Raw genomic sequence first — 272,807 nt, 5'->3', positions numbered from 1 at the left:
GTCATAGAGATACATTTCTCATTAATATTATTTCTATTGACTTTATATATCCTATTGCTCATCTAAATAAACTCATTTTTAACCATATATTTTAACAAGTAATTGTTGTTTTATAAGAAAGCTATTGGTTTTATTTGCTAGCCACTATACTGAATTATTTGGTTTTGCTTTTCAAAATTCTATTTTATAAATTATTTTAAAGTAAAATTGGGTTTGGTTTCTTTTGGTATGCAGTTCTATGAATTTTAACACATGTACAGATTCATGTAACCACCAACACAACCAAGATATAGAACAGTTTTATTATGCCCCAAACTCCTTCAGTGCTCTTTCTGAATTATCTTTTATTTCTATTATTTTTTTGTTAATCCTCTTGCCTTTTCCAGGATAACTCTAGTAATAATTATATACACTTATCTTTTGTTTTAAACCAGGGCAGATATTTTAGATTTACCGAATCTTTGCAACTTGTGTTGGTTGGGCTTTTTTTTTTTCCCGGTACGCGGGCCTCTCACTGTTGTGGCCTCTCCCGTTGCGGAGCACAGGCTCGGGACGCGCAGGCTCAGCGGCCATGGCTCACGGGCCCAGCCGCTCCGTGGCACGTGGGATCCTCCCGGACCGGGGCACAAACCCATGTCCCCTGCATCGGCAGGCGAACTCTCAACCACTGCGCCACCAGGGAAGCCGTGTTTTGTTTTGTTTTAAAGTCATTTCCTTCCTTTCTCTTTACAGAACAGAAATAAAACAAATCATCTTAAAAACAGTTGATTTTTTTTCTTATTTCAAAGCCTGCAAGGAATGTGGTCAGCTAGGGAGGATTTTCTTGGGCTCTATTGTCAGTCTTATGAAGAATGTAGGCCAGCTGTGGTAGTTGTGAAGAGTTCAAATCACTGAGGAAATTTGGGAAGGAAGTTGTATTTGGAGAGCAAGTTGCAGTTGAATGATGGACCTTCAGGTAAATACGGCAAGACCCTCAGTTATAGTTTAGGGTTGCGATTCCACACCTAGTATCTTCCTGAATTATATGTCATGAACTTTTCAAAAAAATAATGTGAATAATTATAATCACCTCTGCTATTCTTTCTACTATATTTTATTCATCATTTTCTCTGTGCCAGGCATTGTGCTGAATGCTTTACATTTATTTGTATAATATAATTCTTACACCATTCCTTTAGGCTACTTGCACAGTACCTGTCTTCACTTCTTCCAGTTACTTTGAGCTTTCCCACTTCTCCTTCCCCTGATTTCACCCACCTGGGTGGCAGCTATCATTATACATGTTAGCCTGTACTAATTTTTGATCCCCTGTCAGAAAATTTAATGCAGGCTTCTTTCTTTAACATGATTCTTCTAGTAAGCAAGAGTTTGCAGGTGATAAAGTACCTTAGCCCAAAAGAGTAATTTTCCAACATTGTGACATTGAACACTGGGGTATAAAGGTGGGAATATTTCCATAATCAAAGGAGCAATGTTTTTTGTTTTGTTTTGTTTTGTTTTGTTTTGCGGTACGCGGGCCATTCACTGTTGTGGCCTCTTCCGTTGCGGAGCACAGGCTCTGGACACGCAGGCTCAGTGACCATGGCTCACGGGCCCAGCCACTCCGCGGCACGTGATATCCTCCCGGACTGGGGCACAAACCCATGTCCCCTGCATCGGCAGGTGGACTCTCAACCACTGCGCCATCAGGGAAGCCCAGGAGCAATGTTTTGCTCCTTAAATGACTGCTCAAAGATTTTCTCAAGGTCAGTCCCACTGGGCTTTTTCTCTAATACTGCTTCATCATGAATGTGTGTCCTCACTTTAAATAGTGAAGACATACTCCACAGCTCTTGTTCCAACTTTGGGAAAATTCAGCTCAACATTTTAATAACTCCTACTGCAAGCAGACTGTAGTGCTTAATCCCTGATCTTCCTAAATGTCCCTGCTTTCTAGTGGCTTTTATAACAAGACTGGAGAAAATATATATCCACACTCCAGGCTTCTGATGCTTACTAAGGACTATGGTGATTTCAGTAGTTTTGTGAATTTTGAAGGATTTGGTGTTTTTGATTTCTGATGTGCAGCTGGTAGGTTAAAAGCTGAAAATAATATAAAGATCTGAGAAGCAGTTGTAATTCGTGTTCTTCATGTAGCAGACAATATTCATTTAATTACTGTGTAAATCAAAAATAATAGAGGAGTAGTAAAGAAATATATATATAATTTGAAGATGTAAAGATGAGTGATTCAATTAAACAGGTATTAGAGATGCCCTTCTGAAGATGAAAGGAGAAAAAAACCTGACAACTGTTTATTCACTTCTAATGAATGAATAATATATTCATTATATATGTATATAAATTTAAATTAGGTATGATAATAATTTTTGTGTTCTCATTAATTACATTTTAAGTCAGGAAAATAGAAGGAATATTTAAATATCTGAGGTTGAGAAATTTTAATGCCTTTAATATATCAAGATACTCATGTAATTTTTTTTTTTTTTTTGCGGTACGCGGGCCTCTCACTGTTGTGGCCTCTCCTGTTGCAGAGCACAGGCTCCGGACGCGCAGGCTCAGCGGCCATGGCTCACGGGCCTAGCCGCTCCGCGGCATATGGGATCTTCCTGAATTGGGGCAAGAACCCGTGTCCCCTGCATTGGCAGGCGGACTCTCAACCACTGCACCACCAGGGAAGCCCTCATGTAATTTTTATAAGAAGTAATTTAACTTCAAAAAGATGAAACGATTTTGGAAGCCCATATCTTTTTTCAAGTCACTGAATTGAAACTAGGTTAGAATATTTTTACTGAAATTATTATTATTACTATTCATGAAATAAAACAAGCAGATTATTTCTGAACAGTATTCCAAAATTTGAATTTTGAAGCCTAGAGAATTCTTGAATGTTGCTCAGGACATATGCTTAATGCTTTATATAGACCATCTAAGTTAATTCTCACAGGTAAAGAGGCCAAATCTTAGAGAGGCTACTAATGTATGATCAAGGTCATACAGCAGGTTAAGAACACCTTAACCCTCTTAACCACTTTGCCACAGTTCAGTTTTAAGATTTCTGGAATATTGTTCTTTGACAAAACTTAAAAATATTTATCAACATTGACAGAAAAATTTGAATATTTGCAAATAAATGAGGATGAAGCCAGATTTTCCTCCATGTGGGAAAACAGGAGGTCACTTAGACGAAAACATCATAGGAGATATTTGCAGAACTTGCAATCTGCTGTAAACCAAAAACTCAATTTTGAAAAATTAGTCTGAGTCCCTAAAGTGTCTTTTTTTTTTTTCTCTTTCAGTTGGCTCGGGTATCACTTTGACATACCATCATTAATGTAGGTTTTTTGTTTGCTTTGTTTTGTTTTGAGCATCTGATATGCTGGTACTACAAAAGGCTAGACACTCATTTTGTACATTTCCTGGATTTATCCTAGAATCTTTCTTTCTTTTTTCTAGTCTAAAAAATTAGCTTTGCTTGAGTAACATGTAGAGAAATAAAGGAGGGATTTTCTTGCTCTTTTTAAAAAAAGATTTCTATAAGATCATAAAATTTAAAAAGTTGAGAATAACTCTCATGTTACAGGTATACATTTTGGTCATCAGTAATTTTATGGAATTAAGAAATTAATTTATCATTTATATATTAATAGTTAAAATAGTACTTATTAACACTGACAAAACAATTGAAAATGTGCAAATGAAATTGGAAAGGAACTGGATTCTTCTGAAGCTGAGAAAACAGGAAGTCATTTAAAGAAAAAATAATTTATCACCCTCATAGGATAATAAATGGGTTTCCTGAAATCATTATGTTAAACTGTTATTTAAATCCAGTGTTCAACAATAGTGGATTCAACATAATTGCATTTTATTTGGTTTAACAGGGAACTTTGAGAGTTTAACTCTCATTGAAATTTTTATTTACCTGACTTATTAAGTAGAGCACACTCACTTAGTATATATTCCTCTACAACTATGGATTATATAACTCTTTAGTCAGTATTCAGAAGGGAATATTATTGTGTGGGTATGTGATGAGTATAACCCAGCATGTACTTGATACTGATCAAAATAAAGAAGTTGTCCATTTGTAGAAGTTTCTGACAGCAATTGTTGAGTGGTTCCAAAAAGAAAAATCTTACTGAGATAGTTATTAGTTGGGTTTTAGGTAATCAGCATTCTGAATTATTAACTGATATCATAACTCCTTCATATGTATTTGTAGAAGTATCACATTTTCTAGTTCTGTTATTTTGTACCATTTTGTCATTATAGAGCAGAGCCTGCAGATGAATGGAGGGGGTTAACTATTCCAGAGTGTCTGAATTTGTGTTACTTGGACTTACTGATTCTCCTGGGCTCCAGATTTTCTTTGTTGTGATGTTTTCCTTTTTCTACTTAATGACCATGTTGGGCAACTGCCTGATTTTGCTCACGGTCCTGTCCACCCCACACCTTCACTCCCCCATGCACTTCCTACTCAGCAACCTCTCTCTCATTGACATGTGCCTGTCCTCCTTCTCCACTCCAAAGATGATCATGGACTTCCTTGCTCAGCAGCACAAGACCATCTCCTTGGAGGGCTGCATTTCTCAGATCTTCTTTTTGCACCTCATCACTGGGACTGAGATTGTGCTGCTCATCTCCATGTCTTTTGACAGGTACATTGCCATATGCAAACCTCTCCATTATTCATCAATTATGAGCCAAAGAGTGTTTGTTGGGCTTGTGGTAACTTCTTGGATGGTGGGCTTCCTGCATACAGTGAGCCAGTTAGCTTTTACCTTCTATTTACCCTTCTATGGTCCCAATGTTATAGACAGTTTCTTCTGTGACCTTCCTTTAGTCATCCAGCTGGCGTGTGTAGATATATATGTTCTTGGAATCTTCATGATTTCAACCAGTGGTGTGATTGCTCTTATAAGTTTTCTGCTTTTGCTCACTTCCTACATCATTGTTCTTGTCACTGTCAAGGACCTCTCATCCACAGGATCATCTAAGGCTTTTTCTACCTGTACGGCACATTTCATAGTTGTGTGAATGTTCTTTGGGCCCTGCATCTTCATCTATGTGTGACCTTTCACAAACTTCCTGGTGGACAAATTTCTCTCTCTTTTCTATACCATCTTACCTCTGTTTCTGAATCCACTTATCTATACTCTGAGAAACCAGGAAATGAAAACAGCTGTGAAGAAGAAACTAAGTAACCAATATTTAAATCATGGGAAAACTACTCTAATATATCCAGTGCAATGAGCAGAGATCTCTGTCTGAGATTTAGTATCATCAGCTTTGTTCTCAGAACAATAGAAAATTAAAGTTAGAATCTATTCATTTAGTCTAAATTCATGAAAATAAGAAGCCAGAGCTGAGAGATGTGAAGTATCTTGCCTAAATGTTAGTGCAATGTTTGCAAGCCTTTTGTAATTATGAGTCCATTTGAAAAATCTGTTGAAATTTATAAGTTATTTTTATGGGAAAATGCACAAATCATCAAAATCGTGAACGTAAATTCAGGAATTCATAGACTCCTGAATTCTACAAATATACATCAGATTAAGACTACTTAGAGAAGCCTGAGATAAAATATTGCTCTTTTGTCTTTTAACCCAGAACATTCTCACTCAGTTGCACAGCCTTGTGGTATTCTGATGGTGTCCACTTGCAGAATTTAAATTAAGAATGTTGAGTGTAACAGGTTTTTTCATGGCATTGGAATATTTTCATGGAAAACTGATATTATGAAGAAGTTCATTTGAATATTGTTGAAAGATCTTGACTCAGTGGGTCCAATTATTTGAGTTCTGACTCAACTTCGAACAAAAGAGAATGGCTTAGAGGATCCGAGATTTAATAATACCTTTTCTTAATGGGTATATAGATCACTATCACACTTGATAATTGATATAGCAAATAATTAATCAAATGACAATTTGTAAAGTTTAAACCATGGCAAGTAAACTACTCAAATCTGACTGGCTTTCAAAACCTGGCTGAATATCATAGATTTGATGAATTCATTAATACCAAGACTAAGCGTTTGGAAAATTATTAACTATTAAATTCATGATAAGTTTTTCATTTCCGAATAAATTAGCCCAAAATATTATTAGTCTCAGTGTCAGTATATGAGCATACAATATAATTTATTATATTGTGGGAAGAAAAGATGATAATAATTTAAGAAATATATTGTAGAATTCTCCCTAATTTGGTGTATTAATGATTATGTTAAATATGTTTTTTATTACAAGAAAGTCTTTGAAAATCAGCTGGTCAATCAATTTCCCTAACAGTTGAAGAACCTCAAGTCCAGAGAGTTCTTAAAGCTGGTTCAAGGCTGAATCACTATAAGGAGCAAAGATCATCGCTCTAAACATACATGGAACTTAGAATTAAATCTTGAATCTGTCATTTCCTAGTTGTACTAACCTGGGAGAGTCACTTTACCTCTCTATCCCTTTTTAATCTCTAACATGAGGATAATAAAAGTAATTGTTTGTTGCAACTGTTTTGTGGAAAGTGGACAGAATGGATTCTAAAAACATCATTCCCTTTTTCCTTCCCACCCATGTAGACTTCTACCTAAAATAGACCTCATTTTTAAGTAGTATGTATCTGAAGAATAATTGCATAGGTCTAACCACTATTTGTCAAACATAAAACTTGATATTCAGTTTTAGGATGTCTCTAAGACTGTGGCTTATTAAGATGTTTTGGAAAACAAAACTCTTTCCAGTTTTCCTTTGCTAAAAAGTGTGGAGGGGCATGGAAAAACTAGTTTAGATTGCCTAATGCTTTGAGATTTCTGTGAATAACTGTATACTGATAGGCTGCATCTCCTTGAATTGACTGAGGTTTATGAAAAGAGTTTTGGAAACAATCAGTCATTGTGGATTCTGACAGTTTGTGAGTACCATGAGAAAAACACAAGCTCCTGCCTTGCAAAGAAAGAAATGGCATTAATAGTTTCTTACATTTATCTCAGACTTTTAAGATTTCAACATGCTTTGACACAAACTAAGCCAAATATTTAATATCTGAAGTTAAGTAATGTGCAGTTTATGAAGAAATGTCATGTTGGGGCTAAGTATGAAACCACATTTTTCACTTGAAATACTGTTCATTTTTAACCAAATCATAAACTCTTCCTTCTTGCTTCAAAGGCAGTTAGACAAATGAAAACAGGTTAAGGTAGAAATGTAATTTCTAGATGTAATTTTTCTAGAGCACATGCAAATTTTCATATAATGGAAACTATGACATTTATTTGGCAAAATTCTAGCAGTGTGCATGTTAAGATGCTAAACTGGAAAACAAAATTCATAGCCTGAGATAGACAAAAAATTATGCAGCATTCCTTATTCTGATCAGCCAACTGTATGCTATTGATCAGAATGAAATATGAATATCCAATTAGCAGACCTGGTCTAACTAACAGTGTTGAGAAGGTGGGAGGACAGATATATAATATTCATAGAGAATATTCAAAGGGCTTTTAAAATTATATTTTCACTAACATAATTCATTAGTAGATCTCCCCAGTGACATTAAACCTATTCATAAATTGAATTGACTATACTTCATCACAAGAAACGTACATAAGAGTATACCTTTTCGGGCTTCCCTGGTGGTGCAGTGGTTGAGAGTCCACCTGCCAATGCAGGGGACATGGGTTCGTGCCCCGGTCTGGGAAGATCCCACATGCCGCGGAGCGGCTGGGCCCATGAGCCGTGGCTGCTGAGCCTGCACGTCCGGAGCCTGTGCTCCGCAACGGGAGAGGCCACAACAGTGAGAGGCCCGTGTACCGCAAAAAAACCCGAAAAACTGCAATCCCACTCCTGGGCATATATCCGGAGAAAAACATGGTCTGAAAGGATACATGCTGCACTGTTTACAATAGCCAAGACATGGAAGCAACCTAAGTGTCAATCGACAGAGGAATAGATAAAGAAGATGTGGTACATATATACAATGGAATATTACTCAGCCATATAAAAGAATTAAATAATGCCATTTGCAGCAACATGGATGGACCTAGAGATTGTCATACTGAGTGAAGTAAGTCAGAGAAAGAGAAATATCATATGATATCGCTTATATGCAGAATCTAAAAATATGATAAAAATGAACTTATTTACAAAACAGAAACAGACTCAGACTTAGAGAATGAACTTATGGTTACTGGGGGAAAGGGTAGAGGGGAGGGATAGTTAAGGAGTTTGGGATCGACATGTGCACATTGCTGTCTTTAAAATAGATAACCAGCGAGGACCTACTGTACAGCACAGGGAACTCTGCTCAATGTTATGTGGCAACCTGGATGGGAGGGAAATTTGGGGGAGAATGGATATGTGCATATGTATGGCTGAGTCACTTTACTGTGCACCTGAAACTATCATAACATTGTTAATCAGCTATACTCCAATAAAAAGTTTTTAAAAATCATTTAAAAAGCTATATAAACAGTGTGATCCCATCTATCAAAATAAATTTGGGAATTAAATATAGGGATATTAGAGAAGTAGACATCACCTATCATACTGATGATTTAAGCCTGAATATTTCCTAGGATAATAATGATAACATTAGCAGTGTTGGTATTTACAGTAAGGGTAAATTTAGGGAAAATGTGTTAATTTTGGAGATATTAAATTTGTGGTGCAGTAGTGTCTTGTTATACATTTTGGAACCTTAGGGGTGTACACTTAGGGCTCTTATAAAGGTATAAGGTTATTTGAATGTTTTAAATCATCCAGCAGGAGATCCTAAAGAGAAAATAAATCCAAAATGACAGATTTTTGGAAATTATCTACATGAAAAAGGTAGTAGAAAGAATAGACATCAAGGGTACTGGGAAGTATTGGTCAAAGAAACATTTAGGAGTCCTCTAGATGCATGTGCCTGGGCAGAGATGAAGAATCACCTTAGCTCTAATCATAAATTCAAAATGTTCCAACCTGTGGAAGAGGCATTATCGTAGAGTAGGGAGGGCATTAGGCAAGGGGTTAAAAGATGGTATTGGATAGTATCATCTGAGTCAAGCAGCTAATCCTTCGAGAGCTCTTTCAACCAATCTATAAATTTAAGATGTTGGACTAGTTGACTTCTAGTGTCCACACCAATTTCAAAATTCTATGTTATAATAAGAAATTTATTTCTTTATCATTTTATATTCTGTCCTTTCTCTCCAGGAGAGGAGAACATCAGAGCTTCACTCAGCTTTTTTTTTCCCTAAAAACTTGAACTAAAAGTTTAAATTTTTGCAAAATTACTTAAAGTCTCTTCACTAAAATCTATTCTGTAGGATACAGATCTGTTGTAAAAGATCTCTCCCTGCCCTATCCTAGAATTCTTGCCTTTGAAACCAAGCACATGGCTCTTCTAGAGCTATTAGAATACCAAGGTGTTGCACTGCTCTGTAGTATGCATAGTCTCCTGATCAACTTTTGACACCCCCAGTGGCCCTGTTCTAAAGCTCTCCTGAAGCAGAAAGAACTAACTAACAAAATTATTCCTTGTTCTTCTTTCCACTATGTTACATTTTCTCCAATAGGACAAAGCATTTCCATGAGTCCTGCTGCTTTGTCCATTTGTGAATCCTCAAGGTTATGTACTATAATTCTTGTGAGCAAACAAACTCTTTCATGCATTTAGCCCTAATGAAGGTAATTTCTGCTATTACAAGTCTCCTCTGGGTCTCCTGGTCACTACAGTCTAGTGACATCAAATTACTAATTAGCTTCTAACAATTGTGATGGCTTTTCCCATATCTATGTGTTGAGGACAATGATACTTAAAAGTATAAATGGTGAAGACTGAAGTCTGGAAAGACATGGGTTCACTACATTTGCCCCCATCCAATGGATCCTGAAGAATGTTGTTTTTCCCAGTAGGTGCAAATATTTTAAGGCTAGGGACTGGAAGAGTGCTGTTTTTCCTCAACCTCCTAATTCAGTCAGAACAGAAAACAGAGAGAGGCAATCACACTCTAATCTTTCAATCTTTGATTATTCTATGTTCATTTTGCCTATTACTGTTATCAAAATATCTAAATCTGAGAAGTAATTAACGGCCATATTTCTTTGCTGAAACCAGGATTGATTTGCCCTTTTATTGAATATATTTTTATTTTAATACAACATTTTGTAATTACTTTTATAATTGAACTAACTTGCTTTTTGGGAATTATGCTTTCAAAAGCCAGATAATTGTAGAATAGTAAAGATTAGGAGGGAGAGTACTTCTCTTTTTTTGAAAAGAAATTGTGCACCTTCAAAGATGTGTAAATTGCCTAAAATTGTAAAGCTATTTAGTGAGAGGTAGAATTGGAACCTGTATTTTCTGTGACTCAGGCTACTACTTCTCTTATAGTCAATGATGTCTTTGGACATCATCTGTTGATTTGGACTTCAGACTATTTTAAAGCTTATAGTTTAGAATGGTCTTTGTTAATTCATGACAAGGAAATACTAATATAAATAATTTATGAAAATCAAAATATCCTGCTGAATATATACGCTACTTGTGAAAAAAGTTATGCCAGATATGATTACTAGCTTTTAGAATCTTACTACTATTATGACAAATTTGCTACATGGTAAATTTGTTATTGTACAAAATGTTTGATTCAAATATTTGATGATCATGTATCTCTGAGAAGCAGGGAAAAAATTTATCTACACTTTGAATCAAGGGAAAGTAAAATAAATGGAAGAAAAAGCCTAAATATTCCCTAACAATGGTTTTGATAAATGATACAATATTCTTCATACCTCAATGTCTTTTGCAGACCCCAAATCATATAATAAGCACTATAATTGGTGATACTTCTTAAAAATATTCTTGCTAATTAAAAAAAAACTTATATGAAGTTGTAGATTGAGTTCTCTAAGGGATCCCCTTGAGAACAGTGTTTATATACCTCAAGAATTTCATCCATACTCTGGACCTGTCAGATGAGGTTAAGTTGAAAGAAAACATTCTCCTAGAATATGTGGGTAAATATTCTATACTTAAGACTTCAGTGAAGATTAGGAAGTAATTCCCTTCATGTTATGCTTAGTGACGTTTAATTGGTTTTAATTACTAAAGGTCTTTGAAAATCATTTGTGATCATCTAGTTTACTGCTATTGAAAACAGAAGCAAGATAGCTACAGTTATGCTAAATTCTTTACAAAATTGTGAAACAGCAGATTTTGTTTTAGCATTTCTTCCTTTTTATCTACTCCTTTGCCTCTTTTAGATTCCTGACTGCTTCAAGTACTACCCCAGCTACCTAAGGTCTACGTTAGGACACAGCATCCAGCTCTATCTCACTTCTTTGAAGACAGCCTATCCTGGCTACAGACACCCTGAGACTATTTCCTTCTTATTTAAAAGTAAACTTCTTTAAAATTCATCTCTTCAGAGCTGGGTCTGTTTTCTTAGGAGATGTAGAAATAACAACTAAATTCTATCCAAGCATTAACAACTATAGATTATAAGCTTTCTCCACACTTTTCACTTCATCTTAGGTAAATGAAAGCATTTTGTCAATATCTTTTTGAAGATGACACACAAGTTTTGTCTCCATGGAGACTGTTATACCTCTGATCTGTATTTAGAGGGAGAAGGTAAAGGCAGTGGAAATGTTGGAAAGCTTGTGAAAGATATATCTTTGAACTGGTAGAGTTTGGTGGCCTCTGTAAACTACAGTCAATTATTTCACTTCATCTACCAGTCATAAGTTCCAAGATAGAAGTATTGGGGAAATAATTATTTGATAGAATTTCAAATAGGAGGGAACTGAGTGTCACCTAGTACAATCCTATATGCATGCATTAGTTTATCTTTAAATATTATAAGAAATGAAAATTTGGTCTTTACATGAACACATCTACTAATTGGAAACTCATTCTTACTTACATGAACCAGATAACACCATCTTTGACCAGTAAAATAATCTGAAAATAATTACTTATTCTGATCTGAAGCAATACATTATTGAGAACATTTACATATATTTAGTCATTACAATTGATTAAAGATGTGCCACTGAGTAACTGTTTAAGAAATATTTTCAGTGTCTCTTTGAGAGCAATATCATCCTCAATATTTGATATTTGAGGACAATGAACACTTAAAGACTAAATGAACTGCTCAGTGCCATGTAGCTGCCCAATGACACTTGTGATTTTAGCATCAATTTTTTTTTTATTCTAAAGCTCTATGTTTTCACTCTAGTGCAGTAGTTTTTTTTGAGTGAAATATTTTATTTTATTTTTTTATTAGTTTCTACTTTATAACAAAGTGAATCATTTATACATATACATCTGTTCCCATATCCCTTCCCTCCTGCGTCTCCCTCCCTCCCACCCTCCTCATCCCACCCCTCCAGGCGGTCACAAAACACCGAGCTGATCTCCCTGTGCTATGCGGCTGCTTCCCACTAGCTATTTGATGTAAAAAGGCAGCCCATTTCATCTAAAAAGAAATATGCTAGGGAGTGAAGAGAAATGAGGATTCATCAACTTCTCTAAATGAACAAGAGACTATGAATATTAATAAATGATCTTCAGGGAGGCAAGTTACTAAGTGCTCTATCACCAGTTCATAGCACAGTGCCCTGGGAAAAACAGGCTGTTACATACTTACAGAATAAATGAACTAAAAAAACACGCATTTGTATTAGAAGTAAAGGATTTATACTTAGAGTAATTAATTTCTGTTTCTGTTGCTCACCACTTTGATCCTCTATACTAAAAAGCTCAGATCTTGATTGAATCAGTTTGATCAGTATTCTCTGTGGGAAGAAGTATCCTTTCTTTTTCTGGGCACCCCAAGAAGCCAATGACAATGGAAGAATACAAGTGTGCAAAAGACTCATTGGGAGGATGATTCTTATGACGATTGTCTCACATAATATGTTTTATTCTAAAAATATCAGAAAGTCTCCTCTACTCACAAATGCCTCCTGCTGCCCCTTTCTGTTTTAGCACCAAAAGGTCTCCTTGGACAACTCCCTGTGCTTAAGGCTTTGCTTTTTCTGATATGGCACTTATGGCTCCCTATTGGCTGGTTTTGTTAGATATTAATTCCTTCCCTGTGTCAGGGATTCAATGCAGTATTTATGTCAAGGGGTCAAAGAGTCAGGGTGTTTCCCAGGGAGGGCAGGTCAAGGTGGTCTCCTGGAGTTAGCCTGCTAACAAGAGGCTCCTGAGAAATGATGAGGATGTGGTGACTCCTCAAATATAAAGTTGTTTCCATGTATAATTTTACCTGCAGCCTGCTCTGACTTCAACCTCTACTTATTAGCTCTTCAAACATCCTGGAGTCATATATTTTGATATAATCTGTGATAAAAGGTGAATTAATTATTTGGTAGGTTTTCTAGAGAATTAGAGATTTGAAGTATAGGGGTGAGTCCCTGAACTTGGTTCCTGGGAGTTAAAATTATGCATCATATACTCTGTCTTTTTGTGTAAACCTTCCAGTGAAACTCAAAGGATGCTAGGCAATTTTTAATTATAATCCAAGAAGACATTAAAATCAAAAATTGCAGGTGAATAGAAATCAGTAAAAGATACTGTTTCCCAAGAACTAATTTAGATGCAGAGAAAGATTCTTCAAAATGAGATCCTTCATTACATTTAATCACACAACTTTTCTAAGTCCCAGATAGCTTATAAAAGTAAAAACAGCATAAAAGGGAGAAAATTCCGATAAAATAGAATGTAAAATAACTGAGTAGAAAAGAAAAAAAATTTTTTTGCCGTGGTACAAATTTCTGACTATGAATATGCTTATGCAATATAAATATAATCTTTAAGCCCTACTAAATCAAATATCAATCATAATTCAATAATATGTCTACATTATTAGCACCAATGGCTGAGTTTAAAGAAGCTTAATATCTTCAGGGAATAAATGAGAGGAACTAATGCACTAGATTCTTTCATATAATAGAACTCCATGAAGAGATGAATCACAGCTCTAGGAAGACTTCCAATAAACTCTGGATATTTAAGTTTTGCTATGGTTTTGTATTTTAGTCAAGAAGATTTGTAACTCAATAGAGAATGGAATACGGTTTAATCATTCAAGGAAATGATTCCTCCTATGAACTCTCTCACACAATGTAATGCTGTCTCTTTCTCCCCTGTTTAAAATTTTAAAATATATCACATACACACAGAAGTACACAGAGTAGAAGTACACATCTTGATAAGTTTTCACAAAGTGAACACTCCTATGTAACTATCAACCACATCAAGAACAGAATATCACCAGCACTTCAGAAGCTCCTCCTTCTCCTCTTCCTGTCCCCAATTTCCCTTCAAGGATAATCACTATTGAGGCTTTTTCAACCCTATAGATTAGTTTTACCTATTTTTGAACTTTATTTAAATAGGTTTGCACAGTATACACCTCTTTGTGTCTATCTTGGTCAACATTAAGTTTGTTAAATTATCTTCCTTTGTGTTAGCAGTTCAAAAAGTATTTTTGTCATTTACTGAAGAAAAATGATTTAGATTTTGTCTCTGTAGATTCTTAGACTGGATTTCTATAATGTCAAAATTTTTTCAGATTTTCAATTTCATTTTTAAATTAGTTGATTACATTCCTTAAATTCATGTAATTGGATATGCCAGTTGGTTGAACATCTCCTTGACAACTCTCCCTTCTGTCCTTTTTTTTTTAAAGGGTTTTTTTTTTTTGATGTGAACCATTTTTTAAAGTCTTTATTGAATTTGTTTCAATATTGTTTTTGTTTTCTGTTTTGGTTTTTTGGCCACAAGGCATGTGGGATCTTAGCTCCTTGACCGGGGGTTGAACCCCCAGCATTGGAAGGTGAAGTCTTAACCGCTGGACTGCCAGGGAAGTCCCCCCATCCTTCTTAAATAGTGTTGTTATGCTGTCTATATAGTTTTTGATGATGTGTGAAAGCTCTGACACAAATATAAATAGAAACTAGAATCCCTAAGTTATGAAGTGGAATCGGGAAATGAAACCCATGCTCAGTTCATTGACTGATTTCTGTTTCTCTCACATTCAGGTAACTGAAGAGAAGTTATTTCCAAAGTCAATGAATGAGACAAATCATTCTCGGGTGACCGAATTTGTGTTGCTGGGACTCTCTAATTCCCAGGAGCTCCAACCTTTCTTCTTTCTCATATTTTCACTACTCTACCTAGCAATACTACTGGTCAACTTTCTCATCATCCTCGCTGTGACCTCAGATTCCTGCCTTCATACCCCTAGGTACTTTCTGTTTACAAACCTCTCTTTTATAGATATATGTGTTGCCTCCTTTGCTACCCCTAAAATGATTGCAGACTTTCTGGTTAAGCGCAAGACTATTTCTTTTGATGCCTGCCTAGCCCAGATTTTCTTTGTTCACCTTTTCACTGGCAGTGAGATGGTGATCCTTGTATCCATGGCTTATGATCGTTATGTTGCTATATGTAAACCTCTCCACTACATGACAATCATGAGCCACCGTGTATGTATTATTCTTGTAGTCACATCCTGGTGTGTGGGCTTCATCCATACTACTAGCTAGGTGGCATTTACTGTTAACTCGCCTTTTTGTGGCCCTAATCAAGTGGATAGTTTTTTCTGTGACCTCCCTCTAGTGACTAAGCTGGCCTGCACAGACACTTATGTTATCAGCCTACTAATAGTTGCAGACAGTGGCTTTCTTTCTTTGAGTTCCTTCCTCCTGTTGGTTCTCTCCTACACTGTGATACTCGTCACAGTTAGGAGTCACTCCTTTGCTAGCATGGCAAAGGCCCACTCCACACTAACTGCTCATATCACTGTGGTCACACTCTTCTTTGGACCATGCATCTTCATCTATGTGTGGCCCTTCAGCAGTTATTCAATTGACAAAGTACTTGCTGTGTTCTACACCATCTTTACTCCCATTTTAAACCCTGTTATCTACACTCTAAGGAACAAAGAAATGAAGGCAGCTATGTCAAAACTGAAGAGTTGGTATCTGAAGTCTGGCCAGGTTCTTCAGTCATAAGAAATGTTATTTTTCTGGAAACAAAGTAAATTTACAGGACTGTTACCACTGTAGTTGTGCCTCTAGACAATTACAAATGGAATCACTGTGATGTTAAAGTCAATCATTTTAACCAATGGGAAGTGTTGATTAACTTGAATTAAAGGGTAATGGTGATAATGAAAAGTACAATGAATTTTTAGCAATTTTAATCTTTTCTTCCTTCTATTATGTTTGCTTGTCCTTTTGACTTCCTTTCCTCCTAAATTTTTAAAATTTAAACTTGTTTAAGATAAAGAGTTATTGGCTCTGAAGTCAATGGCACAATGTCTTTTACTCTATAAAGTGTAAATACATTGGGCTTTCTATGGGTGGAAAATGTATTGTTCATACCACAACCAATAGAATGATTTTTACTGGGTATAAATAAGGCAATGCATTGTTTTAAAACAATTTTTTTAATTGGAAGAATAGTGATGTGTGCTTGCTGTTTTGCCCAGTTTTATGCTCACTCTTCTGCTATCACAGGAGAATATTGTGAATAATATTCTGACTCACTTGTTTGGTGACTTGTCATTGGATCGTTAGTTTTCACGGAGTTCCTCCACCAAATCCATTCTTCCCTGAAAGCTTCCCTGTCACTTGGGTCATATGAACAATGAAATCCTTAAATGGAAGTATTCACAAGAAATAAGTTCATTATGGGCATTCACTAGCAAGACCAAATAGATAAGTAGCAATGCTAACTCTTAGGGTTCTGGAGAAAAGTTCTGTACTCTGCAGCAAAGCACCACCCACTGTTTGAAAAGCAGATCCTAGGACCCTACTGGGCCATATTCAGAACTGAGTTCCTGACCATGAGTTAACAAGTGACTATGTGACTAGGATTTCCCACCATTTAACAAATCACAATTTCTATTATTCACAGTTCTTATCAGAACATTCTCCACAGAGAAGGCAATCAAGGTCTGGGGAAAGGATAATCCATCAGCCAACTTTTGTTCTGTATCACCTCAGTGCTTACGTAATGGACACATGAATAAAATAGCTATGGAAGCTGGAATTTAGGCTACGGTTGTGCCCCAAAGCATTGGATTCCCTTTCATTAAAGTTTTTCTGACTACTACCACAACTAATCTTAAAACTTTACTTGTAAGCAGAAGAGATTGATATTGAGAACTTGCCACTGAGTGGCAAGTCAATCACATCAGATCACTTCCTCCACAGGTGGTAGTGATTTGTCTTTACAGAAATGGAATTTTACTCTAGATATGAGTTTTCTCTCTCTGCTTGCAGTTCTTCTTCCAAGATCACTATCCTAGGATTCAGAAAGTGTCTGATTTATGGATTTAGGGTTCCACAAAGATTACCTGTGGTGTGGAATACACTTTACTATGAAAATATTGTGGCAATAGACACAGCACCATAAGATCAACTTTCCTGAATAATTCCACCCTCAAAGAACAATTGAACACCCAGGTAAAGGCTCAGAAAAGAGGCTAGCATTATGATTATACCTAGTTGGAAACAATGAACTCCAAAACATGATCTATGTACAGAACTAACAGTTAATTGTGATGCTGTGTTATCAACTGTTAATATACAGTTCTGAAAAGTATGGAGTAAAATTGAGATTGTTCCTCTTTCCATGATTCTTAGTGATCTACTTGTGAATTTTTTGCTTCTTGTCACTGTAATTCCAGGCTTTGCTGGGTTGAAGATTTTGATTGCCAGAAGGAAAATGCTTTCATTAGGGAATATACTGTGATTTCCACTGAGCCAAATCTTTTCCAACCACCTGACCACATTGGAATTTTCATGTTGATAGACAAGGAGCCAAAAACAAGGGAGTCACTACATTGACTAGACAGATGACATAGTTAACATGAGGAGCTAAAGTAATGCTAATAATGCAGACTGTAAAAACATATAAAAGTAAAACATGGAAGAAGAAAACCTATGAGGAGTTAATTAATGAGCAGGTTACCACTATAGGAACAGAGACTTGATGTCCCTAGAAGCCTCTGATGAACCATATATGCCAGTACCATGCTGTTTTGATTACTATAGCTTTGTAATACAGTTTGCAATCAGGAAGTGTGATGCTTTCAGTTTTGTTCTTATTGCTCAAGATTGCTTTGGCTATTTGAGGTTGTTTGTGGTTCCATATGAATTTTAGAATTTTTTTGTTTGTTTCTGTGAAAAATGCTATTGGAGTTTTGATAGGAACTGCATTGAATCCATGGATCACTTTGGGTATTAAGGACATTTAAAAAATGTAATTCTTCTAATCCATGAATATGAGATATCTTCCCATTTATTGATTTATTTTGTCTCTTACAGTTTTTTTTTTAATCAATGTCTTATGGTGTTCAGTACACAGGTCTTTCATCTCCTGGGCTAAATTTGTTCCTAATTATTTTATTGTTTTGATGCTACCATAAATGTGATTGCTTTCTTATTTCTCTTTCAGATAATTTGTTGTTAGCTTATAGAAACACAACTGATTTTCATATGTTGATTTTGTATTCTGACATTTTACTGAATTTGTTTATTAGTTCTAACAGTATTTTGGTGGAGTCTTTAGGGTTTTCTACATATAATAACATGTCATTTCCAAACAGAAAATTTTACTTCTTCCTTTCCAATTTGGATGGCTTTTATTTCTTTCTTTCTTTTTTCTAATTACTCTGACTAGGACTTCCAGGACTATGAGGTATTCCAAAGAAGTGGTGGAAGTGTTGAAGAAGTGGTAAAAGTGGAAATCCTTGCCTTGTTCCTGAACTTAGGGGAAAAGCTTTTAGGTTTTTACCTCTGAATATGATGTTAGCTGTGGGCTTGTCATATATAGCCTTTATTATGTTTGGGAATATTCCTTCTATACCTAATTTTTGAAAGTTTTATCACAAAGCACGTTGAATTTTGTCAAATGCTTTTTCTGCATCTATTGAGATGAGTATATAATTTTTGATGTTGTAGTATATCATATTTATTGATTTGTGTATGTTGAACCATCTTGTATCCAGGATAAAGTTCTACTTGATTGTGGTATATAAAGTTCTACTTGATTGTGGTATATGAACTTGTAATGTGCTATGAAATTTGTTTACTAGTATTTTGTTGAAGATATGTGCATCTATGTTTATCTAAGAGTTTGGTCTATAATTTTATTTTCTTATGGTGTCCTTGTTGAATTTTGGTGTCAGGGTGATGCTGGCCTCATCAAATGAATTTTGAAGTGTTACTTCCTCTTCAGTTTTTTAGAAGAGTTTGAGAAGTATTGATGTTAATTCTTTCTTTAAAGTTAGGTAGAATTAACCAGTGAAGCCATCTGGTGCTGGGGTTTTTTTCCTCTGGAGTTATTTGATTAATGATTAATGATTCAATTTTTACTTTTTATAGGTCTATTCAGATTTTCTATTTCTTCAAGATTCAGTCATGGTAGGTTATATGTTTCTAGGAACTTATTCATTACTTCTAGGTTATTCATTTTGTTGGCATAGACTTGTTCATAATAGTCTCTTATGAGCCTTCGTATTTCTGTGGTATCCATTGTAATGTCTCTTCTTTCATTTCTTATTTTGTTTATTTGAGTTTTCTCCTTTTTTCTTAGTCTAGCTAAATGTTTGTCAATTTTATCTTTTCAGAAAAACCAGTCCTTAGTTTTGTTGATCTTTTGTAATGTTTTTCTTGTCTTTATTTCATTTATTTCTGCTTTGATCTTTATTATTTCCTTCTTTCTGATAACTGGGCTTATTTTGTTCTTTTTGTTTTCTAGTTTTGAGGGGTTTTATTTACTTGAGATGTTTCTTTTTCCTTAATGTAGAAATTTATCACTATAAACTTCCCTCTAGAAATTTTGCAGCATCCCATAAGTTTGGGGATGTTCTGTTTCCATGTTACTATCTCTCAAGATATATTTTTATTTTCCTTTTGATTTCTTCTTTGACCCTATGGTTGCTCAGGAGTATATTAGTTACTTTCCACATATTTGTGAATTTTCCAGCTTTTTCTTATTATTCATATCTAGTTTCATACTATTGTAAAAAGAAAAGATACTTGATATAATTTCAATCTTCTTACACTTGTTGATTTGTTTTTTTACCAGGATATACTTTATCCTGGAAAAAGTTCTCTGTGTACTTGAGAAGAATGTGTATTCTGCTGCTATTGAGTGAAATGTGAGTATGTGTCTGTTACGTCCACTTAGTCTAAAGTGTAGTTCAAGTCCATTATTTCATTATTGATTTTATCTTTGGATGATCTATCCATTGTTGAAAGTAGAGTATTGAGTCCCCTATTATTGCATTGTTGTCTGTTACCACATTCAGATCTATTAATATCTATTAATAATCTATTAATATATTTAGGTGCTTCAACATTGTGTGCATGTATATTTTCAATTGTTATACCCTCTTGATGAATTGACCCTTTATCATTATACAATGACCTTCTTTGTATGTTGTGACAGTTTTTGGCTTAAAGTCTATTTTTTTCTGATATAAGTATAGCTACCCTTGTTCTCTTATGTTTACCATTTGCATGGAATATCTTTTTCCATTCCTTGACATTTAGCCTATGTGTGTCCTTAAATCTAAAGTGAATGTTTCAGTGGATCTTGTTTTATTTTATCTATTCAGCTACTCTATATCTTTTGATTGAGGAATTTAATCTATTTACATAAAAATAATTATTTATAGATAAGGAATTTCTTGACATTTTGTTAATTTTTCTGACTGGTAGTTATTTTTTTCCTTTCTTCCTCTCTTATTCTTTCTTTTTTGATTTGCTGACTTTTTTCTGATAGTGAAATACTTTGATTTCTTTCTCTTTATCTTTTGTGTGTCTGCTATAGGATTTTTTTCCCAATGGTTACAATAAGGGTTACATAAAAAATCATATAGTTATAACAATCTATTCTAAGCTGGTAACAACTTAACTTTGATCACATGCAAAAACTCTACATTTTTACTTCTTCCTCCCCCATTTTTTGTTACTGATTTCAGTTTACCTCTTTTTGCTATGTGTTTCCATTAATAATTCATTGTACCTATAGTTATTTTTAATAGTCTTGTCTCTTAACTTTTCTACTAGAGTTAAAACTGATTCTGTACCACCATAACTGATTTAGAATATTCTGAATTTGACTATACATTTATCATTACCAGTGAGTTTTTAACTCTCTTATGTTTTCGTGTTGCTAATTAGTGTCTTTTTTTTTCAAATTGAAGAACTCCCTTTGGCATTTTTTGTAAGATAGGTCTAGTGTTGACAAACTCCCTCAGCTTTTGTTTGCTGGGAAAGTCTTTATCTCTCCTTCATTTCTGAAAGAGAGTTTTGCTGGGTATAATATTCTTGATTGGAAGCTTTTCTCTCTCAGTATATTGAATATATCATCTCATTATTTCCAGGTCTGCAAAGTTTCTGCAGAGAAATCTGCTGATAGACTTATGAGGGTTCCCTTATATGTCATGAGTATCTTTTCCCTTGCATTCTCAAAATTCTTTGTCTTTGACTTTTGACAATTTGGTTATAATGTATGTTAGTGAAGACCTTTTGATGTTCAGCCTATTTGAGTTCTTTGGGCATCATGGATATGGATGTTCCTTTTCCTCCCCATATTTGGGACATTTTTTGTCATTATTTCTTTAAATAAATTTTCATCCCCTTTCTTATATTCTGCTCCTTCTGGGACACCTGTAATGCATATATTGGCTGGCTTATTGATGACCTATAAGTCATGTAGGCTGTCTTCACCCTTTTTCATTCTTTTTTATCTTGTTAATCTACCTGGATAATATCAAATAATTTGTCGTTGAACTTGGTGATTCTTCTGTGCAATCAATCCTGCTGTTTATGTTCTTTATTAAAAGTTTTAGTTCACTCATTGTATTTTTCAGCTCCAGGATTTCTTTTGGTTCCTTTTTTATGGTTTCTATATCTTGGTGTTAAACCTTTTATTTTGTTCATTTATTGCTTTCTTGATTTCACTTACTTGTCTATCTCTGTTTCTTCTAACTCAATAAAGTTCTTTAAGGTGACTATTTTGAATTCTTTGTCAAGTAGTCATGACTTCTCTTTCTTTAAGATAGATTACTAGAGTGTTATTAGATACCTTTGGTGGTGTCATGTTTGCCTGATTTTTCATGATCTGTGTAGCCTTGTGTTGGTGTATGGGCACTTGAAGTAGCAGACCCCTCTTCCAGTTTTTACAGACTGGTTTTGGCAGAAAAAGACATTCTCCTTCTCGGCTTCTAGACTGATGGAACTCCTCCATGATTGCAGTCAAGCAGGGCTGGAGCTGAGTATTATGGCTGTTACTGGGTCCACAGTTGAGTCTGGAATTGGCACGTGTGTTATCAGGGCTGCAGTCAAGTGTGGCTTCCACTGGGCCCCTCAGCCTGCTCTCATGGGGTTGCTGGGGTGGTCCCTGGGCATGTGCCTCTGGTATGTGATAGAACAAGACTGGAGCTGCATCATAAGACTGCTTCAAGGCCTGAAGTGGGTCCGAGGTCAGTGGGCCTGTTTCTAGGGACACCTACAGGCATGGCTCCAACTGGGTCTCGGGTGGCTACCTAGGTGGGCAGGATTTCCTTAACCCAGAGTAGGCCAGGGCTTACACTGTTTCCCAGACTCCTCAGGAACCTCATTTGGGTCTGAGGTCAGCATACCCATTACTAGGGACATGAACATGTGTGCCTCTTCTCAGTCCCTTAGAGAAAGGGGATGATGACAAGACTATGGACAAATGGTGCTGGAGCTGAATCCATATGGAAATGGGGCTCCTTTCAGTCCACACTCAGGGCCACAGTCAGTGAAACTGCCACTGGTGTGTAGGCTTGCCTTCTCAATCAGCCCTCCTTAGTCTTGGGCTCCACTGGAGTTTTACAACCTCCTACTTGAATCCCAAATCTCCCACAAAGGCACTTTTGTCTATGGATGGCTACCAACTATGTGTTTTTGTGAAAGAACACAAGCTGAGGACGTTCTATCTGAACATTTTGCTGATGTCACTACATTCCATATTTATTTGTTCAACTTCAGCATACATGAAAATTAGTTTTAGAATTACTAATGTATACCACCTGAGAAACAAATTTACCAACTATTGTACAGTGTTAATGTACAATTATTTTTGTCTTTAACCTTAAACTTTCAGGTTAAAATTGGAATGCTTCAGTTATATAAGGTAGCTCCTTTTCCCTCCTCTTTCATCACAGTTATGTCATACATTTCTAATAGAGTTAGGTTTGTTTGGGTTTGTCAGATTCTGCATTCCAAGAGGGATGCCCTTACTACATGATTGATGTTTTGCTTGTCTGCTTATTTGTTTATGTTTGCCACTAAATTAAATATTTATGATTTATATGTCAATGGTTTTGAAAAATACATAAAGTCATTTATCCACCAGTCTTGTACCATACAGAACAGTATGAGGGCCACTTTTAATGTGAAACATTCAAGACATAAAGAAAATAATGGGGAAAAATTTTGATTACATTTACATTTCCACCCATAGATACCAAACATTGGTATTGTACCATAGCTGCTTCAGACCTTTAAAAATATATGTAATATCACTGATCCAGTTGAAATAACCTTCATCTTATTTCTTGATTCTTTCTCTTATCTTCCATCCAAATACTACTTAGAATTTGGTGTTTATTACTGCCCTGAATGTTTTGGAACTTTTATCTAATAAACAAGTATCCATAATTATTTCAATCTATGAAAATGTGATCACATTAATTGTGTCATTCTTCAATATACTTTTCCCCTCAATACTACATTTTTTAAACTTCTAAATGTTCATACATAAAATTCAATTTTAATTGTTGATTGTATGCCATTGCATTAAAATATTAAAATTTATTTCTTCATTTCCCAATTTATAAACAGATTATTTCTCTTATTTAAAAATATTTTAGGGCTTCCCTGGTGGCGCAGTTGTTGAGAGTCCGCCTGCTGATGCAGGGGACACGGGTTCATGCCCCGGTCTGGGAGGATCCCACGTGCCGCGGGACGGCTGGGCCCGTGGGCCATGGCCGCTGAGCCTGCGCGTCCGGAGCCTGTGCTCCGCGACGGGGGAGGCCACAGCAGTGAGAGGCCCGCGTACCACAAAAAAAAAAAAAAAAAAAAAAAAAAAAAATATTTTAACAAACACCATTGTGCATGTGTCCTTGTGCATGTAAAACTTTTACTAGAGTATTCAGAAAACTGAGTTTGCTGAGTGGCACAGAATTCCACCTTCAATTCTTTAAAGATGACCAGTTGTTCGTCATCCTCAATGGTGAAAAACTGAAACCATTTCCACTAAGATCAGGAACAAGACAAGGTTGCCCACTCTCACCACTCTTATTCAACATAGTTTTGGAAGTTTTAGCCACAGCAATCAGAGAAGAAAAATAAATAAAAGGAATCCAGATTGGAAAAGAAGAAGTACAGCTGTCACTGTTTGCAGATGACATGATACTCTACATAGAGAATCCTCAAGATGCTGTCAGAAAACTACTAGAGCTAATCAATGAATTTGGTAAAGTAGCAGGATACAAAATTAATGCACAGAAATCTCTGGCATTCCTATACACTAATGATGAAAAATCTGAAAGTGAAATTAAGAAAACACTCCCATTTACCATTGCAACAAAAAGAATAAAATATCTAGGAATAAACCTACCTAAGGAGACAAAAGACCTGTATGTAGAAAATTATAAGACACTGATGAAAGAAATTAAAGATGATACAAATAGATGGAGAGATATACCATGTTCTTGGAGTTCTGGAACTCCATTCCAGGAAAATACACCAGTATTGAACCATTGCCTACTTTGAGAACATCTACAGAATACCACTGCCTAGAGAGCCTGCTAATAGAACTTTGAATTTGGGAGAGCACTGTGGACTAGGCTTTGTGCCTGAACAGGGATGGATTGGCAGCCATGCTGAGAGCTCAGATTCTGAAAAGAAAGAAAATTTTGGAAGAAAGCCTGCCCAGAAGAAGCAGACAGCAAGAAAAAAACGTCTCTCAAACTTGATTTTTTAGTGGAGATGAAAATAAATGCTTCCCTAATAAGGGTTTGACTTGTCATCAAATTCTTTGTATGTCCCGATACATCAAGGTGAGAATTTTCTTCTAACTTTCAATTTCAAAGTGGTAGGCTTAGGTATTTGGCAGAAGTAAATACAAGTATTCACTGAAAAAAAAAGATGTAGCTTGAAAATAGATGTTAAAAAACAAAATTCAACTGAGTAAATTTGATGATCTAATTGGCTTTATTAAACAATTCATGTCAGGCAGAATCTCATCTGGTGGAAAGATACTATAAGGGGTTACACAGCATGGAAGCTTTTATAGTAAGGAGAGTGGGACAAGAAAAAAAAGCTATATGCAAGTAAAAAATGAAAGTTCATTGGAGGAAAGTAAAAGTTCAGGTGAAGTCTGAGCTTAGGCATTTTCCATTGGCTGAACTTCTTGCTGGACAAGAAGAAAGTGTTCCTTCCTCCTGCTGAGATAGTAAAGTGATTGTCCTTCCTGTTTGGGAGAACTACATACATCTCTTCCCACTGGGGCTAGTACTTGATGACTTCCTATTTGGGGTAATTGAGGATGGGTGGTAGGGCATGAGAGCTCCCTTTACAGGCCTTCCCAACTCCAATTTTAGTTGATATTTCCTTTTATTAATTTTCAGACAGGCTACACTTACTCTCACAGAAAGGTTTTAAAAGCGACAACTCACAATCAAAAAACACAATACAAAGAAATAAACAAACAAAAACCCAGTATAAATAAGAGTCAGGAGAAAGGGAAAAGACAATGCACAGAATGGTAGAAATTGATTATAAATCATATATTTGACTAGGGACTTGTATCCAGAATATAAGAATATTGAAAATTCTAGAATAAAAAAACAACTCAATTAAAAATGGTCAACTCATCTAAATAAATGTCTCCATAAAAGATATATAAAGGGCCAATAAGTACGTGAAAATATGTTGAACATTATTAGTCAAGAGGAAGCATAAATCAAATTCACAATAAGAAACTATGTCACACCCACTAAGATGGCTATAATCCAAAAGACAGAGAATAACAAGGGTCAACAAGGATGTAGAGCAATTGGAATCCTAATACATTGCTAGTAAAATGTAAAATGGTGCAACAATTTTGAAGAAAATTTTGGCAGTTTCTCAAAATGTTAAACATAGAGTTAATATATGATCTAGCAGTTTCACTTCAAATATCTATGCAGGGCTTCCCTGGTGGCGCAGTGGTTGAGAGTCCGCCTGCCGGTGCAGGGGACACAGGTTCGTGCCCCGGTCTGGGAAGATCCCATATGCCGCGGAGTGGCTGGGCCCGTGAGCCATGGCTGCTGAGCCTATGTGTCCGGAGCCTGTGCTCCGCAACGGGAGAGGCCACAACAGTGAGAGGCCCACGTAACACACACACACACACACACACACACACACACAAATCTATGCAAAATAAATGAAAACACATATCCACCCAACAAATTGTACATGAATGATTACAGCAGCTTTAATCATAATAATAAAAAAGTTAAAACATCCCCAAATGTTAATCAACTGGTGAATGGTTAAAACAAAATGTGCTGTATCCATACAACAGAACATTACCTGGCAATTAAAAATCCCAGCTTTCAGTTTCTCCCTGGGGAGGGAGAGAGTTGATCCATGCATCTAGCACCTCTACTTCTCTGAGGCCTCCCAAAGAACTAGAATCTATCTCACCAGTCACTTCTGAAAAGTGAGATCCCTGGGAAATCTGTAATTATATAAAAAACAATAAAAACCAAAAACACAAGAGACTGCACTTCCAAAAATATCTCATCTATCCTCTACCCTGTCCCCTCTCTCTTTCCCTTCCCCTCTCCTCCTTTTTCTATATCTGCATATATGCCTTTGTGGTACATGCTTCACTGCTGGCATGGTTCTCTGTCTCTACATTTTTTCTCCTATTTTTTCCTTTACGTCTTTCCATTTTTCCCCCCTCTTCTCTTTTCTTTTCCAATTATTTTATGTTTCTAGCTATCTGTCTTTCTGGGAATTTATACTACAGATAAACTTTCATGCAAGTAAAATGACGTATGTTCAATGTTATTTATTTGCAGCACAGATTATAATAGGAAAAAACTGTAAACAACACTATTTTCATCTCTTTACCTCTTTCTTCCACTTTTCTATATCTCCTACTGTATCTCTGGCTGAACTGGACATAAATTTGAATGAAAGTATACTTGATCATATATAGTATTTCTTTGTAAAAGTTGTTTGTTATTTTAATTTTAATGTGACTCAGATTTATTTCACTTCTCCTTTTAATGTATAACAAAAAAATAAATTAAATTGATTTTTGTACAATTAAATATTTTTTCTTCCATGTAACATTAATTGAAAAACCAGAAGTTCTTCATTTTGCTAAGGCAGAACCCACATTCAAAAAAATGAATAACTATCAATACCAAGATCACAGTAGCGTAATTCCTCTTTTATTTGAGAGGGCATATCCTTAGAAGAACTATTCTCCAAGACATCATGAAGTTCTCTTATTTAAGGAGAATTATCCCTGAAAAATATTTTGAGTATAATATCTTCTCTCTCTAACTCTTCTGCACAAAGAAATGAAGATAGTAACATATTTACTATTAACTTAGTCTCACTACCTAACTTCTTATTAAACATCAATGTCTTCTCATCACTTATGTGAACTGTATAATAAGATCTAAAATAACTTCCCCAGGCTTTCTACTTTCATTCTGCTTAATAAACATATGCGCCATTCCATTATCACTGTCACTGATAAAATGTCAACTTCTAAATCCTAACAAGACCCGTGTGGCCTTAGCTGGCACATAATTTGAACATTTAATCCTTAAAATATTCTTGTCTTTTCCTTTCTCTAATTCTAGTTGACATTCTAATAATTCCCATCGGAAGTACTCTGCAGGCTTAAGGTAGCTATAAAACCCCAAAGCATATCCCCTATTGCATCACAAATTGTAGAGCAGATTTAGAATTTATCATGTTTCACCATGAGAACATATATTTAAGGGAAAATTCTTGAATGATCAGTTAATCTCCTTTTCATTAGAAGGAAGATAATAGTCCTTTGTTTGAAAGTAGCACTGGAGCCCTGGTGAGGTGAAATTTTTTGCTCTTCATATTTGAAAGAAATTGAGAAGAAGACGAAGAAATAGAAAAAAAAATCACATTGTATTTGTCTGGGACATTTGCTGCCTTAAAATGCATGAGAATAGAATGATGCTGCAGGAACAGAGAAAAGGTGAGATCTAAATTCAGACATATAGCTCCTTCTACACTGTCCCTCAAATACACCTCCTGCCATGTCCTTCTGATGCTTAGTATTATTTTAAAGGGGCTAAAATCTTTAATTCCACTATTATAAAAAAGTGAAAATGCCAATAGCTTTCAGAGATTCATCATCTGGATTTAAACTGGTGTATCATAGAAATGACTTATTTTTCCCCATGCTAAATTAGAGATAAAAGGGAGGAGGAAATCAGAGTCCTAAGCCAGAAGAGGTAGGCTGAATCCCAGAGACAAACTTCACTGACTTCATAAGGTTGCAAACTTCTTGGTTCCCACACTCAGCAGGCATGAGAGTTTTCTCTTGCAGCTGGTCCTAACATACATGAACATAAGGCTCAGAGTCAGGGATCTTAAAAGAAGAAAGGCTTGATTCACAAACCCTAGCTGAATTAGATAAGAAAACTTTACATGGACACTTCCTTTGAATCTCCACAATTTCCTATCCTGAAATGATTCACATTTAAGCAGTCACCACCTCTGGTGGAATTAATTCCAGGGTACTGATGAAAGATCTACTGACATAGTGTCCACTTCTTCAATTTTTACTGGAATTTGTCCAGTCACTGAATGTTTTAGTTCAGTTTAAGTAGATGTGAATTGGCTACTAATCATCTCATTTGATCTTCATATCAACCCTGTGTAACAGAAAGGTGGGATATATTATTTCTCCTTTATAGATTAAAAAAAGATTTTAAAAGACTAAATGACTTGCCCAAGGTTACACAATTACCAAACTGCAGAAATAGTAACTTAAATTAGATAGAATAATTCCCAAACCAGGACTTTTCTTATACCATTCATGATACTATCTAAAATCTTAGAGTATTAAAGGACAATAGCAATTTCCATTATCTAATTTAACTATTCCATTTAATTTATAAGTTATTTTCTGGGTGAATATTTGTGCAATTGAATAAAGTTTTATATAATCCTTGACTCTAGTATCAATTAAATATCTTGATTCTTCAGCTTGATCCACATTTTTCAAAACTTGTAGAAATAGGTAACAGTATATTATAATAACTTGAAATATAGAATCAATACAGTATCAGAAACCACATAGTCATTTTTGAACTTTCATTAAATGTATTCATGTTGGCAAGGATGGTGTTAAGGAGATTTATTTTAGAGCATAAAGACAAGTCATTTCATTTCTATCAGAATTAGTTAATAGCAGGCAAAATATGTGACAGAATGTGAAGTAACTAATGGGTGATTGAGACTGAGTAAATTTCAGAGGATAATATTCAGGAGAAAAGGCACTGAAGCACTGAAGACCAAGTTAAGCATTTTCAATCTGCAGAAAATCCATTCTAAGGGACCACTTAGGAAGCACCTACTGTGCTCACTCTACCATGGAATGAGAAAATAATATATTATCTCAGAATTAATGGAAAGACAGGCATGGAATATAATGAAGTAGGATACATGTAGAGAACAGAGTGAAAAAGATTTAAGACTGAAAGGATGTGGGAAAATGAGAGGGAGAAGAAAGAGAATGATAAGGAAGGAAGCAATGAGGAAGGAAAAGCAAGGGATATAATAAGGAAGAGAAACTGCAAGAAAAAAACAAAAGAATAAAATTTTAAATAAAAAATAAAAGAAGCTAAAGAAAATATAAAAAGAATAATTGAGAAAATGAGTGTATTAAGGTAGAATTAGAAGGAAGAGAATGGGAAATTATTTTTAAAAAAACAAGAAGAGGAAATGAATGAAGAAAGATTAAGCAGTGAGATGGTAGGATGGTGATCGGGTCCCCAAACAGGAGCTGGTCTGATAGAAGTTGGAATCTAGGCATGCTCAGTATTGCTTGTGGATGGAAGTTGTGTGTCTGCACTCTGAGAAAGAGGGGAGGGATACAGACACCCTCTCTACCCATGCATCTTCAGTGCCAAATCTGTTTTTGTATCAGTTGAAATAACAAGGAAGATTAGAAATGATGAAAGCATTCAGATCTCTATCTTAGCCTACATTGACAGTACTTCTTTGCTTTGCTAGGACTAGAACAAAAAGCTTGTCCCTGTAAGATCTATTGTTTGGGGCTTTTTTTTTTAGGAATTCATTTTGTACAGAGAAATAGCCATCTGAGGTACATCTGTCCTTTAACTCTGTGATGAGCACAAGTTGAGAATCACCAGAATAGAAAGTACATACGTGAGAACGGGAGAAAAGAAGTGAATTTAAAACACTGTGGTATAGATTTCCATCTGTTAGTAACAAACAGGGAGTAGAGGTAGATGACAGAAAATAAAAGCAAAGGGAGATTGTAACTCATAGAGATCCCTCTGTCTTGAAACTTTTAACCCAAAGAAACATGAAATAACTGTGAGCACCTGGAATGCACAAAAAAAGGAATGATCTTCCTTTATTCGTTTTTTCTTTTCTCTCTTCCTAACTCTAGGGATGCTACTAATAATTCTGTCAAATTTCAGTTGGGAATTTTTCCATCTCTAGTCTTCTCTGCCACATTAAATAGCACTATAAAAACTATTTATTGAGATATAATCAATATGTCATAGAATTTACCATTTAAAGCATATTATTCAGTGGTTTTAAGTGTACTTAAAGAGTTATGCAAACATCAACATCATATAATCTTAGAACATTTTCATCACCCCAAAAAGAAATCTCATTCTCATTAGCAGTCACTCCCATCCCACCCCTATCCCTAGGCAACCACTCTTCTACTTTCTGTCTCTATAAATTTGCCTTGTCTGGACATTTTGCATAAATTGAATTATACAATATGTGGTCCTTTGTGGCTGGCTCATTTCACAGAGCATAATGGTTTTGAGGTTGTATCTTTTACATCATTCATTTCAACAAACATGCACAAATATCACAATATATAAATATTTATTTATTTATAAAATGTTTCTACAATATAGTAATATAAAAATTAGAAAGCAATCACAAATATTTTTTAAAATTTAAAGCACGATTTATAATAATATAGAGAGAAGTTCCTATTTTTATGAACCCCAGTGGATTATCTTGTACATCCCCTGGAGTGAGCACATCCCATTTTGGAGACCACTACATAGACTAAACCTTAATTCTGGATGTCATGAACAGAATTCTTCTTTAGACCAGATTATAGCCTGCAAATGGGAAGTATTTACATAGGCAATACAATAATTAATTATTTGTGTCTAAGTAAAATAATACAAATTGATGGGACACTAATTAATAACTTACTAATCAGTTTAAACTGAGGAATACACACTTTTTTCCCCACCACTTACTAATTAGAACAAAAAAGAAAACTCACTGTAAACTTAAGAATCTTAATTCCAATTGCATTATTTTTCTCATCTGTGAAACAATATATTACAATATGTGTTCTATGTGGCCAATTCCAGAGCTACTAAGCTTTGATTTTATTAGTCGAGACAGTCAAAGTATTTTATATATTCTAATAAGTTTTATATTACATGAAAGTATTTGTGGGAATGATATAATTTGGCTATCATTCTGAGACCTGAGGAAAAAGTAGGCTATGGATATATGGTGAGCAAGTAAGACTGGACTAGTATGAATTAGGATTTAAGAATAGGGTGTGGAGCAGATACAGGACTGGGGACCAAATGTGGTGTAACTAGGGGAATACCTCTAAGATGAAATGTAGGGTTCTTGCTTGAGATCCAGGTGACCAGTTTGGAGTTAGGGTGCACAAGGTCACCAAAGCAGAACAATATGATGGAACTAGTAAAGGACAAATTCAGAAAACAAGACACATAGCTGCAAACAAGGAACTAGGGATTCTTCAGGAACTGAAGAAAAGAAGCATCTGCAAAATCTCTGCTCTGTGGAGATGAAGAAGAGGACCAAAACCCAGCAACTAATCTAAGCATTAGAGATAGTGCACCACTGACAATAACAAGAACAAGAACAACCTGACAACCTAAATAATGATTAGTTTTATTTCAATCAGGAATTTTCTAATATACTTCAAGCAAAATAGCTAAGAGTCCTACAGGAGCACAATTACATAGAAGTGCATGGTTAAATAGGAATGCAAGTGTGGCTATAAGATCAGTGTCTTGGGGAATCAGGAAAATGAAGAGTAGAAAGGTTAACTGAAAACATAGGAGAACTATGAGCCATAAGTTGTTTTCAGCTGGCAAAGTGTTGGATGTGAAAAATAGTATTTTTATTTGGAGGAGAGCTATGGAATAGATGAAAAGGTGGTTATAGCAGATGATTCTTTGCTCTTTGTTATTCTACAGACTGAGGAGTGATGATGAAGGAGAACAGCACAATGGTGACAGAATTCATCCTCCTTGGTTTGACCCAGTCTCAAGAGACTCAGCTCCTGGTGTTTGTACTAGTCCTAATTTTCTACCTCATTATCCTCCCTGGAAATTTCCTCATCATCCTCACCATCAGGTCAGACCCTGGCCTCACAGCCCCCCTCTATTTCTTTCTGGGCAACTTGGCCTTCCTAGATGCATCCTACTCCTTCATTGTGGCTCCCAGGATGCTGGTGGACTTCCTCTCTGAGAAGAAGGTGATCTCCTATAGAGATTGCATCATTCAGCTCTTTTTCCTGCACTTCCTTGGAGCAGGGGAGATGTTCCTTCTTGTTGTGATGGCCTTTGATCGCTATATTGCCATCTGTCATCCTTTACACTACTCAACTGTCATGAACCTTAGAGACTGCTACTCCTTGCTGTTGGTTCTGTGGCTTGGGGGCTTTACTCATTCCATTGTACAAGTGGCCCTTATTCTCTACCTGCCCTTCTGTGGCCCAAACCAGCTGGACAGCTTCTTCTGTGATGTGCCACAGGTCATCAAGCTGGCCTGCACAGACACCTTTGTGGTGGAGCTCTTGATGGTCTCCAGCGGTGGCCTGCTCACCCTCCTGTGCTTTCTGGGGCTTCTGGCCTCCTATGCAGTCATCCTCTGCCATGTAAAGGGGCACTCCTCTGAAGGGAAGAACAAGGCTCTTTCCACATGTACCACACACATTATCTTTGTGTTTCTCATGTTTGGCCCTGCCATCTTCATCTACACTCACCCCTTCAAAGCCTTCCCAGCTGACAAAGTGGTTTCTCTCTTTCACACTGTAATCTTTCCTTTGATGAACCCTGTAATTTCTACCCTTCGCAACCAGGAAGTGAAAGCTTCCATGAGGAGGCTATTGAGGAAGCACATGATTTGCTGAATGTAATAGAAGGATAAGAAAAGCAAGAAAGGAGAAAGTTCATTTGGAATAAATTATTTATTCATTAATGCACCAAATAAATCAATCTTTTAGCAAATAATGTATTTATTAAGTACTTCCAGTTTTCAGACACTATTATAGGTATATGAATGGGACAGGTAAGATTCCAGGTCTCCTGGGGTTACAGTCAAGTGAATAAAGACAGGTTATACTATTAAATTGAAAGGAAAAAAACATAATATCTGAAAGAGACAGTGCTCTGAACCAACTCAAAAATAACGTATGTTAGAGTTTGACTGGGAGATGGTAGCTACTTTATTTTTGGTTGTTATGCAAGATCTTATTGAGTGGTATTTAACTCATATCCAGATGACTTGAAAGCAACAACCATGCAATTACCCAGGGAATGAAAATTCTAGGCAGAGAGGAGGACTAATACAAGGACACAAAGATCTTATGAACTTGGTACATTTGAAAACCATAAAGAAAAATAGAGTAGCTGTAGTGCAGTTAGTGAGTGTGAAAGTGGCAGGAACTGAAGTTAGAGAGCTTGGTGGAAGAAAAATCATGAATTTTAGGAGATGAAAAGAAGTTCAGTTTATTCAGATTTCAAAGGGAGGTCATAAAAGGTATTAAGCAAAAGAGTAACTGATGTTTCCTATTTGACTTAAGGCAAGATCCTCAAGATTCTGAATAAAGGGCTATGCATAGTAAAATAACATTAAGTAGAAAGAATCATGCTGTTAAATATTTTTATGGACACTTAAAGATGTAGTTATTTGTTCCTAATTTGGTGGAGGGAGGAAAAGAAAGCTGTTATATTCCATGAGAAACTGTCATGAAAGTAGTTAACTTCATATTTTAAAGTTTTGGAGAGTTTTGTGGTTATTCCTAATGGTTATTTTTTAAATCTTAGAGAGGAATTTGAGTTCACTCAAAAATATTTTCACTCTGAATGCAATAATGATAGGTATTTGGTATGTCAGTCATTATTTGGTTACAGATAACTAAACTATTCTGGTTATTTTTAAAATAAGGGTAATATAAGGCATTGGCTGCTTACAAAATCATGGAAAGGACTGTAGGGGTAGACTTTGATATGGCACAGAGTAATAAATCCCAAAACATTACCAACAAATTGGTATATAAAAGGAGTTACTATCCTCATAGCAGTTATAAAGCTGGGGAATATAGAAGTCATTTTTTGACTGCTGGTTCCAGGATCACATAACTTGAAAAATGGCCTATGATCAGGAAAATAGTCCAGAGCTGCTCTAGTATTACTAGATACCCCCCAAGAAAATGGAAGCCTTACATACTGTTGTCTCTACACTCACTTCTTTTTTTTTTTTTTTTAGTTTCTGCTTTATAACAAAGTGAATCAGTCATACATATACATCTGTTCCCACATCCCTTCCCTCATGCATCTCCCTCCCTCCCACCATCCCCATCCCACCCCTCCAGGCGGTCACAGAGCACCGAGCTGATCTCCCTGTGCTCTGCGGCTGCTTCCCACTATCTATCTACCTTACGTTTGGTAGTGTATATATGTCCATGCCTCTCTTTCGCTTTGTCACAGCTTACCCTTCCCCCTCCCCATATCCTCAAGTCCATTCTCAAGTAGGTCTGTGTCTTTATTCCCGTTTTACCCCTAGGTTCTTCATGACATTTTTTTTAATTCCATATATATGTGTTAGCATACGGTATTTTCTTTTTCTTTCTGACTTACTTCACTCTGTATGACAGACTCTAGGTCTATCCACCTCATTACAAATAGCTCAGTTTCGTTTCTTTTTATAGCTGAGTAATATTCCATTGTATATACGTGCCACATCTTCTTTATCCATTCATCCGATGATGGACACTTAGGTTGTTTCCAGCTCCGGGCTATTGTGAGTAGAGCTGCAATGAACATTTTGGTACATGTCTCTTTTTGAATTATGGTTTTCTCAGGGTATATGCCTAGTAGTGGGATTGCTGGATCATATGGTAGTTCTATTTTTAGTTTTTTAAGGAACCTCCATACTGTTCTCCATAGTGGCTGTACCAATTCACAGTCCTACCAGCAGTGCAAGAGTCTACACTCACTTCTATCATTTATAAATTTAAATCTTACATAAATGAAATAGAAATCCAGAGAATACATCAGGGTTCAGTTTTAATCCTTGAGGTCTATGGATGAACCATAGATAGACTGAGTGTTATTACAACTGCAAATGAGGTTAAACCCAACAAAATCCCTGTTTGGATTAAGACAGGGTTTCTCAACCTTGGCGTTATTGACATTTGGGGCCATACAATTCTTTGTTGTGGAAGGTTATACTATGTAATACAGATTGTTTAGCAGCATTCCTGACCTCTATTTACTAGGTGCTAGTAGAATCTCCTCAGTTTAACAATCAAAAATATCTCTAGCTTTGCCTAATGTCCTCTAGAGGGCAAATTTGCCCTCAGTTGAGAAACAATGGGTTAAGGGAATTTACCTCCACTATATTGATCTAATAGTGAGATGCATGAACCTTCTTTTGGGGAAAGTAACATTATCTGGAGCCTGTATTACTTACAATTTGTAATAAAAAAATCCATAATTTAATAGAAAATCACTAGAAATACCAAAGGATAGAAATATATTATCAAAATATAAGATAAAAATATAGATAACTAAAATAGAAGCAGGGATTATGCAGAATATGACAGTGAATAAAATAACATTAAAATAACATTACAATTTTTGCTATTAGTATGTTCAAGATAACAGAAGAAAAAATGTAGTAAATAGGTTAAAAAGAGAGAATTTCAACAGAGAATTGGAATCCATAAAAAGAATTAAAAGGAAATTCTAGAACTGGAAAACATCTGAAATAAAAGATTAATTAGATAAGTTTAAAATAAGATTAAACACAGAAGACAAAAAGGTGAACTGGAAGTTAAGTCAACAAAATACTCAAATTGAAATGTAAATAGGAAAAAGAATGAAAAATAAAGGAAAGGACATTAGAGATTTGTGAGAGACAATGAAAAAGTCTTACATATGTGCATCTGAAGTTCAAGTAGGATAGGGAAAAGGGAGAAATGCAATATTTGAAGAGATAATCACCAAGATTGTTTACACACTGATAAAAGACATCAACCCACGTATACAAAAACTCTATTAATGACCAATAAAACACCCAAACACATTAATATAAGACAGATAAAAATTAAAGAAAGACTCTTAGATGCCTCTGGGGTGAGGAGACGCATGTTAATTTGAAGGGAATAACAGTAAGATGAACAGCTTTCTCCATAACAGAAACATGGGATCCAGAGGACAATGGAGTGTGTCTTTAACGTGCTGAAAGAAAATAATACCAACCTAAAAGTCTAGATGAGATTAAAACACAGTCTTTAAGTGAAGGTAAAATAAAGACATTTTCAGAAAAACAAAAATGAGCAAATCTGTTGTCTAAAAACTTGCACTAAATAAATATTAATAGCAGTTCTTCAGGTAAAAGAAAAAAATGATGGAGGAGAATACTAGTGTGAAGGAAGGAATAAAGAAGTAGATGTCAACTATGTTGATACATGTAAATAAGTACACACTGAATATTGACTACACAAAAAAATAGTAGATAACTCATGGGACTTGTCATGTGTATATATGACTTACATATATACTATATATACATATATAAATACATGACAGTAGTGAAAAATGACAGATCATTTACATTTAATGAGATTATTATTTTTTAATTAATTAATTATTTATTTATTTTTGGCTGTGTTGGGTCTTCGTTGCTGCACACGGGCTTTCTCCAGTTTTGGCGAGTGGGGGTTACTCTTCATTGCAGTGTGCGGGCTTCTCATTGCAGAGGCTTCTGTTGTTGCAGAGTGTGGGCTCTAGGTGTGTGGGCTTCAGTAGTTGTGGCACATGGGCTCAGTAGTTGTGGCTCACGGGCTCTAGAGCACAGCCTCAGTAGTTGTGGCACATGGGCTCAGTTGCTCCATGGCATGTGGGATCTTCCCAGACCAGGGCTTGAACCTATGTCCCCTGCATTGGCAGGTGGATTCTTAACCACTACACCACCAGAAGTCCCTGAGATTATTATTGATAGGGTTAGACTAAAATTTGCTTTCTTGCCAGATGTTTTATATTACTCTACTTTTCTGCTTTCTTTTGGTTTAACTGAAGAAGTCAAGGAGATGGATTCTTTCCTATGGACACCAGAAAGAAATGCAACTCTGCCAACACTGTGAGTTTATCCCAGTGAGACTGCATCAGACTTCTGACCTAAAAATTGTAAGATAATATTTTTGCTATTTTAAGTCACTAGCTTCTGGTAATTAGTTACAGCATCAGTAGTAAATTAATAAACCACAGTTTAGGTAAACAATAACACATTAACATACTTTTTCTTTTTCTGTCCCTTTATGTTTAATCTATATATCTTTATTTTTTTTGAAGGTGAGAAGCAGGCAGTAGATGGAACCAGAAAGAAAGAAACACAAGAATTTTTTTTTAATTATTTTTGGCTGCGTTGCGTCTTCATTGCTGTGCACAGGCTTTCTCTAGTTGTGGCGAGCGGGGGCTACTCTTCATTGCAGTGCGCAGGCTTCTCATCGTGGTGGCTTGTCATTGCAGAGCCTGGGCTCTAGGCACACAGGCTCAGTAGTTGTGGCTCGCGGGCTCTAGAGCACAGGCTCCATAGTTGTGGCACATGGGCTTAGTTGCTCCGCGGCATGTGTGATCTTCCCAGACCAGGGCTTGAACCTGTGTCCCCTGCATTGGCAGGTGGATTCTTAACCACTGCACCACCAGGGAAGCCCTATATATCTTTATTTTTAATGATGGCTTCTTGTCTGAAACATATATTTTATCGAATATGAAAATCTCTGTGTTTAATTGGGCTATTAAGCCATTTACATATATTATGCTTATAGATATAGTTTCCTTAAAATTTACAAACTTTCTATTTACATTTGTTTTATCTGTTTTTTTCCAATTTTGTGTTTTTTGCCTTTTTTGGATTCTTAAGTGTTATTTTATATCATCATTAATTTATAGTTGATTGGTTCAAGATGGTGGACTACAAGCACATGCTCTCATTGCCTCTTGTGAGAGCACCGGAATCACAACTAACTGCTGAACAATCATCGACAGAAAGACACTGGAACTCACCAAAAAATATACCCCACATCCAAAGACAAAGGAGAAGCCACAATGAGATGGTAGGAGTGGCACAATCACAATAAAATCAAATCCCATAACTCCAGGCTAGGTGACTCACAAACTGGAGAACATTTATACCACAGAAGTCCACCCACTGGAGTGAAGGTTCTGAGCCCCACGTCAGGCTTCCCAAGCTGAGGGTCTGACAATGGGAGGAGGAATTCCCAGAGAATCAGACTTTGAAGGCGAGTGGGATTTGATTGCAGGACTTTGACAGGACTGGGAGAAACAGAGACTCCACTCTTGGAGGGCACACACAAAGTAGTGTGTGCATTGGGACCCAGGGGAAGTAGCAGTGACCCCATAGGAGACTGAACCAGACTTACCTGCTAATGTTGGAGGGTCTCCTACAGAGGCAGCGGGTGGCTGTGTCTCACCATTAGGACAAGGACACAGGCAGCAGAAGTTCTGGGAAGTACTCCTTGGCGTGAACCCTCCCAGGTCCACCAATAGCCCCACCAGCTTGGGTAGGCTGCAGGGTTGAGTCACCTCAGGCCAAACAACCACAGGGAGGGAACCCAGCCCCACCCATCTGCAGACAAGCAGATTAAAGTTTTACTGAGCTCTGCCCACCACCAATCCCTCCCATCAGGAAACTTGCACAAGCCTCTTAGATAGCCTCATCCACTAGAGGGCAGACAGCAGAAGCAAGAAGAACTACAATCCTGCAGCCTATGGAACAAAAGCCACATTCACAGAAAGATGGACAAGATGAAAAGGCAGAGGGCTATGTACCAGATGAAGGAACAAGATAAAACCCCAGAAAAAAAACTAAATGAAGTGGAGATAGGCAACCTTCCAGAAAAAGAATTCAGAATAATGATAGTGAAGATGATCCAGGACCTCGGAAAAACAATGGAGGCAAAGATCGAGAAGATGCAAGAAATGTTGAACAAAGACCTAGAAGAATTAAAGAACAAACAGTGGTGAACAATACAATAACTGAAATGAAAACTACACTAGAAGGAATCAATAGCAGAATAACTGAGGCAGAAGAACGGATAAGTGACCTGGAAGACAGAATGGTGGAATTCACTGCTGCAGAACAGAATAAAGAAAAAAGAATGAAAAGAAATGAAGACAGCCTAAGAGACCTCTGGGACATTAAATGCAACAACGTTCACGTTATAGGGTCCCAGAAGGACATGAGAGAGAGAAAGGACCCGAGAAAATCTTTGAAGAGATTATAGTCGAAAACTTCCCTAATATGGGAAAGGAAATAGCCACCCAAATCCAGGAAGTGCAGAGAGTCCCATACAGGAGAAACCCAGGGAGTAACACTCCAAGACACATAATAATCAAATTGGAAAAAATTAAAGACGAAGAAAAATTATTAAAAGCAGCAAGGGAAAAACAACAAATAACATACAAGGGAACTCCCATAAAGTTAACAGCTGATTTCTCAACAGAAACTCTGCAAGCCAGAAGGGGGTGACAGGACATATTTAAAGTGATAAAAAGGAAGAGACTACAACCAAGATTACTCTACTCAGCAAGGATCTCATTCAGATTCAATGGAGAAATCAAAAGCTTTACAGACAAGCAAAAGCAAAGGGAATTCAGCACCACCAACCCAGCTCTACAACAAATGCTAAAGGAACTTCTCTAAGTGGGAAACACAAGGGAAGAAAAGGACCTACAAAAACAAACCCAAAACAATTAATAAAGTGGTAATAGGAGCATACATACCAATAATTACCTTAAACGTGAATGGATTAAATGCTCCAACCAAAAGATACAGGCTCGCTGAATGGATACAAAAGCAAGACCCATATATATACTGTCGACAAGAGACCCACTTCAGACCTAGGGACACATACAGACTGAAAGTGAGGGGATGGAAAAAGATATTCCATGCAAATGGAAATCAAAAGAAAGCTGGAGTAGCAATACTCATATCACATAAAACAAAGAATGTTAGGGCTTCCCTGGTGGCGCAGTGGTTGAGAGTCCACCTGCCAATGCAGGGGACACAGGTTCGTGCCCCGGTCCGGGAAGATCCCACATGCCGCAGAGCGGCTGGAGCCTGTGCTCTGCAACGGGAGAGGCCACAACAGTGACAGGCCCGCATACCGCAAAAAAAAAAAAAAAAAAAAAAAGTTACAATACACAAGGAAGGACACTACATAATGATCAAGGGATCAATTCAAGAAGAAGATATAACAATTATAAATATATATGCACCCAACATAGGAGCACCTCAATACATAAGGCAACTACTAACAGCTATAAAAGAGGAAATTGACAGTAACGCAATAATAGTGGGGGACTTTAACACCTCACTTACACCAATGGACAGAAAATTAATACGGAAACACAAGCTTTAAATGACACAGGAGACCAGATAGATTTAGTTGATATGTATAGGACATTCCATCCAAAAACAGCAGATTACACTTTCTTCTCAAGTGTGCACAGAACATTCTCCAGGATAGATCATATCTTGCATCACAAATCAAGCCTCAGTAAATTTAAGAAAATTTAAATCATATCAAGCATCTTTTCTGGCCACAACGCTATGAGATTAGAAATGAATTACATGGAGAAAAACGTAAAGAGCACAAACACATGGAGGTTAAACAATACGTTACTAAATAACCAAGAGATCACTGAAGAAATCAAAGAGGAAATCAAAAAATACCTAGAAAAAAAATGACAATGAAAACACAATGATCCAAAACCTATGGGATGAGCAAAAGCAGTTCTAAGAGGGAAGTTTATAGCTATACAAGCCTACCTCAAGAACAAGAAAAATCTCAAATAAACAATCTAATGTTACACCTAAAGGAACTAGAGAAAGAAGAACAAACAAAACCCAAAGTTAGCAGAAGGAAAGAAATCATAAAGATCAGAGCAGAAGTAAATGAAATAGAAACAAAGAAAACAATAGCAAAGGTCAATAAAACTAAAAGCTGGTTCTTTGAGAAGATAAAGACAATTGATAAACCAATTGATAAACAATTGAAAACGAGGGAGAGGATTCAAATCAATAAAATTAGAAATGAAAAAGGAGAAATCACAACTGACACTGAAGATATACAAAAGATTATGAGAGATTACTACGAACAACTATATGTCAATAAAATGGACAACCTGGAAGAAATGGACAAATTCTTAGAAAGGTATAACCTTCCAAGACTGAATCAGGAAGAAACAGAAAATATGAACAGACCTATAAAAAATAATGAAATTGAGGGCTTCCCTGGTGGCGCAGTGGTTGAGAGTCTGCCTGCCGATGCAGGGGACATGGGTTCGTGCCCCGGTCTGGGAGGATCCCACATGCCACGGAGCGGCTGGGCCCGTGAGCCATGGCCGCTGAGCCTGTGCGTCCGGAGCCTGTGCTCTGCAACGGGAGAGGCCACAACAGTGAGAGGCCCGCATACCGGCAAAAATAATAATAATAATAATAATAATAATGAAATTGAAACTGTGATTAAAAATCTTCCAACAAACAAAAGCCCAGGACCAGATGACTTCACAGGGAAATTCTATCAATAATTTAGAGAAGAGCTAACATCCATCCTTCTCAAACTCTTCCAAAAAATTGTGGATGAAGGAACACTCCCAAACTCATTCTATGAGGCCACCATCACCATGACACCAAAACCAGACAAAGATACTACAAAAAAAGAAAATTACAGACCAATATCACTGATGAATATAGATTCAAAAATCCTCAACATAATACTAGCAAACAAAATCCAACAACACATTAAAAGGATCATACACCATGATCAAGTGGGATTTATCCCAGGGATGCAGGATTCTTCAATATACGCAAATCAATCAATGTGATACACCATATTAACAAATTGAATAATAAAAACCATATGATCATCTCAATAGATGCAGAAAAAACTTTAGGCAAAATTCAACACCCATTTATGATAAAATCTCTCCAGGAAGTGGGCATAGTGGGAACCTACCTCAACATAATAAGGCCATATACAACAAACCCACAGCAAACATCATTCTCAATGGTGAAAAACTGAAAGCATTTCCTCTAAGATCAGGAACAAGACAAGGATGTGCACTCTCGCCAGTATTATTCAACATAGTTTTGGAAGTCCTAGACACAGCAGAGGAGAAAAAGAAATTAAAAGAATACAAATTGGAAAAGAAGAAGTAAAGCTGTCACTGTTTGCAGATGACATGATACTATACATAGAGGATCCTAAAGATGTCCCCAGAAAACTACTAGAGCTAATCAATGAATTTGGTAAAGTTGCAGGATACAAAATTAATGCACAGATATCTCTTGCATTCCTATACACTAATGATGAAAAATCTGAAAGAGAAATTAAGGAAACACTCCAATTTACCATTGCAACAAAAAGAATAAAATATCTAGGAATAAACCTACCTAGAGAGACAAAAGACCTGTATGCAGAAAATTATAAGATGCTGTTGAAAGAAATTAAAGATGATACAAATAGATGGAGAGATATACCATGTTCCTGGATTGGAAGAATCAACATTGTGAAAATGACTCTACTACCCAAAGCAATCTACAGATTCAATGCAATCCCTATCAATCTACCACTGGCATTTTTCACAGAACTAGACAAAAAAAAGTTCACAATTTGTATGGAAACACAAAAAACCCCAAATAGCCAAAGCAATCTTGAGAATGAAAAACGGAGCTGGAGGAATCAGGCTCCCTGACTTCAGACTATACTACAAAGCACAGTAATGAGGACAGTATGGTACTGGCACAAAAACAGAAAGATAGATCAATGGAACAGGATAGAAAGCCCAGAGATAAACCCATGCACATATGGTCACCTTATCTTTGATAAAGGAGGCAGGAATGTACAGTGGAGAAAGGACAGTCTCTTCAATAAGTGGTGCTGGGAAAACTGGACAGGTACATGTAAAAGTATGCGATTAGATCACTCCCTAACACCATACACAAAAATAAGCTCAAAATGGATTAAAGACCTAAATGTAAGGCCAGACACTATCAAACTCTTAGAGGAAAGCATAGGCAGAACACTCCATGACATAAATCACAGCAAGATCCTTTTTGACCCACCTCCCAGAGGAATGGAAATAAAAACAAAAATAAACAAATGGGACCTAATGAAACTTCAAAGCTTTTGCACAGCAAAGGAAACCATAAACAAGACCAAAAGACAACCCTCAGAATGGGAGAAAATATTTGCAAATGAAGCAATTGACAAAGGATTCATCTCCAAAATTTATAAGCAGCTCATGCAGCTCAATAACAAAAAAACAAACAACCCAATCCAAAAATGGGCAGGAGACTTAAATAGACATTTCTCCAAAGAAGATATACAGAGTGCCAACAAACACATGAAAGAATGCTCAACATCATTAATCATTAGAGAAATGCAAATCAAAACTACAATGAGATATCATCTCACACCAGTCAGAATGGCCATCATCAAAAAATCTAGAAACAATAAATGCTGGAGAGGGTGTGGAGAAAAGGGAACACTCTTGCCCTGCTGGTGGGAATGTAAATTGGTACAGCCACTATGGAGAACAGTATGGAGGTTCCTTTAAAAACTACAAATACAACTACCATATGACCCAGCAATCCCACTACTTGGCATATACCCTGAGAAAACCATAATTCAAAAAGGGTCATGTACCAAAATGTTCATTGCAGCTCTATTTACAATAGCCAGGAGATGGAAACAACCTAAGTGTCCATCATCGGATGAATGGATAAAGAAGATGTGGCACATATATACAATGGAATATTACTCAGCCATGAAAAGAAATGAAATTGAGCTATTTGTAATGAGGTGGATAGACCTAGAGTCTGTCATACAGTGTGAAATAAGTCAGAAAGAGAAAGACAAATACCGTATGCTAACACATATCTATGGAATTTAAGAAAAAAATGTCATGAAGAACCTAGGGGTAAGACAGGAATAAAGACACAGACCTACTTGAGAATGGACTTGAGGATATGGGGAGGGGGAAGGGTAAGCTGTGACAAAGCGAGAGAGAGGCATGGACATATATAGACTACCAAACGTAAGGTAGATAGCTAGTGGGAAGCAGCCGCACAGCACAGGGAGATCAGCTCGGTGCTTTGTGACCAACTGGAGGGGTGGGATAGGAAGGGTGGGAGGGAGGGAGACGCAAGAGGGAAGAGATATGGGAACATATGTATATGTATAACTGATTCACTTTGTTATAAAGCAGAAACTAACACACCATTGTAAAGCAATTATACTCCAATAAAGATGTAAAAAAAAAAAGACATATGACATTAAAAGAAGATTCTGTCTCCAAATAAAGTCACATTCTCAGGTTTTGGGGGGTGGGGGGAAAGAACAAGTATCTTGACTAGGAACTTGAGACTTATACAAAACATCATACCTTTAGGGACTTCCATTGTTTTTATTTTTTAATTTATTTATTTATTTATTTATGGCTGTGTTGGGTCTTCGTTGCTGCGCACAGACTTTCTCTAGTTGCGGTAAGCGGAGGCTACTCTTCGCTGCAGTGCGCGAGCTTCTCATTGTCATGGCTTCTCTTGTTGCGGAGCACAGGCTCTAGGCGCGCAGGCTTCAGTAGCTGTGGCACACAGGCTCAGTAGTTGTGGCTTGCAGGCTCAGTAGTTGTGGCACGCGGGCTTAGTTGCTCTGCAGCATGTGGGATCTTCCCAGACCAGGGATCGAACAGTGTCCCCTGCCTTGGCAGGTGGACTCTTAACCACTGCGTCACCAGGGAAGCCCAGGAACTTCAATTGTACTCCACATTTACCTACAGATAAATAACCAACCAGAAATAAGTATCAAACCAGAGGAAAACGAGAGGTTCTAGAGTCTATAATGAGTTGGATAATTGTGTCAATAGAAGCAATTTCAGCTTGTGGCAAAATAGCATATGGTTGGTGTGATTGTCCTAGCCTTGATTAGGTAACAGAACAATTGAGATATTTAGTATGTAATCTTTCAGGAGATTCTTTGGTGAGTAAAGATGAGGACAGGTGTAAAGATAGTCTCTTTATCTTGTTCGTTGCATGGTAAATCCATAGACAAAAATATGGCTTTTGTTCTTTATGTGATGTAGGAAAATCATTCAATAATACCAGTGAAGCCATGAATTGGCTGCACAGTTGATGGACATATTCACCACCTAAGCACGAAATTGGAACAGTTAGTAACAGGGTTGAGTAGATTTCATAAACTTTCTGGAATAGCAGTTGAGGCTGAGAACTAAACAAATGGAGACTATGAACCAAATGAATAAACAAATGAATTCATGAGCGGTTTCTTCCTATTGTCACAGATCACCCATGCCTTCTGATTTTCCTCCTAAAAAAGAGGATCTCAGCTGCTCATTAGACCCTGTTAGAGAGAGGCAGTGTAGCATAGTGGTTAAGAACATAGACTCTAGAGGTAGCCTACCTGGGTTTAAGCCCTGATTCCATCACTAGTTGCATAACCTAAACAAGTTACTTAAACTCTCTAAGTCTCAATTTCATCATCTTTAAAGTATAAAAGATACTAGTGTTTACCTAATAAAATTGTTAGTCTTAAATGAGTTAATATTAGTAAAGTCCTTAGAAAAGTACAACACATACAGTAACTTCTATAAAAATATTCACTGAATAGTTAAATGACAATAATAAATCCAAAAATACTGTTTCTTTGACTTTACTAGGTACCCTTCTTATTTGTTTCTATCATTTCAGTTAGTTTATCATCATAATAATCATTAACATTATTATTATCCCAAAATCATCTTGACAAGCTAATTGTCTCAAAATCTATTAGTCTAATCTATAAATGTGAGAAGTAAATATCATTACATGGATTTTAAAAACTAAATTAACTTAAATTAAAATATATCATTACATGGAGATTCTATAGGATCTCAAGCCTAATTTCAGGCTTTTCCCAAGAACCCCTCATAACAGACAAAGGAAGTCAAAGTAATGAAACAAAGTAATTCAAAGTAATGAAAGTTTTATCTACTAGTAATTCATATAGGCATTATGTCGATTATATCTCAATTTTTAAAAATAATCTATACAGGCAAAAGAGCACTGACCTTCAAATAGCCAGCTAGAAAATTCTATACTTATTCCAATGATGCTGTTGTGCAGAAAATGTGGGGCACTCACAGATCTATAAAACACTGGAGCTGGAAAAGTAAATATGTTTATTTTAGAGACATACATTTGTATTTAGCAAAAAATATTTGTAGCAGGTATGACTCCAGGTCCACAAATTCAGGGATACAAGAAATAGTGTTTCCTTATTTTCTTTTAATCATTTGAAATTGATGATTTCAGGGATACAGAAAATAGTTTGTTGTCTTATTTTCTTTTAATGGTCTGAAATCTGACTTTGAGCCCCATTCTGCCAGGCTGCTGGAGAAATGCCATTCCACCCACTATTTGGGTTCCTGATCCCCAAGTTGTGTCAAGATCCTGTGATCTTTCAGTGCTGAAGCATGAGAGAGTTTCTCAGTCATCTACCCAAACTGCTTAAGAAGCCCATTGTCCCAATAGATCGTGGTCCCTTCTGGTTTAGCATCTCACTTCTTCTATGCACACTTGGAGCACTGGAGTCAGAGGCAAGGCTAGGAGTCCCTGTGCCTGGGACCCAGGTTTCTGATAAGCACAAGTCCCAGTGACTTTTATCCCCATCCCAGTCTCTAGTATCTTTTCCTTATCTCTCTCTGTTTGCCTATTCTTCTCTTTCTTATCCCTCCGGGACATAAATTAAACTCAGTGGAGGTCATATACTATCAAAATGAAAAAAAGATTTATTGACATCAAAATTTGTATTTATAGCCTACAATAAACATCTGAAGCAAGGAATTTCTAAAAAGGCCTGGCCATGCACTTGGGTTGGAGAAGCAGAAATAAGTACATGGCAAAATACAAATTAGTACTTTCAAAAATTATCCTTCCACACATCAAAAACCCAATTTAATGGCTTTTCTTATTTGAAGGACTTGGCTCTGAATAACTTTTGACTACTTCAAAAAATAAAATTTACTTTCAGTCAATTCCATCTTGTATAGACATTCAAAAGACTCTGTGACCCTGAGAAAGAACTGGCAGGATTCATTCTTTTTTTTTTTCTGTGGTACGCGGGCCTCTCACTGTTGTGGCCTCTCCCGTTGCGAAGCACAGCCTCTGGACGCGCAGGCTCAGCGGCCATGGCTCACGGGCCCAGCTGCTCCACGGCATGTGGGATCTTCCCGGACCGGGGCACGAACCCATGTCCCATGCATCGGCAGGCGGACTCTCAACCACTGCGCCACCAGGGAAGCCCAGGATTCATTCTTAAATCACAAAAAAATAATGTTGACTTGGAAATATGAAAACACGCTTTTTATTTTACAAGTGATGTAGTGACTGTCTTAGTTCAGGCTACTATAACAAATTACCATATACTGGGTGGCTTAAACAACAAACTTTTATTTCTCACAGTTCTGGAGGCTAGAATTCCAATGTCAAGATAGCAGCAGATTCAGTGTCTGGTGAGAGCCTACTTCCTGGTTCATAGATGTCCATCTTCTTGCTGTGTCCTCACATGCTGGAAGAACAGGCGTGCTCTCTGGGGTCTCTTTTAAGGTCACCACTCCCATTTGTGAGGGCTCCACCTTCATGACCTAACTACCTCCCAAACGTCCCACCTCCTAATACCAGCACATTAGGGGTTAGGGTTTCAACCAATGAATTGGGAGGAGGGGGGGATATAAACATGCAGTCCATAACAGTGACCATCACAAATCAAGAAATAATAGCTCATGCTTTCCAAATACTTACTAGAGGCCACTTAGATCAACTTATGAAATCCTCACAACAATTCATGAGATAAATCCCGTAACTATCTTCATTTATATATGAGGAACCTGAGTCACAACGAAGTTAAGCAGTTGAGCAATGTCACATATCTGGTGAAAGCCTGGGTTCCAAGTCTGTCCACCAACCCTACCTAGTGGTGCTGCTCCAAGTAGAGAGCCAGGATGTAAACCCATATTGAACATCAGCACCAGGCAATCAGCAAGATATTGTTGTTGTTGTTATTTAACAAAGCAATCAAAAGAGATAGACTCTTTCTCCAGGCACAGATGCTCACCATTTCACCAACCGCTCCATTCCCTGTTTGCTCAAAATGTTAGAGAATTCTTCCTTGTGATGAGGTGTAATTACCTGCCCACTGGCTTAGAGTCTGCTCTCTGAAGCTGCACAGTGTAAGTCTGCTCTTACATGACAACCCCTTAAACCTTAAATGCAGATTTCATATGTTGAAAAATTCATGTGTTGAAATTTCTATGTGATGGTAGTTGGATATGAAGCCTTTGGGGGTGATTAGGTCATGATGGTGGAGCCCTCATAAATGAGACTAGTGCCCTTATAAAAAGAGGCCAGAGAGCTTTCTCACTGTCTTTCCACCATATGTGGATACAATGAGAAGCCAGGCATCTGCAACCCAGAAGAGCATCCTCACCCAAACTTAACTGTGCTGGCACCCTGATCTTTGACTTCCAGCCCCCAGAACTGTGAGAAATAAATTTCTGTTTTTTAAAAGCCATTCAGTCAAACTATTTTAAATTCAATATAGAAAAATATCCCCCCAGATTCATTTTATTACATTTTTATTTTGCAATGTTTGTTCCTCTGATTTGACATCTTTCTTCTAAGATGTCTTTTGATTTGACATCTTTCTAAGATGTCACTGTCAGGTCTTATAATTTACTTTTAACGAGCAAAACAGAACTCAGCCTTGAATCCTTCAACTGGGAGAACTATTTAGTTTGATTCAGTTTCACTATATAATGGACTCTATAAAGCTTATTAAATACTAATTTAAAAACAAAAGTAAGCATGGTAATTAACCATGTAACCGTATAAAAGACTGATGTGAATAGCAAAAACATTGGATATGTACTTATCAAAATGTTAACAGTGATGATTGGTGGGAATATAGGTGGTTGTTTGCTCCTAAAAAATTAAAAAATTTTAAAAATTATTATGCTTTTATAATGAAATGAAAATAAACATTTTATTTAAAGGGAGTTTGAATGTTCCTGGTAGCTAGAGCTGCCTTGTCATGAGGAGAATAGGTAATGATTAAATTTTGCCTCAAAGTCTGGATTTAAATAAGGATTAAATTAAACATATAACTTTAATTAGAAAAAAAAAAAGCCACCCAGTCTATGGTTTTGTTCTAACAGTCTGAACAAAGACAATCTGGTTTCTAATGGGCCATTGCAAAAAGATGACTAGTTCCTTAATAGAACTGCTGTGAAAGTTGATTTTGATAGAGTGTGTCTGCCACCTACTGTAATTTTTGTGAATGACCAGCCAGCAAGCTTCTTTTATCTAAAAAAAAAAAAAAAAAAAAAACTTGGAATAAAACCTCACTAACACTGTTCTAAGAACTGAGAGAAGTGCTGCAAAGAGTACCTCTAGGCCTTGAGATGACCCAAGTATTACAGCTCTTTTCTACCTTATGATCAAAAAGGATAGAGACAATAAATAAGGTGGTTGGAAGCCAAACCTCTCTTTTGTTATTGATAAGCTGATGTTGGCCCATGTTATATGTACAGAGGTATGAGAGCTACATGCTCTGAAGGCTCAACCCCAAATTAGACCCACTGCTAAGGGTTCAAACAGTGCTAAACCACCACAGACCTTCCCAAGTAGAAGCCTGTCCCTAAAACTCTTAGTGCCTGGTGGAACAGAGAAGAATGAACACTGCCTGAGGGCAGGAAGGAGAGAGAGAAATGCCCACCTTCTCCCTCCACACCCTCATCCAACATGGTAAAACATCCCCAGCCCCACAGTGCTGGCTGAACATATATCCATCCAAGAGGAAGGAAATGTCAGGAAGCAAGCAAGACTGGCCTTCGTCTCTCCCATCCTACCACACCCCTGCTGAAAAAAGGTCAGGAAATTGTAAATTGTTGAGAATGAGTAAGTCAGTTACTGTGTCCTTTGGCACTTATAATCTGACCATGAATAGAAACATTAATTTCAAGTACTACAGGATACAAAACAGGAGAACATAAACCAATTTGGGAGTCAGAGAAGGCCTCCCTGAGGAAGTAGAATCTAAACTGAAAGTGAATAAGATGTAGTCAGGCACGGCTGGGCTGGGGGAAGATAAGGAGTGGGTGTTTCAGGAGGTGGAACCACATGTTCAAAGGCCAGGAGGCACAAAGGGTGTGGTGAGTTCAAGGAACTGAAAGAAATCTGGCATGACTGGGGCAGAAAGAGTGACGGCAGCAGGTGAAGATGGGGATGAAAGGAGTAAATCAGGTTGAGGAGTAGCTAGTGGGCCAAGTTGAAGATGATATACTGCAATCCAAGGACAATGACAGGATTTAAATAGCACTTGGTGGTTAATTGGATGTGGAAGTGGTGATTGGCGATGCTGGATTTACAGTACACGTTTCTAAGAAAAACTATGAATGTAGGAGGGAAAACAAGTTTTGGGGAAAGTGTTTTGCCACTTTGCTCTGTTTTAAAATATTAGTAGTTTAAGATGCTTATTTTGCTATTTCAAAAACATCTGAAATCTGAGTATTATGTAAAGTGAGATCCCATTTTTGTTCCTCATATATATGTGTGTGTGTGTGTGTGTGTGTATGTATATATACATATATATATATATATAAAAGAATGTGTACAAAATTGTAACTTGTTCCACTAAAAGGAGGATTACAGAAGGCTTTCATTCCCTACTTTGCATATTTCTGTATTGCTTGAATTTTTATGAGCATATGTTTTTAAAATAATGATTAAAATGTTGCCTATAATAATGTGCAAAGATGAGAGAAAAGGAAAATAAAGGAGGGCTCTTTTTACAGATGAATGCTAGATAGAAAATATATGGGACTTCACTAGATAGAAAATATATGGTTAAGACTCTGCGCTTCCACTGCAGGGGGCACAGGTTCAGTCCCTGGTTGGGGAAGATCCCACATGCTATGTGGTGTGGCCAAAAAAAAAAAAAAAAAAAGGAAAAAAAATATAGAAGAAATTACTGAATTAAGAAATCACCCTTTTGCCATCAGTGTGATAATTGATTCAGGTGGGAATCATCAATGGATGTTAAAATCATTAGGAAAGATTGGTAGGAAACATGATGCCCATAGTAGGTTGATTGCAAAGAACTGTCCGGAGGTGAGGGGGGTGGGGGGGGCGCCTTCAAGATGGCGGAAGAGTAAGACATGGAGATCACCTTCCTCCCCACAAATACATCAGAAATACATCTACATATGGAACAACTCCTACAGAACACCTGCTGAACACTGGCAGAAGACCTCAGACTTCCGAAAAGGCAAAAACCTCCCTATGTACCTGGGTAAGGCAAAAGGAAAAAGAAAAAACAGAGACAAAAGAATAGGGATGGGACCTGCACCTTGGGGAGGGAGCTGTGAAGGAGGAAAAGTTTCCACACACTGGGAAGCCCCTTCACTGGCAGAGAAAGGGTATGGGCAGGGGGGAAGCTTCAGAGCCACGGAGGAGAGTGCAGCAACAGGGGTGCGTAGGGCAAAGTGGAGAGATTCCTGCACAGAGGATTGGTGCCGACCAGCACTCACTAGCCAGAAAGGCTTGTCTGCTCACCCGCCGGGACGGGTAGGGGCTGGGAGCTGAGGCTCGGGCTTCAGAGGTCAGATCCCAGGGAGAGGACTGGGTTTGGCTGTGTGAACATAGCCTGAAGGGGGCTAGTGTGCCACAGCTAGCCGGGAGGGAGTCTGGGAAAAAGTCTGGAACTTCCTAAGAGGCAAGAGACCATTGTTTCAGGGTGCAAGAGGAGAGGGGACTCAAGAGCACCACCTAAATGAGCTCCAGAGACGGGTGTGAGCGGCAGCTATCAGCATGGACACCAGAGACAAGCATGAGACGCTAAGGCTGCTGCTGCAGCCACCAAGAAGCCTGTGTGCAAGCACAGGTCACTATCCACATGCCTCAGAAGAAGCGGATTAAGTCTCCACAATCAACTTGATGAACCCTACATCTTTGGAATACCTGAATAGACAACGACTCATCCCAAAATTGAGGTGGTGTACTTTGGGAGCAACTGTAGACTTGGGGTTTGCTTTCTGCATCTAACTTGTTTCTGGTTTTATGTTTATTTTAGTTTAGTATCTAGAGCTTATTATCATTGGTAGGTTTGTTTATTGACTTGGTTGCTCTCTTCCTTTTATTTATATATATATTTTTCCTTTTTCTCTTTTTGTGAATGTGTATGTGTATGCTTCTTTGTGTGATTTTGTCTGTTTAGCTTTGTTATTGCCATTTGTCCTAGGGTTTGGACTGTCCGTTTTTTTTTTGTTTGTTTGTTTTAGTATAGTTTTTAACGCTTCTTATCATTGGTGGATTTGTGTTTTGGTTTGGTTGCTCTCTTCCTTCTTTCTCTCTTTCTTTTATTATTTTTTAAATTTTTTATTTTTAATAATTTTTTCCATTTTAACAACTTTTATTTTATTTATTTTTTCTTTCTTTCTTTCTTTCTTTTTTCTCCCTTTTCTTCTGAGCTGTGTGGCTGACAGGGTCTTGTTGCTCTTGCCGGGTGTCATGCCTGAGCCTCTGAGGTGGGAGAGCCGAGTTCAGGACATTGGTCCACCTGAGACCTCCCAGCCCCACATAATATCAAATGGCGAAAGCTCTCCCAGAGATCTCAGTCTCAACGCTAAGACCCAGGTCCACTCAATGACCAGCAAGCTACAGTGCTGGACACCTATGCCAAACAAATAGCAAGACAGGAACACAACCCCACCCATTAGCAGAGAGGCTACCTAAAATCATAATAAGGTCACAGACACCCCCAAACACACCAACAGACACAGTCCTGCCCACCAGAAAGACAAGATCCAGCCTCATCCACCAGAACACAGGCATCAGTCCCCTCTACCAGGAAGCCTACACAACCCACTGAACCAACCTTACCCACTGGGAGCAGACACCAAAAACAATGGGAACTACGAACCTGCTGCCTGCAAAAGGAGATGCCAAACACAGTATGTTAAGCAAAATGAGAAGACAGAAATACACAGCAGATGAAGGAGCAAGTAAAAACCCACCAGACCAAACAAATGAAGAGCAAATAGGCAGTCTATCTGAAAAAGAATTCAGAGTAATGATAGTAAAGATGATCCAAAATCTTGGAAATAGAATGGAGAAAATACAAGAAACATTTAACAAGGACCTATAAGAACTAAAAGGCAAACAAACAATGACAAACAATACGATAAATGAAACTAAAACTTCTCTAGAAGGAATAAGTAGCAGAATAACTAAGGCAAAAAGGATAAGTGACCTGGAAGATAAAATAGTGGAAATAACTACCACAGAGCAGAAGAAAAAAGAATGCAAGGAACTGAGGACAATCTCAGAGTCTTCTGGGACAACATTAAATGCACCAACATCCGAATTATAGGTGTCCCAGAAGAAGAAGAGAAAAAGAAAGTGACTGAGAAAATATTTGAAGAGATTATATTTGAAAACGTCCCTAATATGGATAAGGAAATAGTCAATCAAGTCCAGGAAGCGCAGAGAGTCCCATACAGGATAAATCCAAGGGGAAACATTCCAAGACATATATTAATCAAACTATCAAAAATTAAATGCAAAAATATATATATTAAAAGCAGCAAGGGGGCTTCCCTGGTGGCACAGTGGTTGAGAGTCCGCCTGCTGATGCAGGGGATACGGGTTCATGCCCCGGTCCAGGAAGATCCCACCTGCCACAGAGCAGCTGGGCCCGTGAGCCATGGCCGCTGAGCCTGCACGTCTAGACCCTGTGCTCTGCAATGGGAGAGGCCACAATAGTGAGAGGCCCATGTAATGCAAAAAAAAAAAAAAGCAAGGGAAAAGCAATAATTAACATACAATGGAATCCTCATAAGGTTAACAGCTGATCTTTAGGCAGAAACTCTGAAATCCAGAAGGGAGTGGCAGGACATATTTAAAGTGATGAAAAGGAAAAACCTACAACCAAGATTACTCTACCCAGCAAGGATCTCATTCAGATTCAAAGGAGAAATTAAAACCTTTACAGACAAGCAAAAGCTAAGAGAATTCAGCACCACCAAACCAGCTCTACAACAAATGCTAAAGGAACTTCTCTAGGCAGGAAACACAAGAGAAGGAAAAGACTTACAATAACAAACCCAAAACAATTAAGAAAAGGGTAATAGGAACATACATATTGATAACTACCTTAAATGTAAATGGATTAAGGGCTCCAACCAAAAAACATAGACTGGTTGAATGGATATAAAACCAAGACCTGTATATATGCTGTCTACAAGAGACCGACTTCAGACCTAGCGACACATACAGACTGAAAGAAAGTGAGGGGATGGAAAAAGATATTCCATGCAAATGAAAATCAAAAGAAAGCTGGAATAGCAATTCTCATATCAGACAAAATAGACTTTAAAATAAACACTATTACAAGACACAAAGAAGGACACTACATACTGATCAAGGGATCAATCCAAGAGGAAGATATAACAACTGTAAATATTTATGCACCCAACATAGGAGCACCTCAATACAGAAGGCAAATGCTAACAGCCATAAAAGGGGAAATCGACCGTAACACAATCATAGTAGGGGACTTTAACACCCCACTTTCACGAATGGACAGATCATCCAAAATGAAAATAAATAAGGAAACAGAAGCTTTAAATGATACATTAAACAAGATAGACTTAATTGATATTTATAGGACATTCCATCCAAAAACAGCAGATTATATTTCTTCTCAAGTGTGCATGGGACATTCTTCAGGATAGATCATACCTTGGGTCACAAATCAAGCCTTGGAAAATTTAAGAAAATTGAAATCATATCCAGTATCTTTTCTGACCACAACGCTATGAGTCTAGATATCAAATACAGGAAAAAATCTGTAAAAAATACAAATACATGGAGGCTAAACAATACACTACTAAATAACCAAGAGATCACTGAAAAAATCAAAGAGGAAATCAAAAAATACCTAGAAACAAATGACAATGAAAACACAACAACCCAAAACCTATGGGATGCAGCGAAAGCAGTTCTAAGAAGGAAGTTTATAGCAATACAATCCTGCCTCTAGAAACAAGAAACATCTCAAATAAACAATGTAACCTTACACCTAAAGCAATTACAGAAAGAACCAAAAAAACCCCCAAATTTAGCAGAAGGAAAGAAATCATAAAGATCAGATCAGAAATAAAGGAAAAAGAAATGAAGGAAACGATAGCAAAGATCAATAAAACTAAAAACTGGTTCTTTGAGAAAATAAACAAAATTGATAAAACCATTAGCCAGACTCATCAAGAAAAAAAGAGAAAAGACTCAAATCAATAGAATTAGAAATGAAAAAGGAGAAGTAACAACTGACACAGCAGAAATACAAAGGATCATGAGAGATTACTACAAGCAATTATATGCCAATAAAATGGACAACCTGGAAGAAATGGACACATTCTTAGTAAAGTACAACCTTCTGAGACTGAACCAGGAAGAAACAGAAATATAAACAGACCAATCACAAGCACTGAAATTGAAACTGTGATTAAAAATCTTCCAACAAACAAAAGCCCAGGACCAGATGGCTTCAGAGGAGAATTCTATCAGACATTTAGAGAAGAGCTAACACCTATCCTTCTCAAACTCTTCCAAAATATAGCAAGGGAGGAACACTCCCAAACTTATTCTACGAGACCACCATCACCCTGATACCAAAACCAGACAAAGATGCCACAAAAAAAGAAAACTACAGACCAATATAACTGATGGACATAGATGCAAAAATCCTCAACAAAATACTAGCAAACAGAATCCAATAGCACATTAAAAGGATCATACACCATAATCAAGTGGGGTTTATCCCAGGGATACAAGGATTCTTCAATATATACAAATCAATCAATGTGATACACCACATTAACAAATTGAAGGAGAAAAACCATGTCATGTCAATAGATGCAGAAAAAGCTTTTGACAAAATTCAACACCCATTTATGATAAAAAAAAAAAAACCTTCCAGAAAGTAGGCATAGAGAGAATTTAGGCCCTATATGACAAACCCACAGCCAACATTGTTCTCAATGGTGAAAAACTGAAACCATTTCCATTAAGATCAGGAACAAGACAAGGTTGCCCACTCTCACCACTATTATTCAATATAGTTTTGGAAGTTTTAGCCATAGCAATCAGAAAACAAAAAGAAATAAAAGGAATCCAAATCAGAAAAGAAGAAGTAAAACTGTCACTATTTGCAGATGACATGATACCCTGCATAGAGAATCCTAAAGATGCTACCAGAAAACTCCTAGACATAATCAATGAATTTGGTAAAGTAGCAGGATACAAAGTTAATGCACAGAAATCTCTTGCATTCCTATACACTAAAGATGAAAAATCTGATAGAGAAATTAAGGAAACACTCCCATTTACCATTGCAACAACAAAAAAAACCCCAAAATACCTAAGGATAAACCTACCTAAGGAGACAAAAGACCTGTCTGGTCTGCAAAGTTTCTGCAGAGAAATCAACTTAGCTTTATGGGGGTTCCCTGGTATATCACTCTTCTCTTGCTGCCTTTAGAATTCTCTCTCTTTAACTTTTACCATTTTTAATATGATATGTCTTTGAATGGGTCTGTTTGTGTTCATCTTGTTTGGGACCCTCTGTGCTTCCTATACCTGGATATCTATTTCTTCCTTAGGCTTGGGAAGTGTTCAGCCGTAATTTCATTAAATACATTTTTTACCCCATTCTCTCTCTTTTCTGCTTCTGGGACCCCTATAATGCAAGTGTTGGTATGCTTGATGTTATCCCAAGGATCCCTTAAACTGTTTTCTTTTTTTAAATTTGTTTTTCTTTTTGCTGTTCTGATTGGGTGGTTTCCATTATTCTGTCTTCCAAATCACTTATACATTCTTCTGTATCACCTAGTCTACTGTTTATTCCTTCTAGTGTGTTTTTCATTTCAGTTATTGTATCCTTCAGCTCTCACTCGTTCTTTTTTATATTTTCTAGATCCTTGTTAAAATTCTTACTGTGTGGGGCTTCCCTGGTGGCGCAGTGGTTGAGAATCTGCCTGCCAATGCAGGGGACACGGGTTCGAGCCCTGGTCTGGGAAGATCCCACATGACATGGAGCAACTAGGCCCGTGAGCCACAACTACTGAGCCTGCGCGTCTGGAGCCTGTGCTCTGCAACAAGAGAGGCCACGATAGTGAGAGAACCATGCACTGTGATGAAGAGAGGCCCCCGCTTGCTACAACTAGAGAAAGCCCTTGCACAGAAACGAAGACCCAACACAGGCAAAAATAAATTAATTACTTACTTACTTAATTAATTTTTTAAAAAAATTCTTACTGTTTATCTATTCTTTTCCCTAATTCAGTTAGCATTCTTATTACTAATGTTTTGAGTTCTTTATTTAACAAATTATTTACTTGTTTCATTAGTTGTTTTTTTCAGGGGTTTTCTCTTGCTCTTTCAGTTCAGAGAAATTCCTGTCTTCTCATTTTGCTTATCTTTCTCTGACTCTATGAAATTAGATGAAACAGTTAACTATGTTAGCCTTGAAGTGGGTCCTTATATAGGAGCAACACTATACAGTCTGTTTGTGCCCAGTGGCTTTGGTGGGAGAGCTGGATTTGACATCACATCTTTCCTCAGGGTGTGCTGGTAGCTTTCACCTTGGTAGGAGGTGGGACTGGACATGGGAGGGCTAGGGCCTGAACCAGGTGTGACGTGGTTCTTCCCCTCTGCTTTGTGGCTGTCACTGCCCTATTGGGGTGGAGTCAGGTCCCAAGTTTCTGGATTTGAAACCCTGAGGGTCTGGTCCTAGCTGGCTCTGACCTCTTTAAGTGTATGCTCTTCCCCCTCCCAACACCAGCACCCTCAGCCTCAGGGAGGAGCAGTGTTAGAGCAAGAGAGGCCAGTGTGGGTGTTTGGCAAGCGTGGGCCACGGGGTATAGAGGTCTAGCCACCATCAGAGATGTGGTCTACCTCTGATGTGCTGCCTGTGATCACCAGCAATTGTTGACCCCTCCCTCTTCAGACTCTGCTTAGGGTTTGAGCCACCACAGCATCTCATGGCCAAGATTTTTCCTTGGTTATGGAAGCCCTCATTCCAGTGTGGAGCTGCAATGCAAGGCAAATGATGCTGGAGTGTTTAGTTGGCTCAGGCTGGGGTACATGCCAGGGCAGTCGCCAGGAAACCAGTCAGCCAGCCACATGGTCTCTATCTGTCCTTTCCACCTGCTTTGTTTTATTTTATTTATTTATTTATTTATTTATTTGCCACACTGCATGGCTTGTGGGATCTTAGTTCCCCAACCAGTGATTGAACCCGGACCCTCAGCAGTGAAAGCAAGGAGTCTTAACCACTGGGCCACCAGGGAATTCCCCCACCCTGCTTTGGAAGCAAGCAAGCTTTCTGCTAGTCCCCAGTTAGTTTTCAGTAAGAATTGTTCTACATACAGATGGATTTTTTATGTGTTTGTGGGGGGAGGTGAGTTCCGTGTCCTCCTACTCTACCATCTCCATTCCTACTCCGCTAATTCTTTGATCCTGTTTATATTCTATTTTATGTCTTCTGATTGTGAGCCAACAAGAGAATTTTGTGAACTCTGGCATAAAAAAGCAATAAATATTACTATGCATTTAGCCAACAATAATAATTATGAAGCACTTACTTTCTGCCAGACACTGTGCTAGGCCTAATGGAGATGATAATACTTGAATACATGCTTTGCTTTGCCTCTTTACACATTCCACCACCACCTCACACAGTCCCTAACCTAGTTCTCTCCCATAAATCATTGCTAGTTCTTAGATATTTCATCAAAATTTAAATGGTATTTCTTAGTGAAAAAGCAGAAGGCAGGAAACAGAACTTTTTGGTTGTCACCAGAAAACTGGAAAGCTCAGGATGAAGAAGTGGTAGAAGGGAGTGGCTGTGGGGGCAGCTAACATTAGACAGAGGGGACATGGGAAAGAGTGGGTGGGTATATGCCCCAAGCAAAGGAGTTACTGGACAACAGTCCCATGAACTATTTTGTGGTGCCAAATTCAAGACTGTTTACTTTATTCTGAACCAATCTCACTCTGGCAACTCAAATTCATACCATTATCTCCAGGAAGGATTAGTGCAAATATAAAACCAAGGCTGGGGCTTCCCTGGTGGCGCAGTGGTTGAGAGTCTGCCTGCTGATGCAGGGGACATGGGTTCGTGCCCCGGTCTGGGAAGATCCCACATGCCGCGGAGCGGCTAGGCCCGTGAGCCATGGCCGCTGAGCCTGTGCGTCTGGATCCTGTGAGTCCGGAGCCTGTGCTCCGCAACGGGAGAGGCCACAACAGTGAGAGTCCCTAGTACCACAAAAAAAAAAAAAAAAAAAAAGGCTGGAAAAAATTGCTCAGACAGCAATGGTATCCGCATAAATGCAAAAGATATTTATGTAGTGGCCTAGCATTCTATAAAGTTCAATGTGAATGCAGATCTCAAAGTAGTCACTCAGATACAGTGATCAGTGGCCATTATTCCAGGTGCCTGAATTTGAGAGACTCATGGAGGAACAGGGGATGTCTGAGATCTACATTATCTGTTGCCTTTTTAAAAATCTGAGGCTCAGGACTTCCCTGGTGGTCCAGTGGTAAAGAATCTGCATTCCAACACAGGGGATGCAGGTTTGATCCCTGGTTGGGGAACTAAGATCCCAGATGCCACGGGGCAACTAACCCCACGCATCACAGCTACTGAGCTCACGTGCCTCAATGGGAGAGCCTGTGTACCGCCAACTACAGAGCCCATGTGCTCTGGAGCCTGTGTGCCACAACTAGAGAGAGAAAACCCGCACGCCACAACTAGAGAGAAGCCTGTGTGCCACAATGAAGAGACTGCACACTGCAACAAAAGATCCCACACGCTGCAACTAAGACCTGATGCAGCCAAAAAACAAACAAACAAACAAAAATCTGAGACTCTCAAACATCAGAAAACATTTATTAAACATAGGTACACTCAGCACTGTGCTACACTCAGGATCACAGAGATGGAATCACCCCTCTTCCCTTGCTCACATGTGCCCTTATTCAGTAAGCTCGTTTTTTGAAACTATTTTTCTCATCTCAAGCCTATCTGGAATATTTTTGAAGATGTTGAAGTTTAACTGATTTTTTTCCCAATCTCTAATCCCTCCAAGGACACCCTTTGTGAACCTAGAATGAACACATAAAAACTGTGCTATCCCTACCAAAGAGAAGTCCAGCCTGTTAGCTCCCTAAGAAAAGAATCTGGCTTGGTATTAAATGAACTTCTTGGTTACTGAGATTTCATAAAATGGTTCAATAGGTTAATAAATATTTCTCTTATTAGATTGAAAACAGTCAAGATGGTTGTTAGAAGAATTCCCTCTTGATTTAAGGCACCTCTGAAACAAATAGAAATATATCTGATCCCACACTCCTGATTTCGATTTCTCTACCAGATGCATAGGCTTCTCCAAAATCTTTATCTCCATCCCTGAGCCCCAGATCCACATTTTTAAAGCCTACTAGACAGTGCCACCTGGATCTGGCTGGTGCCTCCCAATGAATATGTTTAAACCATATCAACCCCAAATCTTCCTAGTCTCCCAAGCTAGACCAGTGGTTCTTAACCTGTGAAACAAGCACCTAAGACATCATGGAGTCAGTAGGGTACCAAGAGCAAGCTGATGGACGGAGTCAGCCCCAGGTGCAGGCAACAAGAGTATGCATTGCCTGTAGAGAATTTAAAAAGAATAATAAAACTGGCCAAAAATCAGTCAGCAATTTATTATCGCTATGCACCAGCAATTCTAAACAATGTCAGTGATAAATTATTCCTCCAAAAAAATATCCTATGGGTCCAAGTTTTAAACATTGCCATGGTTACTTTTGAATTTTAATAATATTTATTTAAGCTTCAAGTTGAACATTTTTACTACTTATCCTTCAGTGAACATCATATTCTATGCAGAATTTAACTCAAAAAACTCCCAGTTATACAATTGCCCCCAGACACAAGTGGACTCAGTAGCAATTCTCATTCATTTAGAGAGTAAGTTGCAAAAGTCCAGAATCGTTCCAGATTACTTCAAGCATGCTTCATGTCTCCAGCCCCTGTAGTAGTACATATTCTCATGTTTAAATAGTAGATTTGAGATAATGTGGTAATAGTGTCTTTTTTTAAATTATTTATTTATTTATTTTGGCTGCAGCAGGATAGTCGCGGCATGCAGGATATTTGTTGCGGCATGAGGACTTCTTAGTTGTGGCATGTGAACTCTTAGTTGCAGCATGCATTCGGGATCTACCTCCCTGACCAGGGATCGAACCCAGGTCCCCTGCATTGGGAGCACGAGTCTTACCCACTGCACCACCAGGGAAGTCCCGATAACAGTGTCTTAATCAGCTCAGCCGCCATAACAAAATGCCAAGGGTGGCTTAAGAAACAGAAATGTTCTCACAGTTCTGAAGGTTGGAAGTCTGAGATCATGGTCCATTTACAGTGAGGTTACAGTGCTCTCTACCTGGCTTACAGACATCAGCCTTCTCAGTGTGTCTTCACAGGTCAGAGAGACACTACAAGCTCCTTGGCCCCTCTTCTTAAAGGGTGCTAATCCCATCATGAAGGACCCATCCAGGTGTCAAATATGCTAGGTATACCACTGCATGGAGTAATTTCAAGGAGTCTAGAAATCTGTATTAAAAAAACAAATATTATCTGCAAGCTGAATAAATAGAATTCACATTGTATATGTAACCACACAATATGTGTGATTACACATATTACTATATAGATGTCTATAGAACTTCCACTGAACACTGCTGTGTCCTATTTGACCTCAGCTTACTCTTTACTAGAGGTAGGAATAAGCACAAATTATTTAGAATGCTTTAAAGGCTTTGCACTATATCTTTCAGTCTTCATCCCCACCCTCAATCACCCAGCAATCTGACCACATGGGTGTGTTCAAACCCTCATTAACTTTCTCCTGTCCATGAGTAAGTGCTCCTTTTGTGTCTGATTTGTTCTTTCCCAACTACTTTATGAACTACTACTTATTCGTCAAGATCTAATTCAAATGACCCTCTTTAGGGAACTCACTCTTGAGATATCATGCTCTACTTAGTTGTTCCCTCTGTTATGCTCTAAGAGCTTTTGTTTAAATCTGCATTTCAGTACTGCTCATTAATTGTGACCATGAGATGGTTAAACAATAAACTCTGAAGAGAAAATTTTTACTTTTACAGGAAAAATAAGTGTATTTCTCCACAACGGGGAAACAATCTTCATCCTGGTCCCTGAATCCCTTAGTGTCTATAGTAAACACACTGTAGGGAGGCCTTATGATTCCTTCCTCCTTACTGTTCATGTCCTTGTATAATTCCCTCCCCTTGAGTTCAGGCCAAACTGTGACTTGTTTCTAACAGCAGAATATGGCAAAGGCGATGGGCTACCACTTACATGATTATGTTACATTATATCACAAAAGTGAATGGATTTTGCAGATGTAGTTACAGACTCTGGTCCCTAATTAGTTGACTCTGAGTTAATCAAAAGCAGTATTGTCTTGGGTGGGCTGACCTGAAAGAGGGCCTGGAGGTCAGAGACTCTCTCTGGCACTGGCTGTAAGAATCAAGCTGCCATGAATTTCCAGCCTCAAGGAAATGAGTTCTGCCAACAACTGAGGAGGCTTAGAAGCAGGTCCTTCCCCAGTCAAGCCACCAGAAGAGAACATGGCCCTTCCAATACCTTGATTTCAACTTTGTGAGACCCCAGGCAGAGAACCTAGCAAAGCTGTGTCTGGACTTCTGACCTGGAGAAACTGTGATAATAAATAGAGGCTGTTTTAAGCTGCTAATTTTATAGCAATTTGTTATACAGCAATGGCAAATGAATACAGTGGGGTTTTGCACATAACAAAATCTCTGACTCAAACTGGCTTAAAGGGCACAGAAATTTATTTTCTCATGTAGCAGGAAGTCCAGAAGTACTTCAGACTTCAATTTGGTTTGTTCAGAGGCTCAATTCTGTCATCAAAGACCCAGATTCTTTGCCTCTCACCACTGCTCTATCCTAAGTCATAGTTGATCCTTGGGGTTGCAAGGTGGCGTCAGCAGTCACAGGAGTCACACTCAGAAACATCCGGAGGATAAAAATAAAGTGTTAATTCATATCCATTCTCATGAAGAGTGAGGAAAATTCCCAGAAGCATCTCAGCAGACTTTCCTTCAGGTCTCATTGTCCAGGATCACTCATCCATTCCAAATCATCCACTGACCAGGAGAAAAGGATCACCTCAGATGGGTTCCATCCAACCTGGCTGCCCCTGGGACAAATGGGTGTGTGGGTCAGCTAGATACTTGAGCTAAATCAGAGTTCTGTTAAGGAGGAAAGGGGAGAAAGGACCAGCGTGTCTACTACAAGTCCCAGTCAAAGAGTTACTCTACAAAAAAGACAACAAGTATAAAACCTCCCACCCAGCAGTCCAGCACTGGCAGAATGATTTATACCAGAGCAGCTAAAAGATGGAGGCAGAACTGTTGGTGGGAATGTAAATTGATACAGCCACTATGGAGAACAGTATGGAGGTTTCTTAAAAAACTAAAAATAGAACTACCATACGACCCAGCACTCCCACTACTGGGCATATACCATGAGAAAACCATAATTCAAAAAGAGTCATGTACCACAATGTTCATTGCAGCTCTATTTACAATAGCCAGGACATGGAAGCAACCTAACTGTCCATCGACAGATGAACGGATAAAGAAGATGTGGCACATATATACAATGGAATATTACTCAGCCATAAAAAGGAACGAAATTGAGTTATTTGTAGTGAGGTGGACGAACCTAGAGTCTGTCACACAGAGTGAAGTAAGTCAGAAAGAGAAAAACAAATACCGTATGCTAAGGCATATATATGGAATCTAAAAAAAAACTACTGATGAACGTAGTTGCAGGGCAGGAATAAAGAGGTAGACATAGAGAATGGACTCTAGGACACGGGGTGGGAGGGCAAAGCTGGGGCGAAGTGAGAGTAGCACCGACATATATACACGACCGAATGTAAAATAGTTGGCTGGTGGGAAGCAGCAGCATAGCACAGGGAGATCTGCTAGGTGCTTCCCGATGACCTAAGGGGTAGGATAGGGAGGGTGGGAGGGAGGCTCAAGAGGGAGGGGATATGGGAACGTGTGTATGCATATGGCTGATTCTCTTTGTTGTGCAACAGAAACTAACACAGTATTGTGAAGCAATTATACTCCAATAAAGATCTATTTTTTAAAAAAAGATGGAGGCAGAGAGGAGACTGGCAAAAAGAAACTATTGCTAATAGCAAGCACGTTTGTGGAACTTTTTTTTTTTTTTTTTTTTTTGCAGTACGCCGGCCTCTCACTGCTGTGGCCTATCCAGTTGTGGAGCACAGGCTCCGGACGCGCAAGCTCAGGGGCCATGGCTCACGGGCCTAGCCGCTCCGCGGCATGTGGGATCCTCCCTGACTGGAGCACGAACCTGTGTCCCCTGCATCGGCCGGCAGACTCCCAACCACTGCGCCACCAGGGAAGCCCCCGTGGAACATTTTAACAGAAGTTAATGAAGACATTTAAAATATTAAGAATTGGCACAAAGACTGAGATTGCTCTGTAATCAGTGATAAGAAATCGAGACAATGGAGTAAGAACCTGGCAAGGAGCAAGAACATTCCAAGAGACATAAAAGATGAACAAAACAAATGCCAGAAGAACAGAAATCCAACCAGACACACTGCCTAAGGGTCTTCATCTGTTCCATAGAGAGAATTGGAAATTAGGACCAAAATTTTCTCCGTATATCATTGATAGTATGTGGTTATGTGTAATTTAATTAAATAGTAATTTGCATATAATTATCATTAGTCTATGGGCTTGAATCTTAAGTTTAATAACTCTTCATGGTATGGTTATAGATAATTTATGTTAAAATATTAGATGCATAAAAAGGAAATTATGTGTAATTATGCTTTTAATGAATTACCTTAATCAAAACAAAACGAAATTATAAAAATATTGAAACTACCCTGGAAAACCCAAGACATACAGAACCTGCCCTCCTTTAAATAGTAGGTAAAAGACATACATGTGGGCTTCCCTGGTGGCGCAGTGGTTGAGAGTCCGCCTGCCGATGCAGGCGATGCGGGTTCTTGCCCCGGTCCGGGAGGATCCCACATGCCGCGAAGCGGCTGGGCTCGTGAGCTTGCGCGTCCGGAGCCTGTGCTCCGCAACGGGAGAAGCCGCAACAGTGAGAGGCCCGCGTACCGCAAAAAAAAAAAAAAAAGACATACATGTATCTAATAATCACATTGTACACCTTAAATTTACATATATGTCAATAATATCTCAAAAAAGCTGGAAAAGTAAATTAAAATTAAAGAGCCATGGAATCTTCTCTAAAAATCTTTAAGAAATAAATCTGACTAGGATATCCTTTTATTTCTCTGAGAATGCTGGCTGCTCTCTTAGGGATATAGGCAGGAATGTAAGTGGGTAAATTATGGGGCAAGGAAGGAGGGAAGGGCGTCTAGATAGAAGTAAAGTGACTTCTGACTTTTGCCTGGTCCCCCTTCCAATAAAAGATTAATGGTAGCCAATGACCCAATAGCCCATTGATCTGCCATTGTTCCCATTACCCTCAGGAAATGATGACTGACAGGGATGCAGAAGAGAGAACTAAAACAAGATGAAGACAGCTTCTTTCCACAAGCAACGAGGCTCTTATCTCCTTTTTGTCACTATTTCTGATTGTGTTACTGGCTGTGGATCTCAAAGTCTAGCCAATTCCCTGATCTCACCATAGCCTGACGACCAGGGTCTAACCAGTTTATGTGCTTTCTAGGACAGTTTGGAGTCTGGGGATGAGGGGTATTACTTTGTCCTCTTACACACTGGAGCGAGGGAGAGAAAGAAACAGAAAGACAGAAAAAAGAGACTAGGAGGAAAAAGAGGGCTGCGTCCGGGGTCATCCCAGCTTTTCAGGTTCGCACTGCCCGTCCAGGCCTGGTTGAGCCCTGGTAAATGTATGACCAGCGTCTTGATGGTTGCCGGCACCTCACGGAGTCCTCACACCAAAACAGGCAGCCCTGCCTAGCTCAGGCAGGACGCGGATGCCGAGAGCTGTTAGGCACAATACGGCCGCCAGAGGGCGCGAGCGCCTCAAGTCCACGCGCGACGGCGTCGACCCAACCAGGAAGGAAAGGTGGTCGGCCTCCGAGAGGTGGTGGGCCCCGCCTCGGCCGCGAGCTGCCGGCTTCCGCGCACTGCGCGCCCGCCCTTCCATTCTCATCCGCCCGAGGTCCCCACCCCGATCTGTGCTTGCAGGGTGACCTCGACGCCCGAGCGGAGTCCGAGGGCGTTCTCAGCTCTGCTCGCTCCTCGCCGCCCCAAACTCGCTCCGAGCCGGAGGCCTGCGGGGAGGCGCCGGCCGGGTTTTCCGAGAGGGACGCCCGGAGGGCCAGGCCCGGGGTCAGCCCGCAGGCAGGCGCCGCGCTCCAGCATCCGGCCGCCTCACAACAATGGCCCGAGGGGCTGCGGACGCCGTGGCGGGCGCGGAGGAGCAGGGGCGCCGGGGCGCTGGAAGCCCCGCCCCTCGGCCGGCTCCCTGACAACGCGGGCCCGACCGCGCAGCCTGCTCCCCGCCCCTCGGCGCCCCGCACCAGGCGGGGCCGAGGCTAGATCGCCGCCACCGCTGCTGCAGCTGCAGCTGCTGCTCTGCAAAGAGGGGCCCGGGGCCGGGCTGGGGTGCCCTCCCTCCCACGTTCTCCCGCCGCTATGAGCCAGGGAAGTCCGGGGGACTGGGCCCCCCTCTATCCCACCCCCGGACCCCCGGCGCCCCCCAACCCCTTCGTGCATGAGTTACACCTCTCCCGCCTCCAGAGGGTTAAGGTAAGGTATGGGCGGGGGGGCGTCGGGAGGACTCGCGGGGATAGAAAAAGGAGGCCTTTTGGAGCCTTGATACAGATGGGGATGGGGATCCGAAAGGGGGTGGGTGAGAGGCTAGCGGGGCGGGAGTCAGGGGGTGCGCACGTGGGGGCGGCGGGGGGTGGTCGAGGAGTCCTGGGGAGGACGCGGGCTTGGGCGACAGACAGCTGAAGGTGTGTGAGAACTGACTAGGTGAGGATGGAGGATTGCAGGGGACCCAGGGGGAGGGGAGGTGGAGGACGCTGGAGACTGCGGATTACATCCTGCGGAGGCCGATGGGCTAGGATGGAGGTAGAGGCCATGGATGGGAGGTGGGCAGGGGCGTGCTGAGTGCTTTTAGGAGGCTCTGACTTGGAAGACGTTTCTGGGCCCGGAGCCTGAACCCCCGTGCTCTTCCAGCAACCCCTCCTTTCCACTACCCACCCCCACAACACGCACTGCAGCACCTCCCGCTGGGGTGGGGGGAGGGAGGTGGAGAAGGGGGTTGGCTACAGGAAGTGGAGGGCCGCGCCGGCCTGGGGAGTCTGGGGAGTGGTATGAGAAGGGAGTGTCCGAGGTTTCTGTTGCCTTCACCTCCCCTGAGGCCGGCTCTTGGGGCTCGGTTTGCTTACCTGCACTCTCCCCAGGGCAGCCCATGGAGTCACCCTGGCTCCTGGCAACCCCTACCCTGTGGAGTAAGGCCGATCTCTTTTCTGGCCTTTCCCCCAGTACTGGGGAAGTGCTCCTGGGCAGAACTAGAGACTGGCCTGGGTTTGAAAAGTAGACCTCTCTGTGTTTCCCAACCCTCTGCCTCCCAGACCCGAAGTGGAAAGAACTATGCACCTGGTTTCTGTTAGACGTAGGAGCTATTTATGGAAGGGGGTGGTGGGAGGAGGAACTATCTCTAGCCTACCCTACATCAAGCACAGTGCTGGGCGCTTTCACACTAGTTATCCTTGAATCCTCTTAACAGTCTTTCAGTTTTGTTGGTGTGATGGGGACCAGCTGAAAGACAGGAAAGTGAGGCCCCTGATCCCATTAATCTTTTATCCTCTTTCCCTCATTGGTGTCTTCATCCCACCTTGGGTTCCAGTCCCATCTCCTGTTCCCACACTACTTGTCTCCTGGTATCCAGGGGTGATGGCCCTCTGCTCGTGGGTCCATCCTTGTGGGAGAGGGGAAGCCTGGAGGGAGCATCTCAGCCCTGAAGTGGCCTCCTCTCCCACCCTCTGCAGTTCTGCCTCCTGGGGGCACTGCTGGCCCCCATCCGAGTGCTTCTGGCCTTTATCGTCCTCTTTCTCCTCTGGCCCTTTGCCTGGCTGCAAGTAGCTGGTCTTACTGAGGAGCAGCTTCAGGAACCGATTACAGGATGGAGAAAGTAAGTGAGGAACCAGCCCCCATAGACCCAGCTTCTCATTCCTCTTCCCTGCTATCCATTCTGCTCCCTCTTTAAGAAGAGGAGGAGGGAGGGTTCCGAAGCTCTCCTACCCAGCCTGGGTAGGTGAGATGAGTCAGCCAAGCTCAGTCCCTGGTACCCAGGACCTCAACTCTAAATTTTGCACCCTGATATGTCCCAAAGTAACCAGAGACTTTAGCCCCTTTGCCAGGTAATAGAGGGCAAAAGAAGGACACCTGCTTTCCTGGGTGTCTGAGCCTGGGGGGTGAGTGAAGGTCAGGATCACTGTCTCCGCTGATGCCCAGCCTTGCCTTGCAGGACTGTGTGCCACAACGGGGTGCTGGGCCTCAGCCGCCTGCTCTTTTTCCTGCTCGGTTTCCTCCGGATTCGAGTTCGGGGCCAGCGGGCCTCTCGCCTTCAAGCTCCCGTCCTGGTTGCTGCCCCTCACTCTACTTTCTTTGACCCCATTGTTCTGCTGCCCTGTGACCTGCCCAAGGTTGTGTCTCGAGCTGAGAACCTTTCTGTTCCTGTCATTGGAGGTGAGAGATTAAGAGGAGTGTAGAGGAGAGATGACTACTCTGGGCGAAAAAGACAGGAATCAGAGACTCTGGAGAGAACTGGCCCCAAGGGGGGAGGGAGAAGGTAGAAGGGATATTGCCTGATGCTGGCAAATGAAATGCAAATTCACACCATTTGTGAAAGCAACCTCTTTGACTTTGAGCTCTGTGCTTAGAAGAGAGCAGGGAGCTCTGGTCAGTTCCCTAAAAGGGATAACACACCATGAAAGGAGGGTCCCCAGGGCAAAGAGATAACCGGGAAGCATCTCCTACTGTTGAGGAAGGGGAGGCTGCAGGTGTTACTACCCCTGGGGAAGAACCAAGTGACTCCTTGTATCCTCTCCGGACCCCAGCCCTTCTTCGCTTCAACCAAGCCATCCTAGTGTCCAGGCATGACCCGGCTTCTCGGCGCAGGGTGGTGGAGGAGGTCCGAAGGCGGGCTACCTCAGGAGGCAAGTGGCCCCAGGTGGGTAAAAGGGTGTTCAGACCTCCTCGCCTTTTATGTGCTCCTGAAGAGGCTTCTTTTTCCTCTCGTCCCCTTCCACCCACCTCATTCTGGTCTCTTGATTTTTTTTTTTTTTTAACCCAGGTACTATTCTTTCCTGAGGGCACCTGTTCCAACAAGAAGGCTTTGCTTAAATTCAAACCAGGTGAATAAAACAGCAGTGGATGGTAGGGCTGTAGGAAAAAGGAGCCCAGGATTTGGAGAGGGACTCTGGAATAACCCAGGAAGTGGAAGGGTGGCGGGGGCGGGGGGCGGGTAGGAAGACGGGGAGCCCCCTAGCTGACACTAAAGAGTCTCCACGAGTCAGAGAAAATTATAAATGAAATGGAGCAAGGCCACATCTCATTGTAGAGCTGATCCAGATGCCTATACTTCATGCCCTCTAGCTACCTGCATTCTCTAACCTCTGCCTGGGGGGTGGGGGTGGAAATGGGATTTAGGAGCCTTCATCGCAGGGGTGCCTGTGCAGCCTGTCCTCATCCGCTACCCCAACAGTCTGGTGAGTCTTAGTTCGAGAGGGGGGAGGGGGAGCACAAGTCCACCCTGAATGGGAATCAATGAAAACCACTAGTGCCACCATGGGATGTGCATGTGGGGTGGGTCAGGGTCAAGGTCAGGGTCGGGGCCTCTGCTCCAAAAGGATTGGCCAGTTCCGGGGAAGAAAAGTAATGCCTTTCTCCCCTCACCTCTGCTTACCACATAGGATACCACCAGCTGGGCATGGAGGGGCCCTGGAGTGTGAGTAGTGGTGTTCTTGGGGTGAGGGTGGGAAGTGGGGTCCCACAGAATTCCTGGCACATCTTCCACCTTCCAGACAAGGTGAATAGCTCTTCGTCCTGTGACTGAGAGAACTCTAGCGAAGGGGATGCCCCTGTCCCTCTGTTTTGTTCCTATCTCCTGCTATAATCTGGAAGTGGCTTTAAGCTGTTCCACCTAATCATTCCTGCTGTAATCATAGTGACTTTTGACTTACTTTCCTAGCTTTTGTCGCTCGGTGGTCCGCACCACCCGGCTTGCCTCTTTTCCTCTGCCGGTTACTGAAACCCCTCGCCTGCACTTCCCCTGGCCTAGACCTGCAGCGTTCTCTCTCTTATCCTGCCGCCTTTCTGGCCCCTCTGCCTCCCGGCTGTACACTCATCCAGCTGACTGGATGGCTAGTAGTTTATTTTTATATCGGTGGACAGTACTTTGCTACTCCCATCCTTGGGGTGCGGGGAGCCCATAGTTAGAGATTGCTGAGCCTCTGAGGTCTCTTTTCTCTTAGACTCAAAGTCCTCTGGCTCACAGCCTCTCAGCCCTGCAGCATCGTGGATGTGGAGGTACGACCCCCGTGGGTTGGGTGGGAGAGTGGGCATCTGCTGAGCCCAGAAGCTTTGGGGAAAGAGGGTGGAAGTGGTCACCGCTAGCTTTGAGGTCCTGATGAGAGGTCTCTATGTGTGTTTCAGTTCCTCCCTGTGTACCGCCCCAGCCCGGAGGAAAGCAGGGACCCCACCCTCTATGCCAACAACGTCCAGAGGGTTATGGCACAGTAAGTGTCCCACAGGGTATTTCCTAGAACAGATATACAGGGCAGAGGAACCATAGGAGGGGAAGGAGGGCTGGGGTTTTGAGGCACGCATTGGGGGAGGGGAACGGCTAGGGCAGGGGGAAGGGCTTTTGGACAGCTGAGGTGGAGGAGGGGAGAGTGAAAGGGTCCTGATCTCTCCGTAGTCGGCAGGCCAGAATCAGTAATGAACCCTCAGGCGAGTCTTCTGCCTCATTTCCCCTGCTTTCCATCCCTCTTCATCCTTTAGGGCCCTGGGCATTCCAGCCACTGAGTGTGAGTTTGTAGGGAGCTTGCCAGTGATTATGGTGGGCCGGCTGAAGGTGGCATTGGAGCCGCAGCTCTGGGAACTGGGAAGGGTGCTTCGGAAGGCTGGGTAAGTGACCATGAAGGTGAGAGTATGGGCAAGAGAAAAAAAGAAGAAAAAGGAGAATGGGTAGGAGGAAGCAGAGTCTTTAAAAAGAAAAAAAGAAAAAGTGGGAAGACAGAGGAATTTTTAAAAAGATAATGGGGTAAAAGGAAGGAGGAAAAAAGAAAGATACGTTAATAACCCCAGTGACAGAAGTAGGAATGGCTCTCCAGGGACTACGAGTCAGAGTACATCTTAGAAAAACACCACATGTACCCGCACTGAGGCCAGGGTCCTGCTGGGTGATGTGTCCAGAAGGAAACTGAGTCAGCTCTGCACCTTCAACAATTCCCTTGTAGGCTGTCCCCTGGCTGTGTGGACACTGAGGCGGAGCCAGGCCGGAGTCGAATGATCAGCCAGGAAGAGTTTGCCAGGCAGCTACAGCTCTCTGACCCCCAGATGGTGGCTGGTGCCTTTAGCTACTTCCAGCAGGTAAAGGGGCTGGGATGCTCAAGATTTAAGTACAGTATCCGAGGGGCCGTGTGGATGGCCAATTTGGAGTCTGGGCTGGATGCTCTAACAGCTATTGTTGGATGGACATCTTCTGAGGTCTGCTGGGAGATTCATTTTTTATATAGAGAGTGTCCAGTGCATTGAACAGCAATGTTTTACTCATTGTGGGGAAGAACAATGGAGAAATGATGGTCAATGAGGTCCATAAATTTCTGAGGCATTTTGGAGATCGGCAGAGATGGGGCTCATAGGACCTTGTGGGGCACTGGGGGAGGGTTAGGTGGGAAGGTGACATACGGAGGAGACAACATTGGACAGGTTAGACAGTTAAGGGTTTGAGACCTAGAAGTATCTGTAATACTTGGGCAGATTTTTAAAACATATCCCAGAGCTTCTCTGGGGGATTCCTGAACTTTCTCAAGAATCTTGGTGAGCTGTATATTTCCTGGGATTTAACTAGGTTGTCTTGTCAAATTATAATAACCCCAGAAGGTTCATAATGTTTATGAACAACTCCCAGTGGTCCCAAGGAGTTCTTTTTGACCTAAGAGGCAGACCATGGTTCTCAACATCTCTCAGGGAACAGAGAGTGATCCAGGTGTGCTGATTCCTTGGACTGGGGCAGACAGTCCCTGAAAGGAGCTTCCCATCATAGCCTGTAGAAGAACAGAACCAAAACCCAGGTGCCCCAGTCCCACATAGATCTGACCCAGCAGGTATCCTCAGGGAGTTTTTTGGTAAGAAATTATGCCAATGGCCCCCTTTTAGTTTGTTGGACCCGTTCTCCCACATAGGCCAAGTCAGAAGAGAACCAGTTTTTCCAGCTTGGGGTCCAGAATGCCCTGATAGTATATCAGAAACTTGATGGTAACTTCAGCATACCTGAGGGATTCCATCGTTCCTAGGAGATCCCTTTATAGGAGAGCTTTGTCACCAGGCAAACCCATGCCCCGAGAGGACTGTCCGAGATCCCGGAGAGTTTAGGGCTCACAGTTCTGAGGGAAGTGGACACAGGGGTCACCCCCAGGCCTGACGAGAAGAGGGAGGAGCTGAGATCCAGAGCAGGAAGGGGGACACGGGGTTGGTCCCTGCATCGCCCTGGTTTATCTTCCACCCTCCAGGATGCCAGGGGTTTGGTGGACTTCCGAGACGTGGCCCTTGCGTTGGCAGCTCTGGATGGGGGCAGGAGCCTAGAGGAGCTGACTCGCCTGGCCTTTGAGGTATCAGGACGTTGGGGTGGGAGGCACGTGGAGGCTGTGCTCACCCCGCCCGGAGGCCTGTGCGGTGTGCTGTCTCCAGGTGCCTCCGGATGGTAGGTGCTCGGTGTCCCAGGGCCACACTCTCTGAACTGCAGAGCCCCAGCGTCTCTGCCGAGGCCTCGCTGGCAACGGGAGGAAGGCAGCAGCCGTGACGATTATATTCAGAAAGGGCCCGGGTCGGGGGTGGGGGGTGGGCAGGAGGCCTGGGCTCCACACTCTTGGAAGAGGAGGAGCCTGTCAGACAGACGTGCGGGGCGACAGCACGAGGAGAGAGCTTGACTCGAGTCCCTTTGCCTCCCAGCTCTTTGCCGAGGAGAAAGAGAAGCAAGCCGAGGGGCCCGGCCGCCTGCTGTACAAAGACGGCTTTAGCACCATCCTGCACCTGCTGCTGGGCTCGCCCCACCCTGCCGCCAGGACTTTGCATGCCGAGCTGTGCCAGGCAGGAGCCCGCCAGGGCCTCTCCCTCTGTGAGTCATGGCCTCCCAGGCCCCGTGTGAGCACTCGGAGCAGCACCGGCCTTGGGCTGGGAGGGAACAGGGCCGGCAGCCAGCCTGGGGGAACAGGACATCCGACGGGCAAGGCTGGGAGGAACCAGCTGGGGAGGCAGAGGATGTCAACTTGGATTTGAGACAGTGAGGCTGAGATGAGAGGAACCGGACATACCAGTTCTGAGAAGAGAGTCGGGGACCTCTTCCTCTCCTCTTCAGGTCTTTACTTTCCCGTCTCGCTCTTGCTGTGCAGGTGAGTTCCAGGACTTCTCCATTCACCACCCGCTCCACGGGAAGCTCTTCGGCACCTACCTGCGCCCCTTGCAGACACCAAACGCCTCCTCCCCAGACAGCGCCACCGCTCTGGCCAACGGGGCCGTGCAGGCCCCCAAGCAGAAGGGCGACTGAGCACCTCGACCTCCCCAGCTCGCACCCACCCACAGACTCAGGGCAGCGCCAGAGGCCAACCCTGGGCCTCAAGCCCGTCTCTGTCCTGCTTGACTTTTTGTTATCGTCGTTGGTTTTTTTTTAAGTTGGGTTTCATTTTTTGTTCGTTTGGTTTTATTTTGTAAGAAACTATTTTATATATAAATATATATCTATATCTATTTAAAAAAAAAAACGAAGCTCAGTCACATTGGCGGTATCATTAGCTGGGAAGGAAAGGGACTACTGGTTGCAGGCCGCCCATGGGAAGATCCCAAAGGTTCTCAAGGTCAGTCGTCTTGGCCACAGCCGGATGAGTCCTCACCACTTCCAGACGGATGGAGCGTGCAAATCTCGTATCCTCCCTCCTGTTGTCATACCCTCTAACAGGCCTCCTCACGAACCTCTTTTCAGCTTATTCCCTCTTGTTCTGTCCTCATTAGAGGTTAAAAAATAGCTAATTACCATTCCATATTTAATGATCCTACTGAGATTGGTTTCCACCCGCCATAGTAGGGACAGAGACCTGTGTTAGGAACTAACCGTCCTGCCTGCAGCCCAGGGGGTTTCTGCCACAGGATGAATTGGGGACATATAAGTCCCTTCTGTCCAGCTGCTTTTCAAGGAAGAAGAAAAGGCCCCCCCTAAAGAAGGTGCTGTGTCTAGGCACAATTATGGAAATTAGTTAGATTTAGAAAACAGATACCTAGCCCAGAAATCTGACATGTTAAAAAGAAGTGCTTTTCCATCTATGGACTTTTAAAGAGAAACAGATACTGGTAGGATATCCAGAGAAGCCCTCCCAACACCATATCCAGGCTTCTGATGAGGGAGGAATAAAGTAATCACGGGGGACCCTCAGCGCCAGGCCTTATCAGGGGGCCTAGATGAGGCTGGAAAGTCACCTGGATCCGTCAAATCCGAGGCCGCCCTCACCTCCTTTCTTTTCTGCATCTTACCCCATCTAGAGCAAAGACGTGATACAAAGGGGCACACTGAAAGCATTTTCCAACAAAATCTTTATTTTTGTTTTTTTCCCCCATACAACTTCCAAAGGTACTTCCCCCAACCTATCACCAAGGGGACCACCTCTAGCCTAGCTAGTGTGACCCCCTTTCCCACGCTTGCCACTTTAGCAGAACAACAAAACAACTTAGGGCTGAGAACAACAAAACAACTTAGGGCTAAGAACAACAAAACAACTTAGGGCTGAGAACAACTGTTGGTGTGCCGCCAGGGTGAGATCTACTCTGGGCCCCCACCTGCAGGGATTGGCAGGCGGGACAGGATGGTCCCGCTGCCCCCTACTGGGTATGATGGCGTTTCTTCCTCCTGCCTGTGAGGAAGCTATCACGCCTTCTTTTACGAGGCGGTGAGGCCCGAACCACTCCCAGAGGCAGGGGTTTCTTCCCAGGTGCCCCAAGTTCAGCTCCCTGGAAGGGCGTCTTTTCAGCAGGGGCTGGGCCTCCAACTAGAGCTCGCTTCCTAGACTTGGCAACAGGATACGGAGGCTGGCTGAGGCCTCTTGCCTCAGCAGTGAGGGAGTGGGATGCTCTCTGGGTCCCCCGACCTGCTGAGGAGAACAGGCCTGAGGCAGGGTGAAAACTGAGGGGAAGCCCCCTTGGTGAGAGGGTAAGTTTAGAGGCCAAGAGGTGGGCAAAGTTGGAGAATTCCTCATCGTCCTCGTCCTCCTCGTCCCCCTCCTCCTCCTTGCCTTTGGCCCCATCTGCTGAGCTGCATGTTTCTTTGACAGGAGAGGCTTCTCTCAGAACTAATCTAGGGGAAGTGCTTCTAAGGCCCTGCTGAGGAGCTGTTGATTTGGGCGTCCTGTGTGCATAAGACTCTGGATCCCCTGGTAAGGGAGCAAGGTCTTTAGGCTCAGATAAATCAGTATCCTCCCTGCCTTCTCCTTGGGGGTCATAAGAATTAAAACTTAGTGGGCAGGTATCCTTACTGACCCCTAGCTGGAGGCCACCGGCATTCCTAACATCTAGTATGTTGACCTGTTCTGTGGCTTCCACAAGGGGAGAAGTGGAATTGCCTCCGCTCCCTGCCTCTGGGCTGGCCTCAGGGAAGGAGGAGGTATCCTGGGTCCCCAGGATAAGGATGTTGCCTTGACTTGCAGGCAGGAGGGTTTCTTCAGAAGCCCCCAGTGTAGAGGCACCAATTCTGCTTTCTAGCAACGGGGGGCAAACTTCAACCCACAGATGCTTGGGATCCCGTAGAGTCTCAGGGCTCTGCTCTCTATTTTCTTTAAGGCTTGAGGCCGGGCTGTTGGCCCTCAGAGGTCCTGACAAGCTGCAGTAGTTTCTCTTTTCTAGGGCAGCTGTGGCATCTCTGCCTCCACAGCTAACTATGCTGCTTCCCACATCCCCAGGTGCTGTGCTTTCTCCGGGACCCACAGAAATGTTGCTTCTGGAGCCCAATGCCTGGCCGCCCTGCTGGTGCTCAGTTACACATTTCCAATCATGGAAGTTCTCTATGACCTCCTCGATCTGTAAGGGCAACTCCAAGCCTACGGCATCCATCTCACTGCTGAGCCAAACTCCCGGACTGAGGGAGGCCCCGTCCCCGTCCCTATCCCCAGCTGCTCTAGGGGGAGGGTTCTGGTCGTAACTCTGAACCGTGGGAGGACCTCTGTCATCTCCCCACATGGCCCCTGAAGAGCCTTCCTGGGGCACTGCTAATGGCTCCGTCTCCTGGGGAGCCACTCCAAGACCCCCTATCTGTTGTTCAGTCTGCAGCCCCAGGGCCTGCTTTTCTGACCCCTGTCCTTGCAGAGGAGCCAGCTCTTCAAGTCCAGCGTCCAAACTGGGAACTATCTCGAGCTGGGGGCCTTCCTGCCGGCAAAGGGGCAGAGCCTTGGAAGTCCTATCACCCCACCAGGGAGCACCCAGGGGACTCAGCACCTCCCAGGTGGTCATCCTGAAGTGAGGCTATCTGGTTTGTGACCTTCCCAGACCCTCTTCTTTCTAAACCCAAGGGCCCTTGAGTTCCCTGTGGAGCTGCAAGTTCTAGCTGCAGGTCCCAGCCACTGGGGGATGGCAGAGTGTTCCCATCCCTGCACATCCCCCTCAGGCCATCTAAGTCCTGCTCCTGCCCAGCAGGCACTTCTCTTGCCCGCTTTCCCGGAGAAGCAGACTTTCCAAGGCGGATGGTGCCCCCAGCCACCCAAAGCCCAGGTGAGGGCCGAAGCCTCCCAGCCCCATTTTCATCCTCATCAGAAACAGAAGGACTTAAGTCCAATAGAGCTCCACTGCAGCTTGGAGGTACCTCTGCGTCCTCCTCCTCTCCCAAGGCCAGGAGTCGCTTCTCGACCAGCTAGAAGGAGAATGGACAAGTATTGTTCTATATGTGGTTGTGAGAAGGGGTGGCAGGCTGGGTGTTGAGTAGATGGTACTTGGGCAGGGCAGGGCACGCAAGCAAGTGGCTTAAGTAACGGCCTCAGAGCCAGATAACCACAGCTCTTCTTTTCCACCTTCTTGGGTCTTATTCCCACGCTTTGAGCCCTTACACTTCCTGTTTCCACGGTCCCTTGCCTACTTGTTCTGCACCCAAAGCTGACTGCTGAAGCTGTTTGTCTCTAGGAGTCATACCATCCAAGACCGTGTAGGGTTAGGTAAAGCCATGGGAACCTCTCATTCTGATATTCTCTACCTCCCAGGTTTACCTGGACAAGACTGAGTCCTTCTTCTTGTTCCAGCTCCTCAGTTAAGGCCAAGGGATCCCTCTGTTGTTCTGGGGACAGCAGATCTGCCAAAAACTGAGGGTGAATGACGGCCTCCACCTGGGGAAATAGAAGGAAAAGTGATGGGAGTTCTTGACAGGAGATAACGGGGGGCCAAGAGGCTCTAGAGAAGCAGCCGTGCACCTCCCTACTCACCACCCTCTCCCTGGGCTTTTAGAAAACACCAGCTTCACATATCCACGTGTGTGCGCCCATGCACACATATTCCTCAGCACGGAAGACAGTCGAGTTCCCCACTGCCTCGGGCAGAACCCTAGATCTTTGATTCCCTGGAGTTCCCACCCCAGGATCTGCTAGAAACCAGACACCCAGGGCCAGCCCACCTTGGAGACAAAGGCCTTCTGAGAACACAGCTCATTGATGTAACTCAGGAGACCCGCATCTGGATACATCCCTTCCTCCTGCCGCTGCCGCTCTTCCTCTTCCTGTTTTCCATCCGACTCCTCGGTGGCCAAGTGGCTCGCCACCAGCGCTTCCATGATGCCGGTGTACTCCTTCACCGCCTCTGGTGGGATCTCCTTGGGTGCCTCAGGAGCCGGAGGCCTCTGAGTCTTGCGCTGCCGCCGGCAGGGCACCCGCGTCTTGGAGGCTGCCTTCTTGGGAATGTATACTGAGGGGTGAAGCAGGAAGGAGAAATGGGAAGCGGCACCAAGGCCTCGGCTTCTGCCTCTCACCCCCATTTGTAACGGCAACCTGGGCACATTGAGACGGTTCCAGACTGGAGCAGGCCGACCTGACACAGTACCAGCCAGGGGAGGATATTTAGGAGCTGGAGGGTCTGAAAGAGAATCTGGATGAGGAATCTCAGAACCGCTGAAACTCCAAAGAGCCCCCTGATCCAGCCCCCATTTCTTAGGCGGATGAGGTATCATGTGCCTCAATTACAGTCTCTGAGAGAGAGTAGTTGGTTTACTTAGCCAAGATCAATACCTAGTTTGGGACAAAGGGAACCTGAGAACTCAGCCTCCTATGTATGTCCTGTTTGGAACATCAAATGCCCCTGCCTGGAGGGAAACTGGTAGAAGCACAGGCAATGCCTCCCCTGATCCATGACTGGTTTCTGCACACCTCCCTTTGAGCTTCTGGCCCACGGCTCCTGTTGGAATTGGGCGGCCTTACCTGCCTGCTGGCAAACCTCAGGGGCTGGGGGCCCTGGAGGATCAAGCTTCAGAGGGGCTTCAGGAGGCACGCCCTTGGACCCATTCATCCGCTGTGTGTTCTGAACCTGCATCTCCTCCACAGCCTCAAACTCCATGAACCTGCAGAGGGTGCAGAAGGCCCAGGCAGTGCTGAGAAGACCAAGATCCGTTCGAAACCCAGACACAAGACCCCAGGGTATCTACTCACAGAAGGCCGAATAACAGTTCTGGGGAAAACTCACAAGGTCTCCATATAGCCCCCCTACCTGCAATCGTCACTTAGGAAGCTTGTTAAGAAAATAATCTAGAGCTTGTGTAAGCTTCACAGGACAGAGCCATGGCTTTTTCATACGCTATCTCACCCAGCATCGGTGAGGGTATACAGCAGTGATGAATACAGGTTTGTTGAATTCAGTCAGGCCTATGCCACAACCTGGCAAGATCCCACATGTGGGCCGCTCCTCAGGGCCTCCTCTGCCCCTGCCTACAACCATAAAGGATGCCTGAAATCCCAAAGCAGGGCCTGGGTTGCAATTTAAGGCAGGTTCCCACCAGGAAGCAGTGCTGAGATCCAGGAGTCCTGGGGCTGGGACTGGGGTCCTGGAAGGGTAAATCTAGGAGGTATGGGTCCAGATTTGGGGGAGAAAGTGATAGTTAAGCTTGGAGGGAAGGGTTCATTTTCCTGAGTTACTTTTTTAACCAAGGAGATTATCATGGAGAAATGGGGGATATGAGCCAGAAGACCACTCTGGGCATCCAGGACCTTGCCCTGACAAACCTCTTCAAGAGCCAGCCCCTCCCTAAGATGACGGGCTAAACTATTTCCAGAGGAGTGGTGGCCCCGAGGTCTGCATCAAGGTCTGTAGTCACTTGCTACCTGGTCAGCGAGACAGGAAAGAACCTGCCTAGTAGGGATTACCTCCTCATTGCTAGGTTCCCTTCAACATGGACTTTTTACACCAACCGGGCTCCAATCCCATCCTAAGAGCTTCAATATCAAGGCCCCTATACAACTCAAGGTCTGGAGAAGGGAGAGCTTCCAAGAGGAGATAGGATAGAAAAGCCCAAGAATCAAGATGGTGGAAGAAGCAGCGAGGATCCAGGAGACCCTATGCTAGTCTACACCTCTCCTCCAGCATCCCTTATAGTAACCATCCACAACCCAGACCCAAGCCTCTCTTACCTGCTCCCACCCCTCAGCCACGCAGCCCCCCTGGGGAGGATGAGGGTTGGTGGGGACTCACTTTTCTGCTATCTCATAAAAGATCATCCGGTCAAAGTTGCTGGTACGTTCCCACTCCTGCACAGCCCTTAGCAGTCCCTCCTCCACGGTCATAGTGGGCTTCCGCCGGGCCAGAGAATGAAGCACTGGGCTAAAACCCCCATTGGGTCAGTCACAGTCTACAAGTGTACCCCCCCACACACCTGCCCTGACACCCACCTCAGTGCACACCCCCGGCCCCTCATCAGATAAACATGCCCCACAGTCCCTGTCACATCCCACTGCCGATTAGATATCAGACCCCCAACCTCACATCCATCCATTCACCACACTGGCCTTTCTTCCCACTGAAATTTACAAACCTCGCACAAAATCAGACGGTTCGTCTCCCCACCCTTTAAAATCAACTACCCTGAATTCTCACAGTGCTGTCCTCAACAAAACACGAGGAAGAAAGCACTCATGTTACTCAATTAATGGGATTCATTGTAAAGTAGGCTGAACCCTGCCCAATGGCTCTTACATTTTTAAAAAGGCACTCCCTAACCCAAATGAATCTAATTAAAGGCTGTGTGGTGTTTTTATTTGTTGGTTTTTAAGTGTTTTTTTGCCTCTGGGATACCCGTCACAGTCAAATATCAATACTCTGAGCTCTTTGTGATGCATTTGTGCCTTTCTGACTTCCCATGAGTCCTCAATCATTATTGTGTAGAATCACCTGGGGAAGCTTGTTATAACCATGGATTCCAGTGCCCCAGAATCCCAGTTCTGAGCATCTTACCAGCCTCCCGGGTGACTGTGGCAGAGGGTCTGGACTGCACTTTGGGGGAGACCCTGCCCAGAGCCCCTGAACGTGGGGAGCAGAAATAGGCCAGGAGTTAGAAATTCAGCCTGCCAGCCTCTAAGAGAGAACCCAGAGCTGTCTGCAGAAAGCGGGAAGTCGGTACGGTGATCTACACCAAGGACTTTGGGGGAGCCTTTTGATTTATTCACTCCAGAGTCAGGATGGAAAGGGGGATTCCTTTAGGGGTTCAGCCACTGGAGGAACAACATGTACAGTTTTTTTTTTAAGTCCAGTAAGATGTGGCATGCGTTATATGGTGGTTTACACGAAATGCTGAGAGTACAGTGCAGTTGAGAGAGACAGTGGATCTTGGTGGGAAGAAAATTCCCCAGATGGTCAATGACTTTGCTTTATAAACATAACAGCCCATGACCCTGGGCTCCCAGGCCAAGCATCCGCTCACACAGACATTCTGGCCTTTTGTGAGTTCTTCTCCTCTTCTAGATTGCCTTTTAATAATAATAACAATAACAACAACAATAGCAGCTGCCATTTAATGAAGCATTCTCTGTGCCAGGCACTCTGCTGAGCACTTCACATACATTAACTCATTTCGTCTTTTCAGCAACCCTCTGAGGTAGGTATAATCATCCCCTTTCTAGATGAGAAAACTGAGGGCAAAGATAGTAAATGCCAGGGCCCAGGATGACAAATCTAGTGAGTGGTGGGGCCTTGGTCCTCAACCACTAAGCAAACTCTACCACCTCCCTATTTCAACTTGAATTCTCCTGAATAAAACAGGGGGCAGTGTGGGGAATTCTCTGGCAGTCCAGTCGTTAGGACTTGGTGCTTTCACTGCCATGGGCCCAGGTTCGATCCCTGGTTGAGAAAATAAGATCCCGCAAGCCACGAAGCGTGGCCAAAAAAACAAAAACAAAAAAACATGGGGCAGTAGAGAGGGTGGCACACAAGCTCCTCAGCCCAGCCACGCACCATCCTCCCCTCCCAGCACTCCTCATCCTGGCTGGTTTGGACAGCTCAACTCCATGTCAAAAGGGAGTAAAATAGAACGGGAGGGCCCTGGCACTCGGTATCAGACACCCAAGTTCCAATCACTGCTCTGAGCTTCGGTCTTCTCATCCATAAAGGAGGATGACCATAAAAATGCCTGCCTGGGGTTTCCCTGGTGGCGCAGTGGCTGAGAGTCCGCCTGCCGATGCAGGGGACACGGGTTCGTGCCCCGGTCCGGGAGGATCCCACATGCCGCGGAGCGGCTGGGCCCGTGAGCCATGGCCGCTGGGCCTGTGCGTCCGGAGCCTGTGCTCCGCAACGGGAGAGGCCACAACAGTGAGAGGCCCGCATACCGCAAAAAAAAAAAAATGCCTGCCTGAACTCACAGGGTTGTGAAGATCACTTGAGAGAAGACACCTGAAAGCTTATTATCATCTGGCACGTGGGTAAAGAGGCTTGTTATCATTGTTGTCGTCGTCGTTATTATTTTCATTATCATAGCATCTCCAGCACCCTCATCACCTGCCCTCAAGTATTCCTAAATAGCCTAACCTCTTTTGTCCATCCCCAAATCCTCCTTATTTAAAAGCCTCTAGAATAATGAATCTCAGGTCTCTCCACTTACATAAGAAAGCAGGAAAGGGCCTCTGCATCAGGACTTTGGGATAAGTGCCTCCTTGCCAACGCTTTGTAGCGCTGCCAGCATTGGAAATTCTCATAAACACCCTTGGAGGTATAAGAGAGGTCATCCAGTGAGGGCTTGGATCGGGCAGCCGCAGGACCTCCCTCCCCAGTTGCCCCATGCGGCCCTGGCGAAGGCTTCTCCGGGGGCACGATGGGGGCCAGTTGGGCAGCTGGTAGTGGAGCCTGAGTGGAGCCTGGAGGCAGTTGGCTCACCCCAACTGCCTCCGGGGGCAGAAGGGTCTTCACATTAGAAGCTGTCAGGAATCCGGGGGCAGGACTCTCAGGGCCCCCGAAGGGAGCGCCTGAGGCAGTCCAATTGAGGGCGGCCTGAGTAAGGATAAAGTTCTGAGTTTGGGAGGGCTCAGCTGGCCCTCCTTCTGTCTTGACTTTGACAGTGACCCTGCCAGCTCCAGCTCCGCTGGGGCCAGGGTCCCCATCCCCTGTCACCAACAATGGGCTGGGGAAAGCAGAGGGCACCAGAGGGTTGCCTGGAGAGAGTGCTGAAGGCACGGGGTGCTGCGAGGGCGGCCCCCAGGGTGGTTGGTCTGGTGGGCCAGGAGCAGGCTGGGGGAAGGGAAGTGCAGTGAAAGGAGACAGGGCCGTGCCAGGTTTCATGGTCATGTCCGGTCCTGGCAATGGAGATGCTGCAGAGACAAAGAAAAAGAGGGGCTGGAGTAGGAGAAGAAGAGACCAGAAGCTAGGTCATCTGAGTTCCACTCTAGTCCCTGAAGAATCAGAGCACTGATTCTCAACAGGTGAGGGAGGGGGAACATGTATAGTTTGCAAATGTCCCCCAAGTGTTTCTGATGTCCCTTACTCCCTGCTGAGAATTAGTGCGCTAGGGAAGCAAGCTGCGAGGACCCTTGGGCCCGCGAGTTCATACCCCATAACACATGCCACCCAGCATATGGGGACATTCCAAACACCCTCACACCACCTGGATTCTGCTCCCAGCTCCTCTGTGGTCCCTGCCACCAGGCGCAGAAGCACTGTTCCCAGGAGGGGGTGTGTGTGCATTAGATGTTTTGTTCCCAGAAATTTTGTTACATAACAGCCAGGAATGACTAGCGATAAGAGCCAGGAAATGGGTAAGGGGAAGGCGGTGTGGGGAGAGAGGTTTCCAGAGCTTTAAGGAGATGCGGGACCTATTAAAACGTTATCTGTGATCCTTCTGCTTGGAACTCCTAATATCAGAAATTTAGGGTCCGCTTTTGAACAAGGCACTGACAATGAAGTCTGAAACACAGTTCAGCGGCTATGTGGACTCTAGTCAAAGAGACCAGGGATAAATACATAAAACGTGTACTTAATTAATCAGGACGTGTGTCTCCTAGGACTTTTAATAATAGTAATAGAAGATCATCTGCCTAATTTCATGCTACTCTTCTCCCCCTCTTATGAAGAATATTCCACTGGCAAACTAACAACATTCAGCTTCCGCTGCTTCCTGATCATGAAGGAGACATGGAACACGAGCAAACCCTTCACCTCAACCACAGAGCAGAGGGCCAGGAATACTCCCCGAAGTATGGAACACAGTCTGGAAATGGGACTGAAGGCTTGAGTTCCACAAAAGGTAGAAAGACACAGCATCTCAGGGAAGCCCCAGTTCTCATCCCTGCTGGAGTGACCCACTTCCCCTGGCCCTGGGAAAGCAAGGAAAACTGCTCCCCGAACTAGAGGAGAAGCCCTTGCTGGGGCTGGAAGGAGCTAAGAGGCTCTAAGCAGAGGCACTTACAGCACCTTCTGGTCTAGCTTCCGAGAGGACATTTCTCTACAGACTTGGCAACAGATGACCCCACTGAACAGTTTTCTAGCCAAGGCTTCCACTCCCCCCCCACCCAATAAGAGCGAGAGCAGCCCCAGGTCAGTTCTCTCAGGGCAAAATTCTAGAGCAGCCTCCAATTGCCTAAAGAAGACACCAGAACTTGGGTCTTCCCTTTGAAACCCTCTGTGTCCCTCGTACCACACACCTCTGCCTGTGCCACACAAACACATGTTGAAGGAATCCCTCTTCCAGAGAAGCAAGTTGCTAATTACCACCCCTTCTCTCTACTCAGCACTTTCCTCTGAAGCACTTTGATCTGCCACCCAGGAGGCCCTCTTCCTCCCCCAACCCATAGTCTTAATGGTACAATCTCCTTCCCCAGCCTCCCCAAGTGTGATGCCTTTGATGGGGTCTAGTATTCTCACATCCCTCTAGGTCAGCCCAGAGAGCTGGTCCCCACGTAAAGTGTCAAGTTTTGAATCTCCAAGGAGGGAGCAGGTGGCAGGGACCTTCCCCCCACCTGCAGACTCACCTTCATCTGAAGACATCCTCTCAGGTTTGGGCACTAAGCGTGGCTGTCTGGAAGCCTCCAGAATGAGACAGTCAGGTACAGGACCCAGAGAGTAACCTGGCTCCAGTAGATACACAGGATCCAAGGAAGGGAGGGTAAAGATCAGATCAAAACAGAACTAGAATCTAGGACTCAAGGTATTATGCAGTGGGGGAGGGGAGGGGGAATACAGGGTGAGGTTAGGGAGATATTCCATGAAGGGCTCTGGTATGTAGGCAGTAACCAGGAATTCCTTCCAAACCAGAGTATGGCAACCCAATTGTTGTGTATCTCTTTAGGACAACTTGCAATTTCTTTCTCAGATTCCCAACTTCATAGTTTTACATCCCTGTTCCCTATACAATTCTTTACCAATATATCTAGTTTTGTGTCTTTCAATTACACCCAGTTCTGGTACCTGACTTCCTATTAATAGCAGGTTGTGGCGAACTCTTGACAATTCAATGTTGGCTGTATATTCTAAACCAAATTCAGAGTACCTAGTCTGTATATTTAAGGATCAAGGGAACAGAATGCTTGAAATTAGGGTTGTCTCAGAAGATCAAGGGTGTTGAATTACTGTATGCATATCATTTCCTTGGAAAGCTGTCCTGCAGTTCCCAAGTAAACCACTACCATCAGCTCTGCAGTCCACAGAAGGCTTAGCCTTACCCTTGGCTGAAAAGCCTCCCACTCTATCAAAAACTGCCATTCAGCCTAAAATTTCAAGACGAAAATGTCCTTCTTTTCGTCTGTTAAATTATTTTTGTTGTTTTAAAATTTTGTTAAATAATTTTAATTTTTTAAACGGGTAATAATACATCAGCACGGTTAAAAAGTCAAACTATGCAAAATGGCATACACAGCAAGTCTCCCCCCACTCCTTTCCTCTGGAACCGAGTTCTTTATCCCAGAGGAAACCAGATTTCTTCTGAATCCTTGCAGAGGTATTTTATGCAACTACAAGTAAACAGAAACTATACTCTTAAAAACTTTCAGGTTTTTCTGTTAATAAGATTAATATATGTTACAATGTTTTTGCCGTTATAAATAGTACGGTAATGATCACCTTTCTAATGATATCTGGGTTCCAATTCTCATTTCTTTAAACTAGAGTCCAATGAGGAGAAATTGTACGTTCTTTTAAAAATTCGCAAACCTCTAGGAGGTGCATCTTATTATGCTATTATTAGCTACTCACCACTATGAGAAAGAGCGTTGAATTTGTGGTAGAGACCACTAAAACATACTTCACGACTTTCATAAAATAACTTCACGCTTTCTTCGCTGTACAGAATATTGAATACCCATCATGCACTCTTTACCGCCAATACTTTGAAATAGGGCGAGGGAACCGGATGTAAAATCCGGGAGGGAAGAAAACCTTCTTCTTTCTTCCCTGAGGTAAAAGGGGCTCTGGATCCTGGAGCCCTGGTTTCTCCAGGTGCTAGGAACCCATTGCCTCTGAAATGGGTGTGAATTTTGAGATAAAGACAGGATTCTATTCATTAATGTTCAATCTGTATCCATCCCTACCCCCCTCCAATGCCTAGAAGTGCCTGACACACAGTGGGCACACTCCACGTGTCTTAGGACGCCCGCCCGCAAGGTTGCGACTGGGTTGCAACGGGCCAAGTCCCGCGCTAGTGCGCCCCCCTTCTGGCCAGCTGGAGAAAGGCATAAACTGGACTACATTTCCCGGCGCGCTTTGAGAGCGAGACTTCCCGGCTCTACAGGAAGGAAATTAACACGTGAGGCCTTCAGTTAGGAGGCGTTGCAGACTGAAGGAGAAGCTCACGCTTCTGTGTGGTCATGTTTCTCCAGTATTACCTCAACGAGCAGGGAGACCGGGTCTACACGCTGAAGGTGAGAGGAGGAAACAGGTTGTGTATGGGCATGGCGAGAAATGTCGTTGGGAGGAACGGTCGAGACAAGCCAGTCAGTTGCCTAGCTGGGGGTGGGGGTGGGGGTGGTGGGGGCACGGGACCAGAAAGCCCAGAAGCCAGGCGTGGTAGAAGCAGGAGTGTGTGGCTTCTTGATCTGAGCAGTCGCGGCTCCTGTCTTAATGTTTACCCTTTTCGCGCGGCCTCCTCCCCACCCCAGCCTCCATTTCCCTCACGACGCCAGTGATTGGGTTTTCCCACGACTCCAGTACTGAGATTATGTTCTCTCTTTCCTCCTCGAGCAGAAGCTTGACCCTATGGGACAGCAGACCTGCTCGGCTCACCCTGCTCGGTTCTCCCCAGACGACAAATACTCTCGACACCGAGTCACCATCAAGAAACGCTTCAAGATGCTCATGACCCAGCAACCGCGCCCCGTCCTCTGAGGATCTCTTGAAATTTCACGTCTCTTCTGCCGCCTGCTAGCCCTCAGGAGTCTTTCTGAAACCAGGCTCTTCCATCTGTGAGCCTTGAAGTCTTGCTACGACCCTCGCTCCTTGCATCCGGTCTCATCCTTGCCTTTGATCATGCTTGTGGTGAGGCCATCATGGTAGCATCCCCTTTAAAGGGAAGATGTTTGAATCTTCTTTTCATACTTTGAATCACTGCCAGGTTATTAAAATGATTTGAAAGAGCTCTTATTTTGTATGTTGTGGGAAGAAAGGAGTGGTTTAAAAACGAAAACGAGGGAGATGAGAGGGAAGAGTGCCCCAGGGGTACAAAAGACCACTTGGAAGAGAAACTTTGGTGGCTTCTGTAGCAGGAGCAGTGCTGTGCTTTGAGTCTTAGAAGCGTGCTGGGGATGGGGAAGAGAGCTTGAGAAAGACTCCTGTGCAGCTGTCAGCATCCACTGAAAAATAACCCGTGTGCTCACTTAAGTAATTTTTTTGTCCCTTGAAACGACATCTGACTGAAAATGGAAGAGTTGCTTGAAAAATAACAGCAGCTATATTGTAGAGAAAAGGCATTGAATTGGAAGCCAGGAGACCAGGATTATCCCCTCTTCTAGCCCTAAAATTGATAGGGTTCAGTGGTGGATCTTAATGTACCTACAGTGTTTGTCCAACCATTGTGAATAAGAATGCCTTTATGCATATTTACCGCCCCTCTGGAAATATTCCCAGGCTTTTAGTTCTCTCTTCTTACATACACCTAACTTTATATTCTTTCTGGTAGCTAGCTGGTATGTGGAACTCTACATGGATTTTAATTTAGAAGATGAGGTATGAGAGATTCGAGCAGGGATTTTTGTTGTTTTTCAAGCTACTCTTGGGGGTTAATTTTTATTTTTTTTTTTAATCCTGGAAGATTTCTTAGGACGAGCTTCTATTATGGGGCAACCATAAATTTTTAATCCAATTACTTCATATTAGAGGGATGATGAGGCAAAATATCGTATACAGGAATTCAAGGAATGCTAGCTTCTTCCTTTCCTTATCAAGTTAATCAAGTCAGTATTTCCCAATCTTCTCATTCATGGCCTTTGACATTGAATTTGAATGTTTGCTTAGTGCCACTGATTTTAAAATTGCTCTGTGAAGTTTGCATTCCAATGATACAATCTTCTTTTTCTACAATATCAAAGATTCTAGACCCCAGAAGCAGATGTAACTTAAATCAGCACAAGTTTGATTTATCAAGACTGGCCCTGGAAAGGAGTAAATATGTTTCTCATGGACTCTGATGTCTGACTGTCCCAGCAGAAAAGTTCAGGATGGTTGTTGACTGCTGAGAAAAAAAAATCTCTAGACTTGGGTCATAGTTAATAGAAGACATGATTTTCAATCAGTTACTTAAATTTATGAGAATGGTGAAATGAGATAATTATTTCCTGTCAAGCAATTTTTTATTTCTTAGCCTGTTCACTGAACAAGGTTCTTAGCATAGAATCTGAGGGATTTTAAAGAGTCGTCCTATCCTGTTAGGGGTTAATGATCGAAGAAATGTTAGATATTCTGCAAATGACTAGGAAAAGTATCTGCTATGGAAGTTTTTTTAAGAACTAAAGTCAGGGGAGTTCCCTGGCGGTCCAGTGGTTAGGACTCTGAGCTTCCACCGTTGGGGGGCTCAGGTTCAATCCCTGGTCAGGGAGCTAAGATCTGGCATGGCCAAAAAAAAAAGAAAAGAACCAAAGTCAGTAAACGAATGCTATCATTTTTTTAAAATGTTGAGTGTGATTCTGTCTTTATAAGTTACCCCCCCACCAAAAAAAGGATTAGCATTTTCCATGCTACTTACTGTGTAGACTGTAATGGAAAGGCAAATTGGTGTGAATATACCAAAGATTTTTTTCCTTAAGAGATCTCCTAGGTCTGAGCACATTGTGTGATGTGCTCAGAAATGGGAGAAGAGTCTTAAGAAGTATAGTATAAAGTGAATGAAAATACTTTGGTATGAAACAAAATTCGATGTTGTAGAAATCCAGGATTTTTTTTTTTTTTTTTTTTTCTTTTTGCGGTATGCGGGCCTCTCACTCTTGTGGCCTCTCCCGTTGCAGAGCACAGGCTCCGGATGCGCAGGCCCAGCGGCCATGGCTCACGGGCCCAGCCGCTCCGCGGCATATGGGATCCTCCCAGACCGGGGCACGAACCCGTATCCCCTGCATCGGCAGGCGGACTCTCAACCACTGCGCCACCAGGGAGGCCCCAGGATTTTTTTTTTTAATGAAGAGAAAGTCTGTAAGATTTGAATGAACAGCAGGCATGCCTGAGGAGAAAACTGATCCCTCAGGGAGGTAAATTTCTTCCTTCCTCAAGTAAGAAAGCTGTAAGCCTGAATGAATAATCACAGGCTTTATAAAGAATCAAGCTTTGAGGAGATTTACATTTTAAATAGGAATTTAGTTTCCATTCTGTTACCTGAATCTTTTAAACCGGACATTGGACTTTGTGTGTCATTTGATAAAAGGGAATTTACTGGCTCACATCTTAAATACAGTTGTGACCTATTACTAGGGATGATCTTAAAACATTTCCACTTGTGCCGAGCAAGGACCCAGGCAAAGCCAGGGCCCAGATTGTTGAATTTAAATGTCTGGGTAAATAACAAGGTCCTGTGGTATAGCACAGGGAACTATATTCAATATCCTGTGATAAACCATAATGGAAAAGAATATTAAAAAAAAGGATGTCTCTTTGTATAACCGAGTCACTTTGCTGTACAGCAGAGATTGGCACAGCATTGTAAATCAACTGTACTTCAATGAAAAACTAAAATTAAAATTAATGTCTTGATCAAAGCTCTAGGAAATAATTTTCAAACAAAACATTGATGAGTCAAATTTATTGAACACTTCTATTCATGCATTAAATAAACATTCTAAGAAAAATATTCTGGTGGCAGTAGTAGGGAAGACACTGAATGGAGTCAAGAGAAAGTGTCTCAATGGCTCCTCCAGGTCTAAAATTAAAGACACTTTCTTTAATGGAGCTTTCAGTCTGACTAGAAAATGAATACAGCATTTTTTTTTCCAGTTTTACTGAGGTAAAATTGACAAAATTGTATATATTTAAGGTGTACAACTGTGATGATTTGACAGATGTATACATTGTAAAAAAAAAAAAGCACTTTTTTAAAGGACAAGAAAAAATAAGGTAGCCCAAACTATATAAATTTGAGCATACAATGCTTTATAATAGACCACTACGTAAAAACTCCAATGAGGGTCCTACCCAATATATACCATATATTGGAGATATATGGTATTGAGAGGTTTGTAATTTTTAAAGAAATTATGAGTGGTATTTTCAGGGACACTCTTAGTAAAGAGAGATGGTTTCTGAGGGTCTGAGGGGCATCGCCTGCTCCATGAAATACCTCCACCTCCAGAATGAGTTTGTGCAACACAGCAGGACCACAACACAGCAGGACCAAGAGCGAAAAACGTTTGTTTTCTCAGTTGCAGGCAGCTCAGGACCCCACACCCAACTACAATTCCCGTCGTGCTCCGGGCCTCCCACGCTCGGCCCCGCCCCTTGTCCGCCAGTCCTGCTGCGACCCGGGCGAGCGCAGGCGCGGAGCTCTCCGCCACCTCGCGGGCTGCAGAAACTGGGCGGGGCTTTCGGGCGCTCGTGGGATTGTGCCGCCCTCCGACCGCTCCCCCAGGTTTCTCTTCGGACCGTTAACCTCGAATGAGGAACGAGCGGGGAGGAAAGGGAGGGGCTGCGGCGGCGCCGGCACAGCCCGCCGGGCCCGGGGCCGGGGGCGGCGAGGTCACGTAACTGCTGCTCTGGTATCTGACCGGGGAGGAGGCTCCCTCCCCGGCAGCCCGAGCCCCCCTGCGCCCGCCGCGGCTCGGAAACAGTTACCCGCTGGTAAACAACAGCTGCGCGCGCATCCGAATCAGCTGGCGCCGGGATCCCGCACCTGCGACCTCCTCCTACCCTCATCCTCGCCGCTCCCTCCTGCTCAGCCAGGGCCAGCCTGCGAGGCCGTCTCCTCTTCTGTTAGGACCCGAAGGAAGAACAGCGAGGGGCTGACCTTGCGCCGGGGCCCTGGTAGGGGAGGAAAGCGTCTCCGGCAAAGGGGTGGCTCGTCCTGTCACACGCAGGAGAAACCCAGCAAACCGATCGGGGGCTCGATGGACTAGCAGCTACCTGCCACGACCCTGAACTGCAGTCCGCGGAGTCTCGATCCGCTAGCCGCCTCCTCCCAGATCCCAGGGACCTTTCTTCCGGAAGAGCGGGAGGGCCACCCCCGCAGACCTCTCGGAGGCAGGAATCCGCTTTGCCCCTGCAACCTCCTCTCCTCACCCTTGTCTCATTCTCCTCCATCCATAGTGTGGGATATTTTTCCCGTTATGCATGCTCACCTCTCCCACCAGACCCAAGTGGATTATCGGCCTCAAAAACATCGGGTGGCTCTACACCCATCTCCTCCCAACCAGACCTGTGGGGTATTCACCTGATACACAACAGGTGGTCGGATGTACACCGTTTTGCAATCTGATCTATACTGTCTATATTCGCCTGATAAGGGTGGGCCTCTGCGCATTTTGCTCATCTAGCCGTGGGACATTTACAGATAAGGGACTAACTACCTCGGCAGAAACCTTAAGGTCGAGGAGAGAAAGGCTTCGTCACCTGCTTCTCTGAGACCATGGCTGTCTGCCCGCATCCCTGGACCAGGGGAGATAACTAGATAGCTCTTCATTCTGAAGGAACGAAGTTACACGAGATTGGCATCGTTTGTCTTTTTTTTTTTTTCCTTAAATATTTTTCAGCTGCTGGTAGTGCACTTTTTAGGACAGGCGGCTTGAATTCTGAGTAGAAGATTCTTATATATAGTGGCTTTTTGTGTGGTGTAAGTCAAGGTAATTGAGAGGTTTTTTTTAAGTTATCTTTTCTATTTTTGCAACCAAAATTGCTACCGTAGGAGGAAGGGTTTTGCAGGGTTTTTTCTTTTTTCTTTGTCCTTATAAAGGAAAAGAAAAAGAAAAAATGCATCCTTCAGAAAACACCACCAAGATGGCTTCAGTTCGGTTCATGGTGACACCAACAAAGATTGATGACATTCCAGGTTGGTCAGACACCAGCCCGGACCTCAGTTCTCGATCCAGTTCCCGGGTAAGATTTAGCTCCCGGGAAAGTGTACCTGAAACAAGCCGTAGTGAGCCTATAAGTGAGATGTCTGGAGCCACCAGTTCACTGGCGACTGTTGCACTGGATCCAGCTAGTGACCGGACTTCTAACCCCCAGGATGTTACTGAGGGTAAGTAGAAACATAGACAACAAAATATTTCCATTACTGGCTTATTTGTCCAGGATGACAATATACTGAGAAATCATTTTTCCATTATAGAATAATCATCAGGAACCAAGGTACCTCTTTTTGAGATGCTTAGGAACCCTTTGGAATAATGGTTAGCATAGTGGATCTCTGCAATAGTAATTTGGCATGTGTAAAGGTATGTGGCAAGAAGGAAAGTAGGTGTATGTTTTGACTTCCTCATTTTTGTCTTCTTAGAATTGAAATGGGTATTTTGGTTAAGGATGAATATCAAAGAATTTAACAATTTTCCAGCATGGAGAATCCTAAATTGAAAAATTTAGTGGAGAGTTGGCTTTGGGGCTCCAACTGTTACAGTTTGCTTTTAAGGCCAGTTATGAGGAGTAGTTATTGATCATATCTTAGTTACTGGCTTTCCTGCAAAGACTTCAGATACTGTATCATAAAATTCTTTAAAAAAATTATATTTTACAGAGACAGTGGTCCGAGTAGCTCAGCTCACTCAGGGTGAGGCTGGGTAGATCTGAGGGGGCTATCCTGTCGAATGGAGATTTCTGATTCCCACATAATTTCTTCACTTTGAAGTGTAGATGGAATGTACTGAGTGCTGAGACTTTGTAGTCAGGAAGTAGCACACAAGCCACTTCTGACTTATATTGACCACTGCAGACGTTCAGCTTCCTAAACCAATTTGTGTCTGTGGGCTTGGAGGTTTTCATTGGGTTTAGTGAGAAAGAGGTGATGAGATAAAACAGAGAGGTCATAACATTTTTCCGACTCTGAAGTAGAAAAGTTTGAGAAGTGCCGTACTGCTTTATATATTTAGTTTTATGCAATGTTCTAACTAAGGTAGATCAGTCAGGTAATGAAAACTTCTCTTAAGAATCTTCAGGGTTCTTACAATGATATTCTACCCACATTTGAAAACCGTAGCTTCAGCCTCTGAATTGCCATTTTCCGGTGTCAGGAAATATTGTTCCTCCTAACCTAAAGGGTGCAGGAAACCAGAATGATTTTAGTTCCTTATTTCTGTTCGTGTTTTTTCATGTCTGGAGACAAGGTAGATTTGGTAAAGTTTATAGTCCTAGAATTCACTTATCCTTGACTAATCTTTTTTTTTTTTTTTAATGAAGACATTACAGGTCGATTCCTGGACTTTTAACAATTTTCAACTTCTTGACAGACTTTACACTATGTACCATGGTGTTAAAATTACTTTATGGAATAAAAAATAATTCATCATTTTCTCTTCTTACAAATTAATTCTAAATTGTAGTTTTAGTTTTTACCCATCATACTCTATTTAGGTTGTAAAAATACCAGATAAGACTGTAAGTGTTAATTTTTTTAATGCTGTAATTGTCATTAGGTAATTTATAGTTAAATGTTGTTGGGTTTGTGACATATATTATGGAATTGTATTTTTATTCTGTTTTTAAAAGTGGACTTATTTCAGTAATGTGTTAGTTAACCTTGCAGAAACGGGATCCTTGTCCAGGCTTCTGTCCTTATCTATAAACATTCTTTAAGGTCTAGAGTGGTATTGCTTTACACCATAAGGTAAAACTGGGGATGTGTCTGGGTAAAATCTATCTCGTTTAGCTGGGTACAGAAGTTAAAGCTTGGTTCTCTACCTAACATCTTCCTTAATGTTTAAATAGTCTCTGGTACTAGATGAAAGGGAAATTAACAGTCCAGCCATTAGATCGCACTTTTCCCGAGAGTATTCTTGGGAATCAAGTTTCCTACTTTCCCAATGACCTATTTTTCTCTTACTGTCTTTTAAAAAAATTCTTATGATGATCATCCTGTGATATATTTTCCACACTATCAGAGGGAACTGGTTAGAAATGTAATTATTTCACCTTTGGCCTTGTAATATGCAGATACCCTTATTGGACGTAGATGCTGATCTTCAAAGGATGCTGTTGTCAAGGAAATCAAGGACATGTGTTAATCTACATTTGTCTCTGGGTAGGATTTAGCATAGGAAAACAACTACTTCCTCTTCTACAGTGGACTCTATCCTTAAGTTCATAATGTATTTCAGAATTGTGTTTGCTATTTTACCATTTAGAATTTTGTGATTTTTTTTTTTGTGGGGGGACCCTTTTTACATCCTTCAGTGGTTGCGACATTGGTATAATTCTCTCTCCTTTCCCCACAATTCCCATGCCTCCCACATTTCTTCCCACCTTAAGTTTCTTATCGTGTCGTATACCTTTTATTCACATTACATTGCACAACCAGGGCGGGGTGACACACCAAATTTTAAATATTTATTTCTATCTGTGTTTTAATTTTTTCCTACTCTTGGCCTTTTGAGTAGTAATTATCTTTCTGCTATCAAAGTGTTTATAGTTCTTTTTCATTTTGCCAAGGTTCCATTAGAACTTATGGGACTGTCAAGTTGGTAAATAAAATCAGCGATCTTAGCACTGTACTTGCTTATGCATGAAGAATGCCTTAAAGGTACAGAAGGAACTGCTGAGAGTGGATACCTCTGGACAGTTATGAAAATAGGGTGGAGAGTGGGAATTTTCCTTTATCTAAACAATTCAGTAGAGCATGTACAATTTTTTATATTGAGAGTGTATCACTTTTGTAATTAAAAAAATTTTTATGAGCCATAGCATGTTAGTTAGGGAACCTCAGATGATCAAGAATCAAATTCTGGTCAAAGTCCATTTTAATAAATGAGGAAAATAAGGCTTACAGAGATAGTTATTTGTAGATCATGAGTGGCAGAGCCAAGACTGAAATGCAGGCCTCCTGACTTCTGTCCAGGGCTTTCCATTACATCATTTTGCCTCTGCCATGATGAACATTGTTTACATTTGCCTCATAAACATTTGGTTAACTTAAATGATTGTTAAAATAATAATACCAAAATAGAGAAGAGAACATATTTTTATATGTCTTATACATTTTCTAATAACATTTCAACCTTTTACAATTCAACAAATGCTCCCTGAGGCTCTGATATGTGTGAGGCACTCCAGTAGGAATTATAGAAAATGCTCAGGTAAAATATAGGTTCTGCCTTTGGAGCGCTCATGGAAATAGTGGTGAAAATGACAAGAACACTTGCACCAACATTTACTGAGCAATTATTATGGGCCAGGCTCTGTTCTGGGTGCTAAGGATGCAGGACTGAGAAAAAGAATCCAATTACTGTTCTAAGGAAAGTTATGATCTAATAGAGAAAGCAAACAAATTTTCATATAAATTATAATGCTGTATGATAAATGCAGGAATAGAAGTATACATCAAGATACAAAAAAAGAGAAAAATACAGCAAATTTTAGAATAATACAGTAGAAAAATATAGTTAAGGAAAATGATGAACTGAGGTAAAATGGAGACACCAAGAGACTGGAGGACTTGACGAGGTAAAAGTGATAGTGAATGATGTAGAGGGATTGAAGACTGTGATCAGACAGACGAATGTTGGGGTTAATGGATTCAGAGGTGGGGCAATTCCAGTGTTAACATGATCGAGTGTGCAGCCTTGGGAGTGGGTTTCTGAAGTGGAGTAAAAATAAAAACCACTTGAGTCAGGACCTCTAAGTGTATCAACTTTGAGACTGGCTGTCACCAAGTTTTAGTGAGGGATGTTAGCTGGTAGAGATGCAAAAATTATTTAGATAAGCCCCTCCTTCATGGAGCCACCTCTGAAACCTTTTCTCATTCAACCCGACACCCAGATAGATCAGATCAGTTCTTTAAGTCCCTATATCTCTTATACAGACTACTACTAGAGCACCTATTTCACTGAATTTTGTTTTTTTATTTGTTTGTTTACATATTATCTTTCTCGGTTAGGCTGTAGGTCCTTGAGGACAGGGACCTGAAGACCATAATGCTCTTAAGAGCATAATGCTGTCGACTGAAAAAAAATGCACAACCTAAAAGTTGAGAATTATGTTTTACTTGACAGACTTACTGAGGACTTAAACCCTCAGTAAGACAACCTCTCATACAGCTCTGAGGGACTGTTGTGAAGATGTAAGGGAGGAGCCAGGATATATAGGAGTTTTTGCAAAAAAAAAACCAAGTGGTCGAAACATCAAAAGATTACTGCCAATTAAAGAAAACCAGACATCTCAAGTTATTGAATTTAGTGCTGTTCTGTGTATGAGAAGATGCAAGACTCTGGGCTTATTGAAATTATTCCTTTGAGATGCGCCTTAGCTATCTAGGGCCAGTATCCTGTTTTTCCCCATCTTGAATCCCCTCAGGGTGCACCATTGGGGGTGGCTGCAGTGACTGATGGCTTGATGGCCTCAACATCCTTTGTTCACTCATATGGCAGGCAACATTCTTTGTCCACAGTATTTAAAAGCTCTTCAGCCAGAGTTGGAGACCATAGCTCAGAAGGGAAGAGGGATTAATCTTATATGCATGGGAAGAACTTTCCTACCTGAGGTGGGCTGCGAAGGGTAAGCAGCCGTTCACCAAGTGGACAAGGCCCAGCAGGCCTTTCCTTAAATGCCAGTAGGTCTTACAGAGTATTTATCTGCATTTGGTGCCATTATATTACATATGGACGTTTAGCCCACTCTGCTGGTCTACCAATAATTCTGTGTGTTATTTGTAGGTCACATCAATATCTCATGCTAGGGTTAAATAACGTTTGACTAAGAATCAGAATAATGTTGCAAAGCTATCTTTTTATTTTTCATAGGAGCATGTTTCAAAGTACCGAGCAATCTTTTTATACTTTTGGAAAAAAGTTCTAGTTTTTTGCCCCAAGCAAAAATAAGTGAATTACATTGTATTGCCAATTGAAGGTGACTATTACCTTTCTTTTAAATATACCTTTCATATTATGTGGTTATTGAATACTACCATTTCACTTTGACATACTAACAGAGAGCTGTAACTAACATTGTGTAACATAATAAAATGGATAGTTTTGTAAAAACACATGGATTTGGCACCTTCTTAGCTTTCCTGATAGCATCCTCTGATAGATTTTTCTTTCAAGCTCGATTCCTCCCCCCACTTTTTTTAAAAGACAAGTAGCACTTGTGTGAAACGTTTTGGTTACAGACCCCATCTGTTTTTCCCCCCTCCTCCATACTGCAAAGCCAATGATTAAACTTTATAATATACTACTTTACACCACAAGTAGCAATCAGCTAAATACAGAATGTGGGAATTTTTATTGAATAACTAGAATTTTCAACAAATAAATGGCATGGAGTGGAGGAGAGAGCAAAGGGGTGCGGCGGGGGAGCTGTTACAGATAAAAAGCTGTCAACCAAATGCAATGTGTGGACTTTCTTTGGATCCAGATGTGAACAAAACAACTGTAAAAAACCACTTTTGAGGGCTTCCCTGGTGGCGCAGTGGTTGGGAGTCCGCCTGCCGATGCAGGGGACGCGGGTTTGTGCCCCAGTCCAGGAGGATCCCACGTGCCGCGAAGTGGCTGGGCCCGTGAGCCATGGCCGCTGAGCCTGCGCGTCTGGAGCCTGTGCTCCGCAACGGGAGAGGCCACAGGAGTGAGAGGCCCGCGTACCGCAAAAAAAAAAAAACAACCACTTTTGAGAAAATCAGGGAAATTTGACCACGTACTTGGTGTTAAAAAATATTAAGGAATTATTGTGAATTTTCTTAGGTATATTTATGACATTGTGGTAATATAAAGCCCTTATCTGTAGAGATATGTATTGACATATTTACAGGCGAAACGAAGTGTACTCCACCCTCCCTCCCCCCACGCCACAAAACAGTTGAGGAGAGATAGATACGATTGGCAAACATAATTTGTTGAATTAGATTAATGAGGATTCATTTTACTGTTTTCTCTGATTTTGTGTATATTTGAAAATATCTGTAGTACAAGCTTTCAAAAGGTTGGACTGCAATCCAGAAAGTTACTTTATTTATTTAAATTAATTTTATTTATTTATTTATTTTTGGCTGCATTGGGTCTCTGTTGCTGTGCGCCAGTTTTCGCTGATTGCGGCGAGCAGGGGCTACTCTTCGTTGTGGTGCGCGGGCTTCTCATTGCGTTGGCTTCTCGTTACAGAGCATGGGCTCTAGGCGCGCGGGCTTCAGTAGTTGTGTGTGGCGGGTTCTGGAGCGCAGGCTCAGTAGTTGTGGCGCACGGACTTAGTTGCTCCGTGGCATGTGGGATCTTCCTGGACCGGGGCTCGAACCCGTGTTCCCTGCATTGGCAGGTGTATTCTTAACCACTGCGCCACCAGGGAAGCCCCAGGAAGCTACTTTAATAGAAAGGACTTTCTTTTATAGATTCTGTCCTAGAATACTCTAGATATTTGATTAAATATTAGTGATTGGAAGAGTGATTGCTTCAACTTCTTGTCTTTTATCTTGGGTGGTCTCTGCTATATCCTCACTAATTCTTTCCATGAGGTGCCTCATTCTTTTCCTGTCAGAGGCATGTTTCTTGATTCCAGATTCTCATAAACTTTGCTTTGATATTACCTGTACTGGAATGGAAGAGAAGGAAGAGGACACTCCTGGGTACCTAAGAATCTTATAAAAGCCATGCTTTTCTGGGCTTCCCTGGTGGCGCAGTGGTTGAGAGTCCGCCTGCTGATGCAGGGGACACGGGTTCGTGCCCCGGTCCGCGAAGATCCCACATGCCGCGGAGCGGCTGGGCCCGTGAGCCATGGCCGCTGAGCTTGCGCGTCCGGAGCCTGTGCTCCGCAACAGCAGAGGCCACAACAGTGAGAGGCCCGTGTACCGAAAAACAAACAAACAAAAAGTCATGCTTTTCTAATGTTAAGGCTCTTCGAATAAGGGGAATGTTTCTAATGCTGACGTTTAAGGCAATTTGTACTGACCTAGAAGGACGATATTTGCTGTAAACTTTTGAATCGTGGTGCTATTTTTGCCTCCTCTGCGTAATAAATACTTCTGGACTAGCCAGACCCCTTGCAAGCTTCACTGGAGAAGGGCAAACTGGTTTCAGTCCCCCCAACCCCCTTGCCCTTTTGGCCAGAGGTAATCTGCACAGCTCCACCTGGTGGGCTTGTTGACTCAGAATAGTGCAGATCTTATGTGTTTAAGTTCTTGGTGATGTGTTTCTTAGCAGTAGGTATGAAAATTTGGAGAGCCGTATTGTAGGAATTATGAAAGCATTTTATTTTGTGATTGTGTAAAACAATGTATTATTTTAATGAAATTTTATAAGTAAATGGAAAACCAAGAAGATATTCCCCATTAAAACCCTGTTATTAATGCTTTGGTGTACTTTGTAGAATCCCTGCAATTATGTATAAAGATATGAGCACAACACTGCAGAACATACAATACCACACACACACACACACAGCACCTTGCTTTAACTGCAGAAGTTTAATAGTTGATTAATAGGAAATATTATTACCATATTTACTCAGTTCTAAGGTGTACATTTGTCATATTTTTTGGGGGGGGGGCTCTAGGCGTGCGGGCTCAGTAGTTGTGGCTCGCAGGCTCCAGAGCGCAGACTCAGTAGTTGTGGCGCACGGGCCTAGCCGCTCCGCGGCATGCGGGATCCTCCCAGACCAGGGCCTGAACCCGTGTCCCCTGCATCAGCAGGCGGACTCCCAACCACTGCCCCACCAGGAAAGTCCCCATTTGTCATATTTTTAACATTTCTGATATTCAAGTGCATTTTACTTTTGAAGAATTTTAAGCTACTGTTAAATCACAGGTGGAATTCACAGGTAACAAGATTTCAGAATCAAACCAATATTGTACAATTAATAAGTCAATCTGAGAGGCTATGCAAAACTTGAAAATTTGAAATTACCGCTGGATGTTTTAACTGAAAAAATGTAAGGGCTAAAGCTTTTTTTTGTTTGTTTTTTCCTTAAAATTTAAGTTTTTGTACTTGGAAAGGACAGAAATAGAAAACAAAAGCTGTATTAAGTTGTTAGGAAATGGCAGGTATACTTAGGTCTTAATCCTAACTTTAGTTTTTGTTTTTTTCTTTTTAAAATTTCCTATTATTTTAACTGAGAGCTGGGTTTCAGTCTTCTGCTTTGTATTTTTGTTACTCCATTGCTAAGCCTTATTACATTTCATATGGCCTTGAGAAATCCGTGCAAGATATTCCGTTGATAGCATTCATCTGTTTACAGTTGGAACCATTTGGTAGATAGCTTTAATTTTTGGCAAAGTGGCACCTAAATTTCTTCAATTTTACCAGACAAGGCTGTTTTTCCTTTTGGGGTAAGGGTATTCATTTTTCATATTGCTAATTTTAAAAAACGAAAACACTAATAAGTTTAAAACTCTTGTATACACACGTACATTTTCACTTCGAGGAGCTATGATAATTGAATCCAACTGAAATTTATCTTTATTTTAAGAGCATTTGCTTTTAATATTTGAGCTCGTTTTTTTATATCCAGAAATAATACTTATTTTTACAACAGTTAATTTACATCCCAAAGTGCATGTAAAAAATTCTGCTTTTGCTTTTTATTTTTTTAAATAAATTTATTTGTTTTTATTTTTGGCTGTGTTGGGTCTTTGTTCTGTGCACCGGCTTTCTCTAGTTGCAGCGAGTGGTGCGCAGGCTTCTCATTGTCGTGGCTTCTCTTGTTGCAGAGCACAGGCTGTAGAGCGCAGGCTCAGTAGTTGTGGCGCACAGGCTTAGTTGCTCTGCAGCATGTGGGAGTCTTCCCAGGCCACAGATCGAACCCGTGTCCCCTGCATTGGCAGGCAGATTCCCACCCACTGCGCCACAAGGGAAGCCCCCTGATTTATTTGTTTTCTAATTTAGCAATGTTCTAATTTCCAAATAAAATTTTAGGAATTAATAGGAAATAGGGAACAGGCTTTCCTATTAGATGAGGTTAATTCTTTGCTGAAAAATCATCAGTTCTGATACTTTTTCATTTAAAAAAAAAGTCATTTTCTTCTGAGCTAAGGTGGATTTCTTCTCCAGGAAAAAGCTGAAGCTGATAAGGTTAAGTAACCTGCCTAGGGTCATAAAGGTAATAAATTGAAGAATAGTGATTTGAACCTAGTGTTTGTGATTCTAACACCAGTATTATTGTCATTACACTTTCTCTGCTAATGGTGGCTGGCTCTGTTGAAACATTTATTCAACTGCAAATGTATAATAGAGCAAGCATAAGGAAATGCATCTTTATCTTCTGGGTACATTTTTGCAATTATTTTGCCTGGGATTGGTGGCATGAAAGGAAATGGTTTTTTAAAAAAAGTAGTAAAATGACATGTTTCCAGAATAACTTAAGGTTCTGTGTTCCTAACAAGAAATCTGGCCTAACAATGTGTATTTTACTCTCTTTTACACAAATGATCTCAGATAACTAGGGCAGTATAATAGTGCTGAATTACATGAACAGTTACTGATTTAGTTACATTAGTCCGTCTAAAGTTAATGAATATTCATATTTTGACCCATGTCTCAGTAGATCTATTTTAAAATGGAGTTTTGTTTCAGGGGAGGAAGGAAGCAATAACTTATAAAAACACTTGTTCTCTGAGGTGAAAATTAACAAGGAAATTTTGTTTCAAATTATGTTTTCATTTTCTTTTCTTTACATTTTTAGAAATATGTTCTAAGTTTTGACAGTATGGTGCTTAGCATCAGTTTTATTTTCTATACAGTATTGGTAGCCTTGACTAGAAGCCCATATAGCATATTTCATAATAAAAGAATGAAATGTCATACATCAGAAATGAGATTCTGAGTTACTGAGTAGTCCATGTTGGTAGCTGCCAGTGCTACCTCTGGTTGGTGATTCTTGGGTCCTATCATACCTAGGGTATAATGACATTGAGATGAGCAGTCTTATATAGGGAATTGCAATATTGTGAAAAAGATAACAGTAGAAGCTGAGGGCTCTAAGTACTCAGAGGCTTTTGATAATGCCTTCTTTAGTATTTGGATCAGTAGCCAAAATGGAAGGCGTAGCTAGCAAATTAGCTAGCCATCAACTATCCTACTACATTCTTTCCTCTAGTGAAGACTCACAACTTTAGGTCCCTGTAGAAGTAACTGGGCAAGGTAGTGCTGTGTTGTGCTCTCAAGATTCTTTCTATGCTTATACTGTATTACAGTATATTGTTTTATATTGCCTTTTATTATGTAGCTAATTGGATAACAAGACTGCGAACTCCTTGAGGGCAGGAGCAGTCTTGTTCTCCATTGCATTCCTGTTTCCTGGCACATAGTGAACATGCAAATATATATTGAATAAATGCATGATTCCTTCAGCCTCAGTAAAGCATAGATTTTTCTGATGTTTTGATTTGGAGAACTCTTTGTCATCCTTACCCTACAATATTACGAATCCATCAGAAAATAATGTCTTTTATGTATTTACTATCTTTCAGTCGTTAGTCCCAAAATACATTATTCATCATTCATGCCGTTTTATAAAAATCTATTCATAGACAATTTTATGTAATTTTGAGATTTAGAAGTCTTAAATCCTTACTATCCATGATAGTTGGTCCTCATCAAAGTAATTGATTCATTTAAGTCTTTTTATAATTGTCTACGTAGTAAGGCAAAATTTAGTTTGTGATCATTTTTATATTTTAAATTAACATTTACTGTCCCAGTGTCTGAAGGAGAAAAAGGTTTTGCTGAGTATGGTAAATAGGAAATTTGTATATACATAATGAGAATCTGTATACTTTTCAGGCTCCAACTATATCTCTAAATTTAGGTAGTGAACTGCTCATTCTCTTCTAGCAGAATGTTTAGATCATTCTCTAACAGAGCCATTCAGAGTGTTGTATGCAGACAGTGCTGGACCATGAGGTATTTATTATGTCTGTGAGGAGATGAGTTCAGAAATTCAGAGTTTTTATAAACTTGCATAGCAGTTTGTTAAAGCAGGTTTCTATTGAATCTATAAAAATTGGAATTTGTGTTTTGTATATTTTTCATTTTCTAGTAATTTTTATTATTATTATTGGGGTTTTTTTCAAAATTTTTAGCCCACAATGAACTGGAAGTTTAGAGAAAAATAGTCCTTTACCAGAGATAATTTGCAATGAGATTGTGTGGTTCTAGATAATTTGCATAGCTTTTGTACAATACAGTTCTCAGTTTCTGCAAACCAAGAGGAAATACATATATGATTTGCTTTAAAACTGAATGGTTTTTAGTGATGGGATATAACAAAATATTAAAAACTGATAGAGAATCCTTATGTCAAAAATAATTTCCCACTGACTTTCCCTTGTTTCAGTCTTTTCACTGAACCTAATTTGTCTTCATTTTTTTAATAAATGGGTTGAATAAAATAAAATGCTCGTTATCATGAATTGTTAGCCATGATTAAAAATTAATAATAGAATAGTGTAGAATGGTAAATTTTACTTTCAAAATATTACCCAAAGTAGACACATTCTTTTAAAGAATGGGCATGCTTTTTTAAAAATACAGACATAATATAGTCACAAGTGTTTTACTGAAACTAATAAAATAAATATAATATGTATAATATTTAGCCTAATGTATAAAGCACTGTGGAAGTAATACCATAAGAAATGCCCTTTTTGCCCTAGCCTGGCCTTATATCTTACTGCTTCAAAATACCATAGATTTTTTTTTAATTTATTTTATTTAAGTATAGCTGATTTACAATGTCGTGTTAATTTCTTCTGGACAGCAAAGTGATTCAGTTATATTATATATATATTCTTTTTCATATTCTTTTCCATTATGGTTTATGACAGGATATTGAATATATTAATAGTTCCTTGTGCTACACAGTAGGACCTTGTTTATCCATTCTGTATGTAGTAGTTTGCATCTGCTAATCCCAAACTCCCAATCCACCCCTCCCTCACCCTCTCTCCCCACTGGCAAGCACAAGTCTGTTCTCCCATGGATATTGCTGTTGTGGTGGTGGGGTTTTTTGTTTTGTTTTTTGTTTTGTTTTTGTTTTTGTTTCTTTGGCCATATGCCATGCAGGATCTCAGTTCCCCGACCAGGGATCGAACCTGGGAACCTGGGCCCCTGGCAATGGAAGCGTGGAGTCCCAACCGCTGGACTGCCAGGGAATTCCTTGGGGTTTTTTTTTTTTTTTTTAATGTGAAAGTGTAAGTATTTCAAGCCTGTATGATGACTCTCATTTCAAACAATATTCAACACTCTAGAATCAGGAAAAGCATTTATGCAGCTGCCTGAATTTTATGTGAAATGAAATTTGATCATAAGTGATTTGTTTTATACTCAGATCCAAAGTTTTTTAGATTTCAGTAAACTTCATTCAGTTCATTGTATTTTTTTCTGACATTTTTTAAATGAAAAATTTCAAACGTATACAGAAGTTGAAAGATTGTATGGTGAACACCCATATCCATATCCTCCAGATGCTACAATTAACATTTTGCTATATTTGTTTTTTTTTAACCACATTTATATTTATTTATTTATTTATTTTATTTATTTGGTTGCACCGGGTCTTAGTTTAGTTGCAGCTGGCAGGCTCTCTTAGTTGAGGCATGCATGTGGGATCTAGTTCCCTGACCAGGGATCATCGAACCCAGGCCCCCTGCATTGGAAGCACCAAGTCTTAAACACTGCGCCACCAGGGTAATCCATGCTATATTTGTTTTATCACATATTCATCCCTTCCATTGATCCATCCATTGTTGACGCATTTCAAAGTAAGTTGCAGACATCAATGTGCTTCACACCTAAACACTTCAGTATGTGTATAATTAATGTGTGACGTATAATTTTTAATGTTTTTGAGATTCATCCATGTTGTTGAATGTATCAGTAGTTCATTCCTGGTTATTGTTGGGTAATAGTCTATTGTATGAATGTACTATAGGTTGTTTATCTTGTGATGGATACCTAGACTCTTTCCTGTTTGGGCTGTTATGAATAAATCTGCTAAAAACATACATGTTCAAAAGTTTTTTTGTGGACTTAGCTTTTATTTCTCTTGGGTAAATACCTAGAAAAGGAATTGCTGGGTCATAGGGTAAGTGTATGTTTAAACTTATTAAAAAACTGCCAGACATTCTTCCAAAGTCATCACACCAACATTCACATCAACATTTGCTCTACATCCTTGCCAACAGTTTTTTTTTTAATGGATTTATTTATTTTATTTATTTATTTTTGGCTGCATTGGGTCTTTGCTGTTGTGCGCAAGCTTTCTCTAGTGGTGGCGAGTGGGGGCTGCTCTTCATTGTGGTGCGCGGGCTTCTCATTGCGGTGGCTTCTCTTGTTGCGGAGCACAGGCTCTAGGCTTGCAGGCTTCAGTAGTTGTAGCACTTGGGGTCAGTAGCTGTGGCTTGCCGACTCTAGAGCGCAGGCTCAGTAGTTATGGTGTATGGACTTATTTGCTCCACTGCATATGGGATCTTCCCGGACCAGAGCTCGAACCCATGTCCCCTGCATTGGCAGGCGGATTCTTAACCACTGCACCACCAGAGAAGCCAACAGTTTTAACTGTGATTTTAATTTGCATTTCCTTGATGGCCACTGAGCAGTTTTTCAAGTGCTATTAGCCATGTGTATAGCTTCCTTTGTGAATTGTCTATTTGAATCTTTTGTTCATTTTCTTTTTTTAAAATTTATTTTATTTATTTATTTTTGGCTGCGTTGGGTCTTCGTTGCTGTGCACAGACTTTCTGTAGTTGTGGCGAGCGGGGGCTACTCTTTGTTGCGGCGTGCAGTCTTCTCGTTGTGGCGGCTTCTCTTGTTGTGGAGCATGGGCTGTAGGTGCACGGGCTTCAGTAGTTGTGGCACATGGGCTCAGTAGTTGTGGCACATGGGCTCAGTAGTTGTGGCCCATGGACTCTAGATCGCAGGCTCAGTAGTTGTGGTGCACGGGCTTAGTTGCTCCGCGGCATGTGGGATCTTCCTGGACCAGGGCTCGAACCTGTGTCCCCTACATTGGCAGGCAGATTCTTAACCTCTGCGCCACCAGCGAAGCCCTTGCTCATTTTCTGTTGAGTTGTCTTTTTATTATTAAGTAGTAGGGGATTTTTGTATACTCAAAATACAAGTCCTTTGTCAAGCATATGTTTTATGAATATTTTCTCCCAGTCTTTGACTTGCCAATTCATTTTCATAATGGTGTCAGTTTATTGTATTTTTTCAACAGTTTATTATGAAAAATTTCAAAAATACAGAAAATTGCAAGACTTAGAGTGAACACTTGTGTACTCACCACCCAGAATCTATCATTAGTATTTTATTATACTTTTCCTGTCATATGTCTATCCATTCATCTTAGTATATGCATTTCAAGGTTTCAAGGTTCAAATTGCAGATATCAGTTCATTTTTCCCAAATACTTCAAAATCATATTGTTAGTTAGAATTTAGTATCTGTTTGCAGCTTTTTTTCTTTTGAGTTAAACTTTTCATACCATGAAATACACAAATTTTAAGTGAAGATTGACTGAATTTTGACAAATGCATATACCTGTGGAACTTTAAACTCTATCAAGATGTGGAATATTACCATCACTCTGCGAAGTTCTCTCGTGCCCCATCTCCACTTCCATTCCCCCAGAGGCAACCACTGTCCTGTTTTTTTTGCACCACATTACTTTGGCCAGCTCTAAAACCTCCTATTAGTGGCTCCATATATTATGTACTCTTTCGTTTAAGTACTCTTAACAAAAAAAATAAACAAAAACTTTTGTTTATGTACTCTTCTTTCACCTAGCATAATGTTTCTGAGAGTCACCTATATTGTTGTAGGTATCACACTGGTTCATTCCTTTTTATAGCTGAATAGTAATCCTTTGTATGAATATATCAGAGTTTATCCATTCTCCTGTGGTTATACACCTGGGTTTCCAGTTTTGGCCTGTTGTTAATAAACTGCTATGAACAATCTTATACTATTTTCATTCAGGGGGGTAAATACTGAGGAGTGCAATTGTTGAATTATAGGGGAAAGTACCAGACCCCTTTCCAAAGTGGGTGAACCAATTTACACTCCAGTAACAATGTATGAAAGTTCCTTTCATTCCACTTTCTCACCAAAATTGTCAGTCTTACCAGTTTTAGCCATCATGGTGGCTGTGGAATGGTATACCTCATTGTGGTAGTTTGTTGTACTTTAAATAGCTGTTTCTTACATCCCACCTTCTCTGTCTAACCACTGTTCCTATATAGCACTTACGCATCTCTTCTTTGCCACTTTCCCCCCACCAACATTTTCTATATTACTTTAACCTTGCCTTGAATTTTTTATGCCTCTGCACTGTTATCTACAGTCCAGTCTAGGAGAGAACTATTGGCAAGTTAGCTCTCTCTCAAGTTGGTAAATAAATTACTCATCGTTTTAACAGGGATTTGTTACATTCCTACTTGTTTAGTTCGAGGGGTTTTTTTTTAGAGGGGAGAGGTGACAGGATAACGTTTGTACATAGGCTTGTGTGTACAAGCTGTACATAGATTTATAAACACAAGTCATTGTTTCTGTCCACTGACTATAAAAGATTAGCCACAGTTCAACTCTCTTAATAAATTAAATATGAAAAGTAAGATCCCATTGGAAATATCCAATGGCACTAAAGTATTAATAAATTTGGAACCTAGAATAAAATGTTGAACTATGACAATTTGGTAGTTCCTTTGAGTAAATCGGCAGAGTAGCTACCTGAGTTGTAAATATGGAAAAATCACCAAGGGCACTACCACACCTGATTTAGTTTCTATCAGAGATAAAAAGCAGTTTCAAAGGCTTCTCAAGTGACAAACGTTTCTCTTGTAGTATTGATAGTTCTCAACCTTGGCTGCCTGTTAGAACCACCTGGGGGAACTTTTAAAAGTCCTATTGCCCAGGTTCTACTCCAGAGGAATTATATCAGAATAGCTGGGATGGGACCAGTCATTAGTTGTTCTAAAATCTCCCCAGGTGATACCAATGGTGCAGGCAAGATTACAAACCAGTGTTACACAGGAGCCCATGAAATAAAATGAGGTAAGTGTATATGAGTTTTCTTTCTACGAAACTTCTATGCTGCCTACCAACAAGAGTATTAGGGGCTTCACCATTTACAAACTGTGACTTTGGGCAAGTTCCTAGCCTAATGTTTCTGTTGCTTTGATGATTAAATGAGATCATAACAGAAAGTTTCTAGTGCAATGCAGAGCACAGAGTAGGTCTTTAACAACTATTGGCTTCATTCTCTTTTAGAAGTGGTATATATTGGAATAAATGGGGATTATAAACCATCATTCTTCTTTAAATTTAGTGCAGTCTTGTTTGTCAGGTGTTACTAACAACAAAGCCCTCATATTACATCATTAACATGGAAAATAGCACAGAGCTCAAGTTACTGAACTCCCTTGTCTAGGTGCAGAGATAGGGCCTCATACTCTGTAGTTAAAGTCATCAACTGAGAACACAGTTATCTGATAAAGTTAAGTATGTTATTTTAAGTGTGTGCTGAAGGAACTGTACACCTCTTAATCAGGGATTTTCTTGTTGTTGTTTTTTCTTTAAAACACAATGTTTAAACTCTGTACAATACAAAAAACTCTGAACTCTTCCTTTTAAAAATATTTTGCTCTTTTAAACAACTTGGACTTTGGGGAAAGTTAATGTCTCTTCTTGGATGTCCTTGTATACACTATAGCATCTAGAACTATATCTTGTATAAAATATATAGATATTCATTAAATACTTGCCAAGTGAATGTTCTTATCTGAAAGATAAGAAAAAAACTTTTATTATTTGTATGAGTAGTTTCAGTATGCTTTGAAATAAAGCAACAACAGAAGCTTACAAATAGTTTGATTTTCTGAATTATAATGTAAGTGCAAGTCTTTCTTTAAAACGAGAAGTTTACAAAATGAACTGTTCCCTAATCTTCTTTCTCCTGTGAGATATGAGAGCAGAGGTTGAGATCCTGACGTGCAAATAACTTAAGGAAACAAGAGGGTGAGCACACAGTGGGCGGAGTTCCATGCATTCTGCCCACTCTCCAGCCATTGGCAGCTCTGGGAAGGCAGCCTAAACAGTTCTTGGGATTCTTAGAGTTTAATAACAATAAGCAAGAGGTGGAGTGCTTAATCCTGTTAAGTGAATGGTAAACACTGTGGAAGGCGTGTCTTCTAGGTTCCACTCCCTTGGGGCTGTGGGTCACGTGAGCTGAAAGTACTTCCCGATTCCCAGACTAGGGCTCCTGAGGACAGTGGTCAGAGTCGGAAAGGGTACAGCAAGGAAGAGGTAGGCAGGGAAGGTAGACTGGAAGGAAGCTTAAATATAGGGAGAGCACAGGTTCCTAACTACAGCAATGCCACATTTCACCGTGACTAAGGTAGAGGATACAGAGGAGGGGGCGGCAGCATCGGTCTCCCAAGAAGGGGAGCCCAGCTTAGCAGAAATAAAAGCCCGGATTCAGCTTTCAGATGAATCGGGTGAGTACTCAGTGTGGGAGCATCGGGAAACTGGGGGTTTTCGTGAAAGAAATAGTAACTAAAATATTCAAAATGCCTCTTTTAAGAATGGAGAAAAGGTATTGTGGTTAAAGTACTTTTGAATCAACTGTTTCACTCCCTTGTATATCTGATAACTTATCTTACTTTTTTCACATTCTGGTTTGTTTTTCCCCACAATGAGTTCTGTGTTCATTACCTACAGGTGAAACTGAATCGGTGGCAATGTATGAAAAGCGTTTTCAAGCAAAAAGAAAGGCACAGTTAGAGGCAATTTATGCGGAATTTAGAATTCATCTTTTGCTCAGGCAGTTTAAATTATATCTGGAAGAGTACATAGACAGGGAGCCTGGTTCAGTAGTTTTGTACAGTGGACTTTGTACTTGTGACTTTGCAAGTTATTCAGTATTTTGCCTCAGTTTACCAGTTAAACAGTAATTCAATAGTGAATGGTCTGAGAATTCTTTAATGAAAGAACAAAAGTACAGTAGGTCGTAATGGTGACTAGCATAGCTTCAGGTTTAATAAATTTGACAAATGTGATTATCCCTATTACTTTCTCTAAACGGTAATAGTTACATTTACTGGGGGGAATTGTGGTTTTGAATTTTTAACATGCCATTAAAATCTGAGTTAACATTATGGTATTAAATACAGCCATAGTTTGAAGCCCTTTATATTTTAAGTCTGTAACTTTCATAAATTGTCAAAAACTCTTCTAGTGCATGAATAAAGGTTAAGGGAATAAAAATCTTACAATTCCTTTGGATTTCATGATTCTAACTGTCCCCTAGAGCAAGTAACACATCACAGTTCTTTGCTGTAAACTGCTGTTGACCCTCTCTTGTCCTAGCAAGCATTCATGAATTTTTTAAAATCTCTAACTTAAAGATAAGGCTTAGCAAGAAAAGTTCCATTTGTTTATCTTTTCCTTTTAGTGAGAGAATTTACTAGGGGAAGATAAACTCTTTGTCCACCAGGTTATTTTTTTTTCCACCAGGTTATTTTTCATTTTGCTAAATAAATAGGGTGATACGTTGAAACTAAGGTTAACCTCAACAAGGACCTACGGTGTAGCACAGAGAATTATACTCAATATTTTGTAATAACCTATAAGGGAAAAGAATCTGAAAAAGAATACATGTAAAAGTGTTTGTGTGTGTGTATATATATATATATATATATACATAAACTGAATCGTGCTGTACAGATGAAAATAACACATTGTAAATCAACTATACTTCAATTAAAAAAAAAGAAAAGAAGGTTAACCTACTTTGCACTTGAACCCGATTCTCTGCAAACTCTAGGTTAAAGAAGTTAGGTTCTCTTTTGTGATTGTGTGCTCGAAGCTGCACTTTCTTGATTGTGTTTGCTGCCCTTAGATTTTAATCCCATTAAGCTTTTGTTTTTGCTGTTGTCTCATTAATCCCACAAAACGCAAACAAGTGCATTCCTTATCACGTCTACTTTATTTTTTTATTTTATTATTTCATCCTTACTGGTCCCATAATGTTTGGGGAAATCTGCTTTCTTCAGATTAGAACAGTGTTGAAATCATTTAATCTATTAGTAACCACCTAGAAAACTGGTAAAAAAATTTTTATAGCAACCAACATTGTAATAAGTGACAGTGCTAGGCTTAATTTATTTTCTTCCATAGTAATTGTTTTGGACAAGGAAGAAGTGACAGATATAGTCTAACTCGAATTTAATAAGGCTTTTTATTTTGGCGTTTTCCATGACAGCCCAGAAAGTATCCACTTTAATGAACTACTGTTTGGTAAGTGAACAACTGATGGGAATCCATTATCTAAATTGTATATCTTTATTGTAGGGTTAAATTAGATGGGGGGAAAAAGGAAGAAAACGTATATGGGGAAAACCTCAAAGTTTTTTTTGTTTGTGTTTTTTTGTTTTTGTTTTGGTTTGGTTTGGTTTGGTTTTTGCTTAGGAGTAAAATATTCTTGAGGATAGATAGTGGTTTTGGAGCAGTTGCTTGAGATGTGATAAGTTGTAGCCACTTGTTCTTCTGAGGTAAAATCCTAAATGGATTGTGCTCTTGTTGCAAGCACTTCTCATACTAGCCAGTTATGGAACCAGTCACTTTTTTTTATTGTTTCTCCTTCTTTGTGAGAAGAGAAAAATATGATGTATCGTCATATAAATTGAACATATTTAGAAAGCAGATCATCCTTTAAAATGTGTTTTTTAGAAGATGAGATTTATTTGAACTAGACAGGTAATTTGAGATAAAATAGAAATATAAATGTAGACATAATCTAAACTAATTTTAAAAAGATGTATGTTGTGGTGATCCTTTTGTAATGTATAAAAATATCAAATCACTATGTTGTACACCTGAAACTAATATAATATTGTAAGTCAACTATACTTCAGTTTAAAAAAAAGTACATTCATCCCTGCCATGCCAGCTACTAGAATGCCAGTCTAGTAAAATCCTACTTAATTTTGGTTTTGAAGGGAAAAGCAGAAACTCAGACTTAACCTAACATCTTTCTTGACTATATTCCTCCTCCCATCCAGTTTAGGGTGCCCTCTCCTATGTTTTCTCTGAAGCCTGTCCATAGAAATAGCATGTACCGCACTGTATTGCGATCACCTGTTCACTAGTCTCTCTCCCAGATAGACTGACTGTAGGCTTCTTGAGAGTAGAGATCTTGTTGGATAATTCTGTACCTCCACGTCCAGGTGAATTACACACAATAGGCAATTCAGTGTACAGATTTGTTCTTTTCCTTTTTTTATTCACTAAACGCATGCCAGGTGTACTTTTTTCCTAAGGCTACAAAGGCAAAGGAGTATAAGTTCCCCACCAAAGGCAGCAGAATGGCTTTGGAGCCATACACCTGGCTTTGAATCCCAGTCCTACTAATTATTACTAATTAGGAGCAGTGATAATTTGTATTAATTATTACTTGAGTGACTTTGGGCAAGTTATTTAACTTTTCTAAGCCTTACTTTACTCATTGATAAAGGGAATAACAGTACTACTTACTTCACAGGGTGGTTGTGAATTAATGGGAAAATGAACATAAAGCACTTAACACGTGTGTGTGTGTGACACAACACTCAAAAATAAGAGCTACCATTTACTTATTATATTGTGATTAATGGTTTAATAAAAACAAAAAGAAATCGCTTTGGATCACAAATTCTGGAGAGGATTATAATATTGCCCAGAGGGGACCCTGGACAGGTATCTCAGAGGACGGGACACAACTGATTCTTGAAGGGAGGTCTAGACAAGGAGATTGCAAGCAGTAGGAACAATTAGAAGGAATAAGAGGAAGGTGTAGAGCATGTGGGAAACAGAAGTTTAAAGTAGTTATAGCACATTGGTCCTGTGGTAAAGAGAGCTAAGGGATGAGGCTAATTAGTGAAGTGTTCATCAATTTTATCCTCTCCCCATTCTGTGGGATAGTAGGTGTTATTGCCTTTTTTTTTTAATCCCTGTTGTGGTGGTTTTATTTTTTTTAATATTTATTTTATTTATTTGGTTGTGCCGGCTCTAAGTGGCGGCATGAGGGCTCCTTAGTTGTGGCTCGCTGGCTCTTAGTTGCAGCATGCATGTGGAATCTAGTTCCCTGACCAGGGATACGAACCCAGGCCCTCTGCATTGGGAGCTGGGGAGTCTTAACCACTGCGCCACCAGGGAAGTCCCTGTTATTACCTTTTCAGAGATAACGAAACTGAGGCTGTTGACAGCAACTTGCCTAAAGCTACATGGTGAGTAGTGGCAGAGCCTGTGTTCAAAATTACTAAATTTTATGTGCTTCCCATCTCACCATGATGCCAAGTCCTGGCTTTTGAAAAATAAGAGAAAGTTGCTGTATCTCTTAATGTGCATGGGTCACAGGGTTTGATGTAAACATTATGAAATCTGTGATTTTTTTTTACAGGAATAATGCAAGAGTTTTACCGTTTATTGCGTTTACTTAATCAGGTATAAATGTTACATTCATTCATTTATTTAAATATTTATTGAGCTTAAATATTTCTGTGTAATAATTTTTCCAGATATTTTTTTTTTTTTTTTTTTTGACCACACTGTGCGGCTTGTGGGATTTTAGTCCCCCAACCAGGGGTTGAACCTGGGCCTCCACAGTGAAAGCGCCAAGTCCTAACCACTAGACCACCAGGGAATTCCCTCATCAGATCTTATAGTGTCTATGGATTGTGCAGATTTTAACTGCTGGACTTGCCTTCACGTGATACAGATAGCAGAATGAAAGATTTATAAGGAAATTTTCAGAGACGAACCTAGAACAGAAAAGAAGGGAACTTTATATTGGTATTGAGCAGTATCTCCAAACATTGACTCTTAGTAATCCAAATGCCATGAGTGCATACTATGGAGAGAGGTTTCATGTTAAATGGAGTTTAAATTTTATTAAGAACCCTCAAGATGTTAAACTGTTACCTAAACATTAGTTCTGCTTGTTACCCATGAAAGCTTATGTCCTAAGGAAGGTGATATGGCTACCTTTCTATTTACTAATATTAAAATAAGTTGAAATAGACAACTGAAGAGCTTCTTTGTATTGATTAAAAAAAATCTGTTCTATAGTAAATTTTTAAAAGCTCTTTATTCACATGGGTTGTTTTTTTTTTTTATCAACACAGCTAACAGAAATTCAGATCTGCATGTTTTAAAATCTCAGGGTCAAAAGTTTATCCTTAAACTCGGCTTCATGAGGCATGTTTTTCTGCCTCCCGCCCCGTCCCCCAATATTCCGTCATTGTCAGAAAGATTAACACCTCCCGAAATATCTTCCCAATTCTTTTCACCATGTTTTTTTTAACTCTATCTAAGACCTTAATACAATACAAATTTGAGACTGATTGCCTTCAGTTCTGTACATCGTAAAACTTTGTTTAGATCGTTAACCCTTCTTTGTCATATTCATGTTATGCACAGACAATGAAAGTGACAACACTTTCGTTCCCCATTTCAATACTGTTGTCACCAATTTTTTGTTTATTTAGGGTTTTTTGGTTGAAGTATAGTTGATGTACAATATTACATAAGTTACAGGTATACAATGTAGTGATTCACAGTTTATCACCAATTTTTTTAGAATCTCTCACTCCCCAGATCTTTCTTGCTCAACATACTGACCCTCTGTGTACTCAGCTACTTTTGCCACATAGAAAATATACCAGGGATTTCCCTGGCGACCCAGTGATTAACACTCCATGCTTTTGAGCTGAAGTTCATCTTAATCAGGCTGGATAAACCTTAATTATTTTCCTGTATTTTCAGAGTAAGTAGTTATGGAGTAGGTGCCACAGTAGTGACCAAGGAGGTTTTTTGTTTTGTTTTAATTCTTCCTTGTTTTTGAGTATCATTATGGGCTTAAGGTTTTTATTTATGTTTTGTATTACAATTAGTTAGGATAATGATTATTTTCAATGTTCAGATTGTTCCCAATTTGTCCAGTGGAAGACAAGAGGTTTTCGTTTTGTTTTTTTAAAGAATGGGAGAAAATAAAAGTATGTTTGTATTCTTTTTGTTTTTAAATAAATTTATTTGTTTTATTTATTTAAAAAAAAAAAGATTCCATGCTTTGCCCCACAGGAAATATACCAGGGACTTCCCTGGCAGTCCACTGGTTAAGACTTCACACTTCCAATGCAAGGGGCGCAGTTCCCATCCCTGGTCAGGGAACTAAGATCACACATGCAGTGTGGTGTGGCCAAAAAAAAAAAAAAAGGAAATATACCAGAGTAGAACTGGTTTAAATTGATAAAGATAAAATTTCTCTAAAATATATACACATACATATTGCTTAATATTTTTATATTCTATACTCAAAGCAACATTTAATTTAGGATTATAAAAACTTATTGAGTGTAATTTTAGCATATTGTAAAATATTCAAAAGGTTTTCAAATTTCCGACTGAATTTGGGCATACAGCATAGGTTACAAAATTGATTATAAGCTGGTAATTTTAAAGACTGTAGCATCTCTTGATTTTGCCAGGTTGAAAGGGGAAACAATTTTACATTAAAAATGTCATCAGTACTATAGTAATAATTGTTGACCGCCAGATGCTTTACAAATATTGGCTTATTGAATCCTCACAACAACCAGGACAGGTAACCATTATCACCATTTTAGAGATGAGGAAAGCGAAGTGCCAAGAAATTTAAGTAGTTTATTTAAGTGGTAAATGTGGAATTCAAAGTAAGGTCTCTGTGACCTTAAAACCGTTTTTCTTGTCATCACACCACACTCTCTCTCAACTTTAAACACACGTTTAAACATGTTATGTTTTCTGAAGTAGGCTGCTCTACTTTCTCAGTAGTTACTAATGCTTCTTAGGTTCTGTTTCTTTTGTCTTCGTGGATTTTTCAAAATTAATGGAAAGTTACTTGTTGCTTCTAAGTTTCATGTGTTGGATTGCTTTTTTATTTGGTGTAGAATATTTCCAAATGTAGGATATTCTTTCAAACGATGCTAAAAATTGAGAGATATGAACAGGTAAGGAACCTGGCTCAATCTGACAGTCTTTTAGTAGCCCTCCACTCCTTGACTTTCAAGGGAGATGCACCTTATCAGTGAGAGGAGAATAGGAACCTTAAAAACTAAGGGTTATTGGTGGGGAGAAAAACGAGCATATGGAGTAAGTGAAAGAATTAAATTTTAATATAACTTTAAGAATAAATATGCTGCTAAAGGCATGAAAGATGTGTATATTTTAGTGTATTAGAAAAAATTGTAGTATTTCATTTCATGGATCTTATTACTTAGAATGAACCTAGGTAAAAACACAAGTCTGTTTAAAGAAAAATACTAATATAGGTAGAGCATAGACATGGCAAAGATTGAATGTGGTACATAAATAACATAAATGATTTTGATCCATTCCAAACCCTCATACACTGAACTGGATCTCATTTCCTTTCCTGTGTGTTCTTTACACTGCATCATATAACCTTTTTGTGACAAGAGATTTCCATGGCTGTATTAGAAATGATGAACCGAGTCCTTTTCAGAAGCTATCTTCATTTTCCACCACCACATTGCCTTTGTCCATATATTTTTCTTCATATGAACTCTCTTCTGCTTTCTACTCCCTGTCTGCCATTAAAAAATTACACAAACCCACATTACCTCAAGACTAGTCTCATACTCATTTCCTCCAGCCTGATCCTCTACCCCAGCTTTGATCATTTCATCATTCAGTATTCATCACCACTCAAATATACGTTGCAGTGTGCTCCAAACGTGCGATAGCTTTGTAGGTATATTTCTAACTCTTCAATTGTGTTGTGTGTTGTACGAGGGTGAGGGACAGTGTTTTAATATTTTTTTGAAAATTATATGTATTTTTTATTATGGAAAATTTCAAACTCTCAAAAGCTCAGTAACTTTCTGTTCATTTCTCTTACCTGTTAGTGTTTTTCTTTAGTTTTAGATTTTCTTTATATTTAGGGATATCAACCCTTAGTGATGTAAATTACAAATGTTTTTCCCAGTCAGTACTTCTTTTGGGAATTCCCTGGTGGTCCAGTTGTTAGGACTCTGCACTTCCACTGCAGGGAACACAGGTTCGACCCCTGGTTGGGGAACTAAGATTCTGCAAGCCACAGGGCACGGCCAAAAAAAGCCCAAGAAACAAACAAACAAAGAAACCACTTCTTTTAAAGTTTTATTGAGGTATAATTGACATAAAATAAACTGCACATATTTAAAGTGTACAGTTTGATGAGTTTTAACATAACACTCCTGTAACAATTATCATAGTCAAGATAACATTTTCATCACCTCCAAAAGTTTCTTCTTACCCTTTTATAACCCACTCACCTAATTCCCTGGCCCCCAGGCAACAACTGATCTGTTTTCTGTCACTATAGTACATTAGTTTTCATTTTCCATAATTTTATATGAATGGAATCATACAGTATGTACTTTCTTTTGTCTGATTGCTTTTATAAAACATAATTGAGGGCTTCCCTGGTGGCGCAGTGGTTGAGAGTCCGCCTGCCGATGCAGGGGACACGGGTTCATGCCCCGGTCTGGGAAGATCCCACATGCCGCAGAGCGGCTAGGCCCGTGAGCCATGGCTGCTGAGCCTGCGCGTCCGGAGCCTGTGCTCTGCAAGGGGAGAGGCCACAACAGTGAGAGGCCCGCCTACCGCAAAAAAAAAAAAAAAAAAAAAAACATAATTGAGATTCATCCATCTAGTCAATATCCTTTAAATCCAACTAACATTAAGGTCTTCCTTATTTCTCAGAGTTTAACATTTAGGGCAGTAGCTGAACATGATACAACCCTCTGGACCTCGCAGAGGCTTTTTAAAATGTTGACTTCTTTGACAAGATTTGAAAGTTTTTAGGATTAGTCTGTAACCAGGACTTACTTTTCAGAGAGGGTCCTGGGAAGATGAAATCTCCCTATCCTTCCGTTACTAATTCCAGCCTGTATCTGCCACTCTTGAGCCAGATGACCCCTGGACATGACGAACAGTTAGATGCAAGTGAGGCCTGAGCTCTGTGGGAGCTCTGTCAGGGAGAGCTGACCCAGGACTTGTTCCTCAAGGGCTGGAAGATCCTCAGGTTGAGGATAAGAATGGCAGATCCAGAAAAGAGCTTGGCTTGGTAGAGATCCATGGACTCCCCTAGTGGGGAGAAAGGGAAAGAGGCAGGGACTGCTGTCTTCCTATCCCTGAGGATGGGAGATGTAAGGAGACCTGAGAGCCGGGAGCCTTTCTCCTGGGCCTCCACAGGGCTGGCAGCTGGCCTGCTGCCCTGCCCATTTACAGGGGTAGAGGCTGCTTTGCCTTTCTGTTCTCCTGAGACTCCTCCTACCTGTGGTCCTCCAACAATGAAACCTAAGCCCCTCTGAAGTAACAAAGAAAAAGTACTCATCTGGGGAAGCCAGGCAACCAGAAAGAGAAAAAGCACTTAAACAATGCAGTAGACCAACTAAATAGAAATGCCAGAGGAGACAGTAACTTGAATATGAAAATAATAAACAATAGGAGCACTTAAGGAAGTTCAAGTGAAGTACGAAAAAAAATTATGGAGCAAAAATATGATTTCCCATCTAAATACTTATTACCACCTGACTTTCAATCCATGCACATATACTTAAAAAAAATCTCCTCTAAAATGTAAGCACAGTAAGAGCAGGAATATTTTCTCTTGTATACCTGCTGATCTTTTGTCAATGCCCAATGTCTAGAACACAGTCTTGCGCATGGTAAGCACACAGTACATAATTATTGAATAAAGGAATGAATATGATCATTTAATGGCCTGGAAGAGTCAAAGCCCAGAGCCAAAAATACAAATAGATTGAAAAAAAGTAAGCGACTTGGAGAATAGATTCAGGACACCTAACGTGGCTAATATAATTTACAGAAAAAGGAACAAATGGAAGAGAAGCAGTAATTAAATAAATAAATAAATACATTTTTCCTGAGCTAAAGAAAGAGTTCATTATGCAGATTGATGTTCCAGGAAAGATCTCAGTGTTGAAAAAAACACACCTAGGCTTATCCTGGTAAAGTTTTTGAACTCCAGGGATTCATTTTGGAGGCTTCCAGACAGAACATGGTATACCTATAAAGTATAAGGCTCACATCAGAATTCTAATCCACAACACTGGGAATTAGGAGACAGTGGAAGAGTATCCACAGATTACCAAGAGAAAAAGGCTATAATCAGAAATCCCTATTTCCAGTGAAGATATCATCCCCTCTACAAGGGGGAACTATATCATAAATGTAACTTTAGAGAGTGTATTACCTGCTTAACCTCTCTGAGAACATTTAAGAAAGGTTTTTAACCAAATAAAAATGAAAGGGATAGAAAAAGTGGAAAATGTCAGACTCTTTGGGAATATATAAATGCTAAGTAAGGACTCTAATCAAAAGGGACATACTTCAGGGAACAATTCAATAATATTTATGATGTAAAAGTACTAAATAAGTCAACGCAAAACCTCAAAATTGTGGGAGGAAAAAGAGGTAAGAGCTTTCCAAATGGAGATGAGAGGAAAAAGTGCCAGTAAGCACATTTAAGCACATTAGTCATCAGGGAAATGCACATCAAAACCACAATGAGGTGCCACTTCACATCCACTAGGATGGTTCTGATTAAAAAAATGGACAATAAAAAGTGTTGACAAGGATGTGGAAAAATTGAAACCCTTATATACTTATGGTGGGAACATAAAATGGTGCAACCACTTTGCAAAACAGTTTGGCAGTCCTTCAAGAAGTTAAATATAGAGTTACCATATGATCTTGCAGTTCCACTTCCATTTTGAGTATAGGTATATAGTCAAAATGAGAATATATGTCCACACAAGATATAGTATAGGAATGTTCATTGCAGCATTATCCATGATAGCCCCAATGATAGCAACAACCCAAATGTCCACTAAGTGATAAATAGATAAATAAAATGTGGTATATCCATATAATGGGGTATTATCTGGCAGTAAAAACAAATGAAATACAGATGCATTGCTACTATATAGAAGAACCTTGAAAACGTTATGCAAAATGAAAGAAGCCAGTCACAAAAGACCACATATGATTTCATTTATATGAAATGTCCAGAATAGGCAAATTTATGGAGACAAAAAAAGTAGATTCGTGGTTGCTGTGGACTGGGCAAGGTGGGAGTGAAATGGAGATTGACTGCTAATGGGTACAGGGATTCTTGGAAGGGGACAGGGGAACCAAAATGTAAAATTAGATTGTGGTGATAGTTGCACAACAATGTGAATATATTAAGAAACATTGAATTGAACACTAAGTGGGTGAATTATATGGTATGTAAAGTGTACCTCAATAAAATGTTTTTAAATAAAGGGACTAAGTACTGGTACATGAAACAACTTGCATGAATCTCCAAGGCCTTAATGCTGAATGAAAGCAGCCAGTCTCAAAATAAAAGGTTACATACTGTAAGATTCCATATTTATATATATTTTTTAATTATAGAAGATCATTACACATTTACTAATAATCAAAACATATATATGTATGTGTTCATGTTTATGTTCACATACATACACACTAGAAACAGACTTTTTAAATTGCAGCATGTATGGTAGTTTCTATTTTAATTTCTCTGTATGTTTGAAAATCTAGAAAATGTTAAATTCAGCTTGCATTAAGCAGTTGTCCTTTTACCAATGACATAAAATCAGTAAAGACTCTTAAAATATCAGAAATGTTTACCATATCCTCTTAGTCCCCATAATGCAGAGCTTCAGCTTAATTCCTTAGCTCTGTAGCTCCTTAGAATTTGAATGTTTGGGTCAATTCCCTTCCCTTTTTGTTAAGGAGGTAGTCTATATGGTCAGGCCTTATTCTTCCAAAACCATCTTTTATTGTAAAATGAAGAAAACATGAAATATGTTTGTCTACAGTGCATGAAAAATAATTTGGATCATCCATAAAGCCAAAGAAGGACGTCAGGTATCAACGATCTCTTGAATATTTACAACAATCCCCAAACAATCTTTTCTTCTTTGTCACTTCTTGGTGAGATTTTTCTATGATTTTTAACTGTGTGAGTACTGCCCTCTTCTGTCATTTATACTTTTCTTGGCTAATCAGTTTGTGGATTTGGTCTAAGAAACTGTCTTTATCTTCATACTGTGAGCTTTATTAAATCTGCTTTTTGCTATTATTCTTGCTATCTTCCAAGTGTTATAGACTGCATTAAAATCAAAATTATGTTCATCTCACGAGCTCTTCAACTTCCAGTGGATTTACTCCCATATATTTTAGAAGAGTTTTAACAAAACTTATTTGTTGAATTCATAGGTTTGTTAATTAAAAGACAATACAAGGCAGTATATACCCAACAGTTCAGAGGAAGATTAAACCTTCTAGAAGATTAAACCTCAGGGTGGGGCTAAGGAAGAAGAAGCATTTGAATTGGGCCTTTGAAAGATATAGCAGTCAGGTAAGTGGAGACAAAAGAGAGGGAAATTTTCAATGAAAAAGTGATACAAACAAAGATGCATGCGTCTAGAATCAGGGCTCAAAGCATTCCAGAGAGTGTGGAGCAGAGAGTTCATGACTAAAAACAGAAAATGATAAGGTTAGAGAGGAGTAAACTAGTGCTAGATTATAAAGGGACTTGAAAGCCAGGATTAGGTTTTTGGAGTTCATCCTATTAAGCCAGGGGATTCAAACAAGTAAACGGGGATCTATTTATGGCTGTTTAAGCCATTAGCCTCTGCTACCACCACCATTACCACTACTACTCCCAGCCTGAAAACTGACAGTAGGAGCGGAGACAGAGCCTGCAAAGGCAACCCTTTCCTTTCCGTAGAGGGACTTGAATCAGTACTCCACACATGATGTCAGGATATATATAAACAAGAAGTAAGAATGATCGTCTTCACAAAATGGTTGGGCACTCCTGGCACTTTAACTTGGAGATCTCTGAAAGTGTTTATTTTTTAAACAATAAAGCAACCTGATAAAGGCAGAATTAATAGGGAGGAAAATGCAGGATTGTTTGACGATAGGAGAATCGGTGGCAGGGAGGATAATTGACTATTTTAATGATACAAGCTGTGAAGAATGAGACTCTAAATGGTGGCGGGGCAATGGAAAGAAGAGATTGGTGTGGAAGCCACAATTGACTGGATTCGATGAATGAGAAGGGGGAAGAATCAAATGTTGGAAACATATATGCTGACTGGTTCTGCTTCTTATCTTACCCACTTTTTAAGTCAATTTTTAAAATCTCCTTTCCTATCAATTAGGTATATATTATATGTTAGGTACAATACATTTATTTATATGTATGGTATTATAGACTAATGTAACATATAGCATTACGTATTAGGTATAATATATACCTAATATTGTATACAGGTATATTATTAGGTGTATATTTCCTATGTTATCTCCAGAACTTCTCAATTAGCTATGTCCTCATTGTCAATCCCTCTGACTAGAGTGTCTCCCCTTGTCCATTTTCTCTCACCCATTCTGTTTTTTGCTAAACTACCCATCCTTCAAGATTTAGCTCAGTTATCCCCTTGACACCATCCCTGATCACCACTTTATTTTGTTTAACTTCCTTTTTGATTCCCACAGTATTTGTACCTATACTATAACAATTATTTTTATTTTCATAATTATTTACATATTTCCTCTCGAAATTCTTGAGATCAAAGGGTTACTCTTTTGGTATCTGTAGTGCCTAGCACAGCACCTGACATAGAGTAGGCTTTCAGAGTATTGGTTGAACTAATACTAATAATAACAACCACCTAGAGACAGACCATGCTAGAGATGCGTGTTAGCACATGGAAAAACTACAGTGGCCTAGCAATGATCATGCCTGCTGTTCTCTGATAAATCTGGCATTCATTTCATTTGCATATTACACTCTTATTTTCTTACCTAAAATACCACTTTTATTTTTAGACTTCCACACAGAGAATTTTAGTTGTTTTTCATCTCCCTTAGATGTCAAGACTTTTCCTGATAGGACCCAACCCTTCCAAGACGATCCCAGACATGTGCCATGTTTGTTCCTCTCCTGTGATTTTGAGTTCTCCACGATTTTTAAGGTTTTTAAAAGTTTTACTTAAAGCTCCTACTGCCTCAGTCCATGTTACTCTTCTCCTTTGGACCCTTGCAGCACTAAAGGCAACACCACAGGTTATCAGCTCTACCACCTTGGGCAAATCATTTCCGTTTTCTGAGCTAGTTTCTTCGGGAACATGGGAATAATTCTTCCTCACAGGGTTGTTGTACAGGTTTGGTATGATGATAGTAGGAAGATTTCCCTAAATTGAGTCACTTAGAGACTATCTTTATAATCTTTCCATTTTTATGTATCATTTTTGCATTCTTTTTTTTCCTACACTGTCAGTGCTTTTCTGCTTTCCTTTATATAAGAAACTTTTTCACCAAATGAAATACCAGCAGTGCTTGCCACTCTATAAATAAAATATAAACTAAAAATAGATGTAATGTAAATGATTTTAATCTTGCTAGATACTATTGCCAAGCAGAGGCTCTGAGCCTGTTAAAAAAAGAGATCATTGAGTTTTGAAGAGATGTTACAGATATTCTAGAACAGACATAAGAAAATTCTCTTTGATAAACTACTTCAACTCCCAGGTAACAGGGTTAATGGTAGGGGTGTAGGGAGAAGGTGGAATCACATCCTGATAATCTAAAATCACAGTTATAAAAACCTACCAAGATGTTTAGAACAAATGATTTTAATAAACTTTTAGTGTAAAATTATGATAAATATTTATGAATGCTTGTATTCTTACAGAAGTAATCAAAATATAAAAATAATGAAAGTGAAATAGTGTGGTTACTAAACGTTTTCAAATAGTAAAACTGAAACCATATTTACCATCCTAGGTAGGTGATCTTTATCTCTTCCTAATATCTCTACCCTTAAAGCCCTGACTCTGTCCATAACTGCATTGGCTTTACTTTCTCATGCCCAGAGTGGGGGAGGGGTTCTTTAATAGTTTTTTTATTTAATTAATTAATTTATTTATTTTTGGCTGTGTTGGGTCTTCCTTGCTGCGCGCGGGCTTTCTCTAGTTGCGGCGAGTGGGGGCTGCTCTTTGTTGCAGTGCGTGGGCTTCTCATTGCGGTGGCTTCTCTTGTTACGGAGCGCAGACTCTAGGTGCACAGGCTTCAGTAGTTGTGGCACGAAGGCTCAGTAGTTGTGGCTCAGAGGCTCTTGAGTGCAGGCTCAGTAGTTGTGGTATGCAGGCTTAGTTGCTTTGTGGCATGTGGGATCTTCCCGGACCAGGGATTGAAACCATGTGCCCTGCATTGGCAGGCGGATTCTTAACCACTGCGCCACCAGGGAAGTCCCTCTTCCATAGTTTTTTATGTTGAATTTGACTCTTCCACCAGATTATGAGCGTCTTAATGTCAGGAAATATACTCATTCCTTTATTCCTCACAGTAGCTAACAGTTTTAGGTGTCTTTAAAACTTACTGAATTAAATTATTATTGTTTGTTTGAGTTGATGTCATTAATAAACTTGTACGGGGAATGTAGTACAGGCACTCTTGGGTAATTACTATTGTAATTATCTTATCTAAAAATCTCAAATCATGTGTTAATGCATATTTAGTCCAAACTACAAACGTATCAAGTTTTGAAATAAGTTGGGTGAATCAAAACGATTAATACCACATGCCCATACAATTTTAAGCCAGTGAACCCAAGGGTTCACCCACATTACTTCTATATTTTCCTCAGTACTATTGTACAATTGCAAAATGTTTAAAGTTCCAAGAAATATCTCCAGCTACCTAAATTCTAATTTTTACCGTGATTATTTGCAGCACTACAATTTTTATTATTTCTCTTGAGGATCATTCCATGGCTCACCTCAGTTATCTTTATAGTTAAAATTTAATGCGTATCTACCGTCTCTAATCCTCACAGTAATTTTCTGTGGTGTAGTTTTATTCCTGTTGCATAGATAGTGAATTAAGGCTAAGAAATTATATCATTTTCCCAGAGTTACGTGAATAACATGTGGTAGAGCTGGGATCTCACCTGAGCTTTATCTGCTTCCAAATCCTGTGTTGTCTTTTCTTTATGCCTCGTGTTTTCTCCGGGACAGCTGCACAGCTATCACAGAGGGCCTCCTTTCACCACCTGCATTCCTCATCACCAGCACTGCTCTTCTCCCAGTCTTCCACAGCTCAGAAAATGGCATCTCTGTCCATCTAATTGCTTTGGAAAAAACTTTGACTCCTATCTTTCTCCTACCCCATATCCAGTCCATCAGCATACTAATCTTGTGAATCCTTCCATTGAAACATACCCAGCATCTAATCACTTCTCAGCACCTCCACTACCACTGAGCTGATCCACGCTACCATTATCTTTTCTGGGACCATTGTGAAAGCCTTCTAACTATTTTCTACCTCCTCACTTGCCTCCTGCAATCTATTCTCCAGACAGCAGTTATGTTATGTTACCATCCTAGGTAGGTGGTCATGTTAAAACATAAATCAAAACCTTCCAGTGGCTTTTTAGCTCACTCAAAGGAAAATGGTTAAGTCCCTACTATGTCCTACAAGGCCCTATATGATCGGTGCCCCTCCACCAACACACACATTCATCTCTTATCCCACATCTTATCACTTTTACCTTGCTCTTCTGTTTGGTAACTTAGCTTCCTTGCTGTTTATTGAACAGGCCAACATGTACCTGCTTCAGGGTCTTTGCACTAACTGTTCCCTCTGCCCGCAATGTTCTTCCTACAGATATTTGTATGGCTAGAGGCCTCACTTCAAGTTTCTGGTCAAATTATCACATTAGCTGAGAGACCTTTTTTAGATTCGGTGTCTAAACTATAAATAGGCACACAAACCATGCCCCCACTAATCCTCTGTCTTCTTACTCTGCTTTTCTTTTTTTGTTTTATAACTCTTATTACTCTTAACACGTATGTTGTTTGTTTATTGTTTGTCTCTTCCCTACTAACATGTAATCTCTTTGATGGCAGGGATATTGTTACTACATTTCTAGTAATTAGAACAGTGTTTCACATGTAGAAGGTGCTCAAAAAATATTTGTTGAGTAAAAAAATGAAAAGAACTACAAATTTTAAAATAAAATGGACATTAGCTTCAAAGACTAACTCATGATCTCTCGTTCCAGAAGATATCATCAACCTCTCAGCTTTCACCATCTTCACTACAGTCATGATCATATCTTTCTAAGATTTCTGCAGTAGACTCCTGCTTGTTTCCCCCATTTCCGCTCTCACTCCCTCCACAATCCACTCTTCAGCCAACAGTCTCCATCTTCTAAAAGGTTAAGCAGACCTATCATGCTGCTATTGAAAACCTTCCAGCTATTTCATATCATTTTTAGGATAAACTTCACACTCTTTACCATGGTCTGCAATACTGCAAGATGTATCTGCTACCTAATTTGCTAACCTTTCTTTCTTTCTTTTCTTTAAAACTGCTTTCCTACTCACTGTGTTTTAGCCATGTTAATGTTTCCCAAACATGCCAAGCTTATTCCCATTCTAGGGCCTTTGTGTAGCTACTCTTAATGCCCTGATCAGTCTTTGTCCAGATCCTCACATGTTTGTCTCCTTTATATACAAGTCTCATCTTAAAGGTTACCTCCTCAGAAAGATCTTCCCTGTGTACCCAATCCAAAATAGCCTCTCCAAAAAGAACAAAATAAATAAATAAACAAAATAGCCTCTCCATTCACTCTCCTTAATTTTGGACTAGTGTTATAAAGAAAATAATCTTGATTATTAATTTTCTTTTCTTTTTCTAAAATTAATTTTTATTGGCATATAGTTGATTGAAATATTGTTAGTTGCAGGTGTACAGCAAATTGAATCAGTTATACATATACATATACCCACTGTTTGGATTCTTTTCCCATATAGGTCATTGCAGAGTATTGAGTAGAGTTACCTGTGCTATACAGTAGGTTCTTATTAGTTATTTATTTTATATATAGTAGTGTGTATATGTCAATCCCAAGCCCCCAATTTATCCCTCCCCCGCTTTCCCACTTGGTAACCTTAAGTTTGTGTTCTACATCTGACTCTATTTCTGTTTTGTAAATAAGTTCATTTTAATTTTCTTTTATACTTTATCTTCCCATATCTGCGTGAGAATAGGACATTTGTCTTTTTTTACTTACTGCTCTATCCCTAGCACATAGAACAATGCCTGGGATTTATTAATCACTCAAATATTTGAACTGATGGATGGTTGAATGAATTTTTATAATAGTCATCTGGGGCCCTTCATAAATATGCAGAATCTCAGCCTCCTCCCATGAGATCAAGTCATTAGGGTTAGTTATGTGACCCAGGGATTTGTAGTTTAACAAATATTCTAGATGATTCTTTTGACTAGGCAAATCTGGAAAATACTGACTTAATGGGAGTATTGCGGAGTGAATGAATGAGTAAATGGGAGTGATGGTTCCGGGAGTTCTCTTTTAACCTTAGTATATTGATATGAATTAGTTGAACATTTCCCAAAGTGTATACCATAGAACACTAATTACACAAGATGTTTGATGAAAAACAAGGTATCTCTTCTGATATATTTAGGAATGCTGAATATTATATTCTTTGGAGATTAGTTAAGTAGCCATTAGCATATTGGAGGGTCTGAGAAATTAAACATTATAGAAATCTACTTGACTATTAAATAGATTTGCCAAGTTTACTTAACATTCCTGCTCCAAATCATTTTCTCCCCAAACCCCTATTAATAATAAGGAATATGCGCCATACATGACGTACAGTCCATGGGTCAGTGCTGGTACCCCTGCTTATTCTCTCCATGGTTAGCTGTCTACACAAATCATTTACATGGCAGATAGTTTGGACTAAACTATAAATCCCAGCAGAAACGATCTTTTTTTGACAGATACTTCTAAATACCTTTTAAAAATTATATTTCCATTATATTAAAAGTTCAAATAAGGATCTTTTGACTTTCCTATATGGGGTAGGCTTGAAGCATAAATAACTAATGATTTAATAACTTTTTGTATGCAGTGCTTTACATTTCCATCTTATTGCTTAATTACTTTGCCTAAAATGGCCTGATTTTTTTCACCCATCTATTTACTTAAACCCAGTTACTCACATGTAAATTTTCTTAGGTCTGTCTAGTTTTATTGCAGTCAGTTCAAAATCTATGTAAAGAGGATAAGCTTTTCTGATTTTACCTTATTTCAACTTGTTTTCCCTCCTAAGTTTCCCACCAAAATTAAAACCTACTCATAATAGAGAGGCAGAATCTAATAAATGTGAATGTTAGAGTAATTGTCTTTGGTTCTATCTTTAATCATCTTTGCCTAATTCCGAGTCACAGTGGCTTCTTATGATGATGCTGCTTTGGTTTTTTTAAAGTTGGAGTCCAGAAAATTAGAAATGTGTTGAGACTGGTGATTTCAGGTATTTGGTATCTTTATTTCTTTCTTTTAAATTTTTATTTATTTATTTATTTATTTATTGGTTGGTTGGTTGTGTTGGTTCTCCGTTGCTGCACGCGGGCTTTCTCTAGTTGTGGCTCGTAGGCTCTAGAGCGCAGGCTTAGTAGTTGTGGCGCACCGGCTTAGTTGCTCCACAGCATGTGGGATCTTTCCGGACCAGGGCTCAAATCCATGTCCCCTGCATTGGCAGGCGGATTCTTAACCACTGCACTACCAGGGAAGTCCTGGTATCTTTAAATAGTTTTTGTAGTATGTCTAGATAATATAGACAGTAGCATAATAAGCTAATTGTCCTGATGTATATGCCCTTGGTCATGCCTACTTCTTTTTCTAAATGTTTAGGCAACAGTTTCCACTATTGATTGCATTATTTTAGTGAAATTACTGATCTATCTTTAATGAAGATTTAAACCTTTTACACTGAGTTTTAGATGCAAGATATAGGCTAGCTTTATTTGCTTCAAATTCTCTGCCAAGAATAGTAGATGAAGCGATTATCAAAGGAAATTCAGAAAAAGACTTGCTATGGGGAAACTAAGGGAGATAATAAGGCTCTTTAGAAAAACTTTTTATAGAGGCAGTTTTGCAAGTGAATACCACCCACAATCATTTTTTTTCTCTCTGTGCTCCAAGGCACATGGCAAGAAATTAAATAAAATCTCTGTTCTTTACCATTTGCCCAGGATAAACTAAATATAGTGAGCAAGTGCCCATTTTGTAAAACTACTATATCATTACTGTTATGAGGAAATAGTTTCAGTTCATTTTTCTGATGGCATTTACCTGTTGTGAAAAGGTGTATGTTTCTATTTTTAATTTGAACTACCATTTTGCCTGTAGAGTATCACAGTTTTTTGTATATAATCTGGTTGTATTATGACCTAGGAGTGGCTTAATTTAGGAAGGCCATCAAAGGGTTAAAATAGTCACATTTTGGGCACATTGTTCCCATTACAGGAAGTAATTTGGTTAAAACAAGTATCCTTTTGAGTAATATTTAGGACAACTCCCAGTATTAGGCAAACTTGGGTGTGCCCTCATTAGTGACACAGGCAGGAAAAAAGTTAAATGGGAGAGTTCAGACAAAGGACAATAGAAAGGTGCCCAGACACATCTCGGAGCACTGTTATCATGTTGAATACACAATTTGGATTGCAGCCCAGAAACGCCCTTCAACTTAAACCCATTTACCAATTGTGATTTTTTTATGGGCATGGCTAGTTTCATCCTGGTGGGTTCGTGGGCTTAAATTTGCCCTTGTTTCAGCTTTTACATGTATTAATGAAGCATTTATTTGCAGGTCCTTGAGGTTAGTCTTCATATAACCAAATAAGTATCAGGTAAAGATTGCCCTGCGTTCCTTTAATTATAATAAATGAAAAAACTTGTGAGGAACTATACAGTAGACTTATTTCTACTCATCTCAAATACAGTCACCCCTTGGAATCCGGGTGGGTTTGGTTCCAGGACCCCCACCACCCTTGAATACCAAAATCCGCAGATGCTCATATCCCTTATATAAAATGGCATAGTACAGTAGGCCCTCCAAATCCATGGATTCCACACCCCTGGAAACAGAGGACTGACTGTATAGGAGGGTGTTCAGGGAAGAGTCCTGGCTTGACTAGAAAATGCACATACATCATGTATGCACAGCTCAGAAGGCAAGGAAATATACAGTAAAGAAGGTGGTAATTCTGGGCTTCCCTGGTGGCGCAGTGGTTAAGAATCTGCCTGCCAATGCAGGGGACACGGATTCGAGCCCTGGTCCGGGAAGATCCCACATTGCCGTGGAGCACCTAAGCACGTGCGCCACAGCTACTGAGCCTGCGCTCTGGAGCCCGTGAGCCACAACTACTGAAGCCCATGCTCCTAGAGCCTGTGCTCCGCAACAAGAGAAGCCACCGCAATGAGAAGCCCGTGCACCGCAACTGGAGAAAAGGCCTCACGCAGTGATTAAGACCCAACGCAGCTAAAAATAAATAAATAAATAAAGTTTTTAAAAAACAGTAGCCCTGAAAAAGTTATTAAAAGAAAAAAAAAGAAGATGGTAATTCTTTTTAAGAAAAAATGTCACTTATATACCCCCCCTCTAAAATCATACCTATTCTGTCTGAGTTATCTGAGATGTTTTTCTTTTTTTTTTCATAGATACATTCCCTGGCAATTCCAGATAACTTGTTTTAGGCTATTGTACTTTATTTTAGAGCAAGAAAAATTAGAATTACAGAGTATTGAGAAACACGAACATAGGTTCTCAAACACGAAGACTGTTATCCAACCTTCCTCTTTTGTCAGTAGTGTGATATGTCTTTGGTCACTCATTAACCCAAGCATTCTTCTCAACTTTAGATGTTAAAATCCAAGGTTCTCAACTTTGTTCTGAAAGCACACCTGAGAGATAAAGGCATTCCCATTAGTGACAGTATCTGGGAATCAGAATCTTGAGAAGGGTATAGTTTTAGGGAGAATAGATGATGCTGATAACTCTTCTGCAACTTTGCCTTTGGAATCACTAAAGTAGATCTAGATGATGACCAAGTTTCTTCTGGTTCTGAAATTATATGATTCTTTCTGTACTCTTCCTTTCATGTTATTATGTACCTGTTTCTCTATAATGATAGGGCCCAATTTTCCCCCTACATGAGGGGGCAGAGAGAGAGAGAGAGAGAGAGAGAGAGAGAGAGAGATCTAATACATTAACATGCTATAGAACTGTTAGTCCTACTTTTGTCTTATGTACAAGAACAACCCATATTCTTTATTTAGACAGGAAATAAAACTAGTTTAAATTAAAAACTGGGAATTCACTTTCCTAGTATGTTGGCGAAAATATCTTTTAAAAATTTGGAATTTCTCTTTTTTAAAACCAAATTAAGATGAAGAAAATCTTCTAAAAATATATCATTAAATGCTCACATAGCATTTAAAACTTTAGTTGTAGGAATCAGGTTTTTACCTTATTTCTTCCACTATAATATAGACTATATACATCAGAAATCAGAATTTGTTTAGTATTCTGATTGGTTCTTTCTGTCTGGGATGCTTAAAGTGTTAGATTTAATTATATATATTTATATATTTTATATTTAGAAACACCATGGAAAATGTTATTTGGATTTTGTTTCAAATAGTAATTTTTAATCTTTTTTATATCTTGGATCTCTTTGGCAGTCTTTAAACCTGCTTAAAGCTAGCAGCCCCTCTAATAACTACCATAATTTCAAAGTAGTGTGGAACCTAAAAGATATTATGAGATATATGCTACGACTATAATGTGATAGGAAAATATCAGATATTTGTTGTTGACAAAATCACTGGTACTTTTATGTAATTTGTTGCCTACATCATATTTGGAGAAAATACTAAACTTCAATTAGAGGCTAGTGAAAATGAGGATGTAATTTTTTCCGCGTTGTTCATAGACCCCCAGTCTAAAATTATTTTGATTCCTTAAACGCATTCAAGGAATCCAGATGTAATCCTCAGTATCTCAAGAGATCTACTCTTTTCAAAAAAATTTATTTATTTATTCATTTATTTTTGGCTGCATTGGGTCTTTGTTACTGCGCGTGGGCTTTCTCTAGTTGCAGCGAGTGGGGGCCACTCTTCGTTGCAGTGCGTGGGCTTCTCATTACGGTGGTTTCTCTTGTTGAGGAGCACGGGCTCTAGGCGCGCGGGTTTCAGTAGTTGTGGCGCACGGACTTAGCTGCTCCATGGCATGTGAGATCTTCCCGGCCCAGGGCTTGAACCCGTGTCCCCTGCATTGGCAGGTGGATTCTTAACCACTGTGCCACCAGGGAAGCCCGAGATTTACTCTTTGAGGAAAGTGCAGCTCAGAGTCTTTTCCATATTTAGCCCTTAATGCTTTCCAAGCCTTTAAAATAAGCAAGAGATTGGTCGTTAAATGGCGACTGTCAGTATCTCCTGGATTAGGAACTTGTTTTATTGTCACTAATTTTATTATAGATTACTGAAGAAAGAGATATTTATAAAAGCCAGTTTAGTCATTTTATCTTAAAGTCAAATCAGAACATATCTGCTAGTAGTAATGAGTGCTTTCGTTATGTCTTGGCTTGCAACTGCTATGGCCACATATTCCTTTGTCATTAAAAAGAAAATGTAATTCATGTCATAGGCCCTGAATCATCCTTCTACTTTATGGAATTAATATTGCTTGGCCAAATTTATGTGATTATTTGTTTAACTTTTTATTGTAATAAAATATATATAACACAAAATTTGCCATTTTAACCATTTTTTAGTGCACAATTCAGTGACTAATTATATTCACAATGTTGTACAACCATTACCACTGTTTCCAAAATTTCTCATCACCCCAAACAGAAACTCTGTTCTCTGTTGAACTAAATAAAGAGGTAAACTGAGGCAAGCTGGAAAAGATGAATTTATTCAGGAATAGCAGAGGAATTGCAATTTGGGACAAGCAAACTGTAGCAAGCTACAGGTGAGTCTGGTGAAAGTTTGGGGTAGGTTGTATTTATGGGCAGGAAATGTAAAGAGGGGAGAGTTCAGTTTGAGTCAGTTAAAATCAAAAACAAACAGAGACCAGCCTTGAAAACTTCCTGAGCAGACAGAATCAGTCTAGTCACACAAACAAAGCTCAATTCAGCCCACTTTGTGAGACTAACCCAACCTGGGCCATCTCTTGTTCATGCTTCTGGCAAAACTTACCAAGTTTGATATGAGGCAACCTCTGATCAACCCCCCATCATCTGAGAAGATTTTGTTTCTATAAATCAGGCATTTATGGGAAATCAGCCTCTTAGTTCAGTTTTGTCTTCCTGAGGGCACATGGATGAGACTCGCCATTTTATATCCTCCAGTTCTATTTTAGAGGTTTTTTTACAGCTTATTAAGTAATAACATCCCACTCCCCATTCCCCCCCCACACACTCCCCAGCCCCCGGTAACCTCTAACCTACTTTCTGTCTCTATAAGTTTGCCAATTTGCCTTTTCTAGGTATTTCATATAAATGGAATCATACAGTATTTGTTCTGCTTCTGGCTTATTTTCTGTAGTGTGATATTTTCATGGTTTATGCATGTTGTAGCATGTATCCGAACTTGATTCCTTTTTATGGCTGAATAATATCCCATTGTATGTATATATAGATTTTCTTCGACTTACAGTAGGGTTACGTCCTGATAAACCCATCCTAAATTGAAAATATTAAGTCGAAGTGCATTTACTACACGTAACCTACTGAACATCATAGCTTAGTCTAGCCTACCTTGAACGTGCTCAGAACACTTACATTAGCCTACAGTTGGGCAAAATCATCTAACGCAAAGACTATTTTATAACAAAGTGTTGAATATCTCATGTAATTTACTGAATACTGAAAGTAGAGAACAGAATGGTGGTATGGGTACAGAACGGTTGTAATGGTTGTTTATCCTCCTGATTGCCTGGCTGACTGGGAGCTGTGGCTCGCTGGGCTGCCCAGCATCACAAGAGAGTATTGTACTGCAAATCACTAACCTAGGAAAAGATGAAAATTCAAAATCCAGGGACTTCCCTGGCGGTCCAGTGATTAAGACTGCGCTTCCACTGCAGGGTGCAAGTGTCTGATCCCTGGTTGGAGAAGTGAGATACCGCATGCTGTGCAGCACAGCCAAAAAAAAAAAAAAAGAAGTATATATGTGTATACATATGTGTATATATATATGTATACATATATATGTGTATATATATACACACACATATATGTGTGTGTGTGTATATATTCACAATCCAAAGTATGGTTTCAACTGAATGCATATTGCTTTTGTACCATCATAAAACCGAAAAATCTTAAGTCAAACCATCATAAGTCAGAGACCATCTGTACCACATTTTGTTTATCCATTCATCTTTGGAGGACACTTGGATTATTTCCACCTTTTGACTATTGTGAATAATGCTGCTGTAGACATTGTTGTACAAGTATCTGAGTCCCTGTTAGCAATTCTTTTGGGTGTATACCATGGGTCACATGATAATTCTGTTGTTTAATTTTTTGAGGAAGCTGTGGAATTATTTTTTATAATCTATTTTTAATATCCTTATATTAATGTTTCTTGAGCATCATAAAAAAATTTTTTTGCTTATTTCCTTGGTTGACTTTTGTTGCTGATTTTTAAGAAATTATTTGTTTTGGTCATTCATTTTTCTTTTCTTTGCAATTGTTTGTTTTTCAGACCCGAGTCAGAACTCCATCACAGGGGAACAGAGCCAGCTGTTAGGTATAGTATTCCTGTGGGAACTGACTCTCTCTAAAGTCACCCTTTTCCTGCTTATACTAAGAGACATTACTCCCTTCTCTAATTCTGTTTTCTGTACCCATTTTCTACTTTTCACTCCTCAGCTTTTTTTCTTGCTGCTTCTATTCCCAACTTGGTAAGTTTTAGGAATCTACTTCTGCAGTTGATTGTGAAGACTCAATTTAGTTACATTAAAAAGTAATTTTACATGGTCTATGGTTTAAAAAGTCTGTAAGAGTTAGAGCTTCTTTTTTCCAGATAATTTTGAAAAGAAGATATAATATTCTATAATATCTTATGATCACCTTCATTTTCATTCCTGAAAGTACTTCATAAACAGCATAACATTCAGCGAGCCAAAGAAATTGGTGTTCCAGTCCTTATCTGTGAAATAAATTATGGAAATGAATTGATTTCTTCTAGGTATCATTTATTTAAATTGCACTAAGCTTGTAATTTGACAAGAATTCCACATTTCAGAACTGATGAGTTTTTTAAATATAAAAATAAAACATACTCTGGTGAGGAATTCAGACAATACAAAAATTACATATAAAAAAAAGGAAAGGTCTTCTAAAGTATGTCTTCTCCCCACGACCTCACTTCTACTCCCCCAAGGTACTTGCTATTGACACTTTCTTGTGAATTCTTACAGAAATTTTTTATTACACATTTTTATATTATATACTATGACTATCTTTCTTCCTTTTTCTATCAGTGGAGTTATACTATACAGACTGTTCTGTGATTTCCTTTTTTTCACTTAATATTTTATCTTGGACATCCCATATCAGTACATAAAGATTTGCCTCATGTCTTTGTAGTAGAATAGAATTTCATTTATTCCTACACTGTAACTTTATTCATGAGCATTTAAGTTATTTCAAGGTGTTTTACTGTTACAAATTATGTTGCAATGAATATCTTGTGCATATATCCTTGCATTCTCATTGCCAGTATACTTTTAGGATAAATTCCTAACAGTGGGATTCCCCGGTCAAAAGATATATATATATTTTCAAGAAGATATATCAACTTATACCCACCAATGAAGAATGTGGAAGCATATGCAGCTCCCTATCATCAAAAGTAGATATTATCATCTTAAAATTTTTTCTTTAACTAGTAGGTGAAAATGGCGTCTCTAGTTCTTATTTGTACCTCTTTAATTATGAGTGAATTAAGTACTTTTAAATATATTAACAGCTATTTTATGTGTCTGTCTTTTGATTTGAAGTTTACTTTGATTTATGCATTGTTGAACTTTTGATGGTTAGAATATATGCAAAGCAGCTGTGGGAAATATAAGGTATCAAAAAGTCCAAAATAGAGAAAGTACTTGACTTGTTTGCTTATTATAGGTTCAGAGTATTAGTTGAAGAAACTGGGATACTCCTTTTTTGCTCTTTCTATGTTAAGGAATTAAGTTTCTGGTCTTAATTCTCATTCCTTTGAGTGAGTTTATGTGCTGGAACACTGACACCTTAGGCACTCAATAAATATTTGTTAAGTAAATGGTTTGACATGAACATGTAGCTAGAATTTTGATCACCAGGGTCTTAGCTTTGTGGTATTGAGGCTGTCACTATTCTCTTTTTTATATTTTTATATTGGATAGTTTATTTAAACTGTTCAAAATTCATCTTCTCTGTATAAAAATTTCATATTTGGACCAGGAATGGTTAAGATTTCATCGAAAGATTTTGGTAGATTTCCCCCTAAACTGTTAAACTGCTTCTGTCTCTGATACATGCCTGATAGGTAGAGATGTTTGGAGGGTGGCTCATCGTTTGAGCAGGAACACGTGTGTAATGGAGGGAGGGAAGGACTTAGTTAATGAAATGGACAGTCAGTGGAGTTGGTACTGTTCCAGTGTTACTAAGCTGGGTTTTGTTTCCAATTAAGCACTTGTAGTAAAAGATAATAGATTAACTAATTGTAGGCAAAAAGAAATAGTATGTGATTGTGAAGAATTCTCTCAGTCAGTATTAGTTAAAAACCCTAGTATTTACAAAGAGACTACTCCAGACATTAATCTCATTTGGCAACCTACAATTGAATTCAATTTTAAATAAACCTGGGGATTTATCCAGTTTAGGTAAGTTCATCCTGCTACCCTGTCTGTCTCCTAGGTTCATTAAGTCAAATTATATTCTACTTTTTTCTCATGCTGTTAATAACTGTCGTCCTCTGCCTCCCATCCTAAGTACACTTAACTACAGCCTCAAAATCCTTACTGGTTTATTTTTATTTTATTTTTTAGTTAATTTATTTATTTTTGGCCACGCCACGCTGCTTGCAGGATCTTAGTTCCCCCACCAGGGGTTGAACCCATGCCCTCGGCAATGAACGTGAGGAGTCCTAACCACTGGACCTCCAGGGAATTCCCCTTACTGGTTTATTTTTTAAAATATGGAGTTTGCAAAAGAGTGAAAGATAATTTTTGTTATATTTTCTAATCATCTTATAGTTCCTCAGAAAAAGCTTTGGTAGCTTGAATTAAAAGCTTGCCAGATTCTGTAAAAACCTCATTTAGGATAATTTGGCCCAGTAGTGGAAAAACTGCTTCAGTTGCCTTGCCTGCTGAAGGGAGTTCATAATAGGATCTTTTAAACCTTCTAAATGCTTTTCTTTTCCTGTCAGCAGAGTGAAGTTATTTTAATATATCTACTGTTCCCACTGACTCATCAGATCTCTTGCAAAACTCAGGGTCAGGCTGAGGAGATGTATAGAAGGGTGAAACTCAGTCATGATAAAGAATTAAGCTGTAGGCTTATGATTTATGAACTTTTATGTGTGTACGTGTGTATAATTTTCAATTTAAAACATTTTAGAAAGCAAGCAAGCAAATGAACAGTGGGTCCTGGCCTTTTTACAATTTTTACCAAACATTCAAGGAAAAATCATTTCACTCTTGACAGTTTCTCTCAAGGAACAGAAAAACAAGTAAACACTCCCCAACTCAGTTTGAGACTTGCATAACCTTGATACCAAAACTTAACAATGACAGTATGAGAATAGTATAGGCAAATTTTACTTATGAACACAGATACAAATATCCTAAATGAAATATTTGCAATTTGAATCAAGCAATATGCAGTTGACCCTTACAATGTGGGTTTGAACTTCACTGGTCCTCTTATACTTGTATTTTTTTCAATAGTAAATCCTACAGTACTGTACAGTCCCTGGTTGCTTGAACCTGTGGATGTAGAGGAGGAACCTCAGATACGGAGGGTCAACTATAAGTTATACTTCAATTAACCCCCAGCATTATTCAGGAGTCAACTGTATTTTTAAAAATTACTCCTGTGACCAGTTGGGTTTCTGCTAAAAATACATGGTTGGTTTATCATTAAAAATCAATTTATATAATTTAGTATATTAACATATTGAAGGAAAAACATCATATAATTATCTTAATAGATGCAGAAAAAGGATTTGATTTGAAACATATCCAGTATTTAAATTCATGAGTTCATAAAAAACTGGTCACCATTGGAGTATTCTAGTGAACCAATTTATTATTCTGAGAATCAGTCTAAAAGGAAAGAATGAAGTATTTATCTTGTCTTTAACTATACCAATGGGTAACCAAATAGTAAATTAGAGGGAATGTCTCTTTATAAAAATATTTCAGCTAATAAATTAAGGAAGAATAACAGAATATCACCATTTTGTAACCCCCCATAAATTAATGAATCTAGGCATTAATCATCAACAGTTGCTAGTATCTCAAAAAGAAAGACAACCTGATGACATGTACCTCCTGATGGAAGATCAAAATACCACTTGGAAGGTGTTTTCCTCCCTCCCCCATAAAAATACTGAATGTGGTTAAGCCTCTAGACCCAATTACCAATTTATAGGAAATAGAAGAAAACAGAGCAACATGTTAAACAACATTACATGGATGCTCATTAAAATGGAGACCATCAGAAACTTTACTGAACACATGACATAGGTTCTTCAACAAATAAATTGCCAAGAAAAAGAGAAAGCAGTAGACTTAATTGAGAGATACAGCAACCAGTTGTAACATATGCCTCTTACTTGGCTTTTTTTAAAAATATATATATTTATTAATTTTTGTTGCATTGGGTCTTCGTTGCTGCACGTGGGCTTTCTCTAGTTGCGGCGAGCGGGGCTACTGTTCACTGCAATACGCGGGCTTCTCATTGCGGTGGCTTCTCTTGTTGCAGAGCATGGGCTCTAGGCACGCGGGCTTCAGTAGTTGTGGCACGTGGACTCAGTAGTTGTGGGTCACGGGCTCTAGAGCACAGGCTCAGCAGTTGTGGCGCACGGGCTTAGCTGCTCCGTGGCATGTGAGATCTTCCCGGACCAGGGCTTGAACCTGTGTCCCCTGCATTGGTGGGATTCTTAACCACTGTGCCACCAGGGTAGCCCTCTTATTTGGCTTTTGGTTCAAACTAAGAATCAAAAACATAATTTATAACATTTGAGACAACCTTTCATGTTCACTTAGTCACATAGTTCAGACCCAAACCTGTGCCAAAGGAGATTAAGTACACTTACTGCTCTTGTTCTGCCTAGCTCAGACCAACAAAGGCCATTAGACAAGCTCAGGAGTCTAAGGGAGGAATCTCAGGTTTATCTTAGCTAAGCCCAAGTTGTAGCGTAAGTGGTAATTGAAAAAAAGCAACATTATAGAAATAATAGCACCACAACAATAAAATGCTTATAAAGAGCAAGACATTTGGTATACCCTTTTTCAGCTTGCAAAAAAAGTATGCCATAGCAGATGGAAATCTGAAATTTTCAATAGAGCCAATGGCACTCCTATCAGTTTTTGTTTGAATTGTACAGTGAAACACCAGTAAGTTTCCCAATAATATCAGCATTATGTGGTTGGTAAAATTAGAAAAAAAGGAGCACAGTAGTGATCTGGTGGGCTGTTTAATTCAAAGCATTACTGGGCCAGTCTCAGTAGGTATCCTCCACAGGAATCTTAGGATTCTGGATAATTCTAAAACAGCCCTAGGATATGGGTTTGGTTTTTAGTTCTTGCAGAATAAAGGTTATTTGCTATTCAGAAACCAGAATTTCCATTCCACTTGGGATTTCCTGGGGTCAGAGTAGTGACCCAGACTTCTGAAAGCTGTGCATCGGAAGCAGCATGATTTCCAAGATATTCAGACCAAGAATTGATCCATGCCTTTCTGATGAGAGATTTGCTCCTTGCCTAGAAAACCCTGACCTTTCCTAATTGACCAGAAGCTCTATTGGACCCTCCCATTCCAAAACACCACCACAAGTAGACCCTGGGTAGGACAATCTGGAGGGCATCATTGGTTTCATAAATGCAGGCAAAGTCTCCAGGGACATTCTTCCACCCCCCCCCACACCCCCCCAAATTCAAGCAAGCAAGTGGAATTTGGGCCAGAAACCTCCAGAACCAAAGTGTCTGAAAGTTAGGGTAGTTAGAGAAGCCCCAAACATAGAGGTTCCAGGGCTGCAGCAATGGAAGCCAGAGCTGTGAGGAGGTGGCTTAGACCAGCGGGCAGTGGGATGGGGCAGGATGGTTATAAAGTCAGATTTTTATAGCAACAATAATATAGTGCTACTGAACAGCAGGGAAGTAATATGCTGAAGCTGGGCCTCCTTTCCTCCTGTAACCCTCGAGAGGGATGAAGTGCTGTTGAGTCTGGGATATAACACTATTAAATGTCTAAATCGATGAAGGATGCAGGAAGATGAGTATGGTACTCAGGAATGAAAGACTGTTTAAAGCGAAGGAAAACAAATCGTTGCTGATATTTTTAAAATGAAGGCTTCGCGGCCCCGCACGGGGCCGCAATGTCGTCCCAGCCTGGATGCGACGACTCGGGGGCCGGGGGCGCGCGGCGGCCGTGGGAGCCTCCAGAGCAGAAGCGGCGGCGGCACGACACACAGCAGCTGCAGCAGCTCAAGCACCTGGAGTCCTTTTATGAAAAACCTCCTCCTGGGCTTATCAAGGAAGATGATACTAAGCCAGAAGACTGTATACCAGATGTCCCAGGCAATGAACATGCCAGGGAATTTGTGGCTCACGCACCAACCAAAGGACTTCGGATGCCACTGGGGAAAGAAGTCAAAGTCATGCAGTGTTGGTGCTGTAAACGATATGGTCACCAAACAGGCGACAAAGAATGCCCTTTGTTTTTAATCAAAGGCAACCAAAAGTTAGAACAGTTCAGAGTAGCACATGAAGATCCCATGTATGACATCATATGAGAGAATAAAAGACATGAAAAGAATGTAAGGATACAACAGTTAAAACAGTTACTGGAGGATTCAACATCAGATGAAGATGGGAGCAGCTCCAGTTCCTCAGAATGTAAAGAGAAACACAAGAAAAAGAAGAAAGCATAAGAAAAAGAAGAAAAAACGAAAGCATAAGTCTAAGTCAAATGAGAGTTCAGACTCAGAATGACAAGAGCTTGACTTGTTCAACACTGTCTTCCCAAAAAGCAAGCACTGTGGCCAAAGATCAGAGGACTGTGGAATCAGAGAGGAAGAGGAGAGAGAAATACCAAGAGGGGAGGAGATTTGGTGTCACAGGTGTGAATTCTCACCTACCTTCCAGTAAAGATGTGACCACCACAGGAGAGTGAGTTGTATCTTGCCAGGTGCTAGCTCTGGACAGCGGCTGATTTCAGGCTGGAAAGCTTTTCTCATTGTTCTCCTTCCTGCAGATCACTGTGGGTCCTGATTCCTTAGAAATGCCTCTGGCAGGGTGGCCAGACTAAGGGAATCTCTGAGGAAGCTCTTCCAGCTGCTGCCACAGCTTCTACCCTCCATGGTGGGGCTACTTAATGCCCTTAGATTTCAGGCTTGACTTTCCTCTGTTGCTAAGGATAAAAACTCATTATTTTATTTATTTAAAAAATACTCATTTATTTTTGAATCATAATAATATACTTACATGGTCCAAATTTAAAAGGTATATAAGGGGAATTCTTTGGCTGTCCAGTGGTTAGGACTCGGCGCTTTCACCGCCGTGGCCCAGGTTCAATCCCTGGTCAGGGAACTGAGATCCTACAAGCCATGAGGTGCGGTCAAAAAAAAAATTATAAAAGGTATATAAGGTTTAATCATGAAAAGCTTTCCTCTTCTCTTCCCCAGGTACTGAGTTCCCTTTCCCAATGGCTATCCATTTTACCAGTTTCTTGTGAAGTCATACAGAAACGTTTTGTATATCACAAGCAAATGTTTTTTCTCTTTTTTAATACAAATACTAGCATACCATACACATTTGTCTGCATTGTTTTTTTCATTTTTTAAATCAGCAGTGTAAAGCATGTTGGTCTTTGCTGCACAGAGAAGTCTTGAGTTCATAAATCCCTGTCATGTTTGGTGGAATTTTTTAGGGGGAAGGGCTACCCTATAATAACAATGAACAATCATGTCTTTAACTTCCTTAGCACTTATTGCCATTGTCCCATGATTATTATTATTCCCAGAATAATTGATTCAGAAAACTTATAAGGGTACAGGAATTACTGTACTGGGTCAGCTACCCACATCCCCAAATATGTCCTCATCCTGTTGGCTAAGCACAGCCTACACGAGAACTGGCTTTGACTGCTGCAGCTGAGGCAGCTCAGCAGGTTGGGATGGTGCCTGCAGCTAGGAGAGAGCGTCTGTTCTTGCTGAGCCAAAGTGGAGCCAGATTTTGCTCATGAGCAAGTGTCTTCCCTCTCCACCAGGGTCTCTTGCTGTTTTCATCGCTCAGGGTCCCAGGAACTCACTGTCCCCACTTCCTACCTTTTTTCCTAGGGGTTGGATTCCCCCCTCTTTAAAGAATAACCGATGTGGGCCAGGCTGACTCCTTCCCAGTTCTCCTCAGTAACAGCTCCTAGTCTTGGCCTTGGAAAGTTTATCTCAATAACACAATTGGCTGGAATGGCCCAGGACTTGTTCTTCCTGAAAACCCTAAGTCCTTTTAATTCAGGCAGTGCCTTACACTTATCCTTGGCATTTCTAGCTCAGCATGCAGCAGAAAATTCTCCTTCCAGGAACTTTCTTTCTCCTGCTGGAGTCCCATTCATGATAAACATATTCTATTACAATATGAAAGAATAATATCAATGATTCTTGAGCTTATGGTGCATTAAAATGACCTGGAGTGCTTGTTAAAACAGATTCCCGTGCCCTACTCCTAGTTTCAGAATTTCTGATTTATTGTACTAATTCTGGAATGGACTGTGGAATTTGCATTTCTAACAAGTTCCCAAATGATGCTGATGCTGTCAGTTTGGGGACCAGATTTGAAGAACCACTGATCTAAATGTTTAACCTCTTACTAAAGCCTTTCTCCACTTTCTGCCTTAACGAGAATCTCTCCGTCCATTGTAGCCCCTGCAAGTTAACTCCTGTCCCTTCTCCCTCACTCCAGGTTTCTCTGTCTTCTATTTCTGGCCTACATTCTGTGGTCCCTCAGTTAAGCCTGTTATCTCCCTTGACCTGTGGTTTTTCTGCCCAGTTTACCCAAAAGAACCTCAAACCAAATTCCTCCTCCTCTGCTCTGATTGCCAGACAGCTGAGCCCATAACGCTATCAATCAAATTCCTTCATCCTAAAACCTCTTTCCTCAAACTCAGTACTCTCTACTATTAAGGAGGTCAAAAGAAGCCACCAGACCTCCCTTTACCAAGGTATCTTATCAGCCTGCCATCATGGTTGTGGTAGGCAAAATTATAAAAACAGCCCCAAGGTTTCCTACCAAACCTATAGAACTGTTACTTTAAGGGATTTTACTCCCATGATTAGATTATGTTAAAAGATAGTTTGGCCTTTTAATGGTGACTATTTGGGTGATCTGAACCGAAACACATGAGTTTTTTTTTTTATAAATTTGTTTTATTGATTTTTGGCTGCGTTGGGTCTTCGTTGCTGCGCGCGGGCTTTCTCTAGTTGTGGCGAGCGGGGGCTGCTCTTCGTTGCGGTGCGCGGGCTTCTCATTTCGGTGGCTTCTCTTGTTGCGGAGCACAGGCTCTAGGCGCGCGGGTTTCAGTAGTTGTGGCACGTGGGCTTCAGTCGTTGTGGCTCGCGGGCTGTAGAGCACAGGCTCAGTTGTTGTGGTGCACGGGCTTAGTTGCTCTGTGGCATGTGGGATCTTCCCGGACCAGGGCTCGAACCCGTGTCCCCTGCATTGGCAGGCGGATTCTTTAACCACTGAGCTACCAGGGAAGCCCTCACGTGAGAATTTTAAAACCAGAGCTTTTTTTCTGGCAGGCAGCAAAGTATCCTACCCAGGCATTGGTTCCCAAAGAGGTTTCTGCTCCAGTAAGTTTTGACTCTGTATCTGCCCATCTGTCTAATTTTGGGTTCAGCAGTTTGCCCTGTGACCTCAATTCTCTGCTAGATTTAAGAAGATTTGATGATTAGTTTGTTCAGCTTTTTACTGGTTAGGACAGAGTGAAGACTTCTAATCTCTTTACATGCCAGAACAGAGACTGGAAGTTGATGGATATTGCTTTAAGCCACTACATTTGTGGTAATTAGTGCCTGCCCACGTCTGGAAGATTCTTGAGGGCAGAGACCATCTTGTTTCATGTTATAGTCTCACCTTCTAACACAATGCGTCATGCATGGTGGTATTCAGTGGGATTTTATTAAAAGTATGGTTACATTAAAAAAAAAAAAAGGGCTTCCCTGGTGGCGCAGTGGTTGAGAGTCCACCTGCCGATGCAGGGGACCACGGGTTCGTGCCCCAGTCTGGGAGGATCCCACATGCCGCGGAGCGGCTGGGCCCGTGAGCCATGGCCGCTGAGCCTGCACTTCCGGAGAAAAAGGGCTTCCCTGGTGACGCACTGGTTAAGAATCCGCCTGCCAATGCAGGGGACACGGGTTCGAGCCCTGGTCCGGGAAGATCCCACATGCCGTGGAGCAACTAAGCCCGTGCGCCACAACTACTGAGCCTGTGCTCTAGAGCCTGTGAACCACAACTGCTGAGCCCACGTGCCACAAGTACTGAAGCCCACACTCCTAGAGCCCGTGCTCCACAACAAGAGAAGCCACTGCAGCAACTAGAGAAAGACCTCGCACAGCAGTGAAGACCCAATGCAGCCATAAATAAATAAATAAATAAGAAGGAGTTGGGCTTCCCTGGTGGTGCAGTGGTTGAGAGTCCGCCTGCCCATGCAGGAGACATGGGTTCGTGCCCTGGTCCGGGAAGATCCCACATGCCACGGAACGGCTAGGCCCGTGAGCCATGGTTGCTGAGCCTGCGCGTCCGGAGCCTGTGCTCCGCAACGGGAGAGGCCACAACAGGGAGAGGCCCACGTATGCAAAAAAAAAAAAAAGAAGAAGAAGAAGAAGGAGTTAAATAGTAGATTAGAAACAGGTGAAGGGTGTTTGTGAACAAAAAGAAAACTACACCTAGACGTATCTTAATGAAGCTGCAGGACACCTAAGAAAAGATCTTGAAAGCAGCAGAGAGAAAAAACAGATCATCAAAGGAACGACAGAAAGATAGAATTCTCAACAAACAGATAACAAAACAAATAATGTCTTAAAGTATTTGCAAAAATTTTATTATCCTAGAATTGTGTGTAGCAAGACACTTGGGATTAAGGGGAAAATACAGACAATCGTAGTTAAGTAAGAGCCAACAACGCTTTTTACCGTGAGACTTGCTCTAAACTCTTGGTTTTCAACTAGGGACAATTTTGTCCCCCAAGGGATATTTGGAAATGTTTGGAGACATTTTTGATTGTCACTATTGGAGATGCTACTGGCATCTAGTGACTAGAGGCCAAGGATGCCCTTAAACATCCTAAAATGCACTGGACAATCCCCCACAACAAATAATTATATTGTCTGAAATTTCACAGCACTGAGTTTGAGAAACACTCCTCTAAAGGAATTCTAAAGAATGTACTTCAAGTAAAAGGAAAATGATCCCAGAAGACTAGTATTCTGAAATGTAACAAAGAATATTGAACAAATGAAATGGTAAATGTGGACCTTGACCCAAGTCAGTGTTGTCAGTCTGAAATAATTTCAGTGTCTTATTTGTGTAGTTAAAAAAAAAAAAAAAAAGACTCCTGGAAACGTCAGATAGTAGTATTATGTAAGTCAGGAGGAGAGAGTTAGAACTGACTAAAAGAATAGAAATAGAGTGTGGAAACTCCAAGAGAGGAGAGACAAGAAATGGAATAAGGGAAAACAAACCAAAAAATCCAGAGAGAAAATGAGAATGAATCATAGAGAAAGAAAACCAAAGAGAAATAAAAAGATGGTAGAGTTCAGTCTGTATATATCAATTGCTAAGGTTGATAGACTTGACTATTAAAAAGACAGATTGTCAGATTTTTAAAAACACAGCTGCTTGCTGTTTACAAGAGATCCACCTAAGGCATAAGGACCCAGGAAAAATGGAAAGTTGAGAGACAGAAAAGGACATTTAACCAAAAGACAGCTGGTATAGTTATCATAATCTTTTTCCTTCTATTGTCTTAGGATTTATTCTCCTTTCTAACCTCTTAAAATAGGTACATAGCTCATATAATTTTTTTTGTTTTGTTTTGTGGTACGTGGGCCTCTCACTGCTGTGGCCTCTCCCATTGCGGAGCACAGGCCCTGGACGCGCAGGCTCAGCGGCCATGGCTCACGGGCCCAGCCGCTCCACGGCATGTGGGATCCTCCCAGACCGGGGCACGAACCCATGTCCCCTGCATCGGCAGGTGGACTCTCAACCACTGGGCCACCAGGGAAACCCTCATATAATTTTTATTCTTTTTACTTTGCTAATGTAAAATTTTAAAGCAATGACTTTCCTTTGAAGTGCTACTTTTGTTGCATCATACAAGTTTCAATAGGTAGTGTTTTCATTGTTATTCAATTTTTAAGTATTTTAATCCTTGATCCTTGAATTGTCATGCAGTGTGTGGGGTTTTTTTTAATTTCTAAATTCACAACGTTTTTAAATTTATCTTTTTGTAATTAAATTCTAACTCGTTATACACCAAGATCATGGCTTATATTATACCTGTTTGAAATTTGTTCAGTCTTTAAGATCTAGTACATGATAACTTTCCTTATGTAAACTTTCCACGTATGAGGGCTTCCCTGGTGGCGCAGTGTTTGAGAGTCCGCCTGCCGATGCAGGGGACACGGGTTCGTGCCCCGGTCCGGGAAGATCCCACATGCCGCGGAGCGGCTGGGCGCGTGGGCCATGGCCGCTGAGCCTGCGCGTCCGGAGCCTGTGCTTGGCAACGGGAGAGGCCACAACAGTGAGAGGCCCGCGTACCGCAAAAAAAAAAAAAAATTTCCACGTATGTTTGATTAAAATGTATAGTCTCTAATTTTGCATGCAGAATGCTATCTCCATTAAGGCCAAGGTTATTCATTGTGTTATTCAGATTTCTTTACCTTTGCTATTTTGTCTGCTTCATCTATCAATTATTGAGAAAAGTATGCTAAAAATCTCCCTGTGTGATGGTAGATTTATTAATTTCTTGGTATAATTCTGTCCCTTTTGCCTCAAATATTTTGAGGCATGGATGGATTGGTGGGTGGATGAATGGATGGATGGGTGGATATGGTAGGCAGCCGTTTTTTTTTTTTTTTTTTGGCTGCGCCTCGGCTTGCAGGATCTCAGTTCCCCGACCAGGGATTGAACCCAGGCCACACCAGTGAAAGTGCCAAATCCTAACCACTAGACTGCCAGGGAACTCCCTAGGCAGCCTTTTAGACCGACTCTGTTGATCCTTTCTTCCTGGTATTCATGCCCTGTGTAATCCTCTCTCCTTTGAGTGAGGGCTGGACTTTACGACTCCTTCTAATTATTAGAATATGGCAAAAGTGATGTCACTTTCAAAATGAGATTACAAAAAGACTGTGACATCTGTCTTGTACTCCCTCTCTGGTTCTTTGATGGCTCGCTTTGAGGGAATCCAGCTGCCATGCTATAAGCTGCCCTATGGAAAGTCCCATGTGGCAAGGAACTGAGAAAGGCCCTTGACCAACAGCCTGAAAAAACTGATTCCTGCCAACTATGTAAGTAAGGTTGGACGAGGATCTTCCCCAGGCCTTCCAATGAGACCCCAGCCGTGACAGGAGACTGAAGCAGAGGGCCCAGCTAAGCCATGCGCATATTCCTAGCTCCCACTAACTGAGATGATAAGTATGTGTTGTTTAAGCCACTAAATTTAGGAGTAATTTGTTACACAGAAAGAGATAACTATAAACAATAGATGTATGTTTAAAATTTATATACTTTCTTGGTGAATTAAGTCTTCTGTTATATGGTTATCCTCTAATCCCTAATAAAGTTTTTCTCAAAGAAAAATTTATCTGCTAATAATAAAACTGTGTCAGCTTTATTTTGGTTACTATTTGCCTGGTATATCTCTTTCCTTTACTTTCAGCCTTTGTGTGTGCATATTATGTTTCTTGTAAACACTATATGCCTGGATTTTGTTGTTTAATCCAGTGTGTCAATCTTCATGTTTTAACTTGTAAATCTTGTCTGTTTGCCTTATTATAATTATTGGTATTATTGATATATTTGAACTAGTCTGTCACCCTAAGTTGTTTGCAGTTTTTTCCACTTTTTGTTTCTTTTTTAATCCCTTACTTAAGAAAAAATGATGTCTATACCCCTGTCCCGCCCAGTAAGGGAAATAACATTAACACAGTCTCACATCACTCTCTTCCCGGCCCCAGCCCCCATGGTGGTGGTGTTATGTAGAATAGGTCGGTGGCAAAAGGAGAGACTGCTCAATAAATGGATTCGGAAGAGCCGTCCATTTGCTAACTACATGATCTGACTTCTTCCTATCTCTCCAACCACTCTGTCCTTTCCTAGCTCTATTTCAGCCATGTTATCTATTTTGTTTTATGAATCCATTAAGATTGTTTCTGCTTTAGGATCTTTTAAAATTGATGTCCCTCTGCCTGAAAAGCAGGTTTTTCCTGACCACCCTGTGCCAAGGGTATGCTGCAGCCCGCTAGCTCGTACCAGCTCATGAGAGCCAATTGCGTGCATCTCTTCCCAAAACCACGTTCAGTGACTTCACATTAGTAGTTTGAATTAGCATGTGTAAGTATTTGCACCACAGAAATTGGCAAATACTATAAATCAGTATATATGTTTTTTAATTCTGGAGAGCCTGCTTACCAGCACCCTAAAGATCTTACCAAAAGTTGTCTGTCCTTCCCATCCCCAGTCATAATCTATCCCAGTACATGGTTCATTTTCTTCACAGAACTTATCACTTTTTTTTAAGTTATTTTCTGTCTTCTGTGACTTCAGTAAACGCACAATGAAAGTACAGTCTTTAACTACCTTGTCTACTGTTGTGGTGCCCAACATATGACAACTTAATACTTATCGAATTAATTGAATAAATGAATTATTCAAAAGTGGTGATAATCTTTTAGCCCTGTCATTCTCTTTAGAATTTTCTGGAAGCATTAGAGAGGAAAATAATTGCATTTCTTTTTATGACTTTTAATTATGGGAATTTCCAGAGGTACAGAAAAGTAAATAGAATAGCATAATAAACCTCCGTGAACCCACCACCCAGCTTCAGCAATGTTGCAGATCTGTTTTCAAGCCCTCACCAAATTTTTTCCCAGAATATTTTAAAGAAAATTCCAGACATCATATGATTTTACTTACCCATTTAAAAAAAAATAACCAGTCCATATTCATATTCCTCTGTTTCCTGACGTTTGGTTTGAGTCAGGATTCTAACAAGTTTCACACCTTGCAATTGATTTGGTATGTCATCTTAAGTCTCTTAATTTATGAGTTCGCCTGTTTTCGTTTATGCCATTTATTTGTTGACAAAATCAGATTATTTGTCATTTGGAATCTTCCACATTCTGAATTTGATGACTGCGTCTTTGTGGTGATGTTTTATATGTTCCTCCTTTTTTTTTCTGTGAACTGGTAGTTACATTTAGAGGCTTGGTGAGATTCAGCTTCCATTCTTTGGGTAAGAGTACATCATAAGTTGCACAGTGTATTTTTCATTGTGTTACATTAGAAGGTTGTGTTGTCCCACTTTTAGTGATGTTAAGATTGATCCAGGTTGATCAGTGAGTTCCAGGTTGATTAGTGGGTTATGCCTCAGCTTTTCACCTAATGGTTTTAGCAACCATTGATGATCACTGCTCATAACCATTATTTTATTAGGGGTTGAAAATTGGTGATTTTTTTCTAATTATATCATTCCATCTGCATTTATTCACCAGAATGTTTCTATAATGAAGAAAATTTCTTTAACTGGTTACTGTGAAATATAGCAACTCTGCGAAGGGGACTAGTTTTTTTTACATACCATTTTGGATATTTCAAGTACTTGCGTTTCAATTCATTGTATTATATATATATATACATATATATATATGTATATATATATATATATATATTTATTATTATTATTTTTTTTGCGGTACGCGGGCCTCTCACTGTTGTGGCCTCTCCCGTTGCGGAGCACAGGCTCTGGACACGCAGGCTCAGCGGCCATGGCTCACGGGCCTAGCCGCTCCGCGGCATGTGGGATCTTCCCGGACCGGGACACGAACCCGTGTCCCCTGAATCGGCAGGAGGACTCTCAACCACTGCACCACCAGGGAAGCCCTCATTGCATTATATATTTTTAATGTTCACATTATCCCATTTTTAGCCAGTGGGAACCCCTTCAGATTGGGTCTTCTGTCCTTTGACATGACTCAGTTATTTTGATAGCTTGTTGGCTATTTCCCAAGCTCATCTTACATATTTAAGGCTATAGGACTTTAAATTAATTTCTTTAATTTTTGTATTGACCTCTGTTTCTTCAATATTTAAAATCTTAGGGTTTTGGGGGGTGATTTTTGGACCGCACCGCGCGGCATTTGGGATCTTAGTTCCCCGACCAGGAATCGAGCCTGTGCCCTCTACAGTGGAAGCGTGGAATCTTCCACACTTCCACGCTTCACTGTGCCCTCTACAGTGGAAGCGTTGGTGTACCACCAACGAGGTCCCTAAAATCTTAGTTTTTAATGACATTTACACAATTTTTAAAATTTTCTCTCTTTCTCTTCTGCCAGACAATTAGAACTATGTAACTTTTACAATAAAGAACCAAAGTTAAGAAAGCACTCAAACAACAGAAACTCTACTGTTTTAGGGAACCCAACCTCACTCTCCTTTTTTTTTCCTCATAGCGGGTTCACCAAATTCTTGTGGGGTGCCTCGTTTAACATAAAAAGATAGGTGGCAAATGTTTGTACAAAAATGTCATTTATAAAAGGTCAGATAGCCCTGAAAGCAGAGGGCTTTTATTGCCATTATCCACAGCAACAGTGTGGAAAGTAGCCCTTGTCTAGCACAGTGTTGTACACTGAGCAGGTACTCAGTGATTTTTTTTTTTTCATGCTAGATTTGGGTGACATTAAGAGTAGGGTCTCTATAGGCTAGGATCTTAAACGAACAGTGTTTCCAGAGGTCTTCATATTGTTAAGAAAAGGAGTGACCCATGTTTACTTCTTAGAAATTTGCTTTTGCTCCTGTTCAAGAGGGAGTCACATTCTTCAAGCAATGCTGATTGAGTTCTGCCATTCTCATATGAAAATCTGAATATGAAAATGGGTTCTGTTATTACAGGGGGAACATGCAGTTATTTGGTGCTGATGCTTCTTCAGTACCAATGAGAAACTAACTTAATTTACTTTTTTTTTTCCAGATGATGGACATAAGAAAGCTCGAAATGCTTATCTTAACAATTCCAATTATGAAGAAGGAGATGAATATTTTGATAAAAATTTGGCACTCTTTGAGGTAATATTTGGGAGAAAACTAGGGCAGAGATTTCAGGAACAGAAATTTCAAGATCGCTGTTTTCCACCCCATTTAGTTTTAAAACAGTACAAGTTGGATAATTTAATAACTAACGGTTAAAATACAGTACTTACTATAGCTTGTCATTGTAGTTGATTTAATCTGTATAATCTAATTATTGCTAATTAATGAATAACCATTGAGTCAAATTTCTATGAAATAAAGAGGAATGTTGACATCATAGGCATGTGGAGAACCTTGCTGTCTAATTTAACTAGTATTTAAATCTCTGTGTTGTAATAATCTACTAAGTACAAAATTTTTCAACTCTCTGTTTGGGATGAATGTCATTTACCTTAGAACTACTAACCAAAAATAAGGGTAGAAAGCAGGCTGCTGGATTAAGAGGACCTGAATGTCTCATCCGACTAAGGTAGCATGGACTCTGAGGGGGATCTGTGTCCTGGTTGTTGAAAGGAGCCTGGTTTAGTCCAGCACTGCATTGTCTTACTTTGGACAATGCTTCAAGTGCCACTTTCCTCAGTGTCCCTATTTTATAAATGATATTTTCTCTTAACTTCCTTCAAGAAAAGGTCTGAGGTGAATATTTGGTTCAGTCACAAAAGTTTTTCATTGACCTGTCCATGCTTGGTGCTATAAATAATAGCTATAAATGTTAGTAGACTGTTAGTAGTACTGTAGTTAAAGACTATGTTATCAGTGTTCTTTATGAGGTTACAGCTGTCTGTAGGGGCCAGTGTGGTTTTGTGTTTTCTGTAAAGTTAAGCTATTAGAAAGAATCATAAAGCTTTTCATTTCAGAATTTTATAAGAATGTGTGTAGCCCTGATTACATATTATAATATGGGGGGAGAATAAAGTCTCATTGATAAATTTTCTTAAAATGTTTACCTGTGAAATTTTTTCTTATTTACTTTGCAGTTTTCTGGTAGAGGGATCATTTTGATGCTTATTTCCCAGTGTTCTTCAATATTTCTTTCTTTCTTATTTCTGGCTCTATAGGAAGAAATGGACACCAGACCAAAGGTGTCTTCTCTCCTCAGCCGCTTGGCCAATTACACTAACCTGACGCAAGGAGCAAAGGAACATGAAGAGGCAGAGAACATCACTGAAGGGAAAAAGAAGCCCACCAAGGTGAGGCCTTGGAATAACAAGGACAAATAAAAAGAGCCCCGTATATAAGAAAGGAGGAAATGTCCAGGGCATCACTCTGTGCTCAAGAACTATTGAACGCTTGGTATATGCCAGGTGCCTGAGGGAGTGAGCTGTGTAATTAGTAGCTGGGAGACAGGCATTCCGGGGAGAGGGAATAGCACTTCAGAAGAAAAGGGTCCACGCCCATCTACTGATGCCATCTTTCTGTTGTGAAGCTGTTGGGTTTTTCAAAGACCAAATATCAGTTTTTCTCAACATGAAAATATGGAAGAATATTACAAGTAAGCTTTCTGGTTGTTCAGGAGTAAAACGACCCTCAGATGTATTTTATCAACTATGTTTACCAACTACTATGAAAGATTTATGCCAAATTCTGAAGGAATTCCATCAACTCATTATCCTTTTTTTTTTTTAAAGAAAAAGCTATTGGCCTGAAGAATAGAAAATTTTAAATTGTTGGGGATGCACTTAAAAGTTTATTTGTGATCAGGTGCTTATGTAAATATATGTGGAGAGCTATGTAAAGTTAAAATGTATATCTCTAGGAATAATAAAAAGTATGGTGATAAACATTTGTTAAGATGGAGATTTTATATGTGCCTGTTTAAAAATACTGCTTAATCATATCATCTCTGCTTTGCAATTAAAATGATAGGGTACAAGTTTTTATATAAAAGTAAAAGGATGAATCATCTCTTCTAGATGACTACATGATTTTTTTCTTTTGTCAACATCTTTCTTTCCAGACCCCCCAAATGGGTACTTTCATGGGTGTTTACCTCCCATGTCTACAAAATATTTTTGGAGTGATCCTGTTTCTACGCCTTACATGGGTGGTGGGCACAGCTGGAGTTCTGCAGGCCTTTGCAATTGTCCTTATCTGCTGCTGCTGTGTAAGTCCTGAGTTGGCCCCTGAAGATCACCTGGAACATTGCAAGAGCTCAAGAGTATCATGCTTAACCTATCTGGGCATAAAAGAAAGAATACGTACTGGGGAAAGACTCATGATCTCAACAGGGGAGATTATTTTGATACTAAAATCTAAAGGATTTTCAGTTATTTAGTGTCAGTTATTCACTGCTTATATCTGTAATATGGTGTACTCAAAATTACAAGGAAAGACTTCTGTAGGAAGTAGAAGATACAGTCCCTGACTTCAAAAAATTCAGAATACAAACCATTTGAACTCGATAACACTAGTGTTGTGACAGAAAATATGTTAGAAAATGTGATGTGCTACTCCAGTGTGGTACCAATAAACAAAGCTGGTTGTTGTTTGGGGGTAAGAGGTATTCGTTTTGTTTTGTAGTCTCATCCGTTATCTCTTCCCCAGAAATTGGGGTGTTCTTTCCAGTTCTTCTCTCCATTATACTGAGAACGTTCTGGTCTTCCTTTAATTTAAACTCCTCTTATCTGTGTATCCCAGCCACATCTCTCAATTTTATTGTAAATTGATAGATTATTATAAAATTTTTATTATTAAGCCGTCTACGGACCTCTTTTATTACTATAACCATTATACACTCCCTGTGCTCAGCTGAGTGCCATGTAAAGCAGGGTAAGTGGACATAGTCCATATCATTAATAACTTAATGATAACACCATTTTTCCCCCTGTTTCTTAGTCTTGAAACTTCAGGGCCGTATTTGGCTCCTTGATTGCCTCTCATATCTCATCAGCTATCAAGGCCAGTCAGGTCTCCCTCTGAAATCTCTTCTGTTCAACGCTGTCTTTATATTCCCACTTCTACCACTGCAGTCCTTACCTCTCACTGAACTACCACAATAGCCTACTAACAAGTCACTCTGCCTCCATCTACTTCCTATCTTCAGTCCATTCTGTACTCTGCTGCTATCAGGTAATGTTTTTAAAATACAGTTCTCACGGGCCTCCCTGGTGGCGCAGTGGTTGAGAGTCCGCCTGCCGATGCAGGGGATACGGGTTCGTGCCCCGGTCTGGGAGGATCCCATATGCCGCGGAGCGGCTGGGCCCGTGAGCCGTGGCCGCTGGGCCTGCGCGTCCGGAGCCTGTGCTCCGCAACGGGGGAGGCCACAACAGTGAGAGGCCCGCATACCACAAAAAGAAAAAAAAAAAAAAAAAAAAAAAAAAAAAAAAAAAATACAGTTCTCATGATCTCAGAAGTCTTCAGTGGTTCCCCTTCTTACTGAATTGTAGCCAGTCTTTAGTCAGTTTCCAATCTGTTTACCAAGTTTTTAACTAGGAGACCAGGGTGAGATCAGTGGTTCTTAATAGCACCTAACCTACTGATTACGATGTAGGAGCGTTTTAACAGAGGACTCAAGATACCAGTAGTGTGACTAGTGTAGCGTGTTGAAGCACATCTCATTTGCATACCATTTGGTATGACAGGCAACTCCCTCCATAAAAGTAGGTAGAATTAAATATTCGATAAGTGCTCTGAAGTCCACAGATGGGAAAGTAGTACAGAAATGTCGTCTTTATACAGTAACAGTCTTCTCCTTTTTCTTTACAGACAATGTTGACTGCTATCTCCATGAGTGCCATTGCCACTAATGGAGTGGTGCCAGGTCAGTAGCTAAGGCTGGATTTCAGGGATTGTCATTGATTACTGTATTTCTGCTATAAAGCCAGAGGTGCAAACTTCCAAGGAACAGAATACTATTTAGGTAGTGGCCACAGGCACTAACACTATTTGACTTCAGAATACCTTCTTTTAAAAATCTCTGTATGTTTTAAGCTAGAATCTGTGATTTCTACTACATTCTTAGCTTCTTTTAGTTAGAATATATATTTTATTCATCTATCTCATGCCTGTAGTAAATATCCTCTGATATTTTTCTAAGTAATACTGACAAATTGTGCTGATTTATGTGGAACATTAGATGTGCATTATGTAGGTTTCATCTTTTACTCCCTACCAGGAAATCTACTTTTTATCATATTCAGGGTTTTCAAAAAGCCTGAAACATTTATCCTTTTTTACGACTTGTTTACATTCCTGTTACTTACATACTTTTTTTATCCTGTTCACCTTCTGTTTTGCCTTTTAGCTGGGGGCTCATACTTTATGATTTCCCGAGCACTGGGCCCAGAGTTTGGTGGGGCTGTTGGCCTCTGCTTTTATCTTGGTACCACATTTGCAGCAGCCATGTATATCCTTGGTGCCATTGAAATTTTTCTGGTGAGTAATGACTTAATTGTGGTCTAAAATATAGAAAAGATATAGATTTGGATTTATTTTGCCGTTAGATATCAAAGCTTCTGAGAAATCAGCTACAGGAATCAATCAAATGATTGACTGCTAACCTGTTATTGACCTCCTACTGTGAATATGAGTAAGAAAGGTTGAGGGTGTCTTTTTCCTGCCTACTCCTTCCCCTCCACCCAATCACCAGCACCCTGCCACCTCAACCAAAAAGTTAGTCTCAGAGGCAAGACTTGGGCTAGTGGGGGAAAAGTAAAAGAAAGTTTACCTCTTTTGATGTCTTTATCCCAATGAAACAAAATGTTTTTCATTTATTTATTCACTAGGATATATTTCTTACTATTTAAAGTAACGATAGTAGAAGTAGGACTCAGGATAATCATTACAATTATTTTGCATAACACTTTAAATTATTAACACATTCCTTGTTTTTCCATTTGGGAGTGTAAGTATTCAGAATGGCACATAGACTTTATTTTATTTATTTATTTATTTATTTATTTTTAAATTTTTGGCTGCGTTGGGTCTTCGTTGCAGTGCGCGGGCTTCTCATCGTGGTGGCTTCTCTTGTTGCGGAGCACGGGCTCTGGGCACGCGGGCTTCAGTAGTTGTGCCACGTGAGCTCAGTAGTTGTGGCTCCTGGGCTCTAGAGCGCAGGCTCAGTAGTTGTGGCCCACGGGCTTAGTTGCTCCGCGGCATTTGGGATCTTCCCGGACCAGGGCTTGAACTCATGTCCCCTGCATTAGCAAGCGGATTCTCAACCACTGCACCACCAGGGAAGCCCTGGCATGTAGACTTTAAAAAAAAATCCATGATGTCCCATTTCTGTAGGCATTTTAGATCGAAATATGAATTAGGCTATGTCTCCAGTCATTTTCTGTCTCAGTTTTGCTTTCCTTCATGAAAGCAAATGCAAACTACAACAGCCCTTTTATCTGATTATTTTGAAATGACCTTATTTTCTACTTCTTTTGCCTAACAGGTATATATTGTCCCCCAAGCTGCCATCTTTCATAGTGACGATGCACTCAAGGAGTCAGCAGCCATGCTAAATAACATGCGTGTCTATGGCACAGCCTTCTTGGTCCTCATGGTATTGGTGGTATTCATCGGTGTACGCTATGTGAACAAGTTTGCCTCACTCTTTCTGGCCTGTGTCATTGTGTCCATCTTGGCCATCTATGCTGGAGCCATCAAGTCTTCTTTTGCCCCTCCACACTTCCCGTACGTGTCTCTCTGACTAGCCATCATTATTTGGTAGTCATTAACAGTATCTGGTGATGTGATCATTTCAAGTCAGAATTTCACAGTTTCTCTGAGATTTCGCTCTTGGATAAGCCCAGTTAGCATCTGTGCGGGAAGGCTGTCAGCAACTTGTGTTGTGTTGATCCTCTTCCTTGTGTCCCAAGTGTACAACTGGCAGCCGTGGCCGTCATTTGGATATAGATAGTGGATTTTTCAAAACCTCCTGATAATGATTATGCATATTTGAACTATTCATAAAGGCCTTTTCAAACAGCGTAGTTTTGCCAGCAACCTTTATAACGTATTTAAAGGTTAGATTCCTTTTATTGATGAAGAATCAAGAGATCAAGGAAACCTAGATTCCTACCTAAATATTTATAATTAAATTTTTTGTTTTGCTGTTAGTACAGTAATGGACTTTCTAGTCATAAAATAAAGGGAAATAAATGTCACATCTTTTGCATATATATCTTTCTAGATATATATTATATTACATACCATAAGTAGTACAGGTACCTTAAGGTATATTTTTTGAAGTAGAAATGGATTTGTACAGATGGCGTGACTCACAGGCTCACCTGTTTTCCATTTGACCAGTGGCATAGGGACTAGACGGCACTGAGTGTTGTTTGTCACCTTATTACAGTGACTGTCTTTGAAGAGTCATCCTGATCACTCAGGGATCAAACTCATCAGTCTTATGTTGATTTAACCTGATTAGAGAAAAACAGATTTTTGAAGATGAAAAAACAGGTCCATAGAGGTTAAATGACCTGCCTCAAAGTTTATAATTGTCAGAGCAAGAAAATGGACCCTTTGATTTCCTGATTCCCAGTTCAGTGTTTCTTCTGCTATGCTAAATGATGTCGGTACTAGATTCCATCATAAATTTTCAGTCTGCTTGTCTAGGGGCTGCCAAGCCACTGAAGACCCACTTGAGTCATAAAAGTACTGAAGGCTACATTCTGCCTAAATCTTAACTTGGGAAATTCCATTTTGCCTCAAGTTCTCCTTTGATGCTTTTCTTCTTTTTTGGTGAGCAAAAGTTTCATGTGTGTGAAAAATATTTCAGCAGAACAAGCCAAAAAACCTAGAGGAATGCATGAAACAGTACTGGAAAATGTTGAGAGTTTTTGAAGCTGAGTAATAGGTACATGGCTTATTGCGTATGTATGCTATCATTTTGCAGATTTGAAAAGTTGCTTTTTTCCTCCTGAGAGGTATTTTTTTTTTTTTTTTTTTTTTCTTTTTGCGGTATGCGGGCCTCTCACTGTTGTGGCCTCTCCCGTAGCGGAGCACAGGCTCCGGACGCGCAGGCCCAGCGGCCATGGCTCACGGGCCCAGCCGCTCCGCTGCATATGGGATCCTCCCAGACCGGGGCACGAACCCGTATCCCCTGCATCCGCAGGCGGACTCTCAACCACTGCGCCACCAGGGAGGCCCTCCTGAGAGGTATTTTTAACTGTGGGTGTATTATTCCTTTATTCATATTTATATCTCTGGGTTAATGAAAAAAATAAAATCAGCAGTTTGTATTTGTATTATCCTTAACTACCGTCACCCCTACTGGGTCTAGGCTTAAGTTCAAAAACAGTTTTTTATTAGGTCATAGACGGATGGCCTAATTCTAGCCAAGCTGTCTTCCTTGAAACAGTAGCCAGAAGCTCTGACCTTTAGCATAACATTTTCAAGGGAGTTGTTATGAACATGAGGCTTTTTCTTAGGCCAAAAAGAAAGGGGTGGATTTGTGTGTGTGTGTGTGTGTATGGAAGAAGAACAAATGGACTCTAAGATTCTTTTAAGACCTAACAGTTGGTTAATAACCTAAAAATTCTGGAAGATGACTCAGCACATCATCTTCAGACAGTTCTTCTATTTGAATTCTGTCACTACTACCTTCCACCTGTATGACCTCGGGCAGACTAGTTTTTCTCCCTAAACTTTAGTTCCTCCATCCACGATGTAGAAATACTAGTACATATTTTGTGAGATCGCTGTAAGGATTACACTGGCAGAAAATGTAAGACACCATTCACAGAGCTAGTCAATATTAGTTCTTTAACCATCTATGACAGTAAAAACTCTCAGAGATGAGATTTTTTTTTTCCTGAGCAAACCTATATACTAACCTGTTTCTAACCTATTTTCTTTTTTAAAATACTTTTTTCCCCTTGCTTCATCTTTCTCCTCCCTGTTTGTTTTCATTTAGGGTCTGCATGCTGGGCAACCGCACCCTTTCATCAAGGCACATTGATATTTGCTCGAAGACCAAGGAAATTAACAACATGACAGTACCGTCAAAGTTATGGAGCTTCTTCTGTAATTCAAGTCAGTTTTTCAATGCCACCTGTGATGAATACTTTGTTCACAATAATGTCACTTCAATCCAGGGCATCCCTGGATTGGCTAGTGGTGTCATTACAGGTGAGTTGGGAGGTTTGGGGACACATTTTTAAAATTTTTCTCTGAGGAGGGCTTTGCCATCTTGTTGAGCCTTTATTTTTATTTTTTGGTCATGCCACGCGGCTTGTGGGATCTTAGTTCCCCAACCAGGCGTCAAACCCACACCCGCTGCGTTGGAAGCGTGGAGACTTAACCACTGGACCTCCAGGGAAGTCCCGAGACTTTGCCATCTTAGACTCATCTATTGTCCATCAATACTGCCACGGTGCCACTTCCCTTCTTAAGTTCAGCACACAGCTCTTAATTCAACATCTTTCTGCTTTTCTGTTAGTGATTTTATCCTTTTTCAGGACTCCCTTGCAGTGTTGTCTGCTAAAATTTACTGCTCTTGAATGCAGAGCTGAGCAAATGACTTTTTAACTTAAGATAATAAAGTATTCTCTGTGTTATTATAAAATTGCCAATGTTTTTCCCACAGTGACAGCTAGAATTATTTTAATGTCATCATATCCACATGTGTGTTTTCCTAACTCATCTAAATTTTTGAAATTCTCTGTAAGTGACTTCTATTTTAACTGTTTGGCCCACAAATTTCTTTGCACGTAAGCAAGTTTACACTAAGGTGTTCAAAATAGCATTGATGCCTAATTTTTTTAAAAAAAATAGGTTTTATAAGGCATTCAGCTTTAGTTCGCTTAACTTTTACTAACTTGCATTGGTAAACTTAACTGCATTTGTGTGTACCAAAGTATTTTGTCAAATTACATTTGAACCAGATGAGAAAAGGCATTAGGTTTTTATTTATGTGTGCTTTGTTATACGATATATATGTGCATATATCTGTATATCTGTGCTCATGTAGAAGCAAACATACCCTTAAAAGCTATATAAATGATGAATCTGACTTAGAATGTTGTTGGCTAGAACATTATCTAATTATGTCCTTTCCATAGTGCTGCTGCTTATATACCCTTTTTTCCCACTGCAGAGAATCTTTGGAGTAATTATATACCAAAGGGAGAGATTATTGAAAAGCCCTCAGCCAAATCTTCTGATGTCTTAGGCAGCTTAAACCATGAGTATGTCCTTGTTGACATTACCACCTCTTTCACTCTTCTGGTGGGGATCTTCTTTCCCTCTGTCACAGGTAAGCAGATGGGCTGTTGCCTATTTTACAAACAGTCAGACCCAGGGAGTGATTTTTCTTACACAAAACTATATTCTCAGGATTCCCAGATTTGCCTGTAGTCTTTGATAGCAATGTGAATATCAAAAGTGTCCAGGAACTGAAGAAGTTAACTTGTTCTTTTTTCCTTTTCTAAAGGTATCATGGCTGGATCAAACAGATCTGGAGATCTGAAAGATGCTCAAAAGTCTATTCCCATTGGCACTATCCTCGCCATCCTGACTACCTCCTTTGTCTGTATCCTTTTGATGGATCCAGTCTGAGTCTTAGTCATAGGAACAGCCATAGAACAAGGGTGATCAGTATTTTTATCCTGGTAATAAAGATATCTGCTTTTTACCACCTCACTTCACATCAGATAATCTACCCACCTCATCTCTAAAACTCAAGAAAGAATTTATGAGATAAGTGAATTTAGCCACTCATTTTACTGATAGAAGTTTCCTGAGTGTTTATGTGCATCTTAGAAGGTGAACATCAGTTTCCTTGACTCTCAATATCATAGATTTAAGCAATGTTGTCCTTTTCGGTGCATGTATTGAAGGCGTTGTTCTCAGAGACAAGTGAGTAGTTGATTTCTTTGTAACAGTCGTGTGTCTATCTTTCATTATGTCTGATCATCCCATACAGCCCCAAGACAGTTATAAACTCAAAACCCACCTGAGATATATATCACCACTAACAATTAGAAAATACATGTATATAGGTCCCCAAAAAGGAGCTGTATAATAAGGGCCAGTATGTTGTTGTATAAGATGCAGTGGATATAGGACTTCATAAAGCAGTGAATTTGTCTGAATAATGAGGACTTTTCTGTACAGTAAAGAGAGCTGTTGGAAAACTAACAGTAAAGGAGGACAAATAATAAAAAATAAAAATTTAAAACTCAATTGTTTCTAACATCTCCTCTATGAGACATAAGTGTGTCTGATTGGCATTCTAAATAAAATCTTGAAACTTACTTTCTTCATTTCCTTCATGAAGGCTGCTGTTTTTCCTTTCATCTGTGAATACAAAAAGAAAATGTTTTGCAAGAGATTTCTAGAAAACTCTTCCTCCAAAACCTGCTATATCTCTTCCCTTTTTCCCCATCTTGAGGAGTTAATAGGCTTACCATTCATCCCTTTCTCAAAACAGAAACCTAGGTGTCATCCTAGACTTCTTCCATCAATTCCCTCATCCAGTTGGTTTCTAAGCCCTATAAATTTCACCCTTCATCTTAATCTCATTCTTTCCACTATTTTTATCCCATCACTCTGTACAGGCCTTCAGGATCTTTTGCCTAGATTATTGTAATACTCTCCCTTTCAGTTTTACTACCTTCTAATCTTTCTTCTACACTGTCACCAGAATGATTTTTCTAAGACACAAAATTTGATCATAGAACCTTCCTGCTCAGAGCCTGCCAAAGCCCCTTTAATGCCCACTACTTTGGTCTTGCCCTCTCTACCTCTTTCTGATCTCATCTCCCACCGTTCCATCAAAAACTCCCTAAGCTCCAGCCATAACACAGAGTTAAATATTGTTGTTTCAACTCTCCATCCGGCCACGTATTTGTGGGTGCAATGTTATTTGCTTAGAATGGGTTACTCCCACCTGGCAGACTTATATTCATCCTCTAAGACTAGACTAAGTGTCCTTTATCCTGTGAAGCTTTCCCAGACTCACGCAACAGATAACCGCTCCTCCCTTTGTTCAGTCACTCTACTGAACATATTGTATTATTGCAATTAAAATACTGTATTGCAGCTACTTGATTTCATATTTCTGTCCCCTATACTAGATTGAATTCTTTGAGGACAAGAACTCTAATAGATGCTATATAAATATTGTTAACAAAAAGAAATAAGTAACACAGTTTATTATTTCTATATGATTGTGATTGAAAATGGGTTTATAGAGCTTTGGTAAATTATAATGTAAAAACTATAGAAAGTGTAAATTAGGATACCACTTCAGAAAACTGTTGGACATTATCTCCTAAAGTTGAACATATGCATACCTGATGAACCAGCAATTGCACTGCTAGGTATATCCAACACACATGCATGCATGTGTGCATTAAGAAGTGTGCACAAGGATTCTTTCAGTGGAATTGTTCTTACGAGGCAAAATCTGGAAATAGTCCAAATGTCCATCAGCTGTAGAATGAATAAATTATGTATTCATGTGATGGAAAACTATACAGCAGCAAAAATTAATGAACCACAGCTATGTACCAAAAGAAAAAAAAGGAAAAATTTCACAATGTTGAATCAAAGAAACCAAACACAAAACATATATACTGTTTCATTTATTTGAAGTTTAAAAACAGGTAAAACTATATAGCATTAAAAATTAGGAGAGTGGGGAGGGAGAAAGAGCTGGTGAGTGGGCATAAGAGAGGATTTTGGGTGCCGGCAGTGTGTTCTGTTTCTTGACTGGATGTTTACGTGGATGTTTGCTTTGTGAAAATTTATTGAAATATGCATTTAGTTTTTGCACATTTCTTTTGTGTGTGTGATACATTGTAAAAAAAATCATTAAAACCGTAAATAATTAAACAATGAGATGCCATGTTTTACCCATCAAGTTAGCAGTGACTTAAAATTTTAATACTCAGAGCTGGTGTGAAATAGGTATGTGCCATAAGACATGAACCTTCATCTACTTCTAGTGGGAATAAATCCAGTATACCCTTTCTGGAAAGCACTTTGGTAGTGCTTTGAAATATTTAACGATGTTGATCCCTTTTGTTGCAGTTATTCCCTCTTAGGAATCTACCATAAGGAAAAAAAATTTGGAATGTGAATGTGGATATGTGCATAAAGATGTCAATCACAGTATTTTCTATGGTAGAAAATCAACACTAGAGGAATGGATAATGTAAATTATGATAATGTAAAGAAACGTGTAAAAATGTTTATTCATGAGTTTTTCATGACATAGGAAATTGCTTATAAGTTTAAAAAGAATACAGAAGTATAGGTGCAGTGTGGTCTCATCTATGTTTTTAAAAACATAGTAAGCACTAAAATATGCAAGGTATGCTGAATGTTAGCAGTTATGTTATGATTATGGATTTCCTCCCTGATTTTTTTGTATTTTTCTATACCTTTACAGTTTTCCTGCAGAGTAGATATTTTGATAATTTGAGGGGGAAAGCTTTAATTAAAGCTTAGCTTATTTTCTGGCCCTACAGGTTATTTTTTTTTTCTTAATATAGGCTACTAGTGCCTTTTGATCAGATCTACCTACCTTTACATTTATTATTATTCATGTCTATCTCAATTTTGATTCTCTAAAAATTATAAATAGAAAAGATTGGGGGAATGTCAGTCTAGTTTTTTCATCTAAAGTTATTTCCAGGTCAAGTTTCCTCACTCTGATTTCTCTCCCAGGTTTGGGGATGCTGTGAAAGGTAATCTCGTGGTGGGTACCTTATCTTGGCCGTCCCCATGGGTGATTGTTATTGGCTCCTTCTTCTCCACGTGTGGGGCTGGACTTCAGAGTCTCACAGGTGCACCGAGGCTGCTACAGGCTATAGCCAAGGATAACATCATACCCTTTCTGAGGGTGAGTGACCCTGTCCTATGCCCTCTTCCTGTTTTCTCAGGTTTTACAAGAAACAGTGTGATCTTCATAAGGCTTAGGAATTACTGGATCATATAATATGAAGACGTGGGTTTTTAGCACAAGACCCTCTAAATCTCTAGTATGAGTTTACATGTGAGTGGGGTAAAGGCATTTAAAAGCTACTACAGTTGTAATACTATTATTTTTCAGAGCTATGAAACCATAGCATAGAGGAATCAGGGAGCATTGACTCAAACCCTCCCCACACTCCTGTGTCTGATATTTCCCGTCTATGTACAGGTGTTTGGTCACAGCAAAGCAAATGGGGAACCTACCTGGGCTTTACTTCTAACTGCAGCCATTGCAGAGCTGGGAATCCTTATTGCCTCCCTGGATCTTGTGGCCCCAATTCTTTCCATGTAAGAGCCAGTTATTCTTTTCACTTACTCTTGCTTATGTGATGTATAATACATGTTGATTTCCATCAGGCATGTAACAGTAGTGATAACAGAGAGAACCAAGTATAGGTGTAACTTCACCTAAATAATAAATATTCCTGAGACTTTTCATGTAAGGCTAACTTCATAAGTTGTCATGGTTTCTTTCTACCTGTATAACTTCAAAAGTTCTTTGCCTTCATTTCTGATTCGTTATCAACTGATTGTAGCTTTTACTCTAGTCATTCAACTTATTGACTTATTGATGACTTACTACCTACCTGGCACTGGGCAGTATGCTGAGAATAAGCATAAGATGGCTGAGACACAACCTCAGAGAATTGATGGTAGATAGATAAAGAAACCAGTGATCCCTGTCTAGTGTGATGAGCACTGTGGTCAAGGTGAACACTGAGCACTATATGAGCTCCAAAGACTGAGACTCAGGAAAGGTTTTCTGGAAGAAGTGACACTTGTATCTTGAAGGAAGGCTGGTTATTTGCTCATCAGTGAAGGGGTGAAAGAGATCCCAGGCAGGGAATGTGTGTGAAGGAACCGAGAGATGAAATAGTGCAGCACATCTGGAGGAGTGAAGGTTTGGCTTTGATCGAGTGGGAGGTTGCGGGTTGGAGAGGTGCAGAGTGGGAAAGTAGGTAGAGCCAGATCACAAAGGACCTGGAACTTCTACCTGAAAGTAGTGGGTAATCCTTTGAGAACAAAATGATCATGTTTCTGTTTCATAATGATCAATTCAGTATAAAAGAGAGGTTAGAAGGAGGCCAAAATTGAGCTGGGAGTGCCAGTTGGAAGCTTATTTCACTAATCCAACAAAGAAGAAATGAGGGCCTCAACTATGCTCATAGAAGTAGAGGTGGAAAGGAGGGGGGAAAAGTTTAGAGATTTATAAATAGGTAGAATCCATAGGACTTGATAAGTGAATTTGGAACAAGGTTGAGTAGCGAAGAGGAAACCGGGATTGTCCCAAGAAGAACTGGGTAAAGAGTGGTTGTGTCTTTCACTGAGAGAGAACTTCGGAGGTTGAGCAGGTTTGTGTGGAGGTTAAGTTCCTCTACACCCTAGTCTTAATTAAAGGCTAGTGGCCTAGAACAAAGGCTTAAATTAAGTATAACAAATCTCTCTAGTTATCTAAAGTAACCTTTGAAGAATTATTTTACAGTAATAATCATTCCTCTTACTTTTTTTATTCTGCCAGGTTTTTTCTTATGTGTTACCTCTTCGTGAACTTGGCATGTGCCTTGCAAACATTACTTCGAACACCCAATTGGAGACCCCGGTTCCGCTACTACCACTGGTAAGTCAGCTTTTTTTTCTTCTTCTTCCCCACATTTGGAGAGAACCCATCATTGAACTAGAAAGCTAGGAGATTCTGAGTTCTCGATACAATTTTTTCTTGGTCACCCATTTCCTACTGTCTGTTTCAACTTCCAGTGCTCACATGAACTTCCACCATCCTACTGTGGTTTTTTTTATATATATGGTTTTATAATAACTTATAATACCCACTTGACAATAAAGATCAAAACTGTGAAATAAATACTTCCGGGCTGCTGTGTTCTTCAGGTTAAAACAACCTACCCTTTGCATATCTGATTGCCTGTTTCCCTCTTAGCTAAGCACTGGGCTTCATTTCTTTCCATTTATCCTCACATTTGCATCAGTTTTCATCAGTTTTGATTCTCAGACTCCCTTCCTTAATGTGATTTCATTTAGTAGTTAAGAGCATGATGAGACTTCCTGGTGGTCCAGTGATTAAGACTCCACTCTCCCAATGCAGGGGGCCTGGGTTCGATCCCTGGTCGGGGAACTAAGATCCCACACACCTCAACTATTGAGCCCGTGCGCTCTAGAGCCCACGTGCTGCAACTACAGAAGCCTGTGTGCTGCAACGAAGACCCAGCCCAGCCAAAATTAATGAATTGATTAATTTTTTTAAAAAAAATTTTAAAAAAAGAGTATGAGCTATGGAGTCAGATGACCTGAGTTCAAGTGTCAGCTCTGCTATTTCCTAGTTTGTAACTTTCAACAAAGCACATAACCACATAAAATTTCATTTTATTCATTTGTAAGATGGGACTAATAGTATTATCTATCTCATAGGGTTGTTTTGAGATAATGTAAAGTGCTGAGCACAGTGCCTGTACACTGTGCAGGTACACAGTAAAGCTCTCAATGAAATGTTGCTACAGCTGCTGCTGTTGTGTTCACGTCTCCTCAGTCCTAAAGGAGCCACCACATTTTTAGCTACCATCCCATTTCTTTCCATTTATTTTCTGTCACAGCTAGAAGTTCTTTAATATGCCCTGTATGTACCTGTTGCTACATTCCTCTTTGCTGACTTTTTCCTTGATCCCTTTCTAGTTTCACTTACCAGTGGTGGGTAGTGATGTAACCTTTATCTGGCACAAATTTACATCTTCAACTGATCTTAACACCTCTAATCCTCTTTCTAGCTTTAACTTTAGTTAAAAGTTCCTTATGAACTTATTTTGTGTTACTATTTTGCTTTTGTTACTTTTTCTCTTTCTCTTTACACTGTATATTTTCATCCATTAATTAGATCCTAATTTTCTCCAGATTAACAACTGTTCTATTTGTTCTTTGAAATTTGTCATACAATTAAGTTCATTCTGTACAGAAAACAACTTCAGTAAGCATAGTTGTCTACCTATTTGATCAAAACAAGAATTTCATTATTTTCTTCCAAGTTCCTTATGTAAAGTAAAGAAACTAATGGGAGATTTTTTCCAGTGGGTTCTGCAGTTGTGTTAATAAATGTTCATAAAGTTTTTAGTCATATTCACATGAAATACTTTTTTTAAAAAAGATCAAAGAGTTATTGATAATTTTGACTACATGTCCCATCTTTGCTTTCCCATGTAGGTATTAATTGTCCTCATAAGTACAGATGACTTTCATAGCATCCCTATTCATTTGTATGTTTTTCCAGCAATGGGAAACATCAGCACTAAGGGTGGTTCAGGGCTCAGTGCAGATCTATTGATTGTTGCCAGTCCATGATAAGACAACTATAAAAACTGAGAAAAAGCATTTAGAAACCTTATAGCAATTTGACATTGTCACAGCATCCAAGCATATACCAGTTTTTCTAGTAATTCATTTTTTATTGCATTTTACAGAAGTTCTATCTGCAATATATTGGAATTTTTAAAAATAATAATTTCTCACCAGTTTAAGAAGCACCTTTGGCACAGACTTCTTTTTCAGCTTCTTAGAAAAACATTAAAAAAAATTCTTTTTGTTTTTAATTTTCTAGGGCCCTCGCTTTCATGGGAATGAGTATCTGTCTGGCTCTGATGTTTATTTCTTCCTGGTATTATGCCATCGTAGCTATGGTAATAGCTGGTATGATCTACAAGTACATTGAGTACCAGGGGTAAGTCTGGATATACAACCTGATTGCTGCTAAAACTATTGAAACTGGCTAGTTTGGTTAGAGCCAGCCTGGTGAAAATTGCATTAGGGATCCAGGAGACTTCATTCATCTGTACCTAAATTTTGTACCCCTAATTCTCTCAGTCACCTTATGGACATAAGCCATTGATCATAAAGGGAACCTGTTGAGAAAGTATGAATGGATCAGGGAAAAGATAACTAAAAGGATGTACTAAAATAGTAATGATAGTATTAAAGTATACTTTGCCATACAGCAGAGACTAATACAACATTGTAAATCAACTATACGCCAACAGAAATCAAAAAAAAATAAAATAACCAACAAGGACCTACTGTATAGCACAGGGAACTCTGCTAAATACTCGTATATGTATAACTGAATCACTTTGCTGTGCACCTGAAACTAACCCAACATTGTTATCAACTATACTCCAGTACAAAATTAAAATTTTTAAAAAACAAAGTATAACACAAATATAAATATTCTTGCTTATCTCTTCAGGTGAGGAATTGTGTCGGAAATGGAAAATAAATTAGTCCTGAATAACTTTGTAACAACTAAGACTTCACTAACAACGTCCCAAAATTAGGAATAAATAACACTCTGATCTAGAAGATTACACTGAGTTTTGCTTTCTCTGCAATTATTTTTGAAATAATTTAAACTTTGGATCTGTAGTAATTTCCTAATCCAAATTGCTATTTTACATTATTGCTTTTGAATAGTTACATCACAGGACAAGTTAAGTGACCCTTCCAGCCTTTATTCTGAACTGTTGTGTAGTGCAGTGTGTTGGTGAAGGGTAGTGTTGATCTGCTTACTGTGGGTTCATTATGTTAATAGAGAGCATCACATAAATATTCAATATGAGCTTTAACGTTCTACCTTGTGTGTATGTTACTTTTAGATAAAGAAAAAGTAAACTGTTTTTTGAGATTGTACTTCTTATGGTTTAAATCTGTCTCTGCTCTTTTCTCCTCTTTCTCCCAGAGCTGAGAAAGAATGGGGTGATGGTATCCGCGGGCTGTCCCTCAGTGCAGCCCGATTTGCTTTGCTTCGGCTGGAAGAAGGACCTCCACACACTAAAAACTGGAGGTAAAAAAAAACAACAGAGCTTGGTGGTGTTTGGCACAGAGTTACCACACAGAAAGGTGTGCTTCATTGATTAGGAAATCATGTGGCTCAAGGAGTTCATGAAATGGACATGCTTTGACTGATTCTAAATTCTTGATCCTCTGTTCCCTTTTATTCATGTGCTATATGATCTAGACTTCTACCATTTTCATTCTTCCTTCAAGACTGATCAATTTGAGGTAATACTGGGAAAATTCAGAATAACTGTGCAGCCGCACCTTATCATTTTCTCTAATCTCTTCCTTCTGTCAAAGTACGTGTTTTATACAGATCTCCTGAATTAAAGGGTAGACTTGTCATTCTGTCCCCAGACCCAGAGTGTTTTCTCATCACACCCCCTTCCCCGCCAACCTCTTTACAGGCCTCAGTTGCTTGTACTGCTGAAACTAGATGAAGACCTACATGTCAAGCATCCTCGCCTCCTCACCTTTGCTTCACAGCTTAAGGCAGGAAAGGGTCTCACTATTGTGGGCTCTGTCATCGTGGGGAACTTCCTGGAGAACTATGGTGAAGCTTTAGCTGCTGAGCAGGTAAGAGTCAAGGCTTATTGACCTAGTGGAATTTAGCTTATGGTTTTGTGCTGTTGAGTCATAAGACCTCGGATTTCTAAATTAATCCCTTTCCTGAGTGATCTAGGGGGTGTCCTTCGTAGTGCTGACTTGAATGGTCATATTCTCCCAAATACTAAGATGAACCAGAAGGTAATAATTTATTCTTCCCATTTAAAAAGCATTTCTAAACTATAAGATTATCAAGGCTAAGCACCATTTCCAAATAGATTCCAGACATTGACTGAGCCCTGAGAGAAGTCATGTAAATAAATCACCCCTTGAACTATGGTGATGGTTCCTCTCAATCTTGTGACAACAAGGAGCGATGAGCACATTTTCTTCCTCTTTCCTAATCTACATGGTACCATGACCAAGATTCCTTTGCTACTCCCGATTAGCTTATGGGATATTAAAGTTCTTCCTGAAGAAGAAAGTAGATTTCACTCTATTACAAATGATAGAACTCACCCCAGAGAAATTTCAGTTACATTTCAAAAATTTTACTGGATTTCATTTTGGAATACTTTGAAACCCTAGAACTAGAAATGCTGAAGAAACATTAGTCCAGAATGATCATAAAAATAAATAAAAAGCACGGTATTGGAAGTCAAGAGACCCCGATTATCCTAGCTACGCCACTGACTTAATCTGTGCCTTTGGGAAAATCATATCCATTTTCCACACCATTATTCTCTCTACCTTTCTACCAAGAGAGTGAAGTAAGACTAAATGAAATATTATCTCCAAACTGGCTTGAATAAATAAAAGAATAGTAAAACAAATACAAGTGTCGCAAGTAATCACCATTAAAATATCAAAAGGGATGTGGAAATAGCAAAAACAAAAAAGAAAACATACCTGAGATAATTCTAAACTGAAACTGAATCGTCATATTGAATTTCTAGTAATATGAGTCAGGGCAAGACTGGGACTAAGGAAGGAAGGAGATTATGTTCACACTCACCCTGGGCAATTAAGAAGGAATATTGAATATTCACTTTGTGACGATCCCTATTCTCAATTTGTTTGGTATGTTAGAAAGAAAAGCAGAAGAGAGGAAAAGGTAGAGGAACTATCAGTACATGTAGACAACTACCTACATACGTAGTAAGCACTTAGCAAGTGAAAAACGCAAAGGATAATAAAATTTCATTGGGATAAATTAAACTTTTTGAATTGTTCTGTAGAAGATAAAGATCTTATGCAGAGTTTGGAAGGGGCAGGGGAATATAATACGGAGAAGGAGTAAGAAGTTAAAAGACCCAGGATGAAGTAATTCAGTGTTGAGATTCTGTCTCTCTTTCAGACCATAAAGCATCTAATGGAGGCAGAGAAGGTGAAAGGATTCTCCCAGCTGGTGGTGGCTGCCAAGCTGAGAGAGGGCATTTCCCACCTCATCCAGTCATGTGGCCTTGGGGGCATGAAGCACAACACAGTGGTGATGGGGTGGCCAAATGGCTGGCGCCAGAGTGAAGATGCTCGAGCTTGGAAGACTTTTATTGGTACAAAACATTTCTCATACTATCCTGAGGGCTCAAATAGAGGATATACCCTAACCCCACCCCCCAGCCTCCTAAAGTAGAGACAGTGTCCTTGCTGAAGCACAGTCTCATAAGGGCACCTAAATAACTACTAGTAGTAATAACCTGATTCTATTCACCCCCTCCAGCCTTACATAATGTCCATCAGTTGTTTATCTTGCCAAGTCTTACGTTAGGAATTATCTCTGAAATTGCCATATTTCCATGTGTGATCTCCCACATTGACATTCTTCACAGGAATTGGAAGAATTATTCTTCAGCATCAAAATCTCCCCAATTCACGTATCCCCCACTTAGGAATGTAGTAATCAGAATACACCTAGTAATGTAAATCATAGTTCTCAGTCTAATTCTGTTAGCTATTCAAAATTTTTTAAATGATTTTCGTTACTTGATTTGGTATAGCCTACTGTGTAAATAGGACACCTTGCTCCAAGAACTGTCAATGGGTATTATCCTTTCTTTGCTGACATGGTAAGAAGCAAGGTAAGCCTAAGGATTCATCCTGCTTATCCTGATTCTCTCTGTTTTCTCTCTAGGCACAGTTCGAGTGACAACTGCTGCCCATCTGGCCCTGCTGGTGGCTAAAAACATCTCCTTCTTTCCCAGCAATGTGGAGCAGTTTTCTGAGGGCAACATTGATGTGTGGTGGATCGTGCATGACGGGGGGATGCTCATGCTCTTACCATTCCTACTGAAACAGCACAAGGTATTTTGACACCTTTTAAAACAAGTCTTTCTCCCTTAACTTCTGTCCTGGTTCACTAGACAGAGAGTCTTCCTTTCATTCTATAGTGTTGGGGCTTAGAAGACTTGGGGATTATTCTTGGCTTTCCATGATTCCAGATTCAACCTTATAAGAAATAGTTTTCTTTGTAGTTGATACCTATCTCCAAGGGAAATTCAGCAAATTAATAGAGCTCCATATGAGCCCTTGGAAAAAAACATTAATAAGTGAATTTAAAAAAAAAAGAAAAAGACCGGGGCTTCCCTGGTGGCGCAGTGGTTGAGAGTCCGCCTGCCGATGCAGGGGACACGGGTTCGTGCCCCAGTCCAGGAGGATCCCACATGCCGCGGAGCGGCTGGGCCCGTGAGCCATGGCCGCTGAGCCCGCGCATCCAGAGCCTGTGCTCCGCAATGGGAGAGGCCACAGCAGTGAGAGGCCCGCGTACCGCAAACAAAAAAAAAAAGAAAAAGACCAAAATACTGGAAACCTAAGAGGGTGTGTGTGTATCTTATACATATATATGTTCATCCTTTGGTAAGACTGAAATTTAAAATAGTAAATATTATAGTCTGCACAGTGTCATCAGTATGCTATTTGAGTAAAGCACCCTCTTAATGTATCATGTGCCATCTTTTCCGTTTTGCCAGTTTTTTTCTTGTTATGAAATAAGAACTCCCTTAAACTATATTTTATGCGTTCCTTGGTCAAGCTTTTGCCCTAACAATAATAATAGCAAGTAAGTAAAATAAATAAATAATAATATGGCAAGTAAGAATCTAGGAACATATACCCTGAAACCGTACAAGATTGTTCTAGGCAAAAGTGCCATTTGTTTTAAGAAATAACTCTTTTTTGCCTTCTTGCATTTAATTTTCCATGTGTATGTGGTACTTTCTCAGGTGTGGCGAAAATGTAGCATACGGATCTTCACAGTAGCCCAACTAGAAGACAACAGTATTCAGATGAAGAAGGACCTGGCCACCTTCCTGTATCACCTTCGCATTGAGGCAGAGGTGGAAGTGGTGGAGATGGTGAGAAAGCTGAGTTTGAGATCAGAGAGACTACCCTGTCATTCTAGAACCTCTTCTGGTTTGGGAATTTCTTCAGCTGCAAATGTGGATTAATTCCTTAGTTCCAACAAAACTCTCATTTGTTGATCTAGATAAGTACAATGCATATGTGATGTGTATTTAGTGGTAGTTTTTAATTTTTGCTTTCCTGTTTGTTCCATAGCCCTTCTATTTCTGCTAGATTCTTATCTGCTTAATACAGTTTTATTAAGTTTCAGTTCATATATTCGTGCTAAGATCACACATAGCTTTTTTTAAAAAATAACTTGTAAGTATTAAAAAAAAATAAGACTGGGGTTTTCGTTTTGTGTTTCAAGGAAACACATATGTCATGGTTAGATTGTGGAAAAGACCCAGGGCTCTGGATTTGATCTACAATCCACAATATTATTATATTTATGTAGCTCAATGACTGAACAAAAACTAAAACCTAGGTTGATATTGTGATACTTTCTCTGGTGTAATTTAGTGAGTGGAAATGAAAATATATGGTTCTTTCTCTTTTGTGCTTATTGCCTACTCTGTGTGATATCTATGGCAGCATGACAGTGACATATCAGCTTATACTTACGAGCGCACCCTGATGATGGAGCAAAGGTCCCAGATGCTCCGACACATGCGACTATCCAAAACAGAGCGGGACAGAGAGGTGAGATTTTGCTGCACTGACCTAATCCTGGCCCTGTAAAGTCTATCCCTGAAAGGGATGATAGTATTGTTCTCAGCATGACAGATTCTTTCCTGATTGCTTCATTGGTTATTCCACTATAACCACATTTCAAAATAATTAAATATGAAGCATGAGAGAAAATTGGGTATAGAGTCATAGCTATGTTGGGCCTTCCTCAGGCACAGCTGGTAAAAGATCGGAATTCAATGCTACGATTGACCAGCATTGGCTCTGATGAGGATGAAGAGACAGAGACCTATCAGGAGAAGGTGCACATGACCTGGACAAAAGACAAGTACATGGCATCCCGGGGGCAAAAGGCCAAGTCAATGGAAGGATTCCAGGACCTACTTAACATGCGTCCGTAAGTTTTCCTACTCATAAGCTTATCACTTAACATAGTAGCCTAGTTAGTGCCACAGATGGGGCACTGCCTGAATACACAGGACAGAATCTAGTCTTCATTTTACCCCAAATCCAGCCATCTTTCTATTGTTTGCCTATGCATATCAGCTACCAATTAACACTGTACACAAGCTAACCATCTTTCTTCCTGTCCGTACTGTGTTCCTGGTATAAAACAAGCAAATGTAGAATGAGAAAACCATGATATCAATATTATAAGGCAATCAATCATTTGTTCATTACATCAATCATAGTTAAAGCAAAAAATCTCTAAAATCTCAAGTTTTTTAAAGTTGACGATATGCCTAATTTTCTCTTTGCCTTAACCCACCTGTTTCTTCCCCACCACGCTCCCCTTCCAGGGACCATTCCAACGTGAGGCGGATGCATACAGCAGTGAAGCTCAATGAGGTTATAGTTAACAAGTCCCATGAAGCAAAGCTGGTTTTGTTGAATATGCCAGGGCCACCCCGAAACCCTGAGGGTGATGAAAACTGTATCCTTTCCGAGAGCAAAACTTCCAGTAGGGAAAATCTTAGCCTGTGTTAGTTAGTTATCTATCTATCTATCTATTTATTTATTTATTTCGGCACGCGGGCCTCTCACTGTTGTGGCCTCTCCCGTTGCGGAGCACAGGCTCCGGACGCGCAGGCTCAGCGGCCATGGCTCCCAGGCCCAGCTGCTCTGCGGCATGTGGGATCTTCCCAGACCGGGGCACGAACCTGTGTCCCCTGCATCGGCAGGCTGACTCTCAACCACTGTGCCACCAGGGAAGCCCTTAGCCTCTGTTTTAGATGGGACACTAAGTAACTGTAAAAGTCATTGTCTATGACTTCCTCTCCTGAGGAGGGAAGACTGTTAAAAAAGTCTCAGGCAAGGATCCTTACTTAGTGATAACTACTCTCCTTCAGGGGAGTTGGGTATAACATGTTCTCTCTGAACCCTAAAGGGACTTTTTAGGTGGCATATTTGCAACATGACTTTTAACATTCAGTGTATAGAACCCTTTCTGACAGTCCTAGAGATGGAACACCCACAGCCCTTCTCCTTTCCAGGCTCTGCCCAGTTTGCAAAGCCTCTCTCTTTTGGATGGAGTTAGGGGAGAGGCAGTTGAAGTGGAATCTCCTCTGAGGGGGAAAAGTTCTTCTTCATACCCTAATTCCAGGATTGTTTTTATGGGACCCCTTCAGCACTTCAATGGCACAGACAGGTCCATTCCCACCAGTGCCATTAAGGAAAAGAGGTTAAAAGAAAACAAAGAGTAAATCAACTATATTTGAAGAAAAAAAGAAAAAAGAACTGGCAGAAAAAATCTAACTTGAGCAGGTTCACTTGGAAATTACTGGGATTCTCTCCTGGAATCTTACAGGCTGCCCCATTGTGGCTTTTTCTTCTTTCTGCCTTATTTGCTATGTAGTAGTAACACATTACTTCTGGGTTTCCCCCATTTTAAAATAACATTTAGAAAAAAAATCTAACAAATGGGAGAGAGTCTTGTATTATTTATGCAAAGAGGCTAGATCCCCAGATTACTTCAGAGTTAGACTGAATCCAGAGTTCAGACTTCTCCAGTTCTGAATATATAATAATTAAAACAAGCATGTTGATTTTGCAGCTTCGTAGTCAGATAAACTCAGATTATCATGATGCCAGGTTTTAAATTGTGCTCTTCTCCTGCCTATTTTGTCTCCTTGACAAATTCTGAAGACATGGAGTTCCTAGAAGTGCTCACCGAAGGACTAGAGCGAGTCCTTCTTGTCCGAGGTGGGGGCAGTGAAGTGATCACCATTTATTCATAATCTACCCCTGAATGACTCTGCTGGGCCTCACCTTTCCAAAAAGGCTTCCATCCTCCATGGAAGTGCCAGCTCTTTACTACCACTCCCATCAACTAGAGACCTGTGTTCTGTGTACGTCACGCTGAACTCTTAACGAGCTGAGCCTCAAGTACTTGTGCAGAAAAGTACAAGCAGATCTGCTCTTTGCTACCATATGACCTGCTGTCCTTAAAGAAGCAGATATTCCCTCAACCTCAGAACAACGCTCAAGTCCTAGAAGGCATGCCTGTACCAGATAAAGGCAAGTTAGAATTAACAAGCTAAACCAATAAAATGAATTGGCAAAGGGGATGCTAGAAATTCAACTGAAGACAAAAGACAAGTACACATCTAACATTAAAGATGAGTCTCAGAAGTCATGATTCAATGATGACACCATGGGGGTAACAGCCAGAGAGACACAGCCTCATCATACTAAAGAATTCATGGCCAAGTACATGGGGAGCTCACATCTTTGTGGAGGCATCCGTGGCAAGCCAAGATGAAAATTTTCGTCAAGTGTATCCACTGCTCTCCAGGACTCTAATTTTACATTAGGGTACTACTATATAAAAACTGAAACATGAAACGGCAGCCCCTACTTCCTCCAAAATAAGATTCCCCCAAAATATGTTTAAGTACACATAACATACTGTGTTGTATATTTCAGCGGTTTCTCAAACCCATCCTGTGGTTAGGATTGTAATACAGGCACTGTTACCATGGGAACTGTTTTTTAAAAGGTTGAGTAAAAATTATTTCTTTCAGGTTCTTTGCAAATGGACAAACTAAGCAAACTCCAAAAGGTAGCTATCAAGATTTACATAAATGCAGTCTGTGGTTACCTGTGCGACATGGGCAAAATATATAAGCTGTTATCTAAGAAATGCAGATGATGATGCATATTGACCAATAGGTTCTCCTTTCCTTCTCCCTTTTATGCCCTCTGGGTTATAGGCACAGATCAAAAATCATAAGAACAAACATACTAGGAAGACTGGCTAAAATCCTTTCCTAAAACCTTTGGATTATCCTTCAAAGGGAGAATCCAGCAGTGGAATTCGAAGTTTATAGCCATACTCCTTCCATAGTGCCAAAGTTACTGAGCTGCTGCTACTCTTCTTATCTACTTCACTGAAGTGGCATGCAATTGGCATTGGCCTGTTTCAAGAAACTTATTAGGAAACCTGTGGACTCATTCCCAAAGCCAGCCATACTGAAGACTTGAGGGCATGGAGCTCAGCACTAAGTATGAGCATTTTTTTCCTTTCAATTTTATTCTTCATTTTGACCGTAGAAACTTGGATCTGAACTAAGAGATTATCCAAGGTAACAGTCTTCTATTTGTTTTGTTTTCAGAAAGCTCTAAATGTGTCAAGGAATTGCTTCTGCAAGCTTAGCTTTTTATTTGCTAACTTAATGATCACAAAACACCTGCTTTTCGAGCATAGGGAAACTGCCCTGTGTGACTGAGTGGTAATTTCATGTATGTGAAATCTTCATTTATTGTACAGGATAGATAGGGTGTTCCAAGAAACTATCTTGCCTGTATTCATGTCTGCTTTTGAATTTCATTTTATTAATAATAAACAGTACCACTCTTTCATTACCAGTAGGATATGGAGCAAGCTGACTTGCTCCGTAGTCTGCAGACTATTCATCTGACCCTTATGGACAGAGGAGAAAAACCCTTCAATATGGCTTAAGAAACTGAGTCATTTTGGTTTATTCCCTTTGCTCTTCTCTCAGTGTCCAGCCCAGTCAGGTAGCAAAGCAGACAAGATCTTCTAAGTCTTTTTTTTCTGCTGCTTCCTGCAGAGGGTAGAAGCATTGTTTACAACTTTCATTGCAACACTCCATTGCTAAGTTGAGTCCAGCAGTAGTGGAACAGGTACCCTAGGATCCAAGCTATTAAAGACCCATGATCTAAAGGTCAGCTTGCCCAGGAATTCCTTTACATTTACACAAAACCTCTGGCCAAATGGGCAGAAAGTAAGGTCAGTTTTAGAAGAGCTTTTTGTGGCTGGAGCTCTGTAAGAATCCTTTAAAGGGATAATGGAATTAGTGGCTACTAATACAGCCCCTACTTTAGGCCCTAAAACACAATCACTGTTACATGGGGAAGTGGTTATTAGGCCAGATTTAAACTCATCTCTGTCTAGGGCATTTCATGTCTATGTGTTGCTTATATTGTCTGCAAAGTGTCTTGTCTCTTTTAATCACTGCAAATAAAGCAATACCGAAAACTTGATGAGAGAATGCACCTTAGGGGAAGGGGCTTTGTGTTTCAAGCGGGAAGAGAAAGGAAAGACCTCCTCCTGCCTTTTGAAGAGATCCAGCTTTTAAGTCTTAGCTATGACTTTACCAGGGCAGGTTATGACAATATTCATTTTCCAACTGCTGGCCCTCTGCCTTTTATAGCTATCTTAAAAGCTTAAGTTTGAATTGCAGCGTCTGTCTGACAGGTGCCAAGTTCCTTTTGGCAGAAAGATCACTACTTTGTATCTTCCGTTGCCTCAGAACACTGTGGCCCCAGAGATCCCGCCAATCCTCATTCTCCCTAAACATGTTAAAAATCCATTTTTGTGGATATTAAAGTAGCAATTACCCTGTAAGCATTTTATGTGCTTTTTTGGTCTGGTTTATTTTTCTTTTCATCATGTATAACCTGAATTCAGCATTAGTTTCTCACATTTTCTCACATTTCTCTAGTATCTCCAACAGAATTCTTATGTCCCAGCTTGTGTTAAATAGAAGTGAAATATTAAGGAGGATAGATTTAAGGGAAACTTGTGCAACTTTTTTTTAAAGCACTGTTCTCAACCATTTAATTTATTAAAAGGAGATGCTGCTGTAGCTCTTGATTTATCAGCAACCACTCTTTTGTTTACAGAGTTATGGTTTTATTTGTTGTTTTGCTCTCTACTGGAAACATAAATAAAGTTTTCTACCTTATTTTCAGTCAAGAGTTGTGGTACAGTTTTTTTGTGTTTGTAGTGATATGTACATTGTCTTTCTAGGATTTGTCTCTTCACCATGGAGAAAAGAGACCTTTTGGTCCTTCTCAGTGAGTGATAATGTTAAGGGTTGGTATGCTGAGGAGGAGCCACTGGGCATGAAGGCGGCTGTAAATGAGCTCCAGATACATAGGCACCACGTGCTTCTTTCTCAGGTTCACAAAAGCAGTCCTCCTCCACTGAACTCCATCCTCTGAAAAAAGAAAAAATGAATAGGTTAATGGTGAATGAGTACTGAAATAACTTCCTGAATCAAGTACTTAATACTTGAATCATAAGCTCTATTTTGCTTTATCTTTAAAATATAACAACTTCCAAACTCCTAATGGATCTTATTTCTTAAGAAATGAGCTCTAAGAGCAACGGTGATCCCCCACCATCAAATGGATCTACTACTTACTGTACATTACATCTACCCCAAATTTAATTTTCCTTTTGCCTTACCTCAGGGGGCTCAATGAAGGCTAACCAATCTGATGCATGTGTAGGCAAGAGTCCCATTGACTGGCACTTATAAACAGCCAATGCCAAACCCATAAGGTTCCCAATGAGATACACCAAACCCTGAAGAAACTTCTGGCTTGAGCTTTCTAGCATCTTGAAAGCTGTTGAGGTAACAGAAAGTGTCAAACACCAAAACAACTTTTTTTTCAATACCAATCAGTCCATATATTAATATATATAACACAGACAGTCCAGTCCCATAGTAAGAGTAAAAATAGAACCCTTAAAGGTGAACAAAAACCCACAAGCACCATTTCCTCCATGCCACCACCACTGCCATCACCACCCTGCACACCCTCCTACTGCAACTAGCCAAGAGCTAGCTATGCCAAAGACTTCCCGTAATGGGTTCTGCCGAAGAATTTGCCTTTGATTCTTAAAGCTATGGGAGGATTATTATTTCAAGAATACTTACTGGCTGAAATGGCCATAAGTGCCTGAATAGGTCGCCAAGCCATCATACACACCATCATAGTTGGGAAGATGGAGATAGTATTGCCTGCCATGTACATGATGAAGAGGTTCATGGGAATCTGTTTCAGGGGACCCAAGGCAATGTCCCAGCAGCGCTAAAACAAACACAGTTTTAACCTCTGATCACTACCCTCAGTCCTACGTTATATATCACTGGTGTTAAAGTCAAACGAACACAATTCCCAACTCTGTGCTTCTGAGTGAGCTGACTCCTCAATTCCACCACCTCTGCCCTTCTCCCACTTTGCTCTTCTAAAGATAAGGCATCTTCACCATTTCTTTTTTTCCCCATGGGTTTCCCAAATACCATTTTTCCCCATGACTTGCGGTAAAGAAAAGGCTTCCCTACTTTTGTTCTTATACTTCTGCATCTATCACTGGCCCATCTACAACTGAAGAACTAGATAAATCCACATAGTGGTAGATTAGCATACCTCAATAACTAATAGAACAAACAGACAAATCCAGATATAGAAGATCTGAATGATATTATTAAACAATTGACAAACAACACTGCACTCAACAGCTGCAGAAATCACATTCTTTTCAAACACACGTGGGACATTTACAAAAACTGACAATTTACTGAGCTGTGGAGAAAGTGTCAATAATTCTCAAAAAACTCAAATCATACAAAGCATATTCTTTGATTATAATGCAATTAAGCTAGGAATCAATAACAAAAAGATAACTAGAAAATCCCCTATGTGTTAGAGTGAAAAAATGTGCTCTAAATGATCCACTAATCAAAGAAGAAATTTCAGTGGAAAACAGAAATATTGTTAACTGTGGGACACAGAGCTCTGAGAAATTTACACCCTTAAATACATATTAGAAGACTAAATAAAAGTAAGCATCGGGCTTCCCTGGTGGCGCAGTGGTTGAGAGTCCGCCTGCCACTGCAGGGGACACGGGTTCGTGCCCCGGTCCGGGAAGATCCCACATGCCGCGGAGCGCCTAGGCCCGTGAGCCATGGCCGCTGAGCCTGCGCGTCCAGAGCCTGTGCTCCACAACGGGAGAGGCCACAACAGTGAGAGGCCCATGTACCACAAAAAAAAAAAAAAAAAGTAAGCATCTATTTCAAGAAGTAAGAAAAAGAATAAATTAAACCCAAGGAAATGGAAAGGAAGGAAATCAAAATGAGAGCAGAAATTAATGAAATTTTCTTAAAATCAACAAAGCCAAAGGTTTTTTCGAAAAGATTAAGAAAATACTGGTGAGCCTGATGAATAAAAAGCAAAATATTCAACAGCAAGAATGAAAAAAGGGACATCTCTATAGGTCTTCCATATATTAAAGTGATCAATATTATGAATTTTGGGGAAATGGCTAAATTCCTAGAAAAAATAACAACTTACCTAAACGGCGTAAGAAGTTGGAAATTTAAATAGTCTTATAACTTTAAGAAACGCTGTAATTAAGCCCAAATGGTATCCCTTGGCAAATTCTAAACATTTAAGGAAAAAATAAAGCCAATCTTATACAAACTCGGAGTAGAAAAAATGAACTCATTACTGTAATATGGGGCCTCATAAATACCAAAACCTGCCAATGACATTATGAGAAAAGTTTACAGACCAGTATCACTCATGAACCTAAATGCAAAAATCCAAGGGGCTTCCCTGGTGGCACAGTGGTTAAGAATCCGCCTGCCAATGCAGGGGACACGGGTTCGAGCCCTGGTCTGGGAAGATCCCACATGCCATGGAACAACTAAGCTCACGTGCCACAACTACTGAGCCTGCGCTCTAGAGCCCATGAGCCACAACTACTGAGCCCACGTGCCACAACTACTGAGCCCACGTGCCACAACTACTGAAGCCCACGTGCCTAGAGCCTGTGCTCCGCAATAAGAGAAGCCACCATGATGAGATGCCTGCGCGCCACAATGAAGAGTAGCCCCCGCCCGCTGCAACTAGAGAAAGCCCGTGCACAGCAACCAAGACCCAGCGCAGCCAAAAAAAAAAAAAAAAAAATCCTAAACAAAATATTTAAAGTAAATCTACCTATATAAACAAAATAATATACCCCTGTCCATTTGGGTTTATTCACATAAAAGAATAAATGGCCATATGTGTAAACAGTTGCCTTATCTGTCATTTACACAGATCATTTATATGAGAGTTTATTTACAGAATTCTTGTTTTTTTAAAATTTTTTGGCCCTGCCGAGCAGCATGTGGGATCTTAGTTCCCTGACCAGGGATCAAACCTGTGCCCCCTGCGTTGGAAGCATGGAGTCTTAACCACTGGACCACCAGGGAAGTCCCTATCCGAGAGTTTAAATATCAAATCATCCATACAACAGAATTGTTCTACAATACATATTTTATAACAATCTGCCTTTAAAATCACGCCATTTTAGTAATACCTTACTATCATGTATTATTCATATTATGCTTTGATGTACCAAGATGAAAAATGACAGGACACTTATCAAGAAAATCACTGACAACAGCTCTGTCATTTTCATGTTGTGAAAATCACTGCATTTCATGAATCAAAGTTCATTTAATACTGAACAATATTAAGGCTGAGAGGAAAGTGCCAGGCACTGTTCGAGGGATTTGGGAGACAAAATCTTGCTCTCATGGAGCTTACAAGAGTAAAAAGAGAGATAATAAAATAAGTAAACTATATATGAATTATATGGAGAAATATATATGAATGATATGGAGAAATATAAAGTAAGAAAAGACAGGGAGTGCCATGAGGGTAGACTTGACTAAGAAGGTAACATGTGAGAGACTGAAAAGAGATGAGACAGCAAATCATAAAGGTATCTGGGGGAAAAGGAAAGAACAAGTACAAAAAGCCTGAAATAGAAGCTTGCCTGGCATATTTAAGGAGCAGCAAGGAGGCCCTTCTGACTATAGGAGTGAACAAAGGGGAAAATGGTAGGAGATGAAGTGGCTTAGACCAGGATGATAGATTACAGCAATAAGAATTAAGATTTTTAATCTATTTTGAAGGTAAAACCAACGGACTGTTCTGACAGGTTACTTGCGTGGTATAAGGGAACTCCAGTAGAAAAAGATGACTTGAACTGGAACGCATTGCTACCACTAGCTAATTTTCAACCTACTTCCTTATATCTTATGTTCAAACGTCTTTTAGTTTTACAATTATTGAGCACTTTTGGATCTGATATGTCAACTAATGTCACACTAATCTCAAGCAGTTTAGCTATCAAATATTCGGGATAAGGGCCATCTACAGTAAGACATTCATGTGCTGCGTGGGAGAAGAGGGTGGGTGTGTAGGTCAGGACTGGCCCAAGGACTATAGTGACATCTATACCTCTGTACCTTCTCCACTAGGATCCGGTCTGTCTCTTGCACGCTGGTATCAGGCACTTGCTTGTCCAAGTAACCAACTGGGTACAGCGAGTCTCCCTGGCCACCGCCCCGGTCACTTCGGCTCCTAGAGACCAAAACCAAGAAACTAAGGTTGCAGCCTTCCACACTTCATATTCCACATTTCCCGTTCGAATCACAGGAATAAAGATCCTCAGATGCATCTACCCAGATTAGACCGGCCCTCTCGTGGGTTCGTCAGACCCTTGCCTGTAGGGAGGAATGAAATAAGCATCCTTTGGTCACAGAAACCTCTATGGCAGAGAAGTCGCTAGCTCCCCAGGAGTCGTTTCTGGGCTACCCATCCTTTTCAGGGAGTTGGGCCTGAGGGTTCAGGTCCTATTCCTCTGGGGTACTGCTGGGGTGGGAGCTCTGATGTCGAACTTTGCCCAGGCACCTCACCTGCTGCCTCCTCCAGGTCCGCTCAGCTCAATCGCCCACTTGAAGCGCCGGCCTCGGTTGGCCACCAGGCTCCCCTGTGCCGTCATGGCAACGGCCGCCTCCCAAAGCTGCAGAGCTCCCGACCAAAACGCACCCAGGCCCCAAGCCCAACGGCGTCCGTCACTTCTGGGGCTCACTCTGCAAGTCCACATCCGGCGCGTGGGTATAGACGTCACTTCCGTCCCGGAAATTGTCAGGCGGTTGACGGGTGTGGTCGGAACTACAGAAGGTGGGAGGGAAAAAAAGGCCGAATATAAAGCTACCTAAAGCGTCTTCTGCGCCTATCCTCCTTTCTGAAGAAGGCCTGCTGGGTGTTCCCTCACCTCTAAGGTGCGTTTTATGGGACAGAGGGAAGTCCATACTGACTCTCCATTAGGGGTTGAAGCCCTGAAAAGCGTCTGGAGCTCTTACCCGTTCCTGGGAGCACAAGATTCAAATATCTGTTTAAATCCTGGCTTCACCACGGATTGTGTGACCTTGAGCGAGTTATTTAGTAGCTTCTGGGTGTTGAATGTCCACCGTGTTCCAGGAACTTTATGTCTATTATTTCATTTAATTCTCACAGTAACCCTGCGACATAGATAGTACTATCCCTGCTCCGCAGCAAACCTAGGAGGCATTGTGGGCGTGTTAAGGCTCTTGGGCTCAAGATAAAGACGGTCTCCGTTTGAATTCTGGCTTCTTTACTTAATTGCGTGATTTTGGGCAAGTTAGATTCTTTGTGTTTCAAACCTTTCCATATGTACCTGCTTTCGAGGCTTGTTCTGAGGTTAAATAGAGTGCTCGCCACAAGTGCATGACGTGTTTTTTAATGTCATTAATCTCCAACATTATTCGTAGTGATTGGGTTTTGTATTCAGCTGTATACCTATATCATAATTAAATCTATTATTGGGTTTTTAAGTTGTCTACTGTTTTTTTCCCTTTTATAACCAATGTTGCTGTCACTGTCATTCAAATCATATATTCCTTCCCTTGTAAAGTGCTCTCCTACTTGCTATAAAATTTTTTAAGCTACAACAAAGTTTCTTTGGTCTCAAGGGTACTCCAGGTCTTTTATTCCTTTGTTCTAGGAATCCTCATAGTGTTATTTGGTAAAAACTTGTTCCAGAGGACGTGAAGATGTTGAGACTGAACTGAGGAAAGGTTCCAAGGTCAGATAAGCTCGAGATACTGTATTCTGCACATACATCCCAGAGATTCTCGGTGCTACTGGTATAACATTAAAACCACAAGAAATGATTCAGTAAATAATCTTTCATTTTGTTTCCCAATCTGCCTGAATAACAACCCTCTTTTTTTTTTCTATCACATCTGTTAATGTCCAATGGAATCAATGTTCCATAGAACACAGAGCGCAACTTGCTATATACGTGCTAGAATTAAAGAGAAAGAAGAAGGCAGTCTTTAAAGATCTGACTGATATTTTTTAAAGATTGTTAGAATATCATTAGAAATAGTAGATCCTTTATGGAAATGGAGTTTCAAATTGGAATTAAACTTTTGAGGATCCAAGTTTTTGCACAAAAATGTGTTTTGTAAGAAAAGTAAAGGGAAACATATTTTAATCCTGACTCCAAATGAACTCCTAAGAGAGGTAGGAACTCTCTTGGCCTACATTTCTTCATCTATAAAATAAGGGACTTGTACCAGATAACTTCTTAGGGTACCTTCTAGTTCTAAAATGTATTTTTTTGGAATACGTATTTTGCATATTATTCTTTCATATATGGTATATTCATAGAAGACAAATCATAAACACATAAAGGAATAATGGGATTTCATATCATTTTTTAAAATTGTGCTTTTCCATACTTTCAGTAATTCTCTGCATTATGCGGGTACCACTTTTGCATTTAGAGAAATATAAATGTTTTAATTATATGACATGATTCTAAACCTAGAAGTGGAATGGTTCTGTCCTAGATTCAAAGGAGACTCATCTTGGGAGCCCTTAAAAAATACTGATACCTTGGCCACACCCGCAGAGATTCTAATTCATTTGCTTAGGATGGAGCAAGGTCATCAGTATTTTTGTATGGCTCTCCAGGTGATTCTCCTTTGCAGCAAGGACTAAGAACCACTAACCTAGAGTGTTTGGTTGCTCTAAAATGACATGGTTTGAATTTACACAAAGTAATTTAAGCAATCATTAGTTTTTGAGAGCCTCCTTTTATGCCTCCCACTGGGATAAACTTGAATTCGAGAATAATAGAAATACTGAAATTGTAAAAATAAATGTTAAACTTCCTTTACTTTGTGGCTTTGAGCAAATATGATTTTAATTAAAGAAACTGAGAAGGCAAACCATGATTCCACAGGTCATATGAGTTGTCTTGTTTGACTTTTACAATTTGTGCCACCTGCGCAGTTTTGGTATTTGTTTTTGTAAATATCTTCCCCGCCTCTGCCACCCCACCCCCCAACCTCTTTTAGGAGTCTGAGAAGCTGACTATTTCTAATACTTCCTGCCATTCTCTTCAGAGCAGTTGCATTTGGATTGAAACTTGAACAAGGAAATTTCTATTTCACACAACCAGATTTGCGAGAAGGGATCCCTTTAAAGGAAAAAAAGCTTTACAGCTATGTCTTAAGTTTTTGGTCTCTGCCATTTTACAATGTCCCTATAATAAATCTATTCGGCTATCCTCAGCGGTCCAACCAGTTCCCCCAGTGTGCTCTAAAATCTCCTAATCCTTTTGGCAGCTTAAATAAAATGGACTTCTACTGCAATCTCCATTTATTTGTGTTATTTAACTCTACTATCATTATTGCCTTCTGAAAAGGAACACCTTACTATTGCACCATTCATGATGCAGTTTATTCTGTGTCAGTAATGGGGTTTTAACAAGAGGAAACTTTTTCCTCTGTTTTGTCTGTTTGCATTTTCAAACCTCTTTAGTGAAAAAAAAATTTTTTTTTTTTTTTAGTAAGATCCTACCTTGCTAGTTCTTGTTGGGTTTCTGCATCATTTCTATGCAGATTACAAATTTTTCAATTTCTGGTTCATGGCTCTGCAGTGTCATGAAATGCACCTGTCAGCAGTGACATGAACTAATATGGTGCTGGGAAAAGATGTTGGGTAGTAATACCATTCTTCATTAGCAATTACCTTTTTTTAACTTCAGGAAGACTGTTGTGCATTCACATTTTACCTGCAATTCACAGGTTCCCATTATAGCACTTCCCTCCAGCCCTTGCTTAGGAAGCTGGGAGGATTGCCATTCCCACAGATCCCATTAAAAGCTAAGAATGACAACCATAGCATAAGTCATAATGATATATCACTGCTAGCCTAACATGTTTCTTCAAGCTTGGTTACTCTGGATTCATGCTGGTGATTAATTTCAGCTATCTTGGAGGTGGGCTAAACTGTCTCTACACCAAGGATCTGAATGACTAATCCAGGTCCTTTGTGGCATTTTTGCTTATGTGCTAATTTTAAGAAGCCTCGATTGGTTCCGTAATAACGCATTGTTTTATAGCCTGAGTTTTTTGTAAGGAGGATTGTCCTCCCCAAATTCATATGTTGAAGCCCTAATCCCCAGTGTATTTGGAGATGGGGCCTCTGGGGGGTAATTAGGGTTAGATGAGGTCATGAAGGTAGGGCTCTCATACCGGGATTAGTGCCCTTATAAGAAGAGACACAAGAGAACTTGCTGTGTCACTCTGCCATGTGAGGACACAATGAGAAGGTGGCTGTCTACAGCCAGAAAGAGAGCTCTCACCAGGAGCTGAATCAGCCAGCACCTTGATCTTGGACCTCCCAGTCTCCAGAACTGTGAAAAACTAAATTTCTGTTGTTAAAGCCACCCAGTCTGTGGTATTTTGTTATGGTAGCCCAAGCAGACTAATAAAAGGATGAAGTGGGATTCAGAAGAATTGAAGGAGAACAATAAGTACCTTTTGTGTTTATTGAAGTGCTTTTGAAAGATAGTCATCCGTTAAAACATAAATGTAGGATTGTTTAATTTGTAGAAGTTTATTACATAAGTGGAAACATATTAAACACTGTGCACTGACTTGTATTTTCACTTAATCCATCTTGGATGTCTTCCATGTCTGTCACTCAGATCTACCTCATTCTTCTTAAAGGCTACAGAGTATACATGGCATGGATGTTTGATAATTTAGTTAACCAGTCCCTAATTGATGGGCATTTAGGCTGTTCCCATTTGTCGCTGTTACAAAAAAGTGTTACTATGAACATCCCTGGGTAGTTTGTCAGCACAGTTCTGTAGGAGAGATAAGGTTGCTTACCACAGAGGTTATACAGTTACAGTATTAATAAATTCAAATAGGCCCTCCAAAATGTGATAATTTACACTTTTAAGAGTTTGTGGACTAAATTATTTTTAGTCTTATAGTGAGTTATATAGTGTCCCCCCAAAATTCACATCCACCTGGAACCTCAGGATGTGACTGTAATTGGAAATAGGAACTTTGCAGATGTAATTAGTTTAGATGAGGTCATATTAGATTAGGGTGGGTTCTAAATCCAATAACTGATATCCTTATCAGAGGACAGGGCACACAGATAGATACATGGGGTAGAAGTCCATGTGACAATGGAGGCAGATTGGAGTACTGCAGCTACAAGACAATGATTGCCAGAGCCACCAGAAGCTAGGAAGAGGCAAGGAAAGAAAGATTCTTGCCTAGAACCTGCAGAAAGATCATGGCCCTGCCAACACCTTGGTTTTGGTTTTCCAGCCTCTAGAACTGTGAGAGACTGTATTTCTGTTGTTTTAAGCCACCCAGTTTCTGGTACTTTGTTACTATGGTCCTAGGAAACTAATACAAGTTTCCTTCTGGAAGAGGAAATCATTCAAATGAATTAGGCTAACCAGGGTTAGCTTAAGTGGGAAATAATAGCAAATACTAAAATAATATTGCCAAAGCTGCCAAATCAGATCCTAAACTTTAAAACATTTGCACAATTTTAATTTCCTAATTGCTGTAAATTAGTAAAATGATTTTTAAAATTTATTTATTTATTTTTGGCTGCATTGGGTCTTTGTTGCTGCATGCAGGCTTTTCTCTAGATGCAGCTAGTGGTGGCTACTCTTTGTTGTGGTGCGTGGGCTTATTGCTGTGGCTTCTCTTGTTGCACAGCATGTGCTTTAGGTGCACGGGCTCAGTAGTTGTGGCTCATGGGCTCTAGAGTGCAGGCTTAGTAGTTGTGGCACACGGGCTTAGTTGCTCTGCGGCATGTGGGATCTTCCCAGACCAGGGCTCGAACCCGTGTCCCCTGCATTGGCAGGTGGATTCTTAACCACTGCACCACCAGGGAAGCCCAGTAAAGTGATTTTTTTAAATTATTTTAATTAAAAAAGAAAGACTTATTAGATAAAATGAAAAATACAAATAAGTAAAAAAGATAATTAACAAATCCTACCATGCAAGAAAGTGATAATAATAATAATTTTCTTGGACATTTTTATTTAGACTCTCCCAGATTTTTTGATTTATATTTTGACTTATTTAACATATGTTTTATAACATGCTCTTCCATGAAGGGCCATATTTTTATTTTTGTAAGAGGCAAAGGAAAAAGTCTGGCTAAATCTTTCAGTTTTCAAAAAAACTCTGATACCTCTGCCAGATGTTCAGTTTCTGTTGCTTTCATCCAACCCTGGCCACAATCATGAGGCACCACCACGATGCCACTCACCAATTTCTACAGTCCTCCCCAACCAGCCTACAACTGGAGCCACACCCCATTTCCCAGGACTGGAACTAGTCCTGCTGCCCTTTGTAGATCAGATTATTTCTGTAGAATATGTGTGCTCTCGCCTTTAAAGGATTCAGAGTTTAGGTAAGTTTGGGCAGCACTGCTCTATCTTTCTATTTTTATTTATTTATTTACTTACCTACCTACCTCGCCATGCAGCTTGCGGGATCTTAGTTCCCCCCACCAGGGGTTGAACCCGAGCCCTCGGCAGTGAAAGCGCAGAGTCCTAACCACTGGACCACCAGGGAATTCCCTTTCTTTTTAGAGATTCACAATTAATGTTAGTATTTTAAAGACTGAGAAATGCTACAGTAAAGAAATATTTGTTTTATCCATCAGTTACTGAACTTCTTTGGCCAAGGAAGCCTTTTTCTTCTTCCTTTTTCCCTCTCTTTTCAGTCTATCAACATCTTGCAGAATGGGTGTTCTGAAGAACACGGCTAATTTTGGATAGCCAGTTTAAGGTCAGACTCAATTTTGTTACTGCCAGAGTGGTTTGACCGTGTGTCCAGCTCCAAGAAACGGACTTCAGTCTTAGTGATCTTCCTGCAGCTCCAATCTCGAGGCTGTAGACCTCCTTTGCTCTCTCAAGCCCCCTTCCCAAGGACATTATCCCGCTTCTGATGCTTGTTGTTCTGCCCATTTCATTTCCTTCCTGCCTGCATCCTGCCCTTGAACTCCTCTCCGCTATGCCTGTTTGTTTTGAGCGCCCCGGAGTATCAAACCCCCAAGCAACTGCATGACTGAACTTGTTTTGTGAAAGGTCATGACTTTCAGATACCCTGTACTGATTATCAGGCTGTCGGCACCCCAGCGAGTCTGTCTCCGCAGCATTAGCCCCCCTCCTGGAACTGGTCTAGTTCCAAGACTGCTTTTCCAAGGCAGCAGTCAACCAAATTGTGTTCTTCTCTATCTTAGAAAAATCACTGGACAGGCAAAGTTGGGGGTGGGGAATATTTTGCAGAGACAGAGCCACAGTCAGTGTGCTATATACTATTAGAGTGTTTTACGTAGGTTACCCTGTTTCCCAACATCCCCTGCGAGAAGAGTTATCCTCGCTCTGCAGTTAAGGTAAAGATGGTGTAGAAGGGCCCAAAGGCAGTGATCTAGGCTTCTGATAGAGATGAGCCTTGCTCCAGAGCTAGTGTTCTTTCCGCTCTAACCTGCTGCCCGCTACCATCTTCCAGGTGACAGTGTATGTAATTACAGGAAATCTACTTGGGGAAGGAGGGAAACAGTCTCTTTGGCTTCAGATTTGAAAATCTATAACAAATACCATCACCCGCTTTGCAGCTGTCGAAGTGCCACAGAGCTGCATCCAAAACAAACTGTTTTTAACAGGAGGATCCCCTACCATTCAGCAGGCCCCCCCCAGCCCCCCACCCTCCACCTGCCAAACAAAATCCAGGAAGCTGCTGCTGCTTCTACCACCAAGGCATCTGTACCGTGGTGGTATTTGAAACGACCGTGGATCTTGCACACGGGGAGTGAGCTTTGCTCCTTTCCACTGCTACTGCTTATCTGAAACTTTCCCTACTGCCATCCTTTCCTTCCACAGTCTGCACAGGAAGGTGGGGAAGGGAGGAGCAGAATAAAAGGGACTGACTTCTCACTTTGACTGCCAAGGTCAGCTGGAATTTTCCAAGGGCTCTGAGGCTGAGCAGTGGATGTAGTTAGCTATGGAATGGATGAGCTATTGTGTTTTAGGTCTCTTCACGCTCGGTCCTCTATCAGGCCTGGCGTCAGTCTGAGGGGATGAGAATGGCATCACCACAGTAAATGCTCTGGCTCCGTGCACCTCCGGCCCGAAGGACAACATTTTCATACCTAAGGCTCAATCCTCCCTCCCTCCCATTAGTCATCTTGCATCCTGGTGATAGATTAATCCTCCTAAAGTACTGATTTAACTCTGTCATTTCCCCGCTCAATGCCTATGCCTTGTTGTTTTGTGTCTTAAAAGTTTCAACTGCCATTTTTATTATTATGTGCATTTATAGTGATTGGCATTTCAATTAATATTATATGGATCTATGTAATATGATATCATAAAAAGGCAGTTTACAAAGTTGTAAGGATATGATCTCATTTCTTAAATGTAGTTACATTTGCATAGTAAAATATCTGAAAAAAACATATGTTCAAATGGAAACAGTGCTTGTCCGTGAGTAATAGACTTTTAATGGTTTCTAGTAGTTTTTTTCCTTCCCAAACACCTTTGCTTGATTATTCAGGTGACAGTCTTTCCTCCTGCTACTCCCCAGAGCTCTCCCCACCCCACTCAAACCGGGATAGACAGCGGTCCTGGAATTTATTTTGTACTTCCCCTGTCTGTCTGGAACACCCTGCCTGTCAAAATCCTGTCCGGCTTGTCAGGCCCGACTGCAGCCTTCCTTCATGATCCCTTCCCTGACTCTCCACTCAGAAGCGTACACACAACTTTGCATGAGAGTTCTTTTCTCACATGGGTGTTTATAGTCAGGGTTATTCTACACACCGTCTCTGAATGATGTCCATACCCCTGTGAGAGGGGGAATGTAGGGCAGAAAGGCTAATTCAGCTGCCTGTTCACTCAGATGAAAGGAATATTTAAGGCAGTCAGAAGGAAGCACTGAGGGAATGGCTAGAGGGGTGCACTCCCTTGGAGACTGTCCACTGTGAGGGCTGGTGGGGCACCACCTTTCTGTGCATAAGGGCTGGTGGTGCAGGGACAATAAAAATATGTATGGAATGCACTCTTTTTTAATCCCTTAACAACAACAACAAAAACTTGATTGCACTCCAAGGGGAAAAAAAATTCAACTTTATTGACTGAAAAATATCAATGAAGAAAACTGACCTGCATTTCATCACTAAAATGATATATATTTCAAAAATAGCAATATGAAGGCAAATTTCTTTATTCTCACCTTAAGTTATGTTGACATTTGGCAGCCTCATGAGAACGGTGGGCCAGAGATCTGTAAACCCCAGAACTAGAGTCTGAAGATGAACCTGCCTGAGACTCTTGCCCTAAGAAGCTCTAGAAATGAGAACATCAAGGTTCTCCTCTGGCCTTCAGACAACCTGGGACCTTGTTTGAGCTGAGATCCTTCTATGTTAACACAGCAGATTCCCTGAGTCCTAGGACTCTGTTACTTGTCTGACCTCATCACCCAGCCTTCCTTGAAGGTAAGAACTGTGCCTTACACTCTTCACCCTCTTCTGGTGAGGGCCCAGCACAGTGCCTTTTGCATGGTGGGTCATCGAGAAATTCCTGTTTGTGACAATGCTGATGAAGAAATAGTTGGAGAGAAAGTGACTTCACCCATGTGTGTTGAATTTTATTTTCTTTAAAACAGCACACCCACTTAGTGGAAGTCATACTCCAGGAATGTTCTACGCTGCACACCACTAGAACCCAGGGCTTCTGCTCCCTTCACTCACTCACTCTGCTGGACTCTCTCAGCAGTTCCCTCTGTTGACAGGTATGGCCCCGCACAGCGGCACGTGCCTGCTTGTGCTTGGTACAATCTGAGAAGCTCGCAAAGGCATTGCTTATGCAAAACATATCCTAAAAATATTTCTCCCGGGCTTCCCTGGTGGCGCGGTGGTTGAGAGTCCACCTGCCGATGCAGGGGACACGGGTTCGTGCCCCGGTCCGGGAAGATCCCACATGCCGCGGAGCGGCTAGGCCCGTGAGCTATGGCCGCTGAGCCTGTGCGTCCGGAGCCTGTACTCCGCAACGGGAGAGGCCACAACAGTGAGACGCCCGCGTACTGCAAAAAAGAAAAAAAAAATTTCTCCCATCAACCTAAAGCAGTGCCTGAAATTTTCACCATTACTTAATTTTTTTGTATTAAGTAAGTAAGGACCTTGTTACTAGAGGGGAAAAATACATTGTTATTATCACCTAATGATATTTTAGCTCTGATTAGTTTATCTGCCAGGCCTCGCATTGCTCTGAACTCCCACAGCCTCTAGGATATACCTTTTATCATTGCTTTCACCACAATGTATTGGAATGATCTCTTTCCCTGTTTGTCCAAGCCACTGTGAGCTTCCCCAGGGTATCTCCTGGTACAGTGTCAGCCTGGCACATGATGGGCCCGCAAAAATATCGTTAAACCCAACTTAGGTTGCCCTGGGGACTTCTGAACAGAGTGCCTAAAGCAGTGAGTCCAGGGATGTGGAGTCTTGCAGTGAGCAACTGTTACACCAAATGCACTACTTGATAGGCTTCTGCAAGGGATGAGAGGCCCACCAGAGACAAACTTGCTCCTGTCACAATTTGGTTAACGTTGACCAGTAGCTTACCTGTGAAGATGGGTAGACTCTGTCTCCACTAAGATGAAGAGAATTACCCTCAGTAATTAAAAGCACGTCAGGGATAGATCCAACCCTAACCTCATCCTCTAGTGTTCGCCATCCCAAAGAAACTGAGCCTGCTTCCTGGGGACAGGGTCCACATCATGCATATTTCTTGTGTTCTTAACAGTCCAGAACAGAGTCTGGCAAATATCAGGAACTAACAAATAAGAGCTAACAATTATATAGTGCTTACCATGTGCCAGATACATTCCTCTAAGAATTTTACATGTGTTAACTCATGTAATCCTCATAACGATGAGGCAGATACCATTAACATCCCCATTTTACACATGGGGAAACCAAAGCTCACGGGAGTTTATATGACTTTGCCGAGGTCACAGAGCTCCAGTCTACCCTTTTAAATATTTTGCCTTAGTGCACTTAAATAAGAGTGATTGAATAAGTCTCTCCCTACACCATATTTTTTTAAAATAAATTTATTTATTTATTTATTTGGCTGCGTTGGGTCTTCGTTGCTGCGCACGGGCTCTTCTCTCTAGTTGCAGTGCCCAGGCTTCTCATTAAGGTGGCTTCTCTTGTTGCGGAGCACAGGCCCTAGGCAAGTGGGCTTCAGTAGTTGTGGCACGCAGGCTCAGTAGTTGTGGCTCGTGGGCTCTAGAGCTCAGGCTCAGTAGTTACTGTGCATGGGCTTAGTTGCTCCACAGCATGTGGGATCTTCCCAGACCAGGGATCAAACCCGTGTCTCCTGCCTTGGCAGGCGGATTCCTAACCACTGTGCCACCAGGGAAGTCCCATCCCTGCACCGTATTTTTATAGCAGATTGTTTGCACCTCCTGGTGCAACACTTAAAGCACGGTTTCACCCACTAGACTGTGACTAGCGCAGGGTCATTCTTTGACCCTTATCCACCCTCAGTTCCCCGAGCAGTATTGCTTGCCCCATCGTAGCAGGACTACCATACCTACCTGTGTCCGCCAGGGGGCACTGTGTCCACACCTCCTCCTCCCGCTCCCTGCACCCCTGCGCAACCTGAGAGGGGCGGAGGCAGCGTTGGGCGGAGCCTCCGAGACGCCCTAGGGGGAGCTATCCCGGCGGGCCGCGCGTGCGGCCGCGTTTGAATGGCCCTGAGTGGGCTCGGCCGGGGACCCGAGGGATAGTCTGGGCTGCCGGGGCGCAGTCGGTCAGCGCCTGGGCTAGGCGGAGGCGCCGCGGTACCATGAGGCGCCGGTAAGTGACGACCGGGCCTGCGCCATCCCCGCGCCGGCGGTTGCCCTGCGGGGGCCAGGCTTCCCCTCGGGCCTGACCGCGCCCTGGGCCCACCTGCAGGCCCCGCGGCGGCCTCTGCTCGGCCCGGCCCGCGCGGGGCTGCAGGGGTCGGGGGTCGGGGCGGCGGGGCCGCGGTCTCCCGTGGAGCCCTCTACCCGGCCGCGGCGAGGAGGGTCGGGGCGGCGGGCGCAGGAGCCCGCCCGGGTGGGCGCGAGGGGTCCGGGCCGGGAGAGGCGTGGACGGAACCTGCTGTCACTTATTTATCTGCGGGTGGAGCCGACTTGTGCATCCCAGGGCGGGGGGAAGGACGCCGGCGTCTGAGGCGCTCTGTTTGAGGACAGGTTTTCCCGAGAGCCGCCTAGGCCCGGCCGTGGTATTTCCTTATTTTCTGTCGGGTCCTTGCTTTCCTGACACATAACCTTTTGTTCAGCAGGACAAAAACTTGACATAACTGCATAAGAATTGCTGATTGCAACTTTAAAAACCTCATTGTATTTTCTGAAAAGTTGTTCTGTAACAGTACCTAGGCTTTTACCAAGGTCTTAAATGGGCTTAAATATGGGGAAAACAAAGAGTTGATTTGTTTCCTTGTGGCTTGTAAAATTCCTTGAAAACAGAGGTTTCTATGTCAGTTTCTTTGAGATTAAAAAAAAAAAAAAGACTAGCAGAAATTAGGTCTGTAATAATCACCAGTTTAGCAATGGCAAAGATTATGAGAAACTAGTCCACCTAATAGCTTAAATTTGTATAGTTTGTCCTGTTGTGTTGTTTTTTAAACCAGCTTCAGACTTGAATCAGAACTTTATACGTTGAGGCTTTTACTTGGCTAATAACTAGCATTGTAATCATAACATTGGTTAATATTTATTTTGTGCTTTCTATATGCCAAGCACTGTTTTGAGAGCTTTGCTTTGGGACAGATACTATTATTATCTCCATTTTGACAAAGAGGAAACTGAGGCACAGAGACGTTAAGTAACTTGCACAAGGTTACACAGCTAGTATAATTGGGACCCAAGCAGGCTGGCTCCATGCTTGTAGCTATGCTGCTCTACTGCCTCCTTTATATGTGGCTCTTTTTAGTTTACAAAGCAGTTGCATTTTATTTACTTCTCTCAACTGGGGAAATAATATACGTGTGAGGTGCGTTCGTGTACATGCACACAGTACTAAATCGAGTTCTCTGCTCTTGTGGACGTAACTTTTGTGCATCGAGCAGCAAAATCCATTGGCTATTTTAAGATAAATAGAATTTATAAAGTTCCTGTTTGTATTGTAGGTTCTAGTTTTAATCCCTTTGTGTCATTTCCTAAAAGTGTAGAGAACAGTTTGAAACCTATGTAATTCCTTAAAATATACCATTATATATTAATGATTCTTTGTGAAAACTTACTGAGTGGTTACTCTTTTCTTGGAATGATTAACTCCATGACAAGAAATAGGATTCAGAAGCAATTAAGAAATCAGTTTACACTTATTTACAGCCGAGCATTTAAATTTTTAATTTCATTCATCAGTTATCAAGCAATGTTAGGCCCAATTGGTTATACAAAAGAAATGTGCCAGGGCAACAAACCTGTCTAGTTTGGGGTATAAAATTAAAAACAATCACCACCACCACCAAAAAAAAAAAGAAGAAGAAAGATATATGAGATATTCTTTATTAGTGCAGTGGGTGTATGATGAACTGAACTGAGTAGATCAGTAATGCTTCTGCAAAGAACCCAAACTGAAGCATGGGTGTAGGGCATTGAATAGAAGTGTGAATGGGGAGTTTCAGTGAGGAAACAGTGTGTTCAAAGACTTGAAATTGGGAATGAAAATGATTTTTCTAGGGAACAGTAAGTCTGGTCTATTTGGAAAGTTCCTATTGAGAAAAATAAGATTATGGCAGACTATGAGGAATGTTATATAAGACATATGTCAAAGAGGTTTAGGTTTGACATATATATAAAAAGAGATATGATTTTAGAAGTTTAAAAACTTTGAAATCGGTGATTCTCAGCTGCTGGCAGTTTTGCCCCTCAGGGGACATTTGGCAGTGTCACGCCTTGGGGGGTGGGGTGCTATTAGCATCTAGTGGATAGAGGCCAGGAATGCTGCTGAACATCCTGCAATGGGTCAGCCCCTCCATGAGAAATAATTACCCCAAATGTCAGTGGTGATGAGGTTGAGAAATCCTCTTTTAAGTTGTTTGCTTATATGGCCAGCCTCTGTTTCCATGTGCTGTAGATAAATATGAATGATGAATTTTCAGAGCATGAGTACAAGCAATATTAAAGTTAGGGAGAAGCTGCCTCAGAGACCTCAAGAAAGCAGCTATTGTTAGAGTCCGGGGGAAAGAAGCTATAAGGAGTTAGGATAGGAGCACTGAGAGTGAACAAGTAGTGGTAAAAATGAGACAACCATTTAAATAATATTTTTTCCAAGTTTGAAAATAATGCATGTTCATTGTAGGAAATTTAGGAAATGTAGAGAAAGTGTAAAAAGAGCAAAAGCCGCTTATAAAATCCCCCAAGCAGAAAGAACAACTGTTAACATTTTCATGTGCTGTTTCCTTTCAAATCTTTTTCTATGCTGATAGCTATTTTCCTTCATAAAACTAGGATTATACATTTTTCTCCTTGTGGGTTTTTTGTTTGTTTGTTTGTTTTGTTATTTTGACTCAGCATATCATGAGTATTTCCCATTCTTAGAAAAATGTTCTTTTTAATGGTCCGTCTTCTTTGTTTTTTGTGTGTGTTCAAGTTGGGAATTTTGCTTTGTATTCAAAAGAGACATTTTGAAGGAAGAAATATTAGAACATGATGACTGATTAACTATAGGAAACAATAGGGGTAAAAGTGTATGGTATTTCCAAGGTTTTAAATCTAGGAAGCTAAAATAATGGTGCAGCTATTGAAATAAATTGGGATTCTCATAATACTTTTCATCTTAGATATGGAAACTGCCATTTACAGAGATACATAATGAGATTTTTTTTTTTTTTTTTTTTTTGCTGTACACGGGCCTCTCGCTGTTGTGGCCTCTCCCGTTGCGGACGGAGCACAGGCTCCAGACGCGCAGACTCAGCGGCCATGGCTCACGGGCCCAGCCGCTCCGCGGCATGTGGGATCTTCCCGGACCTGGGCACGAACCCACGTCCCCTGCATCGGCAAGCGGACTCTCAACCACTGCGCCACCAGGGAAGCCCCATAATGAGATTTTAATGAGGATCCTTGATGCCTATCAGCTTACATTTTTCCTAAAACTCCTATAATTAATAATCTTCCTTTTCTTTTCTTTCTTTTTTTTTTAACTTTTTGTTTTTTGTACTAAACTTATTTTTCAGTTCTTTCTTTGCAAGTCTTCCCCTTCTTGGAAAGGTTTTTGGAAATATGTTTTCTATTAGTATGCTAAGTAAGGCTCAAGTTTGTTGGTCATGAATCTTTACTTTGAAAGATTAAATGACTAGTCGAGTTTTTAAAATGTATAGATTGCTAAAGTTTATAAGCAAGAGGTGAGTATAACTCTCCCAGAGGAGGAGGAATTATCTTTAAAAATGCTTGCCCACTGATGGGATGCGTCATTACATCACATCAGTCTATATTACATTGCTATTTTATCAATCATTATACTTGTTGATCTCTATCAGTTAATTTGGTGCTTTGTGGAAAATGTATTTAGGAAAGTAAATTTTAAAAAAAACCCTAAAGCTAATACAAATGGTACTTTTACTGGGACTATACGCTTTTCAAATTGGATAGGATGTAATTTGACTTTTTTTTACTACTGACTGTTTTAGTACTTCATGTTCATCCCCCACCCCCGGTATCTTCTCACTAATAGCTAATATCCATTAACTTTGGAGAAGTTTCGTAATTTCTTTGTTCTTGGGACATGTTGAGGGTAGAGATGGGAGGAAAGGGTCTTCTGTAAGTTCCCCCCAGTTTGCCTCCCCTATAATCACCTGTCTCTCCTTCAGTTTTACACACTGCCTAAAATTCCTCAACAGGTCACTCAGGAACCTACCACCTATGTATGAATGATGAATACCCATTCTGGCATCTCTTCTAACTAGTGTAATCTTAAAACAGGCAGCCTGGTTATATGGGAAAGGCTGTAACACTGGAAGTTACAGTTCTAAGCCTGATTCTCCTATTAGTGGCTGAGTGTTCTTGGGCAAATGCCTTAATCTTATCTGTAAATTGAAATTATCTCCAAGGTCCTTTCCAAAGCTTAAGAGTCTGTGAATCTGTGAAGTATTTGCTTTTGTAATTACCATGGGGAGACTATTAGTCTTTTACATTTCAGCGTGAATTAATCATAGATCATAAATGATTTCTTCCAAAGGCATTTGTAAAAGCTACTCCCATATCATAAGACTGGGGGAGGAATTTTAGAATGGAATTTAAATGGCACTAGAATACAAGCTCCAGGAAGGCAGGGAACTTTGTTTTGTTCACTTCTGTTTTCCCAGTGCCTAGAGTGGTAACTAGTATATAACATGTGTTAATATTTCTCGAATGAGTGAAGGAATGGGTTGCTTTTGAGGAAAGACAAGCTTGTTGGAGTACTGTACAGATCCTCTGAGTACCTTGAAAGAACTCAGAATACAAATCAACCTGATTACAACCCAGTCATTCCTACAATATAAAAATACCTCCTAGTTGTTGCAAAGCATCCATTGTTCACTTGGCTGCCTTTCAGAACTATTAAGTAATGACTGCCCTGACTGCCCTTCATGCTCACAAAGTGCAGTTTTGTCCATCACCAGATCTTACTTTAGTGCCAGCCTGATTTTTCAATGTGCCTTTTCCTCTTATTTGCAAAAATCTATGCTCTGCCTATTCCCTATACCACTTAATATTATCATTAACAGTATGTTTAGTGTTATCGCAAAAATAAATCATATATATCGATTAAAATTTGGTCTTTCATCTATGGAGGATTCATGGTACAGCAGTTAGAAACTAGTACTCTTAGCCTTCCTATTCCAGGCATCCTAATTCTACAACTGCCATATAAAATAATCTTCAGGAATATTTTTAATCATATGATATATAAAGCTTCTAAGTAAGCCTGTTTTGTCTACAAACTAAAGTCCAAGATTCCGGACCCGGCATTCAGTGATTCTGCATTTTAGCCAATCTACCTTTTTAGTCTATCCTAGTCTTTCCCCTGCAGTGAACTGGACTGTAACTTTTTTTTTTTTTTTTTTTTTCCGTGCCATGCAGCTTGCAGGATCTTAGTTCCTCAGGGTGGAATCTGGGCCCTTGGCAGTGAAAGCCCAGAGTCCTAACCACTGGACCACCAGGGAATTCCCTGGACTCTAACTATTTAATTATTGAATAGTTGTTGTAGATAATAATGAAACAAAAAACACAATTATTCTTACCTAGAAAGTATGTTTTCAGATAAGGAGAGGCTGACAGACTATTTCTCAAGAAGCCTTGTATTGGGTGGCATTGATTATTTGGCTGAATTATTATTTTACTGAAAAATAACATCAAGGAATAAGAATCCTTAAACTGTACATAAACAATTTTTTCTCTCCTTGTTGGCAGACGTATCTGGAAATTAAGTATATGTATAGTATATATATTTAGTGGTATTAGTTGACTACTTAGTGAGACTGACTATATAATTTTGTGCCCACAACATTGTTTGGATGGTTTATCAGTCTGGATAGGCTCGGTTATTTTGCAGTAACAAATAGCCACCATATCTCAGTGGCTTAAAATAACAAAGGATTATTTCTTCTCAATTCATATTACATGTGAGTTGTCTGGGGGCTCTACTGTGTGTTGTCCTTGCTTAGGAGTACTGAGCAAGTCATATGACCATGCCTAACTTCAAGATGATGAGCAAGTATAAACCTATCATGTATCTGAAAGGAGAACTGGAATATCATGGCACAGTTTTAACGTTTACCACAGTTGGGGCACCCATTGACTTTTTTTTTTTTTTTTAAGTTAGGAAAGGTTGCTTTATTCAGGAGGCCGGCAGCCTGGAGAGAAGGTGGACTCATGTCCAAAAACCAACTCCCCCCTTTGACATTTTTGAATATATTGTTACTCTTCTCTCCTGTCTGACCATTATCTTTCATGGTTGACATAATCTTTCTTTAGATATGTTCCTTCATTTATCAGCTCTTCATTAAGTACCCCCTATATGTCAGGTACTATCCTAGATACAATGAATGTGGTTCCTGGTCTCATGGAGTTCACAGTCTAGTGGGAGGACATGGACAATAAGCAAATAAGCAAGTTAATTTCAGATAGTGATAAGTGCTATGGAGGGGAAAAATAAGGTGCTGCTATAGAGAATGGTTGGTGGTGAGGGTAGCGTTGTCCTTGATTGCGTGGTCAGCGAAATCTTCTGGGGTGGGTGACATTTGAGCTGGGAAGCAGCAGCCCTGAGGGTATATGGGAGAAATATTTTAAGCAGAAGGAATGCCACAAAATGGAAATGAGTTCAACATGTTTAAAGACAGAAGACCAGTATGGCTGGAGCATTTAGGAGAAACTGATACTGTAGTCCAAGGGAGAGATGATGGTAGTTTGCTCTAGGATGGTGATAATATATTGCCAAACTATATTCTAGTTTGGGAATATATTATAAAGGCATAATCAATGTATTGGATATAGAGAGTTTAGGAAAAGAGAAATCACGGATGAATCCTCTGTTTTGGACTTGAGCAACTGGGAAGATGATGGTTCCATTTACTGAGTTAGGAACAGTTAGGAGGAGCAGCTTTGAGAGGGTGGATATTAAGGGTTCTATTTTCAATATATTAACTTCAAGAATGATGACTCTTAGACATCCGAGTGGAACTGACTTGTAGGAAGTTGGAGATACAACTCCAGAATTTAGAGGAAACATTGAGACAAATGATTTTTTTTTTAATGAGGCTAATATGTTAAATTTGGTCACAGTTAAGTCTTAGACCTGGAAGTCATTATATCTCCTTAAAGCAGTATGCAAATTCCTCTGGAGAAGGGAGTGTTCCCTAAGAGAAGGGGGCATTTTCAAACTTCAGTGTGCTCTGATTTCAGCCCAGGATAATGGTGGTTACAAACCTTGTAACTGATGGGATGTACGATAATCCTCACAAGCATTCTAGTGTAAGAAGCATTAAGAACCATTGCTATAAAAGGATGCTAGCATCATCTTTTTTTTTTTTTTTTTTTTTTTTTTTTGCGGTACGCAGGCCTCTCACTGTAGTGGCCTCTCCCGTTGCGGAGCACAGGCTCTGGATGCGCAGGCTCAGCGGCCATGGCTCACGGGTCCAGCTGCTCTGCAGCATGTGGGATCTTCCCGGACCGGGGCACGAACCCGTGTCCCCTGCATCGGCAGGCGGACTCTCAACCACTGCGCCACCAGGGAAGCCCTAGCATCATCATCTGTTGATTTCTTCATTTGATTCTCAAAGGACAATCTACCCTAATATTTACTTCACTCTACTGATTTCAAAATTAGGAACATGTATTACAACAGACTGGTAATCCTAGTCCAGATCATGAAGATAGGTTGTTAAAATTAGTTTCTATCAGCTTGTCTTTTTTGAGTGTTATGTATCTTATTGGCATATCCTTTCACATATGTAGAGTCTGTCTATCTTGAAAGCATCAGGAATACCTTTAGTAGCTAAACAAGGGGTCAAAAAGGATCCTTAAGATGATGTTGTTTTATATATATGTATATATATTTACATTTCTGAGTTTAAGAAGACAATTGGAAAGGATTAGAGTGGTTTTTCCTCCCTGTGAATATTTCCAGAAAAATAATGGAATGTTGTAACAGGGAGAGTAAGGGATATTCATCAGAACATGCTAAGATAATTATCTACGTGGCTTAAGAAACCTTAAGTCTTCCCAAAGATTCGGGTGTTTATATAGTCACAAGAAAAGAAATATATAATACATTTTAATTTAGTTAAAACATAATTAGAAGTTTGGGATTAACTCCTAATATATATACACACTACTATGTATAAAATAGATAAACAGCAAGGACCTACTGTATAGCACAGGGAATTATATTCAGCATCTTATAGTGACCTATAATGGAAGAGAATATATATGTAATATAACTGAATCACTTTGCTGTACACCTGAAAGTAACACAATATTTTAAAATAACTATACTTCAATTTTTAAAAAATGGTTAAAAATGAAACATAATATTTACATTTGATACAAAATTCAGAAAGTCCAAAAGGGAAGTCTCCCTTTCACCCCATGCCCCAGCCACACATATCCTCTCTCTAGAAATGACTTTTCTCCCCAGTTTCTTGTGTATCCTTCCAAAGATACTCAGTGAATATATAAGCAATCACTCACATACACTTTATTTTTCACTTAAGTAATAGCATACTGTTCTGTACCTTGTCTCCCCCGCACCCGCCAACTTTCCAGTAAAAGGCATAAAGTCACTGAAAAACTTAAGTCTGTATGTCTAAGACTATTGATAAAGGTGATGATAAACAAACACCTAGTTATCAGAATTTAACTAACTTTGTTTTCCCATTATTAATCTCAATTCCTTAGTGGAGAATACTCAATGGACTTAATTATTACAACTGAGGAGTAGGGACTTGCCTGATGGCGCCGTGGTTAAGAATTCGCCTGCCAGTGCAGGAGACAAGGGTTCAAGCCCTGGTCCAGGAAGATCTCACATGCCGCAGAGTAACTAAGCCCGTGTGCCACAACTACTGAGCCTGCGCTCTAGAGCCCACGAGCCACAACTACTGAAGCCTGTGCTCCTAGAGCCCGTGGTCCGCAACAAGAGAAGCCACTGCAGTGAGAAGCCCGTGCACCACACCCTCACTCGCTGCAACTAGAGATAGCCTGTGCACAGCAGCGAAGACCCAGTGCAGCCAAAAATAAATATAAATAAATAAATAAATTTATTAAAAGAAAACAAACTGAGGAGTAGGTGGTGGGAATGGTAATTCCCCCTTAGTATCAATTTTGTAATTTTTATTTCAGGGTGACTTAGTCATAAGAGAGTTGGAATTCAGTTTGGTCTAATTGATTGAAATGATGTATCGTCATGTTGTACCCACTGAATTGCCAGAAATCTGTATTTTCACGCTTGACCCACCTTCCTGAATTTGACGTTATCTCTCAAACCAGCCTTCCATGGGAAACTGAATTAAGAGAAGGTGGTGTGTTGAATCATACAGCAAATAAAAAAGCCCTTGGGGTTTACTCCAGGTACTAGGGGTTTTGAGTTGTTAAGAACGTGGAATCAGAATGATGGTACTTAAGTTTTATGATTTGACTGTTTAATGATATCGGGCCCCGATAACTTGGTAAATTGATTTCCTCAATAGGAATAAACCTAGAAATGTACTAGAAAATCTGGGTAACTTGATGGGGCACTCTTTCCCTGGTCAGTGCATGAATAAGCACCAGCTGTATTTGTTTCTGTGCTTTTCTTTTTCTTCTCCGTAATTGTTCACCTCCTCTCCCCCTGCCCCTAATCCATACCCCATCTAATTGACACATTATTTCAAAATGTTAACCTTCAATCAGATTAGAATCTAGAAGAGATTAAAAGGCTCCAAACAAAATGAAACAAGTCAACACAATGTATCATTACTCTACCAGTGTAATAGTTTCTCATATAGTTTATGAAAAGCACAGTTAACATGCCATTCACTTCGTCACTTTGAGTAGTACAAGTGTCTGCTGCCTTTGTAAACCACACCCCACCCATCTGCCCAAATATGCTAGATAAATCAGTGTCACAGTTAGGGAATCATGTAATCTTTTTTTGAAACTGGCTTGACATTAAAGTATGTTTTTTTAGTTCTTACATGTGATAAGTTGTATCTGCTCTACACTGGGTCACATAATCTGTTCACATTCTTCCCATTTGTGTTGAACGCCCTTGTTGGAATAGTTATGAGAATACATTTTACATGTTGATTAAAATTTAGTTAAACACTCATTGAGAGTCACTGGGTGAGTCCTACTGGCCTAAAAGCTATTGTTACTCTGTAAAATGACTCTCTAAATAGCTTTGCTTAAAACCATTCTATTTCATATTTTAACTCAAAGAGCAACTTTTCCCCGTAAGCTCTTAGATAAATCATATCACTGTGCTTAATGTATTACAATTGTTTGTGTTTCTCCCACTGTAAATCTTGTGGTGATGGTGAGAATTTTACAGTAGGAAAGTTTGGGAAGTTTAAGGTTATACGCAGGAATGAAGCAGAAAACTCCTAGTTACTATGATGTAGTTGTATGTAATACCAAGAATTCTTCTACCTAAAGTGATTCAAGTCATGAATTTTACAATTTTGTGTTGCTTTGCATAACTTAGGAATGTATGTGTTTCCAGGCTTAAGAAACTTTATTTCTTATTACTGTATTGTCCTCTTATGTTTAAAAAAGAAACTTAATTCTTTTATTTAAAATGTGAATTTTTTTACTGTAGAAAATTGATACAGAAAAATAAGCCGAAGAAAATGGTTCAACCTTAATACTGTAGAAAAATAAATAGGAAAAAAAAAAGGATTCAGCTATAATAGCACTCTTTAGAAAGAACTTTTATCCTTTCAGTCTTTTTTCTTTTCCTGTGCTATGTGTGCACGTATACAGAAACATACAGCAAATTTAGGAACTGGTATTAAAATTTGCTGACACCACGAAACATGTTTCTCACACCCAAGGCAATTTTCTTCACTAGTGATGTTTATGTGTAACTTAATAAGTGCTAACATTTAAAGTGATTAACCATGTGCTAGACATTGTGGTAAGTGGATTATTTTATTTAATCCTCACAACTCTACTCTGAAAATATTTGCAAATGAATCAACGGACAAAGGATTAATCTCCAAAATATATAAACAGCTCATGCAGCTCAATATTAAAGAAACAAACAACCCAATCCAAAGATAGGCAGAAGACCTAAATAGACATTTCTCCAAAGAAGACATACAGATGGCCAGGAAGCACATGAAAAGCTGCTCACCATCACTAATTATTAGAGAAATGCAAATCAAAACTACAATGAGGTATCAACTCACACCAGTTAGAATGGGCATCATCAGAAAATCTACAAACAACAAATGCTAGAGAGGGTGTGGAGAAAAGGGAACCCTCTTGCACTGTTAGTAGGAATGTAAGTTGATACAGCCACTATGGAGGTTCCTTAAAAAACTAAAAACAGAATTACCATATGATCCAGCGATCCCACTACTGGGCATATACCCAAAGAAAAAACCATAATTCAGAAAGACACATGCACCCCAGTGTTCATTGCAGCACTATTTACAACAGCCAGGTCATGGAAGCACCCTAAATGCCCAACGACAGACGAATGGATAAAGAAGATGTGGTACATATATATATGATGGAATATTACTCATCCATAAAAAGGAACGAAATTGTGTCATTTGTTGAGAAGTGGTTGGATCTAGAGACTGTCATACAGAGTGAAGTAAGTCAGAAAGAGAAAAACAAATATTGTATATTAACGCATATTTGTGGAACCTAGAAAAATGGTACAGATGAACTGGTTTGCAGGGCAGAAACTGAGACACAGATGTAGAGAACAAACGTATGGACGGACACCAAAGGAGGAAAGCGGCAGGGGGGTGGGGGGGGGTGTGATGATTTGGGAGATTGGGATTGACCTGTATATACTGATGTGTATAAAATGGATGACTAATAAGAACTTGCTGTATAAAATAATAAATAAAATTCAAAAATTCAAAAATAAAATAGAGAAAGTGGTTAACACTTCCCAATTAATTTTATAAAATCAGCAGAAAGTAATGCCAAAAATCTGACAAAGCCATTAAAAAAAAAAAGGTAGTGACTTACAAGGAAGGTAAGCAGAGTACAGAATTCATGATTAGCAGTTTTACAATCAAAATGCCAAAATTCAAAATCAGCTCAGCAAATAAAGACCATGTGCATTTGGAAAAGTTTACAATCTCTCTGTGGTAAAGTGATAAAGTGGTATGAAAATAATAATACCTACTTCACTGATTTGAAATTAATGAGTAAACGCGTGTGAAGGACTTAAGAGTTCCAGACATTTATTAAACACTCAAGAAATGTTAGCCGTTAATATTACCTAAGATCCCATAGCTAGATGGTGACAGAGTAGGGAATTCAACCTCAGTCTTACTGAGAACAAGGAAGAGGGCAGGTGTCATGCCACCCAGGGATATGTAAATAGCACGTGTGTGCTCTAACTCCCCAATAAGCAGAAGGAAATGTCAGAATACTGTAAATTGTAAAGTCCTATGAACATACAGTATGATACTCTTAAATACATGTGTAAAAATATGGTACATCCTCTTTATAATTAAGTGTTGCTGTTTTAAAAAAGAAAGCAAACTAAAACATGGTATTGTTTATTGTCTGTCAAATTTTCAAAGGGAAAAATTGATAATACAGAATCTTCTGTTATCAGGAGTGCTGATAGTGTTCATTCTCTACCCCTGTTGGCAGGAGTCTGGATCTAGAGGGTAGCTGTCCATTTCTGCCCCATTTGCCAAGCTTACGTAGTTACCCAGTGTAGAAAATATAAAAATTTAAAATAGGAGTTTAAAAACATTGTTTCTATGCAAACTAATTGGAATACTTTGGATAGACTGGATGGATGAAGGCAGGTGACTCAAAAACTTGCTATCAAATGCAGTGTAGGTTAGAAAGCTAAAGGTAAGTGAAGAAAAACGAACAGTTTAGGATTTTGCACTGATAATGCTTTGTGAGTATCATTAAGTTCTTGAGCCACTTTAAAGAAATCCAAAGTAGAAATCATAGATGATGCTTATGCATTATTTTTAGATTTCAAATTAAAATGTTTAAGGTGTATGTGTACATCTGTCACTTTTTTCATGAACCCTCATTTTAAGTGATTTTTTAAATTATTTTTTAAATAAATTTATTTATTTATATTTTTGGCTGTGTTGGGTCTTTGCTGACGCGCGCAGGCTTTCTCTAGTTGCGGTGAGTGGGGACTGTTGTTTGTTGTGGTGCACGGACTTCTCATTGCTGTGCCTTCTCTTGTCGTGGAGCACGGGCTCTAGCTGCGCACGCTTCAGTAGTTGTGGCACGTGGGCTCAGTAGTCGTGGCTCGCGGGCTCTAGAGCGCAGGCTCAGTAGTTGTGGCTCACGGGCTTTGTTGCTTCGCGGCATGTGGGATATTCCTGGACCAGGGCTCGAACCCGTGTTGTCCCCTGCATTGGCAAGCAGATTCCTAACCACTGCACCACCAGGGAAGTCCCTTTTTAATCATTTTGAATGACCAACCACCACTCCCAGTCACATTATATGAAAGGGCTCTTACTATATATTTTAAGAGCTCAAAAACCATATTTTTCAACCCAGTAATATGCTTATCCAAAGGAAATAATCAAATGGGTACAAATATTTGTGTATACAGATATTCATCAAGTATTTTCTGTAATAGCAGAAATAAAAACAAACAGCATCCATGTGATAAAATATTTATATATTAAATCATTTTCGAAAAACTTTTTCATGTGTAGGAAAGTATATGTTAATGACAAAATGCAACATATAAAACTAACAGCATGAGAGGAAATGCAAAATTTGGTATAAAGGGGGTTTAAAGTAAAAAGTTTCTCAGCTGGTCCCCAGCTTTGCAGTTCACCTCTGTGGAAACATTCAGTGTTTGCTGGAATACTCTAAAGTGAGAGAGATAATTTTTATCAATGTTTATTTCTGATTTTTTTTCTTTTATGCAGCACACTTCCTTCTACTCCCAAATCCAAGGATGTGGAGTGAGGGAGGGAGGGACAAGACATAGTCTTCCTGTGCACAGTTGTTGTTTCTATCCCTTTTCCCCTCTCCTGCCTCTTTCACAGAACTGTTGTTGAGACAAAGCTGACTGCATCTACAGTCATTAGAGGGAATACCACCTCTAGCCCGAAGAGCAAGTACATGGCATTTTAACTATATCTTTGATGACATTGCATATATATATAGCCCACATATAAGCTTTGCTCACTGAAGTAGTCAGGTATCTTATCCAGTACTTTTTTTTCTTCTTATTTTTTTTTAAATTATATTTTGGCCATGCCTCACGGCATGTGGAATCTTAATTCCCCAGCCAGGGATCAAACTTACGCTCCCTGCAGTGGAAGCACGGGGTCTTAACCCCTGGACCACCAGGGAAGTTCCTCTTATCTAGTTCTTATAACATGTAAAATTTTAATCATATAGAGAAATAGAGAGGATGGTATCATGAACATCCCAATTACCCAGCTTCAACAGTTACCAACATTTCTTGTTTTATTGATTTTCCCTTTATCTGTGCAAATCTTGTACATCATCTCTTGTACATCATCTGTATGATGTATGTATCTCTGAAAGACTCTCTTAAAAAAAAAAGACATAACCACAATACCATTCAACTAGAAATAATTAATAATAATTTCTTACTCTCATACACTGCTGTTGGGAATGTAAAATGGTACAGCTTTTAAAAGATTGGCAATTTTCTTAAAAACTTAAACATAACACCTTCCCTATGACCTAGCCATTCCGTTCTTTAGGTATTTACCCAAGGCAAATGAAAGTATCTGTTCATACTAAAACCTGTACATGACTTTTCATAGCAGTTTTATTAGTAATAACCAAAACTGGAAACAACCCAAGGATCCATCAGCAGGTGAATAGATAAACAAATTGTGGTACATCCATACAATAGAATACTGTATTGCTCTGCAATAAAAAGGCATGGACTATTGATACATGTAACAGCGTGGATGATTCTCAAAATAATTATGTTGAGTGAAAGAAACCATCTCCCTCCAAAAAAAGAGAGTATATCCTGTATGATCCCATTTATATAAATTCTAGAAAATGCAAAGTAGTCTATAGTGACAGAAAGCAGATGTAGTGGTTGAGGAGAAATTAAAAAGGGGCACAGGAAATTTTTGGAGATGATGGGTAGGGTCACTATTGATTGTGTTAATGGTTTAATGGGTGTATATGTATACATACACACACTTTAAATGTGTGCAGTTTTATTATATGTTAGTTATACTTTAGAGTTATAAACAAAAATTATCCTTAATATCACATATCCAGTTGATATTCAAATTTCCCTGATTCTAACACATCTTAACGGGTTTTTTTTTTCACTAGGACACATACTATATTCAGTTGATAGTCTTTTTTGATATGTAGGTTCCTCCTCTTCTTTTTTTTTTTCCTTGCAAAGTATTTGTTGTGGAAACTGAGTTTCGTGTCCCAAAGAATTTCTGTATTCTGGATTTTTTATAATTACATCCTCATGGTAGTGCTTAGCAGGTTCCTCTCTGTCTAACGTATTTCCTTTAAACTGGTAGTTGGTAACAGGTAGTTGAGGCTTGATTATGTTCAGGTCAGATTTTTTGACAAGCATACTTAATAGTAATGTTGTATAGTATTTCCTATTGTATGTATCACATCATCACGAGGCATATAATGTCTGGTTGTCTCCTTCTTTGTAATGCTAAAGTTGGTGAATGATTTGGATGTTGTCAACCTGATCTATCCGTTATAAAGTTCCCCATCAGCTTCTGTATCTTTTTTTGCTTTCTATTCATGCTCAAATTGAACAACCATTTCTGGAGAAGAACTGAAAATATGGAAGCAAGGAAAGCTTTAGATTCTGATTTTTGAGTACCTAAGAGTTTTTTTTTTTTTTTTTACTATGGTTGCTTAATAGGAGCTTTCCTTCATTTCATTTTCACAATTTCCCATTTATCTTCAGAACTCAGATCTAGTGTAACCTGAGATACATTTCTGGATATTTCACTACCCCTCAAATTAGATGTACTGCTAATGCTTTTTTAGCAACCTGTACTGTTTCTCTTGTATAGCATTTATTGTTTTATATTTATTGGCTTTCTTTCCCACCAGGCTATGAGCTTCTTGAGAAATAAGGCATACACTTATTAATCTCTTGACACATAGTAGGTGCTCAGTAAATGTGTGCTGAATTAAATACATATGCTTTCTTCCCTTTAATCATGTAAAAAAATGAACCTTAAAATACTAGTATACGTTGATTGTGATGATATTCATATGCTCACTGTTGCCTTATTGATTTTGTCTGTATGATTTGTCCATTGATGTAAGTAGGGTGTTAAAGTTCCCTACTATTATTATATTATTGTCAATTTCTCATTTTATGTCTATTAATACTTGCTTTATATATTTACATGCTCCTATGTCTGCAAGTTTTCTTATTCTTTTGGAGTAAGGCAGGAGTAAAACATCTTCACTTTTACAGATCAGTAAAATGAGGCTCTGATGTTCATGTAGTTGGTTAAGTGGGAAAGCTGAGAATTTGAACATGGGTCTGTTTGACTTAATCTTTTAGCTACACTAGCCTTTTAAGATTGGATGAGTCTCTAATTTTTCACCCAAATAATGAGTTGTGATTTCTACTGCATAGTGAGCAGAAAGATTTCTAGAGAGCTGAGTGAGACAGGAGGAGCCTTGAGGCCTTTGCAGAGTAAGCTTTTAACTCCCACTAGCCTCCAAGTGAGAGTACTCACCTCACATTATCGCTCAGGGAGGGCACCGAGGGCATCTTGTGTCCTCAGGGCCAGACACAGCCCATATGGATTAGTAGAATAAAGAGAAGGCCAGAAGGGGAGGCTTTAGTAATCATCTGTCAAAACAGATATATATTCCAAATGCCTTGAGGAAGGTTTCTGGAACCTCTAGGCCTGAAGTGTGGACCTCAATTTCTTGGAGAAAAAAGAATGGGTGTGGGCCCTGAGCCATATTTCTCAGTTCCATCAAGTGAGTTCTGAGTGTCCAAGGAGGCTAGTGAAAAGCTATTAATGACATGTGCTCTGCACTCCAGTTTTTTAAAGTCAGCTTATTGAGGTATTATTTACGTGGGCTTCGACATATGCACAGTTGTATAGTAACTACCACAGTCAGGATATAGAACATATCCTTCATCACAAACAGTACCCCCTTTTTCCTTTAGAGTCAACATCTTCTCCCAGACTCTGGCAAGAAACTGATATTTTTGTTTCCCTATTATTTTGCCTTTTCTAGAATGTCATAAAAACGAGGTATAGTATGTAACCTTTTGAATCTGGCTTCTCTCATTTAGCATAATATGTTTGAAACTTACTTGTGTTATCATGTTTTTCAATAATTTGTTCCTTTTTATTGCTGAGTAGTTGATGCAGAAAATCAATCTAGGAAAGTAAACATTTTAACTGGGGCAGGTTGGGGGTGACAGTGCATCCCAATTTGCTTGGGATAAACCTGGTTTATGTCTATTGACCAGAGTAATTTTTAATAGTATTTCCTTTTACTCTCAAATACGTCCTAGTTTGGATGATACATTATATGGCTGTTATAAACTGAGTGACAAGATATGGTCATAGTTCATTGCTCTCTAGTGTTGTCAATTTTGCCTTCCAAAATACCAGAGTTGTATATATTTATATTTCATATAAATATTTTGAATGATAACAGCAGTAATAACTTGCATGTAATCTTATTTTGATCTTCACAGCAGTCTCATTTTGCATTTGAGAAAACTTTTGATCTTCACAGCAGTCTCATTTTGCATTTGAGAAAACTGATTCAGAATAGAATAAATGATTTGCCAAAAATCATGAGATTAAAAGTGATAAAACCTGCCTTGTCTATCTACACATTTACTCTTAATATCTCATATTACTTGAGAGACAGTATAGTGTATTGGTTAAGAGTGGAGGCAATGGTGACAGAATGCCTGGGTTCCAGTCCTGACTCTTACCGCTTTTTTGCTGTTTGACCTTAGGCAAATTATGTAATCTTTCTGTGCCTTAGTTTCCTCGTCTATAGAAAGGGCATAATATGATATAACTACAGTGCCTATGGCTAGCATGTAGTAAGCTTTTGATAAAGGCTGCTATTATTTTTAATGATATTACCGTTCTTTCATTAACACCATTGCAATAGAACCTCCCTCCCTCGACAAAAAACCTCCCTTTCCCCCATATAAAAAAATAGTACGGAATGTTTTGCTCAACTTCCTTTATAATTAAAAAAAATTATTAATCTCTGATAGCATGGTGCCTGATTATGGAGGTCTTCGATATTTATATAACTACTGATAGTTTAGTCTTGATGTAGTAAATCAATTCCACAAACTCTGTTCCTTGGTACAGCTGCATCTTTCAAATTTTATATGTATTGGTCAAAATTTAAAAAAAATTTTTAAAGTAGGATGGTGGCTAAGTTTGGGAATCAGAGTTAAATAAAATTATGCAGACTCCTCAGAGCCCTTTTTTTTTCACCAAGATAGTATTTTAATGGTATGTATATTTTTTTACTTTTTTTTATTAGTCTCTGCTTTACAACAAAGTGAATCAGTCATACATATACATCTGTTCCCACATCCCCTCCCTCCTGCGTCTCCCTCCCTCCCACCCTCCCCATCCCACCCCTCCAGGCGGCCGCAAAGCACCGAGCCAATCCCCCCGCGCCACGCGGCCACCCCCCACCATCCATCTACCCCACGCCCGGCAGTGTATACACGTCCATGCCTCTCCCCCGCCCCGTCACAGCCCCCCCTCCCCATATCCCCAAGCCCACCCCCAGTAGGTCTGTGTCTCTATTCCTGTTTTACCCCTAAGTTCTTCATGACATTTTTTTCTTAAATTCCATATATATGTGTTAGCATACGGTATTTGTCTTTCTCTTTCTGACTGACTTCACTCTGTATGACAGACTCTAGGTCCATCCACCTCATTACAAATAGCTCAGTTTCGTTTCTTTTTATGGCTGAGTAATATTCCATTGTATATATGTGCCACATCTTCTTTATCCATTCATCCGATGATGGACACCTGGGTTGTTTCCGTCTCTGGGCTATTGTGAATAGAGCTGCAATGAACATTTTGGTACATGTCTCTTTTTGAATTATGGTTTTCTCAGGGTATATGTCTAGTAGTGGGATTGCTGGGTCATATGGTAGTTCTATTTTTAGTTTTTTAAGGAACCTCCATACTGTTCTCCATAGCAACTGTACCAATTCACATTCCCACCAGCAGTGCAAGAGTGTTCCCTTTTCTCCACACCCTCTCCAGCATTTATTGTTTCTAGATTTCTTGATGATGGCCATTCTGACTGGTGTGAGATGATATCTCATTGTAGTTTTGATTTGCATTTCTCTAATGATTAATGATGTTGAGCATTCTTTCATGTGTTTGTTGGCAGTCTGTATATCTTCTTTGGAGAAATGCCTATTTAAGTCTTCTGCCCATTTTTGAATTGGGTTGTTTGTTTTTTTGCTATTGAGCTGCATGAGCTGCTTATAAATTTTGGAGATTAATTCTTTGTCAGTTGCTTCATTTGCAAATATTTTCTCCCATTCCCTCAGAGCCTTTTTAATGTATTTAATTTCCAAGAAGCAGTTTTAACATCTAGCATATCTAAACTTACGTGAACAGAGTAAAACATCGATTAAAATCTATGTGGATACTCTAAACATAATTTGGGAAACTCTGTAGTAAACAGGAGGGACCTTTTAGAGATTTGGGGATTTTGCCATCAATACCATAGCTTGCAAAGGTTGATTTATAGGAACCAGGAAGAGACTGGAGGCAGGAAAATCAAATAATTCATATAGTAATTAGGCTTGAAGTGATAGGGCTAGCATTTTGACACTGGGAAAGGAAAGGTCCAAATGGATCCGTGAAATATTTTGAAGAAAGATTCAAGAAGACTTAATGATTGATTGGAAGGAAGGAGAGGGGAGTCAAAATAACTCCTAGGTTTCTAGTCTGAGAGAAATTTGAGGCCAGTAATTTAAAATTTGGTAGCTAGGAGGGGCAGCTAGTTGTCCTGATGTTGGAAGGGATTGAAGAGGTTTGTTCTAGATGTGTTGACTTTGCTTGACCTAGCAGTGGCAGATCAGGAAGTCAGATGCATGGAAGTTAGAGGAGAGTCTGGGACTACAGAAATAACTGAAGCTATGAAAGCATATTTTTCCAATTTTAGTGTAGAGAGAAGAGAGTTGTTGAAGGAAAAGGAACCAAAAAGGAGAAAGGGAACAAGGAGAGTCAAGATAGTGCTGTGTCCTGTGATCAGAAAGGTTGAGGGTGGGAAAGATGAAGGGATGAAAAAGCTAAATGGTGATGAAGAATGAGCAAAGTCTGTAGAGTTATCTTGGCTGACCTAAGTGGGCTATCATCAGTGCTCCAAAAGGCTCCCTTATAACTGCAAGTAACTTTGAAGATGCAATTTTTTCAGATGAGAGGGCAGAGTAAAAACAAGGTTATAAAGGGTTAAAGAGAAAATGGAAACTAAAAAGCACTCATTGTAGAAATTTGGCAGGAAAGAGAAGTAGAGAAAGAGTATAGAAGTTGAGAGGGGAAACCTGAGCAAGTTTGAAAGCAGAAGGAGAGGAATCAGTTCAAAGGGAGACATTGAAGATACAAAGTGTGTGTGGGAGCTAAGTCCCAAGTGAGGTGAGAAGGTGAGAATTGAGAAAGTTAGATGGAGTTGCCCTAATTTTGGAAAAGTTAAAATAAATTCTTCCCTAGAAATGTTACCTCTATGTGGTGGCATTTACACCTTTCTCACTTTTTTACTATAAGGTAGTTATATAATTTAGCTGCCTTTTGTAAGATGGTGACTTCATTAAGTTAGAATAGTATTCAGATTATGAAAATAGTTCATGTTCATTGTAGAAAATAGAGAAATGTATAAATGAAGGAAAAAACCTACCTATAATTCCACCAGCAATAAATAACTTCTGCTAATGTTTTGCTAGCGCTCTTTTGAATGGATTGATTATATATATACATACGGCTTTTGAAACACCAGAATTATACTGTACATTCAATTTTCTATCCTGCTTTTTATCATGCTGTTATTTTTTGAACTTTCTTCCACTTCACAAGACATTCTTTGAAAATAGTGTTTTTAATATTCCATTGTAAGCACTGATCCCATTTGAGTCAGCTTTGGCATTCTCAATTTCTTTTTTTATCACCCTGTTTTTTAACTTGATCCAAATCCCATTATTCATCTTAAGTGCTAGATAGCAAAGCATTTATTGAGAGGCTGGTAGCTGAATTTTGGAGGAAAGAATCAGTATCCCCAGGCCCTAAAGATTGCCCCAGAAAGTCTCATCTTTACCTTCTGTTTTTCTCCCCTGCACTGAAATTCTTGAGAGAAAAAGTCCACATTCATCCTCCCCTTTCATTTTTTGTGGGGCAGCTGTGTCATGGGGAAACTTATGATTTGTCCTTAAGCCCTATAAATTCCCTGATGGGCGCTAGAAAAGAAAAAGTTACCCTTATAGGACGAGGGAAGGATGGAAAGTAGGGCTCCCTTATAGTTTACGTTCATTTGTCCCTCTCTTGTCATCTCCTCAGAAAAATTAGCACTCATCTTATTTGACTTTTTTGGCTATTCAGGATTGAAAATGTTCACTTATTGTAGTTGGGAATGAATTGGATTCAATTAATGAAAACAGAGATGTGGTAGAATGGCGTAGATTCTGTGCCATACACTCTGTCACTAACCTAGTTAGTGTCTTTGGGCAAGTTACTTGATCTCTCAGGGTGAAAAAATTAGGCTGAAGCTTTAAATTCTAAAACCTCTTTTTTTGCTTATATATTTTATTACTATGCAATAGTGGTCAGTTTTCAGCCTCAAGACTCTTAGGGAATACAGTTCACGCCCTTTGTGATTGTGAGAGTTAGTTGACTCTATGGTGGTGATTGGAAGAGAATCACTGATACCAGGAATACTAATTATTCAATATTATAATTCTTTGTATAACCATGCTTTGCTTTCCAAGGCAAGGAATGAAATTGCCTAGTGAGATAGCAGAGTTAAATACAGTGCAAATAATTGATGTACTGTAGTATATTGATGTAAAAAGAAAGCTTAACTTAATTTGATCTTGAGCTGTAACTTACTAGAGACAAAAGTCCAGACATGTTTCATTGCTGTATGATGAGCTTTTCTCATTGTCGTGAGTAGATAGGGAGTATCTATCTAAGTAACACTTAGAACTATTTAATCTTTTGATTTGGTAGCCATTGTAATAGATTATGTGAATAGATCCCTTTTCATCTTTCTAGTAGGAGATAAGTATTATATAAAGGGAATTCATCCCTCCAACTCCTTCTACATGCCACTATTCTTCAACCTTCTCAAGAAAATACCCATAAGCAATCACTTCAATGCCTTGATTTAAGAAAATATGCACTGTATCCAAATTCAGAATAGTTATCAGTTAGTACTTTTTTCTCTTCTCAATATCTCCTAGCCCTTGCTTTTATTCTCTTAAGGCCTTGTTTGCTTTTATTCTTTTTTTCATTAAAAGATTTGTCCTTTCCAGTTTCTGTAATCACTGCCTTCAACCACTCTTAATCCCACTGCAGATTATTCTCTTTGTGTGTATTATCAAGTGGCACTTAGAAAACACCTAGAAGCCTCAATAATTGCTTTAAACTATTTGCATAGCACTATCTTATGCTCTTGGGGAAAAGGATGTTATTGCCCAAGAAAGGTACTACTAAATGCATAAGACATAAAGCAAAATGGAATTTGTAGTGTAAAAAATCCTTTGTAATGAGACTTTAACTATTAGAACTTCGATAATTTCCTTCCCTTTTTTAAGGCTTTACTCAAATATAATTTACATACCATAAAATTCACCTTTTTAAAATGTACAATTCACTGTTTATAAGTATATACAGAATTGTGCCGTTATCAACCCAAATCTAATTTTAGAACATCTCCATCGCCCACCATAGAGCCTTGTGCCCATTGGTAGTTATTCCCACTCCCACCCCAGCCCTAGGCAACCACTAATCTACTTTCTGTCTCTATAGATTTTACTTTTATGGGCATTTCATATAAATGGAATCACATAATATGTGGTCTTTTGTGTTTGCCTTATTTCACTTAGCCCAACGTTCATGCATATTGTAACATGTATTAGTACTTCATACCTTTTTGTTACTGAGCAATGTTCCAAACAGATATACTACATTTTGTTTATTCATCCACCAGTTGATAAACATTTGAGTCCTTTCCGCTTTTTGGCTATTCTGAATAATGTTGTATGAACATTTGCATACACGTCTTTGTGTAGACGTAAACTCTCATTTCTCATGAGTAAATACGTAGGAGTGGAATTGCCGGGTCATATGGTAAGTCTATATTTAACATTTTAAGAAACTGCCCAGCTGTACCGTTTTACATTCCCATGGTAACGTGTGGGGGTGCCAGTTTCTCCACATCCTTCTCCACACTTGTCACTGTCTGTCATTTTTGTTGTAGCCATACTGGTGGTTGTGAAGTAATATCTCATTGTCGTTTTGACTTGCATCTTTCTAATGATGTTAAATCCTTCGCTCTTAAAAAAAATGCAACCTTGTTCTTTAAAAAACTATTTTAGGGAGTTCCCTGGTGGTGTAGTGGTTAAGATTCTAGGCTTTCACTGCCATGGTCCAGGTTCATCCCCTGGTTGGGGAAAGTGAGATCCCATAAGCTGTGCAGCACAACCAAAAAGAAAAAACTGTTTTAGCCTATGAAGAGATGAATATTTTTCCCATATGAAAGGGGGACAGACTATCAATAAATAAATGCTATCTTCTAGGGGAAAATATTCAAATCTACAGACTTAATACATATATACATACACACACGTTTGTGTGTAATAAACAGGGTTAAATCTGTGGATAAAGGATTCTGGTAGTCTGCTATGAAAAAGTTAGGCTAAAGACTAAAGGTGAAAGTTGTTGCAATTAATTACTATTTTTACATAGTATAGAATGGAAATTTTACCAATTCATTCAATATATACACATAGAGCACTTTCTGTGTGTCAGGCAGTGTTTTAGGCCCAGGGAATATAGCACGGAACCAGCAGGCAAGATCCCACTCCTCATGGAGCTTACATTTTAGTGGAGAAGACGTATGATAAACAGACAAATAATATATGTCTAGTAGTGTAACTATTATGAAGAAAAATAGGATAGGGTGAGAAGATAGAAGTGAAAGTAGGTGCTATTTGAGAGGAGAGGTCAGAGAAAGCACTCTGAGGAGGGCATATTGGAGCAAGAACCTAAAAATGTTGTAAGGAAGAAAGCCATAAGAATATATGAGGGGAAAGCATTCCTCAGATACAGAGTACAGCAAACACACAGAGCCTTCCTTGAGATGAGAAATTTTGTAATCCATCATCCGCTGATCAGGCAAATTTAGGCCTCAGTAGACATAAAACCATTAGACCAAGTTACTTACCTTCCCAAAACTTTATTTTTTAAAAGAAAATGAGGATTATAATTTCTGCATCAGAGATTGTGCTGATGATTAAATGAGGTAACTCAATATAAAGCAGCCATAGTTCTATGATAAAATGATAGTAACTGTTATTTTCTTGGAAATTGTTGTTATTGTCACACTACCCATTTTAAGCTTTCAAAATTAGTTTTCCAACTACTATTTTGTAGTAAAATTTTTTGTTTAAAAATTTTTAGGATCTTAAACCAGATATACTGTTTTAGAAATGTCATAGTCTTAATGAAACAGGACTATTCCTCCCAGCTTACAATTATTATGCTTTCAATTATCATTCTACTATATTTATTTATTTTAAAAATATGAATGACATTGAGACCTCTCTCCTCCAATTACTTTTATTTCTTAAGGTTTGTTTGTGATAGAGACAACTCCAGGTTTATTGATGAGTTGGATTCCAAAAAGTTGACTTTTTATTGATTGTTTAATAATCAGATTACATCTTTGACAGAAACAAAGGCCTACTCTAATAGGTGATTAGTTTCCAAGCTTAGGCCTTAATAGCCTGTTTAAAGCTGATCCAGTAGTACTATTAATTGGATTTCTATGGGAAAATGTAACTTGAATCCAACTTAGGATGCTAAAAATACTTTCTTTAATTTAGTTTCTTCGTGTAAGAAAAAGATGGAGGGAGGCACCTTGTAGTAAATGCCTGTTGTATATAGTGGATTTAAATTTATTCTTTGGATACCTATACTGGTAAATAACCAAGTTATTCCCACCTTGTAACCTTGTACAATATTGAGATATTTGGTATTTTTCCTTAAGTTCTCAGTTCCTCCTACCTGAATCCAATCTGTTATCAAAAGTCCAATTTAAGCCTTGCTTCTTCCCAAGCCTTTCCTAACCATGATGGTTTTCAGAAATACTCTATATCCCTCTTTGAACTCATATAGAACTTAATTTTCTATAAGTTTAGTCTGTATATTATGTGAGGTATACAGCCTGGTAGAATTAGGTAACTATCATGTGATTATGTCATGTGTCTCTAATAGAGTAAGTTTCTTAAGGGCAAGAACATCATCTTTGTTTTCCTTTCATCATTTTGCTTCATTGACTCAGTTATTTGTTTTAAATACTATATTGACTGTTCAAAACTTGTAAGCAGAACTTTATTTTCCCATAACTCCAGGTACCTTTCTTAATATATTTGTATCAGATTACAAATTAATTCTTTTTTAGTAAGTGGGTTTTAGAAATCTCTTCAAAGCAGTGCTCAGTTCTTTGCATACTGTATTTTTTTAAATGTATGCCTAATTCGTATCTCTTAGAGAAAATGAATTAGCTAGTTCCTCTCATGTATTTTCTTCTAGTCTCTCCAGTTTCATAGACACTTAAAACAGTTCGACATTTATCTTCATCTTTTTGACTGTGTATCTGGCTCATGTTTACTCTGTTGAGAGGGAAAAGTTTTGACTACCATTGCAATCTCCCTAGATACCTAGTTTGAATTCAGAACTTTTTGGTGGGGGAGGGAGTGCTAAAGTAAATGGTAATGTATTTTTAATTTCAAATTGCACTTGCTCATCGATGATATATAGGAATGTGATTGACTTGTGTTTTAACCTTGTATTCTGTATCCTTGGTGTGATCACTTACTAGTTCCAAAAGGTTTTGGGGTTTTTTGTTTGTTTGGGTTTTTTTTGGTCTGTTCTTTCAGAGTTTCTACATAGATGATCATAGCATCTGTGAACAAGGTTTTCTTTCCCCCTTTCCAATCTATATATCTTTTCTTTCCTTTTCTTATTGCATTAGCTAGAACTTCCAATATGATGTTGAAAAGCAGTGATGAGAGGGGACACACTTGCCTTGGGCCTAATCTTAGCAGGAAAGCTTTGAGTTTCTCACCATTAAGAGTTATGTTAGCTGTAGGTTTTTTGTAGGTGCTCTTTATAAAGTTGAGGAAGTTTCCCTCTATTATTATTTTAATGAGAGTATTTATCATGAATGGGTGTTGAGTTTTGTCAAATACTTTTATGGCATCAATTGATATGATCATATGACTTTTCTTCTTTAGCTTGTTAATATCATGGGTTACATGGATTGATTTTCAAATATTGAACAAGCATGTCCCTGGGACAAATGCCACTTGATTGTGGTGTATAATTCTTTTTTGTATTGTGAATTCCATTAGCTGATATTTGTTAAGAGTTTTCATTTATAGCCTTGAGAGCTATTGGTTTGTAGTTTTCCCTTTTTTGTGCTTTTTTGTCATATTTTTGCATCAGGATAATATATATTAGCTTCATAAAATGAATCGGGAAGTGTTCCTTGCTCTTCTGTTTTCTTGAAAAGGTTGTGTAGAATTGGTGTTCAGTCTTAAACATTTGGTTGAATTTTCAATTAATATCACCCAGGCTTGGAGATTTCTAGTTGGGGAGTTTTAAAATTATGAATTGTTTCCTTAATAATTACAGGGCTATTCAAGTTGCTTATTTCATATTGAGTGAGTTGTGGTGTTTCTTGAGGAATTGGGCCTTCTTTTAACTTGTCAAATTTATGTTTGTAGAGTTGCTTGTGGTATTTTCTTATCCTTTCAATGTCTGTAGCATCTATAGTGATATCTCCTTTTCATTCCTGGTATTGGTAATTTGTTTTTTCTCTTTTTTCTTTGTCAGTTTCCCTGGAGGTTTGAAAATTTTTTTGACCCTTCAATGAACTAGTTCTTTGTCTTGTTAATTTTTTCTGTTGTCTTTTGTTTTCGGTTTTATTGATTTCTATTATTTATTATTTCCTTCCTCTGCTTGCTTTGGGTTTATTTTGCTCTTCTTTTTCTAGGTTCTTGATGTGGAAGCTTAGGTTATTGATTTGAGACTTTTCCTTTTTATGCATTTTAGTGCTAAAAATTTCCCTCAGCACTGTTTTAGCTGTGTCCCACAAATTTTAATATGTTAAATTTCCATTTTCATTTTGCACAGTGTATTTTATTGATTTCCCTGAGACTTCCTCTTTAACCCATGAACTTTTTAGAAGTGCACTGTTTGGTTTCTAGGCGTTTGGAGATTTTCCTGTTATTTTTCTTTTATTTTTAGTTTGATTTCATTGTAGTTGGAGAACATGCTCTATATGATTTCGATTATTTTATTTTTTATTTTATTTTAATTTTTTTTGGCATCCTGGAGTTTGATGTGTTTATATATATTTTTGATTGAAGTATAGCTGATTTACAATATTGTGTTAGTTTCAGGTGTACAGCAAAGTGTTTCCATTATACATACATATATATCTATTTTTTTTTCCAGATTGTTTTCCCTTACAGGTTATTACAAAATATTGAGTATAGTTCCCTGTGCTATACAGTAGGTCCTTGTTGGTTATCCATTTTATATAGAGTAATATGTATATATTAATCTCAAACTCCTAATTTATCCCTCCCCCCACTTCCCCCTTTGGTAACCATAAGTCTTTTATGTCTATGGGTCTATTTCTGTTTTGTATATAAGTTCATTTGTATCTTTTTTTTTTGGATTCCACATATAAGTGATATCATATGATATTTGTCTTTGTCTGGCTTACTTCATTTAGTATGATAATCTCTAGGTCCATCCATGTTGCTGCAAATGGCATTGTTTCATTCTTTTTTTACAGCTGAGTAATATTCCATTGAATAAATATCCCACGTCTTCTTTATCCATTCCTCTGTCGATGAACATTTAGGTTGCTTCCATGTCTTGGCTATTGTAAATAGTGCTGCAATGAACATTGGGATGCATGTACCTTTTCAAATTGTACTTTTCTCTAGATACATGCCCAGGAGTGGGATTGCAGGATCATATGATAACTCTATTTTTAGTGTTTTAAGGAAACTCCATACTGTTCTAGATAGTGTCTGCACCAATTTACATTCCCACCAACAGTATCAGAGGGTTTCCTTTTCTCCACACCCTCTCCAGCATTTATTATTTGTAGACTTTTTGATGATGGCCATTCTGACTGGTGTGAGGTGATACCTCATTGTAGTTTTGATTTGCATTTCTCTAATAATTACCAATACTGAGCATCATTTCAATTATTTCAAATTGTTATGGTTTGTTTTATAGCCTAAGATATAGCCTATCTTGATATATGTTCTGTGGCATTTGAAAATAATTATTCTGCTGTTGGTGGTGGAGCGTTCTATAAATATTGATTTGATCCTATTGGTTGATGATGTTATAACTTTGCTGAATTTCTATTTGTTCTATCAGTTGTTGAGAGGGGATATTGAAGTCTCCAAGATTATTGTGGATTTGTCTGTTTCTCCTTTCAGCCATGTCAGGTTTTTTTTTAATAATTAAACTTTATTGAGCTCTAATTCACATACCATACAATTCACCCACTTAAAGTATATAATTCAATGACATTTAGTATATTCACGGAGTTGTGCAGCCATCATAATCAATTTTAGAGCATTTTCATCACCTCCCAAAAGAAACCCCATACCCATTATAGCAGTGCTGGACAACCACTAATCGACTTTCTGTCTCTAAAGATTTGCTTATTCTAAACATTTCATATAAATGGAATCATACAGTATGTGATCTTTCATTTCTGGCTTCTTTTCTTTCACTTAACATAGTGTTTTGAGGTTCATCTATGATTGAGCATATATCAGAACAAAAATTCATTTTTATGGCTGGATGATATTCCATTGTATGGATTTTATTTATTTACCACATTTTACCCATTCATCAGTTGATGGATGTTTGGATAGTTTCCAATTTTCAGCTCTTACAAATAATGCTGCTATGAACATTTGTGTACAAGTTTTTGTGACAAGTTTTATTTATTTTGGATGTATATGGTCATATGGTAACTCTATTTTTAAACTTTTGAGGAGCTGCCAAACTGTTTTCCAAGGTGACTGGATCCTTTTACATTCTCACCAACAGTATGATGTTATCTGGGCTTTTGCATTGATATTCATCAGTAAAATTGGTCCACGGTTTTATTGTGCAATCTTTATTATATTTTAATAACACTGGTATACTAGCTTCTTAAAAGAATTTGGCAGCTTTTCTTCTGTTTGCGGTACGCGGGCCTTTCACTGCTGTGGCCTCTCCTGTTGCGGAGCACAGGCTCCGGACGCGCAGGCTCAGCGGCCATGGCTCACGGGCCCAGCCGCTCCACAGCATGTGGGATCTTCCGGGATTGGGGCACGAACCCGTGTCCCCTGCATCGGCAGGTGGACTCTCAACCACTGCGCCCCCAGGGAAGCCCGGAAGCTTTTCTTATCTTTGGAACCACTCTAAGTTACTACCATAGTGCATAATTTTTACCCCATTATTTTAGAAGTTATGATGAAATTGTATGAATTTGGATTTATAATACTCTTTAGCCATATGTATAGACTTTAGTTCCATGTACCAAATGTCTTTATTTTCAAAAGGGGAATTTAAAGAGAGTACCACTCCAGAGAAGTAATAGTGGACCCAAAGACAGAACTGATTAAGAACATTCCCCACTGGATCACCAAGGGAAAGCAGCAACATCACAGATGAACCAAAACAGTATTTCATTCATATGTATTCCTTCAAACAGATTATCTGACCAACATTGTTGATTTTATCCTGAAATAAAATTAATTTACATTCTAGTCTAGGAATAAGGCTAGGAGAAAGGTGAGGGAGAAATAAAATTAGATCTCAATGAAATTTTTACCTCAGAAGATCTGTAAGATTGATCAACTACACACAGTTGAGAGTTGACTGTAGGTGAGGTCCTGTCCTTTCTGTGTAAATACATTATGTCTATAAAATAAACAAGAGAATACGGTGGATGGAACTGGCTTTAATGAATGGAAATCTGGACAACTTTAAAACAATGAGCACTACAGTATTTAATGAGAAACTTTCAGAGAGAACTCTAATTCAGTAGTTCCCAGGTTAGGTCTTCAGACGAGCAGCATGAGCATCACCCAAGAGCCTGTTAGAAATGCAGAGTCTCAGGCCCCACTTCAGCCTTTCAGGGGATGGGGCCCAATAATCTGTATCATAAGAAGGTCCACAAATGATTCCGATGCTAAAGTTTGAGAACTGCTCCAGCTTATCACTTCTATGTTTCTAGGCTGACTTTAAAGCTGATCCCATCCTCTGGCTCCATGTTTTTACCTGTAATTTAGCCAAAATAAACTTATTTTAGAGTTCAAAAGGAAGACAGATTTGCCTAACTTTAGGACCCCCTGTGTTGGTGACCAGAATATTCTCTACTGGTTAAGGAGGACTGGTAAACAGTTTTGAGATCTTGGAATGTAAGGTACTAATGAATTATTTTACTAATTACGTTTTCCATTTCAAGTATCTCTGATTCTATGATTATGTAAGCTGATTAACTTACATAGTAGCAAAACAAAGTGACAATAAAAAAATTAGTTACGCTAATTTAATAACAAATTACAACTATGTGCCTTTTGATATGAAATCATAAAATTAATTATTCTTGGTGTTTTCATTTACTTTTCTTCTTTTTTCTTTACTTTTCAAACTTATAAACTTGCAAGCATAGTGCATTTTAACAGAGGAATTTTGCTATTTCTTGCCAATTTCAAATTATAACTTCCAGCCTTGTCAGTTTTTGCTTCATGTATTTTTCACCTGTGTTGTTTGGTGTGTACATATTTAAGATTGCTATGTTTTCTTGATGGTTTGGCCCTTTTATTTTTATTTTTTTATAAATTTTATTTATTTATTTTTGGCTGCGTTGGGTCTTCATCACTGCACATGGGCTTTCTCTAGTTGGGGTGAGCGGGGGCTTCTCTTTGTTGTGGCACGCGGGCTGCTCATTGCAGTAGCTTCTCTTGTTGTGGAGCATGGGCTCTAGGTGTGCAGGCTTCAATAGTTGTGGCACGAGGGCCCAGTAGTTGTGGCTCATGGGCCCTAGAGTGCAGGCTTAGTAGTTGTGGCGCAGGGGCTTAGTTGCTCCGCGGCATGTGGGATCTTCCCAGACCAGGGCTCAAACCCGTGTCCCCTGCATTGGCAGGTGGATTCTTAACCACTGCGCCACCAGGGAAGTCCTGGCTCTTTTAAATTAATATTTGCATGATACATCTTTTTCTTCCTTTTACTACTTTCTTTTTTCCCCTGTGATGAGAACTTTTAAAGATCTATTAGGATTTTTCTTCTGTGTTCTACTTTCCTTTATCATTATATTTGAAATGAATTTCTTATAGACAGAATATTGTTAGGTCATGTTTCTTAATGTACTCTGCCAATCTCTGGTTTTTAACTGATATGTTTAGAGAATTCATATATAATGTAATTATTGATATGTTTCTGCCATTTTATTTTTTGTTTCTGTTCTATTTTTTTGTTTCTCTTTTTTTTTTGCCTTCTTATGAGTTACTTGTACACATTTTAAACATTACATCTCAACTGATCTATAGTAGTTTTTACTATGTTTCTTAATAAAACAGTAGCAGTAGCTTCTAGTAATGGTTCTAGGTATTATGTTACACATCTATAATTTATCACAGTCTACTGATGGCATCATTTACAAGTTTGAGTAAAGTGTGGAAACTTTACCTCCCTTTATATCCCTTTCCCCTTCCCCACTTACAGCATAGTTGTCTTAAACATTCTTCTGCATATATTTTGAACCACATCAGATAGTGTTATAATTTTTGCTTCAAACATCAAACATAATTTACCTTATGGTTTTCTTTTTGTCTCCTTGATGTTCTAAGATTCCTTCTTTAATTTCCTTTTATTTGAGAATGTCTTGGTTTCTCCTTCATTCCTGAAGGATATTTCCTCCACATAGGAGATTCTGGGCTGACAATTCTTTTCTTTTGCCACTTGAAACATGTGCCACTGCCTTGTGACTCTCCCTCAGTTCTCTCCATCTCTTCTCTAATGAGCCCCAGGTATTATAAACCAATTTCATTTATGTGACGACTTCTCCCTTCAGTCTGTTAACCCGCTCCAGTTGTCGTGTACTCCTGGTGCACAGCCTTCATCCTGGGATCTTTGTTTATAACCATCATGAGAATTCCCTTCTCATTTCTCCTGTTGGCTCTCCATTTCTTGTATTTCTCATTTTTATTATTTCTCAGATTGCTGCAGGAAGAATTTTTTTTGGAACTGTGAATTAATGAAGATTGTTTTTCCTACACTTGCACTCAGGTGGTGACTAGTCTGGATATAAAATTTCAAGTTTCCTAAGAATTTTGAAGGCATTGTTCTATGCCTTTATCATTTGTATGTGACTTGGTTTGGGTTTTAGGGGGGTTTTGTTTATTTGTTTATTGTATGTTTTCACCTTCTCTGGCTTCTCTGGTGCTCTGAAATGTGACGATGTGCCTTGTTGGTCTATTTTCATCTGCAATGCTGACCCTCAATGTTCCCTTTCAGTTTGGGAATTCATGTCCTTCAACCGTGAACAGTTTTCAATTATTTTTTTGCTTTCCTCTTTGTTTTTTTCTGTACTCTTTCTGAAATTCTGTTTATTTGAATATTGGTCTCTATAAACCAATCCAGGTTCTTTTAAAAAAAATTTTTAGCCTACATTCTAGGAGATACCCTCAACTTTCTTTTCCAACTTCTATTGAGTTTTTCTGCTATCTTATTACATCCTATTTTTAATTTCCAAGAGTCTTTGTCAGCTTGTTTTTTTTCATTTGTGTTTCGTGGATGCAATTTGTTCTTATCTCCTGAGGATTTTTTGAAAGTTGGGTTTATTGAGATGTTTACATGCAAAAAAAATAAAAATTCATACTATTAGAGTTCTGACAGGTAACTACTACCATAATCAAGATATAAAAAGTTCTTTGGGGACTTTGACCATCACTGATGTCAGTATTTTTAGGAGTGTGTGTGTGTATGTGTGTGTGTGTGTGTGTGTGTGTTTTCCTCTGGGACTGATCAGAGTTCCCAAAGAAGCATCTTCTGTACTCTTCCCCTGGAGTATTTAAGCCTGGCTGCAAGCCTCTGTGAGGCACGTGGTAGAAAGAAGGTTAGAGGTCTTAACATTTAGTATGTAAACTTTCACTTGATCGCCCTGTTTAGAATATGTTCCTCTCACCCACATTTGTGCCTGGTGTTTCCCATCCCAAGGACTCTGTTTTAGATTTTCCATACAATAAAACTCCAGTTTTTTACTGAAACGGGGAAGGGGATCTAGGACTCTTAACTGTGTCTTAAATGGATATTCATTCATTGTGCTTGTTCTTAAGCCCACCTTTATCCCACTTTTTGAGGTCCTCAGTATTGCCAATTTCTGAACCTTTGGAGGATTCTGCTTTTCACCTTTCCTCACTGATGCTTTAGGATTTAGCTTTCTCAGATCTGCTAAGTCATTTATCACTTACACTTTGCAGTTTCCAAAATGTTGTTGCCATTGCCTCATCTTCTATTCTTTGCCCTTATGGGGTTTATGCCTTTAAAATCTTCTTTACTGTCATTGTAATAGGGTTTCAGGGAAAGGTAAAAGTAATTGCATGTGTTTAGTCCATTATCTTTAACTAAAAGTCCCCCTTTCTTTCAAAGACAAAACAAACAAACAAAAAAGCTTACCTTGTGGACAAGACCCTTTATGATCTAGCTTCTGCCTATCTCTCCAGCCTCATTTCTCACTCTGCTGCAGCACACCCCCAGCCTAAGCTCTAGTCACATGCATCTACTTAACAGATTGCCAAACAAATCATGTTGCTTCATGCCTTTCAGTTCTACACATGCTATTTTCTCATGTGCTATTTGCCCTAGAAGACTTTTCCTCAGTGGAGATTTGCTGACTTGCATGGGTACCCCTCTGTCAGAGTGCTTATTGTATTACTGCAATTATTTATTTACTTTTTTAAAAGTCTCATCCTAGAGGTTTCGTAACCTGGGGGCACAAGTGGATGGACTGTCCCTGAATTAGCCGCGAAATCATAAAATACCCTGAAATTGATTGCAGAATTTCCTGTGTTCGTGTATATTTTTGGAAAATTCTCTAAGACAGATTTTTTTTTTTTTTTTTTTACTAAGAACGTGTATCAGAAAAACCTGTGGGGAGGGGCGGGGAGGGAGAGGGATGGACTGGGAGTTTGGGGTTGGTAGATACAAACTATTACATTTAGAATGGATAAACCACAAGGTCCTAATGTGTAGCACAGGGAACTATACTCAATATCCTGTGATAAACCATAATGGAAAAGAATATTAAAAAAGAATGTGTCTCTATGTGTGTAACTGAGTCAGTTTGCTGCACAGCAGAGATTGCCACCACATGGTAAATCAACTGTACTTCAGTAAAAAAAAATTTTAAATGATAGAAATACCTGTGGGGCTTTTTAAAAATATAATTGCTTTGGGCTTTTTTCCTGATACCTGCTGAGTTATAGTCTGAAATTAGGGCCCAGAAAGATGTATTTTCAAAAAGCTTCCTAAATGATTCTTTAGAACAGTATCTCTGTCCATCATCTACATTAACTCCAGGGCCTGGCATATAATGAATGCTCAAGAAATGTTTAAAACAAGAATGAGGGAGAAACTTGGGTTGCAGGGCATGACCTGAAATAAATTTGCTATGTGAAACCTGAGTGCAAGTGGGAAAGTCACTGATATCCTCTGTTACATAAATGAAGTCACAGCATTTATTTTCTGCCCTTTGGATATAATTGGAGGAGCAAAATAATGTGGGTTATATTTTTCAAAGATGGAAGAAAGCTTTGGAGAGCTAGCTGCACGAATGAAAGAAAAATTTAAAGGTTGGGCATAAAACAAGTCAGATATATATAGTCTGATTTTGATTCCCCTGGCTGCTTATGCTTGTATATGACCCAGTGATTTGCTTCCAAAATTTTAGGCTTCAGTGCATTCGAATCTCAAGATACCACTACTATTAGACCTGATTTCATAAACTTTAATAATATATGGCTAGTGATATGGAAAATGGGGAGATTGACATGTTGTGTTGGCAAAAAGTACATGCCATATTTTTGTAACTGGTTGCAACTTAGGAATGAGAACAGAAAGAACTTTACTGGAATCCCCTGCCTTGTGCTTCCTCTATGTTTAAGGCTTTTAAAAAATGTATAACTTAGAACTACATTCATACCTCAGAGATATTGCAGGTTTGGTTTCAGACCACCATAATAAAGCAAGTCACACAAATTTTTTGGTTTCCCATTGCATATAAAAGTTATGTTTATACTATATTATATGTAGTTTATTAGGTGTGCAGTAGCATTATGTTTAAAAAAATGTACATACCTTAATTTAAAAATACTTTATTGCTAAAAATTGCTAGCCATCATCTGAGCCTTCAACAAGTCGTAATCTTTTTGCTGGTGGAAGGTCTTGCCTCAGTGTTGATGGCTGCTAACTCATCAGCGTGGTGGTTGCTGAAGTTGGGGTGGCTATGGCAGTTTCTTAAAATAAGACAGCAGTGAAGTTTGCTGCATCAATTGACTCTTCCTTTCACAAATGATTTCTCTGTAGCATGCAGTGTTGTTTGATAGCACTTTACCCACTGCAGAACTTCTTTCAAAATTGGAGTCAATCCTCTCAACCCCTGCTGCTGCTTTATCAACTGAGTTTGGCAATATTCTATACAAATTCTTTCCCGTCATTTCAACAGTTTTCACAGCGTCTTCACCAGGAGTAGATTCTTTCTCAAGAATCCATCTTCTTTGCTCATCCAGAAAAGGCAGCTCCTCATCTGTTACAGTTTTATCATGAAACTGCAGCAATTCAGTTACATCTTCCAGCTCCACTTGTAATTCCAGTCCTCTTGCTATTTCTACCACATCTGTAGTTACTTCCTCCACTGAAGTCTTGAACCCCTCAAAGTCATCCATTAGGGTTGGAATCAACTCTTCCAAAATCCTGTTAATGTTGATATTTTGACCTTTTCCCATGAGTCACAAATGTTTGTAATGACATCTAGAATGTTGAATCTGTTCCAGAAGTTTTTCAGTTTACTCTGCTATAGCCTTACAAAATACATTTCGTAGTAATAAGACTTGAAAGTCAAAATTATTCCTTGCTCCATGGGCTGAAGAATGGATGCTCTGTTAGCAGGCATAAAAACAATATGAATCTCATTGTACATCTTCATCGGAGCTCTTGGGTGACCAGGTGCATTGTAAATGAGCAGTAATATTTTGCAAGGAATCTTTTTTTCTGAGCAGTAGGTCTCAACAGTGGGCTTAAAATCTTCAGTAAACCATATTGTAAACACATATGCTTTCATCCAGGCTTTGTTGTTTCATTTATAGAGTTCAAGTAGAGTTGATTTAGCATAGTTCTTAAGGGCCCTAGGATTTGGGGAATGGTAAATGATCACTGGCTTCAACTTAAAGTCATCAGCCACATTGGCCCCTAAGAAGAGAGTCAGACTGTCCTTTGAAGCCAATCTTTGACTTCTCTCTTACCTATGAAAGTCCCAGATGGCATCTTCTTCCAACAGAAGGCTGCTTCATCTCCACTGAAAATCTGTTGTTCAGTGTAGCCACCTTCATTCATTATCTTAGCTAGATCTTCTGGATAACTTGCTACAGCTTCTACATCAGCACATGCTGCTTCACTTTGTACTTTTATGTTATAGAGATAGCTTCTTTCCTTAAACCTCATGAGTTAACCTCTGTTAGCTTCAAACTTTTCTTCTGCAGCTTCCTTACCTCTCTCAATCTTTATTAAAGAGAGGGCCTTGCTCTGGAATAGGTTTTGGCTTAAGGGAATGTTGTGGCTAGTTTGATCTTCTATCCAGATCACTAAAACTTTCACCATGTCGACAGTGAGGCTTTTTCACTTTACCATTCGTGTGTTCACTGGAATGGCACTTTTAATTTCCTTCAAGAACTTTTCCTTTGCATTCACAACTTGCCTAACTGGTGCAAGAGGCCTAGCTTTCAGCCTTCTTGCTTTTGACATGCCTTCCTCACTACACTTAATCATTTCTAGCTTTTGACTTAAAAGGAGAGACTTACCACTGTTCCTTTCACTTGAACACTTAGAGGCCATGGTAGGGTTATTCACTGACCTAATTTCAATATTGCTGTGTCTTAGGGAATAGGGAGATCCGAGGAGAGGGAGAGAGCAGGGAATAGCCAGTCAGTGGAGCAGTCGGAACACACACATTTATCAATTAAGTTCACCATCTTAGGTGGACAAGGTTCATGGTGCTCAAAAACAGCTACAGTAGTAAGATCAAAGATCCCTGATCACAAATCGTTATAACAAATATAATAATGGAGAAGTTTGAAATATTGTGAGAATTACCAAAATGTGACACAGACATGAAGTGAACAAATGCTGTTGGAAAAATGGTGCCAATAGACTTGCTTGATGCAGAGTTGCCACAAACTTTCAATTTGTTAAAAAAAACCCCAAAAATCACAATGTCTGTGAAGTGCAATAAAATGAGGTATACCCACATATCCTTTGCTTTACTTGTAAGCCTCTTATACATAGCGTAGAGCTGTTGTATTTTTATGTGTGTTAAGGAAAGGATCAGGCTCGTTTGCTTTTTGTATTTTCCATTTATTATTTTTATTTTTTGTCTAGGTTTTTAAGAGATTATGGCATCTGAAACCCACAATGTTAAAAAACGCAACTTTTGTAATAATATTGAAGATCATTTCATTGATGTTCCTAGAAAAAGGATCTCTAATTTCACTAATAAGAACATGAAGGAGGTAAGTCAGTCCATGGTTTCTAGGAATGGGTAAGACAGTATCTCAGTCTGTTTGGGCTGCTACACAAACAATACCATAGACTGTGTGGCTCATAAACAACAGAAATTTATTTCTCACAGTTTTGGAGGCTGAGAAGTCCAAGATCAAGGCCCTAGCAGAGTTGGTATCCAGTGAGGGCCCACTTCCTGGTTCATAGATAGCTTTTCTCTACTTCCTCACATGATAGAAGGGGAGAGAGAGAATTCTCTGGGCTCTCTGTTATAAGGACACTAATCTTATTCATGGGGTTTTACTTTTATGACCTAATCACCTCCCGAAAGCCTTACTTCCTAATACCATCACTCTGGGGGTTAGGATTTCAACAGAGGAATTTGGGGGAGACACATTCAGTTTGACACAATTTAAACTGCTAAGTCTATGGATACTTCTGGTTAAAGTGTTTAAACAATGGGAGGGTGACAGTTCTGCTCAATCTGCCAAAATTAAGTAGAATTAATCAAATAATTGAAATCTGTATTCCAAAAGCTCTGAAAACTTCTTGGCAGTATATTGTTTTGATATAGTATAATTTGACTATTTTAGTTTAATTTTAGAGGAATCACAGAGATGCTTTTTGTTCACCATTGCAAGGCTCATAGCACTGATATAATTTCTTAAAATCATATTAAAATTCAACTCATTTATTTAGCACTCTGTATATATAATATGTGACTAGTAGCGTGAACTAGCCAGATGAGTATGTTGCATTGTTAAAAATACCTACATACAATGTTGTTGTAACTAATGATTGAGAGTACAGCATCAGTACAGTAAAAGCTTTAATCTGAAAAATTTAATAGTTCAATTTCAGACTTGTTGACATTAATCACAAAGTTTACATAGCTTTGTTAAGGAACTTAAATATGCTGCAACTATCTACTTTTATTTTTCAGGTTAAGAAGTCTCCAAAACAGTTGGCTGCTTACATAACTAGGTAAGAGCTTCTTTAAAGTTTGTGGGAAACAGCAAATATTGAAAGCTGGGTAAGAGTGAAAATGGAGCGGGGAAGTATTGTCTTTTAGTATAATAATATTAATTTATTGTCAAACAACTCCTTTGTGCCAGGTACTGTGCTAAACATATCAATATTAGATAGGTATCATTACCCCAAACAGTTGATGAGTAAAACTAAAGATTTGTTATTTCTTTAGGATTGTACATCCAGAAGGTGGTAAAAATGGCATTTACTCTCAGATCTGCCGAACTCCAAAGGCGCTTTCTACTAAACCACTCGTTCTCAAAGTGTGTGATCTGTGGACCCTGGAGGTCCCAAAGGCCTTTCAAGGAGTTTGTGAGGTCAAAACTATCTTCATAACAATACTAAGACATTATTTACCTTCTTCATTTCCACTCTCTTACAAGTGTACAGTAGAGTTTTCCAGCAGCTACATGATATTTGATATCACAATATATGGAATGCAGAAGCAGATATGAGGATCCAGCTGTCTTCTGTTAAACCAGATATTAGAGATTTTGCACAAATGCAAAACAGTGCCATTCTTCTCACTATATTTTTTGTTCGTTTGTTTTGGAAAATAAAGGATTTTTAAAAAAATATTCTATGTAGTATGTAATGAGTTTATCTTTTTCTTTTTCTTTTTTTGGCTGTGCTGTGAGACTTGTGGGATCTTAGCTCCCCGACCAGGGATTGAACCCACGCCCGCAGCAGTGGAAGTGTGGAGTCCTAACCACTGGACCGCCAGGGAATTCCCCTGAGTTTATCATCTTTAAAATTAATTAACAAATTTTCTGTTTTAGTTTCTGATTCATCAAATATCAGTAAATATTGCCCACATAAAAAAATTATTTTGAGACCTCAATAATTTTTAAGAGTGCAAAGCATCCTGAGGTCAAAACATTTGAGAACCACTATACTATACCATGAGATGTTGTCAATAGTATTTTATCTTATTCAAACAAATTAAATGTACTTCAACTTAATCGAAATAAGTGTTCTCTTTTATTTTATATTAAAATATATATTCAGACTTGCCTGATTCAAATTAAAATATTCAAACTTGCTCACTTATTGTGTCACTTTGTTAGAAAAAGATTAGGTGACTAGAAATTGTTAAATTTTTCATACTCCTGAATGCCCCGTAATATTTCATTTTAAAAGTATCTAGTTATTATGCCTCTTCTTTTTTTTTTCCCCCTTTTGGTATAAAGTACCACCCTTTTCATTGTTTTCCAGATGGATTGTAATTTCCCTTTTATTTTCCTCTTCAATCTAAGAGTTAAGATTTTAAAAAATTATTCTGCTTACTTCTAATTTTAGTGGATTGTGATCACAAAATGTGGCCTACTAAATCTTTCTCTTTAAAACTTTTAAAGGTTTTCATATGGTTCTTTTTCATTTAAGAAAATCAATTCTTTTTACAGAACAGTTGGACAAGCTGTGAAAAGCCCAGATAAACTACGTAAGGTGATCTATCACAGAAAGAAAGTTCATCATCCTTTTCAAAATCCTTGCTGCAGAAAAAAGCAGTCCCCCAACAGTGGGGGCTGTGACATGGCAAATAAAGAGAATGAGCTGGCTTGTGCAGGCCGCCTCCCTGAGCAAGTGCGGCAGGGTAGTCGACCATATCTGGTTAGCCCCAGTGATTCTGGTTCTTCACAGACAGAAAGCCCATCATCAAAATATAGTGGTTTTTTTTCTGAGGTAAGTCATTTATATAAGCTTAACTTTATTCCTGATTTAATACTGGCTTTTTCCTTTGCCATAGTCTACTAGCAAAATAGTTCACTGCTGATTGAATTCAGACTATTTGAGAGACTGTAAGTCCCTGAGACAATTTTCTAGATTAACTAAATTTGAATCAGTTGTTTATTCCATTTTTCCAAGTTAGTGATATCTGAGATGGAATGAAATGATTAACAAGCTGCTGTAAATATCCAGAATGGAAAGTTGGCCAGTAGAGACTTAAAGAAAAGGAAAAGAAGAAATCTTTCCTAACAAGTGGACCACGAAAGCCAGTTATCCAAGCACATTTTGCTGGGCTCTCAAAATTGCCATTGGAAAGTTTTTTAAGGCAAACCTGCTTAGTTTTGCTGTTCTTCTGGCTCAGGCAAAGTTAGTTGTTTGAACAGGTTCACGGGAATTGTTTTGGGTGATAGAAATGTTCTAGAACTGGACTGTGATGATGGTTGTACAACTCCATAAATTTATTAAAAATCATTGAATTACATATTTTAAATATGTGTGAGTTTTATGGTATGTAAATTATACCTCAGGAAAACCATTTTTTTAATGGTTATTTGAAAGAATGGTTTGTTAAAATTTATAAACACGACGAGTTTACAATAATAATTATTACATGTTTTTTGTATATGTTATAGAAAATAAATCCAAAGGAAAAACTTATCTGTAATTTCAACATTTGTAAATAACAGTATTAAATTTTTTTTTTTTTTTTTTTTTGCGGTATGGACCCAGCTGCTCTGCAGCATGTGGGATGTGGGATCTTCCCGGACCGGGGCACGAACCCGTGTCCCCTGCACTGGCAGGCGGACTCTCAACCACTGCTCCACCAGGGAAGCCCCAGTATTAAAATTTTGATGTGTCTTTTTTCTCCATATTATATTGTTTGATAATTAGATTTTTGTGTTTAATAATTTGATTTTTGTGTTTAATAAATTTGAATATTTTTCCATGTAATTAAATAACACTTCTACAATTTTTTCCCTTCCAGTTTTATTGAGATATAATTGACATACAGCATTTTAAAAGTTTAAGGGATACACATAATGATTTGACTTAACTACATCATGAAATGATTACCACATTGTTTAGTGAACATCCATCATATATAGATACAAAATTTTAAAAATGGAAAAAAAATTTTTTCCTGGTGATGAGAACTCTTAGGATTTACTCTCTTAACAGCTTTTATATATAAAATACAGCAGTGTTAATTATATTTACCAAGTTGTACATTACATCCCTAGTGCTTATTTATCTTATAGCTAGAAGTTTGTACCTTTTGACTGTCTTCCTCCAATTTCCCCTCAGCCACACCCCACCTCTGGTAACCACAAATCTGATCTCTTTTTTTGTGAGTTTGTTTATTTGTTTGTTTTGATGTATAATAGACCTACAACACTATGTTAGTTCCTGGTGCACAGTGTAGTGATTTGATATTTCTGTACATTTCAAAATGATCACCACAATAAGTCTAGTTACCATCTATCACCATAAAAAGATATTATATAATTAATGGATACATAACATTACATTGCTTAAATTTACCTTAATTTCTTTAACTATGACTTGGTAAACTTAATATTGTTTCTATCTGGCACGACAGTTTGAAAAGAGCATTTTCTGTGGCATACAAGCAATAAAAGAATCTTTTTATATTTAAATGGTCATAAGTATGTGGATGAATGAAAATGAGCATCATATGCAGGATAATAATTACAAGTAAATAATACAAAAGAAAGGTAGAAAACAAAGTGTTATTAACTAAAACCATAATGAAATGATGCAAAGATTCCATTTGCCAGTGGAAGTGTTCCTGTGTAAATAAGATCCTGGGGGAGTTCCCTGGTGGTCCAGTGGTTAGGACTTGGCGCTTTTACTGACGTGGGACTAGGTTCGATCCCTGGTCAGGGAACTAAGATCCCGAAAGCTGCTCAGGGAGGCCAAAAGAAAAGATCCTGGAGTAATAGAAAGTTAGTAATGCTAGGAGAGATGAAGGCAGTGTGTATGGTATCTGTGAGAAAAGAGGGAGCAAGGAGAATTCAATAGTGAATTTTATGAGCCCTGGAGAATAGGATACCTACAGGTACCTAAACCTTAGTGTTACAGAGGATCACTGTCATACTAAGTCATTCACAAATATGTATTGATGGCTCCCTGCTGTGCAGTGCATTCTGCAGGCTCTGAGAAATGGATTGGTGGGTGAAAAACAGACACTACCCCTACTTTCATGTAATTATAGAAGTGATGAGGCCGACACAGATCAGAAAATCAAAGAAACTACATACCCTGAAGGAAAAGAACATGTGACTATATAGTCCAGAAATCTGGCCTAGATTGGGACCTAGGTTGGTTCTTCAGTTGAACTGAGGGAATAAACATTCTCAGTGAAAATGCCTTAAAGCTGCAGTTTCACATTTGTATTAGTGCCGCAGTGTGGCATTTTTTCAAGGGCTTCCTTTAACCTTGCTCCCATTTCCCTACTTTTCACAAACCTGCATTAACCTCACACTTAACTTAATGGGTTTATTGATTGTTCTTTTGTTGTTTCAGATGTTTTTTCCTGATTGACTAGTGCCTGCTCTAAAAACCTAAATTTAAAAGTGATGCTATATTATTTTTTCAAAGTTCAAATATACATAACCTTTTCACCCGACAGTTACACTTCTAGGTATATACCCAGAGAATTGAAAACATAAGTCCACACAGATATTTATGAACAGATGCTTATAACATTTTATAATAGCCAAAAGTGAAAACAATTCAGATGTCCGTCAATGGACTATGGGTAACTAAAGTGTCATATTCTATACAATAGAATATTATTTGATCATTAAAAAGGAGTAAAACACCAATGTATGCTACACTGTATGTAAATCTTGATCTTTCACACATCATGCTATGTGAAAGAAGCCACACACAAAAAAAGGCCACATATTGTATGATTCAATTTATGTGAACCATCCAAATTAGGTAAAGTCACAGGGACAGAAAGTAGATTAATCGTTGTGAGGAGCTGGAGAGAGGGGAGAATGGAGTCCAGGGTTTCTTTTGGGAGTGACGAAAAGGTTCTAAAATTCATTAAGGTGATGCTTGCAAAACTCTGTGAATGTATATACTAAAAATTACTGAATTGTACATTCAAAATGGGTATGTGAATTATATCTTAATCTGTTATTGAAAAAAATTGGATCTAGCTGTTCCAGTTCTAAAATGAATCCTACAGAAGGTTTTGTACAAGTGCACGTATTTATATACATAAGGATGTTCATTGATGCACAGTTTTAATAGGGAAAAACCAGAATCAATCTAAAATTATGGTACATAAAGACTGGAGAATATGCAATTGTTTTTTAAAAATGAGGCTGATCTATGTTTTGACATTGAAAAATCTTCATAATGTGTGTGAAAAAACAAGGTTTTCAAAAATATAGATATTAGAATATTTTAATTTTATATCTACCTAATTTGTCTTTGTCTAGAAAGTGGTTTGAAAGATACTTACCAGTCTGTTAACTGTGATTACTCCTGAGGAATGTTAGTTGTTTTTGTGGGCAAGTAGAGAATATTCACTTTTTATTTTATAAAGTTTTGTGCTACTTGAACTTTTTACAATAGGAATATATTACCTTAATTATACAGAAAAAAATGAATGAATTTAAATACTTGTCACAAAACTCAATTTCTGTGGTTCCCTACTCATGCTATTCAGTTGGTAATGACTAGCCTATATGTTTACCTTTTTATTTAATACACATTATAAATTAAATCCTAGGTTTGTAGGTGAGTAAAAATAATTTATTCTATGAACTATTGAGATTTAAAAGGAAAATGGTAGCAAATAAGAAAAAGTATTGATAAAAAATAAACAGGTCCTAAATTTATTCAAATCATTTGTTTACTGTGTTCACTGCAATATTCCTTTTTGTGGGCCAGTAAAAGGGAGTCATCTTTGCCTAATTTTAAAATACGTCTACCAGAATAATTTAATTGAAAAAAATGGTTTCATGTCATATCTCAATGTGCTTTTTAACAAATTAGATTCCTGCCTTTCAGGTTTCTCAGGACCATGAAACAATGGCACAGGTTTTGTTCAGCAGGAATTTGAGATTGAATGTAGCTTTAACTTTCTGGAGAAGGAGAAGTATAAGTGAACTTGTAGCTTATTTGGTGAGGTAAGTGTGACCCTTTATGGTTTTGTTCAGTAAAAGTAATTTCCAATGTATTATGTAGAAGTGCCTCTTCTTTTTTATGTTATACTGGCTAAAATTTTGAACTTCCTATGTTTAGCTTCAGTAGTAGCAGTATGGTTTAAATTACATTTATCTTCAGTCTAAGAGTAACCAAAATACAGAAAACCATCTGTTTTATCAGATTGAACAAAGCTGTTACCTTCTCTGATTAAGATTCTTATCTATAAAACTAAGAGATACCATTATGGGAAAACCAACCTTTTAAAAATCCCCTTTGAGTGAAAATTTTAACCATTACCTTCCTCACTGTATTTAAGTCTCCTCAAATGTTACCTTGGTGAGGCCTTCCTTGACTATCTTATTTAATAATACGTATTTCTTCACTCCCTATCCTTCTTTCCCATTTTATTTTTCTCCATAGCCCTTACCACCACTAACATGCTTTATATATTTCACTTGTTTATTGTCTGTCCTTGCCTTCTCCACCTCCTCCCACACTCACACACATATTGAAATACAAGCCCTATTTCTTTGTTCACTGCTGTATCCCTAACAACTGACTCATCATAGACACTCAGATCATTTGTTGAATGAGTAAATTTCTCAAAAGCAGTGTGAAGGTTATAATACGAAAATAAATAAGGAAATCAGCTATCTAAGCAATTTTGTTCCCACAGGATAGAAGACCTTGGAGTTGTGGTGGATTGCCTTCCTGTGCTCACCAATAGGTATAAAGAATATTTTTCAGAAAAAAAGTACATTTAAAGAAGGACAAATTATGACCTGTTCATAATTTTATAACTTAGTATTTATTTACTTTAGTTTACAGGAGGAAAAACAATACATCTCACTTGGCTGCTGTGTAGACTTGTTGCCTCTAGTAAAGTCACTACTTAAAAGCAAATTTGAAGAGTAAGTGCTAATCTGAATCTCAATTCTTTTTTCTCTTTCAACATCCTTGATTTTGTGCCTTATAAGTGCATAGTGGTAGGCTGAGCTCCATGAGACATACATGGTTTCTGTTTTCCAGGAGCTTATAGTCCAATTAGGAAAAGAATATGGAATGACTAGAGAACAATTAAAACTGTCTATAAACATGTTACATAAAGTGTAGTTTTGTGAAAGTAGTGAAATAAATTTTTTAAAAGGGAAAGATAAGTGTTGTATGTGTTTTTTGAGGGGGGTAGAGTGTCATCTTTTCTAAAGGCTTCTTGGATGAAAACACTTGAATTTTGTAATGAAATGTCATTTCAGATATATAATAGTTGGTTTAAACTGGCTTCAAGCAGTCATAAAAAGGTGGTGGTCAGAACTATCATCCAAAACAGAAATTATAAATGATGGGTGAGTATACCTTTAAACTCATACTAATAAAGTTTTTTTTTTCAGGAAAAGCAGCGTGATTAAGCTAGGTGAGAATTTTATTTCATGATTATCAGTATATAATACTTATTCTCTTCATTTTCAGAAAAGTATTAAATTGGGATACTGTTCATATGTGAAAAGTTGAATTCCAGAGCCCAGTAACCCCCTGTATATATTGTTCTGGCAGAATCCTACCCTTCATTTTGGGAGGCAAAAGCACAGCAGTGTTTTAACCCTTATATCCATTAGAAAGGAGTGAGAGAGAGAAAAAGAGATGGCTTTTAGTGGAATAAGATTGAGGCACAGGAATGGAGTCATGCTGCGGGGTCTTTTGGCTCCCAGACATTAATATGAGAGTCCAGTGTGGATGATTACACTTCTAAAAACTGTATTATAATCATAATTTGAGTATTGCCTTGATGTGAAAATGTGTGAGTATTCTACCAAATGAGCCAGATTATCATGAAGCTACAAAAAAAAAAAATCTCGCAACAGTTTCCTTTAAATCCATAATTTGCTTTCTAGGCTCTCAGAATTTTCCCACTTTCCCACTTCATACTCGATTGTCTGAATGTTCCAAATGCCTGTTGTTTTCTTGCTTTCTTTAACAACTAAGTAACTTTTATTTTCCATGATTGACATGTACTAGTTTAAAGAGTTGCTTGATTTCAAATGGTATAATTGTATCCTGAAAAATACTTGAAAAACTTAAAGCTGTTTTCATTAAGTGTATTTACTACCAAAGTCCATATCTTACTATATTTGCATTTTTTCTTCTTTTTTCTCCTAGAAATATTCAAATTTTAAAACAACAATTAAGTGGATTGTGGGAACAGGAAAACCATCTTACTTTGGTTCCAGGATATACTGGTAACATAGCCAAGGTAATCTATATTTAAGCTTAATTAAAAATTAGACATAATGTAATAGTATTATACATTCATAAATGAATTCTTTCAAATGTCCAATTCAGTACTACTCTAATAACGTCTAAAGTCAATTTCTTATTTATAAACGCTTAAGGTCCTCTGGATATGAATATGACTTTGGCAAGGAATACAGGAATTAGTCATTGAATGTGTTTCAGATACAGCCACAGAAATAATGTGGTAGTAGGTGTTTAATGACCTAGCTCCAATTAGAGGATAATATTTGAAAAAAGGTTAAGAACCCAGGTTAAAAAGGCAACTGCAAAGACAGTGCTACTCAGGAAGCAAGGGGTGAGGAACATAACCAGTTTGGAGGTATTTTTACTTGGCTTTTGCTAATGTCGTGCTTTTTTGGGAAAGTTAAATTGCTCAAATCACAGTATAAATTTGACATCGTTCTTTATTGATTTGCTCGTCTCAAAGGAAAACATACATTGTTATTTTGGATTTTAATATTTAAACTCCAAAATAGTTTTGGTAGTTAAAATATAACTGCAGGAAAAAAATCACTGTTAGGAAATATTTCCACCCTTGTATTGGGCATACTGCTATCATATAAATGGGTATTAGCCAGAAATATAAAACTTTCTTTGGTTTAAAAAAATACAATATTTATATTTATGTCTTGGACTTACTTATAAAATTCTTGAAATACCTTCATGAGAGGAAGCATAATGATGTATCAAGCAAGTGTGTTACCACTGTGTATAATTTTACTGTGTAGAATTCTTAATGTTATTGTTATGAATGGCAATCAATTTCCTGAAGTTTTTTTATTGTTATAATTTTAATTGTTCTTTTGATAATAGGAGGGGAAATGAAATTAAAGTTGATAGAAAATAGAATACGTGATATATCACCTTTTTCTGGAAGTGCCTTGTCTTAGTAGTAGAACTGAAAAATTGTTTCCTTAGAAATTTGCTTTCAACTGTAATTTTTTATAAAGGGAGAAGCTTTATTGTGAATATAACCTTAAGATACTGTATTTATTATTGCAAACAATATTGAGTGATTAAAAGATCTATGAAGTTCCTTAAGCTATGATAAAACCTCTTTTACAATATTAAACCCTCAATGCAATTTTTTTTTTTTCTTTTTTGCGGTACACGCGGGCCTCTCACTGTTGTGGCCTCTCACGTTGCGGAGCACAGGCTCCGGACGCGCGGGCTCAGTGGCCATGGCTCACAGGCCTAGCCGCTCCGCGGCATGTGGGATCTTCCCGGACGGGGGCACGAACCTGTGTCCCCTGCATTGGCAGGCGGACTCTCAACCACTGCGCCACCAGGGAAGCCCTCAATGCAATTTTTTGAGGGTAGAAATCAGAACGGCTATCCTCAAGCTGGTCTAGAGTTTATATAGCACTGAAGGAGTTGCTGTGAATGATGTAATGATCTTGCTTAGCTATAAAAGCAGAGTTGTTTGATCACAGAGACTAAAACATTCACTAAGCACTTTGCAAACACTTATTGAGCAAATGCTGTGTGCTACAAAAGTGCAGATAAAATGTTGAGTAAGACAGATCTTTTGCCCTCAAAAGGTCACAAAGGGAAACAGGCAAAGCTAGTGACCAAAAGGGAGAAGAAAATGGGGTGTGTGTATGTGTTGTATTTACAGTACTGGCTAATGAAATGTTTTTGTTTTATTCTCTAAGGATGTAGATGCTTATTTATTACAGTTGCATTGAGAGACTTCCATCTACTAAATAGCATTTGGTTATTTGAAACATCCCTGGACTATATGATTTCCCCAAAAAATGTCTCACCTGAGAACTGTGAACTGTGGAAGAAATCAAAACCATTTTTTCCTTTAAAAAGCCACATAATGAAACCACTAATGAAATGCTAAGGATCTACTTCACATTGAAGTGGAAAAATATCCGAAAGGAGCAGCTTCAACTTCAATGAGGTGAAAGTGCACTATGAAGATTGTTCACCTTTGCTGCAATTTGGGATTTATATGGTTATTTGGTAACATTGTTTAAGAACTACTGGGTCTTAATGCAATCCTGCATAAGAATATAATTTATACTATGTGAAAAATAAGACAGGACTTATTACTAGGAATTATAAAGACCAATCATCATTACTTTTTTTAAGATTGTGTTTTATAAGAAAACACTTAAATGTGTGCAGCTACTATTTTCTTATGTTGAAAAGACTTTGAAAGTTTAAACCATCATAGCAGATAATCAATACTAAAAGTTTTTTGTTCACACTGAGATACTGTGTATGCAGAATGCCTTAATTATTAATAAGCCAATGTGTATGATACCAATATCTGTTTAAGAAAATTAAAACCAACCATGCTTCTGGCATGATAAAATCATGGAATTAAATCAGGGGTTTCCATTCATGTAGAATGTTGTTGTTAAAATGTATTCCACACCCATTCTTAAAACCTGAGAATATTTTTAGTATCTCTGATTTTTTTTTTGCCAGAATCATCATGTCATGTGTGTATGTGTTATTCCCATACATAAGAAAAAGGTGAATATGTATTTGTATGAATGCTTAACTGGAAATGTCCATGGAGTTGGCTAATTTATATTCACTTTTTATTGTATATATATATTCCTAATATTTTCAGTTCTGTATCATTTAAGTTTTCTTCATTTGAGTAAATTCACTAAATATTTCTATTTTTTGCTTTTTAAATTCTGATTTTATATGAATTCTGATTTTTTTCACTACATATGTTTAAAGAACTGCATACAGTGCTTTAGAATTGTTTACACTTAGTGCTGACCTATTTTAAATTCCAACACTTTACTACCTCCTCCAAAGTTTGGTATGAAATGCCAGCAGACTGTATGAGGTCTTTTTTTTTTAATACCACTCTTAGTATCAGTGAATGTCTTAACATTCTGGAATGTCTTAACAGCTGTATGCATTATCTTGAAAGTGGCTGGGGTTAAATGACACTCTTGGTGGTTCATACATCATCTCATCTTAATAAGCCTGAGAGGCATCTGAGCAAAGATTTTGAGTAATTGAATTTCTGTGCAGTAATCCTTCAAGCACTTGAATGTAAATCTTTAGCATTTATCCAATTAGCCACTACTGATATGAATCCAAAACAAGCATCTTTCTTGCTTTAAAAAATGTTATTTTTTCACTGAGTTCTATTTTTGTGTAGCTATGTATTCCTTACAGTGAACATCAATTGTAGTAACTGGTTATTCTCTAAAGTTTTTAGAATAATTTCAGATTACTGCACTTCGGAGTTTTGAGAGTTGAGTTATTTAAGAAGTCATTTTTCAAGAGATGGGAATTTGATTTGTAAACCTGCGTCATCTCTGTGAAACCTTAAGATGATGAAATACAACCCTCCTTTGTTCCTATTCCTTTTAGTTTGCACTCTCTTATCTAACAGTTTCAACCAGTCAGCGCAGTTGGTGCATGGTGCTAATGAGGCTAAGGACAAGAGTTCAATCCTTTTAGGTGTTTAACTGTACACACATACACAGAACTATTCATGGCTACAGACTGCACCTTCTCTTAGGTATCCATCTCACAAATTCACTCTTGGTCACAAGGAAGATGGTGTGTATAGCATAACACAAACCCTTCACCTCAAATGGAAAGATAACTCAAATAATTGGCACATGGGATACTATAGACTTTAATATTTAAAATAATATTAAAAATAATGTAATATCTAAAATTCTGTGTCAATATAGTTTTCTCTGGGTAAGATCAATGACTAAACATTGTCCTCTGAAAATCAAACTTAATCAAACTTCAGTAAAAATTAGGTACAAATACAAATGAAACATAGTAAAAAAAAAAAAAAGATTATCCTGTTAATGCTGAGTTTGGGTTTGTTAAAGGAGAGTAGATAATACTTCTTTTTTACATACTCAGAGCCATATAAGGCAGCAGTCTTTAGCTCACAAATATTATTCAGTGGCACACACTCCCAATTTCTGTTCTTGGCCTTTGCAGTTTACCTTAGTACCTACCTCTCTCAGTTACTGAGTTATGATTAGTATTAGATGATTTTAAGATTCTTGGATAAAAGGTGTTGGATAAGTAAATATTGATGAACTCTTATGTTGTTATCAAGCCCTTCTCATGCTGTTTAATTAGAACAGTGTTGATCTCCAGAAAGAGCCAAAGAAAGTGTTTACAAAGTATTTTGGCTGTTGTATTGACCTAGATTAGGACAATTGCTGTCTGTCATCGCTCTTTTGTTGCTGTGTTGCTAAGCAGTATAACTGAAGGACTACCCAAGGTCTCTATGCCTTTCTACCTCTTCTACCTTCTTCAGTTTTCTGTTCATGACTTGCTAACTTTGCAAGTCCAGGGACAGGTAGTTTTTTGAGATGGTAGAGGGTTATAATCAAGTAATTTGCTTCTTCTAGAGATAAAGTAAATGGTTTTATAATGAGTGTTCAGAATAAAAGTTAAAAGTTAGGAAGCAAGCCTTGTCAGATGGTTTTTAAAACTAATCTTTTGGCAGTAATTTCAAAAGTAATTGACATACATTATTTACATGAATCCTGAGGTGTGAGAATTTGGATATAAATATCTATATCTATTTTGAGGGATCATTAATATCAGCACTGAACTCTAAGGGCTACTGAGGAAGTAAATCCTAATGCCCCTAAACATACTTGGTACATGTCATGTCCTAACCTTAGAAATCCTTGTGTGGGTTCAAAGCTATATATCTGGACTTTGAAATAGTTTTCTCTCAAACTTAGAACATTTCTGTATTTGGCAAGTTGTTTATATAATTACTATCAATGGAAAACTAATTCAAGTAATGATTATTAGCTATTAAATGCTGATAATAGAAATTATATCTAAATGTTTATTCAGTTACTTAAGTTAGTCAAGGAGTTTGAAAAAACAAAATTTAAGTTAATATTTTGGTAGGTCATTCCCAGTTATTTTTCTTCCTATTTAAGAACAAAATGGTAATGTCAATTGCCTTTGTTGATTTAAAGAAAAAAAAATAGAATCACAAGCAGCTGACTCAACTGGAGTGATCTATTTGGATGCACTACTTATCCTTCAACACAGACTTTTATTTTCTAGATTATTTTCAGATGAAAATAGTATTGCTGGACATTTGTTGGTAGGTATTTACTCCTATGTTATTCTTTCTCCCTTAATTTTTAATGCTTCTAGCTATGGAAATTGTCATAGAACTTTGTGACACACTATTCCCCCTCCTTTTTCATTCTGTAACAGGCACAGATGAATAAAAAGTTCATCCTTAAACACTGTATGGTTCTAATTTGTAATATAACTTGATTGATTCAATAACAGCACCAAGTATAACAATAAAAATAAATACTGCATATCATAAACCCAGTATACTGAGTACATTTTCCAGTGCTGTACTTAATATATAGAACATTGTAGTCATCATAATTTTCTCTGGGTCAGATCATTGACTTAACAGTAAATGCTAAAATCAAACTTCAGTAAAAATTAAGTACAAATACAAATATATACCACAGTATTTTCTCTTATAGACTATAATTAATCATAAAACATGAAAAGACAAAGTTACTGTGTACCAGTAGCTCTATGAAAGGGCAGCCCCACAGCTGCCAGTATTTTTTATAGCAATGCTTATTATATGTTCTTTGATATACAGAATTACTGTTCTCTGAACTACGAAGTTTTCTGTTGGTAGATGCCATGAGTCTAGATAAGGAGTCAGCCCCCAAATGTACTTTGTGTTCAAGTTCTGTGCTTTACAGTATTCTGTATTTTCATTCAGATTTAAACCAGGATTTTTTTTTTTAAAGGTCCTGGACCTGGCCAAGACGGTTGTGACACTATGGATTTATACAAAAGCTCAGAAGAGTTGATCCAACTAGAGTGAGAATCCTGGGATACACTGAATTGCTACAATTACTAGCTTCTAGAATTACTGTATTGCATTTATTAACCAAACTTGCAACATGGGGCCTGGATTGGAATTAGACTCCACTTTCCAGAAGTCAGGAGCAGAATTTACATCCATTTACTTTTCTACTTTCATTTGAAAAAGAAAGGGGGAGGAGGAAAAAGAAATGTAAAAACTTCATTAGACCTCTGCATGAATTAGTTGAACCAGTGAATGAGGACCTGCGTCACCTCTCATTTGCCCTGCAGTAACCCGCTGGTTCCTCTCTGTACACCTGTAGCTTAGGCCCAACGACAGCAAGAGAAATGCAAGTTAACACCTTCCTTTTAGGTAGGTTCCAAAGCTTACAAAAGGTTTAGAAGATGCTTATCTAACCCCCCTTTGCCATCCAGATTCCTTTCCCCTTACTTAGAATATAGATGACAAGAAATCAGTGAAGGGGAGAAACCAGTTCACTTTTCAATCCCTTGAAAGCACCCCCTGCCTCTCCCTTAGACATAGGTATTCTTCAAGGTTCTGTCTTAGGTTCTTTTTTCCCTCTACCATTTCCCTGAAAAAAAACATTGTTTATTTCCCATGGCGTCCTTTATCATCCACATTAATTGTTCTCATTTGGGGAACAGAAGGGAGGTCATTTTTTGACTGATCAAACAGGCATGGATTTTTTTTTTTTAAGGTTGAGAAAACACTGAATTGTATGTTTATCATTCTCAAATGTATATCTTGCTTTAAACTCAACTCAGCGCATACACTATATATCCAATTGCCTACTGGAAACATCCACTGGGATTATCTTGTAGACATCCTAAATAAAGTGTGCCCAGAATTGACCTCATTCTCCACCTCCACTCCCTTGCCCCGAACCTGCCCTCCAACCCCCTCTTCTACCACCACCCAGGGAGATAAAAGTGTTGTGTCTTGGTCTTGAATTTCCATTCTCATTGAGTATTCCTAATATCAACAGTTATCAAGCCACAACCCCATGAGTCATCTTTGAATCATCTCTAAATCACTCATCACATCCTGTTGGTACAGCCCCCTAAATTTCTCTCATCTGCCGCATCCCTCCACTTTTGCCATTACTTAGTCTACATTATTCCAGCAGCCTCCTGACTGCCCTCTCTGGCATTCGTCCTGCATCCATACAAGCTATTCTCCACACATGCTCCCCCAGAATAGTCTATAGAGCACAAATTTTACCGTGTCACTCCTTAAGGCCACTTAGGAGAGTCTAAACAGTATGCTTTACAATCTCGACAGTGCCACCTTTCTCCCTTCCCCTCCCAATGCTCCAGCTAGAATGAACTTGTTTCAGTTTCTGAAAAACATTACACTTCCTCTACAAGGGTTGTTTGCCTGAACACTCTTCTCCCAAAGTCCACCCATTTATCATGTTCTTAGCCTTCGGTCTCAGCTTAAACACAGTATCTTTCGGAGACTTCTCTGAAGCCTCTTCAGCTATTAGAAGTCTCTGCCACAAATCTTTCACCTCAACCCTGTTTTTAACTCTGTGTAGTGTATTGAAATTGCTTATTATCTGTCTTCCCAGGTAGGCTGATAGCTTTATGAGGCCAGGGTCTGTGTTCTCTATCACATCCCCAGTACCTAGCATCTACCTACCCTACCAGTAGTGGGCATTTAATTCTTAGGAATAAAAATGCAAGGGTGTGGCATCTTTGGGCATACACTGTATGAGGAAGTAATTTAGTAGTCCAAAGCTATTGTGTGATAGCATAGCAGCTAAAAATGGGTAGTTATAGAAGCAAAATATCCAATTCTCGCTTTTTTGTTTTATGAAATTGGTTTATAAATATTCATGCTGCAACAAAATACAACCTTAGCTAAAATGTGTTTGATTCTTAAAAGATGTTACATTTATTTCTCTATGGTATGGTTTTACGCTCCACACAAGACCCATGCAAGTAAGGACCATCTATAAAGTTCAAAATTAAGGTATTTTCATGTAATGTGTAAAATACATAAATTTTCTTGAAATTGATGTTTTCTGTTTCTCTTCTGCTTTTATCTTAAAACAAAGAATCGTGAGGGTTTTTTTCTTAGTTCCTTTTTAAAATTACAATAGTAGTTCATACTTTTTTTTGAAAATAGAATAAGAAAAAGAAGAAAATTAAATACCCATAATCTCATCCACCTAGAGAGGAACCACTGTGTCTATCCTTCCAGATTTTATTCCATATGTATGCATATTTTTAATGCAAATGGATTCATACTCTACATACTGATGTTTGGTATATTGTTTCCTACTTTCCATATCCTGGAAAAGCTTGAAGGTAACTGAAAAACTTTTTTGCCTATTAAAGCTATTAATTTCTTTCGGGAAATTGGAAGAGGTAAAAAAATATTTGAGAATTACTTTTGAAGAATTTTTAGCATAGGATTCTGTTTTGTTTGACCATTACTAATCATTACGTACTTTAAAAAAATTTTATTTTAGGAAGGGAGCTTATAAGGAAAAAATATAATTTTCTGTATTTTGAAAAGAAACATAGGTTTGTTTAAATGATTCTAAGTATTTTGGAACAAAATTTCAACTTCTACTGTAGTGTATTTCCCCTAGCCATCAAACTTAATTTTCTGAATAAATAGTAGTTCAGTCCTTATTTATGAAACTGATATAACATTAAGCAGTACTATAAATGTTGAGTCAGTATTGAACTAAGATTTGATTTTTAAGATTCAGCCCTATCCAAATAAATCAATTCCAAATAACCTGACTCTCTCTTAAAACATTTTCGACAAAGAGTCCATCTAATGAGGTGCTTCTAAGTGGATAATTTTATCTTCTGCCTAAATAATTGTTTGTTAGATTCTGTATTCTTAAAGAGTAATCACTGCTTTCTGTCCAGGAAGAAAATCACTTAATGCTGGAAATGGAGAAAAAATTAATTAATGATGAATAGGAACAGAGGTAGGTAAAGCTAGTTAATTATACATACACATAAACACATACTTATATATATAATGTGAATATTATCCTATGTGTAGGATCAACCTATTATCCTATGCTGTGATCAACCATAAAGATCATTATATCTTTATGCAGAGTAAAGGGAGGGGGGTTTTCTTACAAATGGACACATAAATGACTTTTGTTGAATGAACATTCTCCAGTAATGGTTTAATGTGTTTACATTGCTAACTAGGTGAAATTCCTTAGTCTTCATCAGCTCTTAAGATCACACTTTATATTGGCTTGCTTTCACAAAGAGCCATTTAAATGTTTGTTTTAAAGAACAGCAATAAAATTTTAATCTCCACATTATTTGAAAAGTTATTAGTGATTTAACCTAGTATAGTTTTGTTTTCTTTGACTTGGCACTTTTAAAGCCAATTAACAGCAAAACAGATCAATAGAAAATTATTTAGTACCCTTCTAATGAATAATTTTTAAACATTGGAATATAACTTTTTGTCATTTATGAGCTATTTAAAATAAAGACAATTTTTAAAGGTGACTGGATAACAATTGAAACAAACCTAACATGTTAGGCTTTCAAGAATGTCTGATAATATTGATTCAGGACCATGTTATTGTTGCCTTAGTCTAATAATTTAATCAGTAATTTCTGCTTAGTCAGACTGTAGTTGGATTAATGTGTATAATGACTTCATTCTATAAATCTTCAAAATATGAAATAGCAAAAGTTAGCTTTAAAAGTTTCTCATGATAATTAGAAATTATAGATTGGTCAAATTATTTAAAGTAATTCTCTGTAAATTTTATTATTTAAATATTGACATAAGTTTGGATTTAAATGGGGAAAACTATAGTTATAATAATCAACATGTGTTTGTGTAGTCTTCAAGAGAGTAGCTAATGTTTTAGAAAAGTATGAAACCATATACTTAAGATTTTCTTGGACAAATGATACACTTTTGTAATTTGAACTAAATGAAAATAATGATTTTTTTCCCGCTTTTATGAGGTAGTAGGACCTATTAATTCCTTGCAAATATAAGTTGATATGGGAGGACTCAGTTATAAGATTTGTGTTTAAATGACACAGCTTAGTGCTTTTTTAAAAAATGTTAATTCAGCTGTTGACTAGTATATTTGAGGAACTGCATTATATCTTTGAAATCAAATACTTTAATTAAAAGATATTTATAAAATATACACAGCTTCCATGAGCTGCTTGTAGCAGCTGGCCCACCCCCATTTGTCAAATCACATGTGTGAGTTTCACATCTGCTACTTTTACCTCTTGATCATTCTTTTCCACCTCTTCTTTTAAGTAAAAAGCAACAGCTGACTATATGGAAGGAATAGCTTCCTCAAATATATACTAGTAATATTTATTAGTAGTGATCTAAGTAAATTGTAACACTGATAGCTTAGAAATATATGTATAAAACCACTATAAACAAAATGTTTACAAACACCAAAGAAACATTTGGTTCAACGTCCAACAATTAAGTTGTTAACAAGTGTTTAAATTTTTATAAAGTAGAATCTGTGGAATATTTTTTTCCTCAAGAAATACTAATAGAAAATTTTTTCTCCTGTTACTCATTCTGATTCTACATATCCCTAAAAGTCATATTTCAAGTAAGTTTACTAAAACTTTTATTGGAAAATTAAAAAGTTGGTTTTATGTCCCAATGGATGCTAACAGGTATGATTGAGGCTATGTCTAAAGTTCTCTGTTTAGTATATGTCATTGTTTCCAGATGCTAAACAGAGGCTTTATGCTGTCAGATACCCAGTGGGTAATAAGATATCAGCTGATTGAGGTAGTGAGGCCATCCATAATCAACAGGTTATTTACTATATGCTTGTTGATGTTAAGCAGAAAGGTTAGGTATAGTCCCTGTCCTCAAAGAGTTGTTTTAAAATACTATATAAATGTACCATGATTCTAAAACCATACTATTGGGAAAGACTTTGAAAGATTTAGTTATTATCTATACGTTTTAGGGTGACTGACATGTAAGCAATTTCATACTCAAATGCATAAGGTAGTACATTGAACATTTTAATGTTTTTTTCTTTATGTAGTACATGTTACTTTTTACTAGATGACTAGCTGCAGAAGAGGGAAGCTATTTGCCCTGGTGTCAATAGATGACTCAGACCTTTATAATCAAAACTCAAGTAATGACTAAGCTTAAAAGAGAGTTTTGTATACCATGGCCATTCCTGTTTATTTCTAAGTTAGATATATGATATTTATACTTATGTATTATTGTGCTGCTTTCAGATGAATGCTCTGTATATATCAATTAAATCCATTTGGTCTAATATATAATTTAAGGCCAGTGTTTCCTTATTGATTTTCTGTCTGGATGATCTGTCCATTGATGTAAGTTGGGTGTTAAAGTCCTCTACTGTTATTGTGTTACTATTGATTTCTCCTTTTATGTCAGTTAATATTTGCCTTATATATTTAAGTGCTTCTATGTTGGGTGCATATATATTTACAATTGTTATATCTTCTTGGATTGATCCCTTGCTCATTATGTAGTGTCCTTTGTCTCTTGTAACAGTCTTTATTCTAAAGTCTATTTTGTCTGATATAAGTATTGCTACTCTGGCTTTCTTTTAATTTCCATTTGCATGGAATATCTTTTTCCATCCCCTTACTTTCAGTCTGTGTGTTTCTTTTGATATGAGGTGAGTCTCTTGTAGGCAGCATATATATGGGTCTTGTTTTTGTATACATTCAGCCACTCTATGTCTTTTAGCTGGAGCGTTTAGTCCATTTACATTTAAGGCAATTATCAATATGTATATTCTTTTCTTTTTTTTTTTAAACCTGTTTTTTTTTTTTTTTGATTTTAATGCTTGGCTTATTTATTTATTTATTTATTTATTGGCTGTGTTGGGTCTTCGTTTCTTTGCGAGGGCTTTCTCTAGTTGTGGCAAGCGGGGGCCACTCTTCATCGCAGTGCGCGGGCCTCACACTATCGCGGCCTCTCTTGTTGCAGAGCACAGGCTCCAGAAGCGCAGGCTCAGTAGTTGTGGCTCACGGGCCCAGTTGCTCCACGGCATGTGGGATCTTCCCAGACCAGGGCTCGAACCCGTGTCCCCTGCATTGGCAGGCAGATTCTCAACCACTGCGCCACCAGGGAAGCCCAATATGTATATTCTTATCGCCGTTTGTTAATTCTTTTGGATTTGTTTTTGTAGGTCTTTTTCCCCCCTTTTTTCTTCTTTTGTGATTTGATGACTATGTTTAGTGTTATAATTGATAAATAGAGAGCATCCTGTCCAAAAGCAGCAGAATATACATGGAATGTCCTCCAGGATAGATCACATGCTAGGCCACAGAACAAGCCTCAGTAAATTTAAGAAAATGAAATCATATTAAGCATCTTTTCTGACCACAATGATGTGAAACTAGAAATCAGCTACAGGGAAAAACTGCAAAAAAACAAAAACAAAAACAAAAACAAATATGTGTTGGCTAAACAATATGCTACTAAAAAACCAATGGATCACTGAAGAAATCAAAGAGGAAATAAAAAAAACCTAGAGACAAATGAAAATGAAAACACGACAATCCAAAACCTATGGGATGCAGCAGAAATAGTTCTAAGAGGGAATTTTATAGCAGTACAAACTTACCTCAGGAAACAAAAATTTCAAACACCTAACCTTACACCTAAAGCATCTAGAGAAAGAAGAACAAAACCCAAAGTTAGTAGAAGGAAAGAAGTCATAAAAATCAGAAATAAATGAAAGAGACTAAACAATAGAAAAGATCAATGAAACTAAAACATGGTTCTTTGAAAAGATAAACAAAATTGATAAACCTTTAGCCAGACTCATCAAGAAAAGGAGAGGGCCCAAATGAATAAAATGAGAAATGAAAAAGAAGTTACAACTGTCACAACAGAAATACAAAGGATCATAAGAGACTACTATGAGCAACCATATGCCAATAAAATGGGCAACCGAGAAGAAACGGAAAATTCTTAGAAAGGCACCATCTCCCAATACTGAACCAAGAAGAAATAGAAAATATGAACAGACCAATCACAAGTACTGAAATTGAATCAGTAATTTTAAAACTTCCATCAAACAAAAGTCCAGGGTCAGATGGCTTCATAGGTGAATTCTACCAAACATATAGAGAAGAGTTAACACCTATACTTCTGAAACTATCCCAAAAAGTTGCAGAGGAAGGAACACTTCTGAACTCATTCTATGAGGCCAGCATCACCCTGATACCAAAACCTGACAAACATCACAGAAAAGAAAATTACAGGCCAATGTCACTGGTGAACATAGATGCAAAAATCCTCAATAAAATACTAGCAAACTGACTCCAACAGTATATTAAAGGATCATACACCATGATCGAGTGGGATTTATTCCAGAGATGCAAGGATTTTTCAATATCCGCAAATTAACCAGTGTGATACACCACATTAACAAAAAGAATAACCATATGATCATCTCAACAGATGCAGAAAAAGCTTTTGCTAAAATTCAACATCCTTTTTTTTTTTTTTTTTTTTTTTTTTGCGGTACGCGGGCCTCTCACTGTTGTGGCCTCTCCCATTGCAGAGCACAGGCTCCGGACGCGCAGGCTCAGCGGCCATGGCTCACGGGCCCAGCTGCTCCATGGCATGTGGGATCTTCCCAGACCAGGGCATGAACCCGTGTCCCCTGCATCGGCAGGCGGACTCTCAACCACTGCACCACCAGGGAAGCCCCAACATCCATTTTTGATTAAAAAAAAAAAAAACCTCTTCAGAAAATAGGCACACAGGGAACATACGTCAATTTAATAAAGGCCATATATGACAAACACACAGCTAACATCATACTCGATGAAAAACTGAAAACATTTTCTCTAAGGAACAAGAGAAGGATACCCACTCTCACTTTTATTCAACATAGTTTTGGGAGTCCTAGCCACAGCAATCAGAGAAGAAAAATAACAATAATACAAATTGGAAGAGAAGAAGTAAAACTGTCACTGTTTGCAGATGACACAATACCATACATAGAAAATCCTAAAGACCACCCAGAAAACCACTAGATCTCATCAATGAATTCAGTAAAGTTACAGGGTACAAAAATAATATACAGAAATCTATTGCATTTCTATATACTAACCATGAGATACCAGAAAGAGAAATTAAGGAAATAATCCTATTTACCATCACATCAAAAAGGATAAAATACCTAGGAACAAATCTACCTAAGGAGGAAAAACCTGCACTCAGAAAACTATCAGACACTGATGAAAGAAACTGAGGGCAACACAAACAAATGGAAAGATGTAACATGTTCTTGAATTTTAAAATGACCATACTGGGACTTCCCTGGTGACGCAAGCAGTTAGGAATCTGCCTGCCAGTGCAGGGCACATGGGTTCAAGCCCTGATCTGGGAAGATCCCACATGCCACAGAGCAACTAAGCCTGTGTGCCACAACTACTGAAGCCCGTGCACCTAGAGCCTGTGCTCCGCAACAAAAGAAGCCACTGCAATGAGAAGCCTGCACACCGCAATGAAGAGTTGTCCCCACTCACTGCAACTAGAGAAAGCCCATGTGCAGCAATAAAGACCCAACACAGCCATAAATAAATAAAATAAATTTATATTAAAAAATGGCCATACTACCCAAGACAGCTTACAGATTCAATGTAATCCCTATTATAATACCAATGGCATTTTTTATAGAACTAGAACAAATAATTTAAAGATGTGTATGGAAACACAAAAGACCCCAAAGAGCCAAAGCAATCTTGACAATGAAGAAGAGCTGGAGGAATCACACTCCTTGACTTAGGCTATACTACGAAGCTACAGTAATCAAAACAGTATGGTATTGGCACAGAAGCAGACACATAGATCAATGGAACAGAATAGAGAGCCCAGCAATGAACCCACCCTTATATGATCAGTTAATCTACAGCAAAGGAAGAAAAAACATACAATGGAGAAAAGACAGTCTCTTCAATAAGTTCTGGGAAAACTGGACAGCTACATTTAAAAGAATGAAATTAAAACATTCTCTAACACCATATACAAAAATAAAGTCAAAATGGATACTATAAAACTTGAGAAAACATAGGCAGAACAATCTCACATAAATCACAGCAATGTAAAACCAGATAGTATAAAATTCCTATAGGAAAGCATGGGCAGATCACTCTGACATAAATCACAGTGATATCTTTTTGGATCCATCTCCTAAAGCAAAGAAAATAAAAGCAAAATAAGCAAACGGACCTAATTAAACTTAAAATCTTTTGCACAGCAAAGGAAACCATCGACAAAATGTAAAGACAGTCTACTGAATGAGAGAAAATATTTGCAAATAATGTGACCTATAAAAGGATTAATATCCAACATATGTAAGCAACTCATACAACTTAACATCAAAAAAAAAGAAAAACTCAGTTAAAAAATGGGCAGAAGAACTGAATGGACATCTTTCCAAAGAGGAACTGCAGATGGCCAACAGGCACATGAAACAATGCTCAACATTGCTGATCATAACAGAAATGCAAATCAAAACCATAATTAGATATCACCGCACACCTGTCAGAATGGCTGTCATCAAAAAGAACACAAATGACAAATGTTGGAGAGGATGTGAGAAAAAGAAACCCTCACACACTTCTGGTGGGAATGTAAGTTAGTGCAGCCACTGTGGAAAACTATGGAGGTTTCTCAAAACACTAAAAGTGGAACTACCATATGACCCAGCACTTTCAGTCCTGGATATATTGTATATCTGAAAAAAAACAAAAAAACTAATTTGAAACAATTCATGCAACCCAGTGTTTCTAGCAGCATTATTTACAATTGCCAATATATGGAAGTAACCTAAGTGTCTATCAACAGATAAAAGAATAAAGAAGATGTGACATATATACACACACACATACATACACACACAATGGAATACTACTCAGCTACAAAAAAGAACTAAATTTTGCCATTTGCAGCAATGTGGATGAACTTGGAGGGTATTATGCTACGTGACATAAGTCATACAGAGAAAGACAAATACTGTATGATACCACTTATGTGGAATCTAAAAAATAAAACCAACTACTGAATATTCCAAAAAAGAAGCAGACTCATATATAGAGAACAAAGTATTCATTACCAGTGGGTAGAGGGAAGGAGGGAAGGGTAATGTAGGAATAGGGGAATAAGAGGTACAAACTATTGTGCATAAAATAAATTAGCTACAAGCATATATTGTATAACATGGAGAATATAGCTAATATTTTATAATAACTAAAGGAGGATAACCTTAAAAAATTGTGAATTGCTGTATTGTACACCTGTGACATACAATATTATTCAGCAAGTATATTTCAATTAAAATAAAATATGCCTATGTATTAGTTCATTGTCCATATTGATGTCTTTGAGTACTGGCTTTGAGTACAGGTGAAGTACTGGCATCCAGTGGACTAAGGTACAACTTTAAAGGACATTTTGTCTTGGGTTCTTTCCACCCTTCCCTGCATATTATGACTTGTTTAATGAGTAGATGCTGGGACGTTTTCCTTATAAGAATTTGACCCAGAAGAACTCTTGATTACATTTCCAGATCATTTTTAAACTTATTTTAATTTTTTACATCTTTATTGAGGTATAATTGATATACCAAAACTACACATATTTAATGCATACAATTTGATGTTTATCATACCACAATCAAAAAATAAGCATCCATGGGATTTCCCTGGCAGTCCAGTGGTTAAGACTTCGCCTTCCAATGCAGGGTGTGCAGTTTGATCACTGGTCAGGGAGCTAAGATCCCACATGCCTTGGGGCCAAAAAACCAAAAAACATAAGACAAGCAATATTGTAACAAACTCAATAAAGATTTTAAAAATCATCCACATCAAAAAAAATCTTTAAAAAAAATCTTCCGTCACCTCCAAAAATTTCCTTCTGTTCTTTGTGTGTGTGTGTGTGGCAAGAAAACTTACCATGAGGACTGTTCTCTTTATCAAAATTTTAAGTGCACAGTACTTCCCTGGTGGTGCAGTGGTTAAGAATCCGCCTGCTAATGCAGGGGACACAGGTTTGAGCCCTGGTCTGGGAAGATCCCACATGCTGTGGAGCAACTAAGCCCGTGCACCACAACTGCTGAACCTGAGCTCTAGAGCCCATGAACCACAACTACTGAGCCAGCGTGCCCTAACTACTGAAGCCCGCATTCCTTGAGCCCGTGCTCTGCAACCAGAGAAGCCACCACAATGAAAAGCCAGCACACTGCAACAAAGTGTAGCCCCCGCTCGGCGCAACTAGAGAAAGCCCGTATGCAGCAACGAAGATCCAACACAAGCAAAATTTAATTAATTAATTTTTAAAAAAAATTGAAGTGCACAGTACAGCATTATTCACAATAGCCAAGATAAGGAAATAACCCAAATGTGCACTGACAGACAAATGAATTTGCTGTATACATACAATGGAATATTACTCAGCCTTAAAAAAGAAGAAAATCCTACCATTTGCAACAACATGGTTGGACCTGAAGACATGCTAGGTGAAATAACTCATTCTCAGCAAGACAAATACTACACGATGCCACTGCTATGACGTATTTAAAATAACCAAACTTAAAGAAGAAGAAAATAATGATGGTTACCAGGGGATGGGGGGAGGGGGAAAATGGAGAATAGTTGTTCAATGAGTGTAAAGTTACAGTTATACAAGATTAATAAGTTCTACAGGTCTGCTGTACAACATAGTACCTATAGTTAATAATTGTCTCATTTAACCATTAATACCTTTGGAAGCTGAGGAGAATGTGCCCTTAAAGAAACTCATATAATTCAAATTTTTGCTAAAAATAAAGATGCTTTTCACCTTCCTTTTTGATATTTTGCTTTTTAATTTTTTTCCCACATGTCATGAATATCCTTGTTCATATTCATTTAGACTGTAAATTGCTAGGCTCCATGTGCCCTCAGTGCTTGTGTCCTGTATCATCTGAGTAAATGGCTGCTTGGTAAATTCTAAGTATCTGTTTTTCACTTTTTCTTTCCTGAATGGTTGTATCAACATTCTTTCTAAATGACTACTTTTGGCTCTTCAGAGAATAGTCCCATTTTAATTATAAATGGTTTGTAAAAGCAAAACTGTAGCTCTCCTTTGGGTTTGTCATGCCATTATCTTTTATAGAAAATTATGTATAAATTAGGTAAAATCATAGCCTTTAAGTATACCAACAACTCACCTCCTCCCTGAGATAACTATTTTAGCTAAAATACCATCGCCTCGTGAAACTGGCATTGTACAGTGGTTATGCAATGACTGCAGATTGCATTCTTAATGCTCAAGATGAAGCCATATGCCAAAAGCACTCCCTCTTTAGGGGTGTGGTTAGCCTGAAATAAATACATTCCCTGAACTAACTCAAATGAAATTGCTGAACTTTTCATTCCAAAGTTGCTTATGTTCTGGGGAATTTGAGTTTTTCCTTTTAAGGATTCAGAAGGAAGCTGTTCCTTAGCACATGCAGAGTCACAAGTACTGTGACAGAGGGGAAAGAGTACTGGATTAGGATCAGGGGACCCTGAGTTTTAAACACTTGAAAACAGGCTCAGAGAGATTATCAGGTGAAGTAGTTTTCATTTATGTGGATTAGGAGAAATAGGTCTGACTTTAGCTCAATACCCAAAATAATAATTAACTCTGGTCCATGACAATTAGTCCTCAGCATGCTATACAACTTCTGCTTTGGCTCCACAGAGAAAGAGTATCTTGATAAAGCTATGTCAAATTTGGCTTGGAAAGACAGATTTACACACCATTTTATATCAACTGAGACTTTTAAAAAAATATTTCTGAATGCTGTGCCAGAAAATGATCTAACTCCTTAATCCTTAATAAGCTTAGCTCCTTTACTGTAGCCTGATCTTCCCATTTTTTGTATATTAAGATATTAAAGATCTCAATAAATACACAACAGCTAGCTGATTAGTTTTAAGTTTCTGTATTTGTAGAAATATTACAACACTTTATTTGGAAGAGTACTCAGTAAAAGCATTGCCTTCTAACAGGATTTGCTGAGTCACTTGATTCGGTTTGTGATCCCTTCAGCCCTTTTAGGGACTGCGTTGGGTCTCCGTTGCTGTACATAGGCTTTCTCTAGTTGGGGTGAGCGGGGGATACTCTTTGTTGTGGTGCGTGGGCTTTTCATTGCAGTGGCTTCTCTTGTTGCAGAGCACAGGCTCTAGGCACACGGGCTTCAGTAGTTATGGCACAAGGGCTCAGTGGTTGTGGTTCATGGGCTCTAGAGTGCAGGCTCAGTAGTTGTGGTGCATGTGCCTAGTTGCTCTGCAGCATGTGGGATCTTCCCGGACCAGGGCTCGAACCTGTGTCCCCTGCATTAGCAGGCAGATTCTTAACCACTGTGCCACCAGGGAAGTCCCTTGCAGCTTTACCTTAATAAACATTTTTCTAATCATTTGACTTCTTGTTGATATTGTGCATATGTATGTCTTATTGAAGATCAGAAGTGATAATGCTAAGGAACACAAATATTTCACCCTTTTTAGAAGCCCTTGTTTTAATTGAAGGCCCTCAGAAGAAAAAGTTTCTGGAGATGATGATATCTAATGCTTACTGAATACTAACTGTGTGGCAAGCAGTGATCTGAGCACTTTACATGTATTGATATTAACTCATTTTGTCCTCACAGCCACCATATGGTAGGTTCTATAATTGTCCTTATCAGAAAATGGAGGTACAGAGAATTTAACTGACTTACCCAAGACTACACAGCTCATAAGTAGCAAAGCAGGCAACTAGACTCTAGAATCTGTGCTCTTAAACATAGAGCTATTTTCCTCTCCTAAAATAGTAAGAGAAAAGAGGTGGGGAAAAGGGGTGGAGGTGGGGCAGTCTAAGCAAAATTTGACAGTTGAATATGGCATTTAATTAGGTATTACTGTCATCCCTGACATATGTGAATTTTGTGATTCTTCAAAGAATGTTTTATTCTCCCAAAATATATGTCTAATATTTTTATGATACATATTAATTACAGAGGTTTTGATCAGTTTCTGCTGTTCAGTTCTTAATAGCAGTCATTTCTCTATAAGATCTAAAATATATCTGTGTGTTCATACCTGTTATGTATACTTTTAACCATGTCTCTCTGCTACTGCAGCACTACACAACATCATTCCCATGGTGCTATGCCTTTTCAGTTATAGGTGGAGCAAGAAAATTTCCATTTAAAATTTATTGTGCTAAATATAGCAAGAAATCAAAGGTGTTCCTGCTTATATTTTTCCTTAACTATGGAGGTTGTAGTAGATATCAAAACCTCCTTTGCATCAAAACTGGCAAGATCAGGTCTAATCTGTGGCTAACTTATAATCTATCAATACCCTAATAAATATAAGCAAAACTATTTAAGAAAATTGATGCTAAAATAACTAATAAGCCTGTGCATTGAGTTAAGGCAGAGAAAAGGAACAATTATGTTGCTATTATATCTAAAGTACTTTGTTTTTACCACAGTTTAATTTAGATAATTTGTCTCATTGTGCATTCCTTGTGTATGTGAAACATATTCATTATTCAAATATAGCCATAAAGCAGAAAATCTGTAAAGAGTAATATGGAAAGTCCTTTTATCATTCATTCTGTTTCTAACTAGGACACTGTATAGTAAGGGTCACAAAACGAAAATAAGGCTCCTAATTTACGAGTTATAACAGGCTGGATGGACTAAGATAAAGTGTAAACAATCCAAATGCTCATCAACTAATAAATGAATAAATAAAATATGATATATCCATACAATGGAATATTATTTGATAATAAAATGAAATGACACACTGATATTTACTACAACATCAATGAACCTTGAAAATATTATGCTAAGTAAATTAAGCCAGTCACAAAAGGCCACATTGTATGATCCTCTTTGTATGAAATGTCCAGAACAGGCAAATCAATAGAGACAGAGGGCTTCCCTGGTGGCGCAGTGGTTGAGAGTCTGCCTGCCGATGCTGGGGACACGGGTTCGAGCTCTGGTCCGGGAAGATCCCACATGCCGCGAAGTGGCTGGGCTCGTGAGCCATGGCCACTGAGCCTGCGCATCCGGAGCCTGTGCTCCATAATGGGAGAGGCCACAACAGTGAGAGGCCCGCATACCGCAAAAAAAAAAAAAAAAAAATAGAGACAGAAAATAGATTATTGGTTTCCTAGGGAAGGGATTTGGGGAAGATTGGGAAATGATAGCTAAAGAGGAAGGACTGGGGGGAGTGGTAATGAAAATGTTCTAAAATTTATTATGCTGTTGGACACACAACTCTATGAATATACTAAAAGCCACTGAATTGTACACTTTAAATGGGTGAATTTATATAGTATGTGAATTAGATCTCAAATAAAGCTGTTTTTAAAAAAACCACTTAGATTTCTTTTTTTTTTTTTTTTTTTAATTAGTTTCTGCTTTATAACAAAGTGAATCAGTCATACATATACATCTGTTCCCACATCCCTTCCCTCATGCATCTCCCTCCCTCCCACCCTCCCCATCCCACCCCTCCAGGCGGTCACAAAGCACCGAGCTGATCTCCCTGTGCTCTGCGGCTGCTTCCCACTATCTATCTACCTTACGTTTGGTAGTGTATATATGTCCATGCCTCTCTTTCGCTTTGTCACAGCTTACCCTTCCCCCTCCCCATATCCTCAAGTCCATTCTCAAGTAGGTCTGTGTCTTTATTCTCGTTTTGCCCCTAGGTTCTTCATGACATTTTTTTTTAAATTCCGTATATATGTGTTAGCATACGGTATTTGTCTTTCTCTTTCTGACTAACTTCACTCTGTATGACAGACTCTAGGTCTATCCACCTCATTACAAATAGCTCAGTTTCGTTTCTTTTTATGGCTGAGTAATATTCCATTGTATATATGTGCCACATCTTCTTTATCCATTCATCCGATGATGGACACTTAGGTTGTTTCCAGCTCCGGGCTATTGTGAATAGAGCTGCAATGAACATTTTGGTACATGTCTCTTTTTGAATTATGGTTTTCTCAGGGTATATGCCCAGTAGTGGGATTGCTGGGTCATATGGTAGTTCTATTTGTAGTTTTTTAAGGAACCTCCATACCGTTCTCCATAGTGGCTGTACCAATTCACATTCCCACCAGCAGTGCAAGAGTGTTCCCTTTTCTCCACACCCTCTCCAGCATTTATTGTTTCTAGATTTCTTTTTTTTTTTTTTAATTAGTTTCTGCTTTATAACAAAGTGAATCAGTCATACATATACATCTGTTCCCACATCTAGAAACAATAAATGCTGGAGAGGGTGTGGAGAAAAGGGAACACTCTTGCACTGCTGGTGGGAATGTGAATTGGTACAGCCACTATGGAGAACGGTATGGAGGTTCCTTAAAAAACTACAAATAGAACTACCATATGACCCAGCAATCCCACTACTGGGCATATACCCTGAGAAAACCATAATTCAAAAAGAGACATGTACCAAAATGTTCATTGCAGCTCTATTCACAATAGCCCGGAGCTGGAAACAACCTAAGTGTCCATCATCGGATGAATGGATAAAGAAGATGTGGCACATATATACAATGGAATATTACTCAGCCATAAAAAGAAACGAAACTGAGCTATTTGTAATGAGGTGGATAGACCTAGAGTCTGTCATACAGAGTGAAGTTAGTCAGAAAGAGAAAGACAAATACCGTATGCTAACACATATATACGGAATTTAAAAAAAAAATGTCATGAAGAACCTAGGGGCAAAACGGGAATGAAGACGCAGACCTACTTGAGAATGGACTTGAGGATATGGGGAGGGGGAAGGGTGGGCTGTGACAAGGCGAAAGAGAGGCATGGACGTGTATACACTACCAAACGTAAGGTAGATAGATAGTGGGAAGCAGCCGCAGAGCACAGGGAGATCAGCTCGGTGCTTTGTGACCGCCTGGAGGGGTGGGATGGGGAGGGTGGGAGGGAGGGAGATGCATGAGGGAAGGGATGTGGGAACAGATGTATATGTATGACTGATTCACTTTGTTATAAAGCAGAAACTAATTAAAAAAATAAATAAATAAACTTAAAAAAAAAAAAAAAAAAAACCACTTAGTGGCTTAAAACAAAACTATTTTATTATGCTCACAATTTCAGGAGTCAGGAATCTGGGCAGGGCACAGCAGGAACAGATCATATCTACTCTAACCATGACTGGATCCTAAGTGGGGGTGAATCGACTGTCTTAAGTTGGTTGGTATGGCTCAACTGTGATCACATGCAATGGTATGCTGCAACCAGCTTGCACCAACTTCTGGAATAGCCAGTTGTGCACATCCCAACTCCACCTTCCCTTCAGTGGCATGACATAATAATTGTCATTGGTCATGGTGAGAGTATTTATACCACAAAAATTAGAAAACACTACAAATTAGGATTTCTTAATTTGAGTATTAGAGCAAAGTGCAAAGAAAAAATGAAATGGAATGATATCAGAAGCCTCTCTAAAAGAAGCTTGCAATCATTTTGTGTTTTGTTGTTTCTGTTTGTTTCTACCTAAGATTTTAACATAAGAAATAAGTTGTTAATGTGTATCTCTCCCTAAGATGGCAGAATGAAAATTAAGCCTAGAACATTCTCATGTTGCAGTAGGCAGCCTTCTGCCAACCTCTGTCTTAGGTTTTCCATGTGACCTGCTCTTTCAGAAGTAAAGGATAGTAGCCTAAGTCGGGAGTACCACAGAGCACCATGAAAAGCCCAGGAATCTATCATTTACTCTTCAAGGACAGCAATTATCATTTTGTTACCGAGTCAAACTTGGATCTACTCACACATGTGTAGTACAGCCAATTTACTGGCACCAGATCGTGGTGAAGGAAAGTGTAGCATTTTATTGCGAGGCCAAGCAAGGAGTCCCAGCGGCTTGTGCTCAAAAGGCCGGAACTCCCTCATGGCTTTCAGGGAAAGGCTTTTAGAGACAGGGTGAGGGAGAGGGTTGCAGGAGTGTGACCAGCTTGTGGACATTCTTCTGATTGGTTGGTGGTGAGGTAGACGGGAGTCAAAATTATCAACCTTGTAGTTCCAACCAGTCTGGGGTCTACGTGCTTGTGGTCAGCATGCAGTTAACTTTTTCCACCTCGTGGGGGTTTCAGTATTCGCAAAATATTAGCTTAAGGATATGGCTCAGAGTATTATCCACAGCCCTTGAGGAGGAACTAAAGGTCCTTGACTTTGTTTAATGGCTTAAATATTATTTTCCCTTATTTGACTGTTTTCCTTTGTTTCTGCATTTTCTCACTTCTCTGATTTAATTTTCTCTTTGGAACTCAGGGAAGGCCTAGGAGGCTAAAGTTTTGCTACTAACAAGAGGCAGGCAGAGGACATGGAAGCATCTTTCCCGGGAAGGCCCCATAGGGTCCGATTACTTTAGTTTGAAGGAATCTGGGAAACATGGTCTCTGTACTCAAATTAGCAATTTCAAGCAGTACATATCAAATACCAAGTTTGTTCAGATGAAACCTTTATCAACTTACTGTGGATAGAAGTTCTTTATGTGCTAATTGGAATGGTTTTATTACTGATGTCAACCAAACTGCTGTGTTCTTCATATTTTACAGTTGATTGAGATAGATGGGCTTGAGAAAGGTAAGGGGTGAAAGCATCAACAGCTACAGTGGAAACAAAAATGCCTAACCCCCTTCAGTCTGGCTCAGAATCTGCTCAGGTTTAATCACTTCAACTCAATGCTGCAACTGACCTCACTGGACCTTCCTGGCACCTTCACGTGGTTTTAGTAAATTTGAAAATACTAAGGTAAAACTTTATGAACCTATTTGGCAAGTTGTCTTTGAGGGAGGAGATGAAGGAAATTACTAAATCTTCTCCCTTCTCTTTTGTAGCAAATAGCTAGAGGGATCTTTCTAACACGCAAGAGGATCAAGATTTGAAATACTTCATAGTTGTCCATTGCCTCAGGATAAAATACTTTGGCTTACTAGGTCCCTCATGTTCTTGGCTTTGCTTTCATCTCCAGCCTCATCTCATCCTGACATCATACCCTCACTGGGGGCCAGTGTTTTCTTCAGCTAGTTCATCTGACACACCCTGCAATTTCAATTCCAAGCTTTCAAACTCGCTGTTCCTTCAGCCAAGAACACTCCTCCCTCCCCCTGTTTTTTCCCTCCAACCACCCTCTCCACCTCCTCTGAAAATAACCCTTCCTTGAATCTTTGCTTCTTAGCTTACTCTTCACATTTTTTTCATTTGTTTGTTTGCGTCCTGTGGCTTGGGGGATGTTAGTTCCCCAACCAGGGATTGAACCCAGGCCCTCAGCAGTGAAAGCACAGAGTCCTAACCACTGGACCACTAGGGAATTCCCCCAATTTTTGTTTATGTCGAGTGATCCTCTGTCTGCTCAGAGGGTATTCTGCACTGCTCCTACCATGGTACATAAATATTGATATGATTGGCAATACTGCATTTTATTTACTTTCTTGTCAGTAGCTTTTAGGTAGTATCAGTCTGTTTAACTCACCATTGCATCCTCAGCAACCAGCTCCATGCATCCTAAATAAGAAGTGTTCAATACAAATCTGTTGACTAAATGAGTAAACAAAGGAACAAAGGGCTACTGGGTGTTTTTACTGAACCAGAATATTCAGATAAGATCCAGGTGTCTGTACTTATCAGTCATCCATTCTTGGCTGTAGCCGCCTAGCCGCCAACTCGCACCTGTTTTTCTATCGGGGACAATTCATTCAGTAATAGAATTCCTGTAACAGGACCCTGCCATGTTGTCATGAACACATCTGCAAACCCTCCTCTGTTACTGCCATTGGGATTTGCTGCCTAACACATGGATCATTAATTGTAAGACTGTATATTTTGTTGCAGAATTAATGTAAAGTGCTTGCTCAGTAAGGTACCCAGCACAGTACCCTTTACAGTTTCATTGTTTGATAGATGTGTGCTGATAATTACGATAAAACCCAGGGGACCTCCAGCAGCTCATCCGTATTTCTACTAGTAGATCAGGCACGAATGTTGTTGGTCTCACCTTATCTGTTTCTCCTCTGACCAGTTCCCACACAGGAATGGGAGCAGGGAGCTCAGTAATTCTACTGTCAGCACTATCTACCTATGTTCAGGGACTTCACTGTTAGCTCCTGGGCCTTTTCTGGCCTCACCTCACGCCCACTCCTACCCATGCAAAATCATAGTGTCTGGAAATGAAAAGGTGTTCTTTTAGAAAAAGATTGGGGACCTTTGAGAACCAGAGTTGGGTAAGTCTGGGATAGGGGAATTGAACTGCTCTATTGGAAATCTAGTTGCTGAAGACTGTTTGTCTGAAAATTGTTCATATTCATTTTAATGTAATGGGTCAAAGTACTCCAGCTGAAAGAACAATGATTAATGCTGTTTGCTGATTACTGTTATCGGTTTCGTGTCTAGAATTAGGACATAAGCCTCTCACCACTGTAAGATTAATTTATTTTTTGTTTTAGAAAAGCATTCTGAATCTATAAAAATATTGAATCACTATGTTGTACACTTGAAAATAATATAATATTGTAAGTCAACTATACTTCAATTTTTAAAAAATTAAATGCTTAATTAAAAAAAAACATTCTGGTTTTGAGGGAGAACTTTGGTCTGGGATATAAAATTAGTCTTCCAAATCTTGGATTTCCATAGCTTGTGTCTGCTGTGTGGCCTAGAATATCACACAGGTGGCCATTTTAGGATATTAATTTCTTTCTGTAAAATGATCTCCTTATGTGACTACAGGGGAGTTTATTTCTAAGTGATATAAACAAATGAAGAATGGAAGGGATCTGATAAAATTACTTTAATATAGATAAAACATTTGATTGTACTGTGTATAATGGAAACACATGTATGTTTCACCCTTCCCTGGAACAAATATATGGTCACAGAAAGCTCATTAAATGGATTCTATTTCTTATCCTGCATTAATCACAGCAAGGTCACACTGAAATCATCGAGGATTGGTCACCATAATAATAACAGTACTTCCATTTATTGAGTAGCTGTCACTTCCATTATCTCATTTAATCCTCATAACAACCCTGTGAGACAAGTACTCTAATCCCTGTTTTTTCCACATGAAGAAATTGAGACTCAGCAAAGTAAAGCCACTCTACCAAGGTCTCACTGCTCATAATTGACAGCCAATACTCCATCCCTACTTTGACTCTAAAGCCTGTGTGTGCAGTTTTAACCCCTAAAGTGTTTGTTTGTTTGTTTGTTTGTTTTTATTTTTATTTTTGGCTGCATTGGGTCTTCTTTGCTGCGCGCAGGCTTTCTCTAGTTGTGGCGAGCGGGGGCTACTCTTTGTTGTGGTGCGCGGGCTTCTCATTGCAGTGGCTTCTCTTGTTGCAGAGCACGGGCTCTAGGCACGCGGGCTTCAGTAGTTGTGGCGCATGGGCTCAGTAGTTGTGGTTCACGGGCTCTAGAGTGCAGGCTCAGAAGTTGTGGTGCGTGGGCTTAGTTGCTCTGCGGCATGTGGGATCTTCCCGAACCAGGGCTCGAACCCATGCCCCTGCATTGGCAGGTGGATTCTTAACCACTGTGCCACCAGGGAAGCACCCCTATGGTGTTGTAAGTGTTGAGTTGGAGCTGGAGATAAATTAATATCCTGATATATAGACATAATAATTTCTGCTTCTGGAAATTTGCTAATAATTAATAGCTGCATAGGAAGCATTCTGCTTAAAAGAATAAAGCTCAGCATTTATATTATACTTGGTTGTCTAAGAGCTTTACTAGACTACTTATTTAATGCAAATGCGTTCTCCTGAGATAGGTCAGCAGCTCTCAAACTTGAGGTGCATCAGAATCACCTGGGGAGCTTGTAAACATGAAAATACCCAGGGTCCCATCCCAGACCCACTGAGTCAGAATCTCTGTGGGTAGGGACTAGGCATCTGTTGTTTAATAAGCTTCCCAAGTGATTCTGACACACAAAGAAGTTTGAAAATCACTGATGTCTGTGAACAGTGGGAAGATTTTTTTAGGAATGATAATTCTCAAGTTTGTAAATTTACTTAGGGCCTCACAGTAGTTTGGGAATGGCTAAATTATAACTCATGAATTCCAAACCATCATCCTGTCTAAATTCAGATAATAATTGTTAATTGGCAATGTCTATGTTATGACCTATCATAATGGAACTGATTGTCATCTCATTCTTCTTTTTTCCTGTTTTCTTTTTTCCTGATTGTTTATTAGTGATAATAACTAGCACTCTGTTTTGTATGTGTTGAGTCTTTTTCACTTGGTATGTGAAAGATATTTCCTGTAACCACTATTAATAAAATCTCAAGCAGTTTAAAACAACAACTGTTCAGACTCCAAATAAAGAATCACAAAATCCCGAGATTAAAGCCATCGTGTACAGCCATATGTTACTTGAATTCTCCTTTACGGCATCTCCACCAAGTGGCTAAGTGGCTTATTTCTGCTAGATAGCTGGTTCTTCCTGGGAACAGCCTGTTCTGTCTGACTTAGAAAATTTTTCCCTATAATGAAGTGAAATCGATTTCTCTAGAGCTTCCTACATTGGTCCTAGTTCTAACCCCCTTATCAGAACTTCTTAGTCAAATCAAATCAGCCAAAACAAAACCTTTGGTCAAGAAAGTCACTCCCTGATTGCTATCTTCTGAAAGTTCACAGGATGCCTCTCTGAGACTGTGTTTGTTCCATGGTCAGGTCATCATCTGTCAGACTATTTTCTGTGGAGTTGCACTTAGAATTATAGGACTCATTATATTTATTGATTCATATTGGTTTTTTAAAAAATAAATGTTAGTAATTCTATATATGGGTATTTATTTATTGGAGTATAGTTGATTTACAATGTTGTGTTAGTTTTAGGTGTACAGCAAAGTGATTCAGTTAAATATATACATATACATATATATACACACATATATATACATATAATTTTTCAGATTCTTTTCCCATATAGGTTATTATAAAATAATGAGTATAGTTCTCTGTGCTATACAGTAGGTCTTTGTTGGTTATCTATTTTATATATAGTAGTTTTATTGGGGGTATTTAAATATAGAGGCCCATATGACAGGAAAAGGAATGTGATCTTACATTTTGTTAAAGCATTTTAAGTGTTCCATTTTATGTTAATGTCATTAGCATGATATATTAGATGTAGTAGCCAGATTTAAAGTTTAACACGTTGTTTACTTTCTCTGTGAGTTGTTCAGAACCTTCTAAAAACTTGGTAGTTGTTAATACATCTCTTCTAAATGAGAAATATACTGTACATCAAGTCCCTATGATTCATTTGTTCCTTTGAAGCTCAAAAGAAAAAGAACGTTTGTGTCCTCACTGCCCAAGAACTTCTGGTTCTAACATTCCTTCTTTGAGATATATGTTTCCTTTTCACCATCCTTTCCCACAGACCAGAACTTGACCTGGAGCCCAAGAGAAAAACAGCGAATGCGTCACTAACCAGTGGTGCAGTTGCCACCAGTGTTAAC

General features: G+C 39.2%; 9 protein-coding genes and 1 pseudogene across 15 annotated transcripts; 8 read left to right on the top strand and 2 right to left on the bottom strand.

Moving 5' to 3' along the window:
• Window positions 1–4,293: 4,293 nt before the first annotated feature.
• On the top strand, window positions 4,294–5,256 carry LOC308614399 (olfactory receptor 4K2-like; the record flags this gene model as incomplete). The annotated part of the gene is given in 3 exon segments (XM_081228814.1): window positions 4,294–5,037; window positions 5,041–5,073; window positions 5,077–5,256. Coding segments are annotated over 3 exon segments (957 nt in total).
• Window positions 5,257–15,068: 9,812 nt separating this feature from the next.
• LOC308614400 (olfactory receptor 4K15-like) lies at window positions 15,069–16,013 on the top strand (the record flags this gene model as incomplete). The annotated part of the gene is given in 2 exon segments (XM_081228815.1): window positions 15,069–15,542; window positions 15,546–16,013. Coding segments are annotated over 2 exon segments (942 nt in total).
• Window positions 16,014–32,580: 16,567 nt separating this feature from the next.
• Window positions 32,581–33,507, top strand: LOC308614402 (olfactory receptor 4N5; the record flags this gene model as incomplete). Its single annotated transcript, XM_081228817.1, has 1 exon — window positions 32,581–33,507. The coding sequence occupies one exon, from the start codon at window positions 32,581–32,583 to the stop codon at window positions 33,505–33,507; it is 927 nt and encodes a 308-aa protein (XP_081084943.1).
• Window positions 33,508–67,379: 33,872 nt separating this feature from the next.
• LPCAT4 (lysophosphatidylcholine acyltransferase 4) lies at window positions 67,380–74,869 on the top strand. 2 transcript variants are annotated; one of them, XM_081229626.1, is made up of 14 exons: window positions 67,380–67,640; window positions 68,891–69,033; window positions 69,370–69,590; window positions 69,962–70,074; window positions 70,198–70,258; window positions 70,554–70,612; window positions 70,817–70,851; window positions 71,378–71,432; window positions 71,559–71,641; window positions 71,907–72,032; window positions 72,365–72,497; window positions 73,640–73,830; window positions 74,079–74,244; window positions 74,519–74,869. In XM_081229626.1, the coding sequence occupies exons 1-14, from the start codon at window positions 67,527–67,529 to the stop codon at window positions 74,795–74,797; spliced, it is 1,779 nt and encodes a 592-aa protein (XP_081085752.1). In that variant the 5' UTR covers window positions 67,380–67,526; the 3' UTR covers window positions 74,798–74,869. The 2 variants fall into 2 exon arrangements, with proteins under 2 accessions (XP_081085752.1, XP_081085753.1); XM_081229627.1 differs by having other exon boundaries at window positions 73,640–73,738; window positions 74,519–74,798.
• A 981-nt stretch (window positions 74,870–75,850) lies between these two features.
• NUTM1 (NUT midline carcinoma family member 1) lies at window positions 75,851–86,309 on the bottom strand (the record flags this gene model as incomplete). The annotated part of the gene is given in 9 exon segments (XM_081228266.1): window positions 75,851–77,570; window positions 77,572–78,012; window positions 78,362–78,478; window positions 78,763–79,049; window positions 79,559–79,698; window positions 80,823–80,951; window positions 83,221–83,923; window positions 85,580–85,679; window positions 86,178–86,309. Coding segments are annotated over 9 exon segments (3,624 nt in total). The 3' UTR covers window positions 75,851–75,995.
• A 1,017-nt stretch (window positions 86,310–87,326) lies between these two features.
• On the top strand, window positions 87,327–88,174 carry NOP10 (NOP10 ribonucleoprotein). Its single transcript, XM_081229173.1, has 2 exons — window positions 87,327–87,463; window positions 87,786–88,174. The coding sequence occupies exons 1-2, from the start codon at window positions 87,410–87,412 to the stop codon at window positions 87,924–87,926; spliced, it is 195 nt and encodes a 64-aa protein (XP_081085299.1). The 5' UTR covers window positions 87,327–87,409; the 3' UTR covers window positions 87,927–88,174.
• A 3,490-nt stretch (window positions 88,175–91,664) lies between these two features.
• On the top strand, window positions 91,665–180,193 carry SLC12A6 (solute carrier family 12 member 6). Of its 3 annotated transcripts, none has more exons than XM_081230202.1 (25): window positions 91,665–93,249; window positions 135,846–135,890; window positions 152,594–152,688; window positions 153,711–153,842; window positions 154,610–154,756; window positions 156,358–156,412; window positions 156,896–157,026; window positions 158,033–158,274; window positions 160,505–160,719; window positions 161,687–161,845; window positions 162,023–162,121; window positions 162,390–162,447; window positions 165,265–165,439; window positions 165,740–165,858; window positions 167,090–167,188; window positions 169,172–169,291; window positions 170,303–170,407; window positions 170,808–170,976; window positions 172,304–172,499; window positions 173,078–173,247; window positions 174,165–174,296; window positions 174,877–174,984; window positions 175,185–175,369; window positions 175,773–175,906; window positions 177,118–180,193. In XM_081230202.1, the coding sequence occupies exons 1-25, from the start codon at window positions 92,979–92,981 to the stop codon at window positions 177,207–177,209; spliced, it is 3,453 nt and encodes a 1,150-aa protein (XP_081086328.1). In that variant the 5' UTR covers window positions 91,665–92,978; the 3' UTR covers window positions 177,210–180,193. The 3 variants fall into 3 exon arrangements, with proteins under 3 accessions (XP_081086328.1, XP_081086329.1, XP_081086330.1); XM_081230204.1 differs by lacking the exon at window positions 91,665–93,249 and adding an exon at window positions 110,306–110,622; XM_081230203.1 differs by lacking the exon at window positions 135,846–135,890.
• LOC308614477 (retinitis pigmentosa 9 protein-like) lies at window positions 141,190–142,794 on the top strand (annotated as a pseudogene). Its single transcript has one exon. The product of its transcript is annotated as a retinitis pigmentosa 9 protein-like (transcript).
• EMC4 (ER membrane protein complex subunit 4) lies at window positions 180,109–185,166 on the bottom strand. Of its 2 annotated transcripts, XM_081230207.1 has the most exons (5): window positions 184,980–185,166; window positions 184,530–184,644; window positions 181,164–181,317; window positions 180,689–180,849; window positions 180,109–180,437 (listed from the first exon to the last, which is right to left on the bottom strand). In XM_081230207.1, the coding sequence occupies exons 1-5, from the start codon at window positions 185,063–185,065 to the stop codon at window positions 180,402–180,404; spliced, it is 552 nt and encodes a 183-aa protein (XP_081086333.1). In that variant the 5' UTR covers window positions 185,066–185,166; the 3' UTR covers window positions 180,109–180,401. The 2 variants fall into 2 exon arrangements, with proteins under 2 accessions (XP_081086333.1, XP_081086334.1); XM_081230208.1 differs by lacking the exon at window positions 180,689–180,849.
• A 46-nt stretch (window positions 185,167–185,212) lies between these two features.
• KATNBL1 (katanin regulatory subunit B1 like 1) lies at window positions 185,213–251,336 on the top strand. 2 transcript variants are annotated; one of them, XM_081230206.1, is made up of 11 exons: window positions 185,213–185,348; window positions 186,092–186,172; window positions 234,095–234,225; window positions 235,158–235,198; window positions 236,647–236,926; window positions 241,022–241,140; window positions 241,836–241,886; window positions 241,981–242,070; window positions 242,413–242,502; window positions 243,314–243,407; window positions 245,104–251,336. In XM_081230206.1, the coding sequence occupies exons 3-11, from the start codon at window positions 234,109–234,111 to the stop codon at window positions 245,134–245,136; spliced, it is 915 nt and encodes a 304-aa protein (XP_081086332.1). In that variant the 5' UTR covers window positions 185,213–185,348; window positions 186,092–186,172; window positions 234,095–234,108; the 3' UTR covers window positions 245,137–251,336. The 2 variants fall into 2 exon arrangements, with proteins under 2 accessions (XP_081086332.1, XP_081086331.1); XM_081230205.1 differs by lacking the exons at window positions 185,213–185,348; window positions 186,092–186,172 and adding an exon at window positions 196,143–196,287.
• Window positions 251,337–272,807: the final 21,471 nt, after the last annotated feature.

This window comes from Mesoplodon bidens (genome assembly GCF_964165515.1).
Source record: "Mesoplodon bidens genome assembly, chromosome: 3".
NCBI classification, from domain to species: Eukaryota; Metazoa; Chordata; class Mammalia; order Artiodactyla; family Ziphiidae; genus Mesoplodon; species Mesoplodon bidens.
This window is presented reverse-complemented; position numbering and strand designations above follow the sequence as displayed.

Excerpts from the sequence above, each read along its gene's own strand:
- LPCAT4 (XM_081229626.1), top strand. The coding sequence starts at position 67,527 with ATGAGCCAGGGAAGTCCGGGGGACTGGGCCCCCCTCTATCCCACCCCC. Across the intron at positions 70,075-70,197 it reads CAGGAGGCAAGTGGCCCCAG|GTACTATTCTTTCCTGAGGG; the intron begins GTGGGTAAAAGG and ends TTTTTAACCCAG. Across the intron at positions 73,831-74,078 it reads TCTCCAGGTGCCTCCGGATG|CTCTTTGCCGAGGAGAAAGA; the intron begins GTAGGTGCTCGG and ends TTTGCCTCCCAG.
- EMC4 (XM_081230207.1), bottom strand. The coding sequence starts at position 185,065 with ATGACGGCACAGGGGAGCCTGGTGGCCAACCGAGGCCGGCGCTTCAAG. Across the intron at positions 184,645-184,979 it reads GGACCTGGAGGAGGCAGCAG|GAGCCGAAGTGACCGGGGCG; the intron begins GTGAGGTGCCTG and ends TTTGGTCTCTAG. Across the intron at positions 180,438-180,688 it reads CCTTCATTGAGCCCCCTGAG|AGGATGGAGTTCAGTGGAGG; the intron begins GTAAGGCAAAAG and ends TTCTTTTTTCAG.
- KATNBL1 (XM_081230206.1), top strand. The coding sequence starts at position 234,109 with ATGGCATCTGAAACCCACAATGTTAAAAAACGCAACTTTTGTAATAAT. Across the intron at positions 235,199-236,646 it reads TTGGCTGCTTACATAACTAG|AACAGTTGGACAAGCTGTGA; the intron begins GTAAGAGCTTCT and ends TTCTTTTTACAG. Across the intron at positions 243,408-245,103 it reads ATACTGGTAACATAGCCAAG|GATGTAGATGCTTATTTATT; the intron begins GTAATCTATATT and ends TTATTCTCTAAG.
- NOP10 (XM_081229173.1), top strand. The coding sequence starts at position 87,410 with ATGTTTCTCCAGTATTACCTCAACGAGCAGGGAGACCGGGTCTACACG. Across the intron at positions 87,464-87,785 it reads ACCGGGTCTACACGCTGAAG|AAGCTTGACCCTATGGGACA; the intron begins GTGAGAGGAGGA and ends CTCCTCGAGCAG.
- SLC12A6 (XM_081230202.1), top strand. The coding sequence starts at position 92,979 with ATGCATCCTTCAGAAAACACCACCAAGATGGCTTCAGTTCGGTTCATG. Across the intron at positions 152,689-153,710 it reads AAAATTTGGCACTCTTTGAG|GAAGAAATGGACACCAGACC; the intron begins GTAATATTTGGG and ends CTGGCTCTATAG. Across the intron at positions 170,408-170,807 it reads CCACACACTAAAAACTGGAG|GCCTCAGTTGCTTGTACTGC; the intron begins GTAAAAAAAAAC and ends ACCTCTTTACAG.